Source organism: Musa acuminata, chromosome BXJ2-4 (genome assembly GCF_036884655.1).
Source record: "Musa acuminata AAA Group cultivar baxijiao chromosome BXJ2-4, Cavendish_Baxijiao_AAA, whole genome shotgun sequence".
In the NCBI taxonomy this organism is placed as follows: Eukaryota; Viridiplantae; Streptophyta; class Magnoliopsida; order Zingiberales; family Musaceae; genus Musa; species Musa acuminata.
Window position 1 is genome coordinate 45,040,931 of NC_088341.1, and position 255,704 is coordinate 45,296,634.

Consider the following 255,704-nt stretch of genomic DNA (forward strand, 5'->3'; position numbering starts at 1 on the left):
TTTATAACCACTCACCCCTTTCTTAAACTTCACCAACACTTAGAGCTTGAGAGGAATTCTCACAATATTATAACAGAGTTTTCTTTATTTTTTGCTCTCAATTCTTATGTTCACTAAGCGGGGATGAGTGAAGTTTTTATAAGCCCCAAATGGATTCAAATTTGGAGCCAAAAAATTGAATTTCTGGGATTTCAAGCTCCACCAGTACTGAGCGATACCACTACCCCACTACCAATACTGGACGGTACTACCGTCAATACTTTTTGACACTAGGCAGTACCACCGCCCAGTCTAACGATATTATCGCTTGACACACTCACATTGGACGGTACCATCGCATAGTTTGGTGGTACCATCACTTACATAATTTGAGATATTGTGTCTGACTAGTACCATCGTCTAGTCTGGGCAATGTCATCGCCAGACCCAGGTATAGAATACTGAATGGGCCAGACTAGATGGTGATATCGTTGAGTAAGTCTTTAAGATTATGTCTAGCGACTATACTATCAAGATGATCTTTAAAACTGTGTCAGACTACTTTTCCCGTGGATTGGATCAGTATATTCCTTGTTTTTTTCTAATCCGATATTCCTTGTTTTTTTCTAATCCGATTCTTTCACCATCATAAACTCGGATTAGATTCATGTACGTTTGCTGCCAAATGTCAATAACACCAAGGAAAAAAAGCCACTCACACAAGTTTTTAGCCCACTCATTCCCGAAACATCAACATCTTCTTCTCTTTGTTCTACAAGCCAACGCAACCACAGCACCGACAAGTAACCTTTAATGGCGATTGCCCAACCATCACCGATAATAAACCTCTACAAACTCTCGTCCTTATCGTCTCTCAAGATGTGGCATTTTGTTTGACCTTATGATCTGTGTAATAAATACTAAATGACTGTTAATTTCTCTCTTCTCCGGAAATCGACGGCTTGCCTCTCCGGGCTACGAGACTGCCACAAGCTCTTCTGTGTCACAATTCTAGTAGGAATGCGTCAAATCTGAGTGAACACTAAAAGTCCGGAGTGACGTTTAGAACATTCTTCGTGAAGACAAATCTATAATCACTAGTAACACTTGAAACATGTACCGCCATATGCAGGATCGCACCATTATGTTCTGTACTTCCACAGCGCCTACTGCCATCAGAATCATTCATGTTCTGCTTCTTATAGTAATCGAGAAGATATTTGAATAGGAACTCACAGAACTGAAGTCCTAAACGCTTGGGAACAGAGCAAACGGCAGTTGCGGAAGGCCGGCCGGCCACCTTTCCTTAGTCACGCCTGGCTTCCACCCTCACGCCTTTTCCATGGTTACCGTACCCTCACCGACTCCCAGCCTCCGCACCTTCCCTTTCTTCCGCACAGGTCCCCCCTTAGTAGAGACACTTCTCCTTGTGAAGTGGCTGTTCTTGTGGCCTTAAAGAATACCGATATATAGGCTTTTCAGAATATATGTCGCATTTATTCTTCAACGTTTTCCGCTTGTTAGATATATCCAACGGCTAAAGCTGATGGAAGGCACGCCTACGACTCTTTCCTCCGATCCTTATATTACGGTAGTGCCAGAGGCTACTTGTCTTCCATTCTCTCTCTTGTAGGTAGCAAAGCTCGAGGCCATGGACTCCAGCAACGAAAGCATCCTCTTCTATAGCCCCGGTGTTTCCACCACTGCTGCGGGTCTCTTTCGGCTGTTGCCTGAGATTCAAGTCGTTGAGCTGCTCCTGGCCATCTCCATCTTCGTCGCTATCCACTCCCTCAGGAAAGGGAGCCGTCAGGGCCTCACGTCGTGGCCGGTGCTTGGCATGTTGCCGTCGCTCGTCCTCGGAGTCCGTAAGAACATCTATGAGTGGCTCACCGGCGTGCTTAACCACCAAGGTGGCACGTTCACCTTCTGCGGGCCGTGGTTCACCAGCCTTCAGTGCGTCATTACTGCCGACCCTCGCAACCTGGAGCATCTCCTCAAGGTCAAGTTCACTAACTTCCCCAAGGGCGAGTACTTCCGCACCTCGGTCCAAGATCTCCTCGGCAACGGCATCTTCAGCGCCGACGACGAGACCTGGCGCAGGCAGCGGAAGATCGCGAGCCTCGAGTTCCACTCGGCCGAGTTCCGGTCCATGACGGTGCAGTCCCTCGTCGAGCTCGTCCACTCGAGGCTCCTCCCGGTGCTCGCAGCGGCCCACGACCGGCGCACCCCGATCGACCTCCAGGACGTGCTCCTCCGGCTGACGTTCGACAACGTCTGCATGATCGCCCTCGGGACCGACCCGGGCTGCCTGCGCCCCGGGCTGCCGGAGATACCGTTCGCCAAGGCCTTCGAGGACGCGACCGAGGCAACGACCATGCGCTTCATCATGCCGACGGGCGTGTGGAAGGCACTGCGCTACCTCGACCTCGGGAGCGAGAGATGGCTCCGGAGGTCCATCGAGGTCGTCGACGAGTTCGCCTACGAGGTGATCCGGGCCAGAAGGGAGGAGCTCTCGTCCTCGGAACAGACGCGGACGGCGAGGTCCGACCTTCTGACAGTGTTCACGAAGCTAACAGACGAAGACGGCAGGCCCTACTCCGACAAGTTCTTGAGGGACGTGTGCGTCAACTTCATACTCGCCGGCCGCGACACCTCGTCGGTGGCGCTGGCCTGGTTCTTCTGGCTACTGAACCGGCATCCGAAGGTCGAGCAGAGCATTCTTAGCGAGATAAGGAGTATAACAGAGGAGAGAGGAGGAGAAGCAGATGGTGAGTTGGTGTTTAAGCCCGAACAAGTGAAGAAGATGGATTATCTGCATGCGGCGCTATCGGAGGCTCTAAGATTGTATCCTTCGGTACCAATGGACCACAAGGAGGTAACATCTCATGCATGCTAAGCTCTTGCACCAATAATACATTATTCAATGTTACCTTATCACAACAAATGAAATTGATTATGAATTATGCATGCAGGAAAGCATCAACTTATGAATTATAGGAGAGATTACCTGCATATTTTGCTAAGTTTTATCTTAGTATTTTTCTTTAAAAACAAATAAATATTTCTCAACCTGCAAATCAGCTCGAGGTTGGAAGTCATACATATTTCATGACTTTTTATTATTATTGAAATATAGTACCAAAATTGGATTTCAACAACACATACTTTTTTGTTTTTTTACCTTAAAAAAAAAATATATATATATATATATATATATATATATATATATATATATATATATATATATATATAAAGACATGCGTGTATATATTTCTTATTCCTCTAAATTTGAGCTTATGATGTGCCCTTTTAGTTAATTTCTGGTTTTTTATTATACAAATCTAATTATTGAAGCTCTAAGTGCTTTCTTGTTATATATGTTTGTCATATGTTATTAGTTCAACTAATCATGGTGGATAGTCATTAAATTGAGTTATTTGGATGGATTTTTAGTGAGGCATATATGGATGGCTATAGGAAAAAGAAGAATTCTTTGCTTCTAATGCTATCATAATGTTAATTAGGAATAGCTTTTGGTGGGGTGGGATACACAACAAATAGGATGTATGGATCCAAATCATTACGACATATGTCCTTGTCTCATCCTCCACTGAGTTGGGACCGGCGCACGGTGCATCGAACTATAAGCATGTCGTGTCGTCATCTTGTGTTTTATAGGTCGGACAATTGCAGAACAATGATGTCCTCTTCTGCTTCGTTTTATGAGTCAAGCGGCGGCAGTAAACTTTGGATTAGGTTTTCTGTAGGGGTCATTCTCGGCAGTGGCCCAGAGCTGTAAATGTGACTCCCATCGGACACCATGAACACATCCAAGTAGGTCGGAAGCCATGCATTTATATGCTATGGTGGAGTTAGTGCAGGATATGGATGGTTTTGACAAGGAAGCACACCAGTGAAGATTCTGAATCGTGATGTTGTGTTTGGACAGGTTGTGGAGGACGACGTGTTTCCTGATGGCACGGTGCTGAAGAAAGGAACGAAGGTCATCTACGCCGTGTACGCGATGGGGAGGATGGAGAGCATATGGGGGAAGGACTGCATGGAGTACAAGCCGGAGCGGTGGCTCAAGGACGGGCGCTTCATGAGTGAGTCGGCGTACAAGTTCACGGCCTTCAATGGCGGACCGAGGCTGTGCCTGGGCAAGGACTTCGCGTACTACCAGATGAAGGTGGTGGCCGCCTCCATCCTGCATCGTTACCAGGTGAAGGTCGTGGAGAAGCACCCCGTGGTGCCCAAGATGGCGCTGACCTTGTACATGAAGCACGGACTGCAGGTCACCCTCTGCAGAAGAGATGAAGTGGAGCCGGTGGAGAAGATGAAGAAGAACTGAAGAAGAGATGAAGCGGGGCTTACCATTAACATGTTATTAAATCTAGGGTTTGAAATAATGATCGGGACTCGTCTGGTTTGGAAGAATATATGTGTGCATGTATGTTTAGCATTTCACTGAAAGAACTCAGTGAAATACATTACTTGCAAGAAATTAGTATTTGCGTGTGTAGATCAAAAGTGAAGAAAACAAAATAAAAAGGTCAAACCTGCAGTCTTTTGTGTGCAAGAAGAGTATTCTTCTCTCGATGTGATCATCCAGTAGACACCTTGATGTTGGGAGTCCGATTTATATTCACCTGAAAAGATCTGACACGTATATGTAGACACCTTGATGTTGGAGTAGGATTTATATTCACCTGCAAAGATCTGACACGTATATGTAGACACCTTGATGTTGGAGTAGAATTTATATTGAATTTATATTCACCTGCAAAGATCTGACACGTATATGTAGACACCTTGATGTTGGAGTAGAATTTATATTCACCTGCAAAGATCTGACACGTATATGTAGACACCTTGATGTTGGAGTAGGATTTATATTCACCTGCAAAGATCTGACAGGTATGAAAGCGTCACGAACCAATGAAACCTTTGATAGATACAGAATTCTCTCTTTGAAAAGGAGCTTCAGAAAGAACTTTCACTGACAATTAATGAAGAAAGAGACTTCCCTGTGACTATATAGCCTTGACAGTTGCGTAACTATAACCTTGACAGATCGATGCATGATCTCAATCACTCGTTAATAGTCGAATGATACGAGTAGTCAAGTCTCCCTCAACCTAGTCGTTCACATAAAAATAAATAAATAAATAAAAAGTGTATTCTTAAAGATTTCTGACTAAACATACTCATTAACTTCCATAATTATCCCAAATGTCTTCTTAAAGATTTCAGAGTAAACACACGCTCATTAACTTCGAATCCTCCAAACTCACCACCGAGTACTGAATACATGCATATATTTGAAAAGGAAGATTAAGTACAGACAGGAATGGTGGGCTAACAGATTTTGATTACATACACAGAGGATGACATGTGGCATCTTTTTCTTGGAGGGGTATAAAGAAAAGTAAGGCTGACAAATATTTTCATGAGCAGAAGATTAGTGCAGTAAGGAAAACAACTATAAAGAGCAGATACATCCTTACGAAGTTCTCCATGATTTCCTGAGCCTTTCTACAATGTAAAAATTGGCTGAACCATCTTCTCATTCTTGCACAACTATAAATCGCTTGCTTTCCCAGTTTAGCAATTGATTATTTTCTAAGGCTGCTCTGATACTTCATCATTCATAGCCGAACAATCCTGAACACCTGATAGAATATGTACTCTAAATTTTTTTTGTTTTGAAAATTGAGAAGATAACACTATATTGTCAATAATGCATCGAGGTCTTAATTCAGACATTAAGTATTCAGTTCAATTTTGATACATGCAGCAAGTTCTCAAATTCTTCCGTGCATGCTGCTTCCAAATTCATTTCACAACCCAAATCAGAACGGGCAAACAGAGCCAACAAGTAAGAAGGTAGGTTTTTGAACAGAAGCTGCACATCGCTAAAATTTTCACAAAGCTCCTGGTGCATCTCTCATGCTTACGTTTAAACTGTTCCGCAGTGTCCGCCTACCGATTCCCATGGTACCCTTTCTCATCATAGCAACAAATTCACTATAGTCAATACGGCCATCCTGAAACATGACAAATGAGTCTATGTCAGGTATTGGATGTGGTAAACCAAAGTTTCAGAAGCATATATCCAGTGCTTTTCTTAAAGATTTGAATGCTTGTCACAAAAGCATATGAGTCCTTGCACAATCTCAAGCATATGAGCTCACAAAAGCATTGCCACAAAGATGCAATAGAAACAAATAACTTTGTCGTGTTATTTGATACTACATATTATGACACCCTGGAGAAGCTATAAACAGGGTAAAGAACATTAACGACAAATAAGCAATCTAGTGAGAATGGTTACAAACTTTTATAACTGATCCCAATCATTTTACAAAAGCTGAATCCTCATTAGGCATGCTACCAGACAATTTCGGAGTAGCATATCAAAATAATCCTATAGATCAGCAACTCAAATCACAAGCAACAATTCTTTTGATACAAATGAACAATTTTGATTATATAGGTGTACTCAGTTCTGCGTTTATATAACGATTTTGTGATTATGTTTTGTTAATGTGAAAGAAAACAACAGGCAGTGTAGATTCCATAAAATTTTTTTAAATATTAGCTAGCAGGAAAACAGAGAATTCAGATTAGATTTATTGATTGAGCTCAATCAGGCCGATGAATAAAGGAAATGTTATGTTGGTCTCTACCAAATCTATATTTAGCTTATAGTAGATACAACTTACATTATCCTGATCCACTTCCCTAATAATGTCTTCGAGGGAAGCATCAGTCATATTATGCTCCTTACAGGCTTGCTGAAGTTCATCAACTGTGATATAACCACTTCCATCCTTGTCAAAATATGAAAAAGCTGCCACCAAATGTTCTTCACGTTCCAATTTGTTGAGATGAACTGTTGCAGCAATAAATTCACCATAGTCGATGGTACCACTGTTGTCCACATCAGCCTGAAAGCATTTTACGAAGTCAAAAACATAGCACAAAAACTTATTCTTTTTTTAAAAAACTACAATCATCAACCTTTATAATCAAAAGGCTTCCTAAGCAGATATGCCTACCATTAAGGAATAACAGTGAAGACTTCTAGAAACTTATCAGATGACAACTGTAGCTTCCCATGTACAATCTGTACATTCATTCTCAGTTTCAGATCAGTGCCCATGAAAGTAAAAATAAGCACATAGATTAGAGTTCATAGTGCAACCCAGAACATCATATTCTATCTAAATAGAGTTCATCATTAACCATTTATGCTCCAGAATTCAAGTGATGCCACATAGTTATTAGAAATCGGTCGAGTCATTCCCATACTTCTATGGCTTTTGTGTCCAATAAGACAAAAAGTTTAGATCCATCTATTCCCAACCCAATTTTGACAATCAAATTAAATAACAGCTTTAAACATTTCTTAATCTCCATGTACTATTATGTTGTGCAAGGTCATTAGGAAAATAAAATTTTAACCCTCAGCTCTAGACATATGTTGTACCTGTTAGAGATTAATATAGATCAGGTTATTTCCTTATAACTTAATTCCTGACAACTTAAGCTTTTAAAATAAGTGAGGATCCTATCAAAATCTTTATCATTAGACTGGAACAGATTGTCTATTTGAGTCTTGTATTGTCCCCTCTTTATTTCACCCAATGCTTAACTAATATTTGTGCAATAGTCATTCTTTATTTAGGTTGCACCATGAAAATGGCTGGAGTTTCACTTGTCAAGCCTAATTGTTCATTTAGAGTTTCATACAGATTGAGCCCTTTTCTGACAACTTAAGTTTTCAGGAATATTGGTCACCCTAAGTAAAATATTTATCAGTGCCATAATGTGAAAATTATAACCGGTAGAAAATAGAATTTTTCTGGTTCCCACTTCAAAATATATTGTATTTCCTGATAACTACAAAATGATGGATAAACATTCCATTTATGAAAAATAAAACAGCTTAGTGTTCTTAATTATAAACATAAAAAACACAGAACAAGCAATTAGTGTTGTGAGGGTGATGCAACAGCAGAGTTTGAACAGAAAAAGAGCGACTTTATAGTCCAAATGCACATGTAGCATGCAGTAAACTAAAAGCATACCTTTTGTAATAAGCAGTCATCAAATCAAACTAGTATACTTATAAAAGAAAAATGTTATCTTACAGCTTCCATAAGATCACGAATTTCTGTATCCTTCAGAGTGGAACCATATCTTCTCAAACCTGCTTTAAGCTCATCAAATGTAATTGATCCACTGTTGTCTGTATCCATTGCCTGGAACATTTCTCTTAATCCAGCAATCTCCTCCTCTGAAAGGCCTTCAGCTATAACCTGATAGGGAATAGGGCCAATCTTTGAGAATGTAAATATAATGACTTGTACTGGAGTACAAAAACGTAATATTTGAATACACCTATAACAGCTTCGGGGTCTAAATTTGTTCTTTTAGCTTCAGCAAATCTCTCAGAACAGTCAAACTAGGGGTATTCTTAATCCTAATTAACGAAACATCATCAAATTTTAAGCTGTGTACTCACTCGCAAAGCCATCTTCTTTAATTTATTCATTGCTGAAAATTGCTTTAGGCGTGAGAGAACTGCAGGATCAAGTGCTCGATCAGGAGCAACTCCATGCTCACAAATCCATGGATGACCTGCGCACGCAAAAAGGTATGAAATGACATATGCCATTATTGATATCTTGAAACTTGAAAGCACAATCATTCTGACAGAATGACATCTATAGATTCAGCATCTAAGTCCCGCACCTTGCAACCACAATGTTTTCAACATTTTATTCTCAAGTAGCATTTAGTTCATGAACCTTGCACCACATATGCCACTTTTTATACCAAAGTACTACAGGACTTTGTACTGCAAGATTTCACAGATGCAATCTAAAGATATAAAAACTGTACGCAGAGGAGCAAAGAAAACTCTTTGTAGGATGTATAGTTCTCTCAAGAAAGATGATTCTAGCATACCATTACCTTTGCTAAGTAAAAGACACAATGACATTTCACAATAAGGAACCATCATTTTTTTAGATCTCTAGCATTCACGTGAGCAGAAGAGTTATTTCGGGAACCTAAACTAGTTAATGGATGATAACTGGAAAATATTTCAATCTACACAAAAATCAATAGAAGTATTGTCAAAGACAAAGCCTTCTTATTGCATTTTTCTTTGTCTCTTTTTCATCATTGCAAGCACATTCATCATTTCAGCCTCTTCTTTAAAAGATTGGACCGAACTCTAGGATTGCTCTAGCTTAGTAAAAGCCATTGGTGAATAATTGTTCAGAAGAAATGTGGAACCACCATGTTTGTGGTGCATGTAAAACAAAAGAATTATTTTCAGAAACCTGAATATTGTAATAGATGATGAATGGAGAGAGTATTATCTACAATTTTGTAATTCATTCAACTTCAATAAAGCTTTGTTCTTAAACAGATTCTCCAGAGTTGGTTCATTAGACACTTTTACACTAGCAATCCCACAATTAGAGCTTCTTGTCCATAATCAAACCAAACCAGAGGAGGGAAGGAAAGAAGGAAGGGTATCGGGTATAAAGTACTTGCTTCTTTAACACATAACATCTCCCTGTCTCTCATAAAAATATTACTAGCCTACATCATTGCAAAAAAGAATAAAATTACATAAAGTGCAAACTCAAACTGCGTATTTTATGTTCCTTGTATAGAAAAACAATGACATATATAAGCAAGGAATCAAATATCTACAATTTCAGATTAGAACATACATAGTACTTGGTGGGCTGTCAAGCGTTCTGAAGGAAGAGAGCAAAGCATCTTCTTTATTAGAACCTTGGCACTTTCAGAGATCAAAGGCCATGGATCTGAGTCAAAATCAATGACTCCCTTCATGATTGCATCAAATATTCCTTGCTGTGTTTCTGAAATCAAAATAATCAGCTTTAATAATTTCTCTTGTTATAAAATATAATAACACAAGGACATCGAGGTCACACCAGCCCAAAAAGGTGGCACGCCACTCAATAGTATATATAAGATAACACCAGCAGTCCAGACATCAGCTTCTGGTCCATAGTGCTTGCATAATACTTCAGGAGCGACATAGTATGGGCTTCCGACAACATCAGTAAAAATTTGACCTGAATGAAGCATGAAAACCAAGAGTTTGCAATCAAAGAAGAAACAGAATGTGATTAAGCAAGCAGTAACGACTAATGAAGATTGTAGAAACAACAAAGACAAAATAATATATGAACTATGAAGTATATCACAAGAACAAAGGACTAATGATAAGCCTCATTGAGCTTCGAAAGTGGCTGTATCTTCAATACAGTTAAAGAATTTGATAAATAAAACATGTTCAATTATAGTCTTAAGATGCCAATATCAATGAACAAATATAACCTAAACGGTGATGTGTTACGCTAATTTTTCATTTTGATAGGAAAATAGAGAATCAAATCATTTTTTTATCATCAAAGTAAATTGCAAAATGTACTAGACATGTCATATAACCACTAGATTAAGTGATAGAATGGAACATTTCTGCACATGTTTAGCTTTTACCAGATGAAACACAAAAGAGTAACTAGGCCTTGTACCAAGAATAATTTGACAAAATCAAAGATAGTATCTAGGAAGTTGTGAAACGAATAAGATGAGCATTTTGTGAAACGAAAAGCATAAATTTGACCTTTTTCACCTTTTCTTTGTGTTCAAAAATACATTTGTCTTTTAAAATTCAGTGTTCTACAGACACTGTTCCAAATAGACAAATTCAAGGCAAACACATAATTATGCATTCCCAAAAAATGAATTTAGGGCCAGTCATTAGAGAACACAAATAACCAAGCATGCATATAAATACAGAACCCAATTGTCTTATAAGAAATAAGTCAGTTACTTATCTTGTCCTTTTACTGTGTAGTGAATTTGAGCTCCTCCCCTGCTACAGAATAATGGAAAAAATGATAGTCGTTTATTAACAAAGGCTTGTAATGCTTCTAGAAACATCTAAAACACCCTGAAGCCAGATCTGGAGAGAAGACATCTAAAAGGCAAATCATCAATTGCCTCTAATTAACTTTTGCATACGTCTGCTTCATCCTAGATCATTTCTTACCAGCAATTAGAACACAAGTTGACAGCCAAAATATCTAATCCATAGAACACGTATTGTTAATATGCAAGACTCTATGAGCCAAATCCAAAAGCGCCTAAACTCGTGATTGTTAACTTGTCTAAAGGCATCATTTATTGGCATGCTTGTTGTTTTAGTTGTCAAAAGTGGGTAAGAAAGAAGCACATTCATCCCAGGTCAAAGTGTGATTTTCACTATTTCCATGGTGCTCAAAATTTGCGAAAGAAAATATATATGCCAGTTACGCTCATTGCACTGACATGTCTGCCCAATCAGCTATTAAGCCTTGGTGTCAAGGTCAAACCCAAACAAGTGCATTGAAGTGGACTGATAAGAACGGATTTTGGTTCGCTATTGTTTCCACCAAAGACCAACGCACAGAAACAATTCGAGAAGGCAGACAAACTGATGACTTTGTAAAAAGACAATTAGGGCATGAATGCAATGACACTTATCATAAAGGAAGCTAACATAAACCCTACCGCTTCCAAACAGAACATAACTAACGAAGCCACAATATGCTGCAATCTAAGTAATATTCTAGACATTGAAACTGCCAAAGATGTGTTTTTTTTCCCTTTTCATCCCTCCTTACCTGGCTTGAAGAACACAGAGAGCCCGAAATCAATGGCCTTGAGGGAGGAGTCATCGTCTTTATTCACCAACAAGAAATTCTCCGGCTTCAGGTCCCGGTGCATGACCCCCAGCGAATGGCAGGCCTCCACAACCCCAACAATTATCCGGATGAGCTCTGCCGCCTTGCGCTCACTGAAATGCCCCCTCTCGATGATCCGGTCGAAGAGCTCCCCGCCGGAGCACAGCTCCATCACGATGTGCACGTACAGCGCGTCCTCGAAGGCGCCCTTGATAGTGACGACGTTCTTGTGGCCGGAGAGGTGGTGCATGATCTGGATCTCCCGCCGCACGTCCTCCACGTCCTCCTTCGATATCAGCTTCCGCTTGGCGATGGACTTGCAGGCGTAGTCATTCCCCGTGGCGATCTCAGTGCACAGGTACGTGGTGCCGAACTGCCCCTGCCCCAGCTTCCGCCCCAGGATGTACAGGTCCCGGATGTCGGGCGTCTTGTGGCCGAGCACGTAGTTGGAGCTAGGGTCGAAGCCCCGCCTCATGATGACGGCGGCGGCGGCCTCACGCTGCTGCTTGGGCGGCTTCTTGGGGGAGTCGTCGGGGACGGAGCTGCGCTCGGACTGGTGGAGGCACTTCGACGTCGGTGGCTCGGCGGAGCTGCGGCGATGGTACTTGCTTCCGAAGGATCCCCGGCAAGAATTGCCCATCAAAACCTAGAAAGAGGTCGCATCGAGCGCCGCGATGTCGCAGACGGCTGTCGACCTCAAGGAATTACTCAATCGAGTAGATGATTGGAGACAGAGAGATCGTCTTGGGGAAGAAGAGAGAGAAAGGGGAGCGAGAGAGAGAGAGAGAGAGGGTGAAGTCGCCGGCTTCGTTGCAGCAAATCGGCGAACACCCTTTACCCTTTGCTTGAATTCGTTCACTTCATCAGATCAGTGGTTCAATTTGAAGTGAAGAACAGTGTAGTGGGTGGATTTTAATGCACCGAGGACTCAAATAATGTGTGGTTGTTGGATTTTTTTGGGTGTTTTGTTGGTTCGTTATCCTTTTTATTATTGGGTTGATGACAGCTACGAATAAATTTGCATCATCAGCCTGTCAACATATATTTATTCTCCTGATAGTGCAATGTCATTTAAAATAATTATATATTTTTTAAAAGCCAATTATTTTATATTTAAAATTTAAAATTTAAATTTTCTCATATAAAAAATATTATCCTCTTCAGACTTATAGAATTATCTCTATAAATACTATAATGATAGTGTTTCTCGGATCGGATTAAACGCCCGAAAGATAACAGATCCGAATTCGGATGGATCGGATCGTTCTTTAGAACCCTCACCCGGTACGCGTTCGATCCGCTTCCGCGCCTCTACTACCCCGGCAGGAGTCGCTCGGCTCCAACGGTTCTCGCGTCCCTGGGGCGGAAAAGGCGCCCCTTTCAATACCCACACCTCGTCTTCTCCTCCCTTCTCCCTCTTCCGCTGCTCGATCTCCTTTTGGTTCTCGTCTCTATCTCTTCTTTGATATGAATCCAAGGGGAGATTCGACTTCCGGAAGCGATGGCGCTGCCGAGCCGAGGAGGAAGTCCAAGAAACCCAAATGTGCGTCACCCCTTCCTTCCTTTCCTTATTTCTCTTTTAACATTGCGAATAAGTCGACTCTTCTTTTTTTGTTTCTTCTGTTCGAATTAAATGTCAATTGAAGCAATGTAGGTTGTATTAGTTCTACCATTATTAAATTTACATCATTTATTATAGAAGTCGGCCATCGTTTTTGAAACTGTCTTGTGGGAAGTGGACACTGTAATTTTCTGCAGCGTTCTGAATTTAAGATGAGATAGAGTAGTGTTCCAAGCAAGGTGAGCGTTGACTTGTGAATTGTGATTAGTTGTGAGGATATTTGGCTCATATTCTGTGTATATTAATAAGGATTGCATCTTTTATCAAAATGTTTTTGTATCGGATCGGAAAGAGTTGTAGTGATTGATGCATAGCTCAATATCTGCTTGATTTCCACGTATTTCATTCTACTAAGTCCTTTTGTCTTGTACATCATAGCAAAAAATATCTTTCGCAACAGAGAAAATATAGCTTTGGAAAATAGTTTAAGACTCTTGTAGAAATGTAGTCTGAGATTGAGGAACCGTGCAAAAGCATGTGTCAAGATACTTTGTAGCCTGAGATTGGATGATGCATACTTTATTCCAAAATATCATGCTTTCAATAGCTGCATCAAAGTTGTTCATTTATTTACCTGTAAAACATTGATCTTATTAATTCATTTTAAGCTACTGTCTGATACTATGTTGAGGCCATCTTTTTGCATCTCTCGATGGCCTCCCATTTTCTCTTTGAAATGCAACTAAGTGGTTTTTCTTTTCGATTCTAGATTCAAGGTTTACACAACAAGAGCTTCCTGCTTGCAAACCATTACTAACTCCAGCAATTGTAAGTACTTGTGATGATTATATAAAATTTGAACTGAAAAGACATGCTATTTTCCTTTTGAATAAGTTGGTGTGCTATTCTTTTTCATTTTGCAGGTAGTAACAGCATTTGCTTTCATAGGAATTATCTTCATTCCAATTGGACTTCTCTCCTTGTCTGCATCAGGACAAGTAAGTTCATTTTGTTCACTCTAGTTCATCCCCTGTAAATTCATGCAGTGTTAATGAATCTTGATTGACATGTAGGTGGTTGAAATTGTTTATCAATATGACACAGACTGCATTCCTGAGCAGTTGCAGAATGACAAAGTTGCATTCATCCAAAGCAGCACGACTAACAAAACTTGTACCAGAACTTTAACTGTAATCAAAATCGTCACTATTTCAGTTCCTCAGATTTATGTTGTTTTTAATGCAAGAACTCAGCATTGAGTGAGTATAACTCATATTTCAGGTGCCAAAGAACATGGAGGGTCCCGTTCATATTTATTATGAGCTTGACAACTTCTATCAGAACCATCGCAGGTTTGAATTACTTTTTACCTCTCTTATTCTTTGTTTTGTTTTCCTGGCTGATTCATTTTATGTAGCTTGACAACTTCTATCAGAACCATCGCAGGTTTGAATAACACTTTTACCTCTCTTATTCTTTGTTTTTTTATGGATGATTCATTTTGCATTGTCTGAAATTTTCTATTCACACAACCCAAACCATTGCATAATTTTCCTTCTTACTGAATGCACATTTAATTTGGTAACCTAGGTATGTTAAAAGCAGAAGTGATAAGCAACTCCGAAGCAAGGCAAGTGAGACAGAAACAACTAATTGTGCACCGGAAGCCACAACTTCAGATGGGTCTGTGATTGTTCCATGTGGTCTCATTGCATGGAGCTTGTTCAATGACACATACTCATTTGCAGTAAACAGTAAAATCATTGAGGTGAACAAAAAGAATATAGCCTGGCAAAGTGATAAAGAACATAAATTTGGAAGTGATGTTTATCCCAAGAATTTCCAGATGGGAGGTCTGATAGGAGGTGCCAAACTCAATGCCAGCATTCCTGTAAGTATTGTATTCTTCCTTTGATTTGACTTCCTGTTATATTGTTCGATTATTGTAGGAGGTGCCAAACTCAATGCCGGCATCTCAAGAACTTCTTTTGTTCTTGTTGTATTTTAGTTGGGACTTATATCTTTGTTATTATTGTTGTATTGTCCAATTATTTGTCTTCTATTTCTGGATGTCCTGTCATCATTTGTTTTTTCTTTATTCAACAGTGACTAATTATTGTATGAACTGCAGTTAAGTGAGCAAGAAGATCTCATTGTTTGGATGAGAACAGCTGCTCTGCCAAGATTCAGAAAACTCTATGGGAGAATAGAGACGGACCTTGCGGCTAATGAGCAAGTCACAGTGACAATACAGAACAACTATAACACATATAGTTTTGAGGGGAAGAAAAACTTGGTACTTTCAACTACCTCCTGGATAGGTGGGAAGAATGATTTCCTTGGTACTGCTTATCTCACAATTGGTAGTCTATGCCTATTTCTTGCTATGGGCTTCATAATATTGTATTTGTTGAAACCCAGGTAAGCTTCTGGCCTGTCATTTTCTGTTATCACACATTCTATTGAAATATATCAAATACATGAAATATTTATGTTCATAAACCTTTAAATTTAGATTTGCTAAACCATCTTATTTGTTTTTTTTACATCATTCAGCATGTCCAACTTATATTACCTGAGATGGATTCTTTAGTTAACAACTGTAATTCCATCAACCAGTGAACTATAGAACATTGTAGCTTTTACTGATAGATCCTTCTTAGTTCAAGCAAGTTTCTGGTTTTAGTTGGTGCATCAGAAGATATTTGGTTCACAGATGAGCTAAAGTTATGTTTCACAACTAATTTGAATTGGATCTGATAGAAATGCAAAGTGTGACAGTCGGCATAAACATCATATACCTTTTAGAACCAACCAACTAAATGCAAGTCCCATTATCTAGACATTGCATTTTTCGCTTCCCGGTGATGGTTAAGTTAATTCATATGATTCTTTTGCAGGACCCTCGGAGATCCTTCATACTTGTCTTGGAACAGGAATCCCGATGGACATTATTAGATTCACGAGACAGTAAAATTTATGCATGTGGAAGTGTTCTTTCAACTAAACAAGCGGTTCATGTGCTTAAGGTCTGTTTTCCTTTTGTGAGTTACACTCATGGATTCTGTTATCTCTAATTGACCAAATAAGTTCTTCGGAGATTGATGTCTATTGTTTAGTTGATATAATCCGATTCCTATAATCAGAGGGAGTTTTCCCAAAATACACTTGGCAAAACCACATGCATGAATATTGTTTGTTCATATTCAGACACTTTGTAACTTTCAGTTAAATCCGACTTAATTTAATTTGCAGTGGATTTCAATATATATATATATATATATATATATATCTGAACATTCTTGAAAGCAATGGTAAGCAGTGTTTAATACAGTTCAAAGAGCAGCTAAATTTGGTCAGGGCAACTCCTTAATCCCTTCTTGTACTTCTCTCCTTATTGGCATTTCTTTTCCTAATTATATCACCTTAAAAAAGAGGTGCTGACAGCATGAAATGTATGTCGTTCGGACACCTTATAATCATCAAAAGTTTGTCTGCAAATGACTCTGATGATTCAGTATTACCTGCACAGGTTGCAATATTGTTTACATTTTATATAACATAAGCTTTTCTCCTTATTTTGATCAGATCTTTTGAAGTAGACTGTCTCATATCACTGTGGAGATAATACTGAGCACAGATTAATAACCTAACAATGTTAGCAGCATAAAAAATAATGGCTCAGCGCATAAGATTTGTCAGAGACTCGTACTCATATCAGAACATCATTTAGATCACAAACAAGCAATCTCGACCGATATCTGCTTCAGTTGTGATGATGATATCATTGTCAGCTAAATCCATGTAAAGCATAAACGATAAGCTGAAAGAGACTAAAGGCTGCTTACCAGTCGATGCACAGACAGACATTTCATCAGAACCACCGGAAAACTTTCGACTGTCATGTAAATGCATCTCCTTTCTTGGCTTTCTTCTCGCTCGGGGATTCCTCCTCGGCTTCAGATTCAGTATTACTCGGTGCTGCAAATGCCTGCTTCCTTTTCGAACGTGCCCTTCTGTTCTGAAACCAGTTATAGACGTTGGTCTCGGAAACTTGGCCATGTTGTGAGAGCTCAGAAGTGATCTCTTTGATCCTTTGCTTGCTTGGAGTTCCATTGCCATGGTAGAATATGCTCTCAAGAATCCGTACCTGCACAGCGGTTGGTGTCCAACGCTGCTTTGCAGAGATCTTAGCACCTCCAGATGGTTGATCAGCGAACAGATGACTCGACCTCGTTCCTGATGGCAGACAGCAATTTGATTACCCGAAAGAAACAATTCAAGAATAAGAGACATCGAAAACCCCAAGAATAAGCCTGAAAAGATCAGAAGGATCGAGAGGTGATCCTTAGCCGAAGTCAGATAGCTAAAAGGCAACAGTTCCGTAGTTGAGATCATAAGAAACACTAAAGGAAACAGTTCTTGCACTCGAATCCAGTAATCCAAGACTTCCCTGACGAGCATGATTACTCCAACAACCATGTATTTGACTCTAAACCTACAACCTCATGGAGTTGAAGACAAGGAAGTTCTAAAACTGTCAGAACTCGGAAGGAAGAAGTAACCCAAATGAAATATCAAACTCAGCAAGTGCTCCCAAGAAAATAGATACGCTGCGGCACATAAAACTCTTCAATTTTAGGCATATCCAGCAGCTAGATACGAAGATCTTAAGAAACTTTCCAATTTTGGCTTAACCAGCAACCCAAGAGCACCGGAATCTGCCATGTGGAGGAGGAGGAGAACTAACAGAGAGAGGACCTGAGAGCGAGTCCTGCTGGGCCGTCATGGTCCTATGCATCTCCACGAGCTGCTCACAGATGGTAGCGTAGGCGGAGATTTGACTCCTCAAGACCTCCATCTGCTCGTCCGTCATCACCTTCGCGCATAACACTCCCTCCTCCGCCGCCCCTTCCGCCATGCTTCGTTTACTGACTTCGAATACAGTATCAGCAGCAGCAGAAGCAATCTCTCTCTTCCATTCCCTTCTCTCTCGTCTTCTCAACGCTCGCAAGGATTGAAGGAGGAAAATAGTTTCCGAATCTGCTTTCTTTCTCCTTGCTGTTAGAGGAAGAAACAACGACTCCAGAAACAGAACGAGACCTGCGGTTGGCCACCGCTCTCTCTCTCGAATGAGTTGGGAGCCGCCGGAAGGATTTGGGGAGCGAGAGGTGGAATCCAATGGCGGGGAATGGAAGATGGTAGGATCGGATTTGACGTGATGATGGGGTGGGGAGGTTGGGGTGCTACGTGACGTTGAGGTCAAGCCATGACGTGCAGAAGGGGAAGGGGGAAACGTAATTTGGTGAACGTGAGCCGATCCAATCAAATGAATCAATGGTGCATGCTAGGTAGGTCAGGCTAATACTCTGCTCCACCATTGTTGCCTAACCTCGAAGGTGGACGAAGTGGCTCTGTGTCTCCTCTCATGCTGAGGTGAGTCCTTTACCGCCATTGATGCTGGATTTTGTGGGCTTCGGCTGCAGCATGAACGCGTTCGTTCCATCCTTCCCAACGCGTTCTTCATCGCAGACATAAACGTGAATATATAGGACAACGAATGATATCTTATTGCGCTATCTTAAAAACGGGCGATAAAAAAAGCTCCCGGCGAGGATCGAACTCGCGACCTTTCGCTTACGAAGCGAACGCACTACCACTATGCTACGGAAGCGACAGATGTGCAATGATCATACATCATTTTGCTGTCGAATAATCTTGGAATGGGCTTTTTGGGCCGTGGCCCAATAAAATGAGATCTTCTAATCTTTGGTTTGGTGCCGTTGCTGCTCCATCTTTTTGTTGCATATATTATTTGTCTTTTTGATGAGGGAACAAAAAAATCTAAGGTTGAATATATATATATATATATATATATATATATATATATAATCTGTTGAGGAATCGCATCTTTATGATTAATCCAAAAGGTCAAACAATATCAACATGATCCTCATCGTAGATGACAAGATCTAACACCACAACAAACACGTATCTAAGCAAAGAGGCCTTTGTGAATGCATTTAGATACCCCATTAGGTGTCCGAGCCCGCTTAACTAATGTTTAGAGTAAGAAACCTAACACTCATTAAGTGATCCAACCCACCTTAATGATGCTTAGAACAACAAAAACTAGAGAGGATAGAAAGAGCATACGAGGTAGAGAGGACGACAACGTCGAGTCAACGCTGACTTTCTTATGCTGTTCGTCTGTTAAGGTTCTTTCAGAAACAGCCAGAGATGAGCACAGGAGGAAGAGTGACCAGACAAACACACTGAAATAGAAACATTTCCCCTTTGTCTCCATCAAACCAACGACGCTCGGTTTACAGTCTTAGCGTTGAGACTGTTTTGGGTAAGGCAAGGCGGCTATGGAGGAGGTGGCCAACGTCGTCGGCCTCATCAGAACCTTCATCGACGCCGCCGAGACTGCACAAAGCCTCAGGGAGGATTGCCTGGAATTCCCGGAGTATCTGCAGCTGATCACCTCGCATCTGGAGAAGCTCCAGGACAAGGCACTCAGTGACGGTACCATAAAGACATTGACGAAACTGGAGGATACACTGGAGAGGTCCTACGAGCTCGTCCACGGCTTCCACAGACAAAACTACGTCTCTCGTATGATCAACCACAGCTATCTCCGGAACACGATGAGAAGAGCACAGGATGATATCGATAAGTACTTGAGGCTTATTCCACTCACCCTACATGTATCGACTCATCGAGATGATCCTTCGTTGACATCCGAAAACAGTCGTCTTATAGTTTATCGGATGTTAGAGACCACTGTGATCATGTCGATTCGTATGAGCAAGAAACTAATAGCGGTTCTGAGAAGTATCACACAGAAGATGAACAACACAGTGATGAAGAGTTGCTTCCCTGTGAGTCTAAGCATTTTATTATCCGGATATTTTGATTTTATCTTTTTATGTTTACATCAAATCTGTATAATCTGTTTGTGAAGGTAATAATAGATATGTTTGAAATTTATAAATGCATATAATTTGCATGATTTACAAATCATTTTATTATTGAAAAGTATTGTTAACAAAATTTTAATATTTATAATTTAAAAAATATTATTTAATCCGTCATTGTTTTATAAGTATTTTTAAGTTATCTTATCTTAATTTATATGAAAATATCTATTCAATATTATATTTAAATAGAATTAAAAAATATATGAATATTGTTAGTTTTAGATGATATATGATAACATAAAGTTTGAAATAATATGAAAAAAAAATTGTTTAAGCTCTTAGTCCTGTAAAAGATAATTATTATATTATATTATATGATAGTTGTATGATGAGTATGATTATGATTTGGATCTTATCATAAGAGGTTACACATTAAAATATATTCTGATGATCAGTATATTATTATACAAGTGATAGATCTCATGTTCAAGTTCATGTATGAGTTTCATATATGTCATTTTAAATAATGTTAAATCGATTACTTGATATTATTTTACACCTCTTTAGAGTATTTATGGTCTCACACACCCACAATTGGCATGCGATTCCTCCATCACCATGATTGATTACCTAATTACTTCATTCAACCTTATTTTGCATGGAATAAAGTCATGAAATTTTCATGGCAAGCGTAACACTTACCGAAGAACACATAAATTCAAGCCAAAGTATTTCATATTGATGATGAACAACAACAACACACCATAGAAAATGTATACTGAATCAAAGCTACTTTGGGCAGTCTTTTACTAAGCATTCTTTCTCTGCAAACGTGCCTTATGATTGCGGATGAAAGAGTGTTTCTTCCACATCAAATCAAGTCTTTTGAGAGATATTTTGATGCCTCCACCGCCCTAATGTCCATCGTCCATTAGAACACACATGATTCATATCACACTGCAACTCTCTACATGTTCATGAGTCGAGGAGATTACATGCAAGTATTGTACTCGATGGATGTTGCTTATTATTATCTTGTCAGATAGCAAACAAGAAAGTGATGATTGATAGCATCTATTCGTAGCAGCACATAGATGTTAGGGTTTCAAGGATCCAACCATCTGCTGAGACAGCTTTCCGTTCCTTTTCTTTCACCTTCAGAAGATTTGACCACCCAAGAAAAAAAATTATAAGTAGAGAGAGAGAGAGAGAGAGAGAGAGAGAGAGAGAGAGAGAGAGGTATATAGTCTATTATATTTGTTTGATTTATATAAGTGTATTCTACCTTGTTTAGGGCATGGATTACATCTCTCATATGACATTTGGAACAACTGCAACAGTACCATAAAAGGCATCCATAAAGATGTTTCTTGTAAGAACATAACATCTGGATTTCCTTTCTGCCCTGGTTTACTTAACTATATGGATCTGCATTCAGAACAGAAACATGAACAGGCTTCCTTCCTGCTCTCATCTAACATTTGGATCTGCCGTCGGAGAGCAACAGTACCAAAACCGTACTCGTAAATCGATTCAGAAAGATGGAAGGCATTGAAGCAGATGAAACTAGCAATATACCAACGAGGAGTAACCTATTTTCCGCATGGCAAGCTGAAGTGTGCGTCTACAAAGAGAGACCAGCATATAATGAAGATATATGACACAGCAATGAAGCCAAAGGAAAACCCTCATGCCAACAAGTGTAGTAGTAGTAGGATGGATGCATGGTTCCATGAAGTGCAATCATGCTTTTGCTTAGATTAGCAATACGTACGGCAAGAGTCTTCATCCTCACCTTCCTTGTAGATTCCATTCATCATCCATGAGTTCCTCGCCTGAGTTGTCGGTCTGCGTTCCTGTAAGAAACTTCAGGCTAGCGTTAGATCAAAAGATCTAATCATATGGGTTTTACAAAGAGAAGCCTACGGAGCTCGGTTGGCAGGCTGCCCACCTCCATATCTTTCTTTTGATGCTCTTGGTGCCATGAGAAAGGAAGGGTTGGAGGTGGACAGAATGCCAATAAGATCCGCAAGAGACCCCTTGACAAACCCACATGACAGTCACCGTAGCTGAAATCACACCACAGCCTCCTACCGGAGTTGCTCTTTCTTTGTGGGAGGTACTTATGAGAGGAGGAGGAAGGCAGTTTGGAGTACTAATAGCTTCCAAACCAGAAGGAAGGAAAAAGGGAAAATAAGAAGAATGATGTGAGAGAGAGAGAGAGAAGATGGCTGGCCATGTCACAAAGTAGTGGCATAGACTCCATCATCATCGGTTCCATTGTTTCAAGCTCGCCCCTTCTAAAAAGGAGAAGCAAGAGAGAGAACATCAATCATTCGTCTTCCACATCACAGGAGTCCTGATCCATCTCCTTGGTTGTAGAGCGAAACTCAACACAGGTTCCCTTTTCCAATTTACTCTCTCACATGTAGACACCAACAAGGAACAAAATTGCCTGCCTTCTCCTTCATTATTTTCTGTGGGCTGGCAGGGGCTCACAAGCACCGTACGGCCGATGATGCCCTGAAAAATCTTCAATCTGAGGGGAAGCTTAGCGAGTGACTGTCTCTTTGGATGAAGGGATGCTAATCTTACTGTATAATTTATTATGACCTGATTAAATCTGAATCAATTCAAAATATTTAAATTAAAATTAATAATAATATATTCATCAAATCCTTAATCTTATTTCTAGTTCACTTTAATGTATCATTAGAATGTTAAAATATCTCCCACATGAAGATTTAATTTATTGTCAAGATTTAATATAGTTAAAATCAAATCCTAATGCATACGAGACATAATTTGTCATGACGTATCATCTAATCTCGTCTATAAATAATTCTTTTCTATTTTAGCTCTCATCATGTCCTCGAGTCATATCAATTATCATAACTTAACTTAATAGGCTAATTAATCTATTAATTTTATTAAGTTCGAACCACTGACTTAGTGGTGGCTTTATGTTATGACGTATCGTCTATTCTATCTATAGATAATACTCTGTCCGTAGATAAAGAAAAATAAACAATAGTAGACCTACAACTTAGTGGTGGCTTTATGCTATGACGTATCGTCTACTCTGTCGATAGATAATTCTTTCCTAATCGATTCTTTCATTATATCCCAATACTAAATCAACTTTAATGTCGAGTACCATGACCTAACGTTATAGGATAATTAGTCTGTTAATTTTATTGAGTTTGAATTACTGATTCAAAATATTTAAGTTAAAGTGAATGGTAATATATCAATGAGACACTCATGAGTTAATACTAATATTAGGTCAATTGAGATGTGTGCGTGTAAAAATAATATGCAAAAATATTGCTCATAGACTCAAAATTGAATTAGTTTTATCTTTGAAAAGCTATGTCATTTCTAATACAAGATGAAAAAGAAGAAGAAGATCTCAATCTTCCTTACTGATTTATAGCACATTCTCAAGATTCATATACCGGAATCATTTTCTCATGGTCGACAATATAATAGCCCACAAGTCATATATCATCATTCTGCAACTCGTTGCAGTTACTAAGTAATCTTAAAAGCTGCTGCTCCCCATGCATACGAGCATAGTAAGAGCAGCGGTCACTACCAATACAAGATTATGCATCTTCTTTGTTGGAAGACTCACAAAAGCTGTAGACATCCAGGGTGACACTGGACGGGTACTGGTCATGCCTAAGCATTAATCCTTGTATATGGAAATTAAAGAGACGGGGAAAGGGTAAAGGAGCGGTGAAGGAGTCGTATCCACTGGAAACAAGCGTGACTAGATGTGCATCTGCGTTGCCTCAAAGGATGAAGGCGACAAGAAAGAATTATCATGATGAATGTCCAATGGCAATCATGCATGTTTCTGACGTTCCTTTCCCTTCAGTTGTGCCAAAGGTTGGCATCTTTTCCCTCTATACAGTACCGTGGAGAATGCTGTCTTTGGTCCGGTCAAACAATTCCCCCAAGCCAACGCTCCTTATTATATCAAAGATCCGAGATATCAAAGCTGATAGGAACGAGAGAGAGAGAGAGAGAGAGATGTTCTTACCTACACTTTTTGAAGCAGTGTGTCCTCCGCTAAGTGGTGGCTTATATGTGTTGGTGTGTTTGCTGACCTGCTGTTTGTAGCACAGAGAGTACAGCGAGTGATTGCGGAGGTGGACCTTTTTCTGTCACAAGAAAGATGGCGATAAAGCTATGCTTCTGCTGCTGTTCTTGTGTTACCATATCATGGAGCTTGGTGCATCCTAAAAATAAGTTCCAGCTCAGTTTTTCTTCAGATGGGAGAGAAGAAAAGATGAAGATGACTGTACACATTCAGATCGATCCACACAGCAAAAGCGGACTCCAGAGAAGGATTGACATCACAAGACCAACCCAGCATTGCATGCTTTGAGATGATGAGAGTTACCTACTTAAGGTTTATTATACAAATGGAGGAGATCATATATTCTCTTCAAAATGTTCATGAGACTCTGAAACTAGACTTCTGGCTGACACTTGATGCCTTCTGTCTTCCTTCAGTTGGTTCCTATTCTGTTCTTAGATGTTTAGCATGCAGAAAACTGTCATTCAACTTCAGAAAGGAAAGAACAAGTAATGTTGCAGGCCATTTCCAGCTACCAGTAATGCCTGCTACCAGTTGGGATTGCTATTACAAGTCAAGTATGCATGACAAAGTGTCTGCCAGGATATATGATGAAGAGATCAAGAAATGGTTGCTGAACATTCTATGATCAGACTAAAAAGACCTAATAAGAACCACAAGAAGTACAAAAAAGAGAATGACACAATACCTTCTGTAGTAACTCCTATCTGGTTTGGAAAAGAAAGATCAAACCAGGTCAAGAGGAAAAATTAAATTGGTTGGCTGCCTGAGTTCCACAGACTTGAATTCATCCCTGCTGTGATCAACCACCTTTCTCTTGATCAATGTGAAGATGATTACAGCTAAAAACATGTAGATGAAGAGCTCACACCATGCACATAGGAAATATGGTACATATGCAAGTTAATGGATCATATGATGAGTTCCAAAGTAATCTACATAGAACTCCAAACTATGTGCATTGGAATTAATCTTATTCTATTTGAGACAGAACCACTGTCTGGTTATGAAAAACGTGGGAATAAGTTTTTGAAACACCAAACCAAATATATTACCATTTAAATAACTAAAAGGGTTTAAAATAATGAAATGAAAATTTTAAGATTTTGTAGCTCAATTAATTTAGGATAAAATATATTTAACATTTAATTGGATCTCGATTAAAGTTATCGACTAATAGAAAAAAAATAAATAAATTTACTTAAAATTTATGAGATAATTTTAAATCTTAACACCATTATCTATGATAATTTTGATTTTAATCCTAATTTTATTATTAAAAAATAACTCGCTATGTAATCAATCAAGTGGCAGTTTATGCGTGCACATGGTGCTCCAACCCATACACAGCCATGTGGGCTTACACGTGCTTCCGTCTCCTCCAAAATGGACCCGACACAACCTATAATTCCCACCTCGCATCTCGTGTTACGAAATATTCCCTTCATTAATAAACCCCATGTATGCTCTTATTAACTAAAACATATATATATATATATAGTCAACATATTCGAGAGAGCAGTCAATGCCTTCTATTTAGAAACAATATTTTCCTGCAAGCAGTTAAACAAAGACTTCGCTCATCAATCAAACGGATCGATCGGAACATCAGATTCCGAGCGACCTCTGTCTCTCTGGACGAAAGGACAGAAGAGACCGGACAATAACAAGAAAACCATTGTAGCGGGTCCCGCGTGGCCCCACGACGCCTGTCGAATGGGCATTGAGGGGAGGCTGCCCCAACCGCAGCGCAAAAGGTCCGCGCTTCCCCGCGTCGGATTCAAAACATTTCAAATCAGCGACCAGGGATTACTTTTGATTTCGTTAAAGTGTTCCGCGGGATATCTGACCGCATCGATTCTGACGCCTCACGGCGATCGATCCAACCCTTCGCTTTATCTTTACCTTCGCTTTCCAGCTTCCTATCGTTTCTTATCTTGTTTTCTTCGTTCTCTCTCGCGAAAGACGGAAGAGAGCAACGACAGAGAGGAAGGGAAGGGAGAGGCGATGGAGGTGTCGGCGGCGATGTGGACGGCGGCGATTGTGGGGGCGGTGGTGGTGTACTGGTTTGTGTGGGTGATGGGAGCGGCGGAGGTGAAGGGGAAGCGGGCGGTGAACCTGAAGATGGGGTCGATCACGCGGGACAAGGTGCAGGACAACTACAAGCAGTATTGGTCCTTCTTCCGCCGCCCCAAGGAGGACATCGCCGCCGCCGACGACGACGACAACGTCCCCGCCTTCGTCGACACCTTTTACAACCTTGTCACCGACATTTACGAGTGGGGCTGGGGCCAGTCCTTCCACTTCTCCCCCTCCATCCCCGGTCGTTCCCACCGCGACGCCACCCGCCTCCACGAGGAGCGCGCCGCCGACCTGATCGCCGCCCGCCCTGGCCTCCGCGTCCTTGACGTAGGCTGCGGCGTCGGCGGGCCCATGCGTGCCATCGCCGCTCACTCGGGTGCCCACGTCGTCGGCATCACCATCAACGAGTACCAGGTCGCCCGCGCCCGCACCCACAACCGAAAGGCTGGCCTCGACGACCGCTGCGAGGTCATCTGCGGCAACTTCCTCGAGATGCCCTTCGCCGACGCCTCTTTCGACGGCGCTTACTCCATCGAGGCCACTTGCCACGCCCCCCGCCTCGAGGATGTCTACCGCGAGGTCTTCCGGGTGCTCAAGCCCGGGGCCCTCTACGTGTCCTACGAGTGGGTGACCACCGCACTCTACAGGGCGGACGACCCCGCCCACGTCCAGACCATCCGCGGGATCGAGGCGGGCGACGCCCTGCCGGGGCTCCGTGCGCAGCACGAGATCGCGGAGGTGGCGCGGCAGGTGGGCTTCGAGGTGGCGGAGGAGCGCGACCTGGCGCTGCCCCCAGCGGGGCCGTGGTGGACTCGCCTCAAGATGGGGCGGATCTCCTACTGGCGGAACCACCTGCTCGTCTCCGCCCTCACCGCCCTGCGAGTCGCCCCCAAGGGCGTGGTGGAGGTGCACGAGATGCTCTACGAGACGGCGCGCCACCTCAGCGACGGCGGCGAGTCCGGCATCTTCACCCCCATGCACATGATCCTTTGCCGGAAGCCGCTCGCCGCTCCTCCGCCCTCGTCCTAATTAACTAAACTCGGAATCCGGCGGACGGCTCCACCGGAGGTTAGTTGGAGAGTTATTTTATTCTGTCTTAGTTAGTTTCAGATCATTTTCTTCTTCGTCTCAAATCTGTGTGCGCCTCTGCTTTTCTAACTTATATTCGTCTCTCGTGATCTCTGGCTTCATTTTCCTCATTTCTCATTCGATGGGAATGGAGTCCATGAAATGTTCTTCGTCTTCTATTTCAACAAAGCTTTAATCTCTCAAGGAAAACTTTGATAAAGATTCGGGTGAAATGTGTCACACAGTCGGTCGTTTGGGGCGGGTGGTTACAGCTGGGCTTAGTTGGCGAGGGCGTCGGTTAGTGGTGGGAAGAGTCCCATTCGGTGCGGTAACGCTGTCAACAAGAAACATTTCAACACTAAAGTTAAAGGTGGGAGGGGGGCGGTTTCCCTTTTCCGATTTGGCCGTTTGTTTGTTCCTCGATCTCGAATCTTCTGGCAGAGGGGAAAGGGGACGTGATGTGTGGAGTGGCGGTGGAAAAGTATGCATGATCGCTTTCCTCGCAGCACGGAATATTTGTATTACATGTAATACATATGCCATCATGCGTCTGCACCGCTGGAAAACATTTAATACACATCCACTGCTGAACCACTGGTACCACTTTGTACGGTCTGCACAGTTATAGGATCGGAATCAGTCCGATGGATTAAATGAAAACAATTAACCCTTCATCAAATCATTATTATAGAAATTTATGTATTTCGCATCTTGGAAATAGAAACTTATATTTGGCTTATGTGCTCTTTAAGCGTTGAACAGACAGCTAAGTTAGATTATATCTTAATTTCAGGTTCTTATTGAGTTTTTCTTTATTTATCAACCGTTATAAATTAAGGAAATAATTTATATATCCCTCTGACTTATGTAAGATCAATTCTAGTTAATGCAAGATTGATTGCATTAAATTCGAGTCTGCGAACTCAGTTCCTGACCTCTGAGTTAGCTTAATTAACCTAATTATGGTATTCTTTTCGCTTAATGATACTAGTAAATTAAAAAAATTATTATTATTTTGTTCTTAACAAAGTATAATGGAGTTTATTTGGTGGTGAAGCTAACTTGACTATCAAATTTAAAATGAATATAAACAACAGGTTACTTTCAACACCTCATGGTCGATACCTCGCATTCACAAGGTTAACACTTTTCAATCACATGATTAATATTTTTTAATTTTTTTTAAAGGATAAGTGACGAAGATAAGATTCGAGTCTTGTACTTTATAATAATTTATCAAAGTTTTTATCAACTAGATTAGCCAGCACCTCGATTGAGATTTCGATCCTTCAATCTTTGGTAAATGAGTCTAGTACACCATCACCAAACTAATATTTAAAATACTATCACTTAACCATGACATCTAATGCATAATATCCAACTTTAATACTATACGATAATATCTAATGCCATAATTATTCCCAACATTTGATGATGACGTTAATTAAATACAATAGTCCAAGACCTCACAATAAGAAGGCCTCTCAGATTCACTCTCCTCATGCACTTACTCGGACACAAGCTTGACATTGAGCTAAATCATTTGAATCAAAAATTGACCGTCCGATTCTATCTCACTCACAGATAAATAACAAGTAGAACATCGATTTACATCGAATCGATATTCTAGTCGGACAACCTAAAATATGCTTTAACCAAACTAAACCTCCTAAATGTTATGATGTCTGCTGGGGATCAATCACGATTCTGACAAATGAAGCTTCAGCATCGAAGGGATTCGGCGTTTAAAGCTCGGGCAGCAAATAGAACAAAGATTTTGTGATAAGTGGATATTAGGTCATGCAATAGACATGGCTAATCAAGGAAGATGCTTAATCACCACCAACAAAATGGACTTGTGCTGCTACTCGTGCATTTTTATTTATGTTGATGTTGATTCCTATTCTTAGTTATTTCCTCGGTCGGCAGCATAATTAATGTTGTCCTATAAATAAAACTTCATTCATATTATCAATCTTCTAATAAACATTATATAAGTCATATGCTACAAAATGTTGATGGCGTGGGGTTTCTCCATATCCTATTTAATGACATCTACCTTTCTCCCTCTCTTGTCTCTTTCTCTCTCTCTCTCTCTCTCTCTCTCTCTCTCTCTCTCTCTCTCTCTCTCTCAGGCAGGGTAGGGAGGTCATGATCGGATCGGAATGTGCCATGTGATTTAGACCCCCCTCCCCATGGAGGAATGGGAGTGTCCTTTACATGCCACAAGACAACCAAACAGCCACCCCATTCATGCACTCAGCCATCAAAAGAAGTGTCACCCCACAGAGAAGGCTTACATCCTGAAGAATTACCTCAAATGCTTGTTTAAAGGGGGCAGCAAAAAGAGGCTTTCATTATGCTAGATTGCTTCTATCTATCTTTATAATATTGCTGCTCATTCAGGTGCTAATTAGGCACTGTCAAATAAGATCCTTCAATCAAGATTGATATGTATCATTAATGAGTCAGTTTTAGTGAAATCACAAGAATGATATGTATCATTTAGCATGTCTTGAAATCGTGATGAATTATGTAAGCATTAATTTATGTCGAGCTATATAATAATGAGTTTAGTGTTGCATCCAAGAAATGCATGCTATATGCCTCTCACAGCAAATGGGCTTCTGACTCTGTGGAGTCCATCTGACCAAGTGATGGATCCAAACAAATCCCCCTTCACTGATGCCTTGGTAGCAGAGAAGATCACTTGGTAGCTGAGCTTCGTGGTGTTCTTGGAGAAATGAAGCTTGTTTGGTACCACCTGCACATCTAACTCAGGTGGAGACTTGACACTCACAGCATAAGTAGCATCTTCTTCGGCTCCAACGTTTGTCGCGATCCGGTTCACAATCTTGCTCTCCTTCCCTGTGAAGTTTGAGATGGCGATCGATGGATAATTGAGATCAGAGATGAGCTGCTTGCTCGAGTTTTCCGGGCATTTGTATCCTTCCGGTGTATCAGCTATGAGTCGGAGTTTGGATGGTGGATAGCCATAGTTGCATAAGAACCGGAAGTAATCCTCAGGTCCAGCTTCATACACCAGGCCTGGTTGCAGCGCAGCCGTTGGGCTCACTTCTCCTGCTCCAATGTCGTAGGGAGTCGCGGGTGATCCGGACTCGGTCGTCAGTGGTGCCTCGTCATTGTTTACTTGAGTAGCTACAGATCGAGACCCGATGCAATTCAAGTTGATTGAGTTAGCAAAGCTTGGAATTAGATGGAGCGGAGATCGGAGGCGTTTGCTGACCGGTGGTCATGATGGCCGATCGGATAGCGGCGGGGCTCCAGCTTGGGTTCCAAGACTTGACAGTGGCAGCGACTCCGGCGACATGAGGGCAAGACATGGAGGTTCCGGAGACGAGTTTGAATGGTGAAGGCTTCTGACCTGGGGGAACATCCGATGAGTCCTCGCCTGGGATCCATGCTGCAAGGATGTTCACTCCAGGTGCAGCAACATCAGGCTGCAAGATATGGATGCCTAATCGCTCAGCCATCTTCGCCACAAGAACTCATCATGCAAGAGTCACGAGCTTACCTTGAGGATGCCACTCGCCTCCGTTGACGGACCTCTGGAGGAGAAGTACGCCACCACCGGCGCCGGCCTATACTTCGTAACCGTGACCGTCGCGAGTATCGTGCCGACTGGGTTTCTTCGAAGAAATCAGCAAGCAAAATTAGTGTTAAATGCCACAATTATCTGAAATATGCAGTCTCGTATCATCTTGCCGTATCTGTTTCGATTTACTTGGTGGAGTTCATGTAGCTGAGGATCTCATCAGCTGCCTGTGAGGAGATTTGGGTCACAGGGAAGGAGTTGTAGGTATCAGCCACGCCTCTTTCCGTGTCACTGATCCAGATGGCTCCGACGGCTCCTGAGCTCTTCAATTCTTCTGTCCTGAACCTCTTCGAGAAGTCGCCCGTTGAATGGTTGCAGAGGACTATCTTGCCTCGGATCTTGTTGGCTTCCAGTGTTCCCAGATCACAGTGACTGGATTGTGGATGATGCGCAAAGTAAACTCAACCAAACTCTCTGTTCCTCGTCGATACGCATTACCACAAAAATTCTTACCTTGCAGATCCATCAATGGAGCTCGAATTGGACTTTGCTGCTTCCCCGTTGATCAACGGGTAAACCGGGGACTTCTGCAGACCAGAGAAGTTTATAGCTCCTCCCTGGATTCAGTAACATGAGGCATTAGTAATCCACATTCGAGAGCAAAGCAGGGAAGGGCTTGGCGTACTTTGATTGCCTTGTTGCCGCCTAAGACGACATCGGACTCGAAGTCTCGATCGATGGTCGTCGCGGCGACGGTCAGAATCCAAGGAGCAGTGTTCACAAGGGAGGCCAAAGAGGGCCCATCGTTCCCTGCCGAGCACACCACCGTGATCCCCTTGGCCATGGCGTGGAATGCTCCGATGGCGATGGGGTCGGCCGCGAAGTCCGGTCTGTTGAACTTGGACGCCCCCAGCGACACCGATATCAGGTCGACGCCGTCGGCGATGGCGTCGTCAAACCCGGCCAGAATGGCAGAGCCAGGGCAGCCGTCCTCGAAGCACACACGGTACATTGCGATCCGCGACGAGGTCGAGCCGCCCTTGGCTATCCCCCTCGCGAGGCCGTAGTAGGAGGCGTCCATAACCGAGCTCCCGGCCGCGGTGGACGCCGTGTGCGTCCCATGACCGGAAGCATCTCGGGGGGAGTCGCCACTCAACCATGTGGTTGGTGTGGCCATGTCATCATCGTCCGAAGAATAATACCTTGCTCCAATTAGCTTCCTGTCGATGGATGAAGAAGAGGGAGGGAATTCCTCAGCCAATTACCTAACAAAACTACCAAAAACCTCTGCTTTGAGCTCACTTGTTACAACTGGATGCACTGAAGTTAGACCCTGCCATGCACACTCCCTTCCATCGCCCGGGAACAGCACCCATTTCTTTGTCGTTGAAGCTCGACGATTCCGGCCAAACGCCTATGATCGATGATGATGATGAGAAGCAAATAACTATCCAAACATAAAGATCGAGTATTAAGTGTTTTGGAGCTTGCCGGTGTCCAAGAATCCTATGATGGTGTCGGAGGTCTGATTAGAAGAAGCTGCTTCCTCATCCGGCTTCGAGTCGGTCTCCAAGGATGTTTGTCGCAAGAAGTCCCATGATCTGGTGGTGTGAAGCTGGTAGATCGGGTCGAGGAACACCGAAACCACCCCTGTCTTTTCGCTGATGGCGACGGCTTCTTCCTTGGACAATCTGGCTGCGAAGCCGGAGAAGCCATGTCTGTAGCTCCAAAGTAGTGTCTTTTCTGGCGACTGTCCCCTGATTCAGGTAAGGCAATGTATGCAAGTAGTGATTTGCACGTCAGAAACAGTGAGGTTCTTTGTCTGTAAGTTCAGATGAGTACAGTAGCAGACAGCATTTTAACCTTCTCAACACGGAGGACAGAAGCTGAAGGTGGTTCTCTCTCAACATGTCCCCAGAGGAAGCAACAGGGACAGCTCCCATGTAGATCACATACACCTCTCTCTTCGCTTCTTGCATCCCCATGAATTGCTGCGGCGCAAGAGACCAAAGAGAAAGGAAAATGCCGATGACCACCGAGCCCTTCATTTCCCACTGTGTTGTCCCAACTTTACTTGATCCTCCGTCTTCTGCGTTGGATTTATAGGGTGAGAGGTCAGTGGCAAGGACTGCAGGGTTAAGCAGGTGGTTCTGACTGCTCCTCCATGCTCGAAGTGCGCCATCACCTCCACACCATCTCTCTCTCAGTCTCAGTGGATGATAGGCAAACCATGTGGAGTGACACGATGAGGAAGGAGAAGTATAGTGGACACGACACGGTCGCCGGCCTAGAATTTACAGGAGTGACTCAGGTAGTGGGCATAAAAAGGTGGAAGAGAAGTGACACAATTGCATCACCACCAATGATGGAATGAAAACCAGTGCTCCAGAATCAGGCAGTGGCCATCAAAGTGGCAGAGACAGGATACACATGTGCCACCACCATCGATGAACTGCACGAAGGGGGAGGGAAGACGACAGACTCAATAGTACAGACCACTCATGAATCGAAGACCACCAGCACACTGCCTGGCCTCTATGTTTGATCTTCTTCTTCAGCTAATGGTACACGTAAGTGTTAGGCATGGAGAGACCTATCCACAAGTCTTGGTCTCATTTTATCGAGTAGAGAGGGTGCAAAGGACTACCATCGTCTTATATGATATATGAGACCAAGATAAAATAGTCACATAATCCCAGCATATATAAAATTTACTTTTATTCGCTTGTTTAATATGTTGAAGCTCTTACCACTAACAAAATGAGACACTTAATTCATCCTCCCCTCCTCTTGACATTTCAGTGCTAGAATTGACCATTCAACAAACGCACACAAGTCATCTTTACTTGGAGAATGTCCCTATATAATGAATGCATCTTGAATATAAGATCACTGAATCAGGAAAATAACCAGTACCATCAAATTAATACTTTCATGGCCTATGGTTGTTGCTATTTTTTCTGATCCAATGGCCGATAACAAGGATGCAGCCGCTACTTCCCATAATTAGCTCAGCATACCCAATGAACATGACAGTACAATCAACCTTGAACACAAATGTAAACATTGTATGGCAATTCAAAATCACACAACACTGGTGACACTCTCAGAATAATATAACTCTATGACATAAAAATGAAAAAAGATCCATTAGATCATGAAGAACCTACTAAAAACGCAGTGAAGGCAGACGATTTGGATGTGCCATGCTCACTCCTCCACAAGCAAAACCGACGATACTAACTCATCTACCAAAACTGTTGTTTCAAAAATTCCACAACCCAGCGCCTTCAATATGACCCATTAGTTGGATAAATCTCTGCTTCTGAGGGCATCCATCTGTATAATTCAGTTTTCAGGTACTGTGCTTTCAATCTTGTCTTCCCTGTAACGTATAGTTGCCAAAGCAGTATGAGATTGAACTTTCATGAAGAGAAAAGATCTATCACAGAAGTCGATATATAGTAATATGAGTAGGTAGATGAAAACATATGACCTGGGATACTTGTGCTATCCTATAGATAACTGACTCATTAAGACCATTGATCCAAAATGTTTATGTCTAAGTTATTGATTATATATCCATCAAGTCCAATCCGATGGATAATTGACCCACTAACAACCATTGATCCAATATATCCACTTCCTATTCGAGATTAAACTTGGGGTACGCCCCTCACCATGTCTCAATGCGATTCTGAAATCATATGTCATGATCCGATTTGACCCATTATCTTTGTTGAGTATAGACCAATGGCCCAAAAATGTTCAAGGCTAATGATCCATCATGCCCTTACATGTTTATTCAAGTCTTATCCTTTTCCGACATGGGACTATACTGCAGTGTTACATCTCCAAGAAAATGAAAAGCTCACATAAGGAGACCCAGTTTTAACACAAGCACAAATTTAATTACCATCGTTGTCAAGTTCGAGAAGATTCCATGAAGATGAAAGATAAGACTGTGATCAAGTATCAACCTGATGTCAACTCTCTTAAGCTAGTGACAAATCCAAATTTAGATAGAAAGGAGTTTGTGCTAACATCTACAAGGTTTGTTGGCTATAGGAAGATTTAGTTTAACTTAGTTCATTCATTAAATAAAAAAAAATCAAAATTCGCCTAAACCTGAAAATAAATTAAACAAAAAAAGTTGCAACAATTAAATATCACCTACCGAACAGTCCAAAATATACTCATCATCTTAACATGCATTTTATTTGGAGAACTCTAATACTTGAAAACCTATGGATCTCAACCATGGATTGTAGATATGAGTTACTCCTCAACTGACAAGTGAAAAAAAAAAAAAACTGACAAGCAGAATGAGAGTGGCTCAACATGTGAGCTTTAAAATGGATAATAAACATATATTCAATGACTAAGTTGAAAAAAGAAGCTTTCTAACAGTGTACAAAATTTGAGTGATGTTTAAAACTCACAAGAGTTTGCTCCAATTTCAACCAAAATTATCGATACGGATTAAAAAGTTCAATATCCCAGACTTCAGTTAGCTTTGTTCATGAATGCAAGTAAAAAACTATGAAATAGATTTGTAGGGCAGAAGATAACTTTGCTTTTAAACCTTTTAAGGTAACATAAAATGAAGAAAATTAAATGAAGTAACTGTGCTAAAATTAAGGTAACTGTGTTAAAATTAAATGGAAGTACCCCATTAGGTTGTAAGTTTGTTAGCATGAATAAATTATTCATACATGGAAATGGCATATGAGTGCTGATCCATACGGCTTTCCTCAGAGCAATATATGTGGCCCAACACATGATTTACAAATCAAAAGTGTATGTTATGTGACACTATCAGACACAAGATACATCTGTGAACATTTTAATGAACAAATCAGATGACAAGTAAACTAAATTAAAGATGATTGACACGCAAAATTCTAAAAGATCAGAAGCTATGCATCATGCAAGAAACAGTAATAAATTCAAACAACTGAAGTGAAGAATTAAGGGACAGACCTCAGAGGTGAAGCCTCAGCTGTCTCTGGTTTCCTCCAAGCCCCATCTGTGTGGTTCTCAGGTGATCTACGAGTCCCATTTGTCACCCCAAATGAAGTCTTCTCAAGCGATGCATTATGGATCTTCATGGCCTCCAGCTTCTCATCAATCTTCTTCCAATCCTGCCCCTTCTCCGCCAATACATCTTCTCGAGGACGGGCTCCTCCAAAGGGGTTCGAACCTCTGCTCTTCTTCTCGGTAGATTCCTTTTCCTGCTCCCCTAGGGCTTGTTCTCCGGTGTTTGCATTGGACAACGGCAACGAGCGGTGTTGCAGCACAAGCCTACGCCTTCCTCCGCTGCTTCTTTCCTCGTCTCTCTTCCATGTCTCAGAATCCGTGAAATCCTTCTTCCTTCCCCATGATTCAGAATCAGCTCGGCCGCCGTTGGACCCCTCCTTATTAAACATCTCGAAACCATCCATCCTCGATCTCGGCCCATCGAATCCGGAACCAGCGCCGATCCTCCGTCCATCGGGTGGCGCCGCAACGCTCTTGCTCGAGATCCAGCTATCCGATTCGTCAGCCCTGGACTGCGACTCAAAGAAACCCCCTCCTCCTCCTCCCCTCTCCCTCCTCTGTGGCACGAAGGACTTCTTCGCCGCGCCCCAGTCGTCGATCTCGTCGGCGCGGGACGGTTCCAGATCCCGGTTAGATCCACCGCCAGATCCTTCGAAGCCACCCCTCCTCGGCTCGTCGGAAACCCTAGACGAGCCCCAGCGGGTGGGGTTGGTGTCCTCCCCTGAGGCCCGACCGCGGGCGCCGTAGGCATAGCCGAAGCCGCGGGAAGAGGAGCGCTCGAGCTCCTCAGCAGAGCGCTCGCGTGGGCCGGTGGGTAGGAGGAGGAGCTCGTCGGAAGTGAGGCCCTTGGAGGAGGAAGAGACGCGGCCGGCAGCGCCATGGGAGACAGGCCTGCCTGTTGTGAACTGGGCGAGGGAGACGGCCTGCGCCTTCTTCTTCTTCTTGGGGGTCTTGGAGGCGGCGAGAGAAGGGAAGTCATCCTGCTGCTGCTGCGCCGTCTCCGAGGAAGCGTTCTCATCGCCCTTGGTCATGGTCGCCTCGTGCTCCTCGGCGTCCAACGCCCACGCGCCTGGTTTCGCCCACGCCGACACAGAAGCCGCCATCGCTCTCTCTCTCTCTCTCTCTTTCCCCACCAGGAACGAAATCTTTAATCGATGGATTGGTGGCCGGGAAGCGCCCGTGACGCCGAGGGAGGTCTGCGTTATTCCTCCCCGTTCTTTTTCTTTGGAATGAATAAAATGTCGCCGATTAGAATCCTAAAAGGAGCGGAGGGGAAGAAACCGAGTTCAGAACGGGGAACGATTCGGTGTCAGGGATGCACGCACTTCCCAGAAATGCTCCCACCCACCTCAAACGAGCTCCCTCTCTCGCGGAGCCCACACATGGTTGGCGTCGTGGACGACTGGGGTGGGAATTCCCGGTGCGTGAATCTCAACACTCGGATTCAAGCCGGACCAAATCAGATCAGGTCAAGGACGAACTTATCGCAGCACAATTTGATTCGCATTCATGATCTGATTCGACTTGATAGAGATGCAATTGACATGGTGACCAAAGATCATCATGTTTAACACGATTCTTAATAAGCCAATTTGGGTCGATCGACATGTTCTTTAAACTCGATAGGGTGACATAATCCATCACATCAATTACATGCCTGTCATTAATGGCGATCGATGTCCCAATTTAGACGTAACTTCGAAAGCAATGTAGATAATAAAGATCTAAAAGGCTGCGCATTGAAACTTATCCTATACATGTATCAACGGCAGCATTCATTCTCATTCAAAAGATGATAAGAACGAAGACGTTTGATGAAGTGGGCAAAAACATGCTTTAATTTTGTTGCAACGCACAACTTTTTATCTTGCCCCAGTCAGATCATACATGGAACATTATAAAATTATGTCGGGAGCATGTTGACAAAATTCAATCAAAACTTATATTAGATTTTGATTAGGTGGTGCCACTCAAATGCGATTTTTAAGACCAAATACACTAATCTAAGTGAGTCTCTTAAATATAAATAAATAAATAAATATATATATATATATATAAATATAAATATATATATATATATATATATATATATATATATATATATATATATATATATATGAGAGGATTTTTTATAGTGAGATTTTAGATCGTGATGTTGCGTGTCATGATTTAATGTCAAAAGCAATTATGAGTATCTTTCAATGTTAGTTATAATCATGCTACATTAAATTCGAAGAATATAACACAATTATGAGTACAGTAAAATATTCAAAATATAAAAATATATCAGCCGTATGATCCATAAGTATCGCGATTTTGATGTATCAATCTCTAAATGATAAGGTGTGGGTCGTATAATCATGATATATTAGACATAAGATTTTAGATATCAATCATGTGGTCCTAATATATCGGATATCGAAGTATCAGTTATACAATATCGATACGTTCATCACATATTATTTAAAATATTTTTCATACGTTATTATTAATCAAATATAATAATTTTTAATTTAAATAGTAATTTTATATAGACTAGCATAACTTATTCACTATTAGAGCCGATCATGTTAATTAATTTCCAACCTAAAACCAAATATAATCATGTAATGTAGGAATAAAGTTGGCAAGTGAGAGCAAGAATTGCCACCCCTCCCAAGCGGTGAGATGGAAGTTAGATGTATTAGAATCTTACCAGACAAATCTCTCTCTCGTGGACTCCAATTAAACCAATAAGAAACTCCCATGATCATGTGGCCAAGACGTCTTCGACGTCTCAAGTACAAATGTTTTTTTTCTCCTTAAAGGCTGAAATAAATAAATATATAATTAATTAATAAAAAGAACACAACAGTGGCCAATAATTAGGGCTATAAAGAAAAATCTATGATTCCTGCGGGGCCCCACCACATGAATCATGGCCAGTGCATTTAAAGTTCGAAAACGACTTCAACCGCCCAAAGCGGAGCGACAGAATCTGACGGACGACGATCGAGCCAAAATTACTTACATATCCTCCGATAATTAGCAATTTTATTTTCTTATATATTTTTAGAAAACTTTTAATTTATGCTGGCGATGTGTGCTTGTCATAAAAAATTATAAGGATAATTATTTGAAAGGATATAATCGTAAATGTACCGGGCTTCGCTTCCACCTCCAACGGCGTCGAAACCGAACACCTTCCCGTCCCGTGGCACAGAATAATTGACTTCCGTCAACGCGGACTCGAACGGAGAGTTCAATACAGTTGATTGTTAGTTGCAGATAGAGGAGATTATTTGGGACTATTAAATGGAAGGAGGAGAGGGGGGGGGGGGAAGGACGTCACTAGCAAGGCATCCAGGTGGGGCTGCAACGAGCAGTAGAAGACGGTGGCAGATCTCGATCTCGTCGTGGAGATGAAGAAGGCCGGGGTCTTCGCCGCCTCTGTAGCTGCCGCCTCTTCCGCCGCTCTCGCCGCCGGCGACCACGCCACCAACTTCCCCTTCCCCTCGTCCTCCTCCAATGAGGTAGGCAACTCCTTGCCTTCTGTCCCATGGTTCTTGATAGGGGAAACATTTATCGATCGATCGATGATGGGGGGGTTAACTAATAGGGATCGGGATCGGGAACGTCGAAGAAGAAGGACACCGCCGCTGGATCGGGGTCGAGAAGGGGAGGGGACGACAAATTCGCCCCGAGGTTCGACGGGCTCAGGTTCATCGAGACGCTGGTGACGGCTCATCGGTGACTCTATGTGAGATCTGATCTCTACTAGTTCTTCTACTTCTTTCGTCACGATTAGTGGCGTGAGATTGGTAAGAGTTTTGTTCGTGGGACGGTGATCATTCTGGATGATGTCGCTTCTATTTTCCTGTGTTTTCATGTTCGCGTCCCTCTATTCGATCATCATCTTGTAAACAACATGTCGATTCATCGGATGTTTGGCTTGATTCATGCCACTTAATTAACGTAAAACTAATCAGAATCCAGGCGCAAGCCCAGGAACACAAGTCCAAGACAAGATGGAGACATAGAGGCTTACTGTGATTCGTTGATTCTTGTCTTCCTATTTATTATTTACCTATATGAAATTATTTATTTATTTTCCTCTGTTCATACAGGAAGAACACCACCACCACCACCACCACCACCATCATCACCAGTTCTCTTTGCTTCCGCCGCCGACAGGTGACCCTACGAATTGTTTGCTAATCTTAAATTTCATGATTTAACTATTAAATGGTTTAAAGGAGCCCGAGAGTAGTTTGAAAAGGGGGCAAGGAGAAGGGAAGGACAAGATTAATGACTACTATATTAAAGTCTTTCGGAAAAGAAAGCTTCAGAAATTAGAAAAAAAGAAAAGGTAACTGTGAGCTAGTAAAATATAATTAGATTCATTGATATGTATTATTTTGAACTTAAATGTAGATTTGAGCTCCATTTATAAATAATTCTGTGTATCAATATTGCATTCTTAAGCTTTGGATTGGAAATTTCTATAATTAATTCTCAATTAATTGTTTTATCTTATTTCTTAAAATTAGAAATAACATATAAAACAAATTTTGAGTTTAGGGTTTTGCTGTTGCCTAATATGTAGAATTAGGATTAACCTTTTATTTGGAATGATGTTAAAAAAATTAATGTGATGTCAGAGAGGACGGTAGTGTTAAGAATATACATCATGCAAATATTGTCCATGTTACGGCTTCACGGGCAAACGTTGCATATCACATTTAATTCCGATAGCTCTACTTAATCTGACGTTTCATTTTCGTTTCGGTGCCTACTTTTCTATTTGAACTCATAATTGAGAGGTACTTTAATTCAGCTATCCACTGACAAGACTTACTATGAAAAGATAAGTCATAAATAAAACAATATTGCTTGTTCGGAGATCAAATTAATCGGTTCACTTATTACAATTTAGTTGATCAAAACGACCCACTTATTTAAATGGTGGGCTTTGATAAAAACATAGCAAGCCAGTGCGTGTTCACCATGATACGTTCCAAGCTTTTAAGATCCATCACAGGCGCAGCATGCACCTCAGCGATTCCCCCTGCTGCAGCAGCTGAAAGGCCTCGTTTATCTCACCAAATGGCAGCTCATGTGTTATGAATCCATCCAAATTTATTCTGTCATCCTGTGAGAATGAAGGTGGGCATTTCAGCACATTATGTCAGATAGAAACACAGCGCTGTGACATGCTACAACAGAGCATCCCTGCAGGCACTCACCCCATGCATGCATTTCTCCACAAGGTCTGGCAACTGTGACTTCCCCTTGAAACCTCCAAAGACACTGGCTGCTAACCTCCTGTAATATAGCTCCATGGGATGTACAGGCAACAGTCTTGGTGTGGGATGGATCCCCATCATCACTGTCAAACCCCATCCCTGCTCATCCAGTAATAAATAATACACGCTTTCAGCGACATTAATCATCGAGACAACAACATAATAACTGTGTATAATCATTTGGCTTCTTTTTTTTCATTTGTCCATTTCTAGTGACAATTAACAATTTGAAGATAAAGAGAGGAAAAGATCCATGCAGGAATTATATAAAAAAAAAATTCTTTTTAGATTTCTTTTGGAAGTGGTCCACATTTTTAGAAATTTCTGGATTTTTTCTATCTAATACTTAGATTATCCTTAATTACTTATCATTTTTTAATGGACCGATTTTCAAAGATCAAGTTATAATATTTTTAGAAATACCTAAAAAACACTATAACGAGTATAAAAATATTATAGCATTGTATGATGTTATAATGCTTTTATAGTATTGTTGAAAACAAAAACAAAAAATATAATATTTTTTATATTTTGTCACAGTATTTTCTTAATATTGCTGAAAACACCATAACTTGGTGTCAAAACATCATAAACATAATGCTTTAAATTTGGTAGAAAATACTATGTTAAATAGTATTTTTTTTTATTCATGTTACAGTGTTGAAAATATCAGCGTAAACTATTATAACTAGACCGATTCATCTTATGGACCGGTCCATTGGAAAAAGAAGAAAAAAAATCAGATATCAGGTAAAATTTGAAAATTCTAAAAGCAGGGATGCTTTTCAAAAAATAAAAATAAAAAAGAAAAGCTTTTTCCAAAGTCTTCCGAGAATTCGTCCAAGATTCATTTGTTAACTCAAAGTATACAAAAGCTTACTAATTAATATCTTCCCTAATCAAATGTTATGAATGCAATGTGGAACTTCTCTTAGACTCGACGTGTAAGATCAGCATTGGCGTCGATGAAACCACGAGAACTATTCCAATGGTGGGTAAGCAGAAGAAGCTCGGGTTACGAGGAGGAGGAGATGAGAACGTACGTCATGGGTAGAGAGGAAAGCCTCGCGCAGCACGTCCAAGTTTCCTGCGCACTCGAAGCTGTAGTCCACCCCTCCGTTCGTCATCTCCTGTATCACCTGCAGTTGCCATCAATGCAAGAACATGCCACATGATCATCATTTATTAACGCACGTAGACGATGCTGCAGATGCAAAGAACTACTCGCCACTGCAGCGATGAGATCTCATATCTCGTGTGCAAAACCATACATGCCACTTGTGCCATTTGATGATAAATGATAAGAAGTATGACACAAGTGTTTAATCCTTTGGAAGAGCAACGTTCTTTCTAAAGCTTTAATGACACCAACTGCATTCTTCTATAGATTTCTTATGAAGGAAAAAAAGTCAATGGTGCCTGTTACTTTTGACACATTGGCTTCATAGATCATCAACATGCAAAATTTGGGTTATAACCTCCATAGATAATTCTAAGGCATTGCATGTATTAATGGAGCTGCACCGATACAGATGATTCAGAAGAATGGTACCTCATGGGCTGGCTTGTCGTGGTCTCGAGGGTTGACGAATTCCGTGATGCCCATCTTCCTCCCTGAATGATCAAGAAAACCATACCACTGGTCAAGCATCAAGGAAGTCAACATTACAGAACGTAAAATATCCTGGTTGCTTGATGCTGCACCCTGTAGTTTATTTACCATCTAAAACCAAGAAAGTTTGGGTTTCTGTGAAGCCAAGAACTGTTTCATGCAATAATTAATGACGATTATTTTAATCCTTGTTCTTTCTCTTGGCATTTTGTGTGTCTGCACCGTCACAGTTTGTCTGCTTCCGCGGAGCTTCTTAGATTTATGTAAAGCCAAGAACTGTTTCACGCAAAAGTTAATGACGATTATTTTAATCCTCGTTCTTTCTCTTGGCATTTTGGAGTCTGCACCGACACAGTTTGTCTTCTTCAGTGGAGCTTCTTAGATGTCATTGCATCCGTCATACATAGCAGAAGACAGCTTGCAGTATGGATAAAAGCTCTTACCAAAGTCAAACTTGACTGGGTTGACGTCAATGCCAATAATCCGAGAAGCCTTCCTTTGCCGTGCTCCTTCTGCAGCCTGCACCTTTCTTCTTCATGTTAGAAATGCGTGAAAGGAGTAGCAGAATTCTTTTATCTGAGAAGACATGGAAGAGACTAACCGCAAGGCCCACAGCGCCCATGCCGAAGACCGCCACAGTTGAACCCTCGGTAACATTCGCTGTATTCCACGCCGACCCTACTCCTTTTGTAGTGGACAGGAAGAACATGGAATCATATTAATAATGGAGGAGACGAATCCTGCAGTGTTCGGTGGCATGAATTCTGGAATGGGTACAATATATATATATATATATATATATATATATATATATATATATATATATATATACAAATACTATATGTGCTTTAAGAAAAATAGCTACATTAAAAATTGTCTTATTTTCTTATCTTTATATTAATTTTAAGCTTATTGTAAATCGGATTTTCATATGAACAAATTGTTTAGTTTTTTTTTAAGGTTTTCCTAATATTTTAGAAAAAAAAATATAAAAAGCATCGAGTTTTCGGAATAAATGGTCCCAAAATAAAACCTATGCATACTTCCATGGAAAAAATTAATAAGTCTGCAAAGATTGTGATGGACACATACCGGTGGTGATGCCGCAGCTGAGCAGGCACATCCTCTCGAGCGGCGCCGCGGGGTTGATCTTGACGACGCAGGCGGAGTCGAGCACAGTGTACTCGGCGAAGGTGGAGGTGTTGAGGAAGTGGTAGACTGGACGGCGCTCGCCGGCGGCGTCCACCACGGAGAACCTCGTGCCGCCGTCCCCCACCATGACGCTCTTGCGCGGATCCACCCGGTACACCGCGCACATGTTGGTCTTGTCGCTCCTGCAGAAGGCGCAGTCGCCGCACTCCCCGTGGAAGATGGGCACGACGTGGTCGCCCGCCCGCATCTCCTCCACCCCTTCCCCCACGCTCTCCACCACCCTGCCCAACACCACATAACTCGATCAGTCTCGCTGCCTCGTGGAGTCCCCATTGCTTTCTTTCGTTGATTCCTTACCCGGCTGCTTCGTGGCCGAGGATCCGCGGATACACCGTCACGACATTCTTCACATCATTCGATCCAAGGAGGAAGAAGCCGGTCAGAATCAACCACACGAACACAAGAACACCCGGATATCTGTCCGTATATACTGACCTCTCCTTTCCAAGCACCGAGATCGGTGTGGCAGATGGACGTGAAGAGGATCTTGACGCGGACCTCCAACCTCTGCGGTGGCTCCACCTGCACCTCCTGGATCACAAAGGGCTCCTCGGGTCCCCAGAGGACGGCGGCTTCAGACACGCTCGCGGACGCAAAGGAGTCATGTGAGAAGCTTTCATGGCAGTGGGAGAGAAGCAAGAGAGTCGGAAAGCTTCCCTTACCTTTGCAGGTGATGACTTTTCCGGCAGTAGAGAGTCCATTTTCGGCGGCGCCATCCATAGCTGAGCAACGAAAGAGGATGCCTTGTTTCTACGGCGGTGACGATGTGGTTTTATCGGCCTAATGGCACAAACGTATATGAAACAGTTAAATATTAATTGAGATTATGAATTTTTTTTCCGAAGGTATCCATTTTCCTAATAAAAACGTTGCCTTTATCCCTTCAAAAATATTTTCTTTAATATTTTTTTTAAGAAATATGAATTGCTGATTTATTATATTTATTTTTATTGTGATTAATATTATGGCAAATAATTTCTAATTTGTTGGGTTGTGGGTGACATACCCACCACATTCCACTTTATACCATTGCCATTAAAAATATTTCTTCTAAAATAGTTACCTATAAGAAGAACATTAAAAAAAAATTCTCTTTTAAACGGATGGCTATAGAAAGTATAAAGTAGCTTTCTGAATTAATTTTGATTCGGGATTTTTCAAATGAAAATTTTTTAAGCTTTTGATACATAATGATACAAGGGACACATGATATAATATTTTTTTATATTTAGAAAAGTTTCTTCCTTGTCCATGTCCAAGTTTTAAATGAAAAGTTTCTTCTTTCTGCTATCATAATGAAACTTAAAAAAAGTAGCCAAGTTGAGCTAATTACAATTTTATAAAGTCAAACTAATAATCAAATTTGAATGAGCTAATTACGTATTACCCCTATAATTATACCTACTTAGTATCTAAATATTTAGACTTAAAAAATTTATTTTTAAAATTTTAAGTTATAAAAGTGAAATATCAAAGTCTATTTATCCTGTCGTCATTGGTTTTACCGACAGAAATATGAAAATAATAAACAAAAAATAATTATAACATTCTAATTGATGGTAGACGACGGTGCCATTGAGAGTCATGGGTGGCTACTGTCGATGAAGAGAGCAACGGGGAGAGATGAAGGCCACTATGCATTTGTATCGACATCAACATAATTATCGAGCGACGTTACGTAGTTGACGAGCAATGTCGCTATACAATTGTGTTAATGTCGATGCAAATGCTGAGTGGCCCTTTCGCCACTCGGCAACTGTATCGACATCGACGAAGATGTAGAGCAACTCTTATTTCTCGCTGTCACTCTCATTATCTATACTAATCACCCGTGGCTCTTAGTGGTGCCGTCATCCATCACCACTGTATCACTATGTAGAATGTTGAAGTTATTTTTTACCCATTTTCTTTTCATGTTTTCATTAATAAAACTAATGTCATCAGGATAAATGGATTTAGATGTTTCACTTTCATAACTATAGAGATTCCAATATAAATTAAATCTAAAGATTATGATGTAAAAAAAGTCTAACTATAAAGGATAATTTATAATTAGCCTAATTTGAACATATCATTATAGTATTAGAAGAAAAGTATTGATACCATATCACATGAAGGAGCATAAGAAGTTTTAGAAGTGCTCGTGGATAGAGAAACCTCGGCTTTCCCTACAATAATTGGTTTTATACTGGAGTCTCTACCTTCCCTTATATAGGAATTTCTAGAAATATTTTTTATTAGAATCGATCTCATTTGATTCATCAAATTTAAGAGAAATATATATATATTTTTAATTTTTGTTAATCTTATTTGGAGACCTTCCTATTATCGCATTTAGGATATAGATATCTTATCATCATTTTTTAACTATCTCAAAATATATGAAACAGTAATATCACTTTCTTCTCGCCTCAATTATGTTTTTGGAGTAGTTGGTAAAAGAATTCAAACTTGACTTCGTCAATAGTAAATGCCCAAAAAAGTTTGCAAAGAGATGAAGCAAATACTCAATTCACACTTGTCCATGATAGTTCACATTTTTATTGACAATATAAGATCATCACAATTCTTTCGATCACTAATCAAAAAATCCCTTACGAAAAATAAATCGACACAAGCTCTTTATTTGTTAACATTTTCGACTTTAGCCTTTGGTCATCTCACGAAGCCAAATTCTCGATGAGGGCAAACTAATATAAAAAATTACATCTTATTCTAAAACTAAAACATATTCACACTTTCATTCACTTGAGTCATCAATGGTCCAACCTCCTCAAACCATCATCATTACCACTTCAAAAACAATGATGCACCATCATTTTCATAAGTCAATTATATTTTCAAAATGATTGTATCTTTTAAAATGATTGTATTTTCGAGAATGTCATCATTAATATGATCATCATAAAGTCGATTGCACCCTCCAAGAAGGTTATTTCGTTAAGGTGATCGAATGACCACTTAAAATGGTTGCATTGTTAAGCCGATGACAACTTCGCATTAATTACCTTGAAGTCAATCGAAACCTTATTTTGATTGGATAGGTTGTTTACTCAATTTGCTATAAAGAGCTAATAAAGGGCAATAATAATAGATAAGTGGAGACTTAGGAGGTGAATATTATAACTTATTATCAAAATTTTAAAAATATTTTGCACTAAGTATTGAAGATTGAACTTCTTATAAACAACTAAAACCAATTATTGTAGGGCTAAAAAAAAGAAAACCTATCTTTTTTTGCACTCAACATGAACTCTTCACCACAAGTGTTAAACCTTCGAACACAAATATACAAGAGGCTTTCCAATATCTTTGGCAAAACTTTAAACAACAAAAAATATTGGGCAAGCAAACCCAATACAATGCTCGACGAAGATAGGTTGGGCCTAAGCCTCATGCACCCTATTTATTCGACTAATAGAGGGGCTTTTAAGCTCTTAACTCTATCTATAGGCTTCGATCTATAACCTCTTTCTTATAAGTAAGCCTTCATCACTATACCACACAAACTTTTGCATCCAAATATATGATACAAGTATATATAATACTTTTTTTTTTTGCGCTCATAGCACCCAATGCATTCTATTAGTGTGTCATGTGTTAACTAGGATAAATAAATATTTGAATCGTTTTAAGCATCCTAAAATATCTTATTTATAGGAAAAAAATATTTAAGGCATTTGATATAGCCTAACATATCTTATATTGCACATAATATATCGATCCATGAAAAAAAAAAAGTATATGAAATATTCGATATAAAAAAAAAAGTCACAAACTTAGTTAGTTTTACCTAAGTTATGTGAAACCCTTGCATATCCGTTTGTAAAAAGTCAGTCTCCTTGAAACTTCTTATGATCCCTTAAAGACCTATAAAGAAGAAGATGAGTGAGAGAAAATATTTTAACTAGAGATCCACAAGCAATCATTTCTGCAAACACTTAATAAATAATATAAATTATACGCATATACTTCATAAGTTCTGAACGATCACACAATAAATAATCCAAGGTGATCTGTCATATCCAAATATCCCCACAAGTGTCCACATGACGTTACTATGAAATAAAACAATGAATCAACTCTAAATATTATCGTAAAAACCTATTCAACCATGTGCCACCTGGATAGCTCATAGGTGTTGAGCTAATTAACACTTAGCACCACTTAGTAGAGCCAGAAAACCCCCAAAATCACTATTTAGATGGTTTATTTCTCGGTAGTTTTGCTTATGTGTGACGATTATATATAGCTTATATTTATAAGCATGAAACGACCATAAAAGTCAACTAAAATAGGGTTCTTAAACCTATTGTAAGTCATCTACATGTTGTGTAAAATATAAATAAAATTAAAAGACATAAATATGCCAATGGGCTGATGCAAGAAACTCTATTTGGATGGTTCATTCTATTAGAATGAGGGACCCATAGAATGATATGATCTCACTCTTATCTCTACGTGAGTTTATGCTTGATCATCCGCAAAGGATTAGCCTCTCTAAAACCTTTTATGATCTCCTAAGAACTTATAAAATAGAAGATGGGTTAGAGAAAGCATTTAATTCGAGATCTATAAACAACTATTTCAATAAATACTTAATAGACAATACAAATTAGAAATATAGACTTTGTAAGTTCTGAATGATTGCACGATAAAGGTCCAAAGTAGTCCACTATGACCAAAAATTTCCACAAGTGCCTACATGATTTTACTACGGAATAAGACAATGAATCAGCCCTAGACATTACTTTAAAGGCCTATCCAACCGTGTGTCACCTGGGTAGCTCCTAGGTGTTGTACTAGCTAACACTTTGTACCACTCTATGAAAGTAGAAAACCCTCAAAATGATTGCATGGATGGCTTATTTCTGAATAGTTTTGCCTCTACATGATAATTGCACATAACTTACGTTCACAAGCTTGAAACAACTACAAAAACCAACAAAAATGACAAAAATGAGATTGTCAAGTCTACTACAAACCCTCTATATGATCTTCAAGCATGAATAAAATTGAAAGATATAGATATACACAAACATTACATCGAATACTCTATTTATAACTTTATTCATGATAATCCATCCAAGATAAAAAATTATCTAAATTATCTAATATGTCTCAAAATATTCACGGATATAGATAGAAAATTATCCGAGGTGTCTCAAAATGTCTCCTTCTATACCAAACGCAGCTTAAGAATTTGCATCGATGTATCCTCTAAATATACAACATATATAATTATAATATTGTAACGATAATAAATCGAAAGTTGAACGAATTTTGCATAAATTAGATTTTTTAGGGGGCGTTTTATCGGCGGCCCTAAAGCTCAGCGCGGAATTCTACACGCATGGTGTATTAGCTAGGTTCCCGTCACCTAAGGTGAATATAAGAACACAAAATTTGAAGGTCTGGACACCAAAATAATTTTTTTGGTGGACTTTGAGAGCTGACTTTTATTCGGTATGCCAACCGAGAGTGATCGTATCCCGTTATATTTAGTCTTGTATCAACGAGGGAAACGGTAAGCGCAGCAGGAGCCTACACGTAACGTCAATTAGTTATGGTCACCGGAGGTGATACTAAGTTTACGGAATTTGAAGGTTTGGATGACAAAAAAAAAATTTTGGGCCTCCGAATGAGCTGACTGGCATACGGTAAGCGCACCGGCGATTTATCGTACCCTTTGGTGTTTTCCTCCTTTTTTTTCTCTTTAGTTTTCCCTCCTACCCTTCCCCACGTTAATGGGCGGGAGGATTGGTGTGAAAAATGAATTATGCTTTTCTAAGATCTCTCTTCATTGTTTCGGAAACTGTTTCCTCGGACTCTTATCTCTCTCTCTCTCTCTCACTCTCGTCAGCGTCCAGAAATATGATCAGATAACTAAAATGATTGATTCTTGGGAATGATAACAAGAGTTATATTGAGTTCTTAGGATTCTCCAATGGTAATGGAACACTTGACTGTTGAAACACCTGACCCTCTGAAAAATCCTGATATCTATGCAATCAGGCAGCAACTCTACCAAGTTCAAGGTGACAATCTGCAACCACCTATCAACACAACCATCGTTAGCAATATAACACTAAATCAATCCAATCCAAAAGGGGCGGAAATTCAACATTAAAGCGTGCGCTAACTGTGAAACAAAATTAACTGTAACCTCTTGCAAAATCTTTTCCCGCCAGATAACTGTTTGCTATGTCAAAAACTGAACAAGTCTACTTCCATATTTCTAGAGTTCCTAAAACATGGTTGTTCTTGTTGTAATGCCAAGTAACTTGGGAAGTCCACCATGCATAACAACACAGAATGATGTCTATTCGGGCATTTGTATTGTCCTCTCAATTAGTCTTCAGCTTAGCCGATGTCGAAGCAAGATGAGAAAGAGTTCTGTGGCCCACAAAGATCAGAAAAACTCCAAGAAGGCCAAGCGCCTTTAAGGTCGTGAAGAGATCCAACTGTAAGAGAAAGACAAATGACAGTCAGAGAGGTTTGAGGAGTGCGGAGCAAACAAGCTCAAAAGGGAATGCGATAAAGCACCTTCAGCCAAAAGAGCCCATAGAGCAGCAGAACAGCCGCAATGCCAGCATGGAAGAGTATGGAGAAGAGCGCAGGCACTGATGAGGAAGGAAAGCCTTTAAAGTTGACTCCCAGACGTAGCAGCTGCACACAAACAAGAACAACAAAAGGGTGACTGCTAATTAAAATAGGAATGAGAATTCATAACATAAATAAAAAACCAAAAATCATTAAACCATCTAGTTCGGATTAGAGCTCATGAAATACACATCAAAGGAAACGAAAACTGAAACTCACCCCTATCAGGAATCCTACTAGTGGTACATTGGTTAAAGCCAAAAAAGCAAAAGAGAGTTCCTTTGGTGGTCTCTTCTCTGGAGATCGGAAGATGTGTGATATCTCTAGCTTCGGCCCAAATCTTGAGTATGGGTCAACAGGTTGTGGTGGAGGACGTGATGCTTTCTCTGGTGGTTCTGGTAAGTCTAAATCAATGTAACCGAGGACACGGAGGAATGAATTCTCCTGCACAAGCAAAAAAAATTAATACAAGCTACATCAGTAAAAGAGTTGACTCAACAGAAGCGAAACATAATACCATTGCAGCATCACCAATGGCAAGCTCAATTTCATATCTTCCTGAGAGGTAATAAAATTTTTCCACCAGCCCAAGAAAATCCTGCAGGGATGAGTAAACCACTAGTCTTAATAAATAGTCGAGCATACATCAATAAAATTATTCCAGCATCATAGCCATACTTTAACTATGATCAGAGGTTTTTTTTTTAATTTTTGGCAACTGATTTGTAAAGGTATATACAGATCCAAGTATTTTGCTCTACAGAGGCAACAGTTAACATAAATCTGTAAATTCTCAACCACAATTCATGTCCATGTAATTAGCAAGATCAACAGGATGTTATTCATTGTTTTCCACATTTTCTGTCATGTAGTTTCTTGATGAGTTTAATTTTCTTTCCTCCTATATGCTTTAACACAACTGATTTCAGCCCTACCATCCAAAACTAGATATGAGAGTCAAAAGTACGACAGATGTTATTATGGGCAAGGGTGTAATCATGACTATCATATAGGTAAGAGAAATGGATCCTGATGTTATCTCTCATATCTGGTCACAGCAAAATTTAATCAAAATTTGATCTTCAGATCCATAATTAATCCATTTGGGGGTCATATTCAGACTAAACTGAACTTGAGATGTACATGCTATTTAACACAGACCAAATACTTTGATTAAAAATGCACTATGAACAAACAAGACCACATATCTAAAAGAAACACGTATATTTAAATTTATACAAACAATAGACAACTCCTGCTGGACACAAATAAGTCGAACCGAAAACATTAATAAAGCAGATATAACAAAATTGATAAATCTTACCACTTCGAAGTGGACTTTATGATATTGATTATACTCATGCTGACTGATACATACCATGTACCTATAAATTACCAAATACAAATGCTTGTTCCAATCAAAAGACGTGATTTCTCTTTTTTTTAAATATGTTTCATCAATTTATACTTAGTATTCTTCCCTCTAACATGCTCTCATAAAAATGCACCGACCAATCAAGTAGGTTCATTCGGAAAGATGCATATTTGCCAAACTAGCTAAGTCCGTGACACTATGGTAACCTGAATTCATCCAAGTATGCCATATTTTACATTAAACATTGTAGACTGACAAAGTAACTGATGTTCAATATACACAAGAAACTGAAGATTCAGGAGAAAGAATCAACTAGAGACAAACTCACTAGTATTATCTTGAACTGCCTAGCAGAGCTCTCCAATGCAAAGATGTGCTCAACTTTGCTTTCATGCCTCAGTTTTAGGAACACCTGTTAACAATTGTTCTCTATCAGATAAAAACATACATATAGATGCACATAGATATGTGTATGTATGGCTTATTATCATGAAGGTCAGCTGCAAACTTGATGTGGCTTAAAATTGTGTCCAAGAGGAGTCACGAGTTGAAAAGTTAAACGCATCCTTTGAAGATGATTTGCTGCTAGTGAAATCCTGTTGTCTTGGGATAGATCTAACCTGCATGAGAAACAGAAAAATGATAGTAGGCACATGTGCAATATTCTATAACAAAAATATGTGAAGTGTCTCATGGTTGAAATAAAGAAAAGAAAGAGACAATAAGCAAATCATATCAATTCAGAAAATGCATATTTGGGATTAAACTTATAATATAAATCACCTACCCTGAACTAAGTAGTAAATTTCAGAATGGGAATTGTTCAGATTATCAGAAATAATGACATAGCCTATTTGACAATGTTGATTAAAATACATTATCAGTAAGGAAATATTATGTCTTTTCTTTTTTTCAAAGGATAAGTGATGAAGGCAGGATTCAAATCCAGGACCTTACGATAATGAAGATCTTTACCAGCCAAGCTAGTCAACACCTTCAAATCTGATGTCTTCAGGGCCATTTACCTAAATCTTTTTTACAATCTAGATTTTTAAGCTATACTGATATTTAACAAGGCTCTTAGTTAGAAAGAATAAAAGTAGTGCTTTAGTTTGAGTTATCAGCTTAAGCCAAAATATAAAAAGCAGTTGAACAATGCCAGGTGTAGTCATAGGTAGAGGTAATTTTTCTATTTAAAAAAAGTCTAAGATAAATTTGATTGGTAATCACAGTAAAACACGAGTTAGACTTCTTGTCAGTTCTCCATAAAAACTTGTTCTGAAAAGAAAAAGATCCGGCAGCAGATTTGGAATGGTCAGGCTTGGCTAACACCTTTGGAATTTCAATACTAGAAAAGATTCTTGACATCTCTATACTTTTAATTTTTCAAACGGGAAGTCTAGCGAAACCATGATACTCCGCTATGCAAAATGGAATTGAACTATCTTTTTTTAAACTTCAATGTGAAGATAATGTATTGCAAGATTGTTATATTATTTGTACAACATAAAATATCAAGTGAATATATAAAAATTCAAAATAAATTAGTGAAAAATGAAAAGAAACCAGACACCCTTTGTATCTGCTAACTTGGTTAGTACTGGGAGATTAAAAATCACTTCCTTTCACCCTCTTGATCAGTGCCATATTAGTGACGAGTGATGCCTCAAATAAGATATCATCCTGAACTAGACTAACTTCATTGTGAACTTCCAGTTAGCACTGATGAAGAACAAAACAGAGAAGTAACAATGCCCTTGATAGAAAAATTACACAGGACCCCTGATATAACAAACACTACTAGTTGACATATAATCTCACGATCAGAGTACTTCAAGATTACCTATCATTTACTTTGACCCTCTTGATCAATGCCATATTAGCGACGAGGGGGTTTTCAAATAAGATATCATCCTTGACTAATGTTCGATGTGAAATCTTCCAATTTAGCGTAGATAAAAAGGCCAATGGACAAATAACAACACACTTAATTAAAAAGAACTACAAAGACCCCTTATACAACAAAGACGTCTAGATTGATATATAATCTCAAAGCCACTAGAAACACTTTAAATGGAGATACTTCATGTCAGTTGCAGGAAGTTTCCCAATAGCTTAATCATTGCCGAAATATAATATTATACTTAATTTTTGCTCATATTTCGTTCTTTTTTACCCATCTCACACAACAACTAACCCATTTTCTATTTGTTTTCACAAGTCAAAATATCTAGGAAAGAAAGTACGAGGACATGTTTCACAATATGACTCAAAATATATAGGATACTAGAACATTTATTTTTCTGAAATTGAGTTACTTTTGCATTGTCGCTGCACTCTCTGCATCACTATCAAAAACCCCAATTTGAGCCTTGTCCACTTTAATGGTTCCTGTTAGAAAAGCCAATGCGTTGGCGCGTCCACCAGTAGCATAGATATTCAAGTTCTCAGGGTCATGAAGTGAGATCTGCAACCAGCCCAATTAGAACATCCTGTTGGTAGATAATGAAACAAAGCTATAGATCTAGACAAATGAAATTCCGAAGTACCTCAAATTCTAATGTATACTTTCCAACATCAATTTTCAGGGGTAGGATATCCAAGTAATGGATGTTGTTTTCTGTGTCAAACTGTAGCTCCTGTAATTTTAAAAGAAAAAATACACTATGCATTTAGATGGCAAAGTAAGAAAGAAACATTATAGTTCATAAGGCCACTACCAATTGTATATATATGGCTCCATATAGTACAACAAACTAAAGAAAACTGCATGACCTGGTTCTCTAGGACAGGAGTGTCCTTATCATAGCTGGAAGCTTGCACCAAAATCACTGTTAATGGAGGTGCAGCTGAACCAAACACTGTAGTCACCTCAACCTGAGATAAGCACAAGAATAATGATTCACTTAAAAGTCTGAACAATCTAGCAAATTTGTTTTTCTGAGCCATTGTAACTTAATAAATTAGCATATACGATAATGCAGTTGTCATAATAATTATTTTCTTGACAAGCAAGAGATTCAAGCCCAAGACTCTGCAAAACCAGAACAGACAACAGAAATTAATTATTTGACAACTTCCAATGGCAATGGTTGTTCAATACTTCAATATATTATGATACATGCACGAAGTATTTGTGGAGATGCTTCAGGCATGACATACAAAATACACAGCCTAGCTAAATGCAAACAAGATGGAAAATGAACAGTTTGAGCATATATAACATGTCGATACCTTCAAGTTTGGTGTTGCTCAAAAAGATACTCAAAACGCCACAAAAACGAAAAAGCTCTAACATGAGCAGTGTAAATCATGTGCTTCACAAAATCTACCAATTTATTTTCCTTAGAGTTTAACTTAAGCCGAAGAAAGTAATGAACTGTAATTTGAAGTATTGGAACACCAAAATTTAAAAAGAAACAAAGAAATCACAGAATAATATGCTGCAACAGAGTTAATCACCTTAAGCTGGTCCTTTGAGGTTAAAGAAAGTACAGTAGCTGGAAGTGAAAGAATCAGGGGAATAGAGATCCTGTACCATAGAAAGAATCCCTCTTGTAAGTACTTGAGGTACACAAATAATTAGATGGAACTTCTTGCATTTATATTCACATATCAAAAAAGGTAAGCGTAATAATATTTGTTTTACAAGAAGTAGATAAGTAGATTACATCTACCATATGTAACAAATATTAAATGTTATACAAACCAATTTTTGCAGCCTTATTATATTTTACTTGCCAAAAGAACAAGAACGATATCACTAATTAGTTAACTAAGAAACAAAGCTCCATGGTGGGGAAGATACATGTTGTCAACCTAAAAAACCCTTTCATCTTGTGGTAGTAACCAAACAAAAGGAAAGGCTAAGTAGATAGTGTCATGGTGCTAACAGACAAAAAATGCATTTTACAGTAAATTGTGCCATTCCATGCATATTTGTAGATTCCACTTCAATTGTTTATCCAAAAATCAGATACATAATTTCAGTAATTGACTTAAAGGTAGTTTGTCTAGAGGTCTTTAGAACTGTTTATGAAAACTATTTTCGGAGGTATTACAAGTTGCTTATCTGAACATTTTGTGTTCAACCTTGATTTAGTTGCCCAGGAAACTCAGTCTCACCACAGCTTTCGAGGTGCTTATGGAGTTCGAGTGGGTCACTTGGAGGAGGTTTTCAATGTGATCGGCAACTTTCTTTGGTTAACAGTGCATTCTAATGGCTTGCCACTGTTGCTTTCTAGTTGCTTTAGACCTGTGGTTTATCCTTCAACAGTTATTTTACTAGAAGTTGGAGGTTATTTACTTGACTTCCATTTATGTCCAAAATGGGTAATCTTTATCAGTTTTGCTTTTAAGTTGGCTCATTTATTAGCACTGTCCTGCAAATGAACATGATGGTAGTGCTTCTTTGCAACATATTTCTGCTGATTATGACCTGCTTTCTTGTATGTCTATTACCATAAGATTACTTTCTAGCTACTGTAAGATCATTTTCTAGCTAATGTGCTTCTATTCATCTAATGGTGCAAAAGGTTACAAAACCCCTCTCTAATATGCAATCATTTGATGAGAAAATAAGTATAATTCTCTAGGAAAAAGCTGTGGTAATGATACAATGGAGTTATATTGTGTGAAGCAACATGAGCAAGCTCAGGTAGCGAAAACTGCACCATAGTCTTGGTTAAACTACTTCCCATAGAAATCCTACGCAATGTCACTGATCTATGTATAGCTTCCAATTTATATCAACAGGTATTTGGTAATAACATTGTTGCTGATGTTTTAGTCTGTCACAATTATTCCAGATAAGGCTCCCTTGACAGGTCAGTTAGCCATACCGTTTGAATAGTCAAAACTTCATATCTTTTAGCAAGATGGTAATAATATAATTCATAAACTATGTGCAGTTACAGGCAAAATAAATTCTGAGAGCTGACTATCAACTTTCTCCTTATCATTAGTGGTGATATTAGCAGTGGTACTTCCTAGATACAGAAATTTAAGTTCCTTAATTGCATACAACTTATATGATCTAAAAACCGAACTTTTGACAAAACCAGCAAGCATAATGTAGATATCATAATCAAAAGAATGAAGCACTAAAGGGTACTGGATAAAAATATCTTGGTAACAACAATAAAACCAGAAACAAAATTGCTGCAAATTAAACCGTAAAGCAGGTTCCTTCTTCACATGTCTCCTATAAATAGTTAAACCATTGGTTGACAAGGATGTCACTAAAACAATGAACCTGCCTGTTGCTTTCAAGGCATGATAATGCATCTATCTGATTGAACAAATCTTTGGTGCTCCCAGGAACTCCAATGCTGAGAAAAAATTTTGCCAAGCCCAACATTTTATCACCAGGAATCTGCAAATTAAGGTTCCAAGATTAACGAAAAAGGCAATATAATTAGCACAAATAAGAGTTACATGTTCTGCAATATCTGCTAACCCACATTCAACTTTCCAGCAACTGCAGCAAAAGCTGTAACACCGCGGACGACTGAGGCTGTAGTTGTGAGAGGACCCTTATATTCACTACCATCAACATGCTTCTCATCAAAGTATAAGGTTCCATCATCTGCAGCAAGTCCAGTTCAGTAGATTATTATCCCAGACATATACTACTGAAACCATAAAAGAAATCTAGTGATCCAGCTCACGTACTTAATACTAAGGTAAAGATTAAAAATAGACAAGAGGGATCTCCCAATGCATGTCCAGCATCAACATGAATGCAAATCAGAAAAGATAGTACATAGGAAACACTTGTTCTCTGCTCAAATTATTAAATAAAAAAAGCTAGTTCTTGTCAAATAATTTATCAAAGTATACAAAGATAATATAATGATTGATCTAACACAATGCCTAGCCTTATTGAAAATTTTTCAAAAAACAGTAGTGAAGGATTACGTGTATCACCAGAAATGGCTTCTAATTGACACTGAAGAATGATCACATATATGCAGCCTTTAGCAAGGTTTATTTAACCAGGAAGGTGGTATCATAGCTTGCCCTCTAGATTATGTGTCTTTCATATGGGAAAGGGCAAGGGCTAAGCAGGGCAGTTTATTGGGTATCCGTAAACTATCAACATGGAGGAGGCATGAGCAGCACAGAAGGCATGTGTGATCCTAATCCATAGAGCTTTCAAGACCAATATGCCTACAGGATTATGCAAAGAATGATATATTAAGATTCCATGGACGCAAACCATAAATCAACAATAAAGATTACCAAGCATGCTTCCTTCTGGATGAGTCATTGCCGCAAGGCACAACAACCCTTCTTGAGTGTCAGGGAATCTATTGTTCCTGATTACAAACTCCTTGCTCTCTTTTGCTTTTACCATTTTCTATATTTCCACAATGAGACATGTTCATCAATGCTCATATGCAAATCAAAAAGGTTAAAACATCTTAATGCTAATCAATATGAATATAAAGCTTTATAGTGAGTTGAATTAGTTGTGTTTTGATTATATTTGAGATATTTTTTCAACTGTTTCAGGCACTGTCATTTTATAGTTGTCGTACTTTATGTTCAACCCAGATTGTCAATTGTGTTTAATAACAATGAAAGCTTCGAGACTTTTTTTTCAAGTTTTATGACATATGTCCCTACATTGTAATACCTCTGAAAATACAGTAGCTGGAAGTGAAAGAATCAGGGGAATAGAGATCCTGTACCATAGAAAGAATCTCAAGCAATCAAAAACCATTTACTATCACAAGTAAGATTTTAAATATCAGATCAATACCAATTTTGATGATTCATTGGACCAGTACAATATTTGTGTATACCTCACAGCTGGGTTTTTAATTTTGAATGATCCCGCCCATACCGATCGGTACGTACCAGTCCGCCGGCAGACCGATACATGGACCGCCCGCTTCCGGCCAATACCATCGATTGGGGCTATTTCCGTCCCATTACCACGCGAAATCGGTCGACAACGGTCGATTTTGACCGTCGCCGCCCACTACGAGGCAGTATTAGCCGAGGAAGGAAGAAGAGAGAGAAGAAAAGAAAGAACCTAGAGATTCGGCACTGCTCTCCCTCGACGATCTCAATCCATCGCCACCCTCCCTCGCTGGACACCGTAGATGCGATGTCGCCACCTCCTCATCTGAGGCGACGAGGTCTCGGTGTCATCAGCGACTTCTCCTCATCCGTGAGGGGAGAAGAAGCCTCGGTGACATCACCGAGGCTTCGCGGGAAGAAGAAACGAGACGACGTCACCCCTTTTTTATTTTTTAACTTTATTATATATATAAATATATACATACTCGTACTGTACTATACCGAGTTGAGCTCGATACTCCGGAAACATACGAAATTGCGAACCTTGCATCACAGTATACCAACCTGTATTTGCTTGAATCACCGAAGGAAAAAAATGAATATGATCCAATATCAATTTGTGATCGAACCGGTAAGCACCAGTCGGTAGCTAGTATGCACCATACAGACCGGCATTTGAAACCATGATTACAAGTGTCATCAAATAAAATATTGAGACATGTTAAAAAAGAGTACGGACCTCAACCATACAAAAGGATTTTAATTAAAGATGCTTGTCATGTATGCACACGCAATGCGCTCACCAAACTGAAAAGTTCACAATAAGTGGAATCCCTACATCAAACTATTTATTGAGCTTTTCAGTCTAATTTATACTCATAATTATTGCCCCTGGCATACTATAAATGCATGGTTGGAATGTGTCCCAGATAGCACCAGATCACAGAAGATATGTTCTTTAGACATTAATCTGACAAATTCAGTTGTATATAAGAAACTATAAGTTAGATGCAGAGAGACAAGAAGCTAGTGCACATACCATAGCTCTTGATACTATCAAATAGCTTCTCGATATCATGTTTTACAATTCCAATCTGCCAAGAACATATAATAGAGTTTTATTTACTGCTTAAAAATAATAAAAATGGAGTAAAAATGTGATGACCTATTGAATGATGATTAATTATTTGGAATACTAGCCATATTGTTGACATTAACAGTTGTCAATAGAAACATAAACAAGACAAGAAAATAACTAGAAGAGTCAGGAACAGCATATTCTCTGCTCTGAAGATCAGGCAACACTCAAATTAGCTTATTGAGGTGCACACTAATTGGCAGATGTCCAAACTAAAAGAAAGAATGAAGATGGTGCTGAAATGGACTATTCATTCTAAAACACAAACATTTTTGGAACTCACAAAAAAGGGTCTTGGAGAAGATTGTAAAGAGCCACTCACTATACTAACACTGTGGAAGGCTTTTGTTGGTTAAAATTTCCACAAAAGTTTACAATTTTTTAATATAATTTTCTAACGGAGGGGTATTTTCTAACAGCGAAGTAAAATGAGCTAGGCTTTCGGAGAGGTGGAAGCACCAAGATACTGGTAAAAGGTAAGAAAACAAAATAACATTTACAACAGTTTTCAGTTCCTTAAATGAGAGAAAAAAAGCAGAAAAACATACTAAATGTGTAGCCAGGCCACAGATAAAAGCCATGAAGCTATAATGACTATGAATGATACAAACCAAGGACTTTGATCAGAACAAAAGAACATCTGATAAACCTTAAATCAGAAACCATACCCATAATTAAAATATGACATACAAAGGGATAAACCTAGCTGTGCTTGCTTAAAATGCATAAGAAATCATATAATTTTGGTGCAAAGATGCCCAACCCAACTACAAAATCATGTCCCTGACAAAGTTAGCACCAGGCCATTAGCATTTGATGATAAGAACAAGATTACAGATGTTTTATATGCACAATTAAGTAGGAAGCCCTAACTCTAAATAATCTCAGTGAGCCATTTTTAGCAGAGCCAATATTTGCCATTTCTAATAGCATGACCATCAGCAAACAAGTGAAAAATGTCATGAGTCTTGCATCAGAATAAACTGAAAGCCATGTATGGGTGCCACAAGTGGGAAAAAGGTAGAATAAGCATAAACATTTTGTAGATTCAGGTTATGGTGGTATGAAGTTAAGTAACATGAATGACCAATCAAAGCATATTTACTTGTAAACAGAGAAAAGGGACTTGATTTGAAATCAAAATCACCAAAGTGAGGAAGTAGATGGATCAAAAATGTCAATACATCATGCTGTACAGTCTAACATTAGTATATCACCATTTTTGCCTAAAGAAGAACACCTGATCAAAATGCCAGTATGTAATGTCATACAGGCTGCAGATGACAAAATATGTTTACTGCCACATGCACCATTCCAATATATAAACAAGAATTCCCTATCATTTTCTTGATTCAAAAGAGAATGGAGCAACTACTTAGACAACTTTTATAATGAACTTAGGCATAAAGCATGCCTGTAGCTGTTATCTACATTCTTTTATTGTGGATGTAACACATGCTAGCACTACATGTTTAACATGAGAACAAAATATGATACCAAATATATTGACAAGATGGAACTATGACAATGGATATGTCACAAGATGCTCTTACAGGAGACATCCTAGCAAGTCAACAAGATAAAGTTATTCATCACCAAGAACACAAACAAACTGTCCTAACCATGATACAATTCTCAACCAATGAACTTCCAGTACAATGAGAAGGTACGATGTATTTTGGATTATAACCTCAGAAAAATATACTTCTCTATGCATACCAATATTCCCTATACACTGGGTTTTTGCCTTCATATGGGTCACATAGTAAAAAGAAAGGCACAAACCTTGCTTTTCATGTAGAGAGAATAGGACTTAAGAAATAACCTCTTTTATGTATGTGTATATGAGTTTGAGGAGACACAGAACTCTTCAGGTGGACATGCAAAGTATAAGTAACTATGGTTAGCATTTGATACTAACTATATGATCAAAAGTCAAAAGCTTATTTGGCTCTTGTACAATGTAGATCCTTCTTCCTATGCAAACCCTTACCTCAGTTAAAAGCTTTGACATAACAAGTTTAAAAAAAGGCTCAACAGTACTATGTCCACTTCTTATCATCGTGAACCTCATTCCATACACAACCCTAGGATCTCCAGTGAAGATTAATGGTCAAACCTATGTTTCAGATCTTCACTCATATAAACAACCCTAGCATCTCCAGTGAAGATTCATCAGTTCCATAATCAACAGAGTAAGGATGCTCTTGGTTTAAAACACGATTTCCAAAGGCATAAAAGAAAAAACAGTAATGTAGTGTAGAATTACTTATAAAGAGTGCTAATGACCTTACAGGCATGATATATATATATATATATATATATATATATATATATATATATATATATATATATATATATATATATATATATGAAAAAGGACCAGTTTGTACAGTATGGTCTCACCTTGGATTGATCCACCTCTGCATCTGCTAAGGAAACAACAGCAGCAAGTGCCTCTAGTGCTATTCCTATAACAGTAATAAAAATGAATTATAAACACAACACAAATCTACATGATGCAACTTCCATAAAAAAACAAAGAAAAGATCAAGTTGTAAAAACAAAAAAGACCAATACCAGCAGCATAGGTACTAGATTCAGCATTATTGGAATCATACCGCCACCTTCCATCACTTTGGCTAAGTGCCTACCAAGATGAACATTCCAGTTATTATCAGTTAGCAAAACATCATAAGAGAACAAAACAGAGAAAAGAAGAGGAACACAGAATATGCTGAAAAAAATAAGTTAGAAAGCTAAGCAAATCACCTTTATGGAATGGAAAACACCTTCAGCATCAGATAAAACAGCACTAACACCTTGCCCCTGCATAGTGAATGTATTAACTTTGAGCCCATGATTTTATAGAATTCAAAATATTATGATAATCCAAGATGAAGGACTAAATAACAGATACCAGGGGAAGTCACAAAAATACTAATTAAATAGAGTTAAGTGAAGCAATTACTGAATGCAAGATGTATCAGAAAAAGGAGAAAAGGCATCTTATGTTCCAATGACAACATACCTTGATATGCAGCAAGCTAATGACAGAGTAATATAAGTCCATCAATGAATCTGCATCTTTTATCAGAGCTTGAAGATGTGATGCAACATTCTAGAAGAAAGAAAGCATAGCCATAAGATACTTGCAGAAGTAATTAACTCAAAACAGAGACAAGCACAATACAAACAAGAATATTAGTGAGGCACCTCAAAAGTTTGAGAACCAATCTCGCATCCCAAGATGCCATTTAGTCTGAGTGCATTGAAGAATTCCTTAGGACTAGAAGTAGGCGATCTAAGTTTGTCTAGAACAACTGGACATGTAGCATTACTTATATCAGAAGTTTTTCCAACTCCAAGAATCTGAAATGTTCTTAATGCTTCATAAGTTTCCTCCAAGCTGCACATCAAAAACACATGTTAGATATCTACTATTTACAACTCATAAATTTAGGAAAAAAATTTCCACATAAAAATCCAAAACTTTCCACTGCGAAAGTCCTTGGATAAAATTTAACAGGAAGTAAATTATGCAATTTACCAAAAATTATATTTAAAAGAAGGATTAAGTTGATAAGGGAAAATGTGGATGGCAACCATATTGCCATCGAAAATAAGTGGACATTTAAGAAATGAATTCAAATATAGACGTTGCCAAGGCCAGACCTTATGGCTCAATAAGCTTGTATACGGAGAAAAAAATGCATAAAGCATTGTTTGCACTAAGAGACAAGACCCCAATCTTCCCCTATCCTAAACAATGATAGAGCACCTTCAAGAAATTTAACTTGATTTTACCACTATAAAAGAAATCGCTTGTGGTGCAGAGAGAGCAACCAGTCTGCTACCTAGGAGTCCCATCCGGTCCTTTGCAACCAAGGATTACAGGGTCCTGAAATGACTGATGTTTCACTCCACAATGACATCAAAACATAGTGTAATCAAGCATCAAACAATGAACAAGAACAGATATTTGAACAACGACCTGTGAAGACTGCATGAACAACAAGCAGAAAATTGGGTCTTGCAAAATGACTCTAGGCAAAACTCCCAGGTAAAGAATTCTACAATGCTCTCAGCAACAATGAATTTCAATGTTCAAGATCGATTGTAGGAGTAAGATACATATTTTGGTACTTCTAAGAAGCTGTATGATATGATTGGTAGTTGATAGTAAGTCGCGAGCAGAAGGTGGACGGAACAGTGGTGGTGAGCAGCAAGAGCTGCAGGTGGGCAGGCCAGCTGTGCAGAGCGGTGCGAGCAGCAGGCAGGTTGGCAGTGGGAAAGAGAGAGAGAGAGAGCTACTCAATACAATAACCTAACGAGAGAAGCGGAAAGAAAGTATATTTCCCTCGTGTTGTTGGAAATTAAGGGAGAAAAGTCAACAATATGGAGAGGAAATTAGAGTATTGATCTATGGGTACCTCTCTTTACTATCTCCCCCAAAAACTGAGGGATTTGAGAGGAAGGAAGAATTTTACATGATTTTTTCTCTTCTTCCTCTTGATCCAAACAAAGGGAAAGTGATCTTTCCTTCTCTTCTCCTCACTCCTCTTCTCTTCTCTCTTCTCCTCTCGTTGGCCTATCTTTTCTACTCTTCTATATTATTCTCTTCTCATCTACTATTTTATCATCTTCTCTTTACTTCTTTTCTCCTCTCCGCATCCACAGAGAGCCTTAAAGATCAGAAATTAGAGAAACTTTTTTTTTTGGTAAATACAGCGTGCAACATAGACGAAAAATTAGAACTTTAATGATCGAAAGAGAAGCCAACGTCGGATCCATGTCCAAGAGTTGAAGTTCCAACCATTCCCGGAACGAATCAGCCTTGAAGAAAAGCATGATACAAAAGTTCGGAGAGAGAACAACGTGATCCAACAAACCAACCTCGGAAACGATCCATCGACGGGCACGAACAACTCGAGCGCTGCGGATCGATGAGCATCGGAGATCGGCCGGATGCTGGCGGCCGCCGAAATGGACAGCAGCGCGGCGCAGATCAGAGCAGCAAACCCCACCACGAATCCAAGATTTCGCGCCATGCCCGGAAGAGGAGAGAGGAGATCAAGGAGCCAGGCAGAGGACGAGGGACGAGGCCCCTCGATCGAACAGATGGAGAGCGATCCGGCGGCGTTTACCTGGAGCAGCGATCTCGAGTGCGGAGGTGACTCGAACGAGAGGAGAGCCTTCAAGGCGTCACACGAAGGCGGGCCCAGCACCACGGGACGACTCTGTGAACCCTAACGATGACCGGCTTAGGGTTTAATGTAAGATCACAAACATAATAATCATGGAAACTTGCAAATAAATCCCTATTGAGTTAGTGATTTCCTTATTTGTTCTTTTAGTATTTATTTTAACATATATACCCTCCAAAAGTCGAAAATTAAAAACATCGACGGTCTTAAAACAAACCTATTAGCGGATCCGAAGCATCACGAACCCGACCCGCTCGAGAGAAGCCCAACCCGTGCTAGTTAACGCTGGATAACTTCAAGATTCTTAGATTAGGAACTGCTTAATAACACCATCTTAGCATTGTGGTTTAAGCTATCATTGATGCAAAGATAAATAAATTGTTCGAATATATATATATATATATATATCTTTTGCTTTTATATCTTTAAGTCAAAGTTGTCAAACGATGAGGACGGCAAAAACGTGCATGACTCTTCCAAGAGAAGACAACATAACATGGGACGCTGGGATAGCAGATCCGAGTACAGTCTCCTAAACCGGATCGAGGAGTATTATACTTCTTTCCTTTCTCCTTTATAATGAGTTCATGCATTCGATCTGTCTGGCTTTACAGAAGCTTCTGCTGTGGAGATGAGAATTGTTGCAGCCGTGCCGGTTGTCTTCCTTCTCTTGACCTTCACCTTCGCCTTCTCTTTCCATGGCTGCTTCGTGCATGCAGGAGATCCTGAATTGTACTACGACTGGAACGTCTCCTTCGCCAAAGTGTCTCCTTTCGGAGTAGAGAAGAAGGTCAGAAATCTCTTCTCCTCCTCAAGATTGTTCTTCTTACTATACCATCGTTTCCTGAAGCCCGCACGCAACATGATGTGCAGGTTATCGTGATCAATGACCGGTTGCCAGGACCTCTCCTCAACGTGACGACCAACAACCTCGTTAGCGTCAATGTCTATAACAATCTCGACGAGCCTTTCCTCCTCACATGGTACGTGCATGGTTGATGCACACCTGCATTAATCTACTGATCTGTGATGCTCATCTTCGTTGTAGGAATGGAGTGCAGATGAGGAGGAACTCGTGGAACGATGGAGTGCCAGGAACGAACTGCCCGATACCACCGGGGAAGAACTGGACGTATCATATGCAGGTCAAGGATCAAATAGGCAGCTTCTTCTACTTCCCTTCTCTCGGCTTTCAGATGGCCGCCGGTGGCTACGGGCCCATCCGCATCGACAATCGTGTCATCATACCCATCCCGTTCAGCTTCCCGCAAGATGACTTGGATATCTTGATTGCAGATTGGTACGACATGGATTACCAGGTCTCTTCTCCACTTCATCTTCTTTTCCTTCGCCTTATATTCCTTTCAACAAGACGGTGATATGCTCCTTGAGCAGGACATGAGGGATGCTGTCGATCAAGGTTTTCCATTATCATTGCCTGATGGGATTCTTATCAATGGGTTGCCACCCGAGAAAGCAAATTTCACGTTTAAATCAGGTAAAATAACTTATAAATTAACTGATTACTACAACTGGATAGATCTTCATCAACACTGTGGTTCTTCCATGTTTTGCTTTGCTCACTGCACATAATTGCGTGCATCACAGCTGAGATGTCTCACCGGAAACCAGATCTTATGATTCTCTCTGGTGTCTGAACAAGTGAGAATCGTGATCTTTGCGTTCTGGCAAGTCGACTTTGATGCTTCACGGACACTGCTAACTTTGTGTTTCTTGTATGCACACACTCACGTACAGAAGGGAGATTTAAGAGCACATGAATGTCGTTCATTCGAATGATCTTATATTAGTCATGCAGATCCAAAAGTACACACAAGGAAAAAGTAGGAAGAGATTTAGGAAGCTTCGTTAATTGGGATCTCTGTCCTTGGGATCTCAGGGTTCACTTGTATCACCTTGTTTCTTGCAATGCGGAAACACTTACCGAGAACAAAAGCATTGATTGAAATCAGAGCATACTTCTAATATAAGCGTCTTCATCAAGAATAACACTTCATGCTTAAGGGGGATCAGATACTCCCGGATGTTTTAGGTACATAGGCGTTGACTTTTCTTCTTACTCGGAGCATTAGCTACATCGGTAATCGTGCCGATAAAATAATATCGAGCATTTAATGGTTGATTAAGTAATGCCTTATTCTGATCCACTACAAGTCGGCCATAAGAAGATGTGACGAATCGTTTACTTTATAGCCTGGTCAAACATTGTCAACTGAGTCGAGATCTCAAATCTAATAGGCGAATAGATCTAGCATTGGTCAAAAGGGGTTGACCAAGACTGTGTAAGATAAATCGGTATATATGACTTCTTATTATTGCTATTCAAACTATGCAAGATTTATATGACTTCTTACGTTCATGCTCACGAAAATTTGTATCGAACATATAATCGAGCTATCTTGAAGAATCACGATGAGGCTGATCCTGGCACGAATCTATTGTCATTGAATACAGGAGCTACGTACCGGCTAAGGATCTCAAATGTGGGCATCAAGACGACTCTCAACTTCAGAATTCAAGGTCACAAGATGCTACTTGTGGAGACCGAGGGATCCTACACCCTCAAACAATACTACGACTCACTCGATATCCATGTTGGCCAATCTTACTCGGTGCTTGTCACGGCCGATCAGCCTCCGTCCACCTCGTACTACGCCGTTGCAGCGTCGCGCTTCGTCGAGCTCGATCTATTTGGCGTTGCTATCATCAACTATGACGATGGTTCGAACAAGAAACCTTCCGGTGGTATACCGGAAGGGCCATCATCGTTCGACTACAACTATTCGATGGAACAAGCTCGTTCCATTAGGTCGGAGCTTTTTGTGTGCATCGTCGTACTCGTTCTTAACATACCTCTCTTCATCTTCTACTTGGTGATCATCACAGGTGGGATCTAAAAGTTGGGGCTGCTCGTCCGAACCCGCAAGGCTCGTACCGCTACGGTCACATCAACATCTCTCGGACGATCGTCTTGCAAAATGACGAAGTGATGATCGGTGACCGGACTCGGTACGCTATAAACGGCGTGTCGTTCGTGTACCCCGACACGCCTTTGAAGCTGGCTGACTACTTCGGAATTCCCGGCGTGTTCATGGCCGGTGAAGTCCCCGACGAGCCCAGCGGCCGCAAGCCGACACTCGGCACACCGGTGGTCGACGCCATCTACAAAAGCTTCGTCGAGATAATCTTTCAGAACAATGAGTCGTCGATTCAGTCATGGCATCTGGATGGCGACAACTTCTTCGTCGTCGGGTGAGATTTTTGTTTCGACACGATGCGTCTTGTTGTCTCGGTAGGTTGATGCGATCCAACAATGCTTAGTATTTGGTCACTCGATGTTGAAGCATGGAGGAGGGGAAGTGGAACAAAAGCTCGAGGTCAACGTACAATATGGTGGATGCTATCTTTCGCTCCACCGTTCAGGTAATTATGCATTCATTATTATGTTTAGAAGAAAATATTTGTCATACGCTTCAACACGTTCTCTTTGTCGATTGATAGGTGTATCCAAACTCATGGACGGCAATTTTGGTGGCCTTTGACAGCATGGGGATGTGGAACATTAGGTCTCAGGAATTGGAGAGGAGGCAGCTGGGTCAAGAACTCTACATGCGAGTCAACTGGGATGACGCTAACAACAACACTGTTCCGGATCCTCGAGACGAGATGCCCTTCTCCCCCGGCCTTCTTCTCTGTGGAAAAGCTGCTGCTCGTTCCGGAACGCCGTAAATCTCACTTGATTTGCGTACCTATTAACAATCAAACATGTATCTCTTATTTGTCTTTGTTTCCGTTTTGTGTACTACTTGAATGCTGTTGGTACCACAAGAGGAGTGATTATGAGAAGACTCCTGCATTCATCATTTGCTTTATATTCCTTTAAATATAAATATATTCTCGTCATTTCATGTCAAGATTATTATGTCTGTAAACAGTTCATATACATCTTCGAACCAAATCCTATTGTTAGTTTATGTTAAGAATACTCGACCGAAAGACGAACGAAAACGGAAACGAAAAGGCGAAGGAGAAAGGTTGAAGCTCATCTCCTGTGTCATCATGGTTATGGTAATCAACATCATCAATTGAAATGACGAGGAAATGATCATCCGAAGCAAGATCGAAAATTATGGGAAAACTTACATGCACAATTATTCATTCAAGTTCTTTGCACTAACAAATCAATCCACAGCGTCATCTCTCTCCTATGCTCTAGGATTAGTACACTTTGAGTTTACATAAGGTCTCCTTCAAGGGAGCTAAAAGGTACACTCATAATGGTATATAGATGTTCTTTACAAATAGCAATTCGGTGATGAGCACGGAATTAATCCTTAGTTTCATGACATCTTTGAACAAAAAGCTCTTCGCTATTTCAAATGCTTTTACAATGACACATGTCTTGTCACGGTCACCAGATCTGAAAGAACATCTTGCACTATGGTCCAAGAAAAATCAAAGCTGGCGGAACCATCGTTCCTCAAGATTGCTTTCTCAATAGACTAAAAAGTGAGGTGCTTCTCTGAGAAATTCCATGTCCACCTGCGGGAATCTTGCCTCTGGCATCCTGTCAATCGATGGTAATTTAACAAAATATTGAGCCAAGTATACTTGATAAGATACTGACTCTAGTCTGAAAAATAAATATGGGGCATCACTATTATCAAATTCCTTTTTTCTTGTTCCACTCATCAGAAAAATAATGAGATAAGTGCATTGATCCCACCCAAATTAAATACCATCTCCTAAAGTTTTGAGTAACGCACCCCATTAGCAGCCTCCATGTCTGGACCAGTTAATTCCTTCAGTAGCATGGCTGATGCTGGAAGCAACTTCCTACAGATAAAATATAGTGAAATGAAAATACTTTAATCAGTGAGATTTTGAGTTATAAGATTAATCTTGATAGACAGGCAAAGATGAGATCAACCAAAAGTGTTAGCCAGCTTAAACACCTCTAAATTGCCGCCTTCCAAGAGAGCTTAGTCTTTGTATAAAAGATTATATGTAAGTGGAAGCAATGCAAGTACAACATTAATATTGTTGCATATGCTTTAGATCACATTTGCTTTGGGAAAAGAAAGCTTCAGCTAATCCAGATTACTTAGCTGGACTAGTAACCAAACATAAGAAGTTAAAATTAATTAGTCGGGTTAAGATAATCTAACCCTTGAAACCTGACTATTTTAACCACTAAACAGCTTTTGACATCAAGAAACCAGCTTGTGCAAAACAACAGATAGTCCCGATCTGTTAGCAATGGTGGCATTTAAATAACAAACCTCTTTGGTTTCTCAGCATTTGAAGATTTGAACACAGGACCATTTTTTTCTTTTAAGACTTTACGGACATGATATTTGTCATTTGATTTCGCATGCTGTACACGTGACCGATCTGAATCTGGCGACTGCCAAATAAGAATAACCAGGAATTAATTGATGCATAAAACCAGTTGGTAAATGAGTATTGTTTAAATAAATAAACTACTTATATTATCCTATTGATAAAGAATACCAACAAACAAACTATCAAAGATTAAAAGATAAGTTTCTGAGGTAGAGTGAAAATTTCAAATTGGAGACGTAAGCAATGATTAACTGGCCAAAGTCAGGCCTCAGCAAGTCTTTCCATTCTAAAACCAGGACTTGCTACTCTGATTTACATAGTAAAAGTTAGTACAACAAGCATTCACCAGTCAAGTCAATTGCGTACATGCCAAATTTGCAACCACACATTTTGACAATCTCATTGCATTTGTTTTAAGTAGTTCCATCAATGATTACTGCTTTGATGTTGAGTATTATCACCAACTAATCTCACAGCACTGAGTTTCTAGTTCAGCACGAATAAAACTAATGCACAAATAGGAAGTTTTAGCATGAGACACATTACATGGATCAACTGCTTAGTTTTTTAATGCCAAATTGCTCAAATACTTATCTAGAAAAACAACAAGGACAGGAAACATGAGGGAGTCTAACCGTTCCATTTTCTTTCAGATTTGTGACTTTCTGAACTGATGATGATGATGAAATATTTATGTCATCCACCATGCGCAAGCTATCTAAAGAACTTGAGCTTCCATTACAAATGCCTGTTAAGAAAATGTGTACTTCATAAAAGATGTTATTGCTTAACAAAATATAAAAAGATTAATAATTTAATGAGACAAAAAGAGCCACCTGATTTATCTAACTTAGTTGAGGTTCCTTTAGAGCCAAAATCTGAAAGTCCATTGAAATCCTCGTGTACAATTGTTCTTCCAGGCATATTTTCAGGTATCTTGTCTATCAACTATGGAGTAAGGGAGCACCAAAAGAAAATTAATTATAGTGTGCCACAATTGTAATAAACAAGAAATACATAAATTCATGGTCATTAACCACAAAGCAAATATGCAGCCGTACAGGACAAGAAACAGAAGATTTCTTCATTAAAGTTAAAAATAAGAATTTCAACTACAGAACTGCATGATAAAAGGTTCAGTAACAATAGATGTTAATCTTTCTATTTTTATAACATACTAATTATCTGCAATAGAGGACAGATCTTAGTACAATGGTAATGTTGTTACTTTGTGAACTTAGAGATTAGGTTCGAGTCACAGAAACAATCTCTTTATAATTAGAGTTAAGATTGTGTATATTGACCCTCTTCAAATCCCACAATGGTGGGAGCCTGACGCACGGGTACGCCCCTTTTTATTAATTATCTACAATAAAAAAACTAAGTAATATCATCTCCCATAGAATAATAATTGTTTGACCCATCTCTTAATGTAAAGATCATTTAGCATTGCAATTCTAAAAGGTAATGGTGCAAAAAGTGGACTATCAACAAATAAGGGAAGAAGACGAATAGCCAGTCTAGAGCTCCTCAACCATCTACATACAATGCCATAAATAAAACTGGAACCAAGTTACTTCACATGCATTATAGATGAGAACTCATTCATAAACTGTAAATTCCAGCTTGGCAAGGCATGAGTCGTTTGCTCAAAATATGCAGCGAATGATAATAGTTTTTTCTTCTCTATGAACTATTTTTTATGCACAACTAATGAAGGACATATGTATTCAACACATCTACCGATGATATATGTATGTGGAGATTCACCACATCAGTATCTTTGTTGCCTGTCAAAAGTTGAAATTCATATCAAATTCGAAGAATCACCAGCTTATATAATTCATCAACTGAAAATGAGACCAAAGTTTGCTACTGCATAACTATTTATTAAACTTGTAATATCAAATCTGGTTCGAAACTGTTCCAATCTCATTTAGTTTCCAAAGTATAATTCTTTCCTGGGGTTTCCTACTCTTTCAGATCTGAAGGATGCAGCAATGCTGAGTAAGAATTGCACTAAATTATTGTGAAAATTGACTAGTAAGTGAATTTACTAAACAACTCGAGCTGGATTGTTGTTTACTTTTTTTCTATTTCCATTAGTTCTTCAATGTGAATAACATGCATAGGAAGTTGCACTCAAAATGCATGCATTAATACATATATGGGTAACTATAGCGTGGGAAACATACTACACATTGATTATTATTTTCTCGATAATAAAGTGCCCATATATGCATAGGTTAAAAAGAACAACAAAGAAAATGAATGCAAGAGATCTAACCCCTTCATTTTCTTTTAGATGTGTGATTTTCTCCACTGATGAAGATGAAACATTAATGCCATCCACCATGCATAAGCTATTCAAAGAAATTGCGCCTCCATAATCAATGTCTGTTAAGAAAATCATGTGTAGTTCATAAGACTTTGATGCTTGTTCAAGTTAATAATAATATCATTAATACAGTCAAGAAAAACAAAATCAACCTGATTTATTTAATTTAGTTAAGGTTCTTTCTGCACCAAAATCTGCAGGACCCTTGTAATCCTCAGGGACGAGTGTCACGCCAGGTGAATTTTCGGGCACTTGGTCTATCATCTGTGGCATAAAACAATATTACACAGTAAGAACAGGTTCAGGGCGTAAATCTAATACCATGTTGAAAAGAAAAGCTTGAACCACAGTACTGCATGATAAAAAAAATTAGGAACCTTTAGATGCTAACTTTTTAAAATGTTAATCATGAATTTTCAGCAATATTTGATTATTGTCCAGAACGATCTCTCACAAAATAATAATTATCCTATCTATTTCTTAGTTCAAGATCGTGTAATCTAACTTTAATAGGTCACTATGTAAAACTGCATTATGAGCAAGTTAGGCAGATGAATAACCAGTCTAGAGCTCATCGGCCATAGTAAAAGCTGGAAGCAAGTTAAGACAAGTCAATACTGGTAAATTGGAATGAACCAGCTAGGGGGTGGTACAAACTTAATAGATGGCACAATGAAAAAGATCCAGAAAGAAGAAGTAACTTTCACATCATAAAAGTAAGTTGCATATCACCTTATTGTTCAATGATATTTTTTAACATTAAGCCTCAGTAAGAGCCAAAATTATGAAAAATCTTATTTATTTTGTCTATGTCAGATATATGTTTCAAGTCAACTAGGAAAACAAATCAAACATTGACTTGTAAAAGTTATTTCAGAATTTAAAGGAATAACAAATGTATGGATAAGGGATATATTTGGAGTCAAGGAACAATGTCAACAATTATTCAGAAAATGAACCTGTAGTGGATTCTGGAAAATAAAATTGAAATGATGCAATTTGAGGAAATAATCTTTAACACAAGGAAAAACTACATACAAACTTGGAGAAAAAATATAGCAATATACAAGTGTGACATGAAGAGCCATACCTTTGGAGAACCCCTATCATGAAAAGCTGAGTCAATATTGCTTGAGTTAACTTGATATGAAGGTGTTGCCAGCCGTGTTCCGCAACAATCAAGCAGAGGTTCCCCTTGAGCACTACTCAACTCTCCCACATGAGGAGCTTTATGGCATGAACAATGGGACTTCAGTTCCTCAAGTTCTCTCTTAAGTTCTAATCGTTGGATCTCATCCTTTTGGAGGATTTCCCTAAGACTAAGCACGTTTTTTTCTGACTCCTAATGGCAATGCATAATCTTTAATAGAGGGAATCATAGGTGCATAAAAGACTAAGATATTCCAAGAAAAGATAGAAGTCATTGTCGTTAATAAATTTAACAGAAATATGTTAATATTAACAATGAACATATCAGAAACAATCTAGGGAGTATATAGAAACAACAGCTAAATAAAGGAGATGAAATTGATGTTTCACTTTTTAGTGAAATGCTCCTTGACTGAGTCCATAAAATTCGCATGGTTTGGTGCAACAGGCAAAAGAAATTTCAACCACCCTAAAATTATATCAATGCCCATATATGAATAAATCAGAGAAGTAATTACCATAAGTTTCTCTTTATACTGCTTTAGAACATTCCATAAAGCCTTCGAAAAATTCCTCATAATTTCTTCTTGTCTTGTCATTTTTTGCAGCTCAATATAGAGGGCGCCTTTCATGGGTGTCTCCATTGTTGCAGGTTCAACAATCTTTGAAGAAATTGAGGAAGATTGTGGTATTCCGATCTCCTGAAGCTTCTTCGAACTAGCATCTATAAGCCATCAGTAGCTTACAAGGATAAATATAGACGAAACAAATCGGGAGAACATACTAACTATTTAGACTAATCATAACTCATAAGTATTTGGGTCCACAATAGATGAATGAGAAGATTATTCAAATCAGAAGTATTTTATTAACCTTTCTTGGATGCTTTAATTCCAACATTTCCATCACTACCATGTATTCCTTCATCATCCTGCAATAAAAGAAATGGGAGCAAAAAATGTTAGGATGCCTGAAGACATTTAATGATTTTATCCATCAAAGTTAGAATGGCATCAATAAATATAAACTTTCAATAACGAAGGAACAAGAATTAGATGACATAACCAGGATAATTCAGGAACCTTGACTGAACATTTATTCAAGCACACAGAATACAAAGGGTCATTATTCATGGACCTAAGATTCGTTAGCACAAAGGTACTCATTTATAAAACTATCACAAAAATCAAGTTTAGTGACATTCAATAGTTATGTAAAAGAAAATTCAGATAAAGAAATAGTCAAAGAGAATGATTGCAAGGAAGGAGATTACAGCAGCATTCGACACTATAAAGAGGATTAATAATCTTCAAAAAAATAACGGTACTGTTGACAAATAAAATGTTTAGCTCTTTTTGCCAACTCATGTGATTTAGATGGTGTCTGATAACACTTAATGCAGTCTTTCACAAAGCAAATATTCTCAGTCATTAAATTAAAAGGATGGCAAAATCAGATGAAATTAGGTTCTTAATAAAAAGAAAAAGTACCAATGAAGTTTTAGATACATCGGTCTTCCTCCTTTTATGATGATCTACTTTAACAGGTGAAGTGGTACTTCTTTTTCGATTAGGTAAGCTTGACATATCTTCAAGATTGGTAAACCTGAAAATGTAAATAGCAGAAATTTTAATTTATTTATAGAAAACAAAAATGGTGCAATAAAAGAATATTTGAACAGTTATGTATCAGAAATGAATATCACCAAAGTACTTTCAGATTTCAATCGCTTTATTAGCAGCTTATTGTTTACAACAGTCAACTAAATATCAGCCCAACTATCATAAAGTTATGCTAGCATCACAAATCACAACTATTCTATATTCACTGAAGAAAGAATCAAAGTGAGATAAACTGTAATCTAGACAATTGTGACTCTCATAAGGAATTCTATGATTTCAATAGTTTGCAATCTAATTGTGGGAAAAAAAAAAGGTAACAGCTCATATGTGATGGCCTCCCCTTCCGCAATTCCCCCTTGCTCCCCACCACCCTCTTTGGATCCACCCCCACTCGTTCATGATCCTCAAAACCACTTCAATCTCGACCTCCCTCTCTCCTGCTGCCCTGGCCTCTCTCTCATATGATCTGTTACAAACAACTTCTAAAACTTCCATGTCTCTCTCCTTGGCTGGTCTCTTTTGACAAGCTCACGGCTTGTCCTCTTGGAAGCCTAACACCACCATAGAAGCAAAAATCCTAAAAGATTCAAAGCAGCTCTCAGCTCATTTGCAGCTCCAGCAGGGAACAAGTACACAAAGCAGGGTATACCAGTTGGTACAGGAATGGTATACACGGTCCCAACCAATACCAATTTGGTACCATCAGGACAGGACCTGTACCGGGTGGTACAAGCCCAATACAGGCCCTGTACCAGAAGTAACCATAGCAAAGCCATTGGGTAGGTACTGTTGGTGGGTATTTGAGAGGCTATAAAATGCTCCCAAAACCCCCAATTATGCCCTCACTCTCACCCATTCTTTTTCACCCTCATTCTCACTCTAATCTCTCTCAAAATTCACTTAACTTTCTTACTCCCTTCAAAAGTAATTGAAAATCATAACGGAAATTTGCTTTTTCCAAGAACAACAATAACAACAACAAGATGCATGGATCAATTATTTGACAAGATATAGAGATTGATAAAGATATTATTCATAAAGTGAAAATATGATGGTTAAAATAGCGAGGAGTGTCAGAAATCTTGTATGATCATCAGACCTCTGAGATGAAAAGAAAAATTATATAAGATAATTATGAGACCAACATTGTTTTATGGATCTGAGTGCTGGATAGTTAAGAAACAACATATACAAAAATTTTGTGTTATCAAGATGAAAAATATTAAGATGGATGTGTAAAGTTACTAGGAAAAATAGAAAAAGAGGATAAAATAAGAAAAAATCATTTAAAATAATATAAGCATATGCTTATAAGACCTCCGGATGTGATAGACAGAAGAGGTGAAAATGTTAATAATACGAGGAGAGGTAGAGAAAGACCTAAAAAGACTTTAATAGAAACTATAAATAAAAATTAAGTATTTTGAACTTAACTAAACATATAACTTTTTATAGATCTCAATAGTAGTAAAAGATCCATGTAGTCAACCATCTATTTTTACTCTATGAATAATTGCTTTTCCTAAGAAGAAGACAATCAAGATTTGGTCCATGTTTTTACTCCGGATGTGGTAGGCAGAAGAAGTGAAAATGTTAATAATATGAGGAGAGATAGAGAAAGATCTAAAAAAACTTTAATAGAAACTATAAATAAAAATTTAAGAATTTTGAACTTAACTAAACATATGACTTTTTATAAATCTCAATGGTGGTAAAAGATCCATGTAAACCCCAAATAGTTGAGACTTAAGGCTTTATTGTTGTCGTTGTTGTTCTTAAGAAAATTAATCTTTCTAACACTCAGATCCATAAAGTATTGTTGATCTCACAAGTGTCTTATAAAATCTTTCTTTTAATCTCAAAAATATTCGATGATCACACAAGACTCCTAATGCCCCTGACCATTTTATCCATCTATTTTTACTCTATGAATAATTGTTTTTCCCAAGAAGAAGACAATTAAGATTTGTTCCATGTTCTATTCAGATCAAGGTAATTCCAAGCCTAATCTCTAGGATTTAACATGCAATTAGGTTAGAGTTTATGTTTATTCTTGCATGCTTAGACTAAATTTCAATGTTTAGATTTAAATCATGGCTCAATGTTATCTCTACATTTTGGTTTATCTATGCTACATCCATAAGAATCAAGCCTAGATCTGATTAGATTTAGCTTAGATCTATCCTAACCTAGGTTTGATATAGTCAAATTTAGTTTAGATCTTCATGGATCTAGCTTAGATCTTCGCAGATCTAGGATAGATCTGAATGGGTCGAGGTTTGATCATAGTAGGTCCAGCTCAGATCAAACAAAATGTAAGCTTCATCCATTCAGATATAGCATTTATTTTCCTGGATCTAGTCGTAATTTTGGAAATATAATGAATATGTGGATCTGAACATATGTTAACTCTTGTCGCAGATAAATGCACTGAAGCCAGCAAAGTTCTAATCCCGAATCATAGCATACATGTCACTTGGAGGCATGAAATCATTAATAGGACATTCATTGCAACTACGTTGATCGGGTGGAGGAATAATGTAATTGAAGCAACATTTGGCTGGTCGATTTTCCACCATAGCGAAGTGCACAAATGTGCCCCAAGAGATCAAGAGGGCCATCAGAGCACTGAAATGCACTATGTTTGTAGAAGGCAACTTAGGAGGTATCTAATAGACTTACTACAGAGCTGTAGGTGTATGATGAGTACATCAGTCATGGTAATGATGTCAACCCAGATGTCAGTGTTAGTATACGTTCTTCCGTACAGCACCAACACATGTATGAGGAAAGCATGAGATAGACCGACAGACCTGCTGTTTAAGTATGATAGTGGCAATGGTCCAACTTAGTTTAGCACATTAGTGAGGGAGACTACTTGTACCAGTGCACATGGATTGGGTACAAGTTCCACCGTGAGGCAGTAGACTAGCCCTTCTCAGTTTAGCAAGACAGCTAACATACACAGTCCAGCCTATGGGACTTTATTAGAGGATTTGACAGAATGGCAGCTCTTTGATGTTGTTGATCTGGATCTTGCTGCAAGCCCACCACAGAGAAAAAAACATGGATAAATGATGCATACAAGAAGGAGAAAAGGATAGAAGACTCCCATCTATCGGTCATTGACTCACATCATTCATTTTGGTGGTGAGAGCACTACAATGAGTTCAATCCAAGATACAATACCTATATCAGTATGGATCCAAATAGGTATATGTTTTTGTTTTACATCTCATTTATCATTTTATATTCTAAGTTTAGTTTAAAGTTGTCTAAATTGATTGTATATAACTAATAAAGTGTAAAAAAAGGCCTCAAATAGGTCTTTTTTATTCCAAGCCTTTTTTAAGGCAAATATTGAAATATGGAACATATCAATGTATCGAGCGTCACTACACTAGTATCAAAAATATCAAAACAATTGCCTAAAGGGAACAAACAATGTGGGCAATTTCACTTATAATGCAGGAAACTCTCCAGTTTAGCTAGTACAGGACATTTTTAAATGTTGTTCATTTTGAATTCAAAGGAAAATAGTACAACAGAGCTTTCTTCCAACTAAAGGAAATGGGATGCGATGAAAAAAGAGGTCATTGGCTTTGGCAAACAGAAACAATAAGAAAACAAAAGTTAATAAACAAATAAAGCCCATCACTCTTAAAACAACATCAGGCTGAAAAAAAGCATCTCATTTTGAAAGTAACAGACCCAATAAGATAGTTCAGAGACCTCCAAGATTTGGGCCCTTAATCACACAAAATTTCCCATTAAAAGTGGCCAACTGAGTTGATCATGAAACTCAACTCAAACTTTTCTCAGAGCATTATAAACCTAGTTGTATGCTTAAATCGAGTGAATTTTGATGGGGAAAAACTTAAATGACATTGATGATGGCTTTGCCAAATAATCTTTCCTACTACTCACTATATTTGCAATTGGAATCCATAGAGATAACAAGAAATAAAAGCACAATCATGCTGGACTTGCTGATTAGATATAAAAAAAAGAAAAAAATGTACTTCCATCCAACCCATTTTTCTAACTTATGAACATGCTAATATTTATTCAACACAACATGGGGCAATATTTATTCAAGGACAACCATTTCTTCAATGAGAAAAGTCAAAAGAACAATCAACGAATTGTAGCCAAAATATATCACTTGAACCGTCAATGTGCATGTTTAAACATCTAAAAAAAACATCATTTGGTACGAATTATGAAATCAAAATCAGCTTAAAGAAATAAATTGAAACCAAATGTATCAAAAAATTGACACTGAATGTTTAGTTGAACGGAGGAAACAAGACATACTTGATTTTCATGTAAGGTGATGCCTGCCTCAGTAAAAATGATGTGTCTGCATAATCATCATCTCCAGGTTTTACCATCAAGATCTGCAAGACAAAGCACTTCCTTGTCCAATTATATGCTCTTAAGGCTACCACTGGTTAATAATGTGCCCCGAACCATAATCCAACAGAAATAATAAAGTTAAAGATATTTCTTATCATGATAATCTGAGCTCATTTAAGAACATATAGATACATTTTTTCGGTGATAAACATCATCAAACAATCTTTTATAATTTGTTGACCTGTAGGAGAAAGGATGTCTGTCAAGAAATTGATCTCTACGCATTGCTAATGGATGCTACAAGCTAAATAGGTAAAACCCAGAAATAACATGCTTTGGAAATCATGGACAGAAAATCATATAACAGGTGCATGCCCTATGCAAATCTGTGTTGTATGCAATTCTATTTTCAATTCTCTGATTTTTTTTCAAGGAATATATAGGGACAAAAACAATAAGAGTTGCTGTGAGCAGACAATTTTATAAGATACTGGTGTCAGACAATCTTTGTGTCTATGTTGAGGAACTCGATTTCACCTGGACTGTTCAATACTGGTCTACGCATGAACTGATATGTACCACCCTATTTTAGGTAGTCTGGTCTGATCCGAATTCAAAAAAGTGGGATTTAATTTTTTGAAGGCCTAGATCCCTTAGGGCTCATGATCTCGAAGACCTCTCCCTGTTCTCATTGCCCAACCATTGTTGTCCACTATCACCAGCCTCTTTTATGCTACCTCTCCTACTCCGATTCCACTACCACCTCCTCTCTTCCTTCTCTCTCATCGACCAGTACAAATCTAGTATCTGAATTTGCATTCCTTGGTCTATATATTCTCTCTAATTCTCACTGAGTTTTTGCAAGACCTGAACAAAGAGCACTGCAAAAACTAAAAGCCTACAATCTAATAACAACCAGTCCCCCATTATGTTCTCTGAATAATGGTTTGTTTTAGGAACAAAGCCACAAATATTGTCTTTTGTTTCTTCATTTCATTTTCTATTTTTCTTGGTTGTTAAGACCCCAAATAGTTGGGACTTACCGCTTTGTTGTCGTTGTCGTTATTGTTGTATTTTTCTTGGTTGTTAAAAACAAAAATCATACTAAAGCGCTGAACCACTTTGGCTAGTAAAGATCTTGACCATCGCTGGTAAGGTTCTGGGATCAATTCCCACTTCATCACTTGCAAAGTTGGGTATAAAAAATACCATATCACATTAAGGAGCATTCAAGTGGTGATCATCAAGTTGACAACCCAATATAGCATTGGACTTGACCAAGACTAGGAACAATTCTGAAAGGATACATGAAAAGGAAAACTTTAATAGCAATATTAAAAGTGAATGCAGGTTTTTCCCTTGAATATATTCAATAAAATTAGTTCATACTAAATGTTTCATCATCAAGCCTCACTAAGATAAGCTTTTGTTATCATGCGACAAGCAATCAACTAACATATTAATGTGGGTCTAAATTCATTGGAAAATTGAACGAGTGGGCGCATGCAAACCACATATCATATCTTCAACAGTTAAATAAAGTAAACAGAAGCTTAAAAGTCAACTTATTTCAATACATAGCATACCATAAAAAGGATTTTTTGACTTCTGTGAATGATAAGTTTCCAACAAGAGTAGTTTATTGGAATAGAAAACTATAAGATTTGATCTGAACACAGAGTTGAGTTTCATACCAGAGTCATACATTTTTTGCCCTCCATATAATCTCTCAAGTACCTGGTCGACTATGGACCAAATAGTTGAGTTAGACTTTCTGTAGAAGGAAATTTCCAAAGGAAAAAATATAATAGGCACAGACAAGCATTTAGGAAATCATAGTCATAGCTTTTGCTGAATTGTGAAGTTGCATATTGGTTCATGAACAAAGAACACGTTGGGGGACCATGCACTTCTACTACCTTCTTGTACAGAACCACATATATGATGACTTACTTGCATTTATCATTCTACAACAAGCATATTGGCCTTGTGCATGATCAAATTGTGTCCATAAAATGGAACATACCAGTGAGTTCTTGAAGTGCTTCTCTATTGGCTTCCTTGGATTCCTCTGATGTTCAAGCAAAGCCTGGAAAATGAGAAGTATAAAAGAAATTTGAAAATCAACCTCCATTGTATTTTAAGATTATCTAACCATACTTGTTTTTATAAAGTTTCTAAGGAAAAAAAAATTAAAAGCAACCTACTCTTAAACATAGACCAAAAACCATTGATGTGTTGTTAATGAAATTGCTTTCCAGTAGTCTTGCACCCTAAAAGACACAAACAAAAGACAATTTCCAGTTATACATATGCTATATGAAACACAATGGACCAATTACTCATCATCACAACATGAGAAGGCTGTCCCATATAATAGTTTCGAGAATCTAACAAGAGAGGCATGTATTTTATTGACAAATAGTGATATAAGTACAATGACAACTACAACATAATAAATTTCATCTGTCGAACATAAATCAGGTCCGACGCAAACCTAGCCCTCTTAAACCATGCAACCGGAAATAGATACAGAATCAATCCAGGAAATATTTTTTTTAATTTCGTTTTTGGAGTAATTTTATAAGTTTAGGGTTTCTTTTTCGCGATTGTAATGTCACTGTACAAGATGGTTTTGTAAACATCACTAGCTGTCACATGGCATTATCTTATGCATTTTTACATATCTAACAAGGTTGTCCAAGAAGAATAAAAGCAAGCCAAGTTAAAAATGGAAGATGATTGAAAACATAGGTTTGACTGAATATACTCTTCAGGGAAACCCATACAAATAAAATATCATGATAAAAAAAGCTCATCTACCAAAGCAAAAATGGATGTGAAAACACCTTACAAATGGAAGATGAGTGATTGACCTTGAATCAAAGGATATGATTTAGTGAAATGCACTTTCCATTTTTTAGTTTTTGCTTATCTAATACTTAGGGTGTATATTGACATATTGCGTCTGAAATGATGACCAAATCAACGATATTTATTATTTCCTGGATTATGTGTGAGGAGGTCTAGGGCCTTCATCCTATGAGTGATTCGCAGAGCCAGAGTGATTCTGGTATTTACCCCAAATGATCTGGCTCCATGATGTATATGTGATGCAAATATATTGTGAGGTCAGGATCCTTAAGAGTGATGCCTAGGAACCAAAGTGAGTCCAAGTACTATCCTTTCCCTTCCATAGCTCTTCGATATTCTCAAATCCTAGAAAAACAATATATTTTTGTTTTCCCTACTCTTATCCTACATAAATTTCGACATCACAGTACTTGTCCATCTAGGAGCCTGATAAAACAATCAATAATCACAATTTTTTGATAAAAGATTAGTAGTTAGTTTTTTTTTCCTCAGTGGTGCACTACTCAGAGCTACTGGAGGATTCTTTTAAGCATTATAAAATTTGCGACCTATGGTGACTTGTTTATTTTTTTTATTTCAGCAATATTAGGTTATAGTGATTGGTTGCGCTTGTTGGCCATTGTTCAACCTTGGGGTGTTCCACTCTCTCCATTCCTCTTTCTGTCTTTTGTTTTATCCTTGCATGTTAACATCCAAACATAACTCAAAGCTTATTCCATTATTTTCTTCAACCATCTAAAGTTCAAGGTTCACAGGATCTGGTCCAATTTTACATCAGCTAAGGGATTTCAGGTAAGATCAAGCCAGGTCAACCCATTGATACACTAAACCAGAGTTTCCAAAATATGCTGGAATCAGTTCTGGTATGGCATGTATGTATTGCTCATTATCCATTAGCTGTTTTATGAAATTAGCTTCCTAACCTGAATCATCCACATTAGCAAACAGAGCAAATGGTCAATGTCTTCATCAGACTCGCTAAACTGTAGCCTAGCACACCACAAAAAGTGGGACAATTGAAACGTGACACGGAACCTCTTTTTTTACATGACATGTAACCTAACCGGGCAGCATTAAATATTCCTAAATGTCATCTGTAGCCACTTTACTGATAATGGTAAAAAGAACCTGTATTGGTAGTTTTCTTCCTATTTACCAACTTAAACATTAAAATAATCTGAAGCCACAGGAACCCACTAGCTCAACAAAATCCTACACCTATTACTTACAGAGTTGGTTTAACAAATCCCATTCAAGACAACCCCCAACAGCAAATAACTTGAAGGCTTATTCTCTTTTTAATCTTCCAGAGTCCAGCTACTTGCACTATTTTTTTTATTCATCATTTCCATGATGCCAGGCACCAGTTGCTATGGTACAACTCCACTAATACAGTAGCAGTTGCAAAGGAAATAGACAGCCCTGCAAATGTTGGTTGAAAGTGCTGCTTCTGCGCCTTTTGTTGGTATTGGTTGGAGCAGACAGATGACTATTGAACCACCTAAATAACCATTAAGCACCTAGAGAGTCAATAGAATAAAGCTGCCAGATTGTCACCTACACCACTTGTAATGGTTTTCTTACTATGAACTGTAGAGTTTCAGAACAACACCAAAGTGCAACTATGTTTGTGGTTAACAAAATCCTAAATTAAGTATTGATATCATGAAGGAAATGAAGAATTACTGCTAGTTGGGAATATTTGTGTACTGGTGTTTATTTAGTACTCTTCATATTTTAGCAATTATGAAGACCAGGAAAAGCAAAAACTTAAGATGACATGTAGTCAACATCGATTGTACTACAGAAACTACCCTGTACTGCAAAAACAGAAAGAGTGTTAGGTAATAGCAAAACTCTAAACATGACTTCTTGGTTAGAAAACAACCTGATTTCCAGTTTTTCTTTCTCTCTCAGCTCCAGCAAGATCTGCTATAGTGAGAACAGCACTAGGTAGAGAAACACTGTGCTCACTGAGGCTCTTCTCAGTCTTGCGAATGTTTATAATGCATTGAGATCGACTGCAGAAACAAACAGAAGTCATTAATCATTAATCAAACTAAAGCAAAATTAGCCAACTACAGTTCTTGAATGAATTAAGAAGACATCAACTGCAGAATAATTAACAATCATGTGAAAGCAACAGTAAAGAACAGCTAAATGTAATTAGATTTAGGCATATGTAAAGGCATGCAAATGAACCAGTAAAAGAAAAACTAATTGAACAAAGATATTCAGTTCCGCTTTATTTTGTTCGACTGACTGGCTCATTTGGCTAAGAAAATTGAAAAACTAAACAATTTTAAGTTCAGTTAGGTTTGTGGCATTACAAAAAGCATTCAAACTGAACTGAACCAAATATTTTTTAATCAATATAAGCATAAGTATAACATCTAAATCATACATCCTATTAACACAAATAAAGCAGATATTATTACTCAATCATAACGATAAATTAGTATAATAAATACATACATAATATACATCAATTAGATGAAGTTTATGCTATATTCATGAAATGCAGTAGGTTTCAGTCCCATACTGATCCATGACCAGACTGGTACAGAAGGAGGAGAGAAGAAAAGGAGGTGAAGAAGGAGATGGAGGAGGGGAGGAGAAGTACCAGACTGGCAATGGTGAGCAGCATTCGGTGGCAGCCAAAGATGGGCTAGGGAGGCATGCAGTGTGACGAGTGAAAAGTCGCACGTCTGCCACACGAGAAAATATTTAAAAAATCCTAAGCACAGAGTCTAACGTAATCAGACTGTGCCACATGAAAATGGGCAGTCCGCATCACATCCAGTCTGATAAAACCGGTTAGTACGAACAGGTCTTAACAGTTTTGCATTCCTCCATTATATTACAATTATATAACACTGTTTTTTTAATATATGTTAGATACTGAATAAAGAATCGTAAAAGCCAATCAACTCGGATTGTTTTGGTATTTTTAGGGCTTCAGTTTGGTTTCCTTTTCAATTTTCGGAAATGGAATAAATTTGGTTCAATTCAAAATTCCCCCAAAACCAAACCGAATCAGAACATGGGCACCATTAGGCATGTGTTGTGAATAAGAAAGCAAGAGACAAAACTGTCTTAACCTTAGAAAGAGATAAACTAACAATAACATATCAAAATCAGAGAAGAAGACAGATAAGTAACAGCCAGTAACAAAAAAGAACAAATACCATCAGTGAATTACTGTCTTTCATTGTACTAGCACCCAAAAAAAATGTCTAAATCCCTATAGATGATCGCAGATACTACAATACCATGAGTGTCCGACAGAGCATTACAACAGTGAGTAGCCTAGACAACATCTAATCACAAGTAGAAAAAGTTGCTCTATTATCTTATAAAAGTGTTTTGCAAATGTATGAAGCAATTCTTAACCATCTCAAACAAATTTGCAACGAGACCAAAAACAAGATATTGTAGAAATTTGAACCAATTGGAATAGCTCTATATATTTACTGAAGAAAATGAGTTAAACAAAAATATCACATGCCTAGACTGATCATTTGCACTCGTTGCAGCAGTAGAACGTTTAAGCATACCAAGTGCCAGTGCATTCTCTGCTTCTGCAATATTTGAAACCATGACCTGTTGACATGAAGGTAAACAACTTTAGCCTCCATAAATATGGGCAACTTCTTAATGATAAAACAGAAGTAACAGCACATCAGCACCTACCTCTTTAAGACCTATTACAGTAGAATGTTGAAAGGACAGCTCGACCCCATCATGAGATAAATCAAGGATTCTTTCCCCTTTTCCCCGTTCAGAATGTATCTCAAACATTGATAGATAATATGATCTGCAGTCATAATCAGAACAAAATTTTACTGAGGAATGACAACAGGAGAAGATCATGGAGAAATATTAAATACCTATATAAAAACAAAATTTGTTTCTCACTACTCAGAAGAAAGATATTCACATTACCTAAAGTTCCTCAATCTGAGAAAACTTGACATTGCAACTTACAGATTCATCTGAAGTTATAGCTTATAGTAGAAAGAAGCACATGTCAACTATAGAAGAAGTTCGGTTATAGTTCTATATATTAGCACTAAATTTTAAAGGTATTCTGCTCCCCTACCAATACCTATCACAGGCTTGTGCAGGATAAAACGTCATAGCTGCACATGCCTAGTGGATAGTCATTGTGCCAGCAATGGTAACTGACTAGATTTGGTCCATGTCAGTTGATATAGCAGTGTGCAATGTGTAACAGATTAGCCTGCACCAGAACAAAATGGCACAGTGCATAACAGTTATGTACCACAATAATATGTCATAGTTGGATCGCACAGATGGCACAGTACGTGCGCTATGGTATATGTTGATACTTAATTCTATATGGGCAACTACCAAGACAGAAGGATATACAAACTTATTTTTAAGAGCCTAAAAGATTGGGGGAACTAACTTCTGGAAGAGTAAATCATCTCATGTACATTTAATCATGCATGAACAGTCAATTATTCCCAAGTTCTATTTCCATATTCCAGTCTAATTAAATTACTTCCTCCTCCATATCCTTTTTGTGTAAGGCATAAGTCGTGCATCTTCGTGCATCTTCAAGACAACAATCATAAAATCCTTTAAAGCACACCTAGATCAGAGAGGTTGTGCTTTTTTATCCACTAAAGTCCCTAATTGCAAACACAAGGTAATTATAGGAGATTCTTACACAACAGTAAGATTGATCCATTTTAACCTAGGTGTCAAATACTTTTTTAAAAAGATAATATGTTATAACCGAATTTTCAACTAGTGTGTTGAATTGCATTAAATGTTCGGTTGGAAGTTCTTAATTTCTTATAAGCGAGATGTAGTTAGAATGTAGTAGAATTAAAGATTATATTGAAATACAGTTCTGTAGTGATTGTTCTAAATGAAGTTGGTTTATGCACAATATGACCTACTCAATACTCGTAGTTTGGGTTTTGTGGAACGGCGTAATCCCATTGCATAAACGCATAGGACTGCATGTACCTGACGTTCTCAGATCTAAGTTGGCAGCAACCTTGAATGCTAGGTCACTCTTTTTATGCATGTCCACCAACATGGTAAAGTGTGAAAATTTTGATACTTAATAGTTAATAGTCTCAATCAAGCCATCTCACATTTTACACAGTGCAAAACTTTGTATTGCTATAAGTCACTCTTTAAAGATGCAAGTGTTAAAAATACTGTCAAAATCTAAAATGAAAAATTCCAAAGAAGGTGAAATCAAACGTAAATTTTACCTTATCAAAACTAATACAACAGATTTGTTTAAAGAGAAAAACATACTCTTGACAAATATGACATCCAATTAAATCATGGTCACTTATACATGACTGACAATCCAAGACCACTTCCTTCAAATTCCAATTGACATGGAACCAATCAGCACTATGCTAATCCTGACAACTTATATAGAGCACCCCTGTGAACTGTGCAACTCTTCCAAAGCACAAATGTGTATGAAACTTTTTTAATATCTGAAGTTTCAACTTTCAAGTAAATTTTTTTTAGAACAAGATCAAACAAAAAAAAACATACTTATGTTTTCTTCATAACTCACAATAACTTTAGATGCATGATGTGTAAAAGGATGTGTAAAACTGATCACCAATTTTCTAATTTGACATCAACATATGACAATTGTGGAAGAATAAAAGAGTAATCATATTGTTAACATGATCAGTTTAATGTGTTCATCTTTAACTTTCATATTGTTCAGATTCATAATTAAAGTAACACCAGCCTATTTATCACCTGAACCTGAATTTTCTTGATTGTTTGTATTCCACTTATATCACAAGAGAACAGAGAAGAATGATTAGTTAAACATTCAAAAAATTAAAGTCAAAAAAGAGAGCAAAAGAGAATGATCAACAGATCAACAACCGAAAAACAGCATGGCATCTGTAAATATGTTTACCGACATCTACCTCCTTTCATGAAGATCACCTTGAGATGGACAATCAAAAAGCTGTTTCAAAATGAGAGGCACAACACCTGGATTCCGTGCACATCCAAACATGGTGTAAGTCTTTCCGGAACCAGTGGGTCCCAACGCAACCAAGAGACCACTCTTTCCCCCCATAAAATCCATCAAGATTGGGTTCACCGCCATATTATATACTTCTTGCTATAGAACAAAATATTTGGAAAATAATGTTATTCAACACAGATGGGAACATAAAAATTATTCAACTAAAACAAAATAGAGAATTCAAAAGAAAGGAAGAAAATGCAAGTGAACTTGCATACATTTTTTTTTATTATTATTGTTTGATTGAAGGCCGAATTGGATGGAAATGTCTATTTGTATTTTGGAATATAAAAACAAATATTAAAGCAAGGATGGCCAAAGCTGCCCTGTTCGAATATCAGATATAGTTTGAAGATGGAACAGAAATGTGCTCAAATAGATTTAACAAGTAGCATATCTTACCATGCTAGCACTCCTATCTAAATAGCAAAGGCCATCACTACATAATTAAACCTTTCATAAAATAATTATCGTTACCTCGATTGCAGAGCATAGCTTCTTTAGGGCGAAGATCAATGACGTCAAAAAGTTTCATAGACAATAGTAACATGATCACTAGATTCAACCAAACCAATGCAATCTGGTGATGAGACCAAATCAAACCCTAAATTCATCGTCTTAAATTTAAAAAAAAAAAAACAAACAAGAAATCTTTTATAAAGATCATCTAATGGCAGCACGGAGTAACAGAATTAAAGATGGTATCAGAATCGACAAATCCAAAAGCCCCACCTGGGTTGAATCCGGTGGGAAGACGAAAGAGAACCCGTCGTAGACCTCGTTCTTGGCCCGCCCCCGGTCGAGCAGAGATGGCGCCGACAGCGTAACAGAGCTGGGACCGTTCACCGACAAGCACGCACCGGTCCGCCTCCTCTCCATCTTCGGCGGCGCGCCTTTTGCCAGTGCCCTGGTGCCGGCCTTGGGGGGTATGCGGCCGGGCCTCGGCGGCGCGACCTCGTTGGGACGGATTCGGAGGAAGACCTTCAGGTTGTCAGCGTCAGCGGGGCAAGAAGTGTCCTGGGGAAGGGAGGCGAGGGGTAGGGCTTCGGCGTAGGTCGTTTGCTTCGCCCTACGAGGAGGGTTTCGCCGGACGGTGGTGGGAGGGCAAGGAGACGATGGTGAGTCCATGAGGAGTCACGAACGGAGATTTTGTCGCTTCGTCGCACGCGTCCCTAAGATTGTTGATGAGGATCGGGGATTTGAGAGCTCCGTCGGCCGCTTCCCTTCGATTGTTGATGAGTATCTTCGAATCTGTTGTGTGCTGGTTTGGGCTTGTTTTGCACTTTGTCTGGATCCTTCCTCCTCTCGAGTTTGAAGCTGACCACACCAGCGGGAAACGAAAATGCCCTTTTTTATCTTAAACTCAAGGGCAAATTGTATATATATAGTTTTGAGAAATTCTGGTAAAATATTTGCATTTTTTAAAATTTTGGTAGAGAGGCATTTCTTTTGTAAAAGATGATTTTATCTCCTGCCCGCTGTCTTTGACTTCTTTTATCTTCACATATAAACCTCTCACTCGTTATCTATGGCTCTCGTCCGCTCTTAGTCATCTTTGCCTTCACCTTCGTTTTATTATCCTCACCATGGCCCCACTACTCCCGCCCCTATTGTCACCTATCCTCACTCCATCATCTCTATCATCCTCGTTGTCACTTTATTACAAAGGGCCATAGGCAAGAGCACTTCTTAATCCCTTATTTCATTCGTCCATGGAGTTGATCTTGAAGGAGGGGACATTGGTAAGGATAATAATTGAGGTAAAGAAAGCAGATAAGTGAGGTGAGGATGAACATGATCAGCGATGATGTATGGAGACACTTAGGTAGAAGCAAATACAATAAGGGTCTAACGAGGGTGATGAGTGGAGAGTGGAGAGGCTTATGCATGGAGACGATCAGGGATAGATAAGAACGATGAGCAGAGGATAGAAAGACTTATTTATGGAGATGATCAGAGATGAAAGCGGAGTACCTAGGGGATCACACGTGGAGGCGATCATAGACGAAGGTGACAGCTAGTGAGGTGGAATTTTTGAAAATAATAATACTATTTGTAAATTTCTTAAAACAATATTTTTTAAAAAATTATCCAAAATTACATGAGTGTTGTACAAAAATATTTTATTTTGGACGATTTTTCAGAAGATAAAAAAACTTTATTTCCGTAATATTGAATAGAATCATTCCTAACAAAAAAAAAAACATCAAAATCAAAATACCTTTATTATTATAAAACATAAAGTGTTTCCTATAGATAAAAAAATAAGCTTGAATCGAAACGTCACTCAAACTGATTTGGTGCAATATCACATTCAAAATTATCAGGCAATATCTTCCGTTTTTATTATCATTCTTCCACGATAAATGATTATAAATATTTTAATATTTTTAAATATACAATTTAGATTTAAGGCGAGTGTAAAAAAATAGAATTGTTATCGTCCTATATTTTGAAATATGCTAAGGCTTTCATAATTTTTCATCTATAACCACTTAAATTAATTTATAATACCCTAAAAGTTATAATTATGATTATTGGGATTCTGAATTGATTTGCTATTATCAGAATTGGTCATGGATCCATGTTACTTGATCAAGCTGACCTAAGCTCATATCTTATGGACATCACATCTTCAACTTGACCTGACACGTTCCAAATGCTTGAATACAGACAAACCCCCTCCTTCATATCACCTACTTCCTAATGTGAATGTTGTGGTCTCCATAATTTTGATTAGGAACAACTCAAATATTCCTTATCTCATCTCACCAACACATTGTCCACCGAGAGATTGACCAGCACACCAAATTTTGAGACATCGATTATATATGTATTATACAATTACGAGGGTTCAAACAACCAAAATCTACGTGACATGTCGCTTTTGACTGTGAGATAAACAATACAAGATGCATAAAGTTTGAGGAACAAAAAGATGGAGGCGTCAATTTCGCTGAGTGCTCGTTGGAGGTGGAGGAACAAAAAGAAAGGCGAGGATGGAACGACATCTCGATCCAACAGTCGACATTCTAAGGTCGGTAGCCGCCCTGCAGAAAGATTGTGCCCGGGCCCGGATCCTGTCCTGCTGCCGGCATCTGCCAGCCACCAAAAATTAAAGAAGCCTTTATTTAATCCCTGTTCTTGTATAAGAAGAGTGCAGTTGGCTCAAAAGGGTAGGCCAAGGGAGGAGAGGCGATCCAAGGGTAGGGGTGGGTAGGAAGACGGTCTCTTATCATTTTATGTACTGCTGGTTGGGTTTCTTTCATGTTGTTGCTGCTGGGTTTGTTAGCTTTTCAGATAGATGTAGTCTCAGATCTTTCACACTTTCCGTGCAAAGATCTTCGATTACTTTGGTGTGGCGGATGTTTACGTTGTGCAAATAGACTTTGTGGATGTTCTTGATCTATGTATTTGATGAGATCGAGAGTGGTTCTTCGCTACTAACCATGGATATCGTTTTCTTTGCTCTTGATACGTATCATCTGTAAGAAACTACGTCCCTTCGGGTTTCTTTTGCTCACCGCTGCTGCCGCTTTCTTCCTCTGCTCGTTCAATGGTGTCTCCTCGTCTTCCACTGCTACGAACACCTCTCCTTCCTCTACCTCCCGGCACGAAGAAAAACACTATGATCACAGTAAGCAGTGGTAGATCCAGAGATCAAACGAGGAAAGGAAGGCCAACGGCGACCTCGAAGAAGGAGATGGCCACTAGAGTCCGTCAGCCAAACGATGACGAGCCAAAGAAGCCAATAACAAAGGCAAGTGCATCGGTACCGAGACTCGGGCGAAACGATCAGGCAGAGGAGGAGACTCAGGAGACCATGATGGACACCGCATACTCGCCGTCGCCGCCCCCGAGTAGCCTACCATTGCCGAGCTTTGCCCTCACGAGGCTTAGGACTGCAGCAAGCGACGGTGGTGCAAGGCACAGTGGCGCCACCGACGAGCTCCGGCGCCTCCTCCGCCTTTAAGAAGATAAAGCCACGTCCTTTCTTTCTTTCCTTCGTCAGCCTCTCAAGGAAAGAAGAAGAAAAGATGTACGGTAGGAGGGCGAATCGTAGAGTGGTGAATGTGTTCGGAGACACTTGTATAATACTGATGACATTAATGTACTAATTATTTTCCATCGCTAAACCATTAATTTTGCTTCTTTTAAATGCTCGATCAAGGCAATATAATCTTGAATTGTAATAAATATGACATCAGAAATATATCTTGTTTTCTGCGCACATCCAACAGCACCTGCTAACATTTTTCTGAGATGTTTGATGCACTCAAATAAAGCACTTCTTGTCCACCTGCGAGATAGCATGTGCAAGTAATAGCTTTTGAATTTTCACCAGTACTAATAAGTGCAACCAATTGCTGTCTTTGTACTGTTACAATGTGGTACATTTTTCTGTGACATTTGTCATTATTTATGGCTTCCCTTTGGGTCTGATTTATGCTTTCTAAGCTACATAAATTATCGTGAATATTCCTCCTGATTAGATATTAATGGGTCGACAAAAAATTACATAAAAATGTACAAACCACTGGGATATATTTACAGAAATTACTAATTTAATTAAAAGGCCTAATTTGAACCTGTCTCGATTGGCATGTTTTATAAAGAAATAAAAATAAATTAAAATATTTAATTATGCCTTTGATCTTCCTCGTGGAGCTGAGCCACGCTGCATGTATTGGCGCTTACTTTTTATCTCGGCTTGCCGGTCGACTCCCATGTGCACCAATCAGAAGCTGCCACGTAGCGATCATGGATCCATCGAAAGGCCAGAGGTCCGCGGTCTTCGTTTCGATTAACACGTCGCCTGATGAACGGCCGGTTTTGCTACCGGGTCAAAGTCAACACGGTTTAAGGATCCTCCCATCGCAGTGGGCACTGCAGACTCAGCAGACCATTGCTTGAGATGAACGAAGCTCCAGCCGTGTCCAACGAACGTAGGGCCGCATCGGTGATGGACCACTGTGGCCATTGGTGGATGGCAGCACGCATTCATGATGGCCGAGACTGGCCCGCGCCGCTACAAAACAAATGGCCGGAACACCGACGTCCCCCTCCCTCCCCATGTTTGTCAGAGGGTTCCGCCTCTCCCTTTCATTTGAAGGGGCCGCCCAGCCCACACTCAGCAACCTACCCCCAAGATGTTGTTCCGTTTACATGCAAATCTGACAAGGAAATCATGCACACCAATTTGAACTATGCATTCCTACCGACGTTTTTGATTTGAAGAGAAAAGGAAGCTAAGGAGGGGCTTCTGTTTAGACTCCTCCAAAGATGATTCATCCGAAGATGTCCAAAGAGGCATTTACCATTTCTGCACAGGCACTGGGATAATGCTGCTCATACTATCTCGTTTCAGGAAAAGGCTAAGGGGGAGAACAAGATGCATATATACAACAACGATGGAAACAGTCGAATGAGTGTGGAAGAGGATTCAGAGCTGCAGCTAAATGTTCCCCTTCTCCGGCTCATTTCTCAAAATGGTGCAGTTGTGCTCCTCCGTAGTGGGTTTCTTTTGGGCAGTGGGTTTCCGATTGCCGAACGAAGCTGCCCACATGACAGTGATTAATCAACGAGAAGGAAATGCTCGAGATATGCTATTGTACTTTGTGACGCAAGTATGCATTTCTTTAGACTAGCGAAGTTACCTCCTCGTATTGCTTCTTCAGCTTGGAGTTCTCCTCCTTCAGATGGGAGACCTCCAGCTCTAGCTCATTGGTATACGCCTGCAACCAGAACGTAGTTTCTTACACGAAAAGATCGATGGCTTCAGCTGAACCGTTTAAACCGTCAAGAGGATGCATGAGATTCCATGCCTGTTTCCTTGCGCGTGATCGGGCTGCAGACTCCCGGTTCTTGATCATTCGCTTGTGGTGACGATCGACGCCGATGGCGGGGTTTTCTTGCAACCGCTTCTTGGAGCACATTGAGAAGAGACCGGTGGGCGATGGTGGACCGACGGCGACAGAGGAGAACGCGGAGGAGATGAAGGAGGCGTTGTGGCCACTGGAGCTAGAATTGGAGTGGGAATTGGTGGCGTCAGGTCCCAGGTACTGGAACTCCAACCCCGAGTTCAAGCTGAGGGCAGTCTCGGGAAGGGCAGGAGACGGATGAGGTGGCAGTGGCAGTGGCAGCTGCTCGACGACAGTCTGCGAGACGGGGAGGGGCCTGTTCGATGGCCCGGTCAGAAAGTCCTGCAGGATCATGCCCTTGAAGGAAGGCGAAGAGTTCGCGTGGTGGTGATGGTGATAAATATGGTGGTCCAGAGGAGTGATCGGCCTCTCTTGGTGGAAGGTGTTGAGGGTGATGTCCTTCCACACCTCTTCCATGGTCCTCCTCCTCGGTGTCTGGGGGATGAGGATAGAAGCGTTCGAGGAAGGGGAAGACCTGGAGGAGGAGGAGGAGGAAGACAGCACCCTGTTGTTGCCACCGTTACTGTTTCCGTTGGTGCTGCTCTTGTTCTTATGGCTGTTGTCAGGCTGCTCCAAGGACCACATGGCCGACCGCACGAAGTGTGTGGAGGCTTAAGGGAGAAGAGAAGAGGCTTGCTTACGCTCTTCCTGTGATGTGAAGCATGGAGATCGAATCGAGATGAGGAGCTTGATGAACCCTTTTTCTCCAACAAACCTCTCACTCATTTCCTTATAAAAAACAGAGACATTCCCCGTACAAAAGGTACACACAGACACGTGCTTGCGACTCACAGTATCCAAGACGACTTCAAAGAGATATCTTTCACCAGAGGGAGCGAAGGAAAAGTTGTACGTATGGGCTTCCTTTGACTAATACCTAACGGAACTTACACTGCTGCCGCATATGATCCCCAACACAACCTTCACCATGTGTTTTTGCTTGGATTCACCAACTCGTTTGCCTTTATTGTCGCTTTGTCCGGAGGAGCAAAAGAAGCAGGTACTGCAAGCGCCTTTGCATTGATGGTCTGAAGCGTGACATGAAAGAAGAGGTGATGGTGGAGTTCTGGTTTGCAGTGGGGGTAATGAGAACCGCCGGCCATGAGTGGGCAAAGAGCTAAACAAGGTCTCTGCCGATGTGACGGGTCTCTGCGGTGATTATACTGTGCTAGATTCGAAGGGAATATAAGAGCAAATATAGAGCGTAAAGAGGGAGGCTGTGCACTGTTTGAACTCACGTCGATGCATGTCAGTGCCGTCACCTAGGGATACAGTGGAGATATGGAAGGATTTTGCCGATTTACCACTGGCTCTGCTCTCTCTCTCTCTCTCCCTCTCTCAAACGGGAGAGCTGTGAGGGTCCGGGTTTTTACATCTCCCACACATTACACGGTGGATAGAGTTGATTTAGACGTGAAGCCACCCATGGAGGGGTAGCCTGCACTGCTGCTGCCTTATATGCTACATGGGAAGGTGACTCTTTTATCATAGGTATAATGTCTTGGAACAGGACTTCTGAGATAGGCATAGATGAGAGGCTTGCGGATGTAAAGGGGGGAAGAAGAAGGTTGTCCACAGTGTCTCCTCCAGTTCTAGTAGAAATCAGCAGCAAACTCTTAATTCACCAAAGCGGCCCTTGTTATTTGCATAGTATCTGAGTTCTCAGAGAACCTAAAAAGACACTACTGATTAAAGATATATTATTATTACAGACAATTAATTAGGATTAGAAGTCTCAATAAGATAAGATTAGCACATGCTCTATTGATGTCTGTGTAGAATTAAATGAACTGCTGTGAAAATAAAATTTAGCCCATCACTTATGTAGTTCTCTCTTTTTATCATGCATTATTGGAGTTCATCACCTTCCCACAATAATTGACTTGCTTTGTAGTTCTCTCTTTTTACTGCAGTAGAAAGCTAACATTGCACCACTTCATGAGTAAGAACTGATTCCAAGCCATCAAGAGGAGGAAGCGAGAGGAACCAAGAAAAGGCCATACATTTCAACTATCATAGCTGTCTTGCACTCGAGGCGGCTGCTTCCCTTCGATGGGCTCGGTGACTGCGTAGATCTCGGCGAGGCTACGGCACGTCTTCCTGCGAGTTCTTGCCCTGCGTCTCTTCACCTCCGCTGCCGCCACCGATACTAATATCGTCAAGGCTTCTTGCCTCCATTCATCGTCGTGTTGAGCGAGCTTTTCTTTTCCTACTGCAAGCGACGCCATCTCTTGATGCAGCCTCCGCTCTGCCATTGCCATCCCTCTGTGTTTGTTTCTGGGTCGGTTGCTATCCATGTAGTTCTATAGACCTGGAGAAGAATCGTAACTAATATTAAGACGATCTAAACAAGTTTTTACGATGATATTTTGCCCTCCTTGACATCTTTATAGCACCGAAAAAAAATCTCGAAATACTTGCACCAGAAAGATCACTTGTTAGGATCTCTCTGCAACTATTGCTTGTCCCATTTGCGTGGGTATAATCCAACGTTTTAAATTATTCTTGGCCCTACCTAAGAGTCATAAATAGCCTCAAACACCATATTTTCCTATGTGAAGTCAAGTTGATGAAAAGTATGAATTCTCGCTTAAATCAAGAGGACCCCTTTGACAATCCATCGAAGCTTTATGATTGCCATATTCTACGGACACAATTAGACGTATGATTGAGGTGATCGGAATAGCTACTTCTTCCTTGTTCTATTTCATCGTAATCATGAAGTTATGTTTGCTTCATTGAATAGATCATCCTTATCTGCTTTAACAATCCACTGCTTCGATTACAGATGCAAATAGAAACCAATGACTACTGCGCATTGATCCCTGAAGAGGAGTTAGCAACACAGCTTGAAATGGAGCCCAAGTTCACCAAGAAAGATTGCCATGGCCTCTGGAAGTGCTTCTTTTGCCTCGAGAACCAGACAAGGATCACAGCAGGAGAGGCCATTGGAGGTGATGGAGTAATACGTCGTGACGAGCAAACGATAACTCCGGCAAATGGTCGCGTCGCACATGAGGAAGAGAGCCGAGAGCAGAAAGGGTCTCCAAAGCGTTCCTGAGGATAGCTGAAGACTGCACCATTTTCTCAGTCTTCTCTAGTCCTGCATCATATCATCTTCTATGGATCCCAATTTGTATTTTGGTGTTCGACTCATTGTTAACTTCGCAATCTCCTTAATGCAAAAAAGATTGGTCTTAATTACTAGAGGGCAACTCCAAAGACATGAAACTAGAAAACGAAACGACTCTCAAGAATATAAATTTGTCCTTCGGGCATCCTTTTCTGCGAGCTGAGATCTATAGGATACACGAAGCAGCAACAGATGTAACATCAAAAAGGAGTTTTCTCTCACAAAGGCGAAGAGAGCTGGTCTTCCTTTGGATACTCAAGTTTGTGCAGGACATGGATCTACCACCAGCATGTACATATGAGCCTTGGTTTCATACTCCTTATTCATACTCCTTGGTTTCATAAAGATTTACATGAATGCTTCGATTGCAGTAATCATCTCGACCCATCTGCGGCAGAGCTTTTGTGTTTACAAAGATTAAATGGTTTGAATCTTGGAGAAATGTCCTACAAAGGAAACCTTTACCATGTGAAGCTTTTGTTCTTGATGTGTATTACTGATGCAACTTTTCCGGAGAAAGTCTTGTCAAGTTCGAACGCAGAAGGAGCCACTGCAGAGTCTTCCACATGAGATGGTGTACAATATATTATTCCCAGTCTTGACGAAATGATTGTTCTGAGTCAATTCTTCTTTTATGTTTATGGGGACGAGTGAAAAAGACATTCCATTAATCGTCAGTAAAGAACACATGATCTCTCTAAACAATGGCAGGCAAGCTTTCATGACCTAAGAATAGAGGGTCAGAGCCTAAGAAAGACGACACCGAGGAGTGAGGCAATGAGCAGTGGCCCGAAAGACAACATAGTCTTTGTACTTATTCCTCAGCAGTACTCCATGTGTCGCGTTGACGACTAGGATCTTAGCTTTCGTGCTAATTAACTTCTTATCCTACCTCGTCCCGACAGATCTGTGGGCCAATGCCTTCAGGCCATGGGAATAAAATATCTTGAGCATAAGTCTATAGAAATTGATGAACAGGATATCGGATCATTGTGATCAAGCAATGCAGTGATAGAAATACTAAAGAAAGAAGAGATTCTTTCCAGTCTTGTGCCGTGTGGCTTCGGTACCAGAGAGATTTCTTGAGATTTTATATGCAGTCATCAGATTGGTGCAAGCTCACGGTACCAGAGAGAGAGAGAGAGAGATGGAGCTTGATGAGGAAGGCTTCTTGGACGAACTTCTCGCTCTGAGGAGGGAGACATGGGACAGCTATCCTGTGGGAACGAGTGAGCTCCTGTTATGTGATGGAGGGAGACTAGATTGCTCACAGGAGATCCCAAGCTTGGTTTCACCAGATTACAGTGAACTAAAAAAGGCTATGGTTGGCTTCAAAGCTGAACAATGACTCCCACGGTGAAGCCTGCTGCCCATTCTCGGGAGGACCCGCGGCAGTAGCATCAGATTCCCACTCCTCAACAGGGATGCAGAGTCATGGGTCTCTCCCTTTCTCCTCTCACGAAGGTTACGAACCTGTTTTAAATGACGAGCGGCGTAGTGTTCCTGTAGCCTCCAGTAATCCGGGCTCCTGTATGGGGAGAAAGAACAACCGGATGAGAAAGGTGGATGGTCTGCCATCCAAGAACTTGATGGCGTAGAGGAGCAGGAAGAGGCCCAATGATAGGCTCTCCATGCTCGGGATCTGTTGTTCCCAGCTGGATAAGCAAGATAGAAATCGCAGTTAAGCTCTTTGTTTCCTTCTTTTTGGATCTTTGCATGCTTGGATAGCAACATCCAATGGTAGATGGACAGGACATCCATCCTTGGAGACGCCATTGATTACATGAAAGAGCTGCTACTTTGAAGGTCATCAACTCCAATGAGATGGTCTCAAGCAATTCCCCAAGGGTACGAAAGTAGCATCCGATCACCTAACATATTCTTTCTCTCTCCAAAGGGATTGGAACTATTGAGCATTGCTGCAGTTCGAGGTTGAAAGGAGGGATGCAGGTACCAGAATAGAGGTAAAGCTACGTCATGAAGAGTAATGTTTTGTGATCCTCTTAAAGAGCTTGAGATAGTTAATATCACAATTTAAATTTAATTGCCATGTGCTATACATGCACAAACCTCCAATTTGATGTAGAAAATCAATTTATACGACAAATGATTAATTATCGATAAATTAGTTAGTATATTTAAATCATATGACAAGTGATTTTGATAAAAAAATTCATTAGATGATGTCTCGATTATTTTTCTAATAAAAAGGTTGAGCCTTTAAATTATTATTTTTTAGAAATTTTAATAGATGAAAATTTAAAATCTTAATAACTGATAAGTGAATTTTGAAATGAGTATAAGTATAAATGTTCACTTAAAATTTAATAATTTTATTATTTATCACTCTAAATTTAGCTCTAATTTGTATGTAGAAATATATATTATTATAGTATTATGTAATAACTATTAGTAAATAAAACGTTTGTTGATATTTTAATTTACATAATATCCTCAATATAAACGTTAGAATAGAAATATTACCGCAATTCGTTTGAGTCGGCGCTGCCGAAGCGAAATGCCCCCGCTGTGCTTTCACCTCCTCTCTCTCAACATCTCACTCCCCTTCGTCACCTCTCCTTCACGCTACCCTCGCTCTTCCTGCCACTCTCCTCCCATCACTCTCCCCTTCTGCTCTCCCTTCCCCGCCCTCAAACCCTTCCCCCCTGCCGCCGCTGCCTCTTCCTTCCCCTATTCTTATCAGAACCCTGATCGAGATCAGCAGCGAGACCCACAACTCCTGGTACCGCAGGACGAGGAGCTCGTCATCGGCGATTGCCTCGTCTTCGAGGATGGTGCCTTCGAGGATGGCGACCCCTTCGACCCACCGTCCCCCTCCGAGGAGGCCGGTAGGCCGGGGCGGAGAAGGCCCGCCGCCGCTGCCTCCACGGCGGAAACCGAGAGCTTAGTTCCGAATAAGTGGAAGGAAGCGGTGGAGGAGATCAACATGACGAAGAAGGAGAAGCGGAGGATCTCGCATGAGTTGAAGTTCGGAAGCCGGATGGAACGGAGGAAGAAGCCGCCCGTGCCGGACATGGAGGAGTACCGGACGTACCGAGAGATGAAGCTCGCCCAGCTGAAGCCCGTGGTCCTCGATGATCCACGCGAGTTTCCGCAGGCGGCGGTGCCTCCCGAGCAGAAGGGGCTACCGGGAGGAAGAGTGGCTCCGAGGAACCCTAGACTGGGGTTGGATGGGGGAACTTTGGAGGATATCAGAGAATTCTTCAATAGCGGAAAGTATGTGCCCAGAGATGTGGATGATGACAAGAATCCCCAAGGTGAGTTTGGTATTTGGGCTCTCTATATCAGTTCTAGTATCAATTCTTTCCCTTTCCTTGTCTCTTACTATTGATGCTATAGACATTTGGTTGTAGCAAGATTAGTAGTTGTTTTGAGCAGCCATGAACTTTTGCATGATGAACTGTGAGCAGTGGAACATGAATGGCTATATTGGAAAGAATAAGTGAAAGTAACTTCTGATAATTCTCCTGCAAGTCTGGGCCTCTTACTCTCATTTGTCTATCTATAAGGAGCATGTAAGCCAAAAATTACATGCGTTTTCTAATGAGGCAGAAATGTGTGATACAGGTAGAACTCAATATAGTGTTAAAACTAATTCAACTAAGCACCTCTTTGGATCACAAATATTCAACAGAATCTTTCATTACAACTTTCTTAATATTTACTATGTCATATATGTGTATGCTTCTCAACAAGAAGGGGCTTATCAGTGATGGCGACAGAGTATATTTTCCATTCAACAGTAAGATATAGCGACAATTAGTTTGTCAAGCTTGTGAGGTTAGATGAATGTTGAACAAGGAGAAGAGATAGTAGAAGATGCATCTGATGTCCTGGTTAGGTGGAGTAGGCAAAGACTGGTGTGGGCAGGACTACATGGCAACATGAAGATATGCTTCATATAGCTATAAACTATTTTTGTAAAGTTGAAAGTTCAATTGCTATCCCTGTGGCTTAAGGATGAGATTCCTAAGATCAAAATCACTCGAATACCTCCTTTCATTCCAATGATGTGAAGATCTGGCTCTGATATGCAGCCAAACCATAATCATCCATAGCTTGATACATGTTATGCAAAATTTGTGCAACTTTTGGCATGCTTTATATTAAATATGTGGGAGGTAATATTATACATATGTGTAATATGTGTAAAATATGTATCTGCATTTGTAAGTACATATTAAATGCAGATACATACAGATACATATATAATATGTGTAATATTATACATATTACACAACAGCCAAACCATAATAATCCAAATTGTCCTTTTTGTGTGCTGATGTTTGTTCTATTAGTAAATACTTTGGCCCATTTCTTTTCATGACTTGGAAATATTGCTAGAGTATAGAAATGGGATAAAGGAATGATTTTCCTGGTCTGAACTTGGATCTTTCTTCAGTCATCAGTGCAATACCACCGGTCTGCAATTGTTCCTTCAGGGTAGTCAATGAAAGCTGATACCAATATTATTTTTCTTGTCCGTAGTCAACTTCTTGTTTCATGGTTGAAATACTTGTTCATTGCCTAGTACTTTTTTATTTCATAATTCTGGTATGTTTCTTCAATCCAATTTGTATCATCTGTTTGTATATCTACATTTATGGTTAAGTTTTACATAGCAAGATCTTAGATGAATCTTCTTGAAGGGTTCTATGTAAGGATTAGTCTTGTTTTTTCCCCAATTATTACAATGTAGTTGTCCTTACTATGCTTTATGTCAGACTTGGTTTTGATATAGCAATTATTTACACAATTTTGCAGGTCGGCGTAAGCTGTTCACACCAGAAGAAAAGGTTCTCTTAAATAAACGCATACCTAATTTGGCAGAAGCAACTTCAGTAAGTCGTTTATTTTCAAATTACATGTACTGGATTCATCTATGGAATATTACTCATTTGCATATTCTGAATGAATTGTATAAAATGCTAAGAATTATCTGTTTGAATTAAGTTATTGATCTCATGTCATGTAATGTTGTTGTCTGCCTGTTACAAGTGGAATTTATTGATCACATATTGGTTATATGTTTGCTTGTTACAAGTGGAACTTATTACATGTTCTCAACAAAGTGCTCAACTCGGAGTTATGTGAGAAAGTTAATATGTTTGCTATAAAATTTATCAATGTAATTTTCTTGACTTCAAGTTTGCTTAAGGGCAAATATTTTATCTTTATTTAAAATGTCTTCTTTATTTTTTAAATTAATCATCTTTGAAGATTTGTACACTGTATTCTTTCTACTTAAAAACTTTTTTTCTTTTATTGTATAAAAGTTTCATTTTGTGACCGATAACAGTTTTCGGCGTACTGGTATGGTTCTAGGACATACTGATATATTGATACATATAATGTTGGTGTATCAATTGCCATCGATCAAGACAGTGAGAGAAGAGGGGGCAGGATGATGAAGAGATGGAGGAGGAGGAGGTGGAGGAAGAAGTGGCAGTGTGAGGCAGCAGATTGTAGCAAGGCAACGGGTGGTGGCGCCGAGGCAGCAGATGATGGCAGTGAGGCAACAGGTGGTGTACAAGAGAAGATTGGGGGAGAGAAAGTGGGATATAGTACATTTAAAAGAAAAAGGCAATTGTCATTGTTGAAAAGTTCAAAAATAAATTGATAGGACTACAAATTGACCAAGTGAAATTGTTTGATCCAGGTGCCAGTTATTAGTTGGATAGGTAAATATTGGACGGTACGAATCGGTTTGACCTATTTTTGATACACTAGTATCTGCATATTCAATTTTCTAATTTTTTATGATTAATAGAAATGTAAATATAACAAGTAATAACCGATAAATTCTAAGTAATATATTATAAAAACATAACACTACTGGCTACTGTAAAATATTCTGTATGGTGACATACATTACAAGAATTCCATTCACTACTTTTATTGCTTGATTAAACAAGAAGTTTCATTTAGTAAGCATTATGTTTTGAAACTTGCATAATATTAAAAATGATGTGCATTGATATTGTCTTAATAAACAATGTATATAGTCACAATATAAGTATTTCACAGTTTTTTCTTGTAAAACAATTAAAAAACATTATTTTTGTATATATATTTTATGTTTTAACTATTTTGTAACTTTAGGTAGATTTTTATTCGTACATCTTGTTGGAGCCAATCCTCTGATTTGTTTTTCCTAATTTCATCAATCTGATCAGATCTTAATTTTTAAAATAAATGATCCATTTTCAGATGAATGCATCTTATTTTTTTGATTTTCCAATTTTTATTTGGGGAAATTGGTTAAATCTTATGAAACTAGTCAATGATCTGATCCAATTTAAGCCCATGTATGTTATGCTAGAATTCTGATCTTGGCAGCAGTTATTGTGATGTAATTGTATCATGCTTCTGTATTTTCTGCTTCATAGGGTGTCAACTGGTTTGTGACTTTTTTCTTATTTTCATTGTTCTTTAAAAATGGTTACATTTTTTTTCTTTTCAGAGTAAATGGCTCCCTCTACACAGTCTTGCTGCATCAGGAGAATTCTTTCTTTTGGATACATTACTAAAGCACAATGTTGACATCAATGGTGTTGATAAGGTATGATAAAATCACCATTTGTTGAAATCTTTTTCTGTCTTGTTATGAACTTATTGGATATTCACTTGGAACCAATCAAGGGAAGCTTGTTATTGCTAAATAGTAACCATGAGGTTGTGTGTTAGTGCACAAACATTCGTGAAAGCTTTGTGCATTATGGTTCTGTGATGTAGGGAATATTCTATTAATCTCTTTGATATCTCATAGGATGGTTTGTCGGCAATACACAAAGCAATTCTTTGTAAGAAGCAGGCTGTTATCAACTACCTCCTCAGAAATTCAGCAAATCCTTTCATTCGTGATAAAGTAAGCACTATGAGATCTTATTTGCTGCATATAATATTATATGCTTTCTTGCTTGTATATGCTGTGACATTTTTTCATTGCTGCTGACCGATACACTTGTAAGATTCATTCTTAATTTTTTGGCTACCATAATTTTATCTATTTGATGTCATAACATCTAGTGATCACAAATGTAACTTTTTTCTTTTGAGGTGAAAAAAAACTTATTCTAGAAAAATACTAGAAAATAGTACAAAAGTCAACAAAGTGGAAATGCTCACTGTAAGGTTTCACAAATGATATATTCAAATTGGGTACACTGTGCTTTACAGTTTCAGTTAGTTCTTAACTGTGTTCTGTTAGTTCTGATATGATCTGACTTGGCCTAAACCCAACTGCAACCATGTGTACACAATTCAGCATTCATGCTGCTAGAGGATTTGTATCTGAATTGGTTGGAATTTGCTGGTCTTGGCAGTAATCAGTTTGAAATTGGTATGAATGGCCAATGCAAAGCCAAACTAGGCCAATCCATAGGTTGCTTTTGGCTTATTCTTGTTGATCCTTCTCCATTGAAGAATTGGAGAAGTAGCATGCAGCTGCTGCTGCCCAATGTTGACATTTTTTAGCTTCTTGAGGAGGAGGGGAAGGTACTTTGCAGGATCACCAGATCTGTGCCGTTACTTTCATTTTGCATATATCACTGAAGATTGATAGATCTAAAGACCTGAATATGCTTGTCCTCATGTTAAATGTTTATGCTCACAGATATTGATGAGCTTTCCTTCTGGAACATTGATCCTAGTGCTTGTACATTTTTTCTCCTTAACAATGTTTCCTTTGCTTTTCATGTGGGATCAATTAATTGAATACTCACTCTACTTACCAGATCACTTGGATTATCTTCTTGTGGTTTCCCAACCGCCTTTAAAAAATATCCTCATTTATCAGTTGTGCTAATTCCATCCTACGACAAATTTAGGTTTTTAGTTCCCCTATAAAGCAAATAATGCATCTTAGTATCTTTTTTCGATGGCATTATTTTGTTATTTACTTGTTATTGAAGTTTTCAACAAACATGTCAATATGATAGTCATTTTGGAAAGTTGACCATTTAATTTGTGATGTCAGTGGTAATAGTATAAACTAGATGACTGGTGTTACGCTATTTCATTCCATGGGATCTTCTCCTGCGCTAGACATACCTATCCAAGCAGGGACTAGCCTGCAGATCATCCTATATACACAAAATCATAGATAGGAACCAAACTAATTAAAAACCACTTTTGATCAGGTTTTGTCAAAACTGACTGTTAAAACTCCATATGAATGTAGTTTGTCATACATACTTTCGAAGTCATGTTAACACATTTTGGATCCTTGAAACCCTTGTCAAAGTGAATCTAATTGTTTGCTTTAAAAGGCCAACAAATTTTGGCATTTTTCAAAATTTTTGATTGACACTTACCAAATATTACATGATCGAGACAAAAATTTCATATAATACCTAGATATATGTTTATGAAATTGTTATATTCAAGAATGCTTCATGATGTTATTTGATCATCTAGTGATGGAAATTGGTAACCATTCTGTTGATACTGCTTTTATTTCCTTCTTCAGTGTGGTTTTGGTAAGCTAAATAACAATCTTTATAGGTAGGCACTGGCCATTTATTTATCATCTCCACTAAACAACAGTCTTTCCTGAATTCATATTATGTTTCTGACCATTTATGATCTAAAGACTAAAGTGTTCTAAGATTTCTATGTTGTAGATTATGTTGAGGTTAATATTTCTCACTTGCATCAGGATGGGGCTACCTTAATGCATTATGCTGTCCAAACAGCATCAAGTCAGACCATGAAGATCCTTCTATTATATAATGTTGACATAAACCTTGCAGATGATGTACGTTTGTTTTGTTTTCAATTAATTGCTAGTTTTTTTATACTTTAACTAGATGAAAATTAAGTATCATAAGTTTTTTGCAGGATGGATGGACTCCATTGCATCTTGCCGTGCAGACACAAAGAACAGATATAGTCAGGTTGTTGCTGATTAAAGGAGCGGACAAGACCATAAGAAATCATGTAATTCTCCAACTGAAGGCTTTCTGTTAATAAGTGTGCATTTGAGATTTATTTGTGGTCTTCTGAGATCCTTCTGAGATATTTTTGCAACAGACTTTTGGCTTAAATTGAAATAGGATTTTTTTGTGCATTATTTGGGAATTTTGTCTTCTTGGCAAGTGGACATGAAGTTGGTACCAATTGGCCATTGTTGACCTTTATATGATATTTCTTATTCATCTATGTTTGGCCATTAGCTTTCATTGGTTTGCCAATGCTAACATTACTTTATACTGATACCTTTTATCAGGATGGATTGACACCATTAGATCTGTGTCTTTATTCGGGTCACAACTCAAGAACGTATGAGCTCATAAAACTACTGAAGCAGTTTCCCCTGTCGAAGACATCTGCTTGAGTTCCCCTATGTTTGTCTGCATAAGACCATCTTCGACAAGTCGCCATCTTGATGACGTTATTGTCAGGTATAATTGATCTTTCATCAGTTCTTCTTTGTCCTTTATATAATAACATCTAAGCTTTATGCCATTTAACACTTACATTTTTTCTGACTGCAGACAGATACAGCCCAGCAATACGTTCAGTTCTAACAATCGCTCATCCGTGGGGGTACTGTCCATGCGAGTGTTGCCTCTTGGCCTAATCTTAATCAAGTTAAGAGTGTAGCTGAATTCTATCCTGGTCAATCTCTGTATCCATATAAACAAGTCAACACTTCAATTACAAGGTCATGCTAGCTTTGTGTAAGGTCAATAAGCTAGAACGCAACTATAATGTAGATATGGTAGTGGACGTGAATCTTAAATGTCCTTGCATTTTTGACCATAGGGTTCTTTTGTGCTAAGGGCTAATTTCAGATTAAGAACATCCTAAAAGCTTCTAGTTTTGTTCCTTGCAATTGTTGCAGCATAGCTTAAGCCCTTGTTTTGTGTTTCTTGTTCTTTTCTTTAAACGAACATCATATCTGTGTCAGAACCTAAATAGTCACGTATAAATGTTGGCCAGCTTCACCATGTTCGTCGCGTGATGCCGAAGCTTAATCAAGAGCAGGAAAAGCAATGCCTGGTTGCCATCTGATTCATATCCAACGGACCCGACCGCTTTCCTGAAACATTCTATGTAGCTCTAACAACACGCTAAACCTTTGCCTTTTCCCTTTCTCTTTTCCTTTAAATCTTTTTCCTTTTCCTTTATATTTTCTTCTCGTGAAGGAACTGATTATTCTATCCTCCCTCCTTGCTTATTTGAAGTCTCTCTTCCACGCACTAATAAGCGAGGACACTTGTACCGAGTGCAACATCAGTCTCATCCGCTAAACATGGCGAGCGTGAAGGTTTTCGGCTCCCCGACGTCGGCAGAGGTGGCGAGGGTGCTGACATGCCTCTTTGAGAAGGAGATCGAGTTCCAGCTCATTCGCGTCGACAACTACAAGGGCCAAAGAAGACTCCCCGAGTACCTCAAGCTACAGGCAATGACGCTCTGTGGCACTTTCCGTTCCAATTCTAATGTTGTTCTCATGTGGTTCTTACGAACGTAACTCCTCGTTGCAGCCCTTTGGACAAGCTCTAACTTTTGAAGACGGAAAGCTGACCCTCGTCGGTGAGAAAAGGCCACAAACTCGATGCAGTTGCACCATTGATTGGAGCTTCAGTTCTTGTTGCTATATGATGCTCGTTCTGGTTGCAGATTCGAGGGAGATATGCCGGCACCTGGCGGACAAGTACGCGGACCAAGGCAACAGAGACCTCCTCGGCTCCGGGACGCTGGAGAGGGCATCGATCGAACAGTGGCTGCAGACCGAGGCCCAGAACTTCGACCCGCCGAGCTCCGCGCTCGTCTTCAACCTGGCCTTCGCGCCGCTGCTGCGCCTCGACCAGGACTGGGAGGTGGTCGAACAGAGCATGAAGAAGCTGGGCAAGGTGCTCGACATCTACGAGCGGAGACTGGACGAGACGGATTTTCTGGCCGGTAACAAGTTCACGCTCGCCGACCTCTCCCACCTTCCCAACGCCCATCGCCTGGTCGCCGACGACAAATGCCGCTCCCTCTTTAAGTCGAGGAAGAAGGTGTACAGGTGGTGGGAGGCGATATCGAGCCGCCCGTCCTGGAAGAGGGTGGTGCAGATGCAGCAGGAGCCCCCCCACATTGTCTAAGTTCATGGGTCGTCTTCAGGGTTTGCTCCTTTGTATCTTTGCCTACCATGTTGCTTTGTTCAGCCAAGCGCTTCCTCGCCGTGTGCTTGTTGGAGGAGTTTGTCTTGCTACCGAGGCTAGTTTAGGCTGAATAAGTTCCGTATCCAAATGTTCTGCAACTTCCAATCTAGTTTGATGATAGCATCAAAAAATTTAGGGTTAAATCATCCTTGCAACATGACAAGTACGTGAGGAAATTACATGATTTTGGTAATTAAAGAGTGATCGACTCTTGCTGTGTTATGGAACATGTCCTAATAAAAAAAGACACTCCCACATCAGATAATTGATGATATCTTTAGAATATGGGATAAATTTTTACATATAAATATATATATGTATATATAACCAATGGAAATGGTAAGAGACATTTAGGTATTTAGATTTTTAATATTAGTGAGTAAAATAAGTTTATTGGATGAATACTAATACGAAAATATATATTAAGGATTGGCTTATATATATATATATATATATATATCCCTCCTAAATTAGCAGTTTTTTATGTTGACTCCTTTCAATCTCAATTTAAATTTAGCAGATACACACTGCAAAATGGAAAAAAAATCTTAGATACAGATATGTAGACTTTCCCATAGCTAATGTTCTTCAGTTGATTGCCACAATTAAATAGAAACATTTAAATCTAATTTATTATAATAAATTTTATTATCACAGTAAGAATTGCAAGAAAAATGCGGTTATTTTGTGTATTAATTATTCAATGAAAGGAGTCTAAGAAGAGGATCGATTGGTTACAGCATTTATAAATTGCAGAAGGATAAATATATATGACGACCGTAAATTGAAACCAAACCATTAAACACTCATTATTACTCCATCAACGCGTTCGCCACCAGCCAACTAATCCCTAAATCCTCCCCTCCGTCCCTTCCCCCTTCCCCTTTCCACGCACGACCACGCCGATCTTCCGCCGGAGGGGGAGCGGCCGGCTGCCGGCGCGATTTTTGGCGGCGCCTGGAAGCCTAGCGGCGACGGCCCAACGGTATTTATCTTCTTCTCCTCCTCTTCTTGCTTCCCGTTCCGCGGCCTCCCTCTCTATCGGACTCCATTTGCCCATTCTGGCTCCATAAATGCGTCAAAACTACGCATTTTCGTCTTTCATTTTGTTTTATTTGGAGGTTCCGAGCTGGATTTGTGTTGCTGCGGTTTATTTTTTGCTTTTTTGTTTTCTCATTTCGTTCGAAAATATTCTCGTTGTTGTAATTATTATTTTTTGGGTGAAGGCCGTTCTGTGGTTATGCTTCTGGAATATATGGTATTGGTAGTTGATGTGAATTCTGAACGTGAATTTTTGCTTGAAACTTTCTCTTGTTGCACCACCACTTGTCGTGGAACTCGTCTTTGGTATTTCATAAAATCTTTGCTGTTAATCCGAATTAAGTTTTAGCCGGTCACTAGAATTATGTTTTTAATCTGTAAGTACTCTGACTTCTTTTTTAGATAAATCATGGACAATATATGCGCCCGAGTAGAACATGTCTTCATGCATTGTCATGACGCTTGATTATTGCAACAATGTCTACATGTCTCTGCTTAGTCTATTTAAGTGTTTGTTTGATTGCATTGGAGGGGGCGGGTGTGAGATATTTCTGAGGACTAGAATTAGCTTACTGGTTCAAGGCCTTCTTTTATCTTTTTGAGTCATATCCTTATTTCCCCATCATCTGTCATTTTCACTCAGTTTTGTTGTCCATCCATCCATACGGCATACATGTGTACATGCACTATATATTCATATATGTACATAATGTTCTACATTTTGGGTACCAGACCCATGTCTGTTCATGGTTGAACCGGTTCTGGTCTAGTCTGTGCCTGAGCATGGCTGGACCGATATGAGTCCTGTCTGTGCTGATGTACCAATACACGGTACACTGGGATGCATCATTGTACCAAGAATGGGAGGGGGGCCACGGGGAGCAGGAGAAGAAAAAGATTAGGAAGAGGAGGCAGAGGGGGAGGAAAAGGAGAAGAAGAGGAGGAGAAGGTGGAGAAGAATTGATAACCAGGTTAGGCCAACATCACCTGCAGTATATGAAGCATGCTTTGTATTTGACTAAAAGGTCAAAGATGTCTCTTTGGATTATATCTGGATCTGTAGACATGATGGAGTGCACTCTTTATTCTCCTCTCATGCTGTTGATAAGTAGCATAAAAGGTTTTTAACATACATGAAGTTTTTTTCTTATTAATTTAGTTTTTTGTATGATATCTATTATTCCTTCCTGTACAATCATATTTCGAGGGTATTTTTCCAACTCGATTATAATTATGCGATGTAGATAGAATTTTATATATTAATGTTAATTATTGAAATTTCTTTGTTCCTGGTGGCAAATATGTTGGTTTTGGTCAAATATCAAAGGCAAATTTTGTCTTCGTAATAATGTAGTATAAATCACATGGGAGCTACTGGCTGTAGTTTTTCTGCTATTTCTATTCTTCATTCATGTTCTGTCGGAGAAAAAAATTGGTATGTCTTTTTGGCTTATAATTAATGTCCACTATCACATGATATGTTACTGTGATTCCAGTTACAATTTCTTTTAGCTACTTGTCTATTTCATAATTAAAGTTGTTCTCAAAATGTCCCTAATTTTTTTTTTAAATATAGTAAATTCCAGGGTAGCATGTATCTGGAAAGAAGAAGGTGAATGTTGCCCACTGGAATCCGATCCCTGCGTGTTCTTTGAGATTGTGGAAGGCTGTGAAAACTTATAGCTTGACCGTGGCACTTTTCTTCCAGAATGCCAGGCTTATCTCTGGCAGTTCGTGAGACCATGTATGCCCAACTTACATTTCATTTTTTGATAGTAATTATGATAATTTCTTAATAAGTATTGCATTCTGTGTTTGCAATTGTTTCATAGATAGTTTTGTGATTCAAGTTATGCATTGTCTTAATTTCCTATTTCTACTTAATTGGTTCTATTTCCTTTCTTTCAAGATGTCAACTTTTCCAGCCCTTTTGCGTTGCTGATTACTTTTGCTGTAGGAATCATGGTTGCAGTTGCAGCCAATCAAGGACTGATCAGATGTGCCATCAGCAGTCTCGAGTTCGACTGACAGCTGAAGAGCAACTTGCAGCTGAAGAAAGTCTTTCTGTATACTGCAAACCTGTTGAACTTTATAATATACTTCAACGTAGGGCAATACAAAATGTAAGTTTGTGTTCTAGGATATTGGTTTCTTGTTAAAAAAGCATGATTATGAGGTTCTTATGTTTAGATGTGCAGTTTAAAGCAGATATTTGCTTGTAAGAGTCTGATTCTGAGGTGATAACAGCTTATTTCACTTTATTGCAGCCTTCATTTCTTCAGAGATGTTTGCAGTACAAGATGCAAGCAAAGCGCAAAAGGAGGTTCTTATTCTGTGATATAATAATTTCCCTTTTAGGTGTAGATGTATTCTTTCATAGTACTTGATATGATGTTTAAAAGTTGTTGTGTTCTGCACATTCTACAGAAAAAAAAGCCATTTCCTCTTTAATTGTTTCATTGATGTTAGTAGCCGAGTCTCCCACCCATGTGCATAGCTTGGTTGTTTTTACAAACTTTAACACAGAGATGATATGTTGGTTTTCTGGGGACATCGAAGTTTCTATATCTTTTTTGCTTATTGTTATTGGTAAAACATTTTTTTTTCTTATCATTTAATTTAGGTCTTCTGAAACTGATTTCTCATAATTTCCTGGACTTTGAAGTATCATGTGTAACTTTCTAGATCATGCCAAAGTTTCAGTATACTATAGGTTTAGTTGAATATAATTTATTTAGATTTGACCTCTACTACATCAAAATTTCTCCCCCTTTTGTAGAATTCAAATAATCATTTCACTGATTGGAAGTCTGAACGCTGAGAAAGAACATTTGTTCCCTCTCTATGTGCTATTAGCTAGATCTGTTGCTGATACTGCAGTTGCAGAGGTATAGAAGTTTCCTGTTCTGCTGCAAGACTCTGTTCTATGTTAAATACTGAAGTTTTCCTGTTATTGTGCTAAATAAACAGCATTCTGCAGTATATCGACTCAGTCGCCCTTGTGTCCTAACTAATTTCAGTGAGTTTGGGAAAAAGGCTCATATGGAAGCCAGTTTTGTTATTCCTGAGATTAAGAAACTGATAACCAATGCACGAGCTAACAATCTCAACATTATTATCATCAGCAAAGGTATGGTGTGTTTCTTTCATATGTGTGTGTGTGTGTAACCTTTATTTTGTTGCATTATTTGACTTATATTCATGTCACATATGAATATTTGAACTGCATCTACAAACCTGATGATCTATTTTCTCTTCCAGGGGAATCAAAAGGTGGTTTTGGTGGAAATCATCTATTGAATGAACATGAAGAATGGTCTTCTTTTCTAAGTAAGGCATAATTAATTGCCAGATTTGTATTGGATATATTATTTGTTTGAACTTCAGGATTCTGATTTTGAGAACTTGAAGATTCCATTTTGTTTTCTCAAAAAATGCATTCCCGTTTATGAAGAAACTATAAATGGTGAAGTAGCAAAATGGTTTGCCACGCTTGATAAATTTGACCTACTGAGTTATTTTTGCTTATGAATGCAGAAAATTTGATTTGATTCCTCTGGATTGGTGCAAACTGAAGGCCTGGATCCAAGCCAAACACTATCACTGTCACACTAATATTAGAAAGATTAGCTCAAATTTCTCAATGACACTCTATGATGCTATTTAAATTATCTTAAGACTTTCAATTGAAGATATATATGATAAATTTCATGAGTTATTCTGTTTCTAATCTAACAAGCCTTTTCCTTCTTGGTATAAAACTCGGAAACTTATGTTCTTATGTCATATTTTGTCAGTTTAAAAGCTCCTTGTATGACCTTCCATGATTCTACTCATTCAAGATAATGGGAAAAAAAGTCAATAAGCTCTCGACTTCTCATATGTTAGTTTTTATGTAGCTGATCAGACCTTTACTTTGGTCACGATATTCTTCATCTGTCTTTAGATTCTGAGTCTTTCTAAGCTAGTAGGCCCAACTTTTTAGTGCTCAAGAAGATACATTGAAGCTCAGTTTGTTGGTTTTTTACTGTTCAGTATAGTGGTAGGCTGGTTATTGGCGTGTACTATGTCTAATACATGAGAAGCATCTTAGTGTGAGTATTTGATGTATTTTGTTCTACCTAATGAACAAATGAATATTTAGTTATCATATGCTACTTTGTGACCACCATGCTGACCATTATCATCAATATGATCAAACCTCATTACTTGTGTTTGGTGTTCAACATGTTTCTTTTTTTTGTTTTGTTTTCAAATGAATCCTTTTTTTTTGTCTCCATGCTTGGGGAATCTATCATGGAGATGGAGAATGTCAGGGTGTGATATAAAAGTTCTTGCTCAGAATAAAATATACTTTGCAGACATTAAGTTGTAACTATAAGATGACGATTAAGAGTAAGTGGAAAGCATGATTCTGTTGGGCTCATCGCTTTAATGGGGTTGAGTTGGGTTTTCTCTATTTGTAATAGGGTTAAGGTCCATTTTAGCTCATGTGGTTTTGACCATAGATCTCTTAAGCCCTTATGATTTACTTGTGCCTAAAATAACCCTTATATTTTCAAAAACGTAGCATATAGGTTCCTCTCATCAAGTTTGAGTTAACAAACGTTAGAGTCTGCTTACGTGGCATGTTGACTCACAATAAACCATTAATATAATGATGTGTAATTTAGGGTTAAGGTCTATTTTAGATCATATGGTTTTGGCCATGAACTTCTTAAGCCTTTATGATTTACTCGTGCTTAAAATAACTCCTACATTTTAAAAAACGTAGCATATATGCTCCTCCTATCAAGTTTGAGTTAACAGACGTTAGAGTTTGCTTACGTGGTATGCTGACTCATAATAAACGATTAATATAATGATACGTGTAATTTAAATTTTTTTAAAAAAACTGAGACCTCCATCAATGGCGGGAGGAGGTGTGGTCGTGGAAGCGACCACCAGCAGTAACACCGAGCCGCTGCTACTTAGCAGGTGTTGTATGCACGCGGCCTCTCCCCCGTTGATGACGAGCTCAGGAGCTTCTGATCCTACCTCGGGTGGATGTGCATCGACCAGTTCGACGCTAGGCTCGCAGTGATCTCCTGGTCCCTCTTCCTCCTCTTGGGTGGCTTCGCCCCCATCGCCTCCCATTTTGTCATCTCCTGTGCCCCACCCACCGTGCTTACGACATGATGGTCCAGCTCTCTCTCACCTCCGCCTCCGGCCTCTCCGCCTTCGTCCGTCGCTACGACCTCCACCACTTCCTCTTCCTCGATAGCTGGTCGAGGAGAGCGAGCGGGTGTGGGAGGGCTACATGGACTAGCTCAACCGCTCCTTTTGCTTGCTCTCTGTCTTCATGATGTTGTGCATCGTGGGGGAGGTGGCTTACAAGGTATGGTGGTCTGGTACTCGTCAGGATTGGAGCGGGGGTCGTTCGTGGTGGTGGGCAGCGCCATGGTGGGCGACGTGGTGGCATGTGCCCTGGACCTAGCTAGCTGGATCTACCGGATGTCACTTCAGGGCACATGCCACCTCCAGGGGGTATGCTTCCAGGGCGTAGTGACATTCGGTTGATCTAGCTCGCCAGCTTTAGAGCGTATGCCACCACGTTGCCCACCATGGCGTTGCCCACTACCGCGAACAACACCCACTTCGATCCTGACGAGTACCACCATATCTTGTTACTTGTAAGCCACCTCCCCCGCGAAGCACGACATCACAAAGACGAAGAGTAGGCGGAAGGAGCAGTTAAGCTAGTCCATGTAGCCCTCCCTCACTCGCTCGCTCTCCTCGACCAGCTTGTCGAGGAAGAGGAAGCGGCGGAGCCCATAACGACGGATGAAGGTGGAGAGGCCGGAGGAGAGGTGGGGGAGAACTGGACCACCACGTCATAGGCGTGACAAGTGATGCAGGAGAGGACGAAGTGGGAGGCGGTGGGGACGAAGACGCACAAGAGGAGGAAGAGGAACCAAGAGACCACTGCGTGCCTAGTGTCAAATTGCTTGACGCACATCCACTTGAGGCATGATTGGAAGCTCCTTAGCTCATTGTCAACGTGGGAGAGGCTGCGTGCGTACGATACCCTGTTAGGTACCAACGGCTTGGTGCTGGTGGTCGCTTCCACGACGACGCCTCCTCTTGCCATTGATAGAGGTCTCAGTTTCTTTTTTAAACAGAACTTACACGGGTCATTATATTAATGGTTTATTGTGAGTCTGCATACTACGTAAGTAGACTCTAATGTCTGTTAACTTAGACTTGATGGGAGGGGCTTATATGCTATGTTTTTGAAAATGTAGGGGTTATTTTAGACATGAGTAAACCATAAAGGCTTAAAAGGTCCATGGCTAAAACTATAGGGGCTAAAATGGACCTTAACCCTAAATTACACGTGTTATTATATTAATAGTTTATTGTGAGTCAGCATGCCACATAAGCAGACTCTAACGGTTGTTAACTCAGCCCTGACGGGAGGAGCTTAAATGCTATATTTTTGAAAATGTATGAGTTATTTTAGACACGAGTTAACCATAAGGGCTTAAGATGTTCATGACCAAAATCACAGGGGTTAAAATGGACCTTAACCCTCTATAATATGTGCTGATGAATCCATAACATGACCAAAGAAAAAGTGAAGACAAAAAAAAAAAGGAAAAGAGCTACAAACCATCTTGAACAGAAATAAGAGATGGTGTTCTATGCTCCAAGGAAATCTTGATGCAAGTTGTGTCGACAAATGTCTTCTAGTGTAGAATTTAATAATATTTAAATTGATATAACCAGAATGAAATATGATCCAAGAAAATCTTGATGCAAGGTGTCGACAATGTCTTCTATGATCCATGGAAATCTTGATGCAAGTTGTGTCAACAAATGTCTTCTTTTAGTGTAGAATTTAATAATATGAACCAAGATAGGCAGTGCAACAGTATGCACCTCTGTGCTATGCATATAGCTCTCAGGCATAGTAATGACTAATGACAATAAGATGCATCATGGTAGATATTGATCCAAATCATGCTGTTTATTTTCTTAGCCATGTTATTTTTAGTAAGGTTTAATGGTGTGATTGTGATTTTTGTGGTCTTTCAGTATTTATTACTTTTGACTGTGTTACCCTTATGCTGCTGTTGACGTAATCTTTCTCTATTCTTTTACCCTTTTTGCCCTTTTGTTTGTTAGTACCTGTGGTTGGATCGTTTCACAAGTAGATAATTTTTTGGATGAAAATATGATATCATGTGCATAGATATAAAATCATGTTATTGTTTTTTTAAGTTTAATTATCATGGCTCTTTTATTACATAATCCAACCAAATTTACACCTTTTCCTGCTCTACTTTCAGAACTTGAAGGGAATTGCCTTTGTGGAAAAATACCAGTTGATTCACTTTGTTTGTCATTAGAGAAATGTGTGACCTTGAGCTTAGGACATAGAACTGACATGCTTTCAGCTGTTAATATGCAACCAAGCATTTTGGAGGTATGCCAAATATGACATTATGAATATATCATTTTAAGTCATCACATACCTTCATTTTTTATTGGGACCTATTAGTATAACATAGAATTTCTATTTATTGGTTTCTGTGGAAATTAGTCATGTCGTATTTTTTGTATCTTTTGCCAATATGCCAGCAGGTTGACTGGTCTGGGACTACCTCCACCGGACACATTTATGTAATTAGATAATATTTTGTATGATTCCATGGTGAGCTTATCTTATGTATATCAGTTCTTGTTCTAAGGACAAGACCCTGCCAATTGATGTGTTAAAATCTCTTAATTGGATATTCTTCACTATTAAATTGTAGATAACACCGTGGCTAGCGTTTGGAACCCTTAAGTAGTTTTGAAGTTGACTAGAGATTCTATGAAGTTGATCCAAAATTTGGGCAAGATAAAAAATATGATGGTCTTATATTGTTATTTTAATTAAAGAAGCCATAAGATTTGTTGTTTAGACACATTAGCAGAGTTTTGAAGACTGATCCATATTGGCGTACTAAGCTCTGCTCGGTACGGTATGTACCGATGGTACACCCTAAAACCTTAAAAATACCTTCACTTACTGCGCTAGGCGTACCGATCGATATGCCTCGGTAACCATCGAAATCCGGGGCAGTACCGGTCTGTCACGGACTTAGCTGGAATTACCTAAGTTGTGAGGCACCCTTGCGGCAAAGACGCGAACTTAGCTTGCGTTGCTTAAGTTGCGCTTCGCCCTTGCGAATTACGTCTGCAAAGATCAGCCCACTTGCAACCTCTTGTAGGTCCCGAAGGACCTGTAAAAGAGAAAGTTGATTAGTTCGAAGAACGAGCGACGGACAAGTCCCGATGTCTCGCGAAAAGGCGAAGCTTTACAAGCAATTCAGCGAGCACCTTGCGTGCACAAAGAGAAAAGAGGGAGAGGAGGAAAACAAGGACTTTAGAGGGCTGAACGAACAACTGCAAGTCCACAAACAACTGCTCGCCGGGTGCTGGGCGCAACAACAAGTTCCCATCAAGGTAACGTGCGAACTTGCAAAAGAGTGTTCAATGCTCGACACTATACCGAAGTCCCATCCCCCATGGTACCACCCGGGTGGTTCCAGGGTGCTGAGATGGCTGACGTTTCGCGTGCAACAGCGGGCTGCAGAAAACAACCTGTGGCATGCGAAAACGGAGCTGTTTTGGGTTATTTTGGGGTTGTTTTGCTCGGTTTGGTGAGCGGTCCCACTGTAGCGCTGCAACTTGTTCGAACTTACATTTTTACAAGCAAAAGGACTTAAAACCAAGCCAAAACATGCTACCAAGCAGCTGTACATGTAGATGAGAGCGACGAACGGTTCGTTGAACGGAGTTGATGCGGGTGCGCGACGATCGTTCGTGACATTCTCCCCCACTCAAACTGTCAACGCCCTCGTCGACACTTGTTGGTAGTTGTTGATAATTGATTCTTCATATCGCAGGGCATTTTCGGGCTCCCAACTGGCTTCAATTCGGGGAAGCTTTCGCCACTTCACCAAGTACTCGGTCTGCTCAGCTCCATTGGGTAGCTTTATCTTACGATCCGCTAAAATAGTTTCAACTCGCTTCTTGTAGGAGACTCTGGTGGGGGGTAGCCGAGTTGAAATACTTCGGGAAGCATCTTGCGGATCCGAGTGGTAGGCTTTTAGGTTGCTGGCATGAAGAACATTGTGAATTTTGAACCACGTCGGAAGCTGCAACTTGTAGGAGACGTTGCCCACCTTATTGATAATTGGGAAGGGCCCTTCATACTTGCGCACCAATCCTTTGTGTATTTTGTTCCTAAAGAATTGGAGTGATGCTGGTTGGAGCTTTACCAACACCAAATCGCCGACCTTGAACTCTTGCGGTCGCCTTCCCAAGTCTGCCCACTTCTTCATCCCTTTTGCCGCCTTCTCCAAGTAAGCCCACGCAATATCTGCATTTCGGTGCCACTCCTTTGCGAAGTGGTAGGCTGACGGACTACTCCCAGTATACCCGATTGCCATGGTGTGAGGAGTTGATGGTTGTTGCCCTGTAATGATCTCGAAGGGGCTCTTGTTGGACGCAGAGCTCCGCTGCAAGTTGTAGGAGAATCGGGCAATGTCCAACAACTTCACCCAATCTCGTTGGTTGGCACTCACGTAGTGTCGAAGATATTGCTCTAGGAGCGAGTTTATCCTTTCGGTTTGGCCATTCGTCTGGGGGTGAAGGCTTGTGGAGAAGTATAACTTGGACTCCAACAATTTGAATAACTCGGTCCAGAATCATCCCAGGAACCGAGCGTCTCGATCACTGATGATATTGTGTGAGACTCCCCAATACTTAACCACATCCTTCATCATCAGTTTGGCCGCTTCCTCTCCTGAACAGTGTAGGGGAGCAGCAATGAAAGTTGCATATTGTAAAAATCGATCGACCACCACAAGTATCGATCCGAGTCTCCCTACTGCGGGCAAGCTTGATATGAAGTCCAAGGAAATGCTCTCCCACGGTCTTTCTGGTACGGGCAACGACTCCAAAAGTCCCATCGACTTCCGTTGCTCCACCTTGTCTTGTTGGCAAGTGAGGCGCGTTCGAACATATTCCTCCACATTAGTCCCTGTCTTCGGCCAATAGAAGGCCCTCTCCACGAGAGCCAAGGTTCTATGAATGCCCGGGTGTCCAGCCCAAAGGGAATCGTGACACTCTCTTAAGAGTTCACGCCTCAGATTGTCCACTCAAGGAACATAAACCCTATTCCCTTTGGTGTAAATGAGTCCCTCCTAGACCCAAAACCGTCGTGCCTTGCCTTCTTTAATGAGCTGCATTAGGGTTACTGCCTGGGGATCACTGTACAGACCATCCCTGATCCTGGAAAGAAAGTTGGAGTGCAACTGACTTGCTTGGCCTCTGCCCTCCAATTGTACGACATTCACCCGCTCCACTTTTCGACTCAATGCATCAGCCACGACATTTGCCTTTTTAGGCTTATACTCCATTGCCTTATCAAACTCAGTCAGGAAGTTCTGCCATCGTGCTTGCTTTGGGGAGAGTTTCTTCTGAGTTTGAAAATAGCTCAAAGCGATGTTGTCGGTCCTTAAAACAAATCGCGATCCAAGAAGGTAGTGTCGCCAAACTCGTAGACAGTGGATCACCGCTGTCATCTCCTTCTCGTGCACCGGATATCGTCGCTCGGTCTCGTTGAGTTTGCGGCTCTCGTAGGCCACCGGATGACCCTCCTGCATGAGCACTTCCCCAATAGCGAAGTCTGAAGCATCTGTATGGACTTCGAAGGCCACCGGATGACAATTTGAGCACTGGTTCTTCTAACACAGCAGCCTTCAGATCTTGAAATGTAGTTTCACATTTATCAGACTACCTCCAAGGCTGCTCCTTCAGCAACTCTGTCAGTGGAGTTGCACGCTTCGAATACCCCGCTATGAAGCGTCGATAGTAGTTGACGAAACCAAGGAAGGATCTCAACTCTAGCACCTTCTTTGGAGTTCGCCATTCCGCAACCGCTTGCACCTTCGATTTGTCCATTCGAATGGAGCCATCATCGATTCGATGCCCCAAGAATAAGATCTTCGTTTGAGCAAAGTAGCATTTCTCCCTTTTCACGAATAATGTGTTCTCCCTAAGAACCTTGAAAATTGTCCGAAGGTGCTTGACATGTTCCTCGAGCGTTTGACTATAGACGATGATATCGTTGAAGTAGACGACCACGAACTTATCCAAATACTCCTTGAATAGCTGGTTCATGAGAGTGCAGAACGTGGCCGGAACGTTGGTTAAGCCGAAAGGCATCACCAAGAACTCAAACGCTCCATATCTGGTCACACAGGTAGTCTTCGCTTCATCGCCTTCAGCAATGCGCACCTGCCAATACCCCGATCGAAGGTCGAGTTTTGAGACATACTTGGCCTTGCCCAACTGGTCGAACAAGTCCGCGATGAGCAGGATGGGATACTTGTTTTTTATCGTCACTTTGTTGAGGGCTCGGTAATCAATGCATAGTCGGAGGCTCTCATCTTGTTTCTTCTGGAAGAGAACTGGAGCTCCGAATGATGCTTTAGAACTGCGGATGAGACCACCGCTTAGCAGTTCACATAACTGCTTTTTGAGTTCTGCCAACTCTAGCGGGGGCATGCGGTAGGGTGGTCTCGCTGGAGGCTTCACTCCTGGCTCCAGCTCGATGTTATGATCCACGCCTCTGCGTGGTGGAAGAGTCTTCGGCAACTCGGGTGGCATAACGTCAGTGAACTCTTTCAGGATGTTCGCCACCACAGCAGGTTTATGAATGGCCTTCTCGTCGAGTGGCTCTAGCTTCATAGTAGCCACGAATGTTAATTCACCTTTTCGTACCCCTTTCTTTAGTTGTAATGCCGATATATGTTGGGGTTCCTTGGTTCCTCTTCGAGAGACGGGAACCACACAAGGGTCGTCACCTCCCATCACACATAGGGAGTTAAGGAACGACATTGGCACCAACTTCGCCGCGTGCATAAATTCCATTCCAAGAATCACTTTGAAGTCATCCAGTGGCACCGCCACCATGTTTGTGCTCCCGCTCCATGTTCCGATCTTGATGAGAACTCTCTTTGCCAACCCGGAGATTCACCTGGCCTCCGAGTTCACCGCCTTCATTCAACTTGGGCTCTTCTCTAAGATCAGCCCAAGTCGCTTTGCTTCTCGATCGGCAATAAAATTGTGGGTAGCGCCCGTGTCCACCATTGCACGGGTCGTTTGGCCATTGACCATAATGTCTACGTACATCAGCTTGCCACTTCTTGCTTTTTGTAGCCTTGTCTTCGTGTTCTCCCCCACTTGACCCCGCATGGCATTCAACAAATGCATTGCTCCCATCCGGGGTCCTTGCGAGTTGCGACTCCTCATCGTTGTTGTTGGATTTAGAACTACTCGAACTAAGAGCGACAACCTTGCCCTTGTCCGATCGGGAGGGGTGGATGGAAGTTGTTAAAGCATCGAGTGCCTGTTTTTGTGGGCACTCCCTCACCATGTGCGGTCCTCCGTACAAGAAATATCCACCAGGTTTCGAGGTCTTGCCTTTCGGGCTTGCCCATTTGTGGGAACTCTTCTTCCTTTGTTCGCCCCCGAGCTCCTTCCCTCGAGAATATTTCGGAGGGCGATTGCTTGAAGATTGTTTCCTTTTTCCCGGGTCTTCGGAGGAAACAAAGTTGGTGAGCCTTTCTGCGACAGCAATTACCCCGATCACGTCGGCGACATTCCTTCGATGTAGTTCTTGTTGAGCCCATGAGTTCAAACCATCGAAGAAGCTGAACAGCTTGTCCTTCTCGGACATGTCCTGTATGTCTAGCATTAGCGCAGAAAATTACTTCACGTAGTCTCGAATGGAAGTATTTTGACGGAGTTGTCTCAACTTCCTTCTCGCGACGAACTCTTTGTTCTCTGTAGGAACTGAGTTCTCAACTCCCGCTTCAGGTCCTCCCATGTGTCAACTTGACACCGACCTTGTTGGATCTCCTCCCAATGGGTTCGCCACCAGAGTTTTGCATCTCCGTTCAGATACATTGTTGCTATAGAAACTTTGGTTTCTTCAGAATCAGGCCTCGTAGCTCGAAAGTATTGTTCCATGTCGAACAGGAAATTCTTGAGCTCTTTGGCATCTCTGGCCCCTCCATAACCATGAGGCTTGGGTGCCCTCAAGTTCTGTGACGGTGCAATGCGAGTGTTGCTTCCTCCCGCATTTAGTGCTCTTGTGAGCATGGTCACCCTTGAAGTGAGTTCCGCCATAACTTCCTGCAGGTGTTGCACGGAGTCTTTGGTGTCATCTGACAATCGGTCGACTAGGGCCTCAACCTTGTCGATCCTGGACTCTGCTTCTTCTTGCGAGCTTTCTACCCCGACAAGCCTTCGTTGGCCATGGTAGAGTTCCTCCAAGCTCGCTTCAAGAACATCCAAGCGGGTTTCCGCCGTTGTGAGTCTCTCCTTATGACTCTTTTTCCCGGTTGGCACTCCAGATTGCACCTCCTCCGCTCGTGGAGAGCAGCCAACTTCTCGCTCATCATGTTCGCTGCCGTGCTCCTCCTGAGCGGCTCCAACAGCATGAGAGCGAGTGTGCACTTGCAGCCCACCTACGGCTGCTTGGGGCAAGGGTCTAGCTTGCCCCGTCTTGCTTGATTCGCCACGATGCTTTGCCATAGTGAAGTTGCGAAGTTCCTTCGCTGCTCGCTCGAAGTGCTTGCCCGCTCTGATACCACAATGTTACGGACTTAGTTGGAATTGCCTAAGTCGTGAGGCACCCTTGCGGCAAAGACGCGAACTTAGCTTACGCTGCCTAAGTCGCGCTTCGCCCTTGCGATTTGCATCCGCAAAGATCAGCCCACTTGCAACCTCTCGCAGGTCCCGAAGAACCTGTAAAAGAGAAAGTTGATTAGTTCGAAGAACGAGCGACGGACAAGTCCCGACGTCTCGCGAAAAGGGGAAGCTTTACAAGCAATTCAGCGAGCACCTTGCGTGTACAAGAGAAAAGAGGGAGAGGAGGAAAACAAGGACTTTAGAGGGTTGAACGAACAGCTGCAGTCCACAAACAGCTGCTCACCAGGTGCCGGGCGCGACAACAATTTCCCGTCAAGGTAACATGCGAACTTGCGAAAGAGTGTTCAACACCCGACACTATACCGAAGCCCCATCCCCCATGGTGCCACTCGGGTGGTTCCAGGGTGCTAAGATGGCTGACGTTTCGCGTGCAGCAACGGGCTGCAGAAAACAGGCCGTGGCATGCGAAAACGGAGCTGTTTTGGGGTTGTTTTGCTTGGTTCGGTGAGCAGTCGCACTGTAACGCTACAACTTGTTCCAACTTATATTTTTACAAGCAAAAGGACTTAAAACCAAGCCAAAACATGTTGCCAAGCAGCTGTACATGTAGATGAGAGCGACGAACGGTTCGTTGAACAGAGTTGTTGCGGGTGCGCGACGTCCGTTCGTGACAGGTCGGTACGCCTCAGTATCGGTCAAAAAATTGGTACTATCCGGTAGATGACAGTCCGCGTACCAGTATCCTCTCGGACCGGTATGTACCGCCCATACCGGGCGATACACATCGAAATTGAGAACCCTGCACGTTAGTGTGATGTCTGGACTTACCAGTGGATGGGCATAGAAACAATCTGTATTTGTGGACATAGAGATGGTTGAATCTCATTCTTTGTAAGGCTTTATCTTGTGATAAGATTCATAACAGTTTGTACTTGAGTAACCTAATGGTTCTTCCCATGTTGGCAGATGTCACATGTGTATTTTCTTGTGCGTACTGAATTGAATGTTACCTTTGGTCTATCTCACATCATAATAGCAATGCAGTATATTTGGCTTGCTTTGCTTAGGATGTGAATCCTTCAAATGTAGAATGTGCACTCCAACATTCTTGTCAATTCTGCTGGATTGGTGCCTACAAAAGGAATCTGGGTAATGTTGATCATAATATATTGGGATGGTAAAAATAAGGATGTACTCGTGGTCTTGTAGGCTCTGGAAAACAAGAAAACGTAGAGATTAAAGAATGTCAATCGTGGCTTGTAATTTAATGTTGTTCTACTTTTAGATATCAAGTGACAATTGGTAGGCTGATATTGAGGGAAAAGGAGAGGAAGGAAAACCTGAATATGACACCAATTTGAGTTGTCATATGCTAGTTATTAAATACTGTTAAATGTCTGTTTGTCCATTTAGCAGCATATATTCCTGTATTTTCTTAATGTAATATGACCAGAGGTTACCTATATGCTATGCTTTTCAGAGGGAATTGCATCTGGCAACCACATAAATTTATTTGTCAAATCCCAGCCTTGTCCAGGTAGCAGCATATACTCCTACATGTAATATAGCATGACCAGATATTACATGCTTTTAAGTTGCATTTGTATGACCACAAGCTTTTTTGTAAGAATGGATGCCTGTTGAGTGGTAGGCCACAAAACGTGCAGATGGCAATAAATTTATTTTTTCTGGCACAGTTACTGGCTTCTTCAGTAAATATGCACCATTCCTTGACTAGCCAAAGTAGTGTCACTGTAAGTCTCGCATAGCTGGTGCATACTACTGATGCTCGAGTAAACAATACTGATAGCATTTTGCCACTTTGTATTAAAATGCTTGTCGGTCCATATTATGTCATGACACATGGTATTTTTGTCATATTCAGTCAAATCATTGCAATCAGGAACCTTGCTTGCATTTGTTAATCTTTAACATTGCAATGCAAAGTACTGTTTTCTGTTGATGATAAATTAAGCTAGCTTCTTGCCGAATATGGATTTTTTTTTCTTGGTTGTACAAATTTGATGTACGTTGACCCTTCCCAAACCTCATATTGGTGAGATTCTTATGCATGGGGCCACAAAGTTTGGTTTACATACTAACACTTCAGATATCTTGCAGCCTAAATATTTGGGCAAGAATGACTGCATATTTTTGCAAACTCAAAATATAGATTCAGCGGTAAGTTCATGCTTGATATTAAATGTTTATTTTTATGGTATAGTTTCTGTACTGAGTTGATTTTCTTCATTTAAGAATACCTGCCAAGTTAAAGTCAGCATATGTGCTCAAGAGGTGGGAGCAAGTGAGACATCTCCTTATGACTTTTACTCATATGATGATATTCCAACATCATCTTTACCTCAAATTATCAGGTAACCAAAAGTTTGTTTGTTTTCCAATATTTAGTTTATTTTTGTTCCTTTATTTGGATGGTAGTATCTCACCTGCCACAAGGGTTTGCCAGCTTTATGTGTTGTACTATGACATTCTTGTACCAGCTTTTAGTAATTGGCAGGGTGCATGCTCATAAATTGTTGCAACTCCATGCATGGGCATGTAATCAGCATGTCAAAGGCATAATTCCCTGTTGTGTCAATTTCTGTATCTGATGGTTTGCTTATGTAGAAGTTTTTATGAACTTCAGATGTCCTGAAAGGGCATCTACACAATTATCATTTTCTTGTGTATCAACTAAATGATTGTTTTCATATGTCATACTCTATTGCAAAATAAAATTTATCTTCTTTAATTTAGTCAAGCTTCCATTTACTAATGTCATTTTCCATTGTAGCTAAAAATGGTTTACAATTTTGGCTGGTTGCTGTGGTTGGTTCTGTAAATGCTGCTCTTTAAAAAAGTAGAGTCCAGCATCTAAGAACAGAAAATAACAAAAGGTTTAGGGCTTAATTCTCCATCAAGATTAAGTATAGTGACTAATGCTGCTGCATTACAGCTTTTCTACAATTATTGGTCTTCCATGAATTCATGCCTTTTTTTTTTCCAGTCGATTTTAGAAGCATAGGTTGTCATGATGCAGGATCTGATTCAACTCATAAGTTTTTACTGTATTTAAGTGGTTATCTGTGGCATCCACATTAGTTCTCCAGAGGTGACAATAGCTGCAAAATGTGAAGAATCAGAATATGTACAAACTTCAATTGGATTTTCTATAGATGTTTTGTTTTCAAGCGTTTTTCAGTAGTGTTAGGATAATATCGGTTACCTGCTTTTTTCCTTTGTTAAACCTGTCGGCTGTTTATGTGGCTGTTTTGAGAGAGCACTGATGCATTAGTCAATCAAGTTCCTGGTTAATTACATCTGAAGTTGGATTTCTGCTTTATCTTTTATGCTAATAGTTTAGCCACCAAAACAATCTAACATTTTGGTCTATGTATTGCTCTTCAAAAATTTTATGGCAGAGGGTATATTAATATTGTCAAGTTAGCTGTCGTATGTTGTTTTCTGTCCATGATATTCTTGTGCTGGAAGTTATCTATATTTGCCTTCTATATTTCTTTCCTAATTAGTCTATCTACTTTGTAGATTGAGGATGGGGAATGTTCTGTTTAACTATAGATACTACAACAACATGCTGCAAAAAACTGAAGGTGATCTCTCTCTTTGTTCATTGTTTTATAGTACTTGTGGATATAGTTGCTTTCTGGTGGCATTGTACTCATAGCCTTAATTTGTCACCACCATTTTTATTTATCATAAAAGGTATGTGGAAAGGGTAGCTGTGGTGATTTTGATGTATCCTGGAGGGACTCATGTATTGACTAGTGTAGTCTCCTGAAATACCTTGTATTTTAGTGCAGAATTTTGTTACTTACCATTTTGTGATTCCCTACTAAAATCACAATACTCGAAAGTATTGTGATATTTAAAAATGCAAATATGTAAATGCATTGCATATGCTGTCTAATGGAAAATAGTACAAGGATTATAGTAGCAACAAAACTCAAAAGCATCATCAAGGGCCTAATTTTGCACAGATTTTGAAATCGGAATCCGTATTGGTTTCGGCCAGTGACTATAAAATTGGTTCTGGCCGGATTGGAATTGGTATAAAGAAGAGAAGTTACACTATTTTTGGCTGTTTTTAGTTGCTCCCTTAACCTTAAACGACAGAATTTGGAGCAACTAAGGGGCTGTTTCAGCAAGAAGTGAGCCTTGCTTGTCCTCATGACTTTTGCATACCTAATCTACCACCTCCAAAAGTGTTATGTTCCCAAGGGATCGGTGCAGTTGAAGCATCCGACTAAAATTTATAATGAATGCTTCAAATACAGGTCACACTGACACATTTGTATCTATTGACTTGATCAAAGGCCATAGCAGACCAAATGGCTCAGTAATAGTTGGTAAACATTTTTAATTATTTTTTCTGTCATAGTGGGTGGTACTGGTTGATACTTTGTTTGATAGGCCAGTAACATACTCTACTTTAAGGTGTGAAAACTGGGATTGGGTTGAGATTTTAATCTTGTCTATTACACCATTGCTTCCACCTACATCTCATTGAGAGGTGTGCTTAGATAATCTACATTTAACAATCTCCTTCACGAAAACTTTAATCCTAATTAAGATTTTTTGTTTTGTATTCTCTCTTTTTTTGGATAAATTAATTGTTCCTTCATGGCTTGTTAATATATTAGAATTTGGAGTTTGTTGAATTCCAAAAGTGGAGGTAAATTAACGGGCTTGTTAATGGTTAAACTAATTGTTCCTATTGCTAGTTTTGATTTATATGGTTTCCTCTCGCCTATTTTTTCTATATTTGAACTCATCATTCCTTGTATCTTTTGCCCCTTATTTTCAAGTTTTTGAACTATTTTTGTTTCCATTTGACAGTTACGGAGGACTTCTCTTGTCCTTTTTGTTTGGTGAAGTGTTCAAGCTTTAAGGTATTTTATGTATGTTGGTTTTAAAATCTATATTGCCTCTATTTTAGGTTTTATCTGTAATATTTTGGTGCTGTTTCTGCAGGGGCTGAGATATCATTTGAATTCTAATCATGACCTTTTCAATTTTGAGTTCTGGGTTGGTAAACTTTTGGGGTCTTCTTAATTCATTATTTTCTTGAGCATTAAATATACCATCTGGCTGACATTTTCTCAGGTAACCGAGGAGTATCAAGCTGTGAATGTTTCCGTGAGGACTGATATTTGGAGATCAGAGGTTTTTAACAATCATCAGAACCTTCATTTGATATCATGCGGCTTTAGTTATTTGCTTATTTAGCATAATCTATAGCTGAGTGACCGCGCTAAGCAATAAGCTTAGGTGGTTTGAAGATCTGATATAAAAAATATTATTTGTTGGTGCCATCTGGTTTTTCCCCATTGTTCAAGACTTACCAGATTGGATCATTGTAGAAAAAGAACTCAAGTGTATCATATTCTCTTAAAAATATAGTAAAAAAATATATGAAAAGAAATTGAAGGCTGTTAATTTGTCTAAAAGATGGTACTATTATAGGTACAAAACAATATACATGAACAAACAATATGCACATCCCATCTTACTGTTCCTCATTGTTTTCCCTTTTCTACATTTTCCTTTGTCTTCTGCTTTTATCTTCTTGTCAATTTGATGATAATTCATGCTGGGAACAGTTAAGAATAAGCGGAGGTAGGACTAGTAATTACATGTTGGTGGGTAGGTCTGGCTCTTTCTTGGTCCAGATTGGATGTTGCAGATTGGGCTTCCGTAATTTTTAAGATCTTGTCCATTACTTAGGTTGTCAGCCGCCACACTTCAAAATGACATAGACCAGCACTTCAAATCTTTAACCTCTGTATGTAGCTACAACCATTACTATTGGGATATGCAACCAACAAATCATCCCAGCCAGCATATCCAAAATTATGAATTATGTACCATCTTGACTTTTGACATTGATAACAAAGAAAGTTAAATCAAGGAATCTAATGAAAAATTGATGACATCAGAATGTGCAGGAAACTTGTAATATTGCACATAGAAAATAATCAAATTAAACTCCTGATTAAACAAAACAATCCATCCAAATTGATTGAACAAACCCTTTGGACAATTTTATGAACAATGACTCTAAATGTACAAATGATTTGCTGCAATTTTGAAGTGCAACCTAATTATAACTGGTAAACAGTTTCAAATAAAAAAAATGTAAAGAGAATGGATAAATTATACAACTAGAAGGTTCAGGGTGCATTGATATGGTATGTTACATGGTGTATGGCAACATGTACCAAAGGGATACCAGATTTAATGCTCGTCTTTCATTTTGCTTTTTTGGATGGTTGTTGCGAAAATCTGTAATAGATGATAAGATGAGGGCTCAGAAATGTCAGCAAGCTGTAATCACCAAAGAAACACCTGTGCACCTTCCACCTTCCTTTATATTCATTTCTGTTTCCAGATTCCCATGCCAAAAAGGAAATTGCCTACTGGCCAATGGCTTGATAAAAATAAGAATACTGGGTGCCTTCCATAACAAGCATGGACATAAACTGGAAGGGGACATAAAGTATTGTCCTTTTGTCACAAACTGTGAAGATATGGTCAAATATTGATATTGCATGATACAGATGTCTGGCTCTTCTGAATCAGGGAAGTTCTAACTCACAACTGCCTTAGCTGTAAATGTAACCCTTGGGTGAATTACCAGTTTGCCTTGCTTCCAGTATGGCATTTGACTTAGCTTCTCATTATGCTTTTTTCAGTCTTTAGTGCCACTTCCCAGCTTTTAAAAGTTTCTTATGATCAATCCTAACTTGAGAAACCTTTTGAATTTATTTACTTATTTTTATGATATCTGCAGGTTGCATCAGATGGAGTTGATCCTAGGCTGCAAACTTTTTTCTATTGGTGGTCCTTTTTATTTATTTATCTTAGCTCTTGTTTGTCTTTCTATAACTTATTTCAAGTTAATGGAGTTATTTCAACTGACAAGTGAGTTCTACTGCAGCTCAAACTTAATGAGAAGTAGAAGATCGAAGAATAGTGTTCAGACTGCAAGTCATGTGCATCCACATGTTTTGGAATCAGGCTTGCCTGAAGCAGCTTTAGAAGGTTCCCGTGAAGATTATGATAACAAAGACAATGGAACATGCTCCTCTCAAAGGCCTCATGCATATACAACGAGTGCTTCGCTTACAAATGGATGTGATGGTACGTGCTGAGTTTAGTTTTGTGATCGCATATCTGTGATGCCAGAGTAAGCATTATGGAACAGATGGTGGCTCTTACAAAGATGAACAACAAAACACAACTATTATTTAGTGGAACTCACTTCCTGTGAGACATAAATCTGAAAGCAATCTGAAAGCATCAGTTCACAGATTCGTTATGCTGCAGGGTGCACAAGACATATATTATCTTGCCCTGATACAATAGGTGCATGTGTTGTGACAACTCAAGGTTCTACCAGCAATGATTCTGGTCAGCAAGCATCTGGAAATAATCTAGCATCACAAAATATGCTGCAGTTTTCTAAGATGCGAAAGATATCTGATGAACGAGCTGATCCCAGAAAGTTGGTATCTATCTCATTTTAATTATTTTTCGAGAATGAAAATGCATATTCTCATTTACAATGCACACCTTTATTTGGTGTGTTATATTGGTTGCCACAATAAGATTATATCTTCTTTACCAATCCTCTTCTTTTCACAGTCGTGCTCTGCTACAAAAACGTCAGTTCTTTCATTCCCATAGAGCTCAGGTGATGCACAATCCCTCCTTCCTGATTTCTTCATTTTTTTGGCTTATCTACTTAAACTTCCTATTAGTGGTTAGCAATGTTTTGTTCTTATAACTCATGATACTTTTTAAGTTGCCACCTGATTTACTGCAACACCCAAAATTCTGGTACCTCTTCTCCCTTGTGCACACTGGATCATTGTGTTATGGCTGTTTTTCCTGCGTAGCTCTGTCAATTTCGGGAAACTTAGAAATTTGTGTTTTTTTGGACATCTCATTTGGGAGGTAGTGTTTGCTAATTGGAATGAATTTTCTTTAACAAAGCAAAGAACAATCATATAGAAGATTGTTATCATTTCTTATAGTTTGAGCAAGAGTGAAATGGTTCTTTGAAAATAGAGAAAACAGATATATCTGTCATCTTCTTATTAAGGTATTGCGTTAGTTAGGTATGTTACAATATTCATATATGAATTGAGCCTGGTGGGCTGTGCAAACTGCATGCATCAGTCATAGGTTTGGAAACTCTGCCAGTATTGGACGATGCTTATTTGTTATAATAGCACTTCCTATTACCACTTTTAAGGTTGCAGTGATGTCTTCATTTTCCACTTACATTTAAAGAACATGGTTACGTAATGGTTTTGAGTATTTGTGACGAGGATTAATTGCCATTATTGTTTTCACATAGAGGACTTCAAGATAGGTACTAAACCCAATAACTAGTTCGGTAATTTATTGAAGTCTTGGTATAGTTACTTGGACAGAAGCTAATCTGTGCCTACCAGATCTCTCAACAATGAAGACATTTGAGTTGAATCACATAAGAAGCACAAAGCTGAGCACTTTTAACACTAGTATATTATTTTCTCCATATGCATTCAATGTAGAATTCAGAGAATTGATACCACTATAATGTTTCTGCTTGGGAACAAAACCGAACAGATGGAGGGTTGGAAACTAGTTGGATATGCGGAAGTATAGGAAAAGAGGTAGGTAGCAACAAATAAGTGAGATAGGTAGCAACAAATAATTGTGGATAGAAAAAGAACAAGAATGAAGAAATATAAGCGGTCCACAAATGGCTTTTAGAGCGATGAAGATTAGAGTTAGGAAGGAATGTAGATTAAGAAGGTGCATACCTTAATGATGATAATAATTCATGAATCTTGTGGTATTTTGAGGCAAATTATTGATCTAGTTGATTTTGTTACATTGGATTTATTGTCGGTGCTTGAATTTAACTTGTTTTCATCTCAAGAATGCTTACGGGACCTGATGATATTCTTGTTTGAGGTCTGAAAAAATTTAGGGGATATGGGAGTAGCTTGGTTAACTAGTTTATTTAACAAAATCATGATATTCAGAAAGATGCTCGATGAATGGAGAAGGAGTTTTTTAATGTCAATTTATAAGAATAAGGGTGACATATAAAATTATTCGAATTATAGAGGAATTCAATTCATGAGATTTTGGGAAAGAATTATCGAAAGTAAGATAAAGTTTGAGACAAATATCTCTAAAAATCAATTTGATTTTATGCCTAGAAGATCAACCATAGAAGTTATTTATTTATTAAGAGAATTAATGAAAAGGTATAGGGAGAAAAAGAAAGATTTGTATATCATTTTTATTGACTTAGAGAAAGCTTATGATAGGTTTCATAGAGATTTATTATAGTGGATTTTAGAAAAGAAAGATATATCAACTAATTATTTTATTTTTATTAAACATATATATGATAATGTAGTTACTAGTATTACAACTATAGAGCGTGTCTCATGAGTTTCCTATTAGCATAGGATTACATCAAGGATCCGTATTAAGTCCTTACCTTTTCACATTGATAATAACTAAATTTATTAGTTACTTACATGATAGACCTCTCTTGTGTATGTTATTTGCTGATGATATTGTCTTAGTTGATGAGAGCCTAAGTGTAATTAATTATAAACTTTGAGCTATGGAGTCAATCCTTAAAAACTAAAGGTTTTAAATTAATAACTTGAATATATGAAATGAAATTTTAGTAATTCTAGGAATAAACAAGATATTATAGTTAAGTTGGATGGACAATAAGTCCCTTTAAATAAAATCTTTAGGTATCTTAGACCAATCATTCAATAAAATGGAGGGTTCTATTAAGCTTATTATGACCCTAGTGTTGATGCTAAAATATATAGGTTCTGTTTTAAAATTATTATTATATCATTAAAAAGCCAATTTTATTGACCGCATGGCAAATTCTGTGTGATTTGAAACATGAATTGCTTAACTAGCATGTCTCTGTGGAGTAGAAGTTCATCTTAAGGAGTATATTTCCAGTTGTGGTTCCTGGTGTGTTGTTTATCATTTTTTCCTAATAAAAATAGAGGCTATGCTTGGACTTACTGGCTTTTGACCTTCACTGAAATTGCAATACTTTATTTTGCATTTAATAGGTTATTTCACTTCACTTGATCTACTTGATATTCACTATATACTAAAATCCTTTTCATTCATATTTATTCTAGTCATGTAGATGAACCTTGGTTTCATGTACTTAACTATATTTTGTGATTACTGTTTTTGTTTTTTTTTGAAAGTTACGCACTATGTATAAAATAGGTTAATTTTCTGCATATTTTCATGGCCATCCAGCATTTGATATACACGTCTGCTAAGTTGAGTTTGTAACTTATACATAGCAGCCAATGGCATTGGAGCAAGTATTTTTAGATCGGGATAGTGAAGATGAAGTTGATGATGACATTGCTGATTTTGAAGATAGAAGAGTAAGATATTGTTTGTCTGGGCATTCCTCTTTTCTTGCTAGCAATTTTACTTCATAGGAAATGAAGAGAAATAAGCAAATTATTTTTGTTTTCTAAAGAGGTCATATTTTTGTGCATTTTTATCCGAGTTAGTCTCCTTCAGGGTCCTATCATTTCTCATTTGGTTGTTGTCTAACCATATTAGATGATAATGTTCGTTGTTCATATACTTTTAAAATTTTATTGCTTCTGTAATGAGCCATAAGACAATGCAGATGCTTGATGATTTTGTGGATGTGACGAAGGATGAGAAGCAAATTATGCATCTGTGGAATTCTTTTGTTCGGAAACAAAGGTATTTCTTTACCTGCTTTAGCCAGTTATTTTTGTTTGAAATAATGTCTTCCATGATTTCAATAGACTCAGTTAAGATTTCTTTTATTATTCTTTTTTATAGTATGATCAAACTAAGTGTACACACACAAACATGGAAATATTACTTTGTATCTATTAAACTGGCTGTTACATTACTGAAGTATTTGGCTTGACAGATTTGGTCAAATATTTGTGTCTAGGTACCATATATGGAAATGTGGAATTGTTACTGTAATGTATCTACTATTTGGGCTGTATGGATTGTTTTCCACTATTGAGATTTGTACAACACAATATATCTAATAAAGTCAAGAGCATTCCTATTTCTTTTCGTTGTCTCCTATAAAATCTTTATAAATCTTCCTTTATTTTTCCTTGCACAACTGACACTAATTGACTCGTCTTGTTTAACTACAACATTTATAACTCTTCGTTGAACATGAGTTGTTCATTTCAGATGGTTCTCCCTTTGTTGATCCTTTGTCATTTCAGTTTTAGTCCTACTAAGCTTCAACCGGAATATTGTCATATATATTATTTAATTCTATACTTTTGAAAAATAGTTGTGTAATTATCAGAGATGAAATTTTTATGATGGATATATATAATTCTGTATATATGTAGGTAGCAAATTAGATACATACAACAAAAGTCCAAACTATATGCATATTGCCCAATATTTAACATGTAAAGCATTTGGTGAATAATTTGTGTCCTACATTATATTAAATATAATATATTAAATAAATGCTATTGGTACAATGGTCGTAAGATGTTTTGAATTACTTGACATGACACTTGTCAGGAAGTGTACCACAAGAGTCATAATATGTTTTGAACTACTCATTGACTAGAATATCGTTTTGATGTATCCTTGGTTTATAGTTAATTGTTGAATTGCGAAGACTGATAGGCTACTTAGTACCTGATCAGACATGTTATCTCCTTTCTTTCTGTCACTAGAATTGGAGATGACCTTTGGATGCCGCATCTTGCATGGCCAGCATTCAGAGTGGTGGACTTACCATGTTTTGGTGAGGCACAAGTCATCCTATTATTGTTTTTTCTAAACAGTGCTGCCTGAACATAACCTTACCCCGCAAGGGGGGTAAGTACAACCAACAAGGCCTGATAGGTGCACAAGGCACCAAACAAATGCTACAAAGGCAAGAAACACATAAGGATTTAGCAATGGGTGCACAAAGTGCCATTACATTTTTTTTCTTTCGAAATCGAGTCAATATGTCATCTGCTATGTGAATTTATTATGCAAAGGAGATAATAATGGTGATCCCTTGAGATCGAATGGCAGACTGGAGTTCAGAGTAGTGGAGGTTGAAAGGGGTGGAGGATGGAACCATCAACTGTTGAAAAGTCAACCATGTGGCTGGTGACTCGCCACAATTGACTAGGTGGTACCCATCTGGCATGGTGATTGACATGGTTACCAGAGGCCTTGTACTATTAGTTTCTTTCCTGGGACCAAATCTTTTGCCCAAACTTTGTTATTCAGGGTGTACACTTTTGTTTCCCGGTAAACCTAAGTGTAAACTTAATATCTAACATACATATTGGCTTTGGTGTCCCTCCAGGGTTCTGGCTGATGGTCACATATCATGGGCTTGTGAGGCATTCTCTCAAATTCACGGGCAAGAGCTTGTGCGATCTCCAGCTTTAATGTGGTATGGCTCAGTCAATCAGTAATGCTGAATTGTTCATGCATATGGTTATGCTAGCACATTTTTCTTTCCTTATTCTTGCATGCTAAAAGTGTCATTCAAGTTCAACTCCCTTTTTGGTGCCTTAATGAACTCATTCACTAGGATTTAAAAAAAAAAACGTCTCTGATCCTGCTTAGAGATGGATGCTATTTCTTCTGATGAGAACTACTGACGTTTTGGGCTGAGTCTTACCAGCTAATTTCGTAGGCATTCTCTGTAAAATGGCTGTCTCATCCAATGCTGGCTTTTGCTGTTTGTCTGATACATATTGCTGTGTGGTTTTCAATATGTTTCCTGTAGATTTCATTTCAATATTTGCGATCAAGGAAGTTGTGACTACTCAAATGACATCTGTTGCATGCAGGTGTTGGAGGTTATTTATGATCAAACTTTGGAATCATAGTCTCTTAGATGCACGCACCATGAACAATTGTAGCTTAATACTCGAAAGAAATCAAAATGAGGCCTTGGGCGCCAAGCAAAACTAAGATCTGGGAGACCAGTGAGGAACCAGAATTACTTCATGCTAACTTACACCCGTACCATTTTTTGGAAAGGTTTCCTATCTGATTTGTTTCTATATTTGATGTAACTTCTTTGGGGTATTATTGTTTACAATCATAGTGTTGCCAGGGGAGAGAAAAGGCCTTCACTAGCCTGCAATTGTCACCTTATATGAATGTTCGCATATTCTTTCAGCTCAGAAGGGCAAGTAATATTGCATAATTTATCGATATCGTGGAGAATTCTTACCATTCATAATTAGAATATAGAAAGGTTGACTATTTGGTTATCCTCAAAATTGCCCTTTTCTTTTCTTGATATTGAATTATGATTCAAGATAATATCTCTGATTGAATTTAGAGCATCCGGATCTCTTTGCCTTATTGATAGTAAATCTTTTCCCATAATTTATTTTCATTCTATTCATGCTATTTTAGATGATTATCTTCTTAAATGTAACAATTTCTTATTGTATCTTTTCATATTGCCTTGAATACTCACTCTGTAACTATCACCTCAGCTATTCTACTCTGCTCTATATTTATTTTACTTATAATTATATTCTATATGTTATATTTTAATAGGTTTGTTAGACTCTCAAATTGACATTTTGTTCTCAACCATTTCAGTTGGATGGAATTTGGGATCACATCGAAGCAGCATGACACAAAATTCGAACTTGAAAGCAACCATTCTTGTGTTTACAAATGTGAAATATTTCCAGCTCACAACAAGTTGACATTGACATAGAACAAAAGCATTACACTTTTTTACACATGCCGACACAAGGTTGACAAAAGATTTCCCTATCTTCATAGATTTGGCAGACCCAATCAAGCACCGTTGAAACTTGGCTAAAGTCAATGGTACAATTGTGATCCATATTTCTTCTTATAAATAAGATACAAAATAAGAAGTGCATGCACGCATAAAGAGGGTATCCTTTCAATGTTTTCTACTTCTTTATCTCATCAAGTACAAATATTAAGAAAAAAACTTGTTTTATTCTTAATCTCATCCAAGTTGATTGCAGATCCACAGATTGATCAGATATAATAATAACACATGGTTTGACTAAGATTCATCCGTATCTAACAACTTCTGAATTTTTAGATTCGGTGATGTGCCGGCCCAACGTTTAATCTGTACCTCCAATCATACGATATAATATGTACGTCAGTTGCTTGAGCTTTCAAGAAATGTTCTTGTGTGCTGGCATTACATGTTTAACATAGTCATGCATATGGAAATTGACTAATTAACGAAGCTTTCTACTTAGACCAAAATGATACGATCCATACAATCTACACAAATAATAATATTGCAGTCTTAAAAATGACCACATTCTCGTCTACATGCAACCATATCGATGGTTCCAACAGTTGGTGTTAGTCGATGGCAAATCCAAATCCACAAGCTTCGCATTTCAGGTGTTCTTTTCATCCACCGGAGCTCGACTTTATGTCGAAGACATTGCGAATCTGGAATTGCTTGCCAAGAAAGATTGAATGTGAGATGCATTACTCGCCAACCACAATATGAGATGCATGCACAGGCATGATTAGCACAGGAAACAACTAGATGTGTTTTCTGTGACAGTTCTCAGCTCCCCATGTGAACAGAAACATAGAAGAGAAGGAAAACACAAACGTGGATCACTTCGTGCCATGCCGGCTTAAGCTGATGAATTGATTTGATTCGGTGGCTAAAGACTCTTGTTCTTGCTGTTCTTCTTACACCGAAGAAATGTCCTCAAACCATGCCTCATAAGGCCCATCATTCGTAGACACTGTCTTTTAGATTCAGATGTATCCCAGAATCTAAAATCAGTAGGACATACAAGTAATATGTGATATATAGATTCGAATAAAAGAAAAATTACAGACAAGAAAAGAAGTAATATTAGGAGGATTCCATTCCAGCCTATGAACACAAAAAAAGGCCCCTTCACACCAGCAAAGGCTTCTGCATAAAGAATGAATGAAGTCTTGTCTTTCCCATTTTAATTTCCATGTATGCATGCATGCTTCACACCCATCTGACCAAAGACTGAAAGGCACCGAGCATTCAAAACCTTGAGACTAATTCCATACCCCATTAGAAGAACTTTTCCAAACCTGCAACATAGTCTGTTTCTTTTACTGCAAAAATGCTTTGTTTGCTCCAACACCTATTCAATCTGGCACATGATGAACCAGATTTCAACATCCTGTGTTTGGGAAAAGGATATGAATTAGTGACTTTTCAGGTTATTGAGTGCTTGACTTTGGTGTAGGAAGCACACCATTCTTCCGAATATATTGCTATTGTGAGACTTGCTCAACCAGTTCTTAATTGCTTGTTTTGATCTTTTTCTTCATGTTATGATTGATGTTTCACCAATTTGATCTCCAACAAAGTTCTTAGAATAATAAACAACACTAGAAACTTCAAGTAGATTGTGTGCAGTGTGTTTGATTGTTCTCACCAATCATGCTTAGATGCCTCTCTTACATGTCTACATAATGATCGATTACACAGATCAACGTCAGCTGATATCAAACTATAAAAAAAATCTGCAAAGCTCAGACCATTTAAATAAGGAACAAAAATTAGGAGTGATGAGATGATCAACGGTTCTCTTTAGATGAATCAGAGGATGACAAACATTGTCAGATAATTTTAGCAATGAACAAAGAATTAGATCTCACTGATATCTATCTATCTATATAGAGCTTGATGTTTAAATCAGCATATCCATACTGAATCAATCATTCGATGATCACAGGTTTCTTTTTCTCTCATCATACCTTTTGTTTTCTCTCTCAATCATTTTCCTCACCAACCTTCAATTTCTCTTTATTCTTTTCCCGCATCTGAGGATTAAGATTCTCTTAATCATTATTCCAACTCGATGGATCCCATCACTTGCTCGATGGATGCGACCACGCCACCTAATGCAACAAAATGATACACCTGCAAAAGTTTCCATTATTCAAAATGATGATATGAGTAATAATAAATAGCATCAGCTATAATGATTATATAAATAGTAATAATAATAATAATAATTATTATTATTATCATCATGCAGGATGATTGGCTTTGTGTAAGGTCAGTACGCTCTGTGGCCGTAGCAGAAGCTTCGGCTATAGAGATACCATTTCACCAACCCACCCCCGTCTCTCTCTCGGTCTCTCTCTCTCTCTCTCTCTCTCTCTCTCTGCTTCGGCCGATGATCTTTTCCGAACCCCAAAATCATGTCGTCTTTCAGCCATTTTGTGCACGATACGTGTACCGAAAGTTGGTCATCGCCATGTCTGCATGATTCCACCATCTTAAAGCTTCATGGAAGGCTCCTTTTAGGTGTCCGAGAGGCGAGCAGTAATGGCGACATCATCAACAACCGCAGTTCTAGTTTTCTTTTGTTTAAATATTGTCCTTCAAACATGGCAAGCGCTCGCGTCTTCCCTCTACGAGTAGGACATGGTTTATATTTACTCCCCGTCTTCGTCAAGAACGCGGAATGGACTCGGCCAAATGTGTGGAAGAAGTCGGCAACCCCTTGCGACACTTGGACGTTGTACATAAGGAACAGTTTGTAGAGTTATCGATCAGATCTGTATCTCCTTTTCCTCGTCAGGAAAACATGAGACAGAGACCCAAAGACGTGTTTATACGGTCAGTATTTTGTTCCATCTCATACGAATTTTCTCTGTTTCTTCGAAAGTAATTGGAATATCGAAAAGACCTTCAGCGGAACCCGTGACATGGGCTCATGACCTGTAAGATTCGCGTGTTCTTCTCCCACTGATTAAGACTCGCTAGTTGTTGTGATCTGTGACCTCCTAGCTTTTAATATATACATATATATATATATATATATACATGAATATATATCTGCAAGAAATTGCAATGAATTGGACGTCATATATGAGGAGGGAACGAAGAAAATGACGCATATGAGGCGTAAGTTGCAGTCTTCGCAAGGACTCCTGACGCTATATCAACTACTTGTGAACTCCAAACTGGAAACCGAATCTAGAATGGACGGGGGAAGGAGATCGATAAGCCTCTCCGTTTACCACTACACGAGAGGCGATCAATTCTTTTTCCTCTGTTCTGTCACAAACTGATATATGTATGTAAAATATAAGGGGAGAGAGAGAGAGAGAGAGAGAGGTTCCCATCGGAAAAAGAAGCCTTTTTTTTTTGTTGTCTTTGGTGGTGGTGTTGATGGGGAGTTGCTGGTCCTACTTCCGGCAGGAGAGCCACCCGGCGGAGAAGCGGAGCTACCAGAGCCAGCCGCAGCAGCGACGCCTGTCCTTGTCGCTCAACCAGGCGGCGGCCGAGGGCGGTGGGCGCGAGGTGCCGGCCTTCTCCCAGTTCTCCTTCGCGGAGCTCAAGGCGGCGACCGACGGGTTCAGCCCGCAGAACATAGTCTCCGAGAGCGGTGACAAGGCCCCTAATGTCGTCTACAAGGGCCGGTTACAGAACCGCCGGCGGATCGTCGTCAAGAAGTTCGCCAGGACCGCCTGGCCCGACCCCAAGCAGTTCGCCGTCGGCCTCTGTTTCCCCGATTTTGGTTCAATTACTTCGTAACTTGTTATTGCTGGATCGGTCTTGTTATTGACAGGGAAAAAAATTGTTCCTTTGTCGTGATTTGCAGGAGGAGGCATGGGGAGCTGGGAAATTGAGGCACAGGAGGCTGGCAAATCTGATCGGATACTGTTGCGATGGTGAGGAGAGGCTTCTTGTGGCCGAGTACATGCCCAATGATACTCTTGCTAAGCATCTCTTCCACTGTATGTATGCTCACCACTCTGTTTTTGTCTCTTTGGTTCGAATTGTAAAAGTCTGCTAGTTATTATGCTTTTTGAATTGGAGATCGATATGGTAGGAAGCTGCCTTTTGCAATTTATTTTCTATATAGAGTTGCAAAGGCATCGGAGTTTGAATGCTGAGTTTGGAGTTTTCGTTGAACATATAATATATTTAGAAGTTGGTCAACTAGTGCACAATTGTCAAGTATGAGATTTGTGTATATCAGGTTAAAACAGCGAGTTGCTTGTCAAAGATCGAAATTAAAATTTTGATGATAGAGTACTAGATGTAATTCAATTTGACCCCATTAGAATCTAGTTGACAAGAATAGAATACCTCAGTGCTTTTAAGAGGTACAAATGGTAAAGAAACAAGTAGAATGAAAGAAAAATGTGTTGCATTTTATCGTTAACTACAATTAAGAAATATCCAATACAATTTGTTAGATAGTCAAGTAGTTCCATTAGGAAAATAAGTAGGCTTCATGACATGACATAGATATAATCTTCAACATCCTATATAATCAGTTCTTATTAATTAGCAATTGTTTCGGCTCCTTATTTTACATCTTTAGTATGATGCAATTGTGCTAGTGTATGGATCCATGGTCATTTATCTTTTTTTCTTGACAGGGGAAAATCAAAGCATTGAATGGGCTATGCGTTTGAAGATTGCTTTCTGTATTGCTGAAGCATTGGAGTATTGTAGCAACCAAGGATGGCCACTATATCATGACTTAAATGCCTACAGAGTCCTTTTTGATGAGGTGACCTATTTACTTCTTCTGAAAGAACCTTTTTTTAAGTAATTGTTTTGTTGACATTGTAGGTCGACTAGTTTAAAGATTTTATATGTTGTGTGTCACCTGTTACTTATTTATAATGTAAAGAGTTGCTAGACAATCATGTTTCTCGTCATATTTAGACTTGGAAATAATTGATTTCAATGCAGTTTCGACTGCAACTCAAACTGAAAATTTTGTATATATATGCAGGGTGGTGATCCACGGCTTTCTTGTTTTGGTCTCATGAAGAACAGCAGGGACGGAAAAAGTTATAGCACTAACCTAGCATACACGCCACCAGAGTATTTGAGAAATGGTATTTCCCTACTGTTTCTGAAGAGATTTATTTAGTTCATCTCATCTGAAGCTTGTATATCTCTGTATATAGCAGTTTCAAGTTTATGTACGTTCTTTCAGTTTCTACCAAAGCCAGTCCGTGGCAAGCATAGAAAATAACATCTTTTGACACTGGGTATATGTGAATGTTAATTGCACATCTGGTGCACACAGTAATATGTAGGAAAAGATTAGCATATTTCTATGATCAATTAAAATTCACAGAAATTCATTTGTGTTTGTCTCCTACTGTGTAAATTATGGTCAAATCTGAAGGAGATGATTTAGAGGAATTATGTAGGATGCATGAAACATAAAATATATCGGAAAAGCCCATTCAAACATCCATTTTGTACTATGAGGAACAACCTCAAATTCACCCATCACTATGTGCTAGTGTTCACACATTACAACCTTCACTCTATTTGTATGAGATGTATGATCATTTTGACTGTCAGAGGCATGTTCATCGAACTTAACCAAGGTATTTATTTATTGTGTTTGCTTAATTCCAAATGAATATACCATCTCAGAAGCAATAAGATATCATTGTACTATCTTTATCAACAAAAATGACCATTATTTAAGATTTATATCATAAAATAGTTGATAGTCATATGCCAAAGGTACTAAAGTTACTTGAAAGACTAAATACAAGGCCGAATGCAAGGCCATTTTGGTCTTCTCTTCCTTAAATTGTGAAGTACAATCCAGAGTAGTTCTCAAATCTGTCACTGGGATAACTGGATTGTGGCAAGTGCTGAGCACCCATACCATAGCATTCATTTCTTATAGTCAAATATGGGTTGGCTCTGCTTTGGCACCACTAACTCTGGCCCAAACAATATCCCCACTGAAAATTTTAGGCTTGCAAGTCGGTGCAAAGTTCTGAAGCAAATTTACTGATAGTAGGCCAGTTGGTCCATATAAGTATCTAAATCTTTGTTTTGAATTACATATGTAAAATGCATTTATCACCAACCGTTGCAGTTCCTAATTTGGACAAAGAAGTTATTCATATTTTACTGTCTTTATCCTATGAATCTAATTCTATTTCTACCCATATCTATATGCACCTATGGACATGTTTTTTTTATGTTTCTAAGAACACATGTCATCGTCTCTTATACTGCAAGTCTACAACTAGATTATTGATGTGTTAAAGGCCTCTTAGATTATGCTTACTTTGGAATTCTTTCCCTGCAATTTGAATTTTGTACATTCTGTTTACATATAAAAACAGTTTGTAATCCATTATTGTCAACTGATCACAGAGGCAAAAATCTTCAGTTTAGTTAGTTAACTACCCATTACTTTATGGTTAGTATATGCATATCTTTGGACATGTCATCTTGCTGAATTTTGTGGTTTTTTAAAGAAGTATTTCTAACAATTGATAAAGATATGTGACAGAACTTGATGTTGCATCAACTCTCCCTTCTTACTGTCCTAGCACACTTACTAACACTCAATAGATCATGATTTATACATTACTTCACAACTTGGAAAATTGTAGGATCACTAGGAGATCAACGAATTCTCATTTTTCTTCCAAAAAATCTCTTTTTTTTTTTTCCTATATCATCTTTTCTTTGCATCTTTTTATGGTATCCCATATCCCGATCTGTTAATGCAGTGACATCAGTCATTATATTTGAAGTACTTTTTTTTTCTTGTGAGAACCTAATAGAATGTTATTGTTGTTGAAAACTTTGCATAGAATGGTTAACAGTTTGGACTTCTATATTGTATTTAGTCTACAGATTCCTAGATGCTCGACTCGTGATTCATGTAGCTATATGAAATTGATATATCAATATATTGCTATCTAAGTGAAAGAGAAACATATCCACATGAAAACTAACTAAAACTTCATTTTGGCAGGGAGAGTAACTCCAGAAAGTGTCATATATAGCTTTGGTACTGTCCTCCTGGATCTTCTTAGTGGAAAGCGCATCCCTCCAAGTCATGTAATTATTTTGTATTCCTATAGGACACATCTTTTATTTAATATGCGGTTCCATTTTTAAGTTTTTATGGATTTTTTTTTCTTTGTTTGCTTTCAGGCATTAGTATATGAAATTGCTGCAAGCCTGTTGATTAATACTGTTGCATCTGTTATTGCATATTATGAAATGTCTCCTTCGAGAACATGGGAAAAATATCAACCACTGTAGACTTAAGATTAACGAAGTCTTCCGACAGGATTGTTTGTGTTAAAACATATGTTGGGTCCTTTCCTAACATTTTACGTTTTTGAGATTTGTAGTTATTGGATCAAACTTTTAGTGGTGTCAGAACAAATCATGAGTTTGAATCCTGTATCTATCCCCTTTAAATGGTATCAGACCAGAACATGAGTTCGGATCTTGCATCTCTCTTTTCCCAGCATTTAATTAGAAATATTTGTGCATTACCCAATAGAGTTTGATGTTCATAACTTCATATGTACACGATATATTGGCAAACCTATACAAGAAAACACAGAATCTTGTACCATATATAGGTTGAAATTTTTAGCAATAGAGAGATAGATTCTAAATGTCGAAAAGCAGAAAATCTTGTGAACATCTATTGTTAGATCTGACCATGGGTATTTAAGGGCAAGAAGACTGGTAAAATTTTCTTAGGTATTTGCAAGGAAGGTTTAAGATGAGTCTGTTAGACGTTGGTTGGTGAGAGTTCAAGAAAGGTTATGAGAAACATATTGGAACATTAACAATTATATGAGGCAGCTGAACTTAATATTTTACATAAAAAGTCCAATTGTTCCCTTGTATATTTGTTCTAAATTATCTTTAAAGGAACTTTCACAAGAAAGAAGTCCTTAACTAATGCAGAGTAGGAAGTAAACGATTTTATGTCACAAGGCTGCATCACAATTGATTTGCAGTCCAGAATAGTGCTTTAGGAACCTTGTCGAAGGGAAAGTTGTTAGACCCTTGTTTTAGTTTAGTTGCTTCAAAAATTTCTCTCGGATACTGGCTATAAAACTTGAAAAAAATATCATTGCATTGTGCTACATTCTACATCACTGAACAGAAACAATTTGGGTAGTCTTTTATCTTGACTACTAAAGAATTTAAAATTCTGGTTCTATATGCTATATATTATTTAATTCTGATGCAAGTGCTGCAAAGCCTTAAAAACTAAAGGTTAAGTAGGATTGAAATTGAATTTATAAAACATAATTTTCGTGATTTTAGAAATAGACAAGAAAATATCGTTAAGTTGGATGGACAAGAAGTCCCTTTAAGTAAATGTTTTAGGTATATTGGATCAATTATTCAACAAGATAAAGAGATCGATGAAGGTATTATTCATATAGTAAAAACATGATGGTTAAAATGACGAGGGGTCTTGTGTGATTATTGGATACCTTTGAGATTGAAAGAAAAAAATTATAAGATAGTTGTGAGACAACAATGCTTTATAGATCTGAGTATTAGACAGTTAAAAAAAAACATATACAAAAAGCTTATGTTGTCGAGATAAGAATATTGAGTTGGATATGTACTAGAAAAGATATAAAAAGAAATACTTTTATTCGTAAACAATTAAATGTCACTTTGATAAAGAAGAAGATGAGACAATCATTTAAGATGGTATGGGCCTGTGCTAAGAAGACCTCCGGATGTGGAAGTCAGAAGAGGTGAAATAATTAATGTTAGTGGTATGAGAAGAGGTAGAAGAAGACTTAAAAAGACTTTAATAGAAACTATAAATAAATATTTAAGTACTCTGAACTTAACTAAGCATATGGCTTTTTACGAATCTCAATGACAACAAAATATCCATGTAGCCGATCCTAAGTAATTGGGACTTACGGTTTTGTTGTCGTTGTTGTTGAAGTGCTGCAAAGCCAATGGTTGTGATGGAATAGACCTTGGGTTGTAGGACTCTGACAGAACGTCTTAGCGGAAGAAATTGGGTGGATTGATTGGAAAACTGTGCAGCAAGATGAATTGTGCATGTTAATGATTCGGTGCATGGTATGGTGACTGTCAGCGAGGATTGTATCTGGCAATAAGTCAAGCTTTCACCCGACTGTATTATACAGATAAAAGTACTTTAAAATTGTTAAGGGTATGAATTCAGACTTGAGTTGCTGATTTTGTAAAGCCAACCAGGTTGTAAGTTACGTATGTGACAATCAAAGCAAATTTTATATAGATCTGAGTATTAGATAGTTAAAAAAAAAAACATATACAAAAAGCTTGTGTTGTCGAGATGAGAATGTTGAGATGGATATATTGAGTTATTAGGAAAAATATGAAAAAAAATGCTTTTATTCTTAAACAATTAAGTGTCACTTCGATAGAGAATAAGATGAGAAAATCGTTTAAGATGGTATGGATATATGCCAAGGAGACCTTCGGATACAATAGTCAGAAGAGAAGAGAGTGAAGAAGACTTAAAAAGATTTTAATATAAACTATAAATAAAGATTTAAGTACTCTGAATTTAACTAAGCATATGACTTTTTACAGATCTCAATGATGACAACAAAATATCCATGTAGCCGAACCTAAGTAATGGGGACTTACGGTTTTGTTATTGTTGTTGTTGACTTGTTGTTGAAGTACTGCAAAGCCAATGATTGTGATGGAGTAGAAGAAATTGGGTGGATTGATTGGAAAACTGTGCAGCAAGATGAATTGTGCGTGTTAATGATTCAGTGCCTGGTATGGTGATTGTCAGCGAGAATTGTATGGCAATAAGTCAAGCTTTTACCAGACTGTATTATACAGATAAAAGTACTTTAAAATTGTTAAGGGTATGAATTCAGAATTGAGTTGCTGATTTTGTAAAGCCAACCAGGTTGTAAGTTACATATGTGACAATCGAAGCAAATTGGATACATGTGCCTTGTCAATTTAAGTGTTTATCTTACCGGACTTTGAAGAAAGTTCATAATCACCTGGTCAAACAGAACTTTAAAAATCTAATAGAAGCAACCATCATTAAGTTTAGATACTTAGACAACCTGTTAAATCTTTGAAAAAAGAACCTCAAAAGACAGTTGGAGAAATGTATAGGAATAGGTGATATCTGAATCCTTGTACTGGAAATCTTTATGCACATACAAATATATGATTACTTTTGACTACTTAAATGAGATTGAAATTCTCGCAGGCTCTTGACATGATAAGAGGTAAAAATATCTTAGTTTTGATGGATTCACACTTGGAGGGAAATTTCTCAACAGAAGAGGCAACTACACTGGTTGACCTTGCTTCTCAGTGCTTACAATTTGAACCTAGGGATCGACCTAACACAAAGAAGCTAGTGGCAACCCTTGGACCCTTGCAAACCAAATCAGAGGTATTGTCTTCTTTATGCTTCTGTTCATACCTGAATAGATGATTTGTTTTTCCTATCATTACTGTCTATAGATATAATTTTTTTCAATTGGACCATAGATTGAACATGAACTAAATTTTCTATAATTGTAATCTTATGATCTATCAAATGTTAATTCAAAAGAGCAGCATATATTGTTATTACATTACTGATTGAGTTTAGTAAGAAATGAATTGGCATAATGTTAACTCGAAGATTCAACAGCTTCTAAGTATGGTATGATGAATCTGAATGAAGACCGGGAGCTGGTATTTTCCGCTTAAAAACTGAAGCTTGTGTTCTCATGTTATTTGCAAATTACTAGTCAATTTGTGTGATAGATGCTCACCTGTAGATTGTTGTTTTTGGAGAAAGACAAAGAGCTTTAAGAGAGGAGGTAATAAATAGTCATCATGGCACTTGATTAGGTAATCAACAGATCAATACACAAAGGTTCTTCTGTAAATGGGTTGGGTCTAAATGCAGGTTGATTTGGCAGTCATAGATCAGGATTGCCAGTTCTAACATGAGAATCAATTTTGAATGACTAAAAGTTTAGTGGTTTGATTATTGTATATTGAAGTACTGGAAGAAGCTTTTCCAGTTTTCTACTTTTCTACTTATTATGCAGTGTTGGAACTTGAATGTTCATTTGAATCTTGTTCTGGTATGAAATAGTAAACTCTCATGCACAGGTGCCATCTCACACAATGTTGGGTGCTGAAATGCATGGAGAAGCCCCTCCGGCCCCTCAGCAGCCTTTTTCACGTATGGGTGAAGCATGCTCTAGAATGGACCTTACAGCCATCCATGAGATTTTAGTAATGACACACTACAGAGATGATGAAGTAACTAATGAGGTATTTACATTAATTTCAACAGCAGAGATGGATTTTGACTTTTAATGTTTAGTTTATAGTGAACTTTGCCTTCGTTTAGAGAGCAAACATGATGCATTGGTCTTTTTACTTCTGTCATCAGCTATCATTTCAAGAGTGGACGCAACAGATGAGGGACATGCTGGAAGCGAGGAAGCGGGGGGATTTTGCTTTCCGTGACAAAGATTTTAAGACAGCAATCGAGTGTTACTCTCAGGTACTCTTATGCGACATGGTCAAAGATCTAGAATTGAGACAGAAAACCAATTCCAAGCAAAGGAGTAGACACAAGGCCTTTCGGAAAGAAAATCTAGTTCCCTGAGAAACTAAGATTCTCATAATCTTCGAGAAAACCGATGATATTTACGTAACTTAAGAATTTCTGCTATTTTCGTAGGTGATAATGAAACAATGAAGTTTTCTCTTGCAGTTCTTAGATGTGGGGACAATGGCCTCACCTACGGTGTACGCAAGGCGAAGCCTGTGCCATCTTATGTGTGATCAAGCTGATGCTGCTCTGCGAGACGCGATGCAGGCACAATGTCTTTACCCTGACTGGCCTACTGCATTCTACATGCAAGCAGTTGCCTTGGCCAAGTTGAACATGCAGAGTGATTCCCTGGACATGTTGCAGGAAGCAACCATGTTGGAGGAGAAGAGGCAAAAGAGTGGTAGAGGTCCATAATGCGGCTTTACATGTGGTGATTGGATCCTCTCTTCATGCCCTTGTTGTTGATGAGAAAGTGATCATTGTAGTAGCCTGGAAAATTGTATTATAGGAAAGGGTTTTGATTATATCGTTGCATTTACTTTTCCATTTCATGTGTATTCTCTTTTGCCCCTTCTGTATTGCCAATCAATCTAAACAGTGTTTATTTCTCTTCTTTTTCTGGTTTCATGAAAGAAAATATTTCAGTAATAAGACTTTTGAGGACCGACCTGATTAATTATGTATATTCGTAGAGACCCACCGGCCTGAATATATCAATATATAGATCGAATCTTTTATGGAATCCAAAAATCAAATAATAATCATCATGGGAAAACTTGAAATATCTCAACATATGCAAATTTATCATAAAAAAAATGATTCTTTTTATATAATTATGCAGCTTTGTCTTCTTCATTCTGTGGAGTTCTTTATAATTATTTGTAAAGACACATTGTCATTACATGGATGAGTTTTTGCTCTCTACGGATGACATTCTTGTTTCCGATCGATGTGTGGGAAATGGAAGCAAGAGGAGAAGGGTGGCGCGGGAATCGGATCCGAGGTAGAGGGGGGAGCCGGTGCTCGCAGTGGAGGGGGAGGAAAAGGGAGAGGGCGGGAAGGTGACGAGCGAGGTGGACGGCGACGGCGAGGGAGACGTAGAGGGCACAGCAGAACAAGAGCACCTTGCTGCGGCTGAGGTGCCACCCCGTCATGCCGAGGGACGCGAAGACGACGACGCACGCCGCCAGAGCGCCTATTTGCGCAGCCACGGCGGGCCCCATCATCGACGAGGGAGATCCTCTGCAACGGATTCCATAACTTACGATTTGAAATATACGGTCATGATCGATCCAAATAGGCTACTGCGCTTTAAACAGACATTGTTTGGCTACCTGCCCATGACGACCCGCAACTATACCTGCCTTATCATTGATTACAAGGTGGGCCCCTGTATAATTACAAAAAGAAGGAAGGAAAAATAAGACATAAGAAAAATACAAATAAGAAAGCCATTCGAAGCACAAATTCCTATTCATTAAAGACAAGATGGTAGAATATGCTTTGAGTTCGTATACATTTCTAACAGATTTTGAACACTCATCAAGATTCGTTTACGACATCGGCGGGTGAATTGGTACCGTCGGATCGGTGCTTGCTAGCCTTCACGGTGTCTTGAACTAAACGAAGCAATCCCACACCAGCATCTGACCGAGTCTATGAAGAAATCTTGATGTGAATACTAATTCACATCAAGATTTTACCAAAAAAAGATAATGTAAACATTTTAGGAAATCCTAGTTTGAGCAGGAAACTAGAATGTAATGGAATCCGAATCCCAGTCGAGGTGGTGTTTCCTATTTCAAACACCAGTCCGAGCCTATACATAGAACCCCATCCCCGACATTAGAGTCTGCGATTGTTTCCTCTCTTGCTTGCAGATTAGAGTGCGCTGTTGAAGAATTCTGGTAAGCGTCTTCTCCTCTTTTCCTTCTTGTTTAGTTTCTCTCTGCCTTTCTCTCTCTTTCTCTAGTTTTTTCCTTTATTGCACCGTCGAGTATTTGATAGATCACACTGCTTCGGATCACAGCGAACGAGATGGCGAAGAGAAGGTCGAGAACGTCGAAGCTGATTAAGACCAAGAAGGTGCAGCCCAAGCTGGAGGAGGCCTTCACCTGCCCCTTCTGCAACCACGACAAGAGCGTAAGTTGCACCTTGGATAAGAAGCTCAAGGTTGGGGAGGCGCAGTGCGGGGTCTGCAAAGAGAGCTACGCCACCACTATCCATCACCTGACGGAGCCCATCGACATATACAGCGAGTGGGTCGACGAATGTGAGAACACCAACGAGTCTGAAGAACTCCTTGTCGACGATCACCGCCCCACGGAGCCCATCGGCATATATACCGAGTGGGACGACGAACGTAAGGAGGTCAACGAGTCCGAAAAACTCCGTGACGATAACCGCCCCTCCAAGAAAAGGCGTTCGGTTTGTTTGGATGATTGTGACATTTGAAATAGGCACTCCCAGGGAGCATATAGTCGATAGATCGCCTTTGTTATTGTCTCAAGAAAACGAAGTAAACCAGGCAGATCAGTTTCATGCAGCTCTTTTTCGTTTTCTAGGTCACGGACTTTTGGGATGATCAGGTTGCCAGTCTTTGAGCAGTTCCTATTCCGCTGTCTTTGAGCATATGTAATTACAAATGAAAATACACAAGAATAAAATTCCATCCCCTCGTTGTGGCGAATGTTTTCGATGATCAAAGTCTCTTTGGAATTCTATCTGATGTTACTGTAAAGGTCGTTTCTACGATGTGGATGTACATAGTTACAGTATACATAGCTGCCAAGTGCTCCTCGAGTAGGAAAGCAAAAATGCTGGGTCTGCAAAGAGACCTACGCCACCACTATCGACCGCCATCGACGTATACAGTGACTGGCGAGAAGATCGTCGACGCTCCGAATAAAAGCGTGCAACTTTGATCAATCTATGTGTTATTGTCTCAGAAATACGAGGTAAATTAGACGGAAATCCGTTTCTTCTGTCTTTCACGCACTATTATTAGATCCTGGATTGCCCCCCATATGAGTATCAGGTTGCAAAATGAAACCTGTCCTGCCTTGGAGCAATTCCTTTTTCTTCCTTCTTTCTGTTCTTGAAGAAGATGCACCATCACATGCTGAAACAGGTCATGTGAATATATATACAGGAATAAAATGCCATCAAAATCATCTCCCTTGAAGTTGCTGTAAAGTTTGATTTTATGATAGTATGTATCATTTCGTGTGTACATAGTTTGCTCATGGATCTCGCACTCTGTACTGCTTCTTCCTACTGTGATTTTGCAGCAGTACAGGTAGTGTCTAGTGATGCGTTGGAGATCGACTAAATCTGTAAAACCTTTGATTCGCATGGCGTGTAGTGTTGTCATGCTTAAAAGTTTCAGCAGTGTTTGATTTAGCTGCTAGTGGTCTTCCACTCGTTTGTTTCCTGGAGCATTTGGATTGTTGCAGAGCCATCGGTGTCCTCTCTCTCTCAACTTAATTGCAGACTATATGCATCGGCAACATTTTATTTACAGTATGGAGAAGAGCTCCGGAAATCAAAACAGAAAAGAGAGGTCATTTTATATTTCTTTTATGTACATGTAATGTTTCTCCTCTTGATCCATCATGAAAGAAAAGGCATGAGAGCAGCCTCGATCTCCCGTAGAACAATAGCAACGTCATTGTAGTGGATTCTTGACAGCGGAACGCTTCTGGTCTTAACAGCACGATCCAGCTGCCAATTAAGACAAATAATTAAGAACAAAGAGCACTTGGAAATTATCAGTAAACTTGATCCAAGGGAAAGAGCTCCTACTTTCTCCAGGTAACGGGAGAGTCTGTTGGTGACGTCGGTGAGAAGCTCCTTGCGTTCATCTTTTTCGTTTGAGATGAGCCGGTTGAGGTCGCAATACAAGAAGGGTGGACTTGAGGCGAAGACTGTTTTCCATGAGCTTCCATTTGTTTTCGTTGACGTTGGTCAGATGTCCCTCCAAGGCCAGCAGCTCAGAGCCGCAATTCCTGATCCTGTGGGCGCACCCCTTCGATTCCATTCCCTCCTCCCTTTGGTGTTCTTGCTCTTCACCTGAGAGTTGAAGCCAATGAGTAGCTATCACATTGATAAGCCAAATCTGCAAGCAAAATGTCATCTAATCCTACAAGAATGATATCACCAAAAGTAATGATCCGAAGTCAACTATATGGAACCTCAGAGGCATTATACAACATTATAATCAATACAAAAGACATGACCTAATACTACTAACATCAACAACTAACTCAAAGTGTTTGCATGAAAATAAATACTTACAATATTATTAAACCTCTATTTATCTATATCTAAAATCACAAAAGAATAAATTATTAAAATTTTAGGAATTTCAGAATAAAAATCTTAATCTCAAATAACATGAACTATTAATAAATGGGCATCTTACTGAAAAAAAAGAAGAAAGCCTACACAATTGGTTTTTACCAAATAGTACCCCTCACATTTATTTTTTTTCTTATTTGGATGAAAATACCCTCGATATTTTACAAAAATGACTTGATCACATACGCTATTCAAAAATATTAATAATTAATTATAATAAAATTTTCAAAAGATAGAATAAGTGATACCAATCAGCTTAGAATCACTATGACATTAGTATATTTTTCTTCTATTCTTTAAAAATTTTATGAAAATTAATTATTAAAATAGGAATTTTTTAATAATATTTATGATCGAATCATTTAAGTAATAGTATGTGGACAATTTCATCTAAGAATAAAAAAGAGCACCACCAGGTAAAATATCCTTAATAAATCATTAATATTGATTGTATGATCAAATAGGAAAGGGACTGCCATATGATGAAAAGCCAATATACTGATTTTTTTTTTTGGTAAAAGATCCTTATATTAATAAATCATTAATATAAATATATTAAAATAAATTTATAAAAAGAAAATTGTCTATTGATTATATAATAAAGTATGAAAGCATTCCACAATTCAAAATAAATTCCTACTGAATTCACAATGATATCAATGAAATCCTAATATCAAATATTATAAAATATATAAATCAATAAAATTGCATTCATTAAAACAAGTCTTAAATCAAAATCTCAATGAAAGATACTAAATTAGTTATCAAATAATCAAATACAAAACGATTCATAATTCAAAATAAATTTATGCTTCACAATTTCAAATCATCAGAAACTATAAAAAAAATCTTACAAAATCCCTCCAATCTTTATATATGAATCTAATCTTATAATTCATCTACAGAAGTTAAAGAGTGTCATTACCTGTCTAGGAAATATCCGATTTCTCCTCCTACCTTATCTCCGACTTCGCACCCCATCATGATTTGAGAGGAGCAATGAATTCTTTATAGAGGAGGGCATCAGCTTTGTCTTTGCATCCTCTTGAATCAAGAAATCAAGAATTAGCTTAAAGTTATCAAAATATCCCTAATAAAATATGAGTACATTCCACCCCCCTTACAAAAGAAAAAAGAAAAAAAAGATATGCTGCCTCCAAATTCATGAATCATACTTCCACTATATCACTCTATTCTCATATTTTTTTATTTCATCCAAAAGATATATATATATATATATATATATATATATATATATATATATATATATATATATATATATATATATATATATATCCTAGACGAACGTAACATATATAAGAAGATATTTTATTCGATTAGGATGCATCAAATATTTTGGTACTTATGTCATAGTAGTAAATATATCATGTACAAAAGAAAGTTATGAATGGATACATTACATTTATGACGCTTTTGAATCATTTTAGTTTAAAAATAATTTATTAGATATTTTAGATCTTCTGAATCATGAGAAGACACATTGCATTCAATGAGAAATGCTTCGGATAGGGTTGGGTGATATGAGCACAAAAACAAAAAAGGAAAAAAAGTTTACTCGAGTTGCTAATGTTAGAACAAGTGGATAAATGAAGTGGTAGTAAAAAGGTCTCACTTCCAATTTGGAGGACTCGAGTTGAAGCATTAACCGGGGTATTTGGTCACGGGCATTTCATCGGCTGATTGGATTCTGTTGGGCCCACTATTGGTCGGAGATCATGTCGGTCGGACTGAGGCCGGGTCGGGTCCGGTCGTGGGTTGGGTTGGGTTCGTCCTTCAAATGAATTGTCTCAGCTTTCCATTCTTCTTTGTTCTTTTTGCTAGGACCAAGAAAAAGAGAAAGAACTGTGTTTGTGGTTGTAGCTTTGTCAGAGTTTTCGTATGTTTTAATTCTTGTAGTATCACTTACGGCAAAAGCTCTGATTTTGCAGGTTGCGAAACAAGAATTGGGAGTTGCAGGGTGTGAAGCAAGTGGTATTGTTGAATCATTTTCTTCGCGATGATTTTATGAACAAGTCTGTTGGTTTTGGTCCATCTGCATATAATGCGATGATTCTATCTCTTCTAATTTATCTTCATATTTGGTTGGTCATTGAAGTTCATTTAATTCTGGAGTGCCAATTGGTGTTGCAGTCCCTTGAGTGACATCAGTAGCATCTGAAATGGAGACCTTAATTTAGGTGTTCGAGATATTTCAGTTTCTATGAACTATAATGGTAGTTTGCCAATGACATATGTGCATTCAAGAACATGGTATTGTCCACTACGAATCATACCGATGTAGCCAAACATATATAGAAGACTATATTCTCTAGTCGAAAGACCTGAAGCTTTTTGTTGCGGTATTCTTTTATCTTAGACCAGGCAATGGAACAAATGTCCACTATCTTCTCTATTTTGTGCAACTCAAGCAACTACTTCCAGTATGGCACCATCTCAAACATAAAGGGTCTATCTGTTTAATGAAGGTTTTTATTTCATAAAAAAATAGATTATTTTAGCACAATTGGAATATTGTTTCCTTTTCATTTTCTGGTCTACATGTATCGGAATCTTTTCTGCAATTGCTTTTCATGCAATTTGTTGCAGAGTGAAGTTATAGCTACAGAATCTTTTGTGTAATTGTTTTTCATGCAATTTGTTGCAGAGTGGAGTCATAGCTACAGATACAGCAGGAGATGTAGTATTAGATATTGAGAGGCTCAAAGGGTCTTCTAATAGGTGCCTTGGAAACCCAACAATGACAGTGAGCAATCCTATGATACCTAATGCAATTATCCCTGTAATATCATGTAGCTACATGTTGTTACCAAAGTGTTTTAATCTAAGATGTGGATGATGCAACCAAAAAGGTTGTCGTTAAAGGTATGGAATGTGTGTATGGATTAACAACTAATGAAGAAAATAAGATCAAGAGACTAGGAACACACAATTAGCATGGAAATTGAGGTGGTTGATGCTTGTATCTCTGTCTTTGCATATTTGTTTGCATCAAAGATGTAAAAGGACCATTTCATGACATTCCATTGCATGTGATTTTTAGATTTGGCCTACTCTGTAACTTTTGTCTCAAATGTATAGCTTGTTATCCATTTCTGCTAAATATGATACTGTGATGGTGTACTTTAACTTCTTCACCTCAGATTCACTATTCAATTGCTGGTAAGACTCATTTTAGATTGTGAACAATTAATTTGCCATGTCTCAATAGTCCATATCCTAAAGTAGAATTCTTTTTTTCTCTCTCTAATAGCAGCCAGTTCTCACATGGAGCAATTTAAGCAAGCTCTGGTTTCAAAGTTGCAGCCAATATTTCTATTTCAGATGTAGGAGACAGAAGATGTAGGAAGTTTAATCCCAGAAGGGCCATCAATCCCAGGAGAATCCTTCTCCTTTTTGCTTCTTTGTAAGTATCATCTATTACCCTTTTCATGCAATGGTTTTTCCATTGATCAATTGGGATAAGTTTTCGATTTCATTCTATTCCATGTTGTCTTAACATGGTTAATGACTCGGGATTTTGTGGATATTTCAGAAACTTAAAACTTGCTGACAATTAGAAGCTCAAGTATCATGTAAAGGAGTCAGGGTTTTCCGATCGCAACGTTTATCAGCGAAAACTAATAAGATTTAGTACTATTTGGATCATCTGACTAATGGAAGATCCTTGCATGAAAATATAATATATACTATTTCAACTTATGATTCAGACAATTGATTGATGCTTTTAAACATTATTTTGTTGTTGTAAGGTAATGTCTCATTGATCCTTAACACACAATTCATGGTGCCTTCTAAAACATACTACTCATATATTTCCTATGCTGATGATTTCATCATCATGCTGAATGTTTGTCATAACATATACATCATGCTGGTGTTCATTTTCTTTGATGATGGCTTATCCTTGTGTGTGTAGACAACTTATATTTGAGGCTTTTATGTTGTGTATAGTTTGCCTTCATAAGAGATCAGATGCCGTTCCTATCTCCATGACTCATAACTTGTCTTCAGCTTCTGTATCCTAGTAAACATCCACTGTTCATTTCCTGGGCTTGCATGGAGTTTAGGTTGACAGATAAACCACACTGTGGAAAATGCTTGTTTGGCTGCTTTTAATTATTTATATAGTACCTAAAAAGTGACTTTGTTGTTGGTTAAATTCTTACCTGAGACAACAAAAAAATATTGACATGGATCAGAGTAAGAACAATAGAGTAGTAGATTTGTTTCATGAGAATAGTGTAAAATCACTAATATTTGACTACTGCCTACAGGTCTAGCATGGAGACAATGACTCTTATATTTCTCACACTTTCAGTCTATCGGCGACAAAGCTGGGTTTGATACACAGCTTGTCTGTCATTGTTCTCAGGATGATCAACAGTTGATGCAATGGGAGCAGCTCATTCTTGGAATTTGCTACATGAACTTATGAGCCACTAGCAAGTTCTAGAAAAAGGATAGATACCTGCACAGTTTATTCTGAGTCATTTGACATCTTTCATTCTTTTTTTCCCCTCTCTTTTTGCCTTGGAGTGGTTTATTTTTCTGAGATTTTGCAACTTTTGAGGATTTTTATTCTTGAAGAATTGGAAAATGCATTGTTTATATTGTTACAGATATGATTTTAGTAGTTTTACAAAATATTCTAATAAGCTAATGGATATAATTATTTGATTAATATGTTCAATAAAATACTGTTTAACAAAAGAAGTAAGTATAATTAATAGAATGATATACAATATAGTCATTGGCATGTGATGCCAACCAAAGCCCCTTTCCTTGATGCAACAAGAACAAAAGATGAGAATAGGACTGTTCCTCCATAAGTTCTTACTTTCTTCCAGAAATGTAAATGGAAGAAGAGTGTGTCTGAGCAGCATACCCCAATAAGGAAATAGTGATCTGATCTGCACTCTCCATACTATGTACAGGAGACGTGCAGATCCATCCTTCCTTTCGTCAATCTTCTTCCTATGTAGAACAGACAAGATTTCATGCTGCAATAGAACTCCTAAAGATTTTAAGGCAGCCTCTGTCAGACTTCATGAATCGAGGCTTGAGAAGTATGCTGATGGAGGAAAAATTAGCTTTACTGAAAAGAGATTTTTATACCACTACTATTCACCCAAAACAAGCAACAACACACATCGATCCACAGACACAAACATAGAGCACAACGCAGTGTTGACACTCCTCTTATTGGCTACTCCAAACGTAGTCTCCTGCAAGTAGTAGGTCAAGAAAACAAAGGAGAAACCAGGAAGGTCATGGTAAGATGCACGCCAACGTAGTAACGACGGTGATGAGAAACAGGTGGAGGGGCTTCTTCAGCAGGGCTTCCTGCACATGCACCGGCGACGGACGCCCTCGCACTTGCCGTCGGGGAAGCCCTCGCCCTGGCAGACGCTGGCGCAGTTGCTGCTCCTCACGCACGTCCCCTTGAACCTGGTGCTCGCCGACTCGCACGTCCTGCCTTCCACCGCTACCATTTCCTCTGCATGACATTCCCAACAACAGCAGTTCCAGGTTACAACACTTTACATCACAATGCATTCAGATATTTTTGGTCACCAATCTCATAAAGGAAGACAACAGGCAAGTAGATCTCGGTTTGATTTCACGGCAAGTGATTCCAACAGCTTTTATCTCTTGATTAGTCGTCCAAATTCACTGCTAACTTTGTAGTTCTCCAAAAGAAAAAGAAGTCCTACCAGAAGCAATTAGGAGAAGGGAGAGGAGGAGAACGAGGAGCACTGAAGCTTTCTTGGTGGATCCCATCGTCTTCCTCCTCTGTGGCCTCTGGGGTTTGCTTATGACAATAGAGAGGCAGTAGGATGCCATATTTATAGTGGCAATGCTCAGTGCTAGTGCTAGCTGGAAAGGACTTTACCTTCCTTTTCTCTCTTTTCTCTCTTTTCTCCACGTCAATTTGCAGGATAGTTCTGGAGAGTAGTAAGGCCAAACAAACAAGAAAATAAAGGTCGTGCTGACTGGTGAGCACTAATGAGTTCAGTCCAACCAAAACGAAAAGAGAGAAAATACACAAGGTTTGATAAATGTCTAATCTTTTTATTGCAACAAAGTAGAACAAATGTGATTTGTCCACTACTTCACATGCGTCTTTTTATTTTCTGATCCATCTTCACATTAATGTCACTTGGAATTGCACAAGATGTCATGTTTTATTTAAAGCACGTGTTTTTCGTTGAATTAATATTCGATATAACATAATCAGGTGTTTTCTATATATATATATATATATATATATATATATATATATATATATATATATAAACTCAATTTACTTTTCATGTGCAAAAGAGTAGTAGGCAAAAGGATCCAGAGATCTCTATGATCTGTGGTTCGTCCACAGTGAGCTCGTGATATCATTTCATGGATCAGATCGTGTCAGGTCACTTATTGATCGTACCCCACATTGTGTCGTCTGCCGTCTGAACCTGATGGATATCTTCTGCTCAGCCTCATCCTCTACTTGCCAGTTACTTGCAGGCTTGCGGTAAAAACAACTAAAAGTTGGCCACACAATCTGAGCCTAAATAGCTTTTCACCGCAGGCATGTTTTGTGACCCTAAATAGGCTTGTCATTCCAAATTCCATGAAACACACTAATTACATCAGAAAAATTCACAACATGAGTTTGATGAAAACCGCATGACAGAAAATATACAGGGTTCAAAACTAGAGTTGGAATCTTCAAGCAGCTTTCAGTACAGAGGGAAGATGAAACAGAACAATTACATCATCACTCCACAGTTAGAGACAGCCCTCTTCAATTCACTCCCTACAGTAGAATAGCAACAACCTGCAGAGGTGATTTCAATTGATACATAAAGGGCAGACTAATAGGTAAGATAACATGTCACAAATACATGCTGTTGAAACTAATATATTTCATACATATGCAGAAAGCAAAGCAAAGTCTCACCGAAGTCTAATCTTGTTAGTCTAATGTACATACTATGCACCAAACAAACTATATCTACAATCTTTACCCACCTTGTAAGACAAGCCTATTGCACAACGATAAAAAAAACTTGTTTCTTACCTAAGAACAGCATGCTGAAGATTGTGATCTTTCAGCAGGTCTATCTGCAAGAACCATTCCTGCTGGCTGCTGAATTGGCTGAGCACGAGGTAATCTTTTTGCTGTTTCATAAAGAATACCACAAATTTATATTTTACAATGAAAAACAGCTAAGTGTCATTACATAATATAAGATTCAAAGTTCTTAAATTAACCAAAAAAATTAAAAGCAAACTGGCCAAAAACTTCAAAGGAAGTGAGGTTTGGGGAAACTAATACAACAAGAATTACAAAAGCTGAAGTGATAAAGAAGAAAAATACATAAGCCCTGAAAGCTCAAGAAGCTCTGGACTGATATAATCGAACAAATTAGGAGTTGCAGGAATCAAATTACATGATAGGTAAAGTATGATCCTATTAATCAGATCATCTAGTGTAGATCTTATATACGTGCAGCAGGTAGATATTCCAAAATAATGTAGACCATCCTGTTAAGAAAATTTAGTCCGACATAAATAGAAACATGATTCTTATCAGATTAAGTAATATTCAAAATATTAGGATATTTGCTATGTAGATGAATTTTGGACTAGAAGGTATCAGAAATAATCATGAGACTCCCACTCCCACTTAAGGACAGAGTAACTGCTTCATTTCCACCTATGGTTTACCATGTCATACGATTAACAAGCTCACCCTTCCACTGGTAGCATGAAAATACCAAACATCATACCTATTTCATAAAATATGTCATTCACATTGATGGCAGCTTTAGCAGAGGTTTCCATGAAGAAAAGTCCATTCTCTTCAGCATATGCCTGTGCTTCCTGCAATGCAAAAAATCAAAAAAGATGTTTCACATTTCTTCCACACAGGAATTACACCAGCATCTCCAGTCCACAATCTCATGAAAATCTAAACGATCAGTAATAAAATAATGTGTTTTGTATCTGGAGATTTAACTTAATAAAAATAAAAAATAAATTCATCTACAGCCATATTGCCCATTTTCTTGGGTAACCAGACAGGAAAATTATATGTATATTCAAACTCATGAGCTTCCGAATGTATCCAAATGAATCAACCAGCAACTAAGAGTTCATGATGCCTGAGCTTAACTAACTAAGCTAATTGATTTTTGGATTTACCCTCGACATGAAGCCATAGTTTCAGCAAATAATGCAACACATTTAGAATAAATAGTCTACTAACAACCACTAAAGTTGCATTTGACGAAAGGGATCACATTGATGATAAAGTCCATGCGACCAACTTGCCTCTGTCAGAACTTCCCTTTTATCTGCTAAATCACATTTATTTCCAGCAAGAGCAGTCACCATGTTGGGATTACCTACAGTAGAGTATCCACATTAACATAAAAAATCATCAGTAAATCAATTGGCAGAGATCAAGATGTTCCAGCTTTAACAGACCTTGTTTTTGTAGCTCTTGCACCCACTTCTTAGCCCTCTCAAACGATTCCTGAACTCATGGAGATCAAATAGATAAAAAACAAGGACAAGGATTGTAAGTACGTGATAGTTGTAATTTTCAGCCATCTGTCTCCTGAACAAATTGAACTAAATTGAATGAACCAGGATGAGACACCACACACCATCCTGCATATATCATACACAATTATCGCTGCCGCCGCTCCTCTGTAGTACATCGGAGCCAAGCTGTGGTATCTCTCCTGCCCGGCCGTATCCCAAATCTCAAGCTTCACCGTCGCATCGCTCACCGCCAGTGTCTGCGAGAAAAAGGCCGCCCCAATCGTGGATTCCTGCAATCGATCCAAAGACAACGGTATGTCACAAAACCGTCAAATCAAAATCAACAAAACAAAGCGGTGCAACGGGGACCTGGAATTCGAGGAACTGGCCCTTGACGAACCGAAGGACGAGGCTGGACTTCCCGGTGCCCATGTCTCCGAGCAAGACCTAGGTTTCAAGAACATCCAAGTTTTGTATCGGAGAAATCGAGATAAAAGGAGCGGAATTCAGAGGGTTGACTCACGAGCTTGGCGTTCATGCTGTTGTTCCCGATCGTCGCCATGGGAGCTGATGCCAAGGCAAGGAGGGTCCCGACTGGATCGGATGGGATCAAATCAGATCGAACGAATCCTCCTCGCTATTCCTTTTCTCTGGGGAGAACGGAATATGAACGAGGAACGGAAACGGGTGAAAGATGGCAATCACCGCGATGGGATCCTCTGCAGTTATTGTGAGTATGGAACGCAACGGTTTACGCCATTGATAAAGTGGGGCCACATCAGGGACCGGTTCTGATCTGTATTGGACAATCCAATTTACAAATATGTTGGAGAGAATCCACACCAAACAGGAGAACCCAAAGGGTGTTTGGGTTGAGTCGCAGATTCTCGCCGTCAATCGTCATATAGGACCGCAACCGCGCCTCGATTAGAGTCCAAAGGCCAAACCAGAGAGAGATTGAGATCGATAGCAGAGTTTCGAGAGAGAGGAATGGCGGAGGAGGAGGTGAAGCTGGGCTCATCGAAGCCGATGATCGCAACGCAGCAGGAGATGATGTATAATCGGGTGCCTATCTCCTACCGCGACCAGTGCGCCCACCTCCTTATCCCCCTCAATAAGTGCCGCTCCGCGGAGTTCTTCCTGCCGTGGAAGTGCGAATCCGAGCGCCACACCTACGAGAAGTGCGAGTACGAGCTCGTCATGGAGCGCATGCTCCAGATGCAGAAGATCCGCGAATTGGAAGAGAAGAAGAAGAAGGCGAAGCAGGTCCAGGGCGCCGCCGCAGGCATCCCGCTCATCCCCTCCTCCGCCAACGCCTGATCCTCTTCTCCGTTCGCCTTTCCCCTTTCTGATGGTTTGGCTCCGTTTCAAATCCCTCTACTCTTATGCTTTGATTAATCTAAATGCATGATTTTAGGTTCAAGATTCGACTATGGTGGTACATCCTCTTTTGGAGATTTTGATAACGTTGATCCTAAAGAAAAAAGGAGTTAGGATCATTGTCTCTTGCCGATCAAGGTTTAGTTTTGATAATCTGTTCCTCGATTCGGGGTTATTCTAGCAGTTAGCATTTGAGAAAGATTGAATCTTGATGAGTGTTTCGGAATTCTTTTTGTCGCTTCGGTTATTACAAAGCAGAATTTGGTTTGATGATGCATCCCTCTTTTTTGGGATTCGCCTAGTACTGTATATGTGAGAAAGATAGGATCTTTTGGATTTAGAGATGCTGCTTTATTGTTCCTTTGATCTATTGGAATTGATACATCTTTCTTATGGAATAAGGTATGTGTTGGTAATTTTAGATTTATGATAAAGATTTGATTTTGTGGTGGTTAAGCCTTAAGAATAATCAGCTTTAGTAGTATTTATCTTCTCTTACAGGGCCGGGAATTTTTCTTAATTTTAATGTTCTAGCTAATGGGCCATCCAATTGGCTTGCTAATTTTGCTACGACTATGGTTTCCGATTGTATTTGATAGGAGAACATTCCCCCTGACCTGGAAGTTTTGGTGATTGTATAAGAAAAAAATGGCTGATAAAGGCTATGGTGATTGTAATGAATCATGAATGTTTGTTCTGACAACAGTATTACTCATTTTAGTATAACCGAATGGAGCAGGAAGTCTTTGCTGCAATTAAATGATTTCTGCTGTTTAGGTAGTTTCCTGTGTCATGGTGGAAATTATGCTGTATAAGGCTGTAGAGGGAAAATTAACCAATGGCTTTATTGGGGAAAAATATTCTTTTACCGGGTGGTCAGATGTTATATGGATCAGTGAGTCAATGGATCTGACCATAGGGCTAGTGATGCTGATAGAAACTATAGAAGAGAGAAATAAAAACAAGAGAGGAAGGTGGTGATACATTGAAGGTAGGAGAAAAGAAAGCTGAAGAATGAAGGAAGAGAAAGAATAATGATTAAACATTAAAACAATCTTCATCTTAAATAATTGTTCTTAAGAACAAGGACCAGGACCACTTACAAGGACAAATTCAAATTTGTTGGCAAAGATAGAAAAAGGTTGAAGTATTTATTTTTTTCAAACTTCTTGTCACCAAGAGACCAACAAAAAAAGAACATTATTGTGTTATTTATAAAATCATAAGAAGATAAAATAATATTGTCTAGATCAGCTTTTTCATGTATTCCCAGAAGTCTTCTAGACTTTCCATCTTTATGAATGTTTTATCTGACAGTATTATGGTTTGTTTTTTTTCCTAGTATCAAAATCAATAATTTATTACTTGTGAAATTGGATTAATTAAAAATGTATTGCTTTAATTATTTTTGTTTAACTCACCCCCTCATGTGGTCTTTGGCAAAAAGTTATAATTAGATACAAGTTTGGTTCATTGTCATTTCTCTTTTGGTGGAATCTAGAAGACCAATTTAATGTCTTCTTTCATGTTGAAGTATGAAATACAAATTGATTGTGATTATGTACTCATCTTAGTTCTGATTTGCTGAATAAACTATCAAGTTTGTCTCCACTATCCTGAAATTCAGGTGCTTTACATAGATTGCTGTTATATTGAAGTTTGTTCTATTCTCTATTATCTCTTGGCTGCCTCAAGGCCATTAGATGCATTTATTATGGCACAGTGGTTTCATCAACTTGCTTTTTTAGGAAAATGATATGATCACCTTTGAAGAACTGTGTGTTGAGGTTATACTGCACGTTTTGCCAAGTATGCATGTATAACTAGTGAAAAATAAAAAGAGAATATTATAAGGATGAAAGAGAGAAAAAGGAAGGAGGAAGATGGTGATGGTGGTGTATTGGAAACAAGGGTGGCAATAGCGGCTCTTATGAGGAGGCAGAAGCAGTGACAATGCAGCAGGGTAGAGTAGATGGTAGTGGCAGGACGGCAAGGTTGAAGAGGCGAGTTGCAAAGGGAGAGTGAACTGCATGAAAACAGAAAGACAAGAGGAGAGTGATGATGAAGATAGAGAAGGAAAAAAAAGGAAAACACTGGAAGCTATCAAAAACTGTAAAACATAATAGGGGTAAGTGGTAGGCTTATTGTCTTGTACCTCCCAATTTTAACAAGTAAAATTGGGCAGTACACCCAGTAAGGAGCATGGCATGAATCCATATCAGACGAAAACCGATGGTCCATGTGACCAGATCAGGCCAGTAATATTGGTTTGTACCAACCAGGACAATCAGTTTTTTAAGCCCCCTGTTCAATAATTAGTATTTGTTGACTTTGTTACTGTGATATTTTCCCCCAATTTTTATCTGTGACCTATATTATGAACTTTATTAAATACAGTAATAGTGTTTATACGTGACCTATAATTGTGAACTTTATTGTTATCAAAGGGCAATAGTGATCATACCTTAACTAAGCCTAACTTATTGTTAAGACTACAAACATGACAAGTACAATTATAGACAACTAACGGTTCTTGTGGCTTACTTGATAATAGATTAATTTGTCTATCAATAAGTAGACAACTATGTTTTTAGAATCTTCTAAATGATTTTCATCCATTATATGAGATAGTGCATGAAGTGAATAATTGTCTGACTATAACTTAAAGGTTTACTGTATTCAGCTAATTCATTAAAACCTAAATACAATGGTGTTGATGCAGCTGTTGGCACTTGAAAGTCCTGAACTTATGTCATGTTGTCATTGAAAATGAACTGTTTTCATTTGGTTTCCTTCTACATGTTATAAGTACATAGTGCACATAGGTTTTTTGGGAATATTTTCCTACATAAACACATGGATTCTAGAACAGGTGAGCACATCATGGTGCCTTATGAAGTCACTAAAATTGGCGAGACAATTTAGTGTAAGCAATCTAGTCAAGGTGTTTAATATTTAAATTTCCTTCAGACATATTGCCTCCCAAAACAATATTTTCTAGGTCATCAATAGCACAAGCAACTAGTAATAGGTCCTTTATGTACTGAATTATTCTACGCATTGCTTTACTAATTGATGTTTGTTGTTCTCTTGCAACTCGAGTTGACAGGAGTGATTGTTCACATGGTTGCTGGTTCAAAATGGTCATCTTTCTGTATTACATTGGGAATTCATTTGGTCACCATTTCTTCTAACAAATCATTCTCTTTTCTCTTTGGACAGGAGATCAGGATCCACAAAAGGGATTCATGTTGACAACGTCCAAGAACTGAAGTCGTGTTTGTTTCACCAAACTGTGTTGGACTTGTGCTGACTTTATCATGCTTCCTCATATTGTGCATCTTCATTTTAAGTTGAAATAAGGAATTCCTTGACAGACCTTATGGCAACTTATTTTTTGAATCAATAAAAGATACAACCTTGGTACAACTGTGAGGTCACTCCTTTACTTGTTCTTTTAGGATTGACATCTGGCATCAATGGAGGTTTCAAACATTGATTTCATCCTTATTTTGTGGCTTAACAAAACAAATATAAAGTGCATGCTTGAGTCTTGTTTGCATTGTTAAATGGCGCAGCTTTATGGACAATGCCACATTATTTTTGTCGAACAGCTTCTGGAGTCGGAAAGTTCGGATAACTTGAAACAGAGCTCACCAACAAATGGGCACGAAAATGGAGGTTTTGAAGACTCATGGGAGTCTTCACAATATCTATATCTTTTGAGTTTGCAAATGGAATTTTGTGCTTTAAATTTTCTAAATAATTCCTTCATGTGTTCGAGATTTTTAAATCAACTTAAATGTATAATAAAACAACGGGGGATGGAACACTTTTTGATCCTAAAAAGATTTTGTCCTCAAAATAATTCTTCAATAAATGATTTGTATCGTTCACTGTATGATAATGTGACTTACAAGCAAGAAAGAAAATAAAATTATTGTGAATCAAAGGACTTGTAGGAAAAATAATAATTATTATCGGTCAAAAGTCTCGGATAATTGAATAGCTTTAATTATCTATCACATTAATACAAAATGCGAGAAATATAAATGAAGTGGTGAAGACATGTTACTACCGTTTTGTTCCCATTATAAACCGTTATATATGAATTCTGTTATAGATATATAAACCGATTTATAGGACGCTACATTTGCCTCGCGAGAACTCTAACCCAAACCTAATTCGCAAGCTCAGATTTGATGTTGAGGCTGCGATGACATCGATCGCCAACTCCATTTACTTCCTTCCGTTCCAATCCATTTATTCGCAGGTTTATCTCCTTTTCCTTCTTATCGCTGTTCGCTGGCTCGATTTTTCTTGCATTTGGTTGTAGTTTTTTCTACCGCTTCTCTCCGATTGCAGAACCACTTTCGTGATGATAAGGGGTGGAATTCGGCCAATCTATGTTGGTTTCGGTTTGATTCTCCCCGACCGAAATGGAACTGCGGGAGGTCGAGGTGGGTTTTTGCGATAAGGGCCTCAGCCCTTGATTCGGCGGGTAATGACGGCCCAAGTGTGCCGGTCGATGGAAAAGGACTGGATTGGGAGAGGAGAATCAATTCGTTTAGGGATATGGTTAATGCATTGCCTCCTGCAACCCTTGTTGTGAGTTCTTGTTTTCCCTTTGCTTTTGTCTTCTTTCGTTTGCGTCAGGTGATGAATCCGCAAGTTTATGCCTTAATATATGACGTCCTTGGAAATTTATAGTCACTATGTTCCATAATGGGACAACTAAAATCAGACTGGAACTTCATTTCTCAAGAAAAAATAACAGCTTTGTAACCTAAATTTTTTTCCTTTTTTCCGTGGAAATGTGGACGCTCCAAAAGATTTGTGAAAATGTGGAGTGATTTTCAGCTAGTCAAATTAAGAGGTGCTTGAAATTTCTGAGAAAAAGTCGTACGTTCTTTTCTAATTTTTTTCTTGAATCATCTGTTGTATCATCTAGACAGCTAATTAACCAAATAAATGTTTCTCCATAACTATTTAGTTTTTGTTTCGCTTTACTGCTTTACCAAGAAGACCATATCTATATTTAGTTGAACTTTCAACTTTGTACATATGATTCCTCATTCTATTTTCTTCTGCACCAACTTTTTTGGCTAATGTTACGTTGTTTTGCTGTAGTTGTCTTATCGATGTGCCTAAATACTCATGTGTATCCTTACAGTATTTTTTGTACATAAATACTAATTTGTAAAAGTATCTTAAAGAAAAGCTTGACTTGTTATCCCTTCTCATTATTTTGAATTTACTTAAAACCTAAAAGGACACCTTTATTAATGTTATGTAAAATATTTTTATGAGACATCTTTGCACGAATAACTTGCTGGCTTCAAAACTTCAAATGTATGTACAGATCCTGCAGTGTTTTGCATTGTGAAGAGGACCATAAATGACCTTGTATTTCATTTTTTTTTCTGTGATGTCTCACATTATGTACTGATAGTTTCCTCATTTCAGTTCAAAGGAACTACCCCTTCAAAATCTGTGTTAATTTTATCTATTGCAATTGCAATTTTAGCAATTGCTGCAAGGAGGATCATGCTTAAAAAAAAGGATCATAGTTATCAAGGTTCTGTAGCTGATCTTGTGAGAAGAGGCCAGCTAAGATCGGATAGGAGAGGCATGTAAGTACTGTGTTTTAATATATTTCTTTTTATTGTAATATGCATTAATTGTCATGTTATGACATGTTCTGAAATTGTATTTGCTATATTACTGACTTTGTAGCTCAAGTCATATTTGGTCATAGTCATAGGTGGTTACAATTCTGTTTACATATTACTCCCTGTAGTTATCTAAGATTAGCATTCTAGTCTGTATACTTTAAAAAGTAGCATTGGGATCCTTACACTTACGAAAGTGAAACATTCAACCTCAATTCTCCTCACGTCGTTAATTTTGACGTGAATGAAAAGGGTAAAAAAAATAATTTCATAGACAGTAGACCATTAGCGACATCAGGGGCATGCAAGGCCGGCAATGCCGGTGGCGCACGAGGTCAGTGCCCAGATCTCCTTTGTAACACCACCCTAGTGCGTCGACCTCACGTCGTCTTCCCATACCACATCCCGCGTCGCAACAAGCAAAGGCTCCAACTTGGCATGCCTCCCGTCGATTCCGTCGCCAGCCCCATCGGTAAAATCCGCACCGCAGTGCGGAGTGCGGCCACCTCCCCTGCCTCCACCTCCACCGTCGCCAACGCTAGGGTCTAGGTCGGCGGTAGCAAGCGTGAGGCGGGTGCCGGAGGTGGTGGAATTCTACCACTCCCTTATGCGATAGGACTCTAGGAGGGAGTCCTGTGGTGGGGTGCAGGAGGCACCTCCCGCTGTCGCATCCGTCTCCAACGCGCCCAACATGATCGACGAGATCGAGAACTGCTTCACGCATCTCCTCGCTGTAAGTCCCATTCCCCTTTCCCCTTGTGCGCCATCGGCCTCACGTGCTACTGGCATTGTCGGCCTTGCGTGCCACTGACGTCGTTGGTGATCTGATCTACTGTGTGCAGGGTAGGAAAGTAGAAGTTTCTATAAAATTAATTTTTAGTTTTTACCTTTTCCATTCATGACAAAATTAACAACATTAGAAGAATCGGGGTTAAATGTTTTACTTTCGTAAGTTTAGGGATCCTAATGCTACTTTTTAAAATATGAGGATCAATATACTAATCCTAAGTAACCATAGGGGTAATCTATAATCAGTGATTTAAAAAGCGTTAGGTGCCAAAAGGCACTAAGGTCTAAAAACGCTCGAGGCGTTAGGCGCTTGCCCGAGCGAAGCGAGGTCATCTAAAATATTAAAATATAAAAAAATTTAATATGTTGAAATATTAAAAATATTAAAATATAAAAAAAAATATTTTAATATTTTAAAATGTTCTCTACTGTTAACAGTAGAGTGTGAGAAAGAGACCGAGGTGAGAAGCTGAGTCACGATGAGAACTAAGTCGCGGATAGAAGGCTGCTATCTGAGAGCAACGATAGCAGGTGGTAGAGGAGAGTAGCGATAGTAGCAATGGGCAACAGCGAAGAGCAGCAGAGCAGCGACAACAGTAGCAGAGAGCAACGACTGTGGCAGTGACAACGGGCGGTAGCGGAGAGCAGCGGCAGTAGCAATGACAGTAGAGAGAGGCAGCAGAGAGGAGCAGCAGTGGAGAGAGGCAACGGTAGTGGCAGCAAAGAGTAGCGCCAATGGCAGCGAAGAGCAGCGACAACGGCAGCAGAGAGGAAATGTCGACGGCGGAATCACGAGTAGGATTGGGGTTGGAGGGAAGTCGCGAGGGGGAGGCTACGAACCAACTAACGCAAATGCGATCGAACCTGACCTAAAATGCTGGTTCGGTCGCCTGGTTTAAATCGGGCACTCGCCCGACGCCTAGGCTCAAGCGAGCGCCCAGGCGGCGCCTCTTTTAAGCACATCGCCTGGATATTAAATGAGGTGCTCGGGCCTTGCCTCGTCTCGCCTGAGCGCTTAGGCGAGTGCCCGAGCGCCTTATGAAATCACTATTTGTAATTACCTTGTTATTTACAACTATACGAAGTTTAGTATGCAAAATGCATTGGGCATCCTTCATTGTGCCTAATGACCTCTATGATTGAGGGCACATATGAGTTACGAAACTGTATTCAGATAATTGAATACTGAATCATAATTATTAAAAGAATTAGAGAACAACGGAAATTTAAGGAAGTGTTTTATGTTTTAATGAATCACATCAAACATATTGATTACTTCTTTAAAATAGTATTGATGAATCATAGTAGAGCTAAAAATGAGCAGTTGTTAGGAACAAATGTGCAAATTTTCATATGCTAATTGAAGAAATGGGAGAGTGTTGCAATGGAAAAGGTTGATGGAGAAAAACAGGCAGAATTACTTGATAGGTATAGTCTGTCAATTGTCAAATTCTTTTCAAAATTTAGTTTATCCCTACTACCATCCGACATCATCTCAATCAGTCTCAATTATCATTCTTTACCAAGTTTCAGGGCAATAATTAGGTCTGCTGAAGCAACATCAGCTGTAATTTTTCTTTTTGAAAATAAAGACTTGGATTACTCACTTCAAATCAGTGACAAAAAGGGTTGGATAGAGGACCACTGTCCCTTGCATCCCAAAATGAGTGACATTGCATATATCAGCTTCACTGAATGTACATTCCAGCAAAGTGATTGTGGTGTCTTCATATATGACTTATATGGTGTCCCCTGCCAATTGCATCCATATGTGCAGTCTAGGCATCTGATTTTTGGAACAATGAGGTGGTTTTATTGTGAAGAACTTAGTGTGTCTCTTATTAGATAAATCCTTTAACCTATATAAACAACAGTGACAAATGGACAGTTAGGATAGCTAAAAGTTGTCCTTGATTTCCAAGTCAAAATGTTCCTAAACTCTTAGAAGTAACTTTCTGGTTTAAGCATATATTTTTTTGTGGTAATTAGGATAATTATTTTTCTAATTTCTGTTTTTAAATATCTCAAATAAGATGATGCTGCCCTGTGTTTCCTCAAAGTAACCTTGCACCAAGATTCTAGTTTAAGCATAACTTATGTGGTGATTAGAACTTTTAAAATTCATGTTTTTGAATATTAAAAAGAAGATGATGTTGTAGTGCTTTTCTCAGAAAACCCAGCTTCTCTTGACAAACTAACCATCTTTTGTATATGAATCAAATACTTATGTTTCTATTAAGTTTGTTTTGGAACCAAAAGTTATCAATTAAACATACTTATTTTAAAGCTTCCATCTAACAGCTCAAAGCCAATGAAGTATGATGATCCTTTCAATAATCCATTCGTGAAGATTGATAAAAGTAGTTCAACTGTTGAAATGTTTGGGAAGCTTTATCGCCTGGCTCCAGTAACCCTTACCACAGAGCAAAAATCGGTACATCAGAAGAGGAGATCACGTGTGTATCAGTGGAAGAGACCAACAGTATTTCTAAAAGAAGGTGATTCTATACCACCTGATATTGACCCTGATACAGTCAGGTGGATTCCAGCCAATCACCCATTTGCGACAACCGTAAGCGATATTGATGAGGACTTGGCTCAAAATAATGTATATCAAAAAGATGGTGTTCCTTTTCGTGTTAAAGCTGAGCATGAAGCCATGCAGAAAAAGCTGCAGGCTTTACAAAATGTAAGTATTTGTTTTGGCATGTGAAATGAATGACTTCGAATATTCCAAAATTCCATCATAAAATATAGCTTTATCAAGCTATTGGGTGTTGGTAAATGAACAATAATGGTCAAATGTTAAATGTGTCAGAATGGGCCATATGATTTTTTTCTGGTCGTATATAATGCTTTGCAATAATTATGGGCCATCGGACCAAAACCTCCAGATTCTCATCTCCCATAGTTTGGTTTTTCTATATCATGAAGAATCATTTAGATTGTTGACTATCCATCTTCTAGTTCATCAGCTATTTGTTTTGGTTCCTACCATCTTTTCCTTATGATTGCACTTGCTGGAATGTCTTGGTTCTGTGAGACAATCATTCTGAAGCTTTTTATATGAATAAAACAGCATCCCAACTTTATCCTTTTCTTGGTGATTTATAATGAAAGTGCTTGACATTGTTCTAGTTCATTGTCATGTTTCATAGTTAGCATCTTTCTGATTTATTTGATCTGTTTAAAGGTCTAGTTTGGCTACACCATACTGTGCTAATCCTGCATTTCTGCATGCTACTTTAGCAGGAGCAAAGGTTTAATGAAGTGGCCATCAATCTTAATAACATCCGTGATTTCGAGCGACCATCACAGTCAGTGAAGCCACACGAACAGCTGGAGCAGGATTCTTCTATTTATCAGCAGAACAGCCCCATCAATGAAGGGGTTGATTCCTCAGCTGATAATCATCAGAGGAATTGAGCAAATAGTCAGTTATATGTTGTTTACCAGTTGTTAGAACCTTTATGGCCAGAAGATTGAAGAATTACAGCGTTTTTACAGCAGAAGCCAAGGGTTTGAACTAAGCTTCTTGATTTCGTATTAACAGAAAAGTTGTAAATATAAGTTCAAAATTTTGTATCCAGTTTGTCCAGTGAATGCACAAAACCAAGTTTGTCTTGAAGAAGCAGCCATTCGGCCTCAACTTTGTACAAAATATTTGCCAACTTAGCTGCTGTGGTGGTTTTATTTTCTGGTAGAATTTTCCAGATTAGAGGTTTCAAATCCAATCGTGTACTGCATCTAAATGAAGTGAAATATCCATCTCGATGTGTAGTTTGTACTCTATATTATGATTGTTAACTTGGTGCTTTACACTGTTTTAACAATGGTTACACGGGTGTCAGCCCATGTATTGAAAATTTTTCTGTCAGATCTGTCTGAGTGTAATTTTTAATCTAAATTGCTAAAGTTACTAAATAGTTATTTGTTATGCATAGTACTTTGGATAAATTTTTTGAAAAAGTTACTAAATAGTTATTTGTTATGCTGCTGTGGTGGTTTTATTTTTTTTGAAAGATAAGATTACTCTTGATCTCTCTTCGTGTGACTAACACTTCCATCTATGAAGCCCCTCAAGGCCTTATCACCTTCATGTGACTATTACTTCCATCCATGAGGCCTTTCTCTATGTAGCGGCTAGTAGTTCCTATTGTGCTCCAAGATTGGGGTATAATGAAAAGAGACCAGCATCGACGAGAGAAAAACAATAGGAGAGTTGACAAGAGCCTCACACTTACTTCCCCCACTATGGGTGCTCAAAAGAGGGCGATGACGATAAAGGTGGTCACGAAAAGGGTGAGGCAGAGTGAGAATGGAGGCAGATGAGATTGAAGATGAATACGATAGACGAAGGACGGTGGGACGAAGGCAACAGACGAAGACTGATGGAGGAAGGCCTAGGTAAGACTGATGGGGAAGGCCCAGGTAATATTATCTTTTTTTAAATAAGAAACCTCTGTAAGAATAAATAAAAAAAAGAAACCCTCTACGATGAAAAATAAAAACTTAAGATTTTTTAAAAATATATCCTTTATTTATTGGATTATCTATTAGCCTTATTTATCATGTCAAATAGTTGCCAATAAAATATTTTTTCAGTAAAATTTATAGAATTAGTCATTATATTTATTTATACCTATTGAGGGAATAAGTTGTTGATGTCTTGGTCAACCCCAAGTGGTCTAGACCCATATACACAAGGTTGTCCCAAATATCTCCAAGGTGAAAACATCGAGCTTTCAAGGTACCACTTGTACGAAGACGGAAGTCACAAGAGGTTTCCCAACTAGGTCCCTCAAATATCTAAGTTAATAACCCGAGGTATATAAGTGTAGATAAGTGTTAAAAAATGGTAACTCCCCTTTTCATTGTATTGAAGATAAGGCTTTATGCCTAGTTGTAAAGAGACAAAATATTTCATGAAATATTCTTAGGGGTGACGAGGAAAGCAGGTGGCTCGAGGTTATTCTTAGGGTGAGAGACCCGAGTCATTGAATAAACGTCAATATCACATCGATGTTTATGTCGAGGTAGATGCGTCCATATGCAAAAAAGAATAACTACTGCCTCCCTTAAGTGAAAGTACTATGGTTGTTGAACCCTTGGGTGAAAGAACTAGGTCAAAAGTGGAGCAACGATCTGTGCCGTGCCCATTAGCATCTGCAATGCCAATTAGAACATCTCAACGAGGGCGAATAAGTGGCTCAGGGTCATCTCTAAGGGTGAGAGACCCAAGTCGTTGAATAAATGTCAATATCGTATCGACATTTGCATCAAGATGGATGCGTCCATATGCGAAAAGGGTGGCTACTACCATCCTTGAGTGAAAGTACTATGTATCAAGGGCAAAGCCTCTTTCCTCGAGCGTTCAGTCGACGAGCGATCATTCCTATGACATTGGGCCCTCTTTCTAATGCCAAAATTATCAAGGAAAGAAGTTATTGACGTCTTTGGTCAACTCAACATGGTCTAAACCCGTATGTACAGGATTGTCCGAGGTGGAAACGGTAAGCTCCCGAGGTGCCACCTACATGAAGATCGAGATCAAGAGATATTTTCTAATCCGATCTCTGTAACATCCAAGTCAGTAACCCGAAATATATGAATGTATGCACGAGTGGTAAAAAAAATGTAATGCTCATTTACATTATGTTAATAATGAGCTTTTATACCCAGTCATATAAAAATATTATACAAAGAGGCAATCTCTAATCTAATCGTCTCCAAAGCCTCTTGGCTTCTTATCCATGTTCTTCATCTTCTCTTTTCACCCGGAATATCACGTGAGAATCGCATATTAAATAAAGATTGACCGACAAAATACTCACTACCAATACCATAACTTTGTTTCTTATCAATTATTCGAGATCAACTATTACATACAAATATTCCAATTGAATAAGTATGATATTCACTTTCAACTAATGATCGATAACAAGACATTATTCATTGATTGAATACAATGAGATCTACTATTGCTGATATAAGTTTCAGTTATTCGGGATCAACTACTAAATACAAACATTCCAATTCAAGTTGCCTATTCCCCTACTTCAAAACGTGTAATACTGGAGACACATGAAAGAGAGGATCAAGGGAAACCATATCGCACCACCACTATCAAAGAAACAAAGCCAACGTTGAAGGAGACAAATTCACAAGCCATTAACCAAGGATCAACAATCAATGAAACCCCTTAGGACATAAGATGGGCTTGACATAACAGCTGCAGTAGATAACCCCAGCACCGGCATCGTTAACCATCTTCAAGATGATACATTTGATTGTGTGAGCATTTGGAAAACCTAACCATTTCGCAACATTATAACCCATTTTCATCATCACTGACATCTCCAAACATGGCAGCCATTTTCATAGCTAGGTTTGCAGCCATTTCTCTCCTTTGAAAATCAGGCATCAGCCTCAAGTTGTCTCGCATGTTACCGATCTCAAACATTAGCCTTTCTAGATCATCCAGACCATAATGTGCATCTTCATCCAAATCGTTGATGTTGACTACATCAGATCCGAGCTCTTCTTGCTCCTCAAAATTTGATCCTGGTTTCTGTTCTACAGATATTTCTCCCTCTTGCTTCCCTCCTAGGTTCTCGACAATGTTGATTTCTGCACTAGGCTCATGTATTACAATTCCTCTTTCTAAGGCAGAAGTATTAGGAAAAACACTAGGGATGCCAGGAGCCAGAGTCGATGATGAGGTTTCAACTTCTGCTTCATGAATATTAGACATTTCATGTTTTGGGTCTTGATTGATCCCATCTGCTGTTTCATTATGCATTCTCGTCACAACGGCATCACTATAGTCATTCCACTCTTCATCAGAACCATGAGACAAAGCCTCATATTCGATCTCATACTCTGATTCATCATCTGTGGACTCTGCCATAGGCAAGGATACAAAATGAGAAACTAAGAATTTAAATTAGATCATACAGAAAAATATGGCTGAAATGATCAGAAACAACGGTCGACCGATTGGAAGGGTTACAAACAATAAATAATTAATAGACATTACAGTGGAATGACATCCAGTGTCGGCCTAGGATATGACTACAAGGAATCTAACAGCAAATGTCAATACCAATCAAGATTTAGTTTGGTTTAAGTTTGTTAAAAATATGAAAAATAGTACGGTCAGTTTCTTCACCTTCTTTCTCAACTAAGGATGGATTTATTATTTTGTTTCCAGATTTCAGGATCATTCCAGGCCACATATGAGCAGACAGAGCTCCATACAACCGATCTACACCTTGCATATCACCATCAACTGAAAGACCTGACAATGCACATATTGCAATATTCCATTACCAGATTATTATAAAATGTGACATGGACATAAAAGAAGCATAATGTAGAAGCCAATTATATAGACATGTAATGGCATGAGAGATCACTTGATAGTCTTGAAGCCAAAAGGGCAAAATCGTACAAGTATGATGCACAATACAAATTTGCATTTTTCTTGTTAAGTGTAGTCCCTATCCTTCAAGATAGAAAATATAACAGAACTAAGCTAAAAGTTCCAGGGGGCAAAAAAATTCATTAACTTCAATTTCAAGTGTACTGAATGATTGTATGCAACAGCCAAGTATTAACAAAATTTTTCAAGGCAACATATGAGATAAGCAACAAACCCATATTGCTAATGTGCACCCTAGAACATGAATCTAGCAAATATTTGAAATTTAAGGTACAAAGGGGGTAAACTTACATTTATCAAAGTCAGCATTTGAGGCACAAGCTTCAATATACTCTATATTATGTTCGATGCACCAGTCTAGACAAGACTTTCTAATTTCCAAAGATGGTTCTTCATTCTCCAGTAAGCTACAAGCCTCAGTCTCATCAATCCCATAATCTACATACTCAGGGTGGGGATCACTACTGGACTCTCCACATTTCTGCATGCATCTTCTATACTCTGTATGGGCATAGTGACCAGTCACAAGATCTGCCTTGTTTCCTATGCATAGTAATATTTCAAACTTTTTAATATCAGTTTTGGCAACCCAATCTTGGAGGGCAACAAAAGAGGACTCCTGCAGATAAACCAAAGAAGGCAGAGTAAATTAGCCAATAACAAACTCATGCATGCTTCATACTGATTTGTAAAAATTAATGGAAATCTGAGCACACACACAAGAGGACAAAACATAGTCTAATTTCAAATATCAAGCCTGTCAAAACATAAAAATAAAGACAAACTATCAAAATTAAAAAGCATAGATTGTGTTTCGAACATCATTCATGTCAAAAACCATCACTAAGGCATCCAGCTGCTTAGAAATAGGCAATGATCTAAATGAGAACTCTTCATCAAGATGAGCTGTCCATATAGAGAGATCAGCAGTGTAATATTTAGTGTCAATCGTCCACCTAGCAAAATAATCAAAGCATAAAAAGTTAAAATGTATAAGAATAACATTTCAACATCAACAATTTCATGAGAAGACAGCAAAGTAGAATAGTTTATTATTAACATGCATATTACATACCCTTGACAAAGGACCCCTGTTGACAAGTCAGATGTGTCTGGAAACTCAATTGAAAGCAATCCTGCAGTTAATGAAGACAACATCCAATGAGACACAAGAACCAAGAGAAAATAATTGGAGTTAAGCTGCTTGACAAGGTAACAAACAATAAGAAACATGTTTATTCAAGTTCACAAAGAAAAATATCCCTTTAAAGTTTGAACATGACGAATTTATGCACGGGATTTAAACTACCAACTAATTGAGACCTCCATCTCTCTCTTGGGCTACAATTGGATATTAAGACGCTATAATACATATGAAGCTACTTAAAAGGATCAGCTGGCTCATAAAATGTTATAATATTTGATAATTCTTAAGAGCTAGACGCAACAACTATGCATAAGCTGTTACATGAAACACTTCTAAAATCAAGATTCTTGAAGGCTACATACAACAAGTTTATAAACAGTGTTATATTAGAAATCAACTTTCATAACTCTGATCATTATGCATTAATGTGTGGCCATCAAGTATATAACACAAATTCAGAGTTCAGAAAAACTGTAAGAACTTTCTCCGAACAGTCTCGATAATGTAGACATTCTATGAATGATAATGAGATGCCTAAAGGCAGAGATCCATATAAGCTTGAAGACCATGAATGACCTATTTTAAATGGGTTCAAATCATCCAAATAAGATACAATGTAAAGAGTTTCTATGCATTTTTCTCTAATCATAAAAGAAGCAAGAACAGCCCTACTAACTTTGCAATCATAGGAACATAGCAATAAGTTCAACTTATGTTCTCTATTAGTTTACCAGATGCAACTGAAAGCACAATGCATAAATTTTCCCACTGAAAGTCTAATATACACCCAGGTGTAGTAAAACTATGTTGATAGAAAACATGCAGGCCAGTCTTCCATCTTCGAAAGGAATAAAAGAAAAAAACTACAAGCAAAAAAATTGAACACATTCTGTTGTTTCAGATAATGAAATGACCATGAACAGATTCCCTTTAAGATTAACAATGAATATGTTCCATTTGTTCATCTATGAAAGCAACCATAAGCATTATGACTGGAGATCAATGTCTACAATTCAAAACATATTGTAAATTTCATGATTTAAAGAGAGCCAACATGATGAATCAACCATAATGCGAAGTAATATGAAGAGATCAGGAAGTGCACAAAGGCATTGAGACAAATTCTCTGATACTGTTCTCGAGTTGTACATATTAAGTGTTATTTTCAGCCATCACAATTTTGAGGTACCATAATAAAAGAAGAGATACAATCAAGTTTTCTGAAGGCACTTGATAAGCTTAACCAATATACAGGATTAGGTGAAGAAAACAAAGTCCGTAGCAAGTATTTAGTAGGTACTTCACACAGATTAGCATCGGAAATAAGATTAATTCGCAAGAGGTTATATGTGCTGCATGATCATCAAGGTATCAAAACTTATTTACAGTTTGGATTTATAACTTCAGAGGGGCTTGTCGTACAACCAAATAGGAAGGTTCAATGCATACTGAATAGATTGAACTTACGCTACAAATAACAAATGAGGGATCTGGATACAGCCGAAAGTTAAGAGAAAAAAGAAAGGCTGGAAGAGACCCACAACCAAATTTGACAACACAATGAATCCAGAAATAAAAAACATATTGAACTACCACATAACGAGGTGCCGATCATTCACAAATGTTCCTGAAAATTTCCCCCTTTCACGAGTATCGATAGACAACCTAAAAAAAGAGCAACTTCACCGGAATCTTAGTAGCAACCGAAGTAAACGGAGAGAAGAGATCATTTCATATGGTCGATTACATAGACTGGTAGACGGATCGAACGTGGACAACTTACAGCAACAAGAGAAGATCGAAAGATGGTTGCAAAGAAATAGTGGCAGGCAGGGAGAGACGGGTACGAACGCGAAAGGAGGGTTCTTTTCCCAACGTTTGGGGAACCGACGAGGAGAACCCCTGGCCGGGTCTCGAGGGACCCCGAGCCGCCACCGCTACCGCCGCCGTTGTCCGCCGCCGCCATAGATCCACAGCCAACACGTAGAACTCCAACCCTAAGCCTCGGTGGCGCGCAGCAACGAGCACGAGAGAGAGAACGGGGTGGGAGGGGGCTGAGATCGATCTTTTCTATTTGGACCCCAAAAGAAAAACCTACAAGAAAAATAAAAGGATCAAATTTTACGTGAATCTTAAAGCACTCAACGACATCCAAAGTGAAACCGAGGAGAATATTTTCACGCGAATCTTAAAGCAGTCGACGAAAATTTGCGCTAATCATAAAGCACTCGACGACTTGCACTGTCTCGTCGTAACGCATGAGACATGCCGACCGATACGATACTACCAATGTATCCGGTATATGCTGATACGGAAACTGTACAATAAAAGCACGTCCGTACTCCTCATCAACCATAAAACCATCGTTGATTCCAATTGCATGCTTACATTGTGTAAACCACTGGTGGATTGGAATGACAGAGTCTCGTGTCGCCAAAGCCACAATCTTTGATGATAAAGCTTCCATGGTGTCACCCGAAGGCATTCGCTTCTCCTCTCATCCTTCTTCTTCATGTTCTTCCTCACTCCCCCCTCCGATCGAGAGCCTATGGCTCCGCCGGTGCCCTCGGGGAGAAAGCCTATATGGCAATCACCCAAGAGCTCTCCGACGCTATGGCAGCTTGCGGCGCCACCGGCTCTGTATCCGGTGCCCGGAGGCTCCACGCCTGCCTCGTCTCTGCTGGCCTCGAGGCGTCCCGCTTCCTCCAGAACAATCTCCTGAACACCTACCTCGGCTGCGGCTCCCTCGACGATGCGCGCCAAGTGTTTGATGGCATTTCCTTCCCCAATGTCTTCTCCTACAACATGATGATAAACGGGCTTTCAAAGTTTGGATTTTTACGTGAAGCAGTGGAGCTGTTCGATGAAATACCTGTTAGGGACTCTACTTCCTGGAACACGCTCATGGCAGGTTATTTCCGCAATAGACAGCCCTTGGAGACGGTGAAGACATTTGCTTTGATGGTTCAGGATCCAAACTGCAAGCCAAATATGTTTACTTTTGCCTGTGCAATGAAGTCGTGTGGCGCACTTGGTTTTCATCGGTTGGGCCTTCAATTGCATGGTTTTGTTGAGAAGCTTGATTTTGGAAGGGATTCTCAGGTTGGTGCATCCCTTATTGATATGTACGTTAAGTGTGGAGCTGTCGACCTAGCCTCGCAAGTGTTTGATCTGTTAGAAAGCCCTGATCTTTGTTGTTGGAACAGTATGATCTTAGGTTATGGGAGTTCTTATGGCACTGAACATGCTATTGAGGTATTCAATAAGATGCCTGATCGAGATGTTGTATCGTGGAACACAATGATTTCGATACTGTCTCACAATGGCCGAGAACAAGAAGCACTTTCTATGGTAATAGAGATGAGTACCCTAGGCTGTGAGCTAAATTCTACAACATACACTTGTGCGCTTAGTGTTTGCGCTAGTATTCTTGATTTGAGATGGGGCAGGCATCTTCATGCTCACATTATAAGGAGCCAAAAGAGCATCGATGTGTTTTTTGGGAGTGCACTGGTTGATATGTATGCTAAATGTGGCCACCTACAATCAGCACAGAGAACTTTTGATGCTTTATGTGACCGTAACACTGTGTCATGGACTGCACTTATTGCAGGATATGCTCATTCTGGACTTGTAGAGGAAGCTATGAAAATTTTCAATCAAATGAGATCAGTGCCGATGTCTTTGGATCAGTTCATCCTGGCGACTGTAATTAGTGCTTGTTGTACTAAAATGGATTTATGTCTTGGAACTCAGTTACATTCTATTTCATTTCGGGTTGGATCTTGTTCATCTGTTCCTGTGTCCAATGCTCTAGTCACAATGTATGCGAAGTGTGGAAATGTAGAGACTGCTGAGTGTGTCTTCCGGTCAATGCCTGTTAGAGATGTCATATCATGGACCAGCATGATCACTGCATACTCTCAGATGGGTAACATTAGCAAGGCTCGTGAATATTTTGATGCCATGGAAGGCAGAAATGTGGTCACATGGAATGCAATGCTAGGTGCATACATACAGCATGGGAGCGAGGAAGAAGGCCTTAAAACATTCATTATGCTACAACGGGAAGGTGCTGTAAAACCAGATTGGGTTACTTTCGCTACACTGTTTCGTGCTTGTGCTGAGGTAGCAGCAGTGAGATGTGGTAATCAGGTAATTGCCCATGCTTTCAAATTGGGGCTCAATTCTGACACCTCGGTGGCAAATGGTATCATCACGATGTACTCGAGATGTGGAAAGATTGTCGAAGCACGAGAAGTATTTGAGTCTATCTTGGACAAGGATCTGGTCTCCTGGAATGCTATGATTACTGCTTATGCACAACATGGTCAAGGGAAGGAAACAATAGAAATTTTGCAAAGGATGTTATGTGACAGAATAAAACCTGATTATATAAGCTATGTTGCAGTTCTATCAGGTTGTAGTCACTCGGGGCTCGTAGAGGAAGGGAGATTTTATTTTGACAGTATGACAAGATGCCATAACATAAATCCTGGTCTAGAGCATTTTGCTTGCATGGTGGATCTTCTTAGCCGATCTGGTTTGCTAGAAGAAGCCAAAAAAGTCATAGACAGCATGCCTATAAAACCAAGTGCTGAAATTTGGGGTGCTTTGCTTGGAGCTTGCAAGATATATGGAAACAAAGAACTTGCAGAATGTGCTGTGAAACATCTATTCGAGTTGGACACAAAGGACTCTGGAAGTTATGTTCTTCTGGCTAAGATATATGCAGATGCAGGGAATTCAGATGATTCGGCTAGAGTGAGAAAGCTCATGAGAGAAAGGGGAATAAGAAAGAATCCTGGATGTAGTTGGATTGAGGTTAAGAACACAGTACATGTTTTCACTGCTGATGATTCAAGCCATCCACAAATTGACATTATTCTGAGGAAACTGGATGAGCTCATGAAGATGATAGAAGCTGTAGGATACGACCAGAGCGCAACTTCCCTATCTCAAGGCCATCACAGTGAGAAGCTGGCAGTGGCTTATGGTCTTGTTAGCTTGCCTGAATGGATGCCTATCCACATCATGAAGAACCTCCGAATATGCTGTGACTGTCACACAGTCATAAAACTCATATCTTTGGTTACTACAAGAGAGCTAATAGTGCGGGACGCCAACCGCTTTCACCATTTTAGAGAAGGATCTTGCTCTTGTCAGGATTACTGGTGATTGACCTGAAAGCATGATGAGGCATGTTTGTTTCTCCTTCTCTTGTTAATTTTTCTGTATCGTCTAATTTAAGAATCACTGATTCATGAAGTATATGTATTTTTTCTGGACTGAGATTCATCAAATAAAAAATTAATCAGTGATCAAGCTGCACCGTTATATTTATTTGTTTGTCCCACACTTTTACTAGTAGAAACATTACTTCTTGAATTGCTTTTGTTAGTATTCTGAAATGGCTGGAACTTATAGTGCCACATACTTTTGAAGCTTATCTGTGGGCTGAGCCTCTTATTCCTTTTCATGTGCATGTATTTATAGGACAGAGACTGTTGTTTATAGAAAAGGAAACATTACTTCAATTGAGACTAGGATTTGAGATATATTTTCTTTTCTTCCAAGACAAGTGCTATGTCTCAATAGAAGACTGGACTCTGGTGATGTGTTAAACTCAAAGTGCACAAGCTATCCCGACCGTCTATAACCCACTTCATCATTCTGACAAGTTACTCAATAGAATTTATCATCGATTATACTTGGCATGCACATCACATAACGGAATGATCTGCTAATGCTAACACGAGTTGGATTAGGATACGGAGTAGGAAATAACGGCTGTTACAGATTTCATCACTAGTTACATTACGCAATAGTGAGTTTGATGTCCTGTTATGTGAGCACTGTAAGATCCATGAGCAAATTATGTACACACATAGTTATATACACATCACAAAATTAAATTTTACATCAACTTCAAGGGAGACAATTTTGATGCAATTTTATACATGTATATTCGTTTCAGCATATCGCGGTGCACCTTCGAGAACAGAGAGGAGAAAGTGGAACAGGAATTGCTTCATCGCAAGACAAGTTTCATTTTGCAATTTGATCCGCACAAAGGGGATATCCTGGAGATTGATCATATTTCTGCCTCGTTTACTTCATATTTCTGAGACAATAACAAAGAGATTGATTGATCAAAGTTGCAGACAAGATCAACTAGGGCCAAGGATCGCAACATCCTTCACCATAGTTGCACGCCTTTTCTTGGAGAGTGGACGATCTTCTCGCCAATCTTCAGACTTGCTGGCCTCCTCACGTCGGTCGAGCCATTCGCTATATAAGTCAACGGCGGTCGATAGTGGTGGCATAGGTCTCTTTGCAGACCCAGCATTTTTTGCTTTCCTACTCGAGAGGAGCACTTCGCAGCTACGTATACTGTAACTATGTGCATCCACATCATAGAAACAACCTTTACAGCAACATCAGATAGAATTCCTCAGAGACTTTGATCACCGAAAACATTCGCCACAATGACGGGATGGCATTTTATTCATGTATATTATCATTTGTTATTGCATATGCTGGTTTCGTTTTGTAACCTGATCCCAAAATTGTGGGACCTAGAAAACGAGAAAGAACCACATGGAACTTAGACAAAAACAACGTGATGTATCAACTATATGCTTCTTGGGGGTGTCTACTTCGAATGCTATAATCCTCCACCAGAATTGCACGCCTTTTCTTGGAGTGGCGGTGATCATCGTCACGGAGTTCTTCAGACTTGTCGACCTTCTCACATTCGTCGACCCACTCGCTGTATATGTCGATGGGCTCCGTCAGGTGATGGATAGTGGTGGCGTAGCTCTCTTTGCAGACCCAGCACTGCGCCTCCCCAATCTTGAGCTTCGTATCCAAGGTGCAACTTACGCTCTTGTCGTGGTTGCAGAAGGGGCAAGTGAAGGCCTCCTCCAGCTTGGACTCCACCTTCTTGGTCTTAATCAGCTTCGACGTTCTCGACCTTCTCTTCGCCATCTCGTTCGCTGTGATCCGAAGCAGTGTGATCTATCAAATACTCGACGGTGCAATGAAGGAAAAAACTAGAGAAAGAGAGAGAAAGGCAGCGAGAAACTAATCAAGAAGGAAAAGAGGAGAAGACGCTTACCAGAATTCTTCAACAGCGCACTCTAATCTGCTACGAGAATGAAGCAAGCGAGAGAGGAAAGAATGGCAGAATCTAAGGTCGGGAATGGGGTTCTATTTATAGTCTCAGACGGCGTTTGAAATAGGAAACACCACTTCCACTGGGGTTCGGACTTCCATTTCATTCTGGTTTCCTGCTCAAACTAGGATTTCCAAGAAATGCCTACATCACCTCTTTTGGTAAAATCTTGATGGGAATTATAACCACATCAAGTTTCCTAAATAGTCTCAGTAAGTAGTGGGTGCTGGAAGAGTTCCAAGATACCGTGAAGGCTAGCAAGCACCAATCTGACGGTACCAATGCACCCGCCGATATTGTGCACGAATCTTGATCAATGCGTTTGGAAATCTATTTAAAATGCATGCAATGGACAGGACTGTGCGATTTCAATAGGAGACGGGAAGACTTCTTGTAATTTTTACTGGTCAAATCAATAAATAAGATGATAATTCCACATCCTAATGTTTTATAATTCAGCAACACGATAGTTTACTCCAGTGTAATTATCACATAACGGAGAGGAATGGATTCATGATGACCGTAATCAACATTCTTAAACAATATGTCGTCTCCCTAATCTCTTGGCCCTTCTGAGAGCATAATTTGTAGGGCCCGGCTTCATGTCATACTTTCTCAAACAAGAGATCGGCCAGATTCGGGCGGTCCAGAAAAGAGTAAAGCTTCGGCACGGTCCGGTTCAGACTGCTCTGCCGTCAAAACACCGCCAGGGGCCCATCAGACCCAAAGAAGTCAAAGGAGTTTGTTATATATGGAACACCCAAATTTCCCCTACCACCTATCCTTCCTTTGATTCGCGAATGCAAATCGTCTACGAGCAGCTGTGAGGTAGGTACATGTTCCGGGTATATCACGAACAGGTCGGAATAGATTTTTGGTGTATATAGTCCCTTCTCTTCCACATAAAGTTGCTCGCTTTTTTCTCTCCTGTCGTCTTCCCATTCTTCTGTTCTCAACCATGGCTTCCTTCTCCCCCCCTGCGACCGTCCTCTTCGTTGCCGTCGTCGCTCTCCTTGCCTCCTCCACCGCCGCCCGGCCCGGCGCCCCTTTCCACCCCCGCAACATCCTCTTCATTACCTATTCCATCTCCACCACCGGATCCTCCTCCACTGCGGCCGACGTCTCCGCCGCGCCCCATCGCTTCTACCGTTTCGTCTCCATATGCCGCACTATCACCCCCTTCTCCTCCTCCGCATACGCCTTGAACGACGGCCGCCCGTTTCTGATCCGACGGCCGCACCTGGTCCGCCGCGCGGTCGCCGAGCCCGCCGGCCTCGGGTTCGGCTCCCTCCAGGAGCGCGCCAAGGACATCATCGTGGTCGTGGCTGGCCTTCTCTTCGGCGTCGGCTGCGGCGCCCTCACCGCCGCAACCATGTACCTTGTCTGGTCCCTCGTCTCCAACCACTACGATGCGTGCGCATCCGACGGGGAGGAGGAAGAGGATTACATGGCTGATAGCCCCAAGAAGGTGGGGTACGTCCAGATCCCGGCCGCCGATCATGCCCCGGCCAAAGAAGGGTATGAGGCGAATTAGGGCTTGGTGCTTTAAGAATCATGATGTTGGATAATTGTTTAGTATACTGCACCAATTGATTCCCATAGTATTATGTTCGCGTATGACTTGCATTGTGTCTTATGGCTATGGTATCTTCCTTGGATTTCACATAAAAAAAGTCGAGTTCTTGCTAAAATAAGACCATTTTCTGCCGAATCTTGTTACATTTCATGCTGTGGATCTCGTTTATCCCTTTCAATTGTAGAAGCTCTAGGAGATGCAGATCTGCTTGTTATAAATATGACACCTTTATCTCTGTGTGCTTTTAGTACAAAGCAATTTGATTCACGAGTACTGTTTTTTGGCTCATGCTTTAGGAGATGGTTGTGATTCTTTGTTTTGAGATATTTCATCTTTCATTTTCCTAGCACTCTACTTTTGTAGTTGGACTGCAAAGTAAATGAATTTTATGGCAAATATCAAGAGTTAGGATGAACAGGTTGTTAACTGGTTTTGAGTAGATTAAAGCGGAATAGCTATCAGGATTTTGAGTATTACCTATTCTGTCTGTGATGGTCAGTCACTGCCACATTAGTGTATCTACCATACATGACACAGAAATACCATAGAGGAAACAATTATAATCATCTTATGTCCATTTAATCATATAAAGCTAAGTGGATAGAGATTGGTAGGCATCATTAGTCACTTGCAGAATTTACTTCAGGTGTGGCCTGGTGATCAGATCATTCGAGGTTTTTGTTTTGATTGGCAAGCAGAGCCGATCCATGCACACATCAAGGATGGGGTTATGAACAATTTGTGTTAACAAGCAAAATCTTGGCCTGGGAAGCATTGCCCGTTCTTGAAGGGATCAGTGTGGAATTCATTATTGCAGATTTATCATTTGATGGCCAACATAGTTGGTAATTCACATTTCTCCATGATTCTTATCACAGTGGACTCGTTCAGATTTTGATGACCTTACGTCTCCAAACACAGATTCCATATCTTACACTAAAATGATTTCTGAATTACATTTCTCAAATATTGTTTGTTAATATTACTCCAAAAAATAAGGTTAATCAATACTAACAGTAGTCAATATTAGTCTGTTTCGAGTATAAATAAATAAATAAATACCATAATATTTTTATAATTATAATTAATTTATTTATAATACTAATTAATTTAACGAAAATGATATATTTGCAATCCTCTCGGCAGCGGTCGGTGATTGGCAATTTCGTGAATACGACCAAGTAGGGGGCTCTAAACCAAAACGCCCGTAGTCAAGAATGCGACATCTGACGGCTTGAGTTGAAAACACTGGACGCCGCAGGCTACGTTTCCCTTTTTTATTGGCTACACTTCAGAGAACGGGGAACCTGTCCACCACCACCACCGTCCATCTTCCCCTACCCGAAGTGTCGACGGCTTTGATGGCCATAGAAGCCTGGGCTCTAATTTGAACGAATCAGCAAAACCAAACATGGTTGGATCTTACTCCTCTCTCTCTCTGTGGACATCGGGCGGACCTAAATGGCCCCTTCCCTCTGCTCTGCTCTGCTTCTGCTCCTGCTGATTACTCATGTCGCTTCTCGGGTAGTATAGCAGAGCTTCTCCGGCGAAGTGGACTCTCTCTTCCTTCAAAGCGGTACAGTTTCCCGTCTCATGTCATGTTCTCATCCTCTGTTCTCCATTTTCTTGTCTTTTTTCTTGTTATCTTTCTCAAGAGCACACAGAAGAAAAGAAAGAAACACCTACCCTAAGTTTTCTTTTCTTAGAATGACAGCAGTAGATTACGACGAACATTGCAATAGAACGTGAGATGTTACTGATGTAGTGGTTCCTTAGATGTTCTTAACTGACCCTGTTTGCCAAACTGGAGTTCATTTTCTGTGAACTTGACATTCTTTGTTGCTTTCCCACTCCTATTTTTTCACCCAGGCAGATAGCTTTAGCTTTGCAAAAGAACGCAAAAATAAAAATAAAAATAAAACCTTCTCTTTTCTTAGTATATCTGTACGGATTATAAAGATTTTGATCAAACATAAAAAATAATTTCATTAGTTTAACGTGTACCATGTGAAATATTACTGATATAGCATAGAATAAAGGTTACATGTAAAACCAGAGTTGGAATTACAACATTCTGAAGCTCTTCTCTCCGTGTTTCACATCCCCAATGTTTTTCGCTCTTAAGGCAGGCTGGCAATCCCAACTTTTCCGGTGATTATGATTTATTTCTTTTTATCTAGATTACGTTCCAACTTATTTAACGTAACTTATCAGATTTAAAATGTGTATCTTATCTCCAAGCTGTTTCGATCGGATTTAGCTTTTTAACCCTATCACAATGCCTCCACGCACCCATGGTTCTCCTGCTTCCTGATCTCCGGTGATGTAACCCTCCGGGTTCGCACCAAGTTATCTTTTCGTTTACGAGTTTACTTGTCTGTCACTTTTTGGCTCGTCTCACGTCATGCTCAATCGATTCAGGAGAAGGCCTGCAGCGTTTTCTTCTTTTGTGTTACCGCATTGAAACGCGGCGTCCCTGGCGACGTTTCCCATTGCGATGACGACGGCGACGACGACGACGACGACGACGACGACGACGGGACACTCCTTGTGTCGGTCCTCCACATGCCCGCCTTGGCTTCAAGCGACTCTTGCAGGTGACGAGCACTGTTCCCCTTAGCTTTTCTGCTGCTGCTTCTCATCTCTCGAATGGAAGAAGTCGGATGGGAAAAGAACAAAATTAACGTACTTGAGTGTTTGCCGAAGTAAATGAAGGATGCTATGTCACTGTCTCGGTAGTGTTGCTTCCAGGGAAAGTAAAGTGGTTGGATTCTCTATATTTGCTTTGGATGGTTGCTATCATCCCTTTCTGGTTGAGTTTGAAACGTACGATAAGTTTTTAATGGGATCTTGTAGTCAAATGGGGAGTGCAATGGAGAGTAGAAGCAGAATAGCCTGCTACGTTACGTAGGTCTATTAATATCTGCTGTCCTCTTATCAATAGTGTTCGCTCATTACGATGCTGATTTACAATTTCTGCCTACTCTGCAGCAAAACATAAATTGAATGTGTTTTTTTGTCTGGAGAAGAGGTTGGGATTAATTTCAAGTTCAAATTAGATCTCTGATTTCTTTTCCCTTTATGTATATATATCTTTGGTTATGAGATTGAAATTGCAAGTAATTGGGTTAATGGGGTGCAGATATAGAGCATAGGGTGCAAGCAGTCGCGGTGGCTGTACCGGAGAACTCGAAGGCGGACACGTTCGCGGAACGGGCGGAGAACTACTACCAGAGGCGGCCCCAACTCATCGCCCTCCTCCACGACCTCCATAACCGGTACCTCTACCTAGCCGACCGCTACTCCCAGTCCCTGCACCACCGACATCAACGTCGCACATCCTCCGTTCCCTCCGACCTCGACGCCGATGACGATCATGATCTGCGGGACTCCGCTTACTCTGACGCCGAGAGCTCCCTCTCCTTCCAACCGTTGGCTGCCCAGCCACAACCGCTGCGCCGAGGTACGCCCCCCGCTGTCGCCGCCGACGACGACCTGGACATGATCGTGGCGCAAATGGTGCTGGCGTCGGTGGAGCGGGATCTGCTGGAGGCGGAGAGCGCGGAGGCAGAGCGGCGGCTGGCCGAGTCGGCGCGCAAGATCGAGCTGCAGGGGAGCCTGGTGGAGGTGCTTGAGGCGGAGCGGATGGTGCTGCTGGGGGAGAATTCGCGTCTGGGCTTCCGGGCGGTAACCGCGGAGGAGGAGATGCGTGCGGTGGCGGCGGAGCTCGGTTACTTGAGGCGGCGGGGTGCGGACCTGGCGCGGACGGTGGTGAAGCTGCGGGAGGACCACCGTGTGTGTCTCATGGGGCGGACGATCGAGGGTCTCCAAGCGCAGATCTACGGGCTGGAGCAACGGAACCGGGAGTGCTTCGAGGCCATGGCGCGGCGGGAGAAGGAGAAGGGGGAGGCGCGGGCGGAGGTGAACCGCCTGCGCGATGAGAACCGCCGGCTGAGGGAGGAGGCGGAGGCGGCCCGGGGAGGTCGGCCGCGGGCTCGCAGCTTGTGGGAGCGAGTAAGTATGTTGGAATGGGCTTCTTCCCCATGCGTTCCGCACGTGAAGCAAGCAAAGGGACCCAAAGGCTGCCTCGGCTAATAATATTGAGCCCTTTTCATGCTTCGTTTCTTTTTGCCTTACGTTATCGCGTAGACTGTATAGAGTCGTAACGTGATGCAGTTCTGCTATGGAATTGTCCACTTTGGCTAAACTTAATTTGATTCATCACGGTGGAATTTGTGATTGTCTGCCAGTCTGATCAAATCATGAGTGATGGACACAAAGTATGGCTGATCAACGCGTGCTTTAATTGATATGCCAATCAAAAAACTAATGTATAGAACATCGATCTCTTCAGCGTCTGATCAAAGCATGGGTGAAATTACAACAAAAACATAGTATAGATTAATCAAAATTACAGAAAAAATTAAAATTCAGAGTTCATATTAGAACAGAAAAGAGAAAAAAAATAAAACAAGATATACATCAGATATATTTACATTAAATAGCGAGTTTCTACAGTGCCATTTTGGTTCTAATTAGGGAGAACTTGGAAAATAAAATGATTATTTTGAAAAAAAATATTGTTTCTAATTTTTTTAAAATAAAAATATTTTGCGAAAAATTTTGAAAGGTAAACTTTTCGCACGAATTCGCCTTAATTACTATTTAGTAGTGCTTCCGTGTTGCGTGCAACAGTTGCTTGCGATGCCGACTTGCAGCAGACCGGAGGCGGCTCAACGCGGCATTCCTCGTTCCCATCGCCGCGTGAAACGCTCCGTTGACGCTGCCCGTCAGCCGGTCCAACCCGTCCGTCATTTCCTCCGTCGCGCTCTCCAACGCTGCCACCGCCATCCCCAGCCTCTCCATTCGGTCTCCGTGCTCCTCCCCGCAAATCACCGCCTTCAACTTCCTCACTGACGCCTCCACCGCCTCCAGCTCGCTGGGGGGCACCGTTCCTATTCGGGCGGAAACTTTCGCCGCGACCTCGTTGTAGGCCTCCGCCCACGGCCAGTCGCTGGAGACCCGTATGTCGTGCGGGAGAGCGGCCTCCCCTTTGCCGATCGCCCCCATCGTTGCCGCCGTTACCAGGCGCGAGACAGCCTCCACCGCGTACGTCGCCCTCCGCACGACCGACGCCTTGCCACGCGGCGGCTCATCCGGCGCCATTATCCGGATCGTCTTGCCTGCTGAGCGCTCGATCTTGCGGCTCGGCGTGCTCTCCCACTCGACTATCGCCTTATGCGCCCGTCGGATTCTCTCTTTCGTCAGCGACTCCTCGTCGGAGAGGAGGCGGAGAACGAAGCGAAGGGGGAGGAGCCAGCGCTCCAACCTGGCGACCTCGGCGGAGGCGGCGTTGCATGCGTCGAGGAGGGTAACGCCGGCGTCGAGGAGGGCAACTAGGTCATCCGGGTCGGGGCCGCGGAGGGAGTGGTCGGAGATGAGGGCCGCGGCGCTGGCAAGGGTGAGGGCGAGGAGGTGGACGGCGCCGGCCACCCAAGGAAGGGGGACCTGCAGCGAGTGGCCGGGGATTGGGAGGAGGGAGCTGAGACGAAGAGCGAGAGTTTCTTCGAAGTGGCGAGAGGAGGACGGCGAGGGGGAGGGCTTGAGGGGCGACTTCGAGGGGAAGAGGAGGAGCGAGGTATAACATTTGTCGATTATGGAAGGCATGGGATGAGGAGGATCCTAAGAGTATTTCGCTACAGTTGGGATATCTTATTCGGAGTCGGGGATAAGGGATGCAAAGAACTGTGTGCGCGTGCCGCGGAAGAGGCAGGAATAGCTTACTCCGTGTTGGGGGTAAGGGATGCGAGGGGCCAAGCTTTATACAGGAAAGGATGGATTACCCAAACACGCGTATTGCGTGTTTGGTTAAATGCCTTAAAGACCTTTGGTACGACCACGTTGCCATGGTTGCTTGTAACGGGTCAAGTGGGTACTTTCAGAGGATTTATGAATGGAATGAGCATGATGAATAGGATATTGACGCCGGTGCTTTGATGTGCGCATACGTTATCCAGGGTGACGTTGGGCTTTTGTGGATGCATCCCGTGTTCTCGGACTACCATCACACGGTACCTTGATCGATTCAGTCTTGGTGGAATTTGTTTTACTATTGCAAGTTTGATGGACACAAAATTGCTAAGAACAGGGACGGAAGTTTGGTGGCCAAGTCTTCTCATAGTAAAATCCATCCGTGTTGGTTCAGAAATGATGATCGACTTCATCTACCGTCATGCGAATGCATTAGACATTCAATTGATGGCTTGTTGCATTGACCCCGTCAACTTCGATTCAATTCGTCGTCCGACTGTATTGTAGATCGCGAATTTAGATCCGTCTTCCAAGAGCCGAGTAAGTTCGGAAGCAATCCCTAATGTGGTTGCAGAAGAGGATCTGCAGGTTTCAGTTCTCTATTTTAGTTATCGGTCTTGGGGCTTTTCACGTATAGGCAATCCGATTACATATCCTACTCGTGCAATCAACACATCTATCGAATCGAACAATGACTCAGTACTCACAAGACGAAATGATAATTGATAGTCCCAACATTCGTCACTCCACAATTGATAGTCCCTACTCGTGCACGATTTCTTAGCTTAATGATGGTTGGATAATCCTGTTAGTATAAAAATCATAATATGTTATTATTATAAAAAAATTTAATGTCTAATCAAATAATAATAAATTTAAATTTATGATGTATACTTTTTTATACTACTTAGAAAATCAAAATCCGTTGTGATGTCGATCTTTAAGATTTATTAAATCGATAGAAAATTTAAATATTTATAATTATAAGAACATAGCATATATTTTTAAGATATATCAAATAAATTATTTTCAAATGTAGGTGATAAATACCAATCACTATTGCTTTCATTTTAAGATGATTCATTATAATCATAAATATTTTATTCTCTTTTAATTTTTATATTAAAATAAATATCTATTGTTGGTAACGTGTTAGAATTCATCTAGGAATATTTTTGTAATGTTTTATTTAAAACATACAATAGTCAAATTTGTACCTTTCTATTTCAAACCAAACTTTATGTTCTTCGTATGACATTCCTTGTCATAGAAGTAATATGGAGATTTTTTTATGAATTTATATAATATTTATAAACTTAGATAATTTATGCTTTAACTTTCTTTTATTGTTACTCAATCTTGTACCTAAAATATTATGAGTGTTTTCTACTTTAATCTTAATTCTTTCCAAATATAGTTAGCTCATCCAAATTTCATTTATCCTTAATTTTATTATAGTAAATTTTAAACGAGACAAAGTAAGAAGAAATAAAATTTAAAAAAAATTATACAAGAAATGACTTAATTATATGAATGTTCTTTGAGTTTACAGCTTTATCAACCATATTAAGAATATAATCTTAAATTTTTAAATACTTTCATATTAAATTTTAGTTATTTTTTTATTAATATATTACTCAATTACTTATCAGTAAGTTTAAATTAATCTTTAAAATATTTCAGTGCGCTAATTATAGATTATAATGAAGTCTAAATATTATTCATAATTATCATAAAATTGAATATTTTAAACCTTTTTATCGGTTATCTTAATTATTTATTTCACAAAACTTTCAATAATTAAGTATGTGATCATTTTAACTAATGAATACATGAGTTAGATATAATACGGGCTTAGTCAATCTTAGAACAAATGGAATGGGATTTAAGTATCCATCCTACAACCACCTCTACTTAAAACATTTCTCTCAGATGGAATCCACTTAGCTTCTTTTTTTTTTTCTTAAATTCACGAACAATATCTAAATGATAATATGTTTTGGAGGTTAAGCAGGTATGTTTTCGTATTATGGGTTTCAAGTGTACCAACCTATAATCTTCTGAAGCGTAGACTCGTCTGTGCTATCAACTTTATAGAACGATTCATTTACACGATCATATCCATCACAACCATTTCAAGTAGACGCTATGTGCATTCTGTAGAATAATATTTAAAGATGGATATAAATAATGTGATTACTTTTCTGCCAATCAACTTAAGCACATCACAAACCAAGTGTTCATAAGGGTGCCACAGGAATCGAGTAAAGCATCATCTACTTATCAAGAACATTAATATGCTTACCGTGAGTAATTTAGTGATGACATCATCTCTTTCTCCAAGCTATAGTTTCTTGACGCTTCTTGAATTGCCATATTATCCGAATTACTGTAAATATTCTTTCCGAGAAAAGTAGAAACTGCATTTAGGCATTCGGACTCTCCGTGACCTTGTTCGGTCCAATTATTCCTTCTCTGCTTCTTCATCCTTCTCAAGCTCTGCAACCTAAACTCTACTTCTTTCATCGTGGGCCTGTCATTTCCTTTTAGTTGGAGACACATCTGTGCAAGTTGGATCACTTCGTGAAGCCCTTCTTCTATCCCTTCTTTCAGAACACGAGCTTCAAGAAATTCTATGAGGCGATCGTCTCTTACTGCTTGGAGAAAATGCATGGACAGATTCATGTTTTCTCCGTCGTCGGCGTGGAAAATTGATCTCTTGCCTGTTAAAAGCTCAACGAGGATGACTCCAAAGCTATAAACGTCACTCTTCTCTGTTAGTTGACCGGTTTGGTAGTATTCAGGATCCAAATATCCAAATGTACCTTGTACGCCCGTAGATATATGAGTTTGATCGAGAGGAATGAATCTTGAAGCTCCGAAATCTGACACTTTTACAGTAAGATGATCATCTAAGAGTATATTGGATGACTTGACGTCTCGATGGAAAATAGAGATGCTAGCGGCTGAGTGTAAATAAGCAAGAGTTCCTGCGGTTTCTGTGGCAATTCTCAGACGATCTTCCCAAGACAATGATGAATCACCAATTGGCATATGCAGATGATCAGAAAGCGTCCCGTTCGAGATAAATTCGTAAACCAACAGGGGGACTTCAGTCTCCAAACAACATCCGAAAAGCTTAACCACATGTCTATGGTTGATTTGTTGGGGATGGAGGAGCAAGGAGAAACAGAATATTAACTCAAGAAAATTGATGTAGTATTAAAAACAGGAGAATTGATAAGACATTTACAAGATACCAAATGCACACAGACTCTCTGCTTGCTATCTCAATATCTCAATCTCTATCTCTATTGCTAGATGAACTACGGTCTTATTTATAGGACCTAATGACAACCACCCTATAACTGATTGAAGTGGTTATTGAAATCATCATGTAACCACTAGATCATGATAACAATCTAGATAGATAACTATGAATCAAATCTCAACACTCACTCTTAATTCATAGTTGCATACACCAATTTGCGACATAAAATAAATATTCTTGAAGTGATATGGTGAGGATATCCGCAACTTGCTCATCCGTTCCATAATACTTCATTGTGATGGCTCCACTTGCCTGAAGTACTCTTTCGATCATCTAAACCTCCTGCATAATCACTATTAGTGAAACCAAATAATTTGTATTTAAATTTTGTTTTGAACACCCATTTTAATCCAATGGCTTTCTTTTCTTTCGGTAGATCCATTAGCTCCCAAGTTTCATTCTTCTCAATTGACTTGATTTCCTCCTTCATTGTTTTTCTCTATTCCTCTTTTTTAACTGCTTCCTCAAAAGTTGTCGGATATGAAATAAACAAAGCAAATGTTGAGTTATAAATTTCTATCAGTGATCTAAAATTTCTTGGAGGGGTTTCATCTGAGAAATCCGAATTTGAACTGCTATTGGGTGAGGCTGACGATGAATTTGTTGGAGCAGGATCTGTCACTTGATTCTGCGGAGTGTCTAGTTCTATTGGAATCTGCATTTGTGTTTCACCTTTATTGGTCTCCAATTCCAACTTACCCTTTCATCAAACATAACATTTTTGTTAATAATAACTTTGCCACTAACAGGGTTATATAATCGATATGCTTTCGATTGTAAAGAATAACCAATTAAAATACATTTCTCTGATTTTTCATCAAGCTTGTGATGATTTTGTGAATTCACTAAAGCAAAAGCAATACAGCCAAAAATTCTTAGACGTCTAACACTTTGTTTCATACCATACCAAGCCTCAAAAGGAGTTCGATTCATAACCGTCTTTGTTGGTGAAATATTCAACAAATAAATTGCTGTTGCAACTGCTTCCGCCCAAAACTGATTTGGAAGATGTTTTCCTTTAAGTAAACTTCTTGCCATTTCAACGACAGTCCGATTCTTACGCTCAATTACACCATTTTGCTCCGGTGTATATGGTGCTGTCAATTCTCTGTGAATATCATTTTCTTCACAAAAAGAACTAAACTCATTAGATAAAAATTCACTACCTCTATCTGTCCGAAGTGTCTTTATATATCTACCACTTTACCTTTCTACAAGTGCTTTGAATTTTCGAAAATTATCAAATGTTTCAGATTTCAATTTCAAAAAATATACCCAACTCATGCGACTATAATCATCCGTAAATAATAAAAAATATTGACTTCCACCAAATGATTTTGTATTCATAGGTCCACATAAGTCAGCATGAATTAATTCAAGACAATTAGATGCTCTCCATGCTTTTCAAATAGGAAATGATTTTCTACTTTGTTTGCCATAAATACATCCTTCACATACATCAAGTGTATTAATCTTAGGCAATCCAAAAACCATTCCTTTTTTACTTAACAACCTTAAACCTTTAATGTTAAAGTGTCCATATCTTAAATGTGATAAACTAGACTCATTCTTTTGAGTTGTGATAAGCGCATGTCTTTCAATATTTGATACATCAAGTGGAAACATCTTGTTTTGTGTCTTGCAAACATTTACTATAATCAAACCAGATTTCTTATCTCTAATAGTGCATGAACCATCATCAAATATTACTGAATATCCATCACTTACTAATTGTCCAACACTTAACAAATTATGTGATAAAGTAGGAACAAAGAAAACATTATCAAGGTATTTTACCTTTCCTTGATTTGTCTTCACCTCAATTGTTCATTTCCCTTCCACTTGGATTTGCTTGTTATCTCCAAGTCTAACATTCAACTTGTGAGTCTCATCAATATATCTAAATATTGATTTTATGCCTGACATGACATATGATTAGAACATCCACTATCCAAAAACCAAATATCATTTGAGATGTTATGAATTTGTGAATAAGTCATAAACAACTTACTATTTTCTTCTTTTTTCTCCACATAGCTTGCTTGTTTTTCTCTTTTCCAGCAATATGCCTTCATGTGATCAAACTTTTTATAATAGTGACATTGAATTCCACTTTTGTAATTTTTTTGATCATAATTTGATTGCTCTTGTTCATCAAAGTGTCATCTTCCTCTTCCATTTCCTCTACCACGAAATCCTCCTCTGTCATGTTCTCTTCCTGTTGATTTTTTGTCTTCTTTTGAAGTAGAAAACTCTCCTGAAATGCTTTTTCTTCACTTTTTTCAAGTGACCTGTTCAACCTTTCTTCATGTGCTTGCAAAGAACCCATTAGTTCATCAAATGAATAAGTAGATAAATCTTTTGATTTCTCAATTGCGGTAACAAGATCAAATTTCGAAGTTAAACTTCTCAAAACTTTTGCAACAATTATATGATCAGGAAGATGTTCACCATAAGATTTCATTTGACTAACAATTTCAGTCACGCGAGAAAGAAAATCTTTGTTTCTATTCTCCCTCAGCCTGATTTCATCATCTGGATCTGCATATCCATTCTCTATTAAGTCCCAAAGATCTTGAGACTTGAATAGAGTCTTCATCTTGATACTCCAAAATTCATAACTTTTGCCCGAGAAGATTGGGATAAGGGGTTGAGACATGGAATTACCGTTAAAAGTCATAATGCCCAGTTAAGATTGAAACTAGGCTCTGATACCACAAATGTTGGGGATGGAGGAGTAAGGAGAAATAGAATACTACGATAGAGTAAAAAAAATCCTTTCAACTCAAGAAAACTGATATAATATTAAAAACAGGAGAATTGATAAGACACTTACAAGATACCAAATGCACACAGACTCTCTATCTTTCTCTGCTTGTTATCTTAGGACCTAGTGACAACCACTCTATAACTACTAGATCATGATTGAAGTGGTTATTGAAATCATCATGTAACCACTAGATCATGATAATAATCTAGATAGATAACTATGAATCAAATCTCAACATGATACATGATTTGAGCGAGAAGAGCAACTTCGTTTATGAATTGATCGATCTCTTTCTTCTTCACGATTTTTGATTTTTTGATGGCGGCTACCCTTTGATCGGATAAAATTCCCTTGTAAACCATTCCATGTCCTCCACGACCGACGATTCGAGTGTCATCAAAATTATTGGTGGCTTTCTCTAAATCTTTCAAGGAGAATATCTTCGTCTTCTCAGCTATATCAGCATCGGATGATATCAATTGCTGTAGCAGCAAACCATGATTCTGACGAAAGTATCTTTTTCTAGTCTCTTTTTGTTTTCTTTTTCTCCATCTCCGAGAAATGACGACAAAGCTTATGCCTAGAAGAAGAACCCCACGCCGGCGCTTACACCAAGGATTCCACCTACATAATGTGTATCATCTGTTACTTCAAATTCTATGATTGCGTTGTGCAAGAGAGATAGTTAAAGACATTTACCAAGCACAAGAATTTGCTTTTTGTCTGCAATACACAATCCATGTATGGGATCGCCATATGTGCCTTCTGGACAAATGCAACTGTAATTGCCAATGCCATTAACACAATGCGCTTTGCACAGATATTTTTCCGGACGCGTGCATTCATCGATATCTAACAAATAAACAACAAATTAGAGACGACGTTTGTACATTGAAATTGACCTCTTGGGTATGATCTTTATATGCACCTGAGAGAACTAATCGTGGCGATATTTTCTGGGAGAATAATAATAGTGAAGAGTTTGAAAACCAATGAAGAAGAAACTGAGAATTGTTTATTTTGCTAAACTGAAAATTCCATCTTCAAGAAATTACATTAATTGTTTTGTTTATTTGATGTATACTATCAATTCAGTTCCCTGTCATTGCAATTTCTGCATGGATGAAGTAGACTTCAATTCAAATGCGGCAGCAAATCGTGGGTTACCTTCACAGCCATCAGAAACGTAAGGATTCCCTTCGTAGCCATCGGTACATTTGCAGCGATATCCCAGATGGATGCCAACAGAGTTGGTGATGTTTGCGTTCAGACAAATGCTTTGATCGCTGCGACATGCGTACGTCGTCCTGTTCTGCATCGCCTCCTCGCAGGATTGATACTGGATGACCCAGCTAAACATGGCGCTTTCGTTAAGGAACATGAAAGGCTTGTCTGCGTCAGATGGGATCTCGAAGATGTAGCCATCAGTTTTCCTGAGTTCTAATTGCCCTTGTTCCAAGAGTATGTTACTCACTGGAGCCAGGGAATAGCTGAAATTGAGGAGGAGAATGGGAGGAGTGGCTGTGTCGTTGCATGTCAGAGCAAACGATTCATCCCTGTAGCAGCCTTCTTCGAGCCCAAATGGATAGGGCACATCGATGTCACCACATTTTGTCGCGCAATTAGTTGCAGGGTGAGTCACAGAAGAGCCTGTTGAAGTTGCCGAATGCTTAGAGATTACTGCTCACTTGCACAGTAGATATTAATCGAACTAGAAAAGTTTGTTCTGTAAAAATATTGCAACTAAATTGCAGTTAAATGGGCAAAGATTGCAAACTATGCATAAGTAGCAGAGTAGATTGCACACGGTAACGGGACATCACCTTGGCAGCCATCGGGTATATATGGATTGCCATGGAAATTTGAGGAACATTTGCAGATATATCCAATTCCAGTGTCGGAAGACATGTTATAAGACCAGGCATCATAGCAATCGCTGTTGCTGCTAAGACAAGCGAAGCTCTCCTTCTTCTTCTGTGCTTCTTCGCAGGATGGTCGATCGTTGATGAACCACCCGAGGGGGAGGTCCACATCGCCATTAAGCCCCTCGAGTTCATCTCTCGTGTAGTATTGGAAAGACATGACGGCCTTGATGCTGGAGTCGTTCACCAAATGTAGCTCGCTCTGGTTAAGTCGCGTTAATCGAATTCCTAATGACTTACTCAGATTATTCCACTGGCCATTCCATGGAGATACAAAGTTCTCGCAGTGACCGATGCCATAACCTGTCAGAAATCCTTCATCGATCTGGCTCGTGCCATTGCCAGGGCATAGTGTCAAGCATTGCCCCATGATCTTCCCGTCGGTGGGATTCACTATGGAGGCCAAAGCGCTGCAGCCGATGACCGAAAGCGTGTGATACCCGAACGAGTATGAGTAGGGAATGCTATACACGTCCAGCAAAAGGAAATTGTAAGGTCCATTCCCTAGATTCATCAATGGGGTGTAGGAAGAACCGACGTCGATGCCCATGGTAATGACTGCAGCTTTGATGTAAACCCGGCCATCCACAGCGTCAATGCTCCTGTTGACTTCGATATTGCTGGCGCCCAAGAAAAGCTTAGGAGGAGAGGTTGTGTGGTTGCAGGTGAGTTCAAAGCCCGGACGGAAGCAGCCATCGCCGACGCCGAAGGGGTACACTATGCTGATATTACCACAGCTTTTTGGGCAGGTGGAAGGGAGCGGAAACGTTGGATAGCTTGCTGCTGAAGTCACTGCTATCAGCTGCAGCAGTAGCAGGAGGAACTCCACAGGCTCCATTAGTTCTTTCAATTCCCTCGCTCTACCACAAAAATCATGTCATTGCTTATCAAACAAAAGGATGATTCAAAGAACATGCAGCTGATTAGGTGAAGCCAACGACAAAAATTGACTTGTTTCTCCGACTCTTATGAGAAAGCGCATCCACACCTGGCTGCTACCCGAAATATGTGACACCGGCGATTGGATATATTGGTTTCAAACAAAGGAACCTATTAAAGATATATAAAACAACATAATTTTTATTATCTTGAAATAGTCAATCATTTGTTCAAAAATGGGCCCCATTTTCATTGTTGATCCAAAACATGGTCCCCAAATGCAAAAGTCCAAATTATCCCATTCACGCAAAGACTAATTCAAGTGAGACTTTCGAAGAACAATAAAAAAGAGGCAAGTTCTTTTCATGAAAGTATAACGTTGAAATTATGTTGCTAGGGTTCTTCAGTTGACTCGAAAAGTCTCATCACGCGGTCCTCCTCGTACCGTGTGTGTCGACAGCTCTTTGCCCCCCTACAAGTCAAGTCAATGGTATAAGTTTCTACTCGTCTAACGTGTGTGTCGATATGCACCACGTGATACATCGCATTTGGGATTGTCCATAAAATTGGATTCCTCTCGCTCTAGATGGAATAACGAGACGTCTTCGGACATCTTATCTTGTCTCGCTCCTTAAGAATACTTATTTTTTTCGAAACCATAATATACTGTTAAGTAAAATTGATTATAAATATAGTTCCTTACTTACCCTTCGTTACTTACCTCTTATGAAAAAAATTGCTTTTATCGAAGCAGGTCAGAGAAAGAAAAAGTCGGAGAGGAGTTTTCATAAGAATGGAATAGTTATTTTTATTTGGGTAAATTCTAAAAAAGCTCATATTTTAAAAAAAATTCTCGACTAGCATTTTTTTTAAAAAAAACTAGTAAAATAATTTTTTTTTTCAAATAATGATATTGCACTTATCGACCATCGCCTCTACTCAACTAATCCAAAAAGATGTAAATTCAAACACGATGAACCTAAGTGATAACACAAACCAGTCTTTTACAAATGATTTGAGAAACATTATCATAAAACATGACCCGACGATGGTCATAAAACAAGAGAAGAAACGTGTTGTATACACGTGATTTGATCATATAAAAGGGTAGTTCTCTGAACATTACAATATAAGTAGAGTCAGAAACTGTTTTAGCAACATGTTTGAAACATAACATTACCCATATAACCATTACATACGATCCTCAAGCAGAAGGAAGCTTATTCAGTATCATTCAAGCAGCCAATAAAGATTTGGACGTCGAATACAAACTCACCGTGGGTAATGATGCGACCACATAAATTCTTTCTCTAAGCTATAATTCCTGGATGTACCTTGATTTGCTTGGTCGACGACTTCAGAGAAGCCATAAGGTGAGTCTCTCGGCGGATGCTCTGTTTCTTCGTCACCTTTAACCAAACAATGTCCTGTTTTTTTCAGTCTGATCCTTCTCAAGTTCTGTAATTTATACTCCACCTCTTTCATCGTAGGCCGTTTAACCCCTTTCAATCTTAAACACATTTCTACCAATCCAATCATGTCGATGAGCTCTTCTTCGGTCGCTTCTTTCATAACAAGATCATCTATAAGATCAAACGGGCGATTCGCTCTCACCGTTTGAAGAAAATGCATCGATAGATTCAGTCTGCCTTCATATTCGGTGGAGAAAATTGGCTTTTTACCTGTCAAAAGCTCTAGAAGAATGACTCCGAAGCTATAAACATCGCTCTTCTCTGTCAACTGACTGGTCTGATAGTACTCCGGGTCAAGATATCCAAAGGTGCCTTGTACAACAGTAAGTAAATGAGTTTGGTCGAGTGGAATAAGTCTTGAAGATCCAAAATCTGATATTTTAGCCGTTAAATGATCATCTAAGAGAACATTTGATGATTTGACATCTCTGTGAAATATCGAAATTGAAGCAGCCGAGTGTAAATAAGCGAGCGCTCCGGCAGCCTCAACAGCAATCCTCAGGCGATCATCCCATGATAATATAGAGTTACCTTCTGGAATATGGAGATGATCTAAAAGAGTCCCATTCGAGATAAACTCATAAATCAACAAGGGAACTTCAGTTTCCAAGCAACACCCGAAAAGCTTAACAATATTCCTGTGATTAATCTGAGAAAGAACTGCAACCTCATTGATGAACTGGTCTATCTCACTTTGTTTCACATTTTTAGATTTTTTGATGGCGACCACACGCTGATCCGACAAAATTCCTTTGTAAACCGTTCCATGTCCGCCGCGGCCGAGCACTCGAGTCTCATCAAAATTATTAGTTGCCTTCTCCATCTCTTCCAGAGAAAATATCTTTGTTCTCTCACTAATATCTTCAGTAGACGAGATTAATTGTTGTAGCAGTAAACCATGGTTCTGATGGAAGTATTTTTCTCTAGTTTTCTTTTGTTTTCTTTTTTTCCATTTCCTTCTCAAAATGAGGAGACTCGAACATAAGAGTAATAGGCCTATGCCGTTGCTTACACCAATGATGACACCTGCACAACATGAATCATAAATTTAGCTTCAAAAAAACACTCCTTTAATTTTTATTTTCTACGATATATGTGGATGAAGGATTGTCAATGACCTCAATGCCTTCCTGTTGATTTCCATTATTCGATTATGCACCTTTTGCATCTTTATAAGTAAATTAGTCACAATGCCTTACCTAACAGAAGAGTCTGCTTTTTGTTGTTGGGAATGCAGGGTGCAAGTTTAGGATCACCATATGTGCCCGGTGCACAAGTACAAGTATATCCGCCATCCGTATTAGTGCAAATCCCATAACAAAGACGTTTCTCGGTTGAGTTGCACTCATTGATATCTAGACAAGTCATTAGAGACAAAAGGAATTATAATTTGCTCATCAAATGACAATAAACAAATTGATAGTAAAGAATGACAACAAACAAGTATTTGATTTGATTCTGTGTTCAGTAGCTAACCCCATATCTGCTCCTATTGACCATAATTATCTGTTTGTTCTTATTTACTAATTTTATGACACAAAGCTCTCTTTGTAACTCTGCAGTTTAGCTAACATAATTTATTTTTTTTAAATATTATAGTACAATTTTCTGTGTGGCTTATTCTGCTGTGTGCTGCTGTTTGATCATATTTGTCGCTCAATTTTTCCTCTCAGAAAAGGCATGTTCATGTATTTTTAACTTTAAGTTATATAAAAAAAACATAGTATTTGTTGTGTAGGTAAGTTATAATTATATAATCGTTAAAATGATCATAATGTTATAATTTTTCTACAGTGTTTCGTGATGATTCTTGTCATTAACCCTGTTGGGGAATAGTACTAATTCATCTACTATCAATAGATATGATAGATCACATACTGCAAAGAAACATTCATTGAGCCTATAATGTTATGATTTATCTCAAATATATTGTGTTGGCTTAGAAACGTCATATCAGATAGTGGAGTAACAGAGTGTCAAGATGGAAGTTTGAGAAAAGAGTGAAGCACCTGTGCATCCATTAGGCATGTAAGGATTTCCTTGGTAACCTTGCCAGCATTTGCAACGGTATCCCACAAACTTGCCATCGTCGTTAGTAATTGTTGTGTCGATACATGAGCTGTGAGCGTCGACACATGCGAAGGTGGTCGTGTTCTTCTTAGCATCCTCGCAAAGCTGGAACTCGATCACCCAACTAACGATAGTCTGACCTTTAAAAAAGACGAAAGGTCTGGTGCTATTGCCAATGTAGCTGAAACTGCCTTTTTCCTCGAGTTCCAATTGGCCTTCCCCCAACGATATATTATTCACTATGTAAAGGTAATCTAAAAGGAGGGTGGGAGGATTGGATGTAGTATTGCATGTCAGAGCAAATGAGTCGTCCCTATAACAACCTTTCTCCAGCCCAAATGGAAAGAAGACGTCAATACTCCCGCATTTAGTAAGACAGCCGTTTGCAGCAGTAGCAGGTGTAAAAGATTGATCTGTTGATATGATAAAAAATGTCAGCAGCAGAATAATATGTTTTTGTTCCAGAGTCAAAATATACATCAATTATATTTGAGACATGCAAATATATTCGGTCATTGCCTAAAGAATTTATGGTTACCTAATTAAAGAGTATGCCTCATGATTTCAATTCAATCTTTTTGGATCCAAGTGGTGATTTTCTATAAATAATAACAGTATTACGCTAGTTGGATTCTTTCACAATTAGGCATCTTCGTTACTGCTTGAGTTTCTAGAAATCAGCAGGAACTTAACATAACAGAGAAGCACGACTCTACATCACTTTGATCCAGTTAATTATACTTATTCGAACTCATTTAAAGAGAGAAAGAGGAGGAAAATTACCTTGACAGCCACTAGGTACATAGGGATTGCCTTGATAACTTGCGGAACAACGACATAAATATCCAATGCTCTTATTAAGGTAGGCCGTATCAAGAAAGATATTATGACAGAGACTATTTTGACTGAGGCAAGCGTATGTATCCGTATTCATGGCCTCTTCACATGAAAGATGATCATTCATGTACCATACCAGGGTGGCCTCCACATTCGTTCTACTTCCGTTTAATACTCCTTGGAGATCATCATTTTCATCATCAAACATCATAACCTTGATGCTGGTGGTATTCACCAAGTGTAACTCGGTTTGGTCGATTCGAGTTAGCTGAATCTCTAAGGCAGTCGAATTCTTAGACCATAGATTCATTGTGCAATATCTATTGTTAATGTCGGACCACTCTGAATATTGACTCGGATCACCGGCAACGCAGATACTAAGACAATTGCTAATGGTTTTATTGGTGGTAAGATCCACTAGACTAGCCAAAGCGCTACAACCCAGAACGTAAACTTCGTTAGATGTCGTTCCTTGATAAGAATTACGTGTCATCTGTTCCATTAACTCAAAAGAGTAAGGCCAATTCTCCAGGTCAATCAGTGAGGCGCGTTTAAACTTATCGTCGACACCCATGACGACAGATGGTGATTTGATATATACGGACCTCTGGTTCATATCAATTCTCGTCACCTCGATGGTGCCATCACCCAGGAAAAGCCTGGGAGCGCTGGTGGAATGGTTTCTGCAGGTAAGATTAAAGCCCGGCCGAAAACAACCATCGCCGATGCCGAAAGGATACTCGAAGCTGATATTCCCACAATTTTTTGGGCAGAGAAAAGTTGTGTTTTTTGATCTGCTTTCTGTTCTAATTGAACCCATTGATGTGGATGTCAGCAGAAAGAGTAAAATCTTGACCAACCCCATCCCTCCTCCTCTTCCCTCTCCAAATCCGACCATTTTCCTCTACCACCTGCCACATACGAGTTGCATTGGTTGGCACTGCAGGATCAAGTTAAACGTTATTGTAGACGGTTAGAAAACTAATAATGATGACCTTAAGTCAATCTGATCAATCTTAGCAGATATTAATTCAATATAAAAAAAATAAGCTTTTAAATTATGAGCTAAATTTATTATATGTAACTCGATCATTTCAATCATCAAGATATAAATCTATCGATCCATCTCTTTATCTCATATATATGTAAATATTTTCAACACAAACTTATACTAACCTTTTTATTGGCGGAGGTGATGGGAGGCAAATTATATTATGTCAGAATGAGCATTTTCATGAGATACGATTAGAGATGAGCAAACAACAGAGAAAAAACATTCATATAGTTGAAGTCGAATTATTCGGATCTTTGTATTATTCTTCGTTCGTATAAATAGAAAGAGAAAGGTGCTTACACTGGTGTTATCGAGGGAAGGAGCTCCTGAGGCTCGAGCAGCAGAGAGATAAGAAGAAGACAGTCAGTGATGCCTTCTCCCAGAGGGACGAACTTGCCTAATTGTATAGAGAAATAGGTTGCAGATATAAGCAACCTCTTCCAGTGGAAAACGGGAGCTATCCTTTTCAACGGTCAATCACGTTGACGAAGACTTGAGAGATGTTCCATCGGATTATTATTAAAACACATGCTACGCAATTTTCAATGCCGTCGAACTGGATGTGTCGAGTCCTGAAGAAATATTTATTGCACTGGATTATTATTGATATATAGATTACTCTGCCATGATATGTTCTTCCCAACCGGTAATCGAATTCCTGGTTTAGCTCGGCCGTGCAAATGGGTTTATACTTTGTCAGTCACTCTGGGTGAGACAAAGGTATCAGAGAACCGGTTAACATTTACTCACGGTAGTAAAATGCATATATGACTCGAAAAAAGGATTGTCATGGTAGATTTTGATTTCAAACTTTTTATTTTTATTTTTGCAACAAAGGAATTTGTGACGATTCAAATAATAAAAATCACAAACTGCCTGTAAGAATAAAAATATGTTTATCGATGCTCTTTACGTATATAATGCAAAGTCTCACGCAATAAGTGATCATTTTCCAGGTCTATGTTGGACATCGTGATTATGCTATACCACCAGCGGGCGCTGACTGTTTATTTCCCTCCAGAAGTCAACTCACGTGGTCCTCCTTAAGTACTATACTTTTATTTCCTTTTTCTTTTTTTCCACAAGTAAGTGTCTACGTTATAAATTTCTAAGTCGTCTAACGTGATAGATGCATCATCGTGTTGTCTCTGTCTATGGAAATATCCGCTCATCCTAACTGTGCCTCGTTCTGAGAAAACGGAATAGTTAGTCTATAAGAATGCGCGTTAGTGTTCTCGTATTGTGATTAATAATATATCAGCAGCTGGTTGACTTGGAAAGTGCACAAGAAAGAGACACGACTTGGAAAGCCATTTGGAACGGCGAATCCATGCTGAGAAGCCAGCCGTCTGCCGCCTTGCGAGGACTATAGGTTTTCATAAGCCCCCTCGCTATTGACCAACCAATAGAAGAGTCCAATTGTGTGATGTCAAAAATCCACCGAGAAGTCCATGGTTAGCCAGCCGTCTGCCAGGTTGACTGACTCGACTCCAGCAATTCCCACACTTTTTTAATTCTGACTCTCACAGACTCTTCGTCGCATTGAATTCGAAATATCTGCCACTACAAGAGTTTCTATGCCGAGCATCTCTTGGCTCAGCTATGATCATGACCCCCCACATTGAACGAGTCCATGGCTGAGGGTAGACCAACACAAATTCATGCTGCAGTAAAACATATGTTTTTCTAAGTAATAGCGTCGAACCCAATTTTATTTCCTCATAAACATAAGAACATAGCTTTACAACCAGCAGGAATATTGTGAGGATTTCCTTCATACGCATTGGCAGCGATATCCCAGACGTTTGCCACCACAGTTTTGCGATGCTTGCCTTCAGACATTTACTACCATCGCTGCGACATGCGTTCGTCGTCATGTTCTGCGTCGCCTCCTCGCAGGATTGATACTCGACCACCCGGCTAAACAAGAGGCTTGCTTTCGTTAAGGAACATGATCGAAGAGAATTTTAACATCTCTTTTCCTCTGAAATTTTAATTTTATTTATTTTTGGTGTGTGGATCGTTTTTCAACACTCCCGAGGTCATGCGCGTAGGTGATCTTCAACGTTCCCACGTTCGTCGACAGTCTTCAACATTTTCACGTTCATGCAATTGACTCTCGATTTTAACCCGGACAATATGACAATGTATAACACTTCCGAGTTATATATATATATATATATATAAAGTTTTTATTTTAATTATGTTAATTTTTAATTTTTGTTCTAATATGATTAAGTCTCTTATAGGAAGGACTATATAAGGTCATTGATAGGTTGATCGTGTGTACCGATGAATATCATAAGAATGCCATGTAATATTTACTCAATACATGAATTATTGTGGCTTGTGCTATTTCTCCAACTAATGCATGTCCATCTGCCTCCTTGGCAGCCTGTGACATACATCTACGTGAAATTTAGAATGGTCAGTCGGAGTATGGAAGGTGGAACTACGTGAGAATCGACTACTGATCCCCCCCATGGGCTCGAACAACTAAAGATAAAATAACAGGATTCATGCTATTTATTTCAATTATTTCTTCATTATTTGAGATGAAAGAAGTCAATGGGGTATTATCCTTTCGCGCTGGTTGACGAACAAAACACCCAATACTTGCCTTTATATTACATGGAAGTTCCAAACCCAGAAGACACTTGATATAATTGGATGGCCGTGATTAGTCTGGTCCATCAGCATCACGTTATCTTATTCCAAACGGCAAAAGTTTTTCATAAAAAATATTAAATAAAGAACACATCTTATTAATAGAATACCATAAAGAGAGAGAGAGAAAGAGAGAGAGAGAGAGAGAGAGAGAAATGGATTGCAGGTTGATGTCCTTCCGTCTCTATCCATGCAAATAGTCAAGTTCAACAACTTAAGTTAAACATCTTATCGTTGATTCTATTACGGTCTTAAGAAAATATCGTTAATATTCTCGTCGATGTGATTCTGACCTAATGATCACTTTGGAACATTACAAAAACCCCCCTCAAGTCTTCGATAACTTGAGTATCAGATAATACGTTCTCGTCGTAACTTTTATAGGATCATCTATTGAATTCTTAGTCTTTTCAATATCTATCAAATTTATCAAAGTAGGTCGGAGAATGAAAACATCCTAGAGGAATTTTCGAATAGAATAGTCATTTTTATTTGGGAAAATTCTTATAAAAGCTCTTTTTTAAATAAAAATTCTCCGTTAGAACTCTTTTTTTTAAAAAAATTTCTGTTAGAACTCTTTTTTAAAAAAATTTATAAAATATATTTTTTTTAATGATGATATTGCCCTTGTCACCTCCCCTCTCCTCATCTTCTATTGTCATTATTGCTCTCATTGTCCTCACCCTCCCTAATGTGATGATGAGCAAAGGAACATCCCACATGCTCTTGTCTTAATCGTCCTTGTCTCGCCATGGTGATGGTGGGTGAAGCTCTCACCCTCGCCTATAAGTCCCTTCACTAAGGTGATGATAGAGGTGGCTAGGGGTGAAGGCAATGGCAAATCTTGCATCTCTTCTTTGCACACGGCCCCTTTGCAAATGACTAAGGCGATCATGATATTGTTGGTGGTGGTATAAAATGTGGTTAGAAGTAGAGGTGATAGCCAATGTGATAAAGGGACAAAATCATCATACGAAATAATAGGACCGCACTAAGAATTTTTTAAAACTATTTTTTTTTAAGAATTTACCTTTTTTTTTTTTGTGAAACCAAAAGATATTGCTAATCAAATAATTACAAGGTTGCCTCTTTTATTGAAGCATATCAGCAAAAGAAAAAAAAATTAATTCGAAAGGGCAAAGATATCTTTAATTATAATTAAGATATTCCGAGTCCATTAGTGATCTAAAAGTGAATTAGAATGAGACTAATTGCTCATCTTATCTTGCCTAATTATGTAACAATGGAACAATCAATCTATAGGAAAGTGCGTAGCGATCACATATTGTTTTTAACTTAGTTTATAGATGACTGTGTTTTTGGCAAGTCAATGAAAATGATGTGAGTGGGGAAGTCATCTACAACGAGGAGTCTATATTAAACTTCACAAGAAGCAATGATGCGAGTGGGGTCAACAACAATTATCCTTACATATATATATATATATATATATATATATATATAGTAAGGGCTCTTTGTCATGGATCGGACCGATGAATGACCTCATGCCATCAACTAATCCAAGAAGATGTAAATTCAAACACGATGAACCTAAGTGATAACACAAACCAGTCCTATACAAATGATTTGAGAAACATCACCATAAAACATGGACCGAAGATGGTCATAAAACAAGAGAAGAAACGTGTTGTATACACGTGATTTGATCATATAAAAGGGTAGTTCTCTGAACATTACAATATAAGTAGAGTCAGAAACTGTTTTAGCAACATGTTTGAAACATAACATTACCCATATAACCATTACATACGATCCTCAAGCAGAAGGAAGCTTATTCAGTATCATTCAAGCAGCCAATAAAGATTTGGACGTCGAATACAAACTCACCGTGGGTAATGATGCGACCACATAAATTCTTTCTCTAAGCTATAATTCCTGGATGTACCTTGATTTGCTTGGTCGACGACTTCAGAGAAGCCATAAGGTGAGTCTCTCGGCGGATGCTCTGTTTCTTCGTCACCTTTAACCAAACAATGTCCTGTTTTTTTCAGTCTGATCCTTCTCAAGTTCTGTAATTTATACTCCACCTCTTTCATCGTAGGCCGTTTAACCCCTTTCAATCTTAAACACATTTCTACCAATCCAATCATGTCGATGAGCTCTTCTTCGGTCGCTTCTTTCATAACAAGATCATCTATAAGATCAAACGGGCGATTCGCTCTCACCGTTTGAAGAAAATGCATCGATAGATTCAGTCTGCCTTCATATTCGGTGGAGAAAATTGGCTTTTTACCTGTCAAAAGCTCTAGAAGAATGACTCCGAAGCTATAAACATCGCTCTTCTCTGTCAACTGACTGGTCTGATAGTACTCCGGGTCAAGATATCCAAAGGTGCCTTGTACAACAGTAAGTAAATGAGTTTGGTCGAGTGGAATAAGTCTTGAAGATCCAAAATCTGATATTTTAACCGTTAAATGATCATCTAAGAGAACATTTGATGATTTGACATCTCTATGAAATATCGAAATTGAAGCAGCCGAGTGTAAATAAGCGAGCGCTCCGGCAGCCTCAACAGCAATCCTCAGGCGATCATCCCATGATAATATAGAGTTACGTTCTGGAATATGGAGATGATCTAAAAGAGTCCCATTCGAGATAAACTCATAGATCAATAAGGGAACTTCAGTTTCCAAGCAACACCCGAAAAGCTTAACAATATTCCTGTGATTAATCTGAGAAAGAACCGCAACCTCGTTGATGAACTGGTCTATCTCACTTTGTTTCACATATTTAGATTTTTTGATGGCGACCACACGCTGATCCGATAAAATTCCTTTGTAAACCGTTCCATGTCCGCCGCGGCCGAGCACTCGAGTCTCATCAAAATTATTAGTTGCCTTCTCCATCTCTTCTAGAGAAAATATCTTTGTTCTCTCACTAAAATCTTCACTAGACGAGATTAACTGTTGTAACAGTAAACCATGGTTTTGATGGAAGTATTTTTCTCTAGTTTTCTTTTGTTTTCTTTTTTTCCATTTCCTTCTCAGGATGAGGAGACTCGAACATAAGAGTAATAGGCCTATGCCGGTGCTTGCACCAATGATGACACCTGCACAACATCAATCATAAATTTAGCTCCATAAAAACACTCCTTTAATTTTATTTTCTACGATATATGTAGATAAAGGATTGTCAATGACTTCAATGTCTTCCTGTTGATTTCCATTATTCGATTATCCACCTTTTGCATCTTTATAAGTATATTAGCCACAATGCCTTACCTAACAGAAGAGTCTGGTTTTTGTTGTTAGGAATGCAGGGTGCAAGTTTAGGATCACCAGATGTGCCCGCTGTACAAGTGCAAGTATATCCGCCTTCCGTGTTAGTGCAAATCCCATAGCAAAGACGTTTCTCGGTTGAGTTGCACTCATTGATATCTAGACAAGTCATTAGAGACAAAAGGAATTATAATTTGCTCATCAAATTACAATAAACAAATTGATAGTAAAGAACGACAGCAAACAAGTATTTGATTTGATTCTGTGTTCAGTAGCTCACCCCATATCTGTTTGTTCTTATTGACTAATTTTATTATACAAAGCTCTCTTTGTAACTCTGCAGTTTAGCTAATATATTTTTTTTTAACAAAAATGCAGTACAATTTTCTGCGTGGCTTACAATAAAAATAATTTTACAATACATGTATGATCACTATTTCGATTGTTATTTATAGTTATTCTGCTGCGTGCTATTTGATCATATTCGTTGCTCAATTTTCCTCTCAGAGAAGGCGGATGTTCATGTATTTTTAACTTTAAGTTATATAAAAAAAAACATAGTATTTGCTGTGTAGGAAAGTTATAATTATATAATCGTTATAATGATCATAATATTATAATTTTTTCTACGGTGTTTCGTGATGATTCTTGTCATTAACCCTGTTGGGGAATAGTACTAATTCATCTAATATCAATAGATATGATAGATCACATACTGCAAAGAAACATTCATTGAGCCTATAATGTTATGATTTATCTCAAATATATTGTGTTGGCTTAGAAACGTCATGTCAGATAATGGAGTAACAGAGTGTCAAGATGGAAGTTTGGGAAACTTGAGGCCTTTTCTAGATAATTGGTCTTCTAGATTTTGCACAACCTGTGCAGTTCAGTTCATGGTGATTCACTAAGTTAAAGTGCATAAAATGTTTGTTCTATAATTATTTTGTTAATTACGAGCATAAGACCTTATACTTTGTATGCAAGAACAACTCATACTTGTCGATTTAACGCATAAACAGATTTTAGAGTGCATCATATTAAATTGAAGAAAAGAGTGGAGCACCTGTGCATCCATTAGCCACGTAAGGATTTCCTTGGTAACCTTGCCAGCATTTGCAACGGTATCCCACAAACTTGCCACCGTCGTTAGTAATTGTTGTGTCGAAACATGAGCTGTGAGCGTCGACACATGCGAAGGTGCTCATGTTCTTCTTAGCAACCTCGCAATGCTGGAACTCGATCATCCAACTAACGATGGTCTGCTGTTTAAGAACGATGAAAGGTTTATTGCTATTTCCCGTTGCGAAGGTGCCGTCTTTTGACTCGACTTCCAATTGGCCTTCCTCCAGCGATATATTAGTGACTGTGTATTCATCTTGGTAAAGGAGAGTGGGAGAATTGGATGTGGCATTGCATGTCAGAGCAAATGAGTCGTCCCTATAACAGCCCTCCTCCAGCCCAAATGGAAACAAGACGTCGATACTCCCGCATTTGGTAACACAGCCGTTTGCAGCAGCAGTAGCAGCAACAGATGTAAAAGAATTTTCTGTTGATATGATCAAAGTGGTCAGCAGCAGAATTCGGCAAAATATCAAAATATGCATCAATTATATTTGAGACATATAAAATATATTAGGTCATCGTCTAAATAATGTACGGTGACGTAATTAAAATGTTTATCAATTATATTTGGCCAAAGCCAAACACTAATTTTCCATCACAAATACAAACGGAATGCAAAACTACATGGACATTAATGCTTGTACCATCTAATTATATGATGAACATATAAAAGAGTATGCCTCGTGATGATGTGAATTCAATCTCGAGTTTCTAGAGATCATCAGGAAAACTTAACAGAGAAGCATGATTCTACATCACTTTGATCTGATCCAGATAATAATTATACGTATTCGAACTCATTTAAAGAGAGATAGAGGAGGAAAATTACCTTGACAGCCGTTAAGTACATAGGGATTGCCTTGATAACCCAAGGAACATCGACACAAATATCCAACGCTATTAATGGAGTGGAACGGATCAAGAAAGGCACCATGGCAGAAACTATTTTGACTGAGGCAAGCGTATGTATCCGTATTCATGGCCTCTTCACATGAAAGATGATCATTCATGTACCATACCAGGGTGGCCTCTACATTCGTTCTACTTCCGTTTAATACTCCTTCGAGATCGGAATCATTATCACCATTGAATATGATGGCCTTGATGCTAGAGGTATTCACCGAGTGTAACTCAGTTTGACTGAATCGAGTTAGCTGAACCTCCATGGCAGTTGTACTCACAGAATATAGATTTAATGTGAAATATTCTTCATTACTGTCGGACCACTCTGAATATTGATTCGGATCACTGACAGCGCAGAAACTAAAACGAGTGCTGATGGATTTATTGGTGGTAAGATCCACTAGACTGGCCATAGCGCTACAACCCACAACGTAAACTCTGTTAGATGTCAATCCTTGATAAGCATTACGTATCATCTGTTCCTCCAAGTACAAAGAGTAAGGCCAATTCTCCAGATCAATCAGTGAGGCGCGTTTAAACTCATCGTCGACACCCATGACGACAGTTGGTGGTTTGATATATGCCAACCCCTGGTTCATATCAATTCTCGTCACCTCGATGGTGCCATCACCCAGGAAAAGCCTGGGAGCGCTGGTGGAATGGTTTCTGCAGGTAAGATTAAAGCCCGGCCGAAAACAACCATCGCCGATGCCGAAAGGATACTCGAAGCTTATACTCCCACAACTTTTTGGGCAGAAAAAAGGCAGAGGAAAAGTTGTGTTTGTTGATCTACTTTCTGTTCTTATTGAACCCATTGATGTGGATGCCAGAAGAAAGAGTAAAATCTTGACCAACCCCATCCCTCCTCTTCCCTCTCCTAATCGGACCATTTTCCTCTTCCACCTGCCACATACCGACTTGCATTAGTTGGCAATCCAGACACGAGTAAAACGTTCTTGCAAACGGTTAGAAAACTAATAATGACGACCTTAAATCAATCTCATCAATGTTAACATATATATATATATATATATATATATATATATATATATATATATATATATATATATATATATATATATGTAAAATTTTGAGTTTTCAGTTATTAGTCATACGAGACTATCGATCCATCTTTTTATGTCACATATATAAATTATTATTTTTTAGATTGTGCCAGAATGAGCATTTTCATGAGATACGATTAGAGATGAGCAAACAACAGAGAAAAATCATTCATATAGTTTAAGTCGAATTATTTGGATCTTTTTATTATTCTTCGTTCGTATAAATAGAAAGAGCAAGACGCTTACACTAACGTTATCGAGGGAAGGAGCTCCAGAGGCTTGAGCAGCAGAGAGATCAGAAGAAGACGGTCACTGATGCCTACTCCTAGAGGGACGAACTTGCCAAATTGTAGAGAGAAATAGGTTGCAGATATAGGCAACCTATTCCGATGGAAAACTGGAGCTATACTTCTCTACAGTCAATCACGTTGACGAAGACTAAAGACTTTTAGCTTGGAGTGGTAATGTATTATTTGAACTCTGAACTCGTCAGAGTTGATCCATCGGGCAGGCTTGATGATGATGCTATACTTTTCTCTATGCTGTCAAATCGGTGTTAATACACTAAGATATAATATCATAGACATTGGCGCGAACCCTTTGACAAACTTTTAACTCGGATTACCATAAACTGAATGCAACCATCGTTTTATGCGTCAATCGCTTTAACATAATTAGTTTCATGAGAATATGCATGAAAACATGAATGTCGTATTTTGATAAGTATTTATGTTTTAATCTATGTTTTGAATGACGCAGGATGAGACAATTAAAGCAAGAAAAATTATGTTAGGCCAGAGGAACATATCAGAAGATTGGACGTCGAGCCAGTGGATCGGTGGACGTATCGACAGAAGGCTTCGGGACGTGGATTAGGACATCGGGCCAAGAAGAGCGGGTATTACGCCAAGGATATCGGAGTTACGGAGTCAACTGGCCGATTGAGCAATAGGCCGCAAGAGAGGATGATGCGCCAAAGAATCGGACGATGCGTCGAGAGACCAATGACATGTCAAACAACTTGATTAATGCTTAGTATTAATTGTCTATCGAAGTTTGTTTTATATGTGCAGGATTAACTACGATAGCAAGGCATGAAGCAAAATGAAGTCCCGAAGTCAAGGAGGCGATCACGTTGGGAGTTCGAAAGTTCGTTGGAAGTCCGGACGTTCGTCAGAAGTTCTGGAGGAACTAGCCAAGAAGTCTCGGAACTTGCCAGAGAAGCTCATCGGAACTCGCTAAGAAGATCATCGTGAAGTCCAGGAGCTTGCCTATAGTCCTCCGGAATATTGCCGAGAGATCGTCGGAAGTTCGCTAGAAGATCACCAGAAGATTGCCGGAAAAATAGACTTACAGACTTTGTTTAGCTTAGAATATGTCTTAGGAATCATAGTTAGCATGTAATTAGGCTTGGATTGAGCCAACCCAATTAGGGCCAGCTAGACCTATGTAAGAACTATGTTGGGCCCAATAAGAAGCCCAAACAGTGCCCCAAGGAGTCTCAACATCGTGGCACAGTCTTCGAGACTGTGTCAGGCGGTGGTACCACTAGTCTGGTCGGTTGTCCCATCCCTGGTAGGGTGCCAGGTGGTGGTATCGCTAGTCTAGGTGGTGGTACTGCCTAGCACTGCCCCCCAAGTGATGGTACCGCCCAACGCAGGCGGTGGTACCGCTCGTGCCCGGGGAACCCAGGATGAGAACACAAGCACAGAGAGTCTAAAAGCAAAAAAACGCTGCTGCTATCTCTTTAGAGTTCTCTCCTCTACTCTAAGTGTTAGATTTCTGTAAGAGAGGAGTGTGAGTGCTTGTAAGGGTTATTTCCTAAACTTGTTAAAAAGAGAAGATGGGTGTAAAATGGTGATTGGCCTTCGCCTATTGAAGGAAGGCTTCTAGTGGACGTAGGTGACCTCGTCGGATGAGGAATCCGAAAGTGGATGTAGGTCAAGATTGATCGAACCACTCTAAATCTCGATTTGCATTTTATTCTTGCTATTTTCTTACTACAAACCTCTTTAAGTGCTTACTACCTTCAAGCTATCTTTACGAATACACTTTCAAAGTTATTATCTTTACGAAATGGCTTTTACGTCGAAATCGATTTTTTGTTGAATCTCGGATTTTGATGATGAAACTAATTGATTGTGTTTAAATGTTTGACTACATTTTGAGTGATACAGGTCTACTCGATCAGGATTAGACAATTAACGCAGGAGGAATTGACGTTGCGTCGGAGGAGATCACGTCAGGATATTGGATGGCAGAAGGCTTCGGGCGTCGGGCATCGGGCCAAGGAGAGCGAAATTGCGCCAAGGATATCGGGGTTGCGGAGGTCAACCGCCGATTGGGCAACAAGCCGCAAGAGAGGACGATGCACTGAAGAATCGGATGAAGCGCCAACCAATGACGTGCCGGGCAACAGAATGTCAATTTGCGTTATAATAATTATCTAGATCGGAGTAGAGTGTTTGCTTGTGTGTGAAGGATTAACTACGATAACCAGAAAACACAAAGCGAGAATACCAGAGTCAAGTTCGATGGACGTTTAAGAGTCCGAAGAATCGTCGGAGATGCTGCCAGAACCAACCGAGAAGAAATCGGGAACCTGTCGGAATTTTCGGAAGTTCGCCGAAGAGATCGTCGGAGGTTCACGGAGATCACCGAGAAGGCTCGACTACTCATTAAAGTCATCACAAGTTCGGGAGCTTGCTAGAAGCCGGTCAGCAGAAAGTTCGTCGGAAAGCTCGCCAGAACAAGACTCGACGTTCGCGGTTGAAAATTTGCTTAGGATGTGTTTTGGTTATGTAGTCCAATTGTAATTAGGATTAGGATTAAGAGATAATCCTATATCCTGGTTAGGGGCCAACTGGGCCCAAAGTCAGAGTTGGTTTAGACTAAAAATTAAGCTAAACCAGCAAACTAGAGAGCCAAGATTGAAGCCCAACTAGTGGCTGAAAACACTGTAGTCGGGCTGAAAACACTGTAGGCGGTGGCACCGCCTAGCTGGGCGGTGACACCTCCTGGCTTGGCGGTGGCACCGCCCAGCACCCGAGCGCTGGGCGGTGGCACCGCTTGGTTGGACGGTGGCACCTCCAGCAGCGGGAACCCAAAGAGAATTCAAATTTTGAAGCCCAAATTTGAATCCTCTTGAGGCCTATAAATACCCCTCAAATCTCAGCTGAGAGAACAACTTTTTGAGCAGCAAGTGTTTGAGAGAAAAGCCTTAGAAAAGTGTTAGCTTGTCTTGTTTTCAATTTGCTAGTGTTCACCTCCTTCTTTCTTGTTGAAAATCTGTAAGAGAGTGAACCGCTTGTAAAAGTTGTAAGAGGGGTATTCACCCTTCACTTTCAAGAGATTTGCTAGTGGAAGGTGGAAGCCTCATCGAAGAGGGGCCTCGCAAGTGGATGTAGGTCACTTGACCGAACCACTTTAAAAACGGCGTAATCTCTGGTTTGCATTTCTTATTATCATTTACATTACTGCAAATCTTCTTACTTGCTTTGTTTCATCATTACCTTTGCTGCGCAACTTTAAGAATACGCTTTCAAGTTAAGCTTTTCAAGTTCCGTTCTTATCGTACGAAAGATTTTACTAAAACCGAAGTTTTAATCCGCTGCACTAATTCACCCCCCCCTCTTAGTGCCACTCCGATCCTAACAATTGGTATCAGAGCCACGGTTTTCTACTTTGGTTTAACACCCAAATAGAAATGGCTCTTTATGGCTTTCAAGAGGGTCGTTCTCTCATTCGTCCTCCCTTTTTCAATGGGACGGACTACACTTGTTGGAAAACTCAAATGAGAGTTTTCTTACTTTCTTTGGATTTGAATTTATGGCACATAGTCGAAAATGGATTTGAAATGTCTTCTCTCCCAATGAACCATTGGAATGCTTTGGAGAAGAAGATGTTTTCTCTAAATGCAAAGGCTATGAATGCCTTATATTGTGCACTTGACAAAAATGAATTTAATCGTGTTTCGATGTGTGACTCGGCTTTTGATATTTAGAGAACTCTAGAGGTCACTCATGAAGGCACTAGCCGAGTGAAAGAGTCCAAAATCAATATTCTTGTGCATTCTTACGAACTTTTCCGGATGAAACCAAGTGAGTCCATCGGAGACATGTACACCCGGTTCACGGATGTCATCAATGGACTCAAAGCTCTTGGTAAAAGTTTTTCTAATTTTGAACTAGTCACTAAAATCTTAAGATCCCTTCCAAAAAGTTGGGATCCAAAAGTTGCGGCCATTCAAGAGGCCAAGGACCTTAAAACATTCCCTCTCGAAGAACTTATTGGGTCTCTAATGACCTACGAAATGAACAATGTGACAAAAAAGAAACTCGAGAACAACCTTCCAAATGATAGGAAGGATTTGGGACATAGAACACATGAAGACCACTCGAGTATAAGCTCAAGTGATGGTGAACTTAAACTACTAATGAAACAAAAATTAAAAAGCAAAAAGAATGGAACTACTTGCTTTGAACGCAAGAAGAACAAAAGTTGGGATGAATTGAGCTCTTCCGAAGACGAGGAGAAAATCAAGAAAGGCGAGGTGGCAAACTATGCCTCACCCTCTTTCAACAATGAGGTAATCAAAATCCCACTAATTTATTTCGATATTACATAATACTTTCTTGAGTTATTTTTAATTTAGTTTAGGATTAATTTTCTTGAAAATTGCATGTGTTATGTTAATGCAGTAAAATGTTAGATATAAATCTAATGCTTATACACCTAGTAAGATTAATCTTATATATGTGATTGAGAAGCAAGAATTTGTATTTTGACGATTTCCATATTGATTTTTAATGACGATGCATGACTTTTGAATGGAAGGCTTGATGATTTTTTTTTTTTTTTGAACTTTATCTTTGGTTTTCAAACATGATGTATGGTTTTGACATATGAACAAAATTTGAGCATGCTAAGATAAAATTAATCATATAAATTAAAACTAAAGAAGTTTTAGTTATCTATAAGAATCATTCAAAATTATGTTCAATAAAAATGCAAAATGATGGAATGAAAATATTAAATGTTTTAATACCATTTTATGCATGAGATTTTAAAAGTTATACATAATGATCTTGATGGTTGTTATGAAGGAATTTGTTTTTCGATCCTAAATGATTGATGATATATATATATTTTTTGGCACAAAAAGGACAAAGGCATACTTATATGAAACAACTAAATAGATAAAAGTATTTTTCTTGAAAATTCTTGGTTTGATGAATCTATTTTATCATCTTTTTATGAATATCTTGAAAATGATTTTGATTTGATGATTTGAATTTGAATGAGCTTTATCTTGATTTCTCGAGATTTATAACTTGAGATTTACTCTATAAAAATCAAGATCTTGTATCATCAATGTTCCTTTTTAGCATCTATTATCCAAATGAATTATGATTGGTATCATTGCTATATTTCTTCTTATCGTGCACTAAAGAGAAAATTTTTCTAAATGAATCATGATATTTCGGAACCACAATTCTTTTTATGATTCATAATGAATTGAGAAATTTTATATGCTTGAATTAATATCTTATTCTAAGATTGAATGAATTTTATCTATATCATGATCTCCTAAGATTTTTTCTTGATTATTTAAGAGGAGATTTTTCAAAACAAAACGTGTCTTCTATTATTATCTTTTCATGATATGATTTTCATGCAATTCCTTGTACTCATGAAATATTTATCTCATCACCCAATAACTCTTCTTGATATTCCTTATGTGATGAAACAAAATAATGCATGAAATTCAAAAAAGAAGTTAATGATCATGCATGATAGGATGTAATGAATTTTGACATTTAGATACTATCATTTGAATAGCTATGATCATGTTGCCAAAATGATTTATCATGAATGCTTGAATATCATGTATGATATGCCGATATTGATGATTGATTTATTTGTATCATGCATGAAAAATAAAAGATATAGTTTTGAAATTGTGCATGTTCGAATTTGAAAATATGATGATGCATAATGATTAAATTGTGCAATGAAAATATTAAACATTTTGAAACCATGTTTTAGTGTCATGCATAATGATCATGCTTAATAAATTTCGAAATTATGGATGATGAATCTTTTACGATTTATGGATCATTGATTTTTACCATAATGAAAGTACCTTATTGATTTTTGTTGTAATAAATCTTACTCTTTCGGTTTTAAACATGATAAATGTTTTTATTTGGTATAAATGAAACAAAATCATATGTTTTGAAATAATCGAAAAGAGGATAACATTCTTGAAAATTATTTTGCTCAATCTTATTGATTTTGATGAATCCATTTGTATCATCTTTGTGAATCTCTTGGATTTTGATAATGATTTTGATGATTTAAATTTGAATAATTTTTTATTGAAATCATGATCTTGATCTCTTGAAATTCATAACATGAAATCCTTTATGAATCAACATTTTCTTTTCTATTTAAAAGGAGATTTGTCGAAATGTTTCATAGTCTTTTAGTATTCATAATCTTAACAATTATGTTTTGAAACTTTATGTAAACCAAGAATGTTCATCATGATTCTCTCTTTGAATATTTAAAGAGGAGAATTTTCTAGATGGTTCATGATTTTGATGATTGAATATTTGATATGCATGAATTGAGATCTTGCTCTCCTACCACTCTTTTTGCTATTCACCAAAAGGAAGACTAATTCTAATAAACCATGATATGCTATATGAATTTTATTGTATTCATGAAGTAAGATCCCATCACTAATTTTTGTTTATATTCCTTCATGTGATGATATGAATGTATGAAACACTTATGATATGATTTTTTATACAATTCCATGTATTCGTGAAATATTAATCTCATCACCCAATTAATTCATCTTGATACTCCTAATGTGATGAAGTGAAATTATGCATGAAATACAAATGGGGATAAGTTTTTGGTAGGATATAATTTGACAAATTGATACCATCATGATATGAAACATTTATGATTTGCAATGATATATGCAATACTTGTGCTTTCTAATTATGATGTGATGTATTACATATGATGTAAATCATGATTTAAAATACTATGAGTTGTCGCTAAAATGATGTATTATAAATATTGATTTAATGTTTTGTATCATGAATACTCTAAATGATGAATATTTGGTATCATGATCAAAATGTTGACAAATAGTTAAAAATTTTAGTATCATGTATGATATCCTTATAATGTTGATCGATTTATTCAATATCATGCATGAATGAATATAAGGTTTTTGAAAATGTGCATATTCTAATTTGAAAATATGATGATGCACAATTAAGATTGATACTTACCTTTGTCATAATTGATGTAATGGGTCTTCCCTTCTTTTTGACAATGACAAAGGGGGAGATAGCTTGCTTGCACAAGTCAAGAAGATGCAAAAACTTGATTGCTTGCTTGCCTATCTTAAGTAGCAAAGATTGCTAACTTGCTTATTTCAAGAAGCAAAAGTTGTCTTCTTGAACATCATTATCTTGCCCATCTCAAGAAGCAAGACTTGCAACCTGCACATTGCAATAGGAAGTAAGAATCGATAGCTTACACACTTCAACAAGAAAGCTATCTTGTATTTGCTTTTGAAATTTTTACTAGCTTGTATGTTACAAAACTTGCTCACTTTTTCAAATACTTTGCTAGCTTGCACTTTGTAAAGGAAGCAAAAATAACACTTCTCAAAAGAGAAGAAAAACTTACTGTCTTGAACATCTTTAATATGCTAGCTAGCATGATGTACAATTTGCTATTTTGAATATTACAAAGAAATACTATCATGCACATTGCAAAGAAAAGCAAAGTGCAATCGTGCACAAGAAGCAAGTGTTGAATTGCCATGATTGAACTTAAGAATCTTGCTATACTTTTGTACTTATATGTTGTGATGAAAATCTAGCTTTATGTTGCAAAAACTTGCATATCTTTTAAAATAGCTAGAGCTACTTCTCCTTTTTGTTGATGACATAGGGGGAGAAGTATATTGATGACTTCATGCATTGAATTAAATATTTTATATTTGCATGATAGTTTAAATGTTTTTCATAACATGTGATGAATGTTACTTGGATTTGGGATAATCCAAGTGTTCTATCAATGGCATATTGATAGGGGGAGTTTAGTTAAACTCCGGGGAGTTAAGGTTAACTCCGTTAGTCATCAATTAGTTGTCATCATCAAAAAGGGGGAGATTGTTGAATCTCGGATTTTGATGATGAAACTAATTGATTGTGTTTAAATGTTTGACTACATTTTGAGTGATACAGGTCTACTCGATCAGGATTAGACAATTAACGCAGGAGGAATTGACGTTGCGTCGGAGGAGATCACGTCAGGATATTGGATGGCAGAAGGCTTCGGGCGTCGGGCATCGGGCCAAGGAGAGCGAAATTGCACCAAGGATATCGGGGTTGCGGAGGTCAACCGCCGATTGGGCAACAAGCCGCAAGAGAGGACGATGCACCGAAGAATCGGATGAAGCGCCAACCAATGACGTGCCGGGCAACAGAATGTCAATTTGCGTTATAATAATTATCTAGATCGGAGTAGAGTGTTTGCTTGTGTGTGCAGGATTAACTACGATAACCAGAAAACACAAAGCGAGAATACCGGAGTCAAGTTCGATGGACGTTTAAGAGTCCGAAGAATCGTCGGAGATGCTGCCAGAACCAACCGAGAAGAAATCGGGAACCTGTCGGAATTTTCGGAAGTTCGCCGAAGAGATCGTCGGAGGTTCACGGAGATCACCGAGAAGGCTCGGCTACTCATTAAAGTCATCACAAGTTCGGGAGCTTGCTAGAAGCCCGTCAGCAGAAAGTTCGTCGGAAAGCTCGCCAGAACAAGACTCGACGTTCGCGGTTGAAAATTTGCTTAGGATGTGTTTTGGTTATGTAGTCCAATTGTAATTAGGATTAGGATTAAGAGATAATCCTATATCCTGGTTAGGGGCCAACTGGGCCCAAAGTCAGAGTTGGTTTAGACTAAAAATTAAGCTAAACCAGCAAACTAGAGAGCCAAGATTGAAGCCCAACTAGTGGCTGAAAACACTGTAGTCGGGCTGAAAACACTGTAGGCGGTGGCACCGCCTAGCTGGGCGGTGACACCTCCTGGCTTGGCGGTGGCACCGCCCAGCACCCGAGCGCTGGGCGGTGGCACCGCTTGGTTGGACGGTGGCACCTCCAGCAGCGGGAACCCAAAGAGAATTCAAATTTTGAAGCCCAAATTTGAATCCTCTTGAGGCCTATAAATACCCCTCAAATCTCAGCTGAGAGAACAACTTTTTGAGCAGCAAGTGTTTGAGAGAAAAGCCTTAGAAAAGTGTTATCTTGTCTTGTTTTCAATTTGCTAGTGTTCACCTCCTTCTTTCTTGTTGAAAATCTGTAAGAGAGTGAACCGCTTGTAAAAGTTGTAAGAGGGGTATTCACCCTTCACTTTCAAGAGATTTGCTAGTGGAAGGTGGAAGCCTCATCGAAGAGGGGCCTCGCAAGTGGATGTAGGTCACTTGACCGAACCACTTTAAAAACGGCGTAATCTCTGGTTTGCATTTCTTATTATCATTTATATTACTGCAAATCTTCTTACTTGCTTTGTTTCATCATTACCTTTGCTGCGCAACTTTAAGAATACGCTTTCAAGTTAAGCTTTTCAAGTTCCGTTCTTATCGTACGAAAGATTTTACTAAAACCGAAGTTTTAATCCGCTGCACTAATTCACCCCCCCCCTCTTAGTGCCACTCCGATCCTAACATTTTTAACGTATAAGAGATTTAATAAAGTTGACGTTTTTATCCGCTGCACTAATTCACCCCCCACTCTCAGTGTCGACCCTGATCCTAACAATTGGTATTAGAGCCTCGTTATTTCTCAGTTGGTTTAACACCCAAGAGAAATTGCTCATTTCGGCTTTCAAGAGAGTTACTCTCTTATTCGTCCTCTCTTTTTCAATGGGACGGACTATACTTATTGGAAAACTAGAATGAGAGTTTTCTTGCTTTCATTGAATCTCGATTTATGGAATTTAGTCAAAAATGGTTTTCAAAAGTCTTCTCTTCTAATGAACCATTGGAATGATTTGGAGAAGAAGGTTTTTTCTCTAAATGCAAAGGCTATAAATGTCTTATTTTACGCTTTAGATAAAACAGAGTTTAATCGGATTTTTTTGTACGAAACGGCCTTCGATATTTAGCATATCCTCGAAATCACACACGAAGACACAAGTAGCATAAAAGATTCTAAAGTAAATTTTTTAATACATGATTTTAAAATTTTTCAAATGAAACCAAACGAAACCATTGTTGACATGTACACCCATTTTATGGATGTTGTCAATAGTTTAAAAGCACTTCGTAGAAGTTTTTCGGATTTTGAACTTGTGAACAAGATTTTGCATTCTCTTTCTAAGAAGTGAGATTCAAAAGTAACAGCTTTACAAGAAACAAAAGATTTAAATATTTTTTTCACTTAAAGAACTTATCGGTACATTGATGACATATGAAATGGTGCACAATGCACTTGATGAACATGATGAACAAATCCACCTTTTAAAGAACAAGAAAGATTTGGGACATAGAACATTTGAAGATCACTCGAGCATAAGCTCAAGTGATGGTGAACTTAAACTACAAATGAAATCTAAAAGGTTCATGAAACAAAAATTAAAAAGAAAAAAAAACGGAACTACTTGCTTTGAATTCAAGAAGAAGAACAAAAATTGGGATGAATCGAACTCCTCTGAAGACGAGGAGAAAATCAAGAAAGGCGAGATGGCTAACTACGCCTTAACGGCTTTCGACATTGAGATAATCAAAACGCCTTTAGTTTACTTTGAAATTACATGATGCTTTCCATGATGTATTTTCATTTTTATATAATTTAAAATTTTTTTTTGAAAATTGCATAATGTAATGAAAATGCAAAAATTATGATCATGATAGTAATTTCAAAAATGATAATGAAAATTACATATTTAATAAAAAAATTATTTTGATTAAACATACCTTATGAAATCATGCTATATGTGGTTAAGAAGCAATAATGTGTATCATGTTGATTTTCATATTATTTCTCGATTTTGATTAAATGAAATCATGTTTGATTTGAAGTAATGCATAATGATCATGCTTAATAAATTTATATTTCAAAATTATGCATGATGATTTTTGTGATTTTGTTATCTTTTGAAAGATCTTTTTCGGCGTTAATGAATGATGCATGGATTTAGCATAAAAGAAAAAAACAAGCATGTACGAAATCAATCAATGAGTTGAAACAAAAGAAGAAAATCATTTTTCTTGAATTTTTTTTTCTCTATCTTATCGATTTTTCACTAAGAGACTAATAACATTATTTATGTCATTTTAAATATCTTGAAAGAAATGTTGAGATTTTGATGATTATGATTATTTGAATTTAATGGTTTTTATCGAAATCATGATCTTGATTTCTCATGAGTTATAACTTGAAATCATTATGAATCAAGATATCCTACTTTGTGTTCTTGTATCTTCTGATTGAAATTTAATGAAATGAATCATGATTTTTTTCAAAATTATAATTTTTATGATTCATAAAAAAATTGAGAGATATTATACATGAATTGTGATCATTTATGTGATATTTACGTGAATTGAGAGATTTTGATGATTATGATAATGATGAATGTAAATTTTTTTCATGTATTTATGGATGGAAACAGTGTTATTAAATGGTTGGTGACTTGGAAGATGAACGGATAAGAGAAAGAAAGTTAGAAGAAAGACAGGTAGGCAGTGAACCAAAGTCTTCCTTCTCGTTTCACACAACAAGAAAGACTAATCATACTCATTTTTTGGAAACTTTTATTGTCAAACTTCGATTAATTTCCAATGGCAAAAATATTCATTACTGATGAGCAGTTGAATTGTTGAAAACGAGTTCAAAATATGGTAAACCTAATAATAAGCAGAAAGATAGTTGATCAAATATATGCGATAGTAACCTGAGGTAAGGTTCATATATAGATAAATACCAAGTAATAAGCCTTATCCTCCGATCTTATCCTCTTAATCAATATAAAATCATGATTAAACATACGAATCGATGGCATTCTACCGATCTTCATCTTCCGCAAACTATAATTGCATGGTTTTGAAAACCTTCGTTTTCTTGAAAATATAATAGTGAATTATTGTTTATTTCCTTCGAAAAGTCTTTATGTATTTGATTTTCCTTTTTCCACAAGAGTCTACGATATAAGTTTCTGAGTCGTCTGATCCATCAATTCGCTCGTCCTATCTCCTGTGGGAACGAATTAGTTAGTCTATAAGAAAACGCGTATAGTGTATCATTTTTTCATATTGTGTTGGTTGATAGAGACGCAGCGCGCGATGATCCACCCGGAAGTCCATGGTTAGCTGGTTGACTGACTCGACGACTCCCACAATTCTCACACTTTGTGTCTTTCACATACTCTTCGTCGAACATACGTGGTTTAGAAACTCAACAAGAATCCAACTCTGAGACTACAAGAGATTCTGTGTCAAACGGCTCTCTCGGCTCAGCTGTGATGTCACGTGACCCCACCTCATTGGAACATATGTTCGATGGCTGAGGGGGTAGACCGACACAAACTCGACCTGCAGCAAACTATATGCTTTGATCAAACCCAGATTTATTTCCTCATAAAAATTAAGAGAAAAAATCTATCGAAATTTGGATCTCGTGTTGGCTCCCTTTCGTGGATCGGATTGTAGATCGAAGGTTCCTCGAATGAGCAAACTCAAGTTCGATTGAAGGTTTCTTGATGGAATCCAAACTCAAGTTCTTCGAATGAGCAAACTAAAGAACGAATGGAATAGGATTCACAAGTATCCATCCTGCAACCATCTCTATATATAACATTTATCTCAGATGGAATCCACTTGGCAACTTTTTTTCTTAAATTCATGAATAATTTCTAAATAATAATATGTTATTGAGGTTAAGCAGGTAGGTTTTCGTATTATGGGTTGCACAAATAGTTCAAAGATGAGAAGAACAGTGCATATTTATTTAAGTGTACCAATATGATCTTCTCGTAGAGACTCGTCTCTGCTATCAACTTTATAGAACGATTCATTTACACGATCACATCCATCACAACCATTTCAAGTATACGCTATGTGCATTCTGTAGAATAATATTTAAAGATGGATATAAATAATGTGATTACTTTTCTGCCAATCAACTTAAGCACATCACAAACCAAGTGTTCATAAGGGTGCCACAGGAATCGAGCAAAGCATCTACTTATCAAGAAGATTAATATGCTTACCGTGCGTAATTTAGTGACGACATCATCTCTTTCTCCAAGCTATAATTTCTAGACGCTTCTTGAATTGCCCTATTATCCAAATTACTGTAAATATTCTTTCCAAGAAAAGTAGAAACTGCATTTAGGCATTCGGAGTCTGCATGACCTTTATCGGTCCAATTATTCCTTCTCTGCTTCTTGATCCTTCTCAAGCTCTGCAACCTAAACTCTACTTCTTTCATCGTGGGCCGATCATTTCCTTTTAGTTGGAGACACATCTGTGCAAGTTGGATCACTTCGTGAAGCCCTTCTTCCATCCCTTCTTTCACAACACGAGCTTCAAGAAATTCTATGAGGCGATCGTCTCTTACTGCTTGGAGAAAATGCATGGACAAATTCATGTTTTCTCCGTCCTCGGCGTGGAAAATTGATCTCTTGCCTGTTAAAAGCTCAACGAGGATGACTCCAAAGCTATAAACATCACTCTTCTCTGTTAGTTGACCGGTTTGGTAGTATTCAGGATCCAAATATCCAAATGTACCTTGCACGCCGGTAGATATATGAGTTTGATCGAGAGGAATGAATCTTGAAGCTCCGAAATCTGATACTTTTACAGTAAGATGATCATCTAAGAGTATATTGGATGACTTGACGTCTCGATGGAAAATAGAGATGCTAGCGGCTGAGTGTAAGTAAGCAAGAGTTCCTGCGGTTTCTGTGGCAATTCTCAGACGATCTTCCCAAGACAATGATGAATCACCATTTGGCATATGCAGATGATCAGAAAGCGTCCCGTTCGAGATAAATTCGTAGACCAACAGGGGGACTTCAGTCTCCAAACAACATCCGAAAAGCTTAACCACATGTCTATGGTTGATTTGAGAAAGAAGGGCAACTTCGTTTATGAACTGATCGATCTCTTTCTTCTTCACGATTTTTGATTTTTTGATGGCGGCCACCCTTTGATCGGATAAAATTCCCTTGTAAACCATTCCATGTCCTCCACGACCGACGATTCGGGTGTCATCAAAATTATTGGTCGCTTTCTCTAAATCTTTCAAGGAGAATATCTTCGTCTTCTCAGCTATATCAGCATCGGATGAGATCAATTGCTGTAGCAGCAAACCATGATTCTGACGAAAGTATCTTTTTCTAGTCTCTTTTTGTTTTCTTTTTCTCCATCTCCGAGAAATGACGACAAAGCTTATGCCTAGAAGAAGAACCCCCACGCCGGTGCTTACACCAAGGATTACACCTACATAATGCGTATCATCTGTTACTTCAAATTCTATATTTGTGTTGTGCAAGAGAGATAGTTAAAGACATTTACCAAGCACAAGAATTTGCTTTTTGTCTGCAATACATGATCCATGTATGGGATCGCCATATGTGCCTTCTGGACAAATGCAACTGTAATTGCCAATGCCATTAACACAATGCGCTTTGCACAGATATTTTTCCGGACGCGTGCATTCATCGATATCTAACAAATAAACAACAAATTAGAGACGATGTTTGTACATCGAAATTGACCTCTTGAGTATGATCTTTATATGCACCTGAGAGAACTAATCGTGGCGATATTTTCTGGGAGAATAATAATAGTGAAGAGTTTGAAAACCATTGAAGAAGAAACTGAGAATTGTTTATTTTGTTAAACTGAAAATTCCATCTTCAAGAAATTACATTAATTGTTTTGTTTATTTGATGTATACCATCAATTCAGTTCCCTATCATTGCAATTTCTGCATGGATGAAGTAGACTTAAATTCAAATGCGGCAGCAAATCGTGGGTTACCTTCACAGCCATCAGAAACGTAAGGATTCCCTTCGTAGCCATCGGTACATTTGCAGCGATATCCCAGATGGATGCCAACAGAGTTGGTGATGTTTGCGTTCAGACAAATGCTTTGATCGCTGCGACATGCGTACGTCGTCCTGTTCTGCATCGCCTCCTCGCAGGATTGATACTGGATGACCCAGCTAAACATGGCGCTTTCGTTAAGGAACATGAAAGGCTTGTCTGCGTCAGATGGGATCTCGAAGATGTAGCCATCAGTTTTCCTGAGTTCTAATTGCCCTTGTTCCAAGAGTATGTTACTCACTGGAGCCAGGGAATAGCTGAAATTGAGGAGGAGAATGGGAGGAGTGGCTGTGTCGTTGCATGTCAGAGCAAACGATTCATCCCTGTAGCAGCCTTCTTCGAGCCCAAATGGATAGGGCACATCGATGTCACCACATTTTGTCGCGCAATTAGTTGCAGGGTGAGTCACAGAAGAGCCTGTTGAAGTTGCCGAATGCTTAGAGATTACTGCTCACTTGCACAGTAGATATTAATCGAACTAGAAAAGTTTGTTCTGTAAAAATATTGCAACTAAATTGCAGTTAAATGGGCAAAGATTGCAAACTAGGCATAAGTAGCAGAGTAGATTGCACACGGTAACGGGACATCACCTTGGCAGCCATCGGGTATATATGGATTGCCATGGAAATTTGAGGAACATTTGCAGATATATCCAATTCCAGTGTCGGAAGACTTGTTATAAGACCAGGCATCATAGCAATCACTGTTGCTGCTAAGACAGGCGAAGCTCTCCTTCTTCTTCTGTGCTTCTTCGCAGGATGGTCGATCGTTGATGAACCACCCGAGGGGGAGCTCCACATCGCCATTAAGCCCCTCGAGTTCATCTCTCGTGTAGTATTGGAAAGACATGACGGCCTTGATGCTGGAGTCGTTCACCAAATGTAGCTCGCTCTGGTTAAGTCGCGTTAATCGAATTCCTAATGACTTAGTCAGATTATTCCCCTGGCCACTCCATGGAGATACAAAGTTCTCGCAGTGACCGATGCCATAACCTGTCAGAAATCCTTCATCGATCTGGCTCGTGCCATTGCCAGGGCATAGTGTCAAGCATTGCCCCATGATCTTCCCGTCGGTGGGATTCACTATGGAGGCCAAAGCGCTGCAGCCGATGACCGAAAGCGTGTGATACCCGAACGAGTATGAGTAGGGAATGCTATACACGTCCAGCAAAAGGAAATTGTAAGGTCCATTCCCTAGATTCATCAATGGGGTGTAGGAAGAACCGACGTCGATGCCCATGGTAATGACTGCAGCTTTGATGTAAACCCGGCCATCCACAGCGTCAATGCTCCTGTTGACTTCGATATTGCTGGCGCCCAAGAAAAGCTTAGGAGGAGAGGTTGTGTGGTTGCAGGTGAGTTCAAAGCCCGGACGGAAGCAGCCATCGCCGACGCCGAAGGGGTACACTATGCTGATATTACCACAGCTTTTTGGGCAGGTGGAAGGGAGCGGAAACGTTGGATAGCTTGCTGCTGAAGTCACTGCTATCAGCTGCAGCAGTAGCAGGAGGAACTCCACAGGCTCCATTAGTTCTTTCAATTCCCTCGCTCTACCACAAAAATCATGTCATTGCTTATCAAACCAAAGGATGATTCAAAGAACATGTAGATGATTAGTAGAAGCCACCTGCCAAAATTAACTTGTTTCTCCGACTCTTATGAGAAAGCGCATCCACACCTCGCTGCTACCCGAAATATGTGACACCGGCGATTGGATATAATGGTTTCGACCAAAGGAACCTATTAAAGATATATAAAACAACATAATACTTATTATATTGAAATAGTCAATCATTTGTTCAAAAATGGGCCTCATTTTCATTGTTGATCCAAAACATGGTCCTCAAATGCAAAAGTCAAATTTATCAACTGACGCGAAGACTAATTCAAGTGAGACTTAAGAACAATAAAAAAGAGGCGAGTTCTTTTCTTGAAAGTATAACGTTGAAATTATGTTGCTAGGGTTCTTCGGTTGACTCAAAAGTCTCATCACGCGGTCCTCCTCATACCCTGTGTGTCGGCAACTCTTTTCCCCCTACAAGTCAAGTCAATGGTATAAGTTTCAAGTCGTCTAACGTGTGTGTCGATGTGCACCACGTGATACATTGTGTCTGGGATTGTCCATAAAATTGGATTCCTCTCGCTCTATACGGAATAACGAGACGTCTTCGGACATCTTATCTTGTCTCGTTCCTTAAGAAAACATATTTTTTTTTAAACCAGAATATACTGCTAAGTAAAATTGATTATAAATGTAGTTCCTTACTTACCCTTCGTTACTTACCTCTTACGAAAAAAATTGCTTTTATCGAAGTAGGTTAGAGAAAGAAAAAGTCGGAGAGGAGTTTTCATAAGAATAGAATAGTTATTTTTATTTGGGTAAATTCTAAAAGAAGCTCATATTTTTTTAAAAATTCTCGGCTAGCATTTTTTTTTTAAAGTAAAATATATATTTTTTTCAAATAATGATATTGTATTTGTCGACAATCGTCTCTACTGAACGCCACTGCATGTCGACCTCATCGTCAAGATATAAATCGTCTCTACTGAACGCCACTGCACTTATGAGCTAAATTTATTATATGTAACTCGATCATTTCAATCATGAAGATATAAATCTATCGATCCATCTTTTTATCTCACATATATAAATATTTTCAACAGTACACCTTTTTTTCTAACGGAGTTGATGGGCAAATTATATTATGTCAGAATGAGCATTTTCATGAGATACGATTAGAGATGAGCAAACAACAGAGAAAAAACATTCATATAGTTTAAGTCGAATTATTCGAATCTTTGTATTATTCTTCGTATAAATAGAAATAGCAAGACGCTTACACTGGTATTATCGAGGGAAGGAGCTCCTGAGGCTTGAGCAGCGTAGAGATAAGAAGAAGACAGTCAGTGATGCCTCCTCCGAGAGAGACGAACTTGCCTAATTATATAGAGAAATAGGTTGCAGATATAAGCAACCTCTTCTAGTGGAAAACTGGAGCTATCCTTTTCGACAGTCAATCACGTTGACGAAGACTTAGGACTTTTAGTGTGGAGTGGTAATTAACTCTTTGAACTCGTCAGAGTTCGATCCATCGGGCACGCTCGGCTCGATGATGATGCTCTACTTTTCCTATATGCTGTCAAATCGGTGTTAATACACTAAGATATAATATCGTAGACATTGGCGCGAAACTTTTAACTCGGATAATCATAAACTGTAGCAACCATCATTTTAATGCGTCAATCGCTTTGACATAATTAGTTTCATGAGAATCTGCATCACAACTAATATCAAGGATCATAGTTTAGCCCTGCAGTGCAAATACTTCATTAACTAATGCGCTATCCGTCAGAAAACGAGATCAGGAAAAGCTACAGATCGCTATCGGAGATATAGATTAGGAAAGGGAATTATATTGCAGTCAACGAAACACACCCGACATTGTTCGCTATCGGAGAAAACCAAAACTTGTCTTTAGGGATGGAAACAGTCAGTATACTCCTCCTCCTAGAGTATACTAACTTTGATCATGAAGATCAAAGGATGAATGTAAATTTTTTCATGTATTTATGGATGGAAACAGTGTTATTTCTTGGTTGGCGACTTGGAAGATGAACGGACAAGAGAAAGAAAGTTAGAAGAAAGACAGGTAGGCAGTGAACCAAAGTCTTCCTTCTTCTCGTTTCACACAAGAAGAAAGACTAATCATATTCATTTTCTCGAAACTTTTATTGTCAAACTTCAATTAATTTCCAATGGCAAAAATATTCATTACTGATGGGCAGTTCAATTGTTGAAGACGAGTTCAAAAGATGGTAAACCTAATAATAAGCAGAAAGATAGTTGATCAAATATATGCGATAGTAACCTGAGGTTCATATATAGATAAATATCAAGTAATAAGATAGGGTCAGATCTTATCCTCTTAATCAATATAAAATCATGATTAAACATACGAATCCGTGGCATTCTACCGATCTTCATCTTCCGCAAACTATAATTGCATGGTTTTGAAAACCTTCGTTTTCTTGAAAATATAATAGTGAATTATTGTTTATTTCCTTCGAAAAGTCTTTCTGTATTTGATTTTCCTTTTTCCACAAGAGTCTACGATATAAGTTTCTGAGTCGTCTGATCCATCAATTCGCTCGTCCTATCTCCCGTGGGAACGAATTAGTTAGTCTATAAGAAAACACGTATAGTGTATCATTTTTTGCATATTGTGTTGGTTGATAGAGACGCTGGTTGACCGGCTCGACGACTCCCACAATTCTCACACTTTATGACTTCCACGGACAATTCGTCGAACATATGCGGTTTAGAAACTCAACAAGAATCCAACTCTCTGCCACTCCAAGAGTTTCTGCGTCAAACGTTGACTCTCTCGGCTCAGCTGTGATGTAACGTGACCCCACCTCATGTTCGATGGCTGAGGGGGTAGGTGGACCAGCACAAACTCGTCCTGTGGTAAAACATATGCTTTGATCAACTTCTCTGCCTTTTGATCATTCTCAACTTATGCAACTTAAACTCAACTCCTTTCATCGTGGGATTATAGTTTCCTTTTACTTGTAAACATGTTTCTTTTAAGTCTAACAACATCATCAAACCCTTCTTTTGTTCTTTTTTTCATCATTCTGGTCATGATTCTGGCCATGATTCTAAAATGATTAATATATATATATATATATATATATATATATATATATATATATATATATTATTTTTTACATGATTTTACTGTAATAAATTATTAAAATTAAAGATTTTTTTAATAGGTTCAATTTCAAATGTAACATTCATATATGATTATTTTTTTACTAAACGAACTCAAAATTCTACAGAATCATAGGATATGATTCTAAAATATTTAGTAACATTTTCTTATTTATAATTTTTTTTGAAAAATAATTATTAAAATTAAAAAAATTTGAATAGCATATGCGATCAAATCATTTTAGTAACAGTTTGAGGATAATTTCATTCAAATGAAAAAAAAAAAAGATGCCCCCAAGTAAAAATGAATATGGGGTTTAAAACCAATAATGAAAGTTTTTTCCAGTAAAATGTCCTAAAATATTTAGATATATGAATATTGCTACTAAAAATTATTAGTAAAATTCGGTGTATATGCAAACCTTATATAATGTATACAAGTGCAACAACTAGCTGATGCCGAGGGAATTTTACAGAAAAATAATAAATCAATATTTATTATTTGAAATTAATAAAATCATATAAATAGGCTTAATTATTTATGATAATCATTTTTCTGAATATTTTTTATTTTTATAAAAGCCTTAATTTATATCCACATTTAATAAGGATCCGAAAGAAAAACACTGGCCTCGGTGATTTCAGGCTGGGAAAACTGAAAGTTCTAACCCAAGTGGAAGGTGACAATAGCTATAGTCGTCTCTGCCCAAAAAAAATCTTGAGACTTCTTTGAGAAGACATGGCGTTGATTTGATGATAGTGCTTTGTGATGTAGTGTCTTGATGATTCCTGCCACAGGTTTTCAAACAGTCTCTTCATCCTCCAATAAGGGTTGATAGAGATGTACACCATGGAAACAACTCCTACTCGGAAATTTTCCACCTACAATTTCCAACTATATACGTCGGGCATTTCTCGTGGCCATGATAATTTACAAAGACATAAATCATGAAAGCAACGCCATATATACCCACTTTGAAATATCAAACACATTGATCGAGTGATTTTGAGCTATCTGAGTATGGGTCAAGTAAACGATGATAATTTGAAGTAATTTTTTGTTTTTTTAATTTTTGATGAAGAAAATGATAACTATATAAAATGATACCGTGGGCACTGATAAATTTAGAAGTCCAAATCGTACAATAAGTTTTTAGTGCATGTTATGTAATATTTGTCTATACAAAAAATAATAGATTATGTTAGGCAACGTATGGTATATTCATTATATGTTTGGACATGCTATATCGCCATTAATAATTATTAGTAGAACATGAATTCAAAGGAAAAAATAATCAAATAAAATCATATAATAGGATTTTTTAGATTATTTGTTTTTCGAAAGAATTAAATTATAGTTGATAATTTCTTCTTATTTTATTAGATATTAGTTTCTAAGTCATGATACATCATTATCATCATCATGTCTAAGCCATCAATTCGCTCATCCTATCTCTATTGTGAAAACTAATTAGTTAGCGCGCTAAAAATAAAAACCTTTGAGGGTAAGGGAGATTTGGCCGACTTATGAGCGTTCTCATACTCCTCAATTAATGTATGACTAAATGGTCTTATCAATTTCTAAGTAAAATAATTATAAATGTAGTACCTTACTTATCTTTTACGAACAAAAAATCGTTTTTATCGAAGCTAGTCAAAGAAAGAAAAAGTCGAAGAGGAGTTTTCTAAGAATGGAATAGTTATTTTTATTTGGGAAAATTCTTTAAAAAAACTCATATTTTTTTCAAAATTCTAAGCTACCACTCTTTTCCTAAAAAATTCTCGTAGAATATATATATATATATATATATATATATATATATATATATATATATATATATATATATATAATGATATTGTCTTTCTTGATCATTATCTCCGCTCAACACTATCACATATCAACCTCACCTCCCCTTTCCTCTTCCTCTATTATCGTTGTTATCTTTGTCATCCTCACCCTCGCCATTATGACGATAGATGGAGTATCCCGTACACCCTTGTCATCGTCATCCTTTCTTTGTCATAAGAACGATATCTTTAATTTGAAAGGACAATGATGTCTTTAATTATAATTAAGATATTTCAAGAAGTCCATAAGAATAGGACAGTTAGTCTATAAGAAAACGTATAGAGTCCATTTGTGATCTATCTTGTTTTTAACTTAATATATCAAGAACCATGGACTTATAAAGTAAATTAGAATGAGACGAATTGGCAAGTCAATGATGCTAGTGCGAGTGTGGTTAACAATAAAGTTCCATATATATATATATATATATATAGAGAGAGAGAGAGAGAGAGAGAGAGTATGTGTTATCGGTCATGGATCAGACCGTAGAGTGACATGAGCGACCGAAATGATCTCATGGCATCAACTAAAATCTAAACACGACGGACCTGAGTGATAACATAAACCAGTCATATACAAATGATTTCAGAAACATTACCATAAAACATGAACCGACGACGGTCATAAAACCAGATAAGGAATGAGTTGTACACAAGTGATTTGATCATATTAAAGGGTAGTTCTCTGAACATTACAATACAAGTAAAGTACAGACACATAACTACTAATTCTACATGCCATTCCCACCAACTCGATCATATATGTGATAGAGCCATAAGATGGAAACTGTTTTAGGAACAAGTTTGGAACATAACATTACCCATATGACCATTACATACGATCCTCGAGCAGAAGGAAGCTTATTCAGTGGCATTCAAGCAGTCAATAATGATATGGACATCGAATACAAACTCACCGTGGGTGATGATGCGACCACATAAATTCTTTCTCTAAGGTATAATTCCTGGATGTACCTTGATTTGCTGGGTCGACGACTTCAGAGAAGGCATAAGGTGAGTCTCTCAGCAGATGCTCGGTTTCTTCGTCACCTTTAACCAAACAATGTCCTGTTTTTTTCAGTCTGATCCTTCTCAAGTTCTGTAATTTATCCTCCACCTCTTTCATCGTTGGCCGTTTAACCCCTTTCAATCTTAAACACATTTCTACCAATCCAATCATGTCGATGAGCTCTTCTTCGGTCGCTTCTTTCACAACAAGATCATCTATAAGATCAAACGGGCGATTCGTTCTCACCGTTTGAAGAAAATGCATCGATAGATTCAGTCTGTCTTCATATTCGGTGGAGAAAATTGGCTTTTTACCTGTCAAAAGCTCTAGAAGAATGACTCCGAAGCTATAAACATCGCTCTTCTCTGTCAATTGACTGGTATGATAGTACTCCGGGTCAAGGTATCCAAAGGTGCCTTGTACACCAGTGATCAAATGAGTTTGGTCGAGTGGAATAAGTCTTGAAGATCCAAAATCTGATATTTTTACGGTTAAATGATCATCTAAGAGAACATTTGATGATTTGACATCTCTATGAAATATCGAAATTGAAGCAGCCGAGTGTAAATAAGCGAGTGCTCCGGCAGCCTCAACAGCAATCCTCAGGCGATCATCCCATGATAATATAGAGTTACCATCTGGAATATGGAGATGATCTAAGAGAGTCCCATTCGAGATAAACTCATAGATCAATAAGGGAACTTCAGTTTCCAAGCAACACCCGAAAAGCTTAACAATATTCCTGTGATTAATCTGAGAAAGAACTGCAACCTCATTGATGAACTGGTCTATCTCACTTTGTTTCACATATTTAGATTTTTTTATGGCGACCACACGCTGATCCGACAAAATTCCTTTGTAAACCGTTCCATGTCCGCCGCGGCCGAGCACTCGAGTCTCATCAAAATTATTAGATGCCTTCTCCATCTCTTCCAGAGAAAATATCTTTGTTCTCTCACTAATATCTTCACTAGACGAGATTAACTGTTGTAGCAGTAAACCATGATTCTGATGGAAGTATTTTTCTCTAGTTTTCTTTTGTTTTCGTTTTTTCAATTTCCTTCTCAGGATGAGGAGACTCGAACATAAGAGTAATAGGCCTATGCCGGTGCTTGCACCAATGATGACACCTGCACAACATCAATCATAAATTTAGCTCCATAAAAACACTCCTTTAATTTTATTTTCTACGATATATATGGATAAAGGATTGTCAATGACCTCAATGTCTTCCTTTTGATTTCCATTATTCGATTATGCACCTTTTGCATCTTTATAAGTAAATTAGTCATAATGCCTTACCTAACAGAAGAGTCTGCTTTTTGTTGTTGGGAATGCAGGGTGCAAGTTTAGGATCACCAGATGTGCCCGGTGCACAAGTGCAAGTATATCCGCCATCCGTATTAGTGCAAATCCCATAACAAAGACGTTTCTCGGTTGAGTTGCACTCATTGATATCTAGACAAGTCATTGGAGACAAAAGGAATTATAATTTGTTCATCAAATTACAATAAACAAAAAATTGATAGTAAAGAATGACAACAAACAAGTATTTGATTTGATTCTGTGTTCAGTAGCTAACCCCATATCTGCTCCTATTGACCATAATTATCTGTTTGTTCTTATTTACTAATTTTATGACACAAAGCTCTCTTTGTAACTCTGCAGTTTAGCTAACATAATTTATTTTCTAAAAATATTATAGTACAATTTTCTGTGTGGCTTATTCTGCTGTGTGCTGTTTGATCATATTTGTCGCTCAATTTTTCCTCTCAGAAAAGGCATGTTCATGTATTTTTAACTTTAAGTTATATAAAAAAAACATAGTATTTGTTGTGTAGGTAAGTTATAATTATATAATCGTTAAAATGATCATAATGTTATAATTTTTCTACAGTGTTTCGTGATGATTCTTGTCATTAACCCTGTTGGGGAATAGTACTAATCCATCTACTATCAATAGATATGATAGATCACATACTGCAAAGAAACATTCATTGAGCCTATAATGTTATGATTTATCTCAAATATATTGTGTTGGCTTAGAAACGTCATATCAGATAGTGGAGTAACAGAGTGTCAAGATGGAAGTTTGAGAAAAGAGTGAAGCACCTGTGCATCCATTAGGCATGTAAGGATTTCCTTGGTAACCTTGCGAGCATTTGCAACGGTATCCCACAATCTTGCCATCGTCGTTAGTAATTGTTGTGTCGATACATGAGCTGTGAGCGTGGCCACATGCGAAGGTGATCGTGTTCTTAGCATCCTCGCAAAGCTGCAACTCGATCACCCAACTAACGATGGCCTGCCCTTTAAAAAAGACGAAAGTTCCAGTTCTACTATTTTCAATGTAGAAGGGACCGTACTTTTCCTCGACTTCCAATTGGCCTTCCTCCAGCGATATATTAGTCACTGGGTAATAGTCATGGTAAAGGAGAGTGGGAGGATTGGATGTGGCATTGCATGTCAGAGCAAATGAGTCGTCCCTATAACAGCCCTTCTCCAGTCCAAATGGAAACAAGACGTCAAGACTCCCGCATTTAGTAACACAGCCGTTTGCGGCAGCAGTAGCAGCAACAGATGTAAAAGAATTTTCTGTTGATATGATCAAAGTGGTCAGCAGCAGAATTCGGCATAAGAATAATATGTTTTTGTTCCAGAGTCAAAATATACATCAATTATATTTGAGACATGCAAATATATTCGGTCATTGCCTAAAGAATTTATGGTTACCTAATTAAAGAGTATGCCTCATGATTTCAATTCAATCTTTTTGGATCCCAGTGGTGATTTTCTATAAATAATAACAGTATTACGCTAGTTGGATTCTTGCACAATTAGGCATCTTCGTTACTGCTTGAGTTTCTAGAAATCAGCAGGAACTTAAACATAACAGAGAAGCACGACTCTACATCACTTTGATCCAGTTAATTATACTTATTCGAACTCATTTAAAGAGAGAAAGAGGAGGAAAATTACCTTGACAGCCACTAGGTACATAGGGATTGCCTTGATAACTTGCGGAACAACGACATAAATATCCACTGCTCTTATTAAGGTAGGCCGTATCAAGAAAGATATTATGACAAAGACTATTTTGACTGACGCAAGCGTATGTATCCGTATTCTTGGCCTCTTCGCATGAGAGGTGATCATTCATGTACCACGCCAAGGTGGCTTCCACATTCGTTCTACTTCCGTTTAATACTCCTTCGAGATCACCACCATTGAATATGATGACCTTGATGCTGGTGGTATTCACCAAGTGTAACTCGGTTTGGTCGATTCGAGTTAGCTGAATCTCTAAGGCAGTCGAATTCTTAGACCATAGATTCATTGTGCAATATCCACTTGTAACGTCGGACCACTCTGAATATTGACTCGGAACACCGGCAGCGCAGATACTAAAGCAAGCGCTAATGGTTTTATTGGTGGTACGATCCACTTGCTTGGCCATAGCGCTACAACCCAGAACGTAAACTTCGGTAGATATTCCTTGATAAGAATTACGTGTCATCTGTTCCATTAACTCAAAAGAGTAAGGCCAATTCTCCAGATCAATCAGTGAGGCGCGTTTAAACTTATCGTCGACATCCATGACGACAGTTGGTGGTTTGATATAGACAAACCCCTGGTTCATGTCAATTCTCGTTACCTCGATGGTGCCATCACCCAGGAAAAGCCCGGGAGCGCTGGTGGAATGGTTTCTGCAGGTAAGATTAAAGCCCGGCCGAAAACAACCATCGCCGATGCCGAAAGGATACTCGAAGCTGATATTCCCACAATTTTTTGGGCAGAGAAAAGTTGTGTTTGTTGATCTGCTTTCTGTTCTTATTGAACCCATTGATGTGGATGCCAGAAGAAAGAGTAAAATCTTGACCAACCCCATCCCTCCTCTTCCCTCTCCTAATCCTACCATTTTCCTCTTCCACCTGCCACATACCGAGTTGCATTAGTTGGCAATCCAGACACGAGTAAAACTAATAATGACGACCTTTTAGTCAATCTTATATTTTAATGTTTTTAAGTTATATTATATCTAATTCGATCTTTTCAATAATCAGAGATATAAAACTATCAATCCATCTCTTTATCTCACATATAAAAATATTTTCAACGCAAACTTATACTACTTTTTCATGAGATACGATTAGAGATGAGCAAACAACAGAGAATAATCTGAGCAAGACGCTTACATTGGTGTTATCGAGGGAAGGAGCTCCTGAGGCTTGAGCAGCATAGAGATTAGAAGAATACAATCAGTGATGCCTACTCCTTGAGGGACGAACGTGCCTAATTATAGGCAACCTCTTCCAGTGGAAAACTGGAGCTATACTACTCAACAGTCAATCACGTTGACGAAGACTTAAGATTTTTAGTGTGGAGTGGTAATTAACTCTTTGAACTCGTCAGAGTTCGATCCATCGGGCACGCTCGGCTCGATGATGATGCTATACTTTTTCTATATGCTGTCAAATCGGTGTTAATACACTAAGATACAATATCATAGACATTGGCGCGAAACTTTTAACTCGGATTATCATAAACTGTATGCAACCATCATTTTAATGCGTCGATCGCTTTGACATAATTAGTTTCATGACAATGTGCATCACAACTAAGATCAAGGATCATAATTTAGCTCTGCAGTGCAAATAATACTTCATTAACTAATGCGCTATCTGTCAGAAAACGAGATCAGGAAAACCTAAAAATTAGTTGACAAGACTTGGAAAATTTAGCGTTTTGAAGTCTTGAGAGCTGTTCCATCGAGCATTAAAAAAGATGCTACGCAATTTTCAATGACGTTGAGCCGGATGTGTCGAGTCCTGAAGAAACAATTATTGCACTGGATTATTAATGATACGTAGATTGCTTTGTCATGATATGTTCTTCCCAACTAGTAATCGAATTCCTGACTTAGCTTGGCCGTGCAAATGGTTTATGCTTTGTGAGTTACTCTATAGGTGAGACAAAGGTATCATACAACCGGTTAACATTTTATTTACTCACGGTAGTAAAATGTATATATGACTCGAAAAAAGGATTGTCATGGTAGATTTGATTTCAAACTTTACTTATTTATTTTGCAAGAAAAGGAAAGGGAATTATATTTCAGTCAACGAAATGCATCCGACATTGTTCGTTTTTGGAGCAAACCAAAACTTGTATTCAGGGATGGAAAAAGTTATTTATTTTGCAAGAAAACTATGATCATGAAGATTAATGGATTTTCTAGATAACAGTTCTTGTCAAACTTCGATTATTTTCCAATGGCAAAAATATTCATTACTGATGAGCAGTTGAATTGTTGAAAACGAGTTCAAAAGATGGTAAGCCGAATAATAAGCAGAAAGATAGTTGATCAAATATATGCGATAGTAACCTGAGGTTCATATATAGATAAACACCAAGTAATAAGCCTCTTTGAATTTATCTCCGAGGAAAATAGGGTCAGATCTTATCATCTTAATCAATAAAAAATCATGATTAAACTTTTTATCAGAGTTTAAGTTATCAAATTAGATGGAACGCGAAGTCTTGAACAATCGAATCCGTGGCAATCTACCGATCTTCATCTTCCACAAACTATAATTGCATGGTTTTGCAAACCTTTGTTTTCTTGAAAATATAACAGTGAATTGTTATTTATTTCCTTGGTAAAGTCTAATCACATGGCCATCCTTAAATATACTTTAAGTATTTGATTTTATTTTTTCCACAAGAGTCTACGGTATAAGTTTCTAAGTCGTCTAACATGATACATCATCATCATCATCATGTCTAATCCATCAATTCGTTCATCCTATCTCGATCGTTCTGTGAAAACGAATTAGCTAGTTTCTACGAAAGCGTGTATAGTTCATCATTTTTCTCCTATTGTGCTTGATATATCATTGATCATGGATTTTTTTTTTCTGAAAGAAAAAAAATAATTACTAAATAAAACGAGAGAGGTCATAAGCAAGCAGAGATCATAACCACTTCCCTCTTCAAAAATTGTAACAAAAAAAAACAATTCTAGCATGATTTGCTATTACTCAGTTTGCAACGATATATACGTGAGATCATAAAAGAGTTGAAGAGTCCAACAATAATAGAATATCATTAGTAACTCAAGGAGGATGGGTTTTGCCACAGACAGAGAGGTTGGAATCAGTTTCAACATGAATGTGACCGACTCCATGCAGTAAAGATTTGGAGAGGTCATCGCGAATAACCTGCAGTTTTCAAAAGGAGAATTCCCGGTGCTTCCAGGACTGGTTTGAAAGAGACGAGTTGGGAAGCCATTAAGAACGACGAATCCGTCTGCAGCGGGTTGAGAGCAATGCGTGAGGACGATAGCTTTTCGTGAGGCCCTCGCAAATAACCAACCAATAGAAGAGTCTCATTCTGTGTTGTTGTGTTGGTTGACAGAGACGCAGCGCGCGATGATCCACCGGGAAGTCCATGGTTAGCTGGTTGACTGACTCGACGACTCCAACAATTCTCACACTTTGTGTCTTTCACAGACTCTTCGTCGAACATACGTGATTTAGAAACTCACCAAGAAACCAACTCTCTGACACTACAAGAGTTTCTGCGTCAAACGTGTCTCTCGGCTCAGCTGTGATGTCAAGTGACCCCACCTCATTGGAACATATGTTCGATGGCTGAGGGGGTAGACCGACACGAACTCGTCCTGTAAATTTGGATCTCTTATTGGCTCCCTTTCATGGATCAGATTGTAGTTCCTCGGATGAGCGTGTACGACTCTCCGCTGGTACATATTTGGAAATCCAATCCACCGACCAATTACCAATGCTTTGTTTGTATCATCAAAATTTTGGATGAATATTACAAAATATGTAACCCAACCGCATCAAAGTGATCGGATGGTGTTGTAAAGAACGATGAACTCCATCGAATCGAATGGTGGGGCTTTGGCCACATGAATGCACTAATTAAGCATCTCTTAACATGAACATCAACATACACGACACTATATGTTCATCGAGGATAGCTTACTGATGACATTATTTCTTCCTCCAAACTAAAATTCCGACATCTTTCTTCAGTTGCTCGTTATTCAAATTTATAGATTGTTTCGTGGGAAGTGTGACTTGGATTCTGCAGAAGACACTCCGAATCTTCATGATTGTTACCAGTCCAATTATCACTTCTCTGCTTTTTGATCATTCTCAACCTATGCAATTTAAACTCTTAACTCGTTTCATCGTGGGACTATAGTTTCCTTTTACTTGTAAACATGTCCCTTTAAGTCAACAACATCATCAAACTCTTCTTTTGTTTTTTTTTTCATCATCATGGTCATGATTCTATCGAACTATCTGGCTATGATTGTATAAAACTATGTGGTCATGATTCTAAAATGATTAATTTTTTTTTCTTTTCATGATTTTACTGTAATAAATTATCAAAATTAAAGATTATTTTAATAGGTTCAATTTCAAATGTAACTTTCACGTGATTACCTTTTACTAAACGAACTCAAAATTCTACAGAATCATATCCTATGATTCTAAAATATTTAGTAACCTTTTCTTATTTATAAAAAAATTATGATAAATAATTATTACAATTAAAAAAAATTTGAATAGCATTTGCTATCAAATCATTTTAGTAACAGTTTGAGGATAATTTCATTCATGTAAAAAGAATGAAAGTTTTTTTTGCAAAAACTTTCATTTTTTCCAGTAAAAGTGTCCTAAAATAAAAGTGAACATGGGGGCGTCATATAATAAAAAACCAAAAATGAAAGTTTTTTTCCAGTAAAATGTCCTAAAATATTTAGATATATGAATATTGCTACTAAAAATTATTAGTAAAATTATTAGTTGTAAATAATAAATCAATATTTATTGTTTGCAATTAATAAAATTATATAAATAGGCTTAATTATTTATAATCATCATTTTTCTGAATATTTTTTATTTTTATAAAAGTCTTAATTTATATCCACATTTAATAAGGATCCAAAAGAAAAACACTAGCCTCGGTGATTTCAGGCTGGGAAAACTGAAAGTTCTAACCCAAGTGGAAGGTGACATTAGCTATAGTCGTCTCTGCCCAAAAAACTTCTTTGAGAAGACATGGCGTTGATTTGATGATAGTGCGTTGTGATGTAATGTCTTGATGATTCCTGCCACAGGTTTTCAAACAGTCTCTTCATCCTCCAATAAGGGTTGATAGAGATCGAACATTTCTCGTGGCCATAATAATTTACAAAGACATAAATCATGAAAGCAACGCCATATCTACCCACTTTGAAATATCAAACACATTGATCGAGTGATTTTGAGTTATCTGAGTATGGGTCAAGTAAACGATGATAATTTGAAGTAATTTTTTATTTTTTAATTTTTGATGAAGAAAATGATAACGATATAAAATGATACCGTGGGTACTGATAAATTTAGAAGTCCAAATCGGACAATAAGTTTTTAGTGCATGTTATGTAATATTTGTCGATACAAAAAATAATAGATTATGTTACGCAACTTATGCTATATTCATTATATGTTTGGACATACTATATCGCCATTAATAATTATTAGTAGAACATGAATTCAAATGAAAAAAAATAATCAAATAAAATCATATAATAGGATTTTTTAGATTATTTGTTTTTCGAAAGAATTAAATTATAGTTGATAATTTCTTCTTATTTTATTAGATATTGCATTCTACGTCATGATACATCATTATCATCATCATGTCTAAGCCATCAATTTGCCAATTGTGAAAACGAATTAGTTAGTGCATTAAAAAACAAAACCTTTGAGGGTAAGGGAGATTTGACCGACTTATGAGTCGTTAGTTTCCATACTCCTTAACCAATGTGAGACTAAATGATCTTATCAACTTATAAGTAAAATGATTATAAATATAATATCTTACTTACCTTTTGTCACTTACCTTTTATGGATAAAAAATCACTTTTATCGCAGTTGGTCAGAGAAAGAAAAAGTCATATTTTCTTTGGGAAAATTCTTTAAAAAATCTCATTTTTTTTTTTAAATTCTAAGCTACCACTCTTTTCCTAAAAAATTCTCATAGAATATATATATATATATGATATTGTCCTTGTTGATCACTATCTCCGCTCAACACCGTTGTATATCAACCTCGTCTCCCCTTTCCTCTTCCTATATTATCGTTATTATCTTTGTCATCCTCACCCTCGCCAATGTGATGACAGGTGGAGAAGCATCCTACACACTCTTGTCATCATCGCCCTTGCCTTATCAAAAAAATGATATCTTTAATTTGAAAGAACAATGATACCTTTAATTATAATTAAAATATCAAAAAACGTGTAGAGTCATTTGTGATCTATCGTGTTTTTAACTTAATATATCAAGAATCATGGACTTAAAAAAATGAATTAGAATGAGACGAATTGGCAAGTAAATGATGCGAGTGCGAGTTTGGTCAACAATAACGTTCCATATATATATATATATATATATATATATATATATATATATATATATATAGAGAGAGAGAGAGAGAGAGAGAGAGAGAGAGAGAGAGAGAGAGAGAGAGAGAGTAAGGGTTATCTGTCATGGATCGGACCCTAGAGTGAAATGAGCAGCTGAATGGCTTCATGACATCAAATATTCGAAGAAGATATAAATCCAAACACGACAGACCAGAGTGATAATATAAATCAGTCGTATACAAACAATTTGAGAAACATTACCATAAAACATGGACCGACGACGATCATAAAACAAGAGAAGGAAAGAGTTGTATACACACGATTTGATCATATTAAAGGGTAGTTCCTCAAGCAGAAACTGTTTTACGAACAAGTTTGGAACATAACATTACCCATATAACCATTACATACGATCCTCAAGCAGAAGGAAGCTTATTCAGTGGCATTCAAGCAGTCAATAAAGATGTGGACATCTAATACAAACTCACCGTGGGTGATGATGCAACCACAAATTCTTTCTCTAAGATATAATTCCAGGATGTACCTTGATTTGCTTGGTCGACAACTTCAGAGAAGGCATAAGGTGAGTCTCTTGGCGGATGTTCAATTTCTTCGTCATCTTTGATCAAATAATATTCTATTTTTTTCAGTCCGATTCTTCTCAAGTTATGCAATTTATACTCCACCTCTTTCATAGTAGGTCGTTTAGCCCCTTTCAATCTTAAACACATTTCTACCAATCCAATCATATCGATAAGTTCTTCTTCGATCGCTTCTTTCATAACAAGATCATCTATAAGATCAAAGGAGCGATTCGCTCTCACCGTTTGAAGAAAATGCATCGATAGATTCAGTCTGTCTTCATATTCGGTGGAGAAAATTGGCTTTTTACCTGTTAAAAGTTCTAGAAGAATGACTCCGAAGCTATAAACATCGCTCTTCTCTGTCAACTGACTGGTCTGATAGTACTCCGGGTCAAGGTATCCAAAGGTGCCTTGTACAGCAGTGAGTAAATGAGTTTGGTCGAGTGGAATAAGTCTTGAAGATCCAAAATCTGATATTTTTGCCGTTAAATGATCATCTAAGAGAACATTTGATGATTTGACATCTCTATGAAATATCGAAATTGAAGCAGCCGAGTGTAAATAAGCGAGCGCTCCGACAGCCTCAGCAGCAATCCTCAGGCGATCATCCCATGATAATATAGGGTTACCTTCTGGAATATGGAGATGATCTAAAAGAGTCCCATTCGAGATAAACTCATAAATCAACAAGGGAACTTCAGTTTCCAAGCAACACCCGAAAAGCTTAACAATATTCCTGTGATTAATCTGAGAAAGAACTGCAACCTCGTTGATGAACTGGTCTATCTCACTTTGTTTCACATATTTAGATTTTTTGACGGTGACTACACGTTGATCTGACAAAATTCCTTTGTAAACCGTTCCATGTCCTCCACGACCGAGTACTCGAGTCTCGTCAAAATTATTAGTTGCCTTCTCCATCTCTTCCACAGAAAATATGACGAGATTAACTGTTGTAGCAGTAAACCATGGTTCTGATGGAAGTATTTTTCTCTAATTTTCTTTTGTTTCCTTTTTTTCCATTTCCTTCTCAGAATGAGGAGACTCGAACATAAGAGTAATAGGCCTATGCCGTTGCTTACACCAATGATGACACCTGTACAGTATCAATCATAAATTTAGCTCCTTAAAAACACTCCTTTGATTTTATTTTCTACGAAATACGTTGATAAAGGATTGTCGATAACCTCAATGTCTTCCTTTTGATTTCCATTATTCGATTATGCTGTTTTATGTATCTAATCTGCAAATTAATGCACCTTTTGCATCCTTAGAAGTAAATTAGTCATAAGGACTTACCTAGCAGAAGAGTATGCGTTTTGTTGTTGGGAATGCAGGGTGCGCGTCCCGGATCACCATGTTCCCGCTGCGCAAGTGCAAGTATATCCGCCATCCGTATTAGTACAAATCCCATAGCAAAGATATTTCTCGGGAGAGCTGCACTCATTGATATCTAGACAAGTCATTAGAGACAAAAGGAATTATAATTTGCTGATCAAATTACAATAAACAAATTGATAGTAAAGAATGACGACAAACAAGTAATTGATTTGATTCTGTGTTCAGTAGCTAACCCCATATCTGTTCCTATTGACTATAATTATCTGTTTGTTCTTATTTACTAATTTTATTATACACTAACTCTGTCCAACTACAGTAGAGTTTTGAGTTTTTTTTATTAAAGAGATGATACTAATGAATATTTATTTGTTGAATATAGGTATATCCAAAGAGTGAGTATCCTATATTGCGAGGCAGTTGCAGTAAACAAAAATTTACAAATCACTATCCAAAATATAGTCAAGATGATTCATGTAGAGATCGACTTGAAGATTTTAGTGTGGATTCTATACAAGACTATATACATTCATTCGACAATACATAATTTAATTGAAAATTTTTGACATGTACTTAGTGTTTTGATTTCTTTCTTATGTCTTGTATATAGAAATATGGAAATAGATATACCAACTAGCTAGCTTCTTATGCCCATTTCTAGATAATTGGTCTTCTAGATTTTTCACAACCTGTGCAGCAGTTCATGATGATCCTCTCAGTTAAAGTGCATAAAATGTTAGTTGTATAATTATTTTTTTAATTATGAGCACATGACCCTATACTTTGTATGCAAGAACTTATACTCGTCGATTTAATGCATAAACAGATTATACAGTGGCATGGCTAGTGTGCATCATATTAAATTGAAGAAAAGAGTGGAGCACCTGTGCATCCATTAGGCACGTAAGGATTTCCTTGGTAACCTTGCCAGCATTTGCAACGGTATCCCACAAACTTGCCATCGTCGTTAGTAATTGTTGTGTCGAAACATGAGCTGTGAGCGTAGACACATGCGAAGGTGGTCATGTTCTTCTTAGCATCCTCGCAAGGCTGGAACTCGATCACCCAATTAACGATGACCTGCCCATTAAAAAAGACGAAAGGTCTGGTGCTATTGCCAATGTAGCTGAAACTGCCTTTTTCCTCGAGTTCCAATTGGCCTTCCTCCAGCGATATATTATTCACTATGTAAAGGTAATCTAAAATGAGGGTGGGAGGATTGGATGTGGTGTTGCATGTCAGAGCAAATGAGTCGTCCCTATAACAGTCCTTCTCCAGCCCAAATGGAAACAAGACGTCAATACTCCCGCATTTAGTAACACAGCCGTTTGCAGCAGCAGCAGCAGGTGTAAAAGATTTATCTGTTAATATGATCAAAGTGGTCAGCAGCAGAATTCGGAATCAGATTAATGTGTTTTTTTTCCGGAGTCAAAATATACATCAATTATATTTGACGCTTAAAAGTATATTCCGTCATTGCTTAAAAAATCTATGGTTACCTAATTAAAATATTTATCAATTAGATTTGGCAAAGTCAAACACTAATTTTCCATCACAAATACAAAAGGAATTTAACATAGCATCACAAATATTTGGCATCCTTGAGTTTCTAGAGATCAGCAGGAACATAACATAACAGAGAAGCATGATTCTATATCACTTTGATCTGATCCAGTTAATTTTACGAACTCATTTAAAGAGAGATAGAGGAGGAAAATTACCTTGACAGCCGTTAAGTATATAGGGATTGCCTCGATAACTTGTGGAACATCGACACAAATATCCAATGCTATAGTATAACGTACGAGAAATGGCATCATGGCAAAGACTATTTTGACTGACGCAAGCGTATGTATTTGTATTCTTGGCCTCTTCACATGAAAGATGATCATTCATGTACCACGCCAAGGTGACCTCCACATTCCTTCTACTCCCGTTTAATATTCCTTCGAGATCATCATCATCTTTATCATCGAACATAATGACCTTGATGCTGGAGGTATTCACCAAGTGTAACTCGGTTTGATAGATTCGAGTTAGCTGAATTTCTAAGGCAATTGCATTCGTAAAAGATAGATCCATTGAGCAATATCTATTGTTAATGTCGGACCACAGTGAATTTAGACTCGAATCATTGGCAGCGCAGATACTAAGACAGGTGCTAATGGTTTTATTGGTGGTAAGATCCACTAGCTTGGCCATGGCGCTACAACCTATAACGTAAACTTCGGTATATGTCAATCCTTGAGAAGAATGAGGTGCCGTCTGTTCCATCAAGTCAAAAGAGTAAGGCCAATTCTTCAGATCAATCAGTGAGGTGCGGTTAAACTCATCGCCGACAGTTGGTGATTTAATATATATGAACCCCTGGTTCACATAAATTCTCGTTACCTCGATGGTGCCATCACCCAGGAAAAGCCTGGGAGCGCTGCTGGAATGGTTTCTGCAGGTAAGATTAAAGCCTGTCCGGAAACAGCCATCGCCGATGCCGAAAGGATACTCGAAGCTGATATTCCCACAACTTTTCGGGCAGAAAAGAAGGAGGGGAAAAGTTGTGTTTGTTGATTTACTTTCTCTTCTTATTGAACCCGTTGATGTGGATGCCAGCAGAAAGAGTAAAATCTTGACCAACCCCATCCCTCCTCCTCTTCCCTCTCCAAATCCGATCATTTTCCTCTACCACCTGCCACATACGAGTTGCATTAGTTAAACGTTATTGTCAACGGTTAGAAAACTAATAATGATGTCCTTAAGTCAATCTGATCAATCTTAGCATATACTAGGTCAGATATTAATTCAATATAAAAAATGTAAGCTTTTAAATTGTGAGCTAAATTTATTATATGTAACTCGATCATTTCAATCATCAAGATATAAATCTATCAATCCATCTCTTTATCTCATATATATATATATATATATATATATATATATATATATATATATATATATATATATATATATATATATATATATATATATATATATATATATATATATATATATATTTCAACACAAACTTATACTAACCTTTTTATTGGCGGAGGTGATGGGCAAATTAGATTGCGCCAGAATGAAAATTTTCATGAGATACTATTAGAGATGAGTAAGCAATAGAGAAAAATCATTCATATAGTTTTAAGTCGAATTATTTGGATCTTTGTGTTATTCTTCGTATAAATAGAAAGAGCAAGACGCTTACACCGGCGCTATCGACGGAAGGAGCTCCCTGTTGGGTCCAACTCATACGTGGGCTTGTATAATTGGGCTTATTAGCCCAAATCAATAATTGAAGACAAAAAAAAAAAAAAAAAAGAGAGAGATAGGGTTTGGTGGCGTGCAGCGTGCGTGTGTGTGTGCACAGTAAACGTGGGAGTACCCATGCAACAAACGACGGAGCACACAGAGAAAAGAAGAGAGAGAAAGTAAAATTTTAGAGTTTTCTGACTATCGGGCAAAACATTCTTAGTTTTGGCCCAAATTTTATGTGAAGAATTCTTACCGTAAACTCTACAATCCTAACGGTGTTGATCTACAGTTTACCATCTTTAAGGTACTTTCCTACTATATCCACTTTGTGAGACCTAAAATTCCCTTACGAGATCTATGATCTTGATGTTATTGTCATCCTCTGATTATTCTAGAGAAGATCGATTGTAAACTTGTTATTATTACTATTGATAGTGGAAGTTTGAGGTGGACTACGGTCCCGTGGTTTTTCCCATATTGGGTTTTCCATGTTAAAAAAATTTAGTCTCACTGTGTGATTGATTTTTGCTCTATTGTTTATGCTCTACTGGTTGATATTTTCATTTGGATATCAAGTTGGTATTTTGATGAGGAACCCATTTTGATACACAAAGAGGGAAAATAATATTCCGCTTTAATAGGTTTTTCCCAACAGGTCTCAGAACATTAGGTTATTTGGTGCTAGTTTTTTCTTGTGTGATTGAAATGGAGCAGTCATATGGTATGATTAAATTGAACTCATCAAATTATTCCACTTGGAGGCGTCTGATGGAATATTTGCTTTATTGCAAAGATTTGTATAAGCCCATCAAAGTTAAAGATAAATATTCTACTATGGACGATGAAGAATGAGAAGTTCAACATAGAAAAACTATTGCCTATATTAGAAGATGGATGGATATAAACTTGCATGAGAATATTTCAGATGAAACCAGAGCTGATGTTGTTTGGCAAAGGTTAGAAAATCTCTTTACGAAAAAGACTATGGGAAATAGAATTTCTCTCGTCAAAAGGCTCGTAAATTTGAAGTATAAAGGTAGTGGTAACATTGTTGAGCACATAAGCCTATTTCAAAGTCTTGCAAACAAATTGGTTGCTATGAAAATGAATATAGATGATGAGATGCAAGGATTATTACTTCTCAGCTCTTTACCAGAAAGTTGGAAAACGTATGTGGTGACTATTTGCAACTCCACGTCAAATGGAACTCTAACTATAGATATGGTTAAAGACAGTTTGCTAAATGAAGATGTAAGAAGGAAAGAACAGGGTGAATATTCTTCTGGGGCATTTGTTACTGAAAAACAAGAAAGACGTGGAAGAAGTCATAGCAGAAATCCACATGGTTATAGAGGAAGATTCAAGTCTAGAAGAGAATTTCTCTTGTCAAAAGGCTCGTAAATTTGAAGTATAAAGGTAGTGGTAACATTGTTGAGCACATAAGCCTATTTCAAAGTCTTGCAAACAAATTGGTTGCTATGAAAATGAATATAGATGATGAGATGCAAGGATTATTACTTCTCAGCTCTTTACCAG

At 38.7% G+C, this 255,704-nt stretch overlaps 29 protein-coding genes, 2 long non-coding RNA genes, 2 other non-coding genes and 3 pseudogenes across 44 annotated transcripts; 16 read left to right on the top strand and 20 right to left on the bottom strand.

The window, feature by feature from the left end:
* The first annotated feature begins 1,529 nt into the window (after positions 1-1,529).
* LOC103982415 (cytochrome P450 86B1) lies at positions 1,530-4,561 on the top strand. Its single transcript, XM_009399334.3, has 2 exons — positions 1,530-2,854; positions 3,929-4,561. The coding sequence occupies exons 1-2, from the start codon at positions 1,631-1,633 to the stop codon at positions 4,328-4,330; spliced, it is 1,626 nt and encodes a 541-aa protein (XP_009397609.2). The 5' UTR covers positions 1,530-1,630; the 3' UTR covers positions 4,331-4,561.
* A 1,149-nt stretch (positions 4,562-5,710) lies between these two features.
* Positions 5,711-12,714, bottom strand: LOC135611206 (calcium-dependent protein kinase 26-like). The gene is made up of 7 exons (XM_065106686.1): positions 11,703-12,714; positions 9,963-10,106; positions 9,735-9,887; positions 8,510-8,625; positions 8,136-8,303; positions 6,705-6,929; positions 5,711-6,026 (listed from the first exon to the last, which is right to left on the bottom strand). Exons 1-7 carry the CDS (start codon positions 12,400-12,402, stop codon positions 5,904-5,906), a joined length of 1,629 nt encoding a protein of 542 aa, XP_064962758.1. The 5' UTR covers positions 12,403-12,714; the 3' UTR covers positions 5,711-5,903.
* A 402-nt stretch (positions 12,715-13,116) lies between these two features.
* LOC103982413 (ALA-interacting subunit 5) lies at positions 13,117-16,561 on the top strand. The gene is made up of 8 exons (XM_009399332.3): positions 13,117-13,305; positions 14,093-14,151; positions 14,247-14,321; positions 14,397-14,513; positions 14,605-14,675; positions 14,914-15,214; positions 15,455-15,744; positions 16,224-16,561. Exons 1-8 carry the CDS (start codon positions 13,230-13,232, stop codon positions 16,279-16,281), a joined length of 1,047 nt encoding a protein of 348 aa, XP_009397607.1. The 5' UTR covers positions 13,117-13,229; the 3' UTR covers positions 16,282-16,561.
* Positions 16,562-16,832: 271 nt separating this feature from the next.
* On the bottom strand, positions 16,833-18,827 carry LOC135586026 (WUSCHEL-related homeobox 8-like; annotated as a pseudogene).
* Positions 18,828-18,925: 98 nt separating this feature from the next.
* On the bottom strand, positions 18,926-18,997 carry TRNAT-CGU (transfer RNA threonine (anticodon CGU)). Its single transcript has one exon. It is a non-coding gene; the product is annotated as a tRNA-Thr (tRNA).
* Positions 18,998-19,694: 697 nt separating this feature from the next.
* Positions 19,695-21,801, top strand: LOC103983353 (cell number regulator 13-like). Its single transcript, XM_065101874.1, has 2 exons — positions 19,695-20,207; positions 21,685-21,801. The coding sequence occupies exons 1-2, from the start codon at positions 19,695-19,697 to the stop codon at positions 21,799-21,801; spliced, it is 630 nt and encodes a 209-aa protein (XP_064957946.1).
* Positions 21,802-26,282: 4,481 nt separating this feature from the next.
* Positions 26,283-28,243, top strand: LOC108952573 (24-methylenesterol C-methyltransferase 2-like). Its single transcript, XM_065106688.1, has 2 exons — positions 26,283-27,504; positions 27,750-28,243. Exon 1 carries the CDS (start codon positions 26,362-26,364, stop codon positions 27,463-27,465), a length of 1,104 nt encoding a protein of 367 aa, XP_064962760.1. The 5' UTR covers positions 26,283-26,361; the 3' UTR covers positions 27,466-27,504; positions 27,750-28,243.
* Positions 28,244-29,996: 1,753 nt separating this feature from the next.
* On the bottom strand, positions 29,997-33,228 carry LOC135611207 (CO(2)-response secreted protease-like). The gene is made up of 9 exons (XM_065106687.1): positions 32,924-33,228; positions 32,552-32,817; positions 32,363-32,474; positions 31,746-32,280; positions 31,574-31,677; positions 31,250-31,492; positions 31,040-31,154; positions 30,752-30,965; positions 29,997-30,663 (listed from the first exon to the last, which is right to left on the bottom strand). The coding sequence occupies exons 1-9, from the start codon at positions 33,106-33,108 to the stop codon at positions 30,104-30,106; spliced, it is 2,334 nt and encodes a 777-aa protein (XP_064962759.1). The 5' UTR covers positions 33,109-33,228; the 3' UTR covers positions 29,997-30,103.
* An 862-nt stretch (positions 33,229-34,090) lies between these two features.
* Positions 34,091-37,410, bottom strand: LOC103982411 (eukaryotic translation initiation factor 4B3). The gene is made up of 2 exons (XM_009399328.3): positions 36,044-37,410; positions 34,091-34,445 (listed from the first exon to the last, which is right to left on the bottom strand). Exons 1-2 carry the CDS (start codon positions 37,201-37,203, stop codon positions 34,409-34,411), a joined length of 1,197 nt encoding a protein of 398 aa, XP_009397603.2. The 5' UTR covers positions 37,204-37,410; the 3' UTR covers positions 34,091-34,408.
* Positions 37,411-39,345: 1,935 nt separating this feature from the next.
* Positions 39,346-40,563, top strand: LOC103982410 (uncharacterized). 2 transcript variants are annotated; one of them, XR_671495.3, is made up of 3 exons: positions 39,409-39,612; positions 39,699-39,839; positions 40,207-40,563. It is a non-coding gene; the product is annotated as an uncharacterized LOC103982410 (transcript). The 2 variants fall into 2 exon arrangements; XR_010486461.1 differs by lacking the exon at positions 40,207-40,563 and having other exon boundaries at positions 39,346-39,612; positions 39,699-40,023.
* Positions 40,564-40,954: 391 nt separating this feature from the next.
* LOC135611208 (alcohol dehydrogenase-like 4) lies at positions 40,955-45,010 on the bottom strand. The gene is made up of 10 exons (XM_065106689.1): positions 44,872-45,010; positions 44,645-44,781; positions 44,507-44,553; positions 44,090-44,430; positions 43,599-43,681; positions 43,441-43,516; positions 42,938-42,999; positions 42,429-42,524; positions 41,326-41,484; positions 40,955-41,231 (listed from the first exon to the last, which is right to left on the bottom strand). The coding sequence occupies exons 1-10, from the start codon at positions 44,927-44,929 to the stop codon at positions 41,115-41,117; spliced, it is 1,176 nt and encodes a 391-aa protein (XP_064962761.1). The 5' UTR covers positions 44,930-45,010; the 3' UTR covers positions 40,955-41,114.
* A 5,288-nt stretch (positions 45,011-50,298) lies between these two features.
* LOC103982407 (dolichyl-diphosphooligosaccharide--protein glycosyltransferase subunit 2) lies at positions 50,299-65,384 on the bottom strand. Its single transcript, XM_009399326.3, has 19 exons — positions 65,032-65,384; positions 63,352-63,544; positions 63,167-63,256; positions 62,908-62,964; positions 62,716-62,785; positions 62,542-62,606; positions 60,037-60,091; positions 57,650-57,774; positions 57,446-57,561; positions 55,650-55,719; positions 54,963-55,064; positions 54,737-54,826; positions 54,506-54,654; positions 52,696-52,807; positions 52,516-52,599; positions 51,330-51,410; positions 51,032-51,256; positions 50,756-50,878; positions 50,299-50,673 (listed from the first exon to the last, which is right to left on the bottom strand). The coding sequence occupies exons 1-19, from the start codon at positions 65,184-65,186 to the stop codon at positions 50,557-50,559; spliced, it is 2,079 nt and encodes a 692-aa protein (XP_009397601.2). The 5' UTR covers positions 65,187-65,384; the 3' UTR covers positions 50,299-50,556.
* Positions 65,385-65,968: 584 nt separating this feature from the next.
* LOC135609256 (L-ascorbate oxidase homolog) lies at positions 65,969-69,220 on the top strand. Its single transcript, XM_065102367.1, has 8 exons — positions 65,969-66,132; positions 66,216-66,325; positions 66,391-66,661; positions 66,738-66,840; positions 67,818-68,172; positions 68,250-68,615; positions 68,708-68,786; positions 68,865-69,220. The coding sequence occupies exons 1-8, from the start codon at positions 65,974-65,976 to the stop codon at positions 69,090-69,092; spliced, it is 1,671 nt and encodes a 556-aa protein (XP_064958439.1). The 5' UTR covers positions 65,969-65,973; the 3' UTR covers positions 69,093-69,220.
* Positions 69,221-69,490: 270 nt separating this feature from the next.
* Positions 69,491-90,411, bottom strand: LOC135611209 (kinesin-like protein KIN-6). Its single transcript, XM_065106690.1, has 20 exons — positions 89,833-90,411; positions 88,997-89,196; positions 86,745-86,868; positions 86,560-86,654; positions 84,940-85,072; positions 82,385-82,450; positions 82,204-82,266; positions 81,872-81,922; positions 80,136-80,218; positions 75,687-75,801; positions 75,070-75,127; positions 74,715-74,920; positions 74,138-74,389; positions 73,200-73,311; positions 72,997-73,106; positions 71,546-71,657; positions 71,345-71,457; positions 70,646-70,770; positions 70,130-70,199; positions 69,491-69,930 (listed from the first exon to the last, which is right to left on the bottom strand). The coding sequence occupies exons 1-20, from the start codon at positions 90,226-90,228 to the stop codon at positions 69,844-69,846; spliced, it is 2,571 nt and encodes an 856-aa protein (XP_064962762.1). The 5' UTR covers positions 90,229-90,411; the 3' UTR covers positions 69,491-69,843.
* Positions 90,412-94,481: 4,070 nt separating this feature from the next.
* On the bottom strand, positions 94,482-95,709 carry LOC103983352 (bZIP transcription factor 27-like). Its single transcript, XM_009400576.3, has 3 exons — positions 94,926-95,709; positions 94,758-94,835; positions 94,482-94,656 (listed from the first exon to the last, which is right to left on the bottom strand). Exons 1-3 carry the CDS (start codon positions 95,604-95,606, stop codon positions 94,585-94,587), a joined length of 831 nt encoding a protein of 276 aa, XP_009398851.3. The 5' UTR covers positions 95,607-95,709; the 3' UTR covers positions 94,482-94,584.
* Positions 95,710-96,931: 1,222 nt separating this feature from the next.
* On the top strand, positions 96,932-98,222 carry LOC135609257 (uncharacterized). The gene is made up of 2 exons (XR_010485721.1): positions 96,932-97,302; positions 97,810-98,222. It is a non-coding gene; the product is annotated as an uncharacterized LOC135609257 (long non-coding RNA).
* Positions 98,223-100,643: 2,421 nt separating this feature from the next.
* On the top strand, positions 100,644-108,006 carry LOC103982404 (ankyrin repeat domain-containing protein, chloroplastic). The gene is made up of 8 exons (XM_065106691.1): positions 100,644-101,432; positions 102,940-103,016; positions 104,639-104,737; positions 104,945-105,043; positions 106,835-106,933; positions 107,017-107,115; positions 107,405-107,579; positions 107,673-108,006. Exons 1-7 carry the CDS (start codon positions 100,673-100,675, stop codon positions 107,510-107,512), a joined length of 1,341 nt encoding a protein of 446 aa, XP_064962763.1. The 5' UTR covers positions 100,644-100,672; the 3' UTR covers positions 107,513-107,579; positions 107,673-108,006.
* Positions 108,007-108,143: 137 nt separating this feature from the next.
* On the top strand, positions 108,144-109,335 carry LOC103982403 (glutathione S-transferase F10-like). The gene is made up of 3 exons (XM_009399321.3): positions 108,144-108,583; positions 108,666-108,714; positions 108,802-109,335. The coding sequence occupies exons 1-3, from the start codon at positions 108,434-108,436 to the stop codon at positions 109,266-109,268; spliced, it is 666 nt and encodes a 221-aa protein (XP_009397596.2). The 5' UTR covers positions 108,144-108,433; the 3' UTR covers positions 109,269-109,335.
* A 789-nt stretch (positions 109,336-110,124) lies between these two features.
* Positions 110,125-137,399, top strand: LOC135586778 (polycomb group protein EMF2B-like). 4 transcript variants are annotated; one of them, XM_065106694.1, is made up of 23 exons: positions 110,125-110,313; positions 111,946-112,113; positions 112,327-112,492; positions 112,637-112,692; positions 113,149-113,257; positions 113,340-113,499; positions 113,631-113,699; positions 117,701-117,837; positions 126,246-126,305; positions 126,381-126,499; positions 127,671-127,735; positions 128,982-129,034; positions 129,117-129,170; positions 129,249-129,308; positions 130,936-130,982; positions 131,083-131,285; positions 131,472-131,649; positions 131,790-131,838; positions 134,507-134,590; positions 134,845-134,924; positions 135,908-135,978; positions 136,537-136,626; positions 137,030-137,169. In XM_065106694.1, exons 2-22 carry the CDS (start codon positions 112,079-112,081, stop codon positions 136,620-136,622), a joined length of 1,941 nt encoding a protein of 646 aa, XP_064962766.1. In that variant the 5' UTR covers positions 110,125-110,313; positions 111,946-112,078; the 3' UTR covers positions 136,623-136,626; positions 137,030-137,169. The 4 variants fall into 4 exon arrangements, 3 of the variants coding, with proteins under 3 accessions (XP_064962766.1, XP_064962765.1, XP_064962764.1); XM_065106693.1 differs by lacking the exon at positions 135,908-135,978 and having other exon boundaries at positions 111,956-112,113; positions 137,030-137,399; XM_065106692.1 differs by lacking the exon at positions 135,908-135,978 and having other exon boundaries at positions 110,126-110,313; positions 137,030-137,399.
* Positions 137,400-141,176: 3,777 nt separating this feature from the next.
* On the top strand, positions 141,177-150,197 carry LOC135611211 (serine/threonine-protein kinase BSK1-like). The gene is made up of 9 exons (XM_065106695.1): positions 141,177-141,708; positions 141,818-141,953; positions 142,605-142,738; positions 142,967-143,072; positions 144,977-145,062; positions 148,229-148,417; positions 149,131-149,295; positions 149,417-149,530; positions 149,744-150,197. The coding sequence occupies exons 1-9, from the start codon at positions 141,385-141,387 to the stop codon at positions 149,996-149,998; spliced, it is 1,509 nt and encodes a 502-aa protein (XP_064962767.1). The 5' UTR covers positions 141,177-141,384; the 3' UTR covers positions 149,999-150,197.
* Positions 150,198-159,245: 9,048 nt separating this feature from the next.
* LOC135611212 (uncharacterized) lies at positions 159,246-159,819 on the bottom strand. Its single transcript, XR_010486463.1, has 2 exons — positions 159,679-159,819; positions 159,246-159,461 (listed from the first exon to the last, which is right to left on the bottom strand). It is a non-coding gene; the product is annotated as an uncharacterized LOC135611212 (long non-coding RNA).
* A 727-nt stretch (positions 159,820-160,546) lies between these two features.
* On the bottom strand, positions 160,547-163,210 carry LOC135611213 (ras-related protein RHN1-like). 2 transcript variants are annotated; one of them, XM_065106698.1, is made up of 8 exons: positions 163,029-163,210; positions 162,875-162,952; positions 162,628-162,795; positions 162,446-162,494; positions 162,290-162,363; positions 161,746-161,839; positions 161,034-161,134; positions 160,547-160,769 (listed from the first exon to the last, which is right to left on the bottom strand). In XM_065106698.1, the coding sequence occupies exons 1-7, from the start codon at positions 163,065-163,067 to the stop codon at positions 161,034-161,036; spliced, it is 603 nt and encodes a 200-aa protein (XP_064962770.1). In that variant the 5' UTR covers positions 163,068-163,210; the 3' UTR covers positions 160,547-160,769. The 2 variants fall into 2 exon arrangements, with proteins under 2 accessions (XP_064962770.1, XP_064962769.1); XM_065106697.1 differs by having other exon boundaries at positions 160,547-160,790; positions 163,029-163,208.
* Positions 163,211-163,404: 194 nt separating this feature from the next.
* On the top strand, positions 163,405-167,314 carry LOC135611214 (NADH dehydrogenase [ubiquinone] 1 beta subcomplex subunit 7-like). Its single transcript, XM_065106699.1, has 2 exons — positions 163,405-163,859; positions 167,108-167,314. The coding sequence occupies exon 1, from the start codon at positions 163,496-163,498 to the stop codon at positions 163,823-163,825; it is 330 nt and encodes a 109-aa protein (XP_064962771.1). The 5' UTR covers positions 163,405-163,495; the 3' UTR covers positions 163,826-163,859; positions 167,108-167,314.
* Positions 167,315-168,012: 698 nt separating this feature from the next.
* On the top strand, positions 168,013-174,138 carry LOC135611215 (protein MULTIPLE CHLOROPLAST DIVISION SITE 1-like). Of its 2 annotated transcripts, none has more exons than XM_065106700.1 (5): positions 168,013-168,158; positions 168,251-168,493; positions 169,352-169,518; positions 172,648-173,035; positions 173,596-174,007. In XM_065106700.1, the coding sequence occupies exons 1-5, from the start codon at positions 168,102-168,104 to the stop codon at positions 173,770-173,772; spliced, it is 1,032 nt and encodes a 343-aa protein (XP_064962772.1). In that variant the 5' UTR covers positions 168,013-168,101; the 3' UTR covers positions 173,773-174,007. The 2 variants fall into 2 exon arrangements, with proteins under 2 accessions (XP_064962772.1, XP_064962773.1); XM_065106701.1 differs by having other exon boundaries at positions 168,014-168,158; positions 173,599-174,138.
* A 2,136-nt stretch (positions 174,139-176,274) lies between these two features.
* On the bottom strand, positions 176,275-181,022 carry LOC103982395 (uncharacterized). Of its 3 annotated transcripts, XM_065106702.1 has the most exons (7): positions 180,721-180,937; positions 180,531-180,602; positions 178,866-178,926; positions 178,611-178,746; positions 178,082-178,409; positions 177,518-177,646; positions 176,275-177,249 (listed from the first exon to the last, which is right to left on the bottom strand). In XM_065106702.1, the coding sequence occupies exons 2-7, from the start codon at positions 180,550-180,552 to the stop codon at positions 176,675-176,677; spliced, it is 1,251 nt and encodes a 416-aa protein (XP_064962774.1). In that variant the 5' UTR covers positions 180,553-180,602; positions 180,721-180,937; the 3' UTR covers positions 176,275-176,674. The 3 variants fall into 3 exon arrangements, with proteins under 3 accessions (XP_064962774.1, XP_009397589.2, XP_018679787.2); XM_009399314.3 differs by lacking the exon at positions 180,531-180,602 and having other exon boundaries at positions 180,789-181,022; XM_018824242.2 differs by having other exon boundaries at positions 180,531-180,937.
* Positions 181,023-181,316: 294 nt separating this feature from the next.
* On the top strand, positions 181,317-185,628 carry LOC103982394 (pentatricopeptide repeat-containing protein At3g24000, mitochondrial-like). The gene is made up of 2 exons (XM_009399313.3): positions 181,317-184,136; positions 184,915-185,628. Exon 1 carries the CDS (start codon positions 181,389-181,391, stop codon positions 184,113-184,115), a length of 2,727 nt encoding a protein of 908 aa, XP_009397588.2. The 5' UTR covers positions 181,317-181,388; the 3' UTR covers positions 184,116-184,136; positions 184,915-185,628.
* A 1,444-nt stretch (positions 185,629-187,072) lies between these two features.
* On the top strand, positions 187,073-187,648 carry LOC135608829 (uncharacterized). Its single transcript, XM_065101875.1, has one exon. It carries the CDS (start codon positions 187,073-187,075, stop codon positions 187,646-187,648), a length of 576 nt encoding a protein of 191 aa, XP_064957947.1.
* Positions 187,649-189,110: 1,462 nt separating this feature from the next.
* On the top strand, positions 189,111-191,930 carry LOC103983348 (kinase-interacting family protein-like). Of its 3 annotated transcripts, none has more exons than XM_009400570.3 (3): positions 189,111-189,266; positions 190,112-190,287; positions 190,833-191,930. In XM_009400570.3, exons 2-3 carry the CDS (start codon positions 190,188-190,190, stop codon positions 191,783-191,785), a joined length of 1,053 nt encoding a protein of 350 aa, XP_009398845.2. In that variant the 5' UTR covers positions 189,111-189,266; positions 190,112-190,187; the 3' UTR covers positions 191,786-191,930. The 3 variants fall into 3 exon arrangements, with proteins under 3 accessions (XP_009398845.2, XP_064962776.1, XP_064962777.1); XM_065106704.1 differs by lacking the exon at positions 189,111-189,266 and adding an exon at positions 189,949-190,027; XM_065106705.1 differs by lacking the exons at positions 189,111-189,266; positions 190,112-190,287 and adding exons at positions 190,537-190,597; positions 190,682-190,721.
* A 425-nt stretch (positions 191,931-192,355) lies between these two features.
* Positions 192,356-193,357, bottom strand: LOC135608830 (uncharacterized). The gene has a single exon (XM_065101876.1). It carries the CDS (start codon positions 193,355-193,357, stop codon positions 192,356-192,358), a length of 1,002 nt encoding a protein of 333 aa, XP_064957948.1.
* A 2,445-nt stretch (positions 193,358-195,802) lies between these two features.
* On the bottom strand, positions 195,803-202,417 carry LOC135608831 (wall-associated receptor kinase 2-like; annotated as a pseudogene).
* Positions 202,418-203,467: 1,050 nt separating this feature from the next.
* On the bottom strand, positions 203,468-206,361 carry LOC135609259 (wall-associated receptor kinase 5-like). The gene is made up of 3 exons (XM_065102368.1): positions 205,885-206,361; positions 205,075-205,230; positions 203,468-204,901 (listed from the first exon to the last, which is right to left on the bottom strand). The coding sequence occupies exons 1-3, from the start codon at positions 205,901-205,903 to the stop codon at positions 203,676-203,678; spliced, it is 1,401 nt and encodes a 466-aa protein (XP_064958440.1). The 5' UTR covers positions 205,904-206,361; the 3' UTR covers positions 203,468-203,675.
* Positions 206,362-206,562: 201 nt separating this feature from the next.
* On the bottom strand, positions 206,563-207,712 carry LOC135608832 (wall-associated receptor kinase 3-like). Its single transcript, XM_065101879.1, has 2 exons — positions 206,729-207,712; positions 206,563-206,615 (listed from the first exon to the last, which is right to left on the bottom strand). Exons 1-2 carry the CDS (start codon positions 207,678-207,680, stop codon positions 206,563-206,565), a joined length of 1,005 nt encoding a protein of 334 aa, XP_064957951.1. The 5' UTR covers positions 207,681-207,712.
* A 4,427-nt stretch (positions 207,713-212,139) lies between these two features.
* Positions 212,140-216,667, bottom strand: LOC103983347 (putative wall-associated receptor kinase-like 16). Of its 2 annotated transcripts, XM_065106707.1 has the most exons (4): positions 215,697-216,667; positions 214,809-215,291; positions 213,746-213,901; positions 212,140-213,573 (listed from the first exon to the last, which is right to left on the bottom strand). In XM_065106707.1, exons 1-4 carry the CDS (start codon positions 216,658-216,660, stop codon positions 212,348-212,350), a joined length of 2,829 nt encoding a protein of 942 aa, XP_064962779.1. In that variant the 5' UTR covers positions 216,661-216,667; the 3' UTR covers positions 212,140-212,347. The 2 variants fall into 2 exon arrangements, with proteins under 2 accessions (XP_064962779.1, XP_064962780.1); XM_065106708.1 differs by lacking the exon at positions 214,809-215,291.
* A 13,318-nt stretch (positions 216,668-229,985) lies between these two features.
* LOC103983346 (wall-associated receptor kinase 2-like) lies at positions 229,986-234,918 on the bottom strand. The gene is made up of 6 exons (XM_065106709.1): positions 234,820-234,918; positions 233,606-233,718; positions 232,570-233,528; positions 231,914-232,396; positions 231,446-231,598; positions 229,986-231,370 (listed from the first exon to the last, which is right to left on the bottom strand). The coding sequence occupies exons 3-6, from the start codon at positions 233,504-233,506 to the stop codon at positions 230,133-230,135; spliced, it is 2,811 nt and encodes a 936-aa protein (XP_064962781.1). The 5' UTR covers positions 233,507-233,528; positions 233,606-233,718; positions 234,820-234,918; the 3' UTR covers positions 229,986-230,132.
* Positions 234,919-239,189: 4,271 nt separating this feature from the next.
* Positions 239,190-243,882, bottom strand: LOC135609260 (wall-associated receptor kinase 1-like). Its single transcript, XM_065102369.1, has 5 exons — positions 243,749-243,882; positions 242,532-243,484; positions 241,665-242,147; positions 240,855-241,010; positions 239,190-240,682 (listed from the first exon to the last, which is right to left on the bottom strand). Exons 1-5 carry the CDS (start codon positions 243,790-243,792, stop codon positions 239,457-239,459), a joined length of 2,862 nt encoding a protein of 953 aa, XP_064958441.1. The 5' UTR covers positions 243,793-243,882; the 3' UTR covers positions 239,190-239,456.
* Positions 243,883-249,470: 5,588 nt separating this feature from the next.
* LOC135608833 (putative wall-associated receptor kinase-like 16) lies at positions 249,471-253,399 on the bottom strand (annotated as a pseudogene).
* Between the last annotated feature and the right edge of the window lie 2,305 nt (positions 253,400-255,704).

Coding starts and splice junctions, on each gene's coding strand:
- LOC135611207 (XM_065106687.1), bottom strand. CDS start 33,108: ATGAAGGGCTCGGTGGTCATCGGCATTTTCCTTTCTCTTTGGTCTCTT. Junction 32,475..32,551: donor CATAGGATTCTTGGACACCG/GCAAGCTCCAAA, acceptor CATCGATCATAG/GCGTTTGGCCGGAATCGTCG. Junction 31,678..31,745: donor GCGGCAACAAGGCAATCAAA/GTACGCCAAGCC, acceptor TACTGAATCCAG/GGAGGAGCTATAAACTTCTC.
- LOC103983352 (XM_009400576.3), bottom strand. CDS start 95,606: ATGTGGTCCTTGGAGCAGCCTGACAACAGCCATAAGAACAAGAGCAGC. Junction 94,836..94,925: donor GATCACGCGCAAGGAAACAG/GCATGGAATCTC, acceptor TTCTGGTTGCAG/GCGTATACCAATGAGCTAGA. Junction 94,657..94,757: donor TGAAGAAGCAATACGAGGAG/GTAACTTCGCTA, acceptor TCATGTGGGCAG/CTTCGTTCGGCAATCGGAAA.
- LOC135608829 (XM_065101875.1), top strand. CDS start 187,073: ATGGCTTCCTTCTCCCCCCCTGCGACCGTCCTCTTCGTTGCCGTCGTC.
- LOC103982403 (XM_009399321.3), top strand. CDS start 108,434: ATGGCGAGCGTGAAGGTTTTCGGCTCCCCGACGTCGGCAGAGGTGGCG. Junction 108,584..108,665: donor CCGAGTACCTCAAGCTACAG/GCAATGACGCTC, acceptor TCCTCGTTGCAG/CCCTTTGGACAAGCTCTAAC. Junction 108,715..108,801: donor CGGAAAGCTGACCCTCGTCG/GTGAGAAAAGGC, acceptor TTCTGGTTGCAG/ATTCGAGGGAGATATGCCGG.
- LOC103982404 (XM_065106691.1), top strand. CDS start 100,673: ATGCCCCCGCTGTGCTTTCACCTCCTCTCTCTCAACATCTCACTCCCC. Junction 105,044..106,834: donor ATCCTTTCATTCGTGATAAA/GTAAGCACTATG, acceptor CACTTGCATCAG/GATGGGGCTACCTTAATGCA. Junction 107,116..107,404: donor ACAAGACCATAAGAAATCAT/GTAATTCTCCAA, acceptor ACCTTTTATCAG/GATGGATTGACACCATTAGA.
- LOC135611209 (XM_065106690.1), bottom strand. CDS start 90,228: ATGGACTCACCATCGTCTCCTTGCCCTCCCACCACCGTCCGGCGAAAC. Junction 81,923..82,203: donor AGCACTTCAAGAACTCACTG/GTATGTTCCATT, acceptor TTTGGTCCATAG/TCGACCAGGTACTTGAGAGA. Junction 70,771..71,344: donor ATCTGAAAGAAAATGGAACG/GTTAGACTCCCT, acceptor CTTATTTGGCAG/TCGCCAGATTCAGATCGGTC.
- LOC135586778 (XM_065106693.1), top strand. CDS start 112,079: ATGCCAGGCTTATCTCTGGCAGTTCGTGAGACCAT. Junction 112,114..112,326: donor CTGGCAGTTCGTGAGACCAT/GTATGCCCAACT, acceptor CTTTTGCTGTAG/GAATCATGGTTGCAGTTGCA. Junction 113,500..113,630: donor CATTATTATCATCAGCAAAG/GTATGGTGTGTT, acceptor TTTCTCTTCCAG/GGGAATCAAAAGGTGGTTTT.
- LOC103982415 (XM_009399334.3), top strand. CDS start 1,631: ATGGACTCCAGCAACGAAAGCATCCTCTTCTATAGCCCCGGTGTTTCC. Junction 2,855..3,928: donor TACCAATGGACCACAAGGAG/GTAACATCTCAT, acceptor GTGTTTGGACAG/GTTGTGGAGGACGACGTGTT.
- LOC135609260 (XM_065102369.1), bottom strand. CDS start 243,792: ATGCTGCTCAAGCCTCAGGAGCTCCTTCCCTCGATAACACCAAT. Junction 242,148..242,531: donor TGTACCTAGTGGCTGTCAAG/GTAATTTTCCTC, acceptor TCATATCAACAG/AAAATTCTTTTACATCTGTT. Junction 240,683..240,854: donor AAAGCAGACTCTTCTGTTAG/GTAAGGCATTAT, acceptor GATGTTGTGCAG/GTGTCATCATTGGTGCAAGC.
- LOC135611206 (XM_065106686.1), bottom strand. CDS start 12,402: ATGGGCAATTCTTGCCGGGGATCCTTCGGAAGCAAGTACCATCGCCGC. Junction 9,888..9,962: donor CGTGCCACCTTTTTGGGCTG/GTGTGACCTCGA, acceptor TTTTGATTTCAG/AAACACAGCAAGGAATATTT. Junction 6,027..6,704: donor GGGAAGTGGATCAGGATAAT/GTAAGTTGTATC, acceptor GTCATGTTTCAG/GATGGCCGTATTGACTATAG.
- LOC135609259 (XM_065102368.1), bottom strand. Junction 204,902..205,074: donor AAAGCAGACTCTTCTGTTAG/GTAAGGCATTGT, acceptor CATGTTGTGCAG/GTGTCATCATTGGTGTAAGC.
- LOC108952573 (XM_065106688.1), top strand. CDS start 26,362: ATGGAGGTGTCGGCGGCGATGTGGACGGCGGCGATTGTGGGGGCGGTG.
- LOC103982395 (XM_009399314.3), bottom strand. CDS start 180,903: ATGGCGGCGGCGGACAACGGCGGCGGTAGCGGTGGCGGCTCGGGGTCC. Junction 178,747..178,865: donor ACAGGGGTCCTTTGTCAAGG/GTATGTAATATG, acceptor TTATTTTGCTAG/GTGGACGATTGACACTAAAT. Junction 178,410..178,610: donor TGGTTTTTGACATGAATGAT/GTTCGAAACACA, acceptor GTTTATCTGCAG/GAGTCCTCTTTTGTTGCCCT.
- LOC103982394 (XM_009399313.3), top strand. CDS start 181,389: ATGATAAAGCTTCCATGGTGTCACCCGAAGGCATTCGCTTCTCCTCTC.
- LOC103982407 (XM_009399326.3), bottom strand. CDS start 65,186: ATGGCGCGAAATCTTGGATTCGTGGTGGGGTTTGCTGCTCTGATCTGC. Junction 62,786..62,907: donor GTGTTTTCCATTCCATAAAG/GTGATTTGCTTA, acceptor TCATCTTGGTAG/GCACTTAGCCAAAGTGATGG. Junction 62,607..62,715: donor ATCTAGTACCTATGCTGCTG/GTATTGGTCTTT, acceptor TTACTGTTATAG/GAATAGCACTAGAGGCACTT.
- LOC135611214 (XM_065106699.1), top strand. CDS start 163,496: ATGGCGGAGGAGGAGGTGAAGCTGGGCTCATCGAAGCCGATGATCGCA.
- LOC103983347 (XM_065106707.1), bottom strand. CDS start 216,660: ATGGTCCGATTAGGAGAGGGAAGAGGAGGGATGGGGTTGGTCAAGATT. Junction 215,292..215,696: donor TGTACTTAACGGCTGTCAAG/GTAATTTTCCTC, acceptor TCATATCAACAG/AAAATTCTTTTACATCTGTT. Junction 213,902..214,808: donor CGTGGCTAATGGATGCACAG/GTGCTCCACTCT, acceptor TGACTTGTCTAG/ATATCAATGAGTGCAACTCA.
- LOC135611213 (XM_065106698.1), bottom strand. CDS start 163,067: ATGGCGACGATCGGGAACAACAGCATGAACGCCAAGCTC. Junction 162,364..162,445: donor GCAAGAGCTACAAAAACAAG/GTCTGTTAAAGC, acceptor ACTCTACTGTAG/GTAATCCCAACATGGTGACT. Junction 161,135..161,745: donor TGACATATTTTATGAAATAG/GTATGATGTTTG, acceptor TTTATGAAACAG/CAAAAAGATTACCTCGTGCT.
- LOC103983348 (XM_009400570.3), top strand. CDS start 190,188: ATGACGACGGCGACGACGACGACGACGACGACGACGACGACGGGACAC. Junction 190,288..190,832: donor GCTTCAAGCGACTCTTGCAG/GTGACGAGCACT, acceptor AATGGGGTGCAG/ATATAGAGCATAGGGTGCAA.
- LOC103982411 (XM_009399328.3), bottom strand. CDS start 37,203: ATGGCGGCTTCTGTGTCGGCGTGGGCGAAACCAGGCGCGTGGGCGTTG. Junction 34,446..36,043: donor GCTGAGGCTTCACCTCTGAG/GTCTGTCCCTTA, acceptor TATACGTTACAG/GGAAGACAAGATTGAAAGCA.
- LOC103983346 (XM_065106709.1), bottom strand. CDS start 233,506: ATGGAGCCTGTGGAGTTCCTCCTGCTACTGCTGCAGCTGATAGCAGTG. Junction 232,397..232,569: donor TATACCCGATGGCTGCCAAG/GTGATGTCCCGT, acceptor CAACTTCAACAG/GCTCTTCTGTGACTCACCCT. Junction 231,371..231,445: donor AAAGCAAATTCTTGTGCTTG/GTAAATGTCTTT, acceptor CGCATTATGTAG/GTGTAATCCTTGGTGTAAGC.
- LOC135609256 (XM_065102367.1), top strand. CDS start 65,974: ATGAGAATTGTTGCAGCCGTGCCGGTTGTCTTCCTTCTCTTGACCTTC. Junction 66,326..66,390: donor GAGCCTTTCCTCCTCACATG/GTACGTGCATGG, acceptor TCTTCGTTGTAG/GAATGGAGTGCAGATGAGGA. Junction 68,616..68,707: donor GACAACTTCTTCGTCGTCGG/GTGAGATTTTTG, acceptor TCGATGTTGAAG/CATGGAGGAGGGGAAGTGGA.
- LOC135611208 (XM_065106689.1), bottom strand. CDS start 44,929: ATGGATGGCGCCGCCGAAAATGGACTCTCTACTGCCGGAAAAGTCATC. Junction 44,782..44,871: donor AAAAGTCATCACCTGCAAAG/GTAAGGGAAGCT, acceptor GCGTGTCTGAAG/CCGCCGTCCTCTGGGGACCC. Junction 43,682..44,089: donor CAGCTGCGGCATCACCACCG/GTATGTGTCCAT, acceptor CCACTACAAAAG/GAGTAGGGTCGGCGTGGAAT.
- LOC103983353 (XM_065101874.1), top strand. CDS start 19,695: ATGGAGGAGGTGGCCAACGTCGTCGGCCTCATCAGAACCTTCATCGAC. Junction 20,208..21,684: donor TGATGAAGAGTTGCTTCCCT/GTGAGTCTAAGC, acceptor ATCTGCATTCAG/AACAGAAACATGAACAGGCT.
- LOC135608830 (XM_065101876.1), bottom strand. CDS start 193,357: ATGCCTTCCATAATCGACAAATGTTATACCTCGCTCCTCCTCTTCCCC.
- LOC135611215 (XM_065106700.1), top strand. CDS start 168,102: ATGACATCGATCGCCAACTCCATTTACTTCCTTCCGTTCCAATCCATT. Junction 168,494..169,351: donor TGCCTCCTGCAACCCTTGTT/GTGAGTTCTTGT, acceptor TCCTCATTTCAG/TTCAAAGGAACTACCCCTTC. Junction 169,519..172,647: donor AGATCGGATAGGAGAGGCAT/GTAAGTACTGTG, acceptor TCCATCTAACAG/CTCAAAGCCAATGAAGTATG.
- LOC135611211 (XM_065106695.1), top strand. CDS start 141,385: ATGGGGAGTTGCTGGTCCTACTTCCGGCAGGAGAGCCACCCGGCGGAG. Junction 143,073..144,976: donor ACCAGAGTATTTGAGAAATG/GTATTTCCCTAC, acceptor TCATTTTGGCAG/GGAGAGTAACTCCAGAAAGT. Junction 149,296..149,416: donor ATGATGAAGTAACTAATGAG/GTATTTACATTA, acceptor TTCTGTCATCAG/CTATCATTTCAAGAGTGGAC.
- LOC135608832 (XM_065101879.1), bottom strand. CDS start 207,680: ATGGTCGGATTTGGAGAGGGAAGAGGAGGAGGGATGGGGTTGGTCAAG. Junction 206,616..206,728: donor TGTACCTAGTGGCTGTCAAG/GTAATTTTCCTC, acceptor GCTGATTTCTAG/AAACTCAAGCAGTAACGAAG.
- LOC103982413 (XM_009399332.3), top strand. CDS start 13,230: ATGAATCCAAGGGGAGATTCGACTTCCGGAAGCGATGGCGCTGCCGAG. Junction 14,676..14,913: donor TTCTATCAGAACCATCGCAG/GTTTGAATTACT, acceptor TTGGTAACCTAG/GTATGTTAAAAGCAGAAGTG. Junction 15,745..16,223: donor TTGTATTTGTTGAAACCCAG/GTAAGCTTCTGG, acceptor ATTCTTTTGCAG/GACCCTCGGAGATCCTTCAT.